Genomic DNA, 275,001 nt, shown 5'->3' on the forward strand with positions numbered 1-275,001 from the left:
TCTACCATTCAAAAAGAACACTGATTCAATTGATGCGCGCAGTAATTGCATTATTGCTCTGTTTAATTGAATTAATGATAGAATTCATTCTATTGATGCGCGCAATAAATCCTTTAGAGAGAGCCACTATCTAATCCATCAGTTGAATTATTCGTCTCTTCACATGGGCTGTTGCTCTCTTTTAAAAGAATTGATGCTTGCATTAATTCTTTAAACAAAATCGTTGTAACTAATTAAAGATATCTTCCGTTGAATTATCAAGATCATCAAATCACTTATACCGAGCTCCATATTAAATTTTGCGAGTAATAATACCACCAATTTGATGCGCTCATCAATCGAAGTAAGCCCTTGAGGTGATTGCGTTGCGCTCCCCCTGGTGAGAGAATGTTATGCAATACGTTACACATTTGTGATTTGGTAATACCTCACTTTTTTCTGTTGTAGGTTGAGTTGAGTGGAATAATGAACCTCCAGATATCTATGTACATGTACACGTGTATGATTAAACTTTTGTTGCACTTGTCCTATATCACGTGTTCGGGTTTTATTTTATGAATATTTTGGGTTTTGTTGAACTAGTGAATTGGAACATAAATCAAGAAAAACTTGTATGAATCCATTTAATGAGAAAAATGATATGTTGCTTGTATTATGGAGGTTTATATATCATCAAGGAAACCAACAATCCTCTGAAACCACGACACTATATTCCTAGGAAAAAATCCATATTAACAAAAAAATAATAGAAACATACTTTTTGTAGGTACATTGTAATAGATTTAATGCCTCTTACTACCAAAAAAAAATGCATTTTGTTTATTATTGACAATGAATACAAGGCTAATAGCATTGCTTCATCCAATCCCGATCAAACGGAGTCAATTTGAAATTCTTCGGCACGATCTATAATAAGGACATGGTGAAATAAATCCTTGTGTATTGCCTATATTTTCACGGATATTTATTCTATATAATTATGTATGTATACCCTTTCTTTAATAGGTAAACATTCCCCCCCCCCCCCCCCCCCCCCCCCCCCCCCAAGTATTCAGTTTAATTGAGACACAGAATTTTATGAGATTGCGCTGTTTAGTTATGTTATGGTTTTCGTCGTGCGTTAACAATTGAGCATTTTTAACTTCTTAATAACTATGTACCCGTCCAATTCTTTTCAAATTTGGTATGAAGCATCATTCGAACAAGGGGGCATAAATTGTAAATTTCAGGACTCCAGCACCCCTGGGGCCCTAGGGGTGGGACAAAAAATGACAAATTTTCAAATATCTTCTTCTCAAGAACAACACACATGTTAGAAAAACTAAATGCATAGTGATGTAGAACAGGAAGGCCTCTACCAAAATTATAAATTTCATGATCCCTGGGGTAGGGGTTCTAACCCCAGGGCGGAGCAAATCTTGTTATATAGTGTTTATGTGTAAAACACTTGAATTACATCTTCTTTAATGCTATTCATACTAAATTGAAAGTAAATCGATATTTAGAAAGAAGAGGCAGTCCTTTACAAAAATTGTAAATTTGATTATTCCAGGGGTAGAGGTTTTGATATGGTGGGGCCAAAATGGTCAATTGTTAAGTGTGTGGACAATAGACATTTTTAACTTCTTGATAACTATCATTCCAATTTTTTTCAAATTTGGTATGAAACATCTTTGGAGCAAGGGGGACGTAAATTTCAGGATTCCTTCACCCCTGGGGCCTTAGGGGTAGGGCCAGAAACTGCCCAAAAATGACAAATTTTCAAAAATCAAATGCATAGTGATATAGAGCAGGAAGGCCTCTACCAAACTTGTAAATTTCATTATCCCCGGGGTAGGGGTTATGACCCCAGAGCAGGGACTAACTTGTTATGTAGTATTTATGTGTAAAACACTTAAACAGCATTTTCTTTAGTGCTTTTGATACTAAATTGCAACTAAATGGATAGAGCAGGTAGTCTTTTACCAAAATTGTACATTTGATTTTCCCCAGAGTAAGGGTTTTGACCCCAGGGTGGGGCCAAACTTAGTATACAGTATGTATGTGTAAGTTTGCTGATACTGTATAAAATCTAAATGCATACTTAAGAATAGCAGAAAAGAATGTACAAAAATGGTGAGTTTCACAACCCAGAGTTATGACTTTACGATGAGTCCAAATTAGTCATATCTTTAATGTTAATACACCTATTACTTAAAGCCTTTCATCAGTGCATGCAGTGAAGTTTTAAGAACACATCTTGTTTTATACTGTTGCTGAACATTAGAATTTAGCTTAGAAATTTAGAACAGGAAATTTTTTCTAGATTTCATAGCCTATGGAAGTAGTGATACTATTTCACTAGTATTCAGGTGACCGATAAGGCCTGTGGGCCTCTTGTTTAGATTTCATAGCCCATGGAAGTAGTGATACTTTTTCACTAGTATTCAGGTGACCGATAAGGCCTGTGAGCCTCTTGTTTTTGTGTTAAATTAAACTGCGTTTTTTGCTACATGGGAATTATTAGATAAATTTTCGAGATAATCACTATATACCTTGCAATTAAAAAGATATTTTTAATGATTTTTATTGTCCCTATTTCCAATTTTCAGCATATTTAATGATCAAATCTTCAAAATTAAATATCTGAATTCCAATGGTAGAACCTCGTGGGGATCTGGGTTAGAATAAGTCCTCAGTACCCCTTACCTGTCATAAGAGGCGACTAAATGGGCAGTCCTTCGGATGAGACCGACAAAATTGAGACCCCGTGTCACAGCGGTTGTGGCACGATAAAAGATCCATTCCTTGGCCATAAGAGCGGAGAATAGGCCTAAATTTTGCAGCCCTTCACCGGCAATGTTGACGTCTCCATAAGAGTGAAAAATTCTCGAGAGGGGCGTAAAACAATATTCAATCAATCAAGCCATTGGTAGAGGCGTTGTCAGACAACACAAATATATGGTTAGGAGGGGGGATGAAGTGTCCAAACCCACCATCCCTAGGCTAGGTAGAAGATAAATTAATTGCATGAATTTCCAGTTACTGAATGTTGGTCCATAGTTTCAACTGGGCCCGTCAAAAATGCATTGGCAGAAGTCGTTTCTCTAGAGACAATTTCTGGATCCGCTCATTTACACGTAGCTTCGCTCGTTCTCACGTTAGCTCCGTCAACATGACTGCTGTAGATCTGTGGGCTCAAATGAGCGATGTGGTCACTGAGCCTCTATTTTGTGTTAGTGCTCATTTAGCCGTTACAGGTGTGTAATTGTTTGCAATAAAAATTTAGAATTATTTATCGTGTACCACAAGATGTATTGGGTCACACGATCTGTCGATACAAATGGATTTTGATTGATCTTGAACTGACGAAATGGTTAACTCACTTTTAAACGGTCACAACATCCAAACATCTTTAGAATTGGGAGACATTAAGTACGAACACTTTTAACATTAGCTTCCTCACCCCACTCACCCCCGTATTTATGACCAAAACTAAATAAATACATGTGTCATGCTTATAATCTGCATTTTATGAATACTTATACTCGTGCAAAATTAACGTTCTCTACGGTCAGTGAAATGAAATGCATGTAAATTATTTGCGCCCGTTATTTGATGCTTATAAGTGAAACAATGTCACGGTGTATAGGCATATCGGACACTTTCCGGTAAAACGGACACTTTCCGGTAAAACGGACACTCGGTTTTTACTTAAACCTTCAGCAAACCTGTGAGTAACACTTTTCGCGGAATGTAGCTTATATTAATCTCAATGTTGAAACTTATTTGTTTTCATTTTATAGCAATATCCTCATAATAAATATACTTTCGATCTCGCACACGTGGCACACTGATATTGTATCGCATTTTGGACGGAATTTACAAATAAACTGGAACTTCTGTAGCTTCAACAGGCGTACTATATGGGAATAAAGATATGTTGATACATATATATATACGTTAGTTTTTGACAGCTATAAAGGGACGGACACTCTATGATTGTAGGAGTTATAAGATTGATCACTGTTCGTTATCTTCACCTTGCATTTGGGCACCATACACTTTCAAATCTTCATTTGCTGTATATTTCCTATAGCTTTTAACCATTAATTGAGATAAGTTGCAGTAATTAAAAAAGGACCACAACGATAAAAAAAAAAAAAAACGTGTACATAATCCAGTGATATAAATCTGGCAACAATGACAGTAGTACATAATTAACAGGGGGTGTGGAGTGTTAAACAATAGTGCTATCGTGTGAGAGGACAATGGAGGGATTGTCCCCTCCCATTGTAAAACAATATAGAAGGGGCAATGAATGACCTCCTCGTGACCTTGAGGGGAGAACATCCCCGTCACCTTGACCTGCTTAAAACAACAGTTCCCCTCGTACGGGGGAAAAGGTGGTGGGGGATTTCAAAGGACGTCAATGTGTACGTTGAAAACAAGGGGGGGAGGTATGGGTTACATTTTGAGGACTCACAAAGGACCGTTTCGAATACTCACTCGGTGTTTTCCGATCTCCGCTCCGGATTTTGAGAGATGAATAGCACACAACACAACACAGACGTGGGTCCCGATCTGAGACTTTTAAAACGGCACATTCATAAAACCTTTACACAGTATTGTCGGATCATAGTAGAATTCTTTACTCATGTGTAAAAATTTAATGACTGGGATTACGGAGAACGACGTTTAGATTTAAATATCACCTGTAATATACAGGTAGATGCACACGTTGACATACAAAGAGCGGATAGAAATCTGTAGATTTAATGATACACTAGTCCGTTCAGAGATCCCTGGGGCATGTTTCACAAAAAAGGTCGACGACGAGATGTAAGCTTAGTCGGGCGTAAAAACAGGACTAAGTCATAAAACCGGACTAAGTTGTGTTTCATCAAACAGACTAAGTTTGCACCAGACTAAAATTATGGCTTAAATTTAGGCCTCTTCATGACTAGGTGTAACTTTTAGTCTGTAAACAACTAAACCAATAATGGCGAGATGTTTATATTGAAGCAACGCAGACAACGGCAGATACTTCAGAGACCGTTCAAATTTACTCTGAATCAAATTATGATTTTTTCTTTAAAAAATCCATATAAGAAATACATAATTCCTATCGTTATAAACTTTTTAAAATCTGCTTAAAATGGAATTCATTGCATAACTTATTGTAAAAAAAAAAAAAATCATACTTTGACCTATTATTTGAAAACTTATTTTATATGTAGTGAAAAATGCTTCTGGGAAGAAACTTATGAGCAACTACTGTACATGTACATCTGATGATAATGTTGGAAGCCTTTCAACTTTGAAAAGTTTTTTTATTTGACTTTCATTTAAATACGTTTTTAAAAAGATTTGTATTTACTGGCCTATAATTTACAATATTAATATCCTCCAAGTTATGATAACAATATATTAAAGATGGTAACGACTGCATATTGAGTCCTTATTATACGCCCGTCATTAGACCTGACGTATTATGTTTTGGCGCTGTCCGTCCGTCCGTCCGTCTGGGGCCATGTTTTCCGGACTTTTTTCCATAACTGATGCATGTACAACTTTGAAATTTGGTCACAATATCTCCCTTAAAAATTGTAAGGGTGAGTTTGCATTTCAGCTGGATTGGTTCATCCTTGGGCTATAAGTAGGTCAAACAGTTTTCGTTACAGATACAGATATTGTCCTGAATTTACATATAAGCTTCCTTTCCGAGGAATACGAATTTAATTTGCATTTCAGCTGGATTGGTCCGTCCGTCCGTGACCTACATTAGGACTAAAAGTAGGTCAAATTGTTTTCCGGGCTGATTTTGATTATGGATACAGATATTGCCCTATTTAGTCATAGGTTTCCTCTCGGAGGAATACAAGTTCAGTTTGCATTTCAGCTGAATTGATCCATCCTTGACCTACTTTTGGACTAAAAATAGATCAGACAGTTTTCTGTCCTGCTATTTAGTTAAAGGCTTCCTCTCGGGGGAAGACATGCGCAGTTAACATTTCAGTTGGATTGGCGCACTACGACCTACAGTGGTTTAGGGTAGAAGTAGGACAAACAGTTTTCCAGATGATTTTTTTTTTTGGTATGGTCACAGATATTGCTCTAAAATTTAGTCACAACCTCCCTCTCTAAGAAATACATAATCAGTTCACATTTCAAGCATTTCAACTTAATTGTTGCACCATGACCTACTTTAGGGTTAAATGTAGATCAAATGGTTTCAATATTGCACCAACATTTTGTCACAACCTCACTCTCAGTGAAAATTTAATACATAATCAGTTCACATGTCAAATGGATTGGTGCACCATGATCCACTTTAAGGCTTTTCTATTCAGAATGTGTGTTGTATCAATTCAGAGTGCTTCCAGGTTATATGATTTATCGAAATGCGCATCTGGTGCATCAAAATTGGTACTGTATAAGTTTTACATTGTGACCCCTGGGTCGAGGCCTCTGCTGGTGTACTTGTTAGTTCCCGAGGGTCTCTACAGCCCAGTAGCTAAGTACTTCGTTACAAGCTTGAAAATACGGATGTATATTTAATTGCTGTGATAAAATTTAGAAATTCATTTCAAAATTGAGGATTATCTCCCTAATGCATAGCTGTTATCCTTAGAAGAATTTGACTCCACTTTTTGCCACTCTGTTTTCCCCTAAAATAGCTCTTACAAGTTTATTGTTATTTCGGATTTCAAAAATTTCGGTTGAGCACCACTGAAGAGACATTATTTGTCGAAATGCGCATCTGGTGCATAAAATTGGTACCGTATAAGTTTTACATGATTTACGTGTACTTGTCAATTTCAATTAAGAAAGAGTATGCATTACTGAAATCTTCTTGGTTCATCTCTGTTTTAGGTAAACTCAGGTGACCTTTGCCATAGGTCTTCGTCCGTCGTCGTGCGTTGTCCGTTAACAATATTTCACATTTGTAACTTCGTCTTGGACTCCAAGGCCAATCATTATCATTTTCAGTTTGAGACATCCCTAGGATAAGAGGAATATAAATTATGAAATTTAAGACAATACCTCCCCCTGGGCCTCAAGGGTGGGGCGAAATAGGCACACACAAATACAAATTTAAGAAATTCTCTTTTCTATTTACACAAATGTGGGAGAACTACTAAATGCATGTTTATGATGTCCATGAAACCCTCTACCGAAATTGTGAAAATCATGGCCCTTGGATGAGGTGTTCTGGCCCTAGGGAAGGGTCAATATGACCATATAGTGAACATGTATTAGATCTTAGAAAATCTTCTCTACTCCCATCTGTCAGAAAAACCAAATGCATATTTATGATGTCCATGACACCTCTGCCAAAACTGAAAATCATGGTCAGGGGTTCAGGCCCTAGGGAGAGCTAATATGACCATATAGTGAAATGCATTAAATCCCCCCCCCCCCCCCCACACACACACACACACACATATATATATATATATATATATATATATATATATATATATATATATATATATATATATATATATATAAAGAAAAACCAAATGTATGATTATAATGTCCATGAAGCTCTCATCATGGCTCCTGAATCAGGAGTTCAGGTCCTTGGGTTGGGCTAATATGACCATATAGTGAAAACACATTTAATCTTAGAAAATATTATAGTGAAAGCGCAATTATTCTCTACTCTCACATGTTTGAGGAAAACTAAATATATGATCATGATTTCCATGAAGCTCTCTACCTGAATTGTGAAACGCATGGTTCCTGGATCAGTGGCACAGCACTTGAGAAGGTAAATATGGCCACATAATAAAAATGTATGAAAAATTATTTTATCTTCTCTACTTTCACAAGTCATGTAAATTAAGTAAATCAAATGCATGGTTATGATGTCCGTTGTGTCTTATTAAATTGTGAAATTCATGGGTCAGGGTATTGAGGGGGGGGACTTGAGGGATGTCAAAATGATTGATATATTTCAAACGTCCATTTTTCCTTCTCAAAAGGGAATAGAAATTATGTGCATATTTTGAAAGATCATAAACATGTAGCAAAGGATTCCATATTAAAACTTAAATGCAAATATGAGACTCACTGTATGGACTATGATATTCAGGTGACCGTTAAGGACCATGAGGCTCTTGTTTCCTTTCTTCGCATTTTTTTTAAATTCAGGAATATGATAATTCCATGTCTCTGTAAACGTACGTTATATAATGCTGCATTTCATGGATATGGTGTTTCTTATTAAGACTTGTACTTCCAATGCTACAGTAATCTTCTATAGTTGCTCTTCGTATTTAGCAGAGCATTTAGTATCAATAGCATGTGCTCATGAATGTGAGGAAAATACGATTTCTTTTTTCTAACTGTACCTCTCTCGTAAACCCTTTTTGTTTTATATATGGATCAATATTACTGAAGTACTCTAACACAAATTATTCATAAAATCTGTTTTCAAAGTTATCTATTACATGCATACCTATGTTCACATTTGACTATCTACAGGTACTTGGTATAACAACTTTCTACAATGGTTCAGTTTACTTACAAAATACGTGGAAATTGCATGCATCAAATCATACCAAAGTTTGAACTTTGAAATATTTTCTTTGCAAACAAAACACATTTTTTATCATTTCAAAACATCACTTAAAATGAGTGAAAGCTTGAATAGCTTTTTCGATGGTGGAATTCTAGTACATATAAAGAGGTGATTTAACGAGTCATTACATGAACGTTTGATGGAATGAGCCACCTTAAATAATGATATGAATGAGTTATTATTATTTCCCTAAACATTTATCAGAGGGATATCATCTACAATTGTCAGGTGTGCGAGTGCATGCGTACCCCCCCCCCCCCCCTCCGGAAAGAATCCGGTCGTTGTGGAATAAAATCATACATCGACTTCGTCATCAGTTGTCCCTATCACAGACAAATATTGCAAACTCCCAAAATCAGAAACGCCGGGTAATTCCACCTCACTCTGTCCAGCTTCTGATAGTGACGTCACTTCCTGATTCATTCTTTCTTCGCCCTCTTCATTTTTCGCCGCTTTTTCGTTCCTGTCTTCCGACATTTCAGAATTTACGGCGTGTTTGAATGATTCGTTCCGATGAATGTCAATAATTGCTATCCCAGAATCCTTTGACTTTGCAGACGACAATTTTCTTTTCTTTGGGTTAAAGATGAAATTTGGCGGTAAGCTGTTATATCTGGATATGCTCGAAAGTGTGTTGCATCTCCGCAGGAAGTAGAATTCTTTATTAACTTCCGAGAAGGTGGCGCTTCTAGAACTCACCCCTTGTGATCCACCTACTTGTTTCGCATGTCTGTGTAGGGATGACTTATTTCTGTCCCTTTTAAAAGAAATTCTGTTGGACCATACGAAAAAGAAACACAATAAGAACACTTGAATTTTCTATATGAAGATACAAAGATATTTTGCGTTAACTTCATCACTTGTTGTTGTTGGTTTTTGTTTGTTTGTTTGTTTTAAATTATCTATCAACAGAATAATTATTACTGATTGGTTACGATAAGAAGTCTTCTCTTACCTTCTCAATACAAGGAACACAGTCAGGCCTGTCACAAACACACACACTCCAGCGATGCTGCTTATGACCGCTATCACCCCTATAAACATTTTGATCTCCTCAAATTAACATTAACAATACGCATGCGTTAATAAGTTTAACATATCCGATCGAGAGGAGAACATGTAAACACATGGTACCCCTACTCTTACCTGATGAGAGATTCGCTTCGTCCTTTTGTTTTACAGAACAGACAACGTGGACACGAGAAGTTGAGGGGAAGGCTGTGGGCGAAAATAAAGTAAATCTGTGTATGGAATACAAATACAACGTGCCTATCAATACTGTAGATCCCTAAATATACAACTAACCGTGTACAACTTCACCCAAAAACCGAGTACAACGTCACACATAAACTGTGTACAACGGCACACATAAACCGTGTACAACGTCACATAAACCGTGTACAACGTCACACATTAACCACGTTCAACATAACGTATAAACCACGTACAACATAACGTATAAACCACGTACAACGTAACATATAACAGGGGTACGCCTGGAGTTTGAATCATTTTATAACTTTTAACGTGACGACTTAACAGCGATGCTGAATGGATGAAAAATTCGTTTGATTTCTTAACAAACAAAAATTATCCGGCGTTCCTCTACACTAAGCACGCGGGACTACGTGTCTTCCCCGTTCTAATCTTAGCGCTATTTATAGAACGGGAATTAATTTGCACACAAGCACTTTATTCGTTTGATTTTTCCTCCTTTGCTACCAAAATTGAACACAACCAAAGTTATGAATAAAATAGAAATTTAAAGAAACAACACACACAGTGATGATGTGGTAGAATAGTTGACCTGAGGACGTAGGACAATGACTGGTAGAGGTAGATAGATTACACGAGTTCACGGTGTGTACGTGTCGTCTCCTTTACGAGTTCGATAACATGACGGAGCAGGCGGCGACTTTTAATCTGGGAGATATTTATGAAATTGAACTGCGTTATAAGGGGCTCAACAAGGGCGGTTTAGGCGTTGAGTTTTTTACTTCATAATAAAATGAAGCTATGGGGCCGAGCCACATTCCACCGCTCCTACATCACAACCAGTGTTCAACGTCTCCAACACAATGCAGCATACATTCAGTCACCGCTTCTTTCCTTTATATCTAACTCAGCTTTTCACCTTTAATATGGCGTGTTCCGTGGAATCATCATTGTTCGTGGGGGTTAATGTTCGTTGGGGGGGGGGGGGGGGGTTAATGTTCGTGGATTTCGTTGGCCACTCTTTCCCACGAATTTAAGTGTCATCGAACTTTTTTTAAACCAAGTAGAGTTATTTCTCCTAGTGACATCATGTCGCTTACCCATGAAATTACTTCCCCACGAACCAGCAAAATTTTGCTTACCCACGAACATTGGCCCACATCAATTAAAATGATTCCACGGTAATCCATTTCATTCTGCACAGTAACTGTACGTCACAGGCATTCGACGTTTAAAATATCTATAATTTTTTTTTAAAAAATGCCTTCCGATCCTATAAACAATTTTTTTGTTTATAGGAAGACAATTTTTTTATCATAGATTTTTAAAACGTCGAATGCCTGTGCTGTACATGTACCTGACCTTCTGAACGCACAGCCAGTTTAGTTGTTTTCATTGTTTCATATATGTATTCCTACGCGCCATTTCTAAAACGTTAATTCAAGCATTTTGATGAGAAAAACTATTTGTTTTTCTATTTTAAAAACATAATTAAATGATAAAAAAATAAAATTTAAAAATCTTTTATTGACGCCTGTATCAAACGAAAAATTGGACGGAAAGCTTTAGCGCATTGATGAAGTTTTCCGTCCACTTTTTCGTTTAATACATGCATCAAAACAAGAATTATAAGTTTCATTTCTTAAAGATTTCACTTGTCTTTACACATAATCCTAGACAAATCTCTCCTGCGTCATCATTAATACGCCTGAAGTTTGAAGATAACTTTGTCTTTACACATAATCTTAGACACATTTTCCTGCGTCATCATTAATACGCCTGAGGTTTGAAGATGATTTGTTTTTACACATATATCTTAACACAAAAAAGATGATCACAAAATCATTGCAAACGATGACTAGAAACATCGTAAGTTTGATCCATCATGCAGTGTGTGTAGTGGACCATTAGATAGACGCTTACTCGAGTATTTGATCCAAAAGCCAGTGGGGACTCTAGGTACCATGACGGGGAGGAATGTAGTGTCGCCGCCATTACTGTAGCCCAGAGTGAGGCTATTCGTGTCCGGAATACCAATATCTGACGAGAGTCTGTACATCTGGTCAAGACTATAATCATGTTCTAGACAAAGTGTAGAAATTGTGAAAAAGCACGTGCCTCAATCCTTTTTAGTCGGGACAAAAATAAACAAAATAAAAACAAACATTGAATCTGTTGTCAGGCATGATTACACGGAATGTGTGTTTACTTTGCATTCAATATAAAGTACAAGGTGGATTTAGAATTAATCTTTTAAAAAATACAAGAGAATTAAACCCTTTAAACGATAATTTTCAAACCTTCATTGATTTTGACATTTAGTCTCCACCTCCCATTTCCGGTATGAGGATGCACGGGATTGATAATGATGGCGCTCAGTCTGATTACTCCCCAGTCCGTCGCCGATATTCGACATGAACATCCACCATATTGCTGCCTCACGGGATCCGGAAAACCGGGATTAAAAAGCATCCCGTCCACCTCCCCTACCAGTTCTTTGTCTTCACAGATACTCGGTCTCTCCATCTCTGTGTGTTGGGGTACATATAGCATCGTTTATTTTATTGACACTTTGCTTGCATTCAAATGCTTATATTTTAAAAATATAAATTCCAGATAATATTTTCATACTCTATCCGAGGATTTGCGGGTGAATTTGGATGCCCTTCTCATTGCAGACGTTGGCACGATAAAGAACCCTCGCTTTAAAGCCCTGGGGGTCATCCATATGTCTAAATTTGTGACACTTCACCTAGAGGGAATATCATTTTGATACATGTATGAATGGAAAACTCCTGGAATGACATAAATCAAAAAAATTGTACAACATTCTGTGACTGCTATCAAATAATTATATACCCACGATCAGATAAATATTTAATTATTTAACCAACTGACTCGGAGGACCACGTACCTGTGAGACATACATACAATATCTGGACGTACCTGTGAGACATACAATATGTGGACTTACCTGTGAGACACTCATACAATATCTGGACGTACCTGTGATACACTCATACAGTATCTGGACGTACCTGTGAGACACTCATACAATATCTGGACGTACCTGTGATACACTCATACAATATCTGGACGTACCTGTGATACACTCATACAATATGTGGACTTACCTGTGATACACTCATACAATATCTGGACGTACTTGTGAGACACTCATACAATATCTGGACGTACCTGTGATACACTCATACAATATCTGGACGTACCTGTGAGACATACAATATCTGGACGTACTTGTGAGACATACAATATCTGGATGTACCTGTGAGACATACAATATCTGGACGTACCTGTGATACACTCATACAATATCTGGACGTATCTGTGAGACACTCATACAATATCTGGACGTACCTGTGAGACATACAATATCTGGACGTACCTGTGAGACATTCAATATGTGGACGTACCTGTGAGACACTCATACAATATCTGGACGTACCTGTAAGACACTCGTACAATATCTGGACGTACGTGTGAGACACTCATACAATATCTGGACGTACGTGTGGGACATACATACAATATCTGGACGTACCTGTGAGACACTCGTACAATATCTGGACGTACCTGTAAGACACTCGTACAATATCTGGACGTACCTGTGAGACATTCATGCAATATCTGGACGTACCTGTGAGACATACAATATCTGGACGTACCTGTGAGACACTCATACAATATCTGGACGTACCTGTGAGACACTCATACAATATCTGGACGTACGTGTGAGACATTCATACAATATCTGGACGTACCTGTAAGACACTCGTACAATATCTGGACGTACCTGTGAGACACTCGTACAATATCTGGACGCACCTGTGAGACACTCATACAATATCTGGACGTACCTGTGAGACACTCATACAATATGTGGACGTACCTGTGAGACACTCATACAATATCTGGACGACCCTCACAGTCGACGAGTCGTTACAGTTCACCCCGAATATCTGACCTACAAACGTCAATCTCTCGGAAACAAACGTGTGTTCCGCTCTGTATTTTCCATTGTAGTAAAAGTCCGAGGAGTTACTGAAGGTGTGACAGAGACTATTGTAGGAAGGAAGCTGACAGTTAACATTCGGAACCCCGTAGTATTCGGAGTACATCGTTTGTCGGACGTAGATGATGCTCCATGTATCGCACTGTATGGATAAGGGAACCCCGGCGGGGGCGCATTTCGAGTAAATAGGTCCGCCTAAAAATAAAAACGAAAACTAGATCTTGTATTGATCCAAGAATTTTGTTTTCATTTTTCAAAAAAAAACAACAACAAAAAAACAGTAAACATAACTTATAAAAATTTTTTTTAGAAATACTCATATATATACAAAATGACATTTGCTTCTCTTCAGAAGATAAACACATTGAAATTACGTTTCACAAATCAAACTATGTTGAACATACATGTCCTTTGAATGATGATTATATACTTATAGAAATGTGGTGTAAAATCAATAATTACAGAAGTTTTTATTGAGAGATACACGGAGTCCTAAATCTAAGACAGAAAAGAAGTGAACGATAACAGAGTATTTACGTTCCCAGTGTGTTCGCCTTTCCTATCTTCACAAAATACAATGACAGCCATTTCCTCGTGAATACGTTGCAGTTGTAAACAATAGGCGTATGAATACAGATAAATTTAGTACGTCTGTTTTAATGGCGGGTAATTCCAACAAAAATGAAAGTACAATATAAATATAAGAAGTAGGCTTCATTTTTAAGATATATAAGGATATAAACTGCAGCACGCCGACATACTTTTCATTAAGCGCTGACGCCGGTATATAAATCGTCACATTTCAAACCCACATGTATTTTTAAAAATGAAATTTATTTTTTGAATATGCGTGTAAAATTACAAGACTCACCTGTTTCAGCGGGGTAATTGCACATCACGAATACAACGAAAGTAACAAATAAAATGTCCTCCATTTTTTTTGTATTGTACAAAATATATCGTGCATTAGCAAATGAATCATGTACGTTCAATGGGACATACCCGCTTGTACTAAGAAAGACAGGTCAATTCAGTTGACCCCTAGCAGATCGATTAATCGTTTTAGAGCTCGTGAATTGAAAGTCAAACTGTGATGTTTATCTGATGACCCGGAAATGGGTAATTTAAACGTGTCTCAGCCGCCATAAACATAATTATAACGGGGCAGAAAGAACGAGGAGGGGTGTAATGAAAGCAGGACGAGAGAGAGAGAGAGAGAGATTACATGTAGGGGGAATCTTATAAACTACAAATAGAAACAAAATCAAACAACCATATACACTGTACTTGACAGGGTCGCATTCAATCTGAAATGACCAATTCAAGATAACTTAATTCATTCACTTAAACCAGATTAAAAGGTATATGTTGTAAAAGAAATAAAATAATGTATACAAGAGAAATCATCAGAGAGGTACATAATACAAAGGTATATGTATAGATAATTAGTATATAATACAAATGTATATGTATAGATAATTAGTACATAATACAAATGTATATGTATAGATAATTAGTACATAATACAAATGTATATGTATAGATAATTAGTACATACTGTAATAAAAATGTATATATGTATAAATAATTTGAGACGTATAGCAGAATAACAATTACGAGGCAATCTCAAACTTAATATTTTCATATTTTGGCTTGGCAAAACTTCAGAACGTTTCGTCTTTCGAGAAAATTTTTATCGAAGTATTTTCCCTTTAATTGTGAAAAGGTTGAACATTGTAAAATGAAGTGGAAGGGGGAAAAAACCTTTCGGGCCGGATTTGGTTTTAGTCTTTAGAAAAGCCCATCCGTGTCCATCCTAGTTTTTTGTTGTTGTTTTTTTTCACTTTAGGCCAATTGCAAACAAATGCAATAAGTTGTTTTTCGCACATCGCAATGCTTTTAGTATGTGGATATAGTTGGCTATTTCCAAATGATATTTTATATTTCTGTAATTGCAATATTCGGTCGATTGACACACGCAGCAGATTTTGCTTAGCATGTTTTATAGCTGGCACATGTACTTGATTTGAGTAACACAAACTGAATGAGCATTTTCCTCGGAACAAAGTCTGCTAAATCGACATATAGTTTCATTTGATTGTGCTTGAGTACAGGGAATTTAGAACTTGTTTTCACTTAAGGTAGCTCCTTACTTTTCATTTTATCTGATAAATTCTGACAGAATTGTGTTTATTATACAGACAAACATTCCAGCAAAAGAAGAAGAAAAAATAAAGGTCAAATCACATTAGATTTACTAAACCAGCCTATTAAACATGTATACCCCCTATCATCTGTTAACAGTTTTTTTAGCATTATTACCAATTATGACATTTTTAGCTACAACTTGAGTAATAATAGTACAATAGTCATTACATTACACATGATTGTTCTAATTATTTACCTTAAAGTATATATACATTTGTTTTTATGAATGGGAAGCACTAAAAGAAAATTTTACATAATATATGCCTCATTCTCACGTAAATTGTACAACAAGATAATTCAAGGAAAAAATACACTTTTATACACAATATGAAAAAGGTGTTGAAACGACGAAATAAAAGACGAGGTACCATAAGTGTATTGTGAGGAGGATTAGAAGCTTAACACTCACAGAGACCGCAGTGTAGCGTAGTGAGATGCACTATTTTCAAGAAATGGTGATATTGATTTGAACCAGGTTGTCAAAAGCATGTGCTCTAATTTTGTCGGTTTTTTTGTGTGAATTTCGACCCCCCCATGACAGGGGTGTCCCTAAGTTATCCTATTGTAAAATGTTCTTGGGATTACATCCTATCAAAATATGTAGTTTCATTTAAGAACAGACTTCAAAACCAAAATTCATACTAAAATCGGTGTTTAAAAAAATGCTATTTAGATCAACTTTAAAGGTTAATTTCAGCAATACAAATGATAAATGTTAGGTTCAAATTGTAAATATGAAAAATGTCAACACATCCACAGCCCAGTAGCTAAGTACTTCATTACTAGCTTGAAAATACGGATGTATATTTAATTGCCATGATAAGATTTAGAAATTCATTTCAAAATTAAGGATTATCTCCCTCATTCATAAATCTGGCCTGGAGGTTATAAAACTTTTTTGAGCACATTCTCATACTCAGACTCAAACTATGTTCTCTAAATCGTACACATACTCAAAAGCGAAGGTTATAAAACTTTTATAAAATCATTCTCACACTCAAATGGAGTACATGCTCAAGATTTTTCGAGTATGTTTCAAAGCTTGCTCAGAGTTATACCCAAAACAAAAATGCCTGAGTTTGAGTATGAGTACGATAAAAGTTTTATAACCTCCAGGCCTGATCCTTAGACGAATTTGGCTCCAGTCTTTGGCACTCTGTTTTTCGTTTTAGCTCTTACAAGTTTATTGCTATTTCGGGTTTCCAAAATTTTGGCTTGGGCGTCACTGAAGAGACATTATTTGTCGAAATGCGCATCTGGAACATCAAAATTGGTACCGTATAAGTTTACATAGATACGGCAAAACAAGAAACAAAACATGAAAGTTGATATAAGAATGTGACTTTTACCGGAAAATTGTTCTTCCCTATAGGTCTTTTCTTTTATTATCCTGAATGTAAATTCAAATATTTACTCTTGAGTCTTTGAGTTCAGAATATCAAAACTGGAAAATTATTAGTAACATTTGTTTTTGGTTATTAAATCACCCCCATGATTTTTTAAATGTACTGTTACTTTTAAGTAATATTTCATCCTCTTTCCGTTATTTTTTCTCCCAGTTTCTTTTTCCGTAAGTGTGCGCCATGACAAATCTTTCTCCGTGAGTGTGAGTTCTTACAAATCTTTCTCCGTGAGTTCGAGTCCTTACAAATCTTTCTCCGTGAGTTCGAGTCCTTACAAATCTTTCTCCGTGAGTGTGAGTTCTTACAAATCTTTCTCCGTGAGTGTGAGTCCTTACAAATCTTTCTCCGTGAGTGTGAGTCATTACAAATCTTTCTCCGTGAGTGTGAGGTCTTACAAATCTTTCTCCGTGAGTGTGAGTCCTTACAAATCTTTCTCCGTGAGTGCGAGTCCTTACAAATCTTTCTACGTGAGTGTGAGTCCTTACAAATCTTTCTCCATGAGTGCGAGTCCTTACAAATCTTTCTACGTGAGTGTGAGTCCTTACAAATCTTTCTCCATGAGTGCGAGTCCTTACAAATCTTTCTACGTGAGTGTGAGTCCTTACAAATCTTTCTCCATGAGTGCGAGTCCTTCAAATCTTTCTCCGTGAGTGTGAGTTCTTACAAATATTTCTCCGTGAGTGTGAGTTCTTACAAATCTTTCTCCGTGAGTGTGAGTTCTTACAAATCTTTCTCCGTGAGTGTGAGTCCTTACAAATCTTTCCCCGTGAGTGTGAGTTCTTACAAATCTTTCTCCGTGAGTGTGAGTTCTTAAAATCTTTCTCCGTGAGTGTGAGTCCTTACAAATCTTTCTCCGTGAGTGCGAGTCCTTACAAATCTTCCTCCGTGAGTGCGAGTCTTTACAAATCTTTCTCCGTGAGTGTGAGTTCTTACAATCTTTCTCCGTGAGTGTGAGTTCTTAAAATCTTTCTCCGTGTGAGTTCTTAAAATCTTTCTCCGTGAGTGTGAGTCCTTACAAATCTTTCTACGTGAGTGTGAGTCCTTACAAATCTTTCTCCGTGAGTGCGAGTCCTTACAAATCTTTCTCCGTGAGTGTGAGTTCTTACAATCTTTCTCCGTGAGTGTGAGTTCTTAAAATCTTTCTCCGTGAGTGTGAGTCCTTACAAATCTTTCTACGTGAGTGTGAGTCCTTACAAATCTTTCTCCGTGAGTGCGAGTCCTTACAAATCTTTCTACGTGAGTGTGAGTCCTTCAAATCTTTCTCCGTGAGTGTGAGTTCTTACAAATCTTTCTCCGTGAGTGTGAGTTCTTCAAATCTTTCTCCGTGAGTGTGAGTTCTTACAAATCTTTCTCCGTGAGTGTGAGTCCTTACAAATCTTTCTCCGTGAGTGTGAGTCCTTACAAATCTTTCTACGTGAGTGTGAGTCCTTACAAATCTTCCTCCGTGAGTGCGAGTCTTTACAAATCTTTCTCCGTGAGTGTGAGTTCTTACAAATCTTTCTCCGTGAGTGCAAGTCCTTACAAATCTTTCTACGTGAGTGTGAGTCCTTCAAATCTTTCTCCGTGAGTGTGAGTTCTTACAAATCTTTCTCCGTGAGTGTGAGTTCTTAAAATCTTTCTCCGTGAGTGTGAGTTCTTAAAATCTTTCTCCGTGAGTGTGAGTTCTTACAAATCTTTCTCCGTGAGTGTGAGTTCTTAAAATCTTTCTCCGTGAGTGTGAGTTCTTAAAATCTTTCTCCGTGAGTGTGAGTTCTTAAAATCTTTCTCCGTGAGTGTGAGTCCTTACAAATCTTTTTACGTGAGTGTGAGTCCTTACAAATCTTTCTCCGTGAGTGCGAGTCCTTACAAATCTTTCTACGTGAGTGTGAGTCCTTCAAATCTTTCTCCGTGAGTGTGAGTTCTTACAAATCTTTCTCCGTGAGTGTGAGTTCTTAAAATCTTTCTCCGTGAGTGTGAGTTCTTACAAATCTTTCTCCGTGAGTGTGAGTCCTTACAAATCTTTCTCCGTGAGTGTGAGTTCTTACAAATCTTTCCCCGTGAGAGTGCTTACAAGTAATATCTTGTTTCTTTGTTAAGGACCAGACATAACCTGCCATGAAGAGATTCAACAGTACATGTTGAAAATTTCTAGAATCCCAATCACAATTTAAGATTTGTGACGCTTGAGGGTGGGAATCCATTCTACCGACAGATTTACCCGAGATGTGGGTGCGCTACAACCGGGTCCAAATCATAAAGGTGGCGCTAGTCCCCTAAGTTTCAGTTTCCTCCCCTTTTCAGAAAATTGTGACTTCCTGAAGCTGAAATATCGTCACATCGGCGTTAAATAATACAAAACAAACAAGCTGACAACGTGTTCGATAAAGCCTTAAACCGACCTCCTTATCCTCCATTTCCTGTTCCTTTGGAGTACTAGAAAGTTTTATTAAACACGTAAACACGAGAAGGAAAATCGCAAACATCTCACAAGTTTGAAAATGATATTGCTTGAGCTTTGTTTCTACCCATTGCGAGTCTATGTCTAACATCTACATAACAAGACCAATAATTGGCAATTAACCCAGACAATGTCCACGTCACTACATTAATTACAGACCGATAAACACAGTATATGTCCACGTCATCACGGTAATTACAGACCGATCAACACAGTATATGTCCACGTCATCACGGTAATTACAGACCGATCAACACAGTATATGTCCACGTCATCACGGTAATTACAGACCGATCAACACAGTATATGTCCACGTCTTCACGGTAATTACAGACCGTAAAAAGAGACAAAAAATTGCATTTTTAGATAACCTTTAATTTACAAAACATTGGTAGAAAAAAATGAATGACGATGCCAGATCAAGTGCCTCTGATGGAGAATACAAAATCAAGAGAGGGCAAACACGGACCCCTGGACACACCAGAGGCGGGATCAGACAAACACGGACCCCTGGACACACCAGAGGCGGGGTCAGACAAATACGGACCCCTGGACACACCAGAGGCGGGGTCAGACAAACACGGACCCCTGGACACACCAGAGGCGGGATCAGACAAACACGGACCCCTGGACACACCAGAGGCGGGATCAAACAAACACGGACCCCTGGACACACCAGAGGCGGGGTCAGACAAACACGGACCCCTGGACACACCAGAGGCGGGATCAGACAAACACGGACCCCTGGACTCACCAGAGGCGGGATCAGACAAACACGGACCCCTGGACACACCAGAGGCGGGATCAGACAAACACGGACTCCTGGACACACCAGAGGTGGGATTAGACAAACACGGACCCCTGGACACACCAGAGGCGGGGTCAGACAAACACGGACTCCTGGACACACCAGAGGCGGGATCAGACAAACACGGACCCCTGGACACACCAGAGGCGGGATCAGACAAACACGGACCCCTGGACACACCAGAGGCGGGGTCAGGTGCCTACGATGAGTAAGCATCCCCCGTCGACCGGTCCCACCCGCCGTGAGCTCTATGTCTTGATCAGTGGAGTAATATGTAGTCAAAATCAGTAGGTACAGAACGACCTAACAATTGGTATGAAATACGTCAGACAGCATTCGACCCAATGATGGCTTGTGTAGATCATAACGACCAGATGATAATTCCTCTGAATTTGGAATCTGGGGTATGTATATCACAACTAAATACATCCCTGTGTCCAGGATTAACAGGACATACTATCTTTCTGAGTTGTAAAAATATTCTTCAGTGGAACCTATCCTTCTGAGTTCCCGTGATGGAGGTTATTCACGTGAGGTCCTGTGTGGGACTAACCTTCCGAGTTCACGTGATGGAGGTTATTCACGTGAGGTTCTGTGTGGGACTAACCTTCTGAGGTCACGTGATGGAGGTTATTCACGTGAGATCCTGTGTGGGACTAACCTTCCGAGTTCACGTGATGGAGGTTATTCATGTAAGGTCCTGCGTGGAACCTATCCTAAGGCTTCTGAATTCACGTGTTGGAGGTCCTGTGTGGGGACTAACCTTCCGAGTTCACGTGTGTGAGGTTATTCACGCGAGATCTAGCTGCAATAATGTAGCCCTCTCCGATTTTTTTTGGGGGGGGGGGGGGGACTACAACTCCTTAGGATCTCCGTAACGGTGCAAATGCGGGAGTGATTCATTCACGCAACATTTTTTATCATTCTAAACATTTGCTTACTTTCTTTACGTAAATAAAATGATGTTCTATGTTTCTTTGTCAAAATTTTCAACCTGCAACTTGCGATTTGTGAGGCTCTATTCTACCGTTTTCAACAATTTCGATATATTCCAATTTCTCGATTCATATTTTTGCGCCATGTTTGATGTACTGAAGTTTCAACTTCCGATTGTCAAGTTATTTGCAATGGACAAGTACGGAGGAGAAAGCTATTTTGTCGGTATTAAAAAGGTTTAAATTTAATATCAAGTTCAAAACCGAACAGCAGTTGTGAATTCTTTCTGCAACAATATGATTTTCTGTTCTTTGTCGGAGTGGCTCGAGTAACAACATTTTCGCGCAGATTGTCAATGTTTAGGTTTTTAGTAGATCCACCTACGAGATCTCGCGATAACAAGCATGGCGGAGCAGACGAAGAATTTTGCGTGCTGTACATATTCATAATATTTCATGAAAAACACCTTTATTAGACATGCCCAAGCACAAAGTTCGTACTCCTTTTGGTATGTACAACATTTGGGACTAATTAACGGATCTTATTATCGGTTATTCATGAAATTATTTTGCACCATTACGGAGATCCTATGGAATTGTAGCACTATCCCGATCGAAACGTCAGAATTTAAAAAATTCGAATAGCGCTACAATATTCTTGCAGCTACGTGAGGTCCTGTGTGGGGACTATCCTTCTGAGGTCACGTGTTTGAGGTTATTCACGTGAGGTCCTATGTGAGGACTATCCTTCTGAGGTCACGTGTTGGAGGTTATTCACGTGAGGTCCTGTGTGGGACTATCCTTCTGAGGTCACGTGTTGGAGGTTATTCACGTGAGGTCCTATGTGAGGACTATCCTTCTGAGGTCACGTGTTGGAGGTTATTCACGTGAGGTCCTATGTGAGGACTATCTGTCGGATGACAGTCCCACTTCACCTAACGTCTGTACTAATATCTCTATTGAGTGTAACCGTTTTACTGCTATCATTAACACAGTTTCACATGAAGTGCCTGGAATGTGCCAAAAGTGTATTTTTTCTAGAAAAATTCAAATTCATTGATACTTGATCAAATAGAGCGTAAAGCAAAATTTTGATTTCAAATGGACAGCTCGAAGACTTGGGGCAGATTTTCTTAAGATACACACAGACAGTCCGTATCTCTTCATTTTACAGGGATGATTGACCAAAAATTCCAGTGTGTAATTTCATAATCTCAGAAGTGACGACGAGAGCGAGGAACATAGACTATTCTAATCAAAAATGAATGCTAGTTGATTAGGAATGCATTTCCCACCAGAAAGATATAGGGGTTTGTTTTAATCAAAATTAGCAAAAATGTTATTTTACCGGAAGTTTTAAAACATATCGCACATATTTGATGCTGCACATCCCAGTGGTTTAACAGTAATTTTCAAAAGCACTGAGAAGACATCCATTAATGCGTTTATTTCAAAATGTACACATTGAAAAACAATTTTATTCAAATCTTTAAGAATAACATTATGGCAGTTTGATAGGATTATTCTGTGTTGGAGATATCTTAAAGATCATGTCTTTATCCGGATGTACAACAGCGTGAGCCCAGTCCACCACAAAATTCAGTTCCGGTGTTTCCTGCGCATGCTCGAACTTAAACTGGTACAGTAAGAAAGCTATAGCGAGTCTTAGTTCTAACCAGGCTAAATGCTGTCCAATACACACACGCGAGCCTGCACCAAATGGGATGTACATGTTTCCTGAAGTCTTGCTGGAGTTCAGAAACCGAAAGGGGACGAATTCTCTTGCTCTGTCCCAGAAATGTGAGCTTCGATGAATTCCCCATGTAAATATGATGACGTCAGCCTATAAATATATGTATTACCAGTATCGTTGTTATAGTTGCGTTTTATACTGTAAATAATCATACTATAATGCATATAAATTATTTTCTTCTAATGTTATTGAACAGAACATAAAAAAAATTGTCAATCACAAATTAACTCCTCGTGACACCCCCCCCCCCCCCTCTTACAGTGTATTTTTATAACACACAATACATTTATAAAGATTTTTGTACTTCGAACGGAAGATCAAACATCATCAGCGGTCAGTGAAACATACGTGTTGGTCCAGATTGACGTCACCAAGAGTGACCGGTTCGTAGTTTTGTCTGCTGATGAATGGTGCGATCGGGTACAGGCGGAGTACCTCACTCAGGACACTTTCTGTCTTCGGTAGACGTGTGGTTGGATCCGCCACCAATGCGTTAATGAGAGTTTCTGCTTCTTGTCGTAACTCATTCTGACAATAAACAACTAGATTTGATTAAACCCCAATATGTCAAAGAAAAGGAAATGTGAAACTCACACTAACTTTGTCAATTGTTTATTCATAGTCTTAACTTAACAATTTTACGGAATGTTTTCAAATAAATATTGAGTGGTACAATGTAACCTGACTACCTGGGTATCTACCAGTATGTCTAGATATTTACCTGTCTGCATATTTACCTGTATGTCTGCATATTTACCTGACTCAATATTTACCTGACTGCCTGGATATCTACCTGTCTAGATATTTACCTGACTGTCTGGATATCTACCTGTCTAGATATTTACCTGGCTGTCTGGATATTTACCTGGATGTCTGGATATTTACCTGTCTGGATATTTACCTGACTGGCTGGATATTTACCTGTATGTTTGGATATTTACCTGACTGGATATTTACCTGTATGTCTGGATATTTACCTGTATGTCTGGATATTTACCTGTATACCTGGACATTTACCTGACTGTTTGGATATTTACCTGATTGTCTGGATATTTACCTGACTGCCTGGATATTTACCTGACTGATTGGATATTTACCTGACTGTCTGGATATTTACCTGACTGCCTGGATATTTACCTGAAATTTACCTGTAAATCTGGAGATTTACCATTGTGTAGATATTTACCTTTATGTCTGAATATCTATCTACCTGTATATTTGGATATTTACCTGTATTTCTGGATATTTGACCAGTAAAGACATGACGACTGGAATAGTGGAGGCAGTGGTCTCTGTCCCCGCCATCAGAAACAACTTCATGTTGTCCTTGGCCTGTTTAACCACACAAGATATTACAATTACAATCATACAATACACACAAGATATCACTAATCATCTAATACACATCAAAGTACTGAAAGTACGGTTAGGAGTATAAAATACACACAAGACATTAATTCTAGATTATAGTGCGAGTTGAATGATAAAACAGGTCTCTGGTGTTTTGTATTTGAATTGATTACGGCATACATACTTACCTCGCTGAATCCGCATGCATCATGCAATGATTTAACCAATCGTTTGCCCTTGAATGCGACGTCATCAATGCTCAGTGCTTCCTCTAAAACTCTCTGCGTGATAGCATCGAATTGTTCGCTTGCATCAGAAAACTCCTTGCTCCCTGGTTGTACCTCATTAAGTGCGTAACATCTATGTAAGATCGTTGTCATCGAAGAAATCATCGTCTCCTGTTGCTTGTCTAAACCATGGAAATCCAGCTCCAGTAACACATGGCCAACGATGTCTAAGGCCAACCGAAGGGTCCACTCTGTAATATTTACAATACTGTTCGGTTCACCTCGGAATTTTTTACACATTTCCTGTATGTCACCCATCATTATGACTGCACGTTCTTCAATGGAAGTCTTTCGGAACAGAGATGCTATGGCGCGCCGCGTTTCGGGACTTTTCTGTGATGATCCTAGGAACGTGTTCTTTAGAGGAGAATTCTCCAAGTAATGTTCAGCCCCCTTTTCTAGTTTATAGATAGCTTGTTGTGCGAGTTTTGAATTGAAAATGTAAATTTTAGAATCAAACTTGAATAATCCGTAGTGAAAATAGAATTCTGTGAGGAACTCCAGCTTCTTCAATTTGTCCTCTCCAAATCTCAGGGACAGCAACTTCTGGAATAGAGTCCCAGGTTCCGGAATTCTGCCTTTCGTCGGCGGGATCTGCATAAGAAACCTTTTTAAGATACATGTGAAAGTCCTAAGAATGATATACGAGTCCTTTTTAATTATTGTCATATATTTGCAATCGCTATATGTATTTTGTTTAATTTCTGCTGAAATCAATAGATGTCATTTCACAGTTGTCATTTGCAACTACGAAGATACAGTTTGTTTTAATCTAGATAGATCCAGTTTTAGAGCCGTCTGACCGCGTATGAATATACACATTCCACGAACTCCACGACCTATTTCGCGGAAGTGTTGAAATTGTGGGAAAATATGTTTTTGTTTATTTTTTACCTTTGGTTTTAATTCAGAATAATGAATAACGCTTATGGTTTATTGTACGAGTTGACAGTTTGTCCTTCTTGGACTATTTTCCTTTACTACTGTTCAAATATAGAAATTATTACCAATATGGAGATAAGTCAAGGTCACGTGATTTTCAGCTGTTACGTTTGAATAACTTACAGGTCAATAATATATACACATGTAATAGTATATTATAAATAATTGAAAGTACTTATATTTTTAAAAAATAATGAATATGAAAATTTTTTGTCATTTTATCTTTAATCATTTCATTATTTATCGAATATGGGAGTGTATGCAAACTATGCTTATCTCAAAAGGAACAAGACGGCATGAAATTTACATTCTCAGTTTTTAGAATGGTCTCTTTTTTTAAATTTCATTTTGTTAATTTTTTCATTGATATGAAATATTTGCCAATTTTAGATTTAGCTTATTTGTAACTTGTAAAGTAAGCATTTATATTCACTGAGTTAATTCTGCTCAATTTCTATTGAAATCCACGCTTGTCATTTGCAACTGTGGAGACACGTTTTTTCAATCTAGTAAAACATCCTCCAAGGACGACCTACACGTAACGATCTGAATGAAACACGTCAGACAGCATTTGACCCAATGACAGGTTGTATTGGCAAACTAGATCGTTATAACGACCATAGAAGTTCCGAAATGCTGACTTTAAAACGAGACTGTTGAGACGCCAGTAACAGAATAAGCTATTGTGAGAAACATAAACACCATATACATGTGATAATGGAATATTGCTACATGAATATGGGAAGTTGGCAATAAAGAAGCTGAAGTTATCCTGTTTGTCATAAAGCTGAGTTGTTTGTTTGCCGTTAACATCTATGTTAAAAAAAATATCTAAGTACGATGCAGATATGGAAGACTCTGTGGTATCTTATTTCGAGTTCACTGGGATATATCGAATCGACCTATGAATGAAAATGATCATTGTTAATGGATAAAACGTCGTCGATATATCTACATGTAAATGTCGAATTGAAACCATTGCATGATAGCAATTTTATCATAACATTCTACACCATAAATTGATTGAGCTAAGTTGAATGCTTGCATAAAAGTTTACAAAGCTTTTTACAAGAATCTTGTAATTTCAGCATTGTCAGAGCTTTTAGCGAGCAGCGACACCTATGGGTAGAGAATGGAAAGAACACAGTCTGACACAGGGTTTACCCCCCCCCCCCCTCTTAACGTACGTGTATTTACATATAATACAGTGTATATTTGTAATGACACTGCTCATGTTATAACAGAGAGTGTGGTATGTATAAAACCACCTTAAACTTATTAAGTCTACAAGTTGAACATCGTGTGTTTGATTTATTGTTTTCGACTGACAGAGACTGAGTGATCGCAGCACTCTTGAAATCCTACATTTTTGTAAATAGTCGAGACGTTTTGGCAGTTTATTTTAAAAGCTCAAATACTGGTATCCTATTGTTTATAGGAATGATGAAATCACTTTTCAATTTTAATTCCATTCCAACATAAATTCTCTGTTAGCCGTTTTAGCTATTTCATATATCTTGAAATAAATCTGTGAATTGATAAACTTCACCTTCGTGTTTTTGTTTTCTTTATTAAGGTTTTTACCCCCACCATCCTTTATAGTTAATACTATGTAAAAATTTTCACTTAACATAAATTGATCCCAAATGAGACAAACCTTTAATTCGCACCGAACTCGTTTGCTTTTAAATTTGATGAGATGCATATATATATGTATCATTGTTTGCACGTTTTAGATCATTGGCCTGGGGGCGAAATTCTAAGAGTGCGTTCGAGACCGCCGTTCCCGTGGTTCTCGTGCTCCGTTCTAAGATTCGTGAATGACGAGAACATGTGTACACAAACGGTATTCTTTGACTACACTACCTACAGAGGCGGTGCGAGTTCTTGTACTTCAAACCAGTTCTCGTGATGCGTACTGGGCAGTAATTCGAGCTCGAGCGGAGAGCGATGGACTCGAACGCACTCTGAACGCAAGTCTTTGGTGTGCTCCAGGCGGAAACACTTGCTTCTTGTGGTAAACACGTTTCGGAGTCTGTAAGGGATGAAATGTGGAGAATGTAAGAACTCGCTTCAGCGGTAATTAAACCAGATAAATGTATTTACTCACCAACTGAAATATCCATTTCACGATACTCAACAAAACTGCAGCGACGTTGTCCATAATGACATGTGTAAACTTAACACTTGAATGATAACCTTATCTGCTGTCAACATGACATATCGCACAGGACCACCGTAGTATCAGCAGTGTCTGCCTTATCGACGAATTGTACCGAGACTTTATCCGCACTGGGCCACTGTCCATTGTCTTACTGCTGATCCGTGTGCCATTGTCTATTGTCTTACTGCTGATCCGATCCGTGTGCTGCGAGTGAAATTTTATTTGTGGAAAATGGAGAACGATCCAGCATTGAAATCTACAATAGCAATAACCAGCTATGATGGAATTTTTAAAGGCATGTATGACAAAGAAATTCAAAATATGTTCATGGACATTCGAATATGTCTTTCTAAAGGAAACTGGACACAAGCTCAAGACATTTTAAAACAAGCAATCATGGGATCAGAACGAAGCCCGGGAGATAAGAAAACTCTGTTGACACTCAGCGATGAGATTGCTAGATACTCGGCTCAGAGAATCGATCCGACGACCGTCATGAAGGAAGATGCAAGCTGGGACGAAGTTTATCAGAGACCTATCTCACGGATAGACGTCAGTTTGTATGGACTGCCCCAGGGCGTGTTCTACCTAAACATCGATGTCCCGGGATCTCCGAACCCGATCCGAATATTAGGTAGGAAGGTTCTTTCCGACTTCTGGATGAAAAACAAGATTCCGGAGTTATACTGCAGCTTCATCTCGGCTGACATGCTCCTGGGAATATTCTGGGATCAAAGAGTCACGGAGAACAAAGTGACGGTGCATTACTACCCGTTTGAAAAATCCGAAAAATTGTACGCTATGGATCAAGTTATGAAGAGTTCATACGGTCTCCCGGAGTTGGTTTTTCCTTATCCGTTGCTCAGGCAGACGACCCACCAAGAGCTGTGTTCCTCGCCAGAGGGCTGGGTGATCGATGACGCGTTTGACGTCATGCTTGGTTGTGGTGAAGAAAGAATAAGAGAATACACAATCAAATTCATAGGATCTACAAAAACAAAGAACGCCATTCTCTATGATCCAGCTTGTTCTACAGGGGTGTTCCTGTCCACGCTTAAAAACGCATTTCCCGACGCTTACACAATCGGTCAAGATCTCAGCAAGCAAATGGTGGACATTTCCCGCCAGAGGGTCGATGAGGTACATTGTGGGAATGCCATGGAACCAAAAATAAAACAAGGAACTGCTGATTTCTGCTTCGTTCGTTTTCTGAACTCGGAGGTAGTGAAATCGACTGAGGCCGAGGAACTGTTGGTTGCCTTGTTACCAACCGTAAAAAGGGGCGGATACATGATAACCTTCGGCCACACCCCTGTACTCCTGTCGTCTGCTAACTATAAAGCCATTCCAGGCTTTAAGATTATTCAATGCATTGCAACAGCTGTAGATAACTCTGGAATTTTTCAGTATTATGTTTTGCAAAGGTTGTGAAGAACAGTATTTTGTAATAAAAAAGGAAAGAAATTTCATTTCAAAACAATGCAATTTAGAAGTTCCTTATCACATGTTCATTTAACAGATTACGAGTGTTATTGGTCCGCGAATAATCCCGAGACCATTCGGATGATCCCGAGACAAAACAATGTCTTTGCGAACCAATCACACGGCGCGTACAACAAATTCATACTCTGTGACCTCATTTTTGGCTGCCAGTGGAAGAGAAGCGCAGGTCTGTTCGATCAATGTACGTAAAATTGTGACAAATAAAAGAGATAAGATGGGTTTTGAGTTGAAGAGACTTGTAGTATGACATCTCCCTGACCTGCCGCTCGTCAGAATTCCTTACATAACGCTGTAATTACATGGAAAATGTGCATCGAAACAGTGACCCTCTATTTATTTACAACATTTTGTTTCATACCTTGTGCATTTTATTATACCGGTAGATGGCCAATCTTTAAAGCTTACAAAAAAGCGTGAAACGATTACATAAATCGAAAGAGAGATGAGATAGACAGGGAATTCACACATTTCAGAGAAATTATTGCCACCAAAAAAAAAAAAATTATCGAAAAAAGATGTCTGATAAATATTACACTCTAAAGCTCTTAGGTAGTTAAACACGTCCTTGCGTTTCGCACTATCACATAAACCTTGACAATTTACTGAAATAATTTAACCATTCCGACAATACAAATGGAAAAAATAAATAAACTTACTGAGACTAAAATGTTACCCACTGGAACCATGTTGAAGCAAAGGTAAATGCGGTAGGGTATTTTTTTCTATTTATATCTATTTACTGATTAAAATTCAGATACCTGTGGTTGAAGTTTGTTGATATAGAAATGGGGAGAGATAGAAAAGAGAAAGACGTAGAAATATATATAGGTATGATACAGGTAAATTTAGATTATCAGTTGTCAATCAAAACAAAAACCAACTGAATAATCAAGCTGTGAACGTGAGAGTCACTTTGTTTGGATGACAGATCAGATGTCCAAAATCTGTTAATTACGACACCGGAGGTACAGTTGATATATTTATTAAAGTCTAAATAGATAACAGGCAGAATTTTTATTACCGGATTTTTTTTTTCACTTGAAGTCAATATCATCGAGTATATCGAACTTCACTCGCTTTCCTTTTACGTTACCGTATTAAAGTACCATGCCGATGTTATACTCTCATGATCTAAAAGGTGAACAATCTATTCTTTGTTCTCCTTGACCACGTGACGTCGTCCCCAAGATGAACATTACTGGTGCGGTCCTACAGAGTACGATAGAGTACTTAAGAGTACGCTGGTAAAATTTCAATGCAATGTAACCGCTGTTCGTAGTTGTTTTTACTTTAATTTAACCTCATAAATGTATATCTGGAATATAAGTGTTTGTTTTAAATACTGGGGCATTACATCTAAACCAAGATTAAGCCTTCATCTTATTTTTGAAGTATAAGTCTTTTTATTGTCAACTTGGCGTACATTCTTACAGGGATCGCTTCGTTGGTTCATTGGTGGTAGATGACTCTGGTAGCGAAGCATGAGATGTGTACATACCAACGACAGATCACATTTAGATTATTTAGGTATAATTCTATAAAATAGATTTTATATGTAAGGGTTGTGTAGAGGGTTTTTTTCCTATCTAGACCCTATCATATTGAATGGAAAATCATCACGCAAACACCTAACTTTTTCAAGCATTTTTGAAAATGAAAATATTTTACTTTCATTTCCAGGTTCACCAAATCAAATTACAAAAACTTTAAAAGACAATAAAGAAAAAAAAAACCCATAGAAATAAATAGATAATTTTTTTTTAAAAAGGGGATGAAAAAGACACCCCCCCCCCCAAAAAAAAACAAAAGGAAAAGAAAACAGAAAATCAAAGATCCCGTGGGGACCCGGGTTAGAATAGGTCTTCAGTACCCCTTACTTGTCGACTAAATGGGGCGGTCCTTCGGATGAGACCGTAAAAACCGAGGCCCTGTGTCACAGCAAGTGAGGCAAGATAAAGATCCCTCCCTGCTCAAAGACCGTAAGCGCCGAGCATAGGCCTAAATTTTGCAGCCCTTCGCCAGCATTGGTGACGTCTACATATGAGTGAAATATTCTTGAGTTTAATGTTCAATCAATCAATCCCCTTCTTTTTCAATGTAGATTTGACTATCTCCACGCTGTTTTCTCCCTTTGATTCTGGGATGTATATATTTTAATGTTATTTTTTTGACTGTATTGTTCATTGCAATTCGATTTCAGTGTGGAAATTAAATGTCGCTAAATCACGGACTTCATTAATTTCTTTTTTGTAGATCCCTGGTATTTTTTTTGCCTCACAAATTTTTTCCCTTAGGGTTTCGTTTTCCATTGTTAGTTTATCAACGTCCGTTGTAAACCTGTCTATTTTTAATTTTAATTGTGTTTAACGTTTTTCTGCCTCTTTTTCGTAATTTTTCTGGAGACCTTTCGTAAACGATATTTGTTACCATGGATTTGTTATTTCGAGATGAAGAGTCGCTAATTATCGTTTTGTCGTCTTTTCGAAAAGACGACAAAACGCCAAGCAAAAAGACGACAAATTAGGTCGCTAATTTGCAGGTTTTATTTGTCGTCTTTTCGCCTCCATTTTGTCATCTTTTCGTTTTGTCGTCTTTTTGTTATTTCGGGGCGAAAAGTAGCTATTTATGGTTTTGTCGTCTTTTCGCCTCGAAATTTCTAAAAGACGACAAATTGTAAACGGATACAAATCAAGCACCATATTTACCTATTCCAACAGCTGGTCCCGATAAATTACACCTGTAGATCTGTCCCGATAAATGACACCTGTAGACCCGTCCCGATAAATTACACCTGTACATCCGTCTCGATAAATGACACCTGTAGACCCATCCCGATAAATTACACCTGTACATTCGTCCCGATAAATTACACCTGTAGATCTGTCCCGATAAATTACACCTGTAAATCTGTCCCGATAAATTACACCTGTATACCTGTCCCGATAAATTACACCCGTAGATCTGTCCCGATAAATTACACCTGTAAATCTGTCCCGATAAATTACACCTGTATACCTGTCCCGATAAATTACACCCGTAGATCTGTCCCGATAAATTACACCTGTAAATCTGTCCCGATAAATTACACCTGTATACCTGTCCCGATAAATTACACCCGTAGATCTGTCCCGATAAATTACACCTGTAAATCTGTCCCGATAAATTACACCTGTAGATCTGCCCCGATAAATTACACCTGTAGATCTGTCCCGATAAATTACACCTGTACATCTGTCCCGATAAATTACACCTATAGATCTGTCCTGATAAATTACACCTGTTGACCCGTCCCGATAAATTACACCTGTAGATCTGTCCCCATAAATTACACCTGTACATCTGTCCCAATATTTAACCAGAGAGCTACGGGTCTGCAGCGAGATAAATTAATAAAAAAAAAAAAAGAATATTCATCATCAATGAAAGTCGCACATAGAGCCAACTTATATAGCAGATTGAATTGTTCAGGAAGCAACCATTCACGTACTTGTAACTTGGAAGTAAATGCAGATAAATGCATACGTGTTATTATTGATAGGAAATGATATATACAAGTCATTTGTTCTCATTTTAATTAATTCTTTTTAAAAAATCGAAGAAAATGGCCTTCATTGTTATTTTAACCCAAAATGTCACACAGACGTCCTGTGACGAGTGTAGCTCAGACTTTCTGTCTAGATACCAATGTAAAGATGATCCTGCGAATATATAATGAAGTCGTGTGACTGTTTGAAAAACTTGTTAATATACATGTCATGGGCGCCGTTTAACAAGATTGGTGTGCGTGTGTGTTTGTGTGAATAACACGGGCGCTGTTTATCATGATTAGCGCGATTGGTGTGTGTGTGTTTGTGTTTGTGTGTGTGTGCGTGAATAACATGGGCGACTTCATCCACATATAGTTACAGCTGCTTCCGTTAAAGCGATACTATGTTTTTTGAAATTACTAATTTTTTTTCAACGGGACAATGGAACTGCTTTGCTGGTAACTCAGTAGGCGGACTGATCTGTAGTTTGTGCGATAAGAGTCCAGCAGGGGTTTCATTATTATTTTTAAAAAAGTTATACTTTCTAATAAAACTATATTTAGCCAAAAATAAATTTGAAAGTTTTCAATTTCAAAATATGTACTATCCTTCATTTCCCTCCATATCAGATTTCTCCGGTGTTTTATTGTTCCCCACATCATATCAGATTTCTCTGTGTTTTATTGTTCCGCACATCATATCGGATTTCTCTGTGTTTTATTGTTCCGCACATCATATCAGATTTCTCTGTGTTTTATTGTTCCGCACATCATGTCGGATTTCTCTGTGTTTTATTGTTCCGCACATCATATCGGATTTCTCTGTGTTTTATTGTTCCCCACATCATATCGGATTTCTCTGTGTTTTATTGTTCCGCACATCATATCGGATTTCTCTGTGTTTTATTGTTCCGCACATCATATCGGATTTCTCTGTGTTTTATTGTTCCGCACATCATATCGGATTTCTCTGTGTTTTATTGTTCCGCACATCATATCGGATTTCTCTGGTGTGTAATTGTTTGGTATTTCACATCAGATTTCTCTGGTGATTGTTCCGTATTTCGACCCCAAGACAGTGGGGACAGTAATACACGTAAATATATAGAACCAGGCTCCGGGGACATAAAAATTAACAAGCTGACTTTTGATCTATAGAAGTCTCAATTTATCAATACACATTCCTTCCATGAAGTCCGTGGGGATCCGGGTTAGAATAGGTCCTCAGTAACCACCCAACCCAACCCACCCCACCCCTGGGATCCGGGGGTAGAATAGGTCCTCAGTACCCCTTGCTTGTTGTAAAAGGCGACTAAATGGGGTTGTCCTTCGGATGAGACCGCAAAAAAACCGAGGTCCGGTGTCACATCAGGTGTAGCACGATAAAGATCCCTCCCTGCTCAAAGGCCTAAGCACCGAGTATAGGCCTAAATTTTGCAGCCCTTCACCGGCAATGGTGACGTTTCCATAGGAGTAAAATATTCTCTCTCTCTCTCTCTCTCTCTCTCTCGATCGAGAGAGACGTTAAACAATATACAATCAATTCAAACCTTCCAAAGACTTTGATCAAAATTGAGCTCGTCTAAGTTTTAAGGCCCCTGAGTCAGATTGCAACAGACATTTACAATCAAAGTACTGAAAGTAAAAAACAAAGTTATAGTATTATTGATTATAGCACTCAGCAGACACTTACCAGATACATTTACAATTAAAGTACTGAAAGTACAAAAACAAACTCCACGTATTATTGATATAGCACTCGGCATTTATTCAGTCTGTTTACGTAAACTGCATACACATGTTCACTAACCAAATCCCTCATTTCAACAAAATTTCACTGCTTATTGTGTAGAAATAAACTTCAGCACAGAAGGGGAAAATGACAAAAAACAAAAATGAAACAATGTTATACTGTCCAGTTCCGGATTTCAAAATATTAATTGAATTCATTCTCTCATCTGAGGAAGTAAACTAAAAATAAATTTATACAGATTAAACAAAAAAATCACAACCTCACCTTAACCTCTACAAAATATGAAATGAATGTAATACTGTACTTAAACTGTAAATAAACAATGCTATAATATCGTTTTATATTTTGATAAAAAGTCGACCACTATTTTGTTCATTTTGATGATTTGTTGCTAAAGGTATTAATTCCAGTACAAAATTATTACAAACTACAAAGCCAGAATCTACAGGAGCGAACAATAGGTAACCCTCTACCTGTACGACACAAAGACCTAACAAATAGTATCTGCACTTCCTAATTTGAAATTTAAAAAAAAAAATTGTTAAAATCAGGCACTGATATACATGATATATCAAACATAGTTATAATGTAGTTCTTTAAAAATTAATTTTTTGAATAAACATATCACACATATGTAAGCACAGATTGTTCTGAATTTACTTTGACTTTTACCATGGTAAAAAGTCTATTGCAATTTTTTTGTAAGCGATACCCTTTAATACGTTAACACACATGCTCACACAATACATGCATAATATCATCGCTGATAAGCCCAAGAACAATCGAACAGAGTAATATCATGTATCTATTAATTCTGATCCATGACTGAATATAAAGTTAACAAAATGGACACGCACAAGACATGCCAACAATCAATGTCATTTTTTGTGCTTTTACTCTGAAAAGTTTAAATGAAATGATTCTTAATTTGAAAATAGTGGGGAAAATTCAATTCATGCTTCAATACCATCACATACACCGTCTATTATTTTTTATGCGTGATTAAAATATATGTTAGTTTTATAGCACCTAAAATACAACATAGACTTGACGATAAGAATGGCATTCTCTGTGGACTTTGCTGTGATATAAACAAGTGTTGTAACTTATCAATTAAATGTACTACAGTGTAGGTGGGTTTATGCAATGAAAATTATAAAAGTGTGAAGTGTGAAGTGATGTATTCACTTTTATAATCCACAACACTAAATAACAACTACATAAAAACGTGTAGTAACCATGTGTACCAGGTACATGTAATCATAAGATGTGTGGGTAATTATAAACATGGGTAATCATAAGATGTGTAGGTGTAATCATAAGATGTGTAGATGTAATCATTAGATGTGTAGATGTAATCATAAGATGTATAGGTGTAATCATAATATGTGTAGATGTAATCATTAGATGTGTAGATGTAATCATAATATGTGTAGATGTAATCATTAGATGTGTAGATGTAATCATAAGATGTATAGGTGTATCATAAGATGTGTAGATGTAATCATTAGATGTGTAGATGTAATCATAAGATGTATAGGTGTAATCATAATATGTGTAGATGTAATCATTAGATGTGTAGATGTAATCATAATATGTGTAGATGTAATCATTAGATGTGTAGATGTAATCATAAGATGTATAGGTGTATCATAATATGTGTAGATGTAATCATTAGATGTGTAAATGTAATCATAAGATGTATAGGTGTATCATAATATGTGCAGATGTAATCATAAGATGTGTAGATGTAATCATAAGATGTGTAGATGTAATCATAAGATGTATAGGTGTAATCATAATATGTGTAGATGTAATCATAAGATGTGTAGTTGTAATCATAAGATGTGTAGGTGTAATCATAAGATGTGTAGATATAATTATAATACGCGTAGATGACTTGAACTGAAGCATGATCAACTTGATTTGAGTAAAATTTCAATGTTATTGGAAATCTATCCGAATGAAGCAACATCCCAAGCATGCCATTTTGTGGTAAACATCTTGCATGTGATTTGATCGTAATGCTTTCTACAGAAAGATTGGATTATATATATGTTTGAGAGAAACGTAAAAAGAAAAACAGATCATCATTGAATCCCTTCCACACACTAATAACATGACTGTCCAACTTCCTGTTTCGAACTTTTCAATGAACGTGTGTTTTTAACTACAATAAAACTGAACAAACATAAAGCTGACTTTATCTTCAGAATCTCTGACTAGACAATAAGAGATTCGCGTTCCGTTGTCTAAATCTTCTAAAGCTGTTCTACTCCATCACCATAGTAACAAACTATGTGAGACAGTAAAAAAAATATTTGATTGTTCAACAAACATACTTAATTTTCAAACCAGCTATTTACACAAACTTTCAAAACTGAAATGTAAAAAATATGCATTCTTAGTTGCTCACAAATACTATGAAATATTTATAAATAGATCAACAATAATTTAGGAAATAAATAAAACTTTAAAAACAATTTTTACAAATCACAAGTTTACAAATGTCAAAGAAATACTCATTACATGCAAGAACAAAGGAATTATATAGTTCCTGGTCAGTGACAGCAACGCTTTTGCCATTCCTGTGAATCACGTAGTTATGTAAAACGTTCATGTGATTCACGTAGTTATGTAAAACCTTACATATGTGGATAAATACACTACAATGCTGATAACAAAACACCTACAAACATGCCAGGGGGAAAAAAACACAAGAGGATATGCTGACTTGGTTCACAATTTTAAATCCACTTTTGTACTGGATTCAACATACAAAGATAAAATCTGTAGATCACAGAAAAATTCACTCAAAAGTGAGACCATCATTTTGTGGTCTTTCCTGGTTTTTAGTCCTCTTTTCGGACAGTCATGCACCGATAAACCTGATACAAAATAAAAACCCGTCTGTTCATGGAAATTAACACACAAACAAACTTGCAACAACTATCATTAAAAATTTGTTTTGACACATCACTTCAACTGAGAAAATTCAGTATCATGCAATTGCTGTAGACGATGCCATTTTAGACATGCAGGACTTTTGGATCCAAACGTTTTTACAGAATAAAGAAAATCAAGTACAATGTATGGGCATGCATATCACGTGACCTTGTCATAAGAATTTGATATGAACGGGGAATTATAAAGCGACATTGAGGACAAGAAACGTGATATAACAGATCCACACATGATCATCCATTTCCACACGTGATGGGTGACTAGCACGATAGGGGGAAAAGTCGGGAAGAGTATTTAATTTTCTGGGCGTAGTCTGTGGGAACCAAGCTGTATCCTTTGGCATTCATGATGGCCTCTAAGTCTCGGTCTTCTTCTCGCTCTCTGAAATCGGCAAAACATTCCAATGATTATGATTATTGCAAAGTCGAGCAGCATGATGGCATGATGTAAATTGAACAGACATTGTAACAGCACTAGCAGTGGAAAAGGACAAAGAATTGTTGCGAACTTTCAAATGAACATTTTTTTTTTTTGAACTCTTTCTAAAACACAACTTTGTGTACACCAAGTCTAGGATTACATCAAGTTATCAGGAGATTTACAAATTGTGTGAAGACTGTCGTACATTGTACTTAGCTACACTGTCCTGTAAGTAAAAACTGTCATGGTTAATGTAATCACAGAACAACGATCATTCATATTCAAATGTTTAAATGAATGAGATTAAGGAATTCTATGTAAAAAAAAAAGTTGATAAATTTGTCATGTTTGAAGAGATTGAACTATGACCTTTTGATTCACCAAGTATGAAGTCTCTGACTCGTATAGTGAGTAAGTTACGACCAAAGAATGGTCTTAGATTAATTTGAAGAAAAAAAGACAAAGACACAGAGAGGTCAGAACCATGTTACCATTGGATAGCCAATGTTTGCAGTACATTGTAATGTTTCACATACAAGGCTAACATCAGGCAACTTAATCTGAATAATTTTTGTAAAACATAATTTTCATCAAATACGTTTACTGAACTAGTGTTTTCTGGCATAATATTGTCCATAGTCTACATTGTGACAGTATATATGTTTATTGATTTGTATTTAAATGAATTACCATTCTTATTCCTTCAAGGTTATACTGTTCTGAATTCCTAGGACTACAAACATACATAACTTACAGAGAAAGACATTGAAGGTTTTTAGAATAGTTACTTGTTATAACAATCATTGCATGCAGAAGGTATGCTTTTAGTAAAATGAAATATCTATTTCCTGTTCAAATCAGAATGCAACAGCAAATTTATATTGTAAGTTTCACAGTCAAGTCTTGTTCAAAATCTCTTTCCTGAGTAAAAGTAAAATGCAAAATTTATGCTCAAACACATCAGACAGAGGAAACAAAATTAAACAGAGCAAATCAGGCCATCAAATCAAACATAATATCTCAGTTGCTGTCATGGTGATGACCTACTGACACTACTTTCAACTCTGACCTTACCTGACTCTTTCTTCCTCTAACATAGCAACAAGCTTGTCTCTTTCCTCGACTACCTCTAGGAGCTCGTCGAGAATTCTCTTCTCTTCTCCCGCTTGTTCCGGAGTTTTCTCAGAATCTGGCAAAGGTTTAGTTACAGGGGGATTTAATCAAAGCATGCAATTTCTACCATCAAATGAAAAGCAATAAAATAATTTAAAACTGCCTTGAAGAAAAAATAAATAATAAGAGGAGAGATGCATGCATAAACAAAATCCTGTTTTAATGGCGTTAGAAATTTCAGGTTTAGTAGACACTACTTACCGTAATCAAAATCTATTACTAAAATTGTGTAAAATGGAATATTACAACATTACATGATGATTGTATAACATTGACGTCAATCAGAGTATGAAATAACTGGCAGAGTGTCTCCCGTGTTGTGATGTATAACATTGACATCAGAGTATGAAATAACTGGCAGTGTGTCTCGCGTGTTGTGGTGTATAACATTGACGTCAATCAGAGTATGAAATAACTGGCAGTGTGTCTCGCGTGTTGTGGTGTATAACATTGACGTCAGAGTATGAAATAACTGGCAGTGTGTCTCGCGTGTTGTGGTGTATAACATTGACATCAGAGTATGAAATAACTGGCAGTGTGTCTCGCGTGTTGTGGTGTATAACATTGACATCAGAGTATGAAATAACTGGCAGTGTGTCTCGCGTGTTGTGGTGTATAACATTGACGTCAATCAGAGTATGAAATAACTGGCAGTGTGTCTCGCGTGTTGTGGTGTATAACATTGACGTCAGAGTATGAAATAACTGGCAGTGTGTCTCCCGTGTTGTGATGTATAACATTGACATCAGAGTATGAAATAACTGGCAGTGTGTCTCCCGTGTTGTGATGTATAACATTGACATCAGAGTATGAAATAACTGGCAGTGTGTCTCCTGTGTTGTGGTGTATAACATTGACATCAGAGTATGAAATAACTGGCAGTGTGTCTCCTGTGTTGTGGTGTATAACATTGACATCAGAGTATGAAATAACTGGCAGTGTGTCTCCCGTGTTGTGATGTATAACATTGACGTCAGAGTATGAAATAACTGGCAGTGTGTCTCGCGTGTTGTGGTGTATAACATTGACATCAGAGTATGAAATAACTGGCAGTGTGTCTCCCGTGTTGTGGTGTCGGGTATAACATTGACCATTGACTTGTATGGATTCGACAAAAGCTGTGGCAAATGCAGGAAAAGCAAAATGACGACAAACTGCTTTATTTTCCCCCAAGACAGTGGAAAGTGTGAGAATTTAAGCAGCTCTTGACTGGCAACATGTGACAAATTTAAAAATGCAACATCTAGAGAGAACACTGGATCTATTCATTACTCATATCTACTGAAGTCAAACTTTTCTGTTTAGAATCTACATTTATTATCTTTAGACGTTGATATTACAATGGGGGCCCTCACTGACCGATCCCCATTTCACCTGTAATATTCACAACAGCGTGCATTTCCTATCATCATACAAGGATAACTATGAATAGGGAAGAATATTTCTCTACATCTAAAAGTATCCTAAAATTGCTTCAAAATGACAAGAGAGAAAAAAATATCCAAAAAATGAAAGCTACATGTACTTACAAATTATTGTTTTCGTGTGTTGTTCTTACTGCTATAGTCATAACAAAAGACATTGTTTGCTTGTTTGATTTGCATTCCATTTGAGAATTTTCCACTCATGCAAAGACATCACCAGCTTTAGGCCACAAATTTAGACCTACGCCTAACATACAAAGCTGTGACAAGTTTTTTCTTCTTATCGTGTAGAAATCTACCATCACATAGGCCTGCATTTCTTAGGTCTGATCTGAAAGACCAGTCACTATGACTTCTGCTTCTAATGTTCATCTTTAATATTTATATGTCCTTATTCAATACTACATCTACAGTCAAACATGTATTGGAGAAGAAATTCAATGATAGCCAGCTTCAATCCCGAATTTTTCATTCAAAACCCTAGCTGATTTAACTGATATGCACTTTTTACAACTCTGAAGAAAAAGAAAGAAAAGCTATCATCTGTGCAGAAATCCCTCACACCACACCCAGCACAACAGTATATACCACGTCTGGAGCTAGCCCTAAGGAGCTCGGACAGGTTCTGCAGTTGGCCACTACGAGTCATAGTACCTACAGCACAGTATACAACATCATCAGATTCAACCATTCATAAATCTCTGGGAACGGATCTAACAGCGAGGTGGATCCAGCAGATATAAAGGGAGGTGGATCCAGCAGAGATTAAGGGGCATGTAGACGAGTTTCATGACATACACGTTCATGTTATACACCATCACCCCCTTAACAATTCGGGATCCACTCCTAATATTCAAATTTTTGTTACCTATGCGAGATGATGCACAAAGTACAGCAGGTCAAATTAATTCTGCAAGTCGTACTGAACAAGCCTTGTGATGTTACAGATTACTGAACATGTTATACTGTGTTGTAACAGATTACTAAACAACCCTTGTGATGTAACAATTACTGAACATGTCTTACTGAACAAGCATTGTGATGTAACAATTACTGAACATGTCTTACTGAACAAGCATTGTGATGTAACAATTACTGAACATGTCTTACTGAACAAGCCTTGTGATGTAACAATTACTGAACATGTCATACTGAACAAGTCATGTGATGTAACAATTACTGAACATGTCTTAATGAACAAGTCATGTGATGTAACAATTACTGAACATGTCTTACTGAACAAGCCTTGTGATGTAACAATTACTGAACAAGTCATGTGATGTAACAATTACTGAACATGTCTTAATGAACAAGCCGTGTGATGTAATAGATTACACAGACAATGATAATCATAACTTGAGTGTGGAGTAATACCCCATTGCTAAAAGCGTGCATATGATTCCATTTAACATAAGCACTTAGTACTGTGGGAAATCCAGGGGAGGGACTGCAAGGGTCATAGGTAAGTCAACCAATGCTAACAACACACCCAGAACAAGTCGTATATTTGGAAGGGTACAGAATTCGAGTCGCTTATCATCAGTGACAAATGTAATAATGTAGTGATTACTGGAGTGTGTACAAATTTGACCAGGAAATGTGATGATGTAGTGGTGGTGGGGTGTGTACAGGTTTGACTGGGACATGTGATGTAGTGGTGGTGGGGTGTGTACAGGTTTGACTGGGACATGTGATGTAGTGGTGGTGGGGTGTGTACAGGTTTCACTGGGACATGTGATGTAGTGGTGGTGGGGTGTGTACAGGTTTCACTGGGACATGTGATGTAGTGGTGGTGGGGTGTGTACAGGTTTCACTGGGACATGTGATGTAGTGGTGGTGGGGTGTGTACAGGTTTGATTGGGACATGTGATGTGGTGGTGGGGTGTGTACAGGTTTGACTGGGATATGTGATGATGTAGTGGTGGGGTGTGACTGGGATATGTGATGATGTAGTGATGGTGGTGTGTGACTGGGACATGTGATGATGTAGTGGTGGGGTGTGACTGGGACATGTGATGATGTAGTGGTGGTGGTATGACTAGGACATGTGATGATGTAGTAATGGTGTGTGACTGGGACATGTGATGATGTAGTGGTGGGGTGTGACTGGGACATGTGATGATGTAGTGGTGGGGTGTGACTGGGACATGTGATGAGGTAGTGGTGGTGTGTGACTGGGACATGTGATGATGTAGTAATGGTGTGTGACTGTGACATGTGATAAGGTAGTAATGGTGTGTGACTGTGACATGTGATGAAGTAGTAATGGTGTGTGACTGGGACATGTGATGATGTAGTGGTGGTGTGTGACTGGGACATGTGATGATGTAGTAATGGTGTGTGACTGGGACATGTGATGAGGTAGTGGTGGTGGTATGACTAGGACATGTGATGATGTAGTAATGGTGTGTGACTGGGACATGTGATGATGTAGTGGTGGGGTGTGACTGGGACATGTGATGATGTAGTGGTGGGGTGTGACTGGGATATGTGATGATGTAGTAATGGTGGTGTGTGACTGGGACATGTGATGATGTAGTGATGGTGGTGTGTGACTGGGACATGTGATGATGTAGTGATGGTGGTGTGTGACTGGGACATGTGATGATGTAGTGGTGGTGCGTGACTGGGACATGTGATGATGTAGTAATGGTGTGTGACTGGGACATGTGATGATGTAGTGGTGGTGTGTGACTGGGACATGTGATGATGTAGTGGTGGGGTGTGACTGGGACATGTGATGATGTAGCGGTGGTGTGTGACTGGGACATGTGATGATGTAGTAATGGTGGTGTGTGACTGGGACATGTGATGATGTAGTGATGGTGGGGTGTGACTGGGACATGTGATGATGTAGTGGTGGTGTGTGACTGGGACATGTGATGATGTAGTGGTGGTGCGTGACTGGGACATGTGATGATGTAGTGGTGGTGGGGTGCGTGTACAGGTTTGGCCCGGGAAATTGGAGGGTAAGACCCCGGCCTCTGAATTCCATTGGTTAATAAAGATTTTTATACCATAAGTATTGCAATAAACAGAGAGAAGATCTGACAGACATGTTTCATCCTCGCTATCCCCATCATCTGAAGCATTAAAAATCCAGGTCAAGGTTATTCATAATGCAATCTAGGTCATTCAACACACAAATTTATTCTCTGTGCAATAAGTATCATCATTCCAAGCACAAGTTCATTCAATGAATATAAATCATCATGCTGACTTCACACAGCCCACGATTACTACTGTAACAATGTTTATAGTTATTTAGACATGTTATGGGCCTGCAGTGGCCAGCTGTACCCAGGGTGGTGACTAAGAAGTGCTGTGTGCTGCTACTCACTTTCTATGGACATCTTCTCTCTCAGCTCCTGCTCAAGACGACCGTGTCTGTCCTCCAGTTCCATGTACTGGGCACTGAAAGGAGAAACACACTTATACACACAACCTCTTATAACACACCTTCACACAACCTCCTTAAACACCTACACAAACAACCTCCTTAAACACACCTGTATAACACAACCTCCCAAACACACCTGTATAACACAACCTCCTTAAACACACCTACACACAACCTCCTTAAACACAACTATACACACAACCTCCTATAACACACCTACACACAACCTCCTTAAACACACCTATACACACAACCTCCTTCCCAAACACCCCTGTATAACACAGTCACCCAAATACACCTGTATAACACAACCTCCTTAAACACACCTGTATAACACAAGCTACGAAAACACACCTATATAACATACAGCCTCCCAAAACACACCTATATAACATACAGCCTCCTAAAACACACCTATATAGCACAACCTCCCAAACACACCTGTATAACACAACCTCCTTAACCCCTTCTCTACCGTACCGGTCAATTTGACCGGTGGCGCGTAAAAATGGGACAGCGCAAAAGGAGTGCCTCTAAATCTTTCAAACTACGGTCATAAGATATATGATCTATATATCATATTTTTGGAAATTTTCTCTATTTTTTAACTATGTAAAAATCAGTTAAGTAAATAAAGCTATTAAATTAATAAAAGCATTTAAAGCGAAAGATAGCTTCGTCTAAATATGACGCAACGCTTTGTCGCAAGGCCATTTTCCCCCTCGATACGATTTTTTTAATCTCCCGTATGAATGTACTATTTTTTATATTTTTGAAAAGCATATATTCCCTACTTTCAGAACATATAAAAATTATTTCTAATGCCTGGCAAAGTTATAAGAAAATAGCTATTTTTTGCACATGTACGCTTTCTTACAATTTTATTTCTCAATGTTTAAACAGATCGGCATTTTACCAATATTCATATATGGAAATTGGGAAAAGTAAATACAGTCTGTAAAAGTACAGGAAATTTTCTTTTTGATGGGCCCTTATTCGTGTTGTAATTCTTGTTAGTTTTTATATTACGATAAAATGAAATTGGGACATGCTGCGCGGTTTTCTTTAAAATTAGCGATAAAATGTCGGTGCTGAAAGCGATCGACGCGCATCGCACAATAAAGTAGTGAAAACTATTTGTATTGTCCTCTGTTGGTAATATGAATACTTTTTGATACACTAAAACAATATCCATATATGTATGAAATAATCAGCCAGGTATTCTCTGCTTTAAAAAAAAAGAAGTATAAAAACCATTATTGGTAAATAACAGTTACACCACCTACTTGTATTGTAACTTCATAAAACACCTAACGAGAATGTTACATCGGTAGAGTGAATAAAAAAAAAAATACTTCAAATTCAGATATAAACATTATGTAATATTTATTCGGTATAGAAATAATTTTTTTCTGCCAAACAAAGAAAACAAAAAGATCAGTCTGCATATTGTATTATATAATACTTTTTCCCCCGTGATCCGGATCGCGACCGCGGGGTTTTCTGAAAGTGTCCACGGGCAACACACGTGTTTCCGTTTCAACGAAAACAACAACACAACAAACGCTTGTATTGTATTTTACATCTTGAAAAGGACCTGATGTCAGATGAAGAAGTCTGAAGATACCTTGGATATCCTGTTGCAGGATGACCCAAACGATCATGCATTCAGTATAAACATGTAAGTTGATGTAGCCACATAGGCCGACTACAAAAAAAAAAAATGTTCGCGGTTATGTCATGTTATGAAAAATGCACGATTAATATATTAACCGCGATTTGATGCCATAATTTGTCGTTTCATGAAAGAAAATATTTATATTTTATGATATCTAAACCAAGTGTATAACACCCAATTGTTTATTAAGAGCTGAACATATCTGACATCAATTAATCTGTCCTGGTCCGGCATTAATCAGTCTGACCCCCCCCCCCCCCCCCTTTGGTATCTCCTCACCTGACGCGCGAGTGTAAGAAGAGGGTGGATTTAGTGTACGATGAGAAAAGGGTGGGATGGTTTTAATCAGACTGGGCATTCATGACCATTGGTGCGGAGGCTATTTTCCAAGATTTTCTATGTTTATAAAAAAAAATCTTTCTATGAAAAGAAAACACAATCTGTTAGGAAAGCATATATTGCATTATTGTATTATCGTAATAATAGAATTTATTACCGTAATTTGAGGTTTTTCTTCATATTGCAACAGAAATAAAAACAAAATGTTTCTTTGGGACAAAAGGTGTGCGCGGGGGGGGGTTAACATCAATCAAAATCTGGTTATGACAGGCTATTGAAAAAGCATTTAATTATATGATCCATACATGCTGGTGTGCTATGAGCTGATGGGCATCTGCCAACTTCTTGCTTAGATTTTCTCTAATATCGACTAAATCCACACCCCATCAGAGTACCATGCCAGGGAATTTAGACACTGTGTACAATGAAGAACCAATTCAATTCTACTTTAAATCTGGGGCCATTCAATTTCCCTCAGAGGCACAATATTTTCGCTGGACACTGTATATTTTAACCTGAATTTCTTCAGTATTTGCTCCCATGTATATGTTGGGCATAATGCTAACACCTCCATGATGTATAGTGGGGTTTTTTTCAATACGCACTCTGCTACACTCGCAAAGTATAATGAAATATTCCATTCATTTGATTTCTAACATATGTATGTAAAACTTATATGGTACCAATTTTGATGCACCAGATGCACATTTCGACAAATAATGTCTCTTCAGTGATGCTCAACCGAAATCTTTGAAATCCGAAATAACTATCTATGTAATCCTTTACCAAATAGCACTTCAAATATAGGACATCTCTATCTTTAAATAAATATGATCAGTACTTTCGTGCGAAACTGTCCCTTACTATCATGAAGCTTATATTCTGCTTTAAAACACAAACCAATAATTCTTAATTGTATTTTTTCATCTTTAAAAAGGTTATTGACATCCCAATATTTAGTGGGAAGCTTCCAGGTATCTTCCACTAGTGACAGTCTACTGGCAAATCCAGACATGCATTGGAAGTATGTTGATGTGGAGGACACAGGGACACCTGATCCAAGAACTGTGGCATTTCATTCGGAGTGACAACCTGGCATGCAGTTGGTATGACTCTTTGAGGTTGAATATAGGGTTAAATCCGTATACATTTAGTTAACATTCAAATGAATCCAGATAATACATTCACAAATGGAATCATGGCATTATGGTACACTGATATGCGTGTACCATTTTACTGTTTATCGTTGCATTACTAGATATAACATGCATACAAAAAGAGACAAAACACGGAAAATCATTCTTCTGTTTCTAATTATAAGGTATGCTAAGTGTTTTAAATGCTGACAAATAAGGTATGATGGCCAATACTGATTTTATTTGCATTTTTATTTTCAGATATGGGACCTGATTATTCAGAGAATTGCAGATTTTATGAAGCTGTTTTTGACAGAAGATTTGGTTTTCTCCATCTGTGTTGCCACCAACCATTATGCTGCGATGGTCATATCTAGGGGGAAGGGTTGTCATATGCTTCCCAAGGAAGTTCGAAGCCTCTCACTGAAGAGGAACTGTACAGGTATTACTAGTTTTAAAGTACCGATATTGTGACAGTGATTTCCAGTTTAAAACGAACAAGAGGCCCAAGGGCCTAGAATCGCTCTTCTGATAAATTGTACAACCCCACCATTTCTATTCTTAGCCTCTTAGTATTCTAAATCTTTAGTTAAATCCTAAGAATTCAAAAATAGTAGGTCAATGTGACCTACTTTTTGGTTTACACATTTTGAGAACCCAAAAAATATCAACTGACAAAGTTTGATGATTTTAAGCCAATTAGTATCTGAATATTGAAATATAGCTGTCAAATTCCAATCGTAGGTCATGGTGACCTACCTTTTGGTCAGTGAACTCCGAACATGCAAGACCCATCAACTGACAAAGTTTGATGACTGTAGGTCAAATAGTATCTGAAATATATAAATATAGCCGTCCAATTCCAAAAGTAGGTCAAGTTGACCTACTTTTTGGTCGAAACCCTTCGAACATGCAAGACCCATCAACTGACAAAGTTTGATGACTGTAGGTCAAATAGTATCTGAAATATATAAATATAGCTGTCCAATTCCAAAAGTAGGTCAAGGTGACCTACTTTTTGGTCGACACACTCCATAGACTCAAGATGCATCAACTGTCAAAGTTTGATGATTGTAGGTCAATTAGTGACTGAAATATATAAATATAACTGTCAAATGCCAAAAGTAGGTCACAGTGACCTACTTTTTGGTCGATACACTCCGAAGACTCAAGATGCATCAACTGACAAAGTTTGATGATTGTAGGTCAAATAGTGTCTGAAATATAGTAATTTAGCTGTCAAATACCAAAAGTAGGTCACGGTGACCTACTTTTTTGTTGACACAAACCGAAGACTGAAGACGCATCAACTGACAAAGTTTGATGATCCTAGGTTTTACAGTGCCCAAAATATGCATCTAAAATTGAAAATGTGAAATTTGAATATCTGTAAAATTCAAAAAGTAGGTCACTGTGACCTACTTTTTTATAAATATGTTTCAAGGCCTCAAGACGCATCAACTTACAAGATTTGATGATTCTAAACCTCTCGGTATTTGAAATAACAACTTAAAATATATCTATAAATGATAAGCCATAAAATTCAGAAAGTAGGTCACGGTGACCTATTTTTCAGTTGACGCATTTCAAGGTCCATGATCCACAAACTGACAAGTTTTGATGATCATAGGCTTCAAAGTGTCCAAGATATGCATCAAAATTAATTTTAAAATAAATACCTGCAAAATTCAAAAAGTAGGTCACCGTGACCTACTTTTGAGACAACTTGACACAAAGTCCTAAAATGCATCAACTGTCAAAATTTGATGATCCTAGTCCTTATAATGACTAAAATATCAAAGATTTAAGGAAATATAAATTTAGGTCAACTTTGAAGTGACCTTGAGACCACGCCCTTTGCCCCAGGGTAATGCCTTGAACAATTTTTAATCTACAACATATCCTCATCCTTATGTGTAAGTTTGGTGATAATCTGCCCAGTGGTTCTTGAGAAGAAGATTTTTTAGCAACCACTACTTTTGTTTGTATTTTCCTGATTATCTCCCCTTGTTAAAGGGTCACATCCCTCTATTTAGTATGTATGAAAGCCCTTGAGCCAATGATACCCTGTAACAAAATTGAAAAAAATTGGCCAAGGGATTCTTGAGTTATAGCCCTTTTTCTAAAAAGTTTACGCACACCGCACAAATGGCCATAGCATTAGCTCTTTGAGCCTTCGGCTCAGAAGAGCTAATAATAAAATGCATTTTATAAGATTACCTTTACCAAAATTAATCTGGCTGTGCATCTAACACATTTATTAAAGATAAAATTTTACAAGTAATTAAACGCATAATTTTCAGAGGGCCTTGATTATAGAAAACATTTACAGAGCCAACTGAGTATTCAAAAGCTCTGAGAATACATCAGTATATTGGGGCTAAGTATAAACAATCTTTCTTTTTTTTCCTTCAGATTTTTGGGCATTATCTTATACATGTCTGCTGAGAAGTTCCAGTCGATAGACAGATATTGGTCAACGCATGCCCCTATCGGAACAACCTAGTATCAAGAATTATGTCTAGAAATGTTTTAAGAGGTTGAATATAAGAAGAACAATTTTTATTAAATATAATGCAAGTACATTTAAATTTAGTGATTGAAAGTAAGTACTTGAACATTCGTATACATGTACAATGAACTTGGGGAGGAAAAACGGGCATTATTTTCGCATAGCATTTGATATCATAATGGTGTTGTTGCTTAGCAACCAAATATATTTGAATATAAAAAAATTGATTTTTTTTTTAGATTTTAACAGGAAAGATCTTTGTTTTAATGTTGCAATATTTATACTATTTAGTGGAATACAATGGCAAAACGTCATATTATTAGAAAATGATGAATATGTATATGAAGTACGAAATTTTCATTTTATGACCTTTGACCTTAATTCTCTTCATTATATTTTTTGTTAAAAACCTTTTAAAATGATTGAGATCTAGTCAAAGATTATATTTTTAAAATAATGTGACATTTACTAATCATCATGCAATGTAACTATGTTTAAATTGTGTCGAATGGATGTAGAAAGGCAAATTATGGTCAAAATTACACCATGAGTGTTGTTACTTAGCAACCAAAAATATTTGTTTGTCAATAAAATTGATTAATTTGATTGTGATGTTTTTGTAGTATTTTAAAAGACATATCAGCTCATACATTTAGAATTTCCTATTTTTGACTCGAATCCAGTGAGAGGGGTCGTAATATATATATTCCAGAGAAAAAAGATTGCAAAAATGTGCACTTAAATGACCTTTGACCCCGTAGAACTCTTTGGGGTCATGGGATAACATGACAAACTTTATGAAAAAAATGTTCCCTGTCCAATTCGAAACAAAATTATATATCACATGCCTACCTAAAATCGTGATACAGTATAATTTGTCTAAACAGGCCTCTGAGTACTCCGGCGCTCTGTCAATTCCGGCCACAAAATATAGTCCCTAACATTTCTTTAACAAATCCTTTATTAATAATTCCCTGTACTCCGGATACTGCGTATTCTGTATATCGCCCGGCTTACACAGTCCCAACTGCTATCAATTAACTTTAATTATCCTGTGTAAACCGGCCCCTCGATGATACACCACCCTAATTGTTGCGGTCAATGGTATTCGGTGTACACAAGGTCCCAACTGCTCGTAATTAGCTCTAATTATCGCATTTAAACCAGCCACCCCACGATGACCAACCTGTCGGTATTCGGTCGATCACACGCGGTGTACACAAAGGGTGTCTCAAGGGAAGCCACAGGTAAGTAAAAGAGTGCAACTGGCGATGAGTCGCGATCAGTTTAAAATAAAACCTGATTTTTAGGGGTGCACTTTTCAATTATGACAGCACCACGCACGAGGTAATGGCGCCCTCCCCCTAACGACAGAGACGAGAACTGACATTAAAAGACAAAGTTCAATTAATCGATGAATTCGATACATTCTTGGAATAAAACAAAATCGGCAACAATCCCGTTATGTTTTCCAAAAGCAAGGTTTCCCCTCGTGGACTTCTCGGAGCTCTACGGCGAGTTAGACAGTGATGATATGCAGTTAGTTAGCACAACTCGCCATGTCCAGTCGATCACTCGGCATTACATTAGTTTCCGTTTCACAAATTGAGACAGTTGAAAGCGATACATTTACAATGAAAGCTGGGAAAAACAAATTTTAAACGAACACAACACAAACTTGACGAACATACATAATGTAGCACTTGATAACGGCGATGATGTAGACGAAATCGACAATATACCAACAGAAAATTGCGCGAATAATTCCCAGATTTTAAACTGTTTAATAAAAATTTTAATTTTTTCAAATGAGCACGACAATAAAACACTGACATTTATATTTTTACATTTTGAATTCTTTTGTAATATATTACAACGTTAGCAATCATTACACACGTATGCATAGATAGTGAATACAAGGGAAGCAACTCTCATTCTTGTCAACATTCTGCACTCTGGACTCTGTGCAAACCGGCCAATTTCTTTGGAACCACACATAGCCGGTTTAGACAGATTATACTGTACATGCAGATGTAACTCGATTTAAAAATATTGTCATTTAGTCTTTAAAAACCTCTAAAATGTACCGGTAGAGAAAGGGTTAAACACACCTGTATAACTCAAGCTACGAAAACACACCTATATAACATACAGCCTCCCAAAACACACCAATATAACATACAGCCTCCCAAAACACACCTATATAACACAGCCTCCCAAACACACCTGTATAACACAACCTCCTTAAACACACCTGTATAACACAACCTCCTAAAACACACCTGTATAACACAGTCTACCAAACACACCTGTATCACACAGTCTCCCAAACACACCTGTATAACACAGTCACCCCAAAACACTTGATTTACACCTGTGATGAAGACTTGATCTACACCTGTGATGAAGACTTGACACCTGTGATGAAGACTTGATCTACACCTGTGATGAAGACTTGATCTACACCTGTGATGAAGACTTGATCTACACCTGTGATGAAAACTTGACACCCGTGATGAAGACTTGACACCTGTGATGAAGACTTGACACCTGTGATGAAGATTTGACACCGGAGATGAAGACTTGACACCTGTGATGAAGACTTGATCTACACCTGTGATGAAGACTTGACACCTGTGATGAAGACTTGATCTACACCTGTGATGTTGACTAAGAATTTAAATGATGAGGCGCTACTTACTTCACCATGAGTTCAGATTCGTAACGGACGAGAGCGTTCTTCTCATACACCAAAGTAAACCACTCCTGCATCAACTCAGCCTCCACACGACCCGCATCTACAAAAAACGTGTTGTTAATCAAGTCCCGCATCTACAAACATAAATATCGATTTATAATTTATATGAACCTGGCCCCTTCCCTTAGAGGACCCACTCCACAATCACACCCTCCATTTTATTGATTTATAATTTATATGTACCTGGCACCACTCCTAGGATTGCCTACTCCACAATCATACCCCTCCATTTTATTGATTTATAATTTATATGTACCTGGCACCACTCCTAGGATTGCCTACTCCACAATCACACCTCTCCATTTTATTGATTTATAATTTATATGTACCTGACACCACTCCTAGGACTGCCCGCTCCACAATCACATCCCTCCATTTTATTGATTATAATTTATATGTACCTGGCCCCTCCCCTCGGAGTGTCCGCTCCACAATCACACCCCTCCATTTTATTGATTATAATTTATACATGTATGTACCTGGTCCCTCCCCTCGGAGTGCCTGCTCCACAATCACATCCCTCTATTTTATTGATTATAATTTATATGTACCTGGCCCCTCCCCTCGGAGTGCCCGCTCCACAATCACACCCCTCTCCTCCAGCTCTTTCTGTTTGACATCTACTTCTTCCAGTTGTCGCTGAATTTCCTGTGCCATTCGCAGTCGTTTCTGTTCCTGCTGCTTCATGTGTTTTCTGGCTGCGGACTGAACACGTCGAGCGATGCGGTAATTCAGCTCATCCTCAGACATTGTTCGACGATCCTGTAAAACAATAAAAATAATCTGAGCATCAGGAAAACCTCTCACAGTGCATCTCGAAGGCATCCTCCTTTTCTGCTCTTAACATCTCAGTTCTGTAGTATTAATGCACTTGTTTGACAGAATTCACAGCTTGTTTTCTGTGACATTAACATCTGAGTCTTGCATGGTTTTAATGTTACAACAATCATCCAAACAAATAACTTGCACAGCACAAATTACTGAACCTTCTGATTTTCTCTGATTACTGTGCTGTGTTATGTGAGATGAGTGAGATTTTTACCCTTGCTCTCTTTATGTGCTGTGTTATGTGAGATGGGCGAGATTTTTACCCTTGCTCTCTTTAGTGATTGTGTTATTTGAAATGAGTGAGATTTTTACCCTTGTTCTCTTTAGGTGTGCTGTGTTATGTGAGATGAGTTATATTTTTACCCTTGTTCTCTTTATGTGCTGTGTTATGTGAGATGAGCGAGATTTTTACTCTTGCTCTCTTTAGTGTGCTGTGTTATGTGAGATGAGTGAGATTTTTACCCTTGCTTTCTTTAGTGTTTGTGTTATGTGAGATGAGTGAGATTTTTACCCTTGCTCTCTTTAATGTGTCCATTCTGCTGTCGTCTGAGTCTGAAAACTCCTCCACTGAAAAACACAGGGAAGAAAATATTGTTACAGTAATTACTACATCATAAAGCAGTCGCACTTATAGCTTACTAACATACAGTGAATGGTACATTGCAATTACTATTTTCAATCATAAAGAAATATCACCAGGTTTTTTATTAAGATAAAGTACATGCATCATAGATTCAAAGCTAGGCATGACACTTTGGGGTTACTTTATTTTGCCAACACGGGACCTCCATTTTTAAAGACATATCCAAAAGACACATGACTTGTCTTGAAACTGAAAATCGAGCTGTCAAGTGAACAATTTCATGCATTTGGTGAAGGAACCGTCAGACGAGGAATCAAACCCGGGCCTCCCATTTGTGACACGAGCACCCTAACAGTGCTCCAAGTTGCGAGTAAAACAGTCGCATTTGCGACCAGAAAATGGATTTTGCGATTAGAGATTATATCTAAGTCGCATTTTTGCGAGTGGAAAAAAATTGGGCATCCAGTAAAATTTTGTAATCGGGATCGGAAGTCTGAATAAATATTTTTCAGTCTCGGTCAAAACAGCGTTTGAAAGCAATCAATATGGCGGTAAAATGAGGGTTAAAGCACTTTGAACTTAGTAAAAAGTAGAAGCCTCGGCCTAGTACATGTAACGAAGAAATTCAAGAATCACACGGAGAAAGTTCTGCATTAAAAGATGACGTAGCTGTGTCTAAAGAAAAATGCAAAAGTATAGGAAGAACCCCAGTCCTAATGGCTGAAGGAATTTTTGTGGTTGATATACAGAGATTGCAAAATGTTTTGCAGAATTTGTGAGGCCAATCAGCCAGCAACGTCCACCATTTCTGGACACCCATTGTACGATTTCACCACGACCTGGTGTGCGTCTTTCAAATGTGGAAGTGTGACTTAAATCACGGTAACAGTAAGAGACACGTCTTTGTCCGTGACTGCATTATTAGCAGTAAGTCGAGCAGTAAGTCGAGCGGGGCAACTGTTGTTGCTAATTTTCACAGACAATTACAAACTCGGGATGTAGTGTTCTTATTGATGCTGGTACTGATTGTTCAGCAAAAGATCCAACAAAAGTAGAAGCTCTTATTCGCATAAGCAGTGAAGGCCCACTTATTGAGGACTTTAAAGCAAATCCTTGTGTGGAACGCTGGGTTCTCTTCTCCAGAAGCGTACTGTAAAATATACAAGATGGCCCAATGCAATACAACTTTTGCCAGAGTAAATACTTGACTTGTTAGCATCCAGCATGTTTCACAGTACACTTCTATTCAATTTCAAAATAAAATAAACAAAATGCATACATGGGTGTAGATTTTTTTCTTTAAAGATTTTCAAATTAAAAAAAAACTTGTAGGTCTTATTTACAAAATCTTTTACAATGGCGAGTAGAAATTTTGAACATGGCAACTAGAAATTTGAAAATGGCGACCAGAAATATTTATAGGTCGCCATTTTGCGACCTGATAGCAGATGTGACTTGGAGCACTGCCTAACCGATAGTTTACCACAACCGACTCATGGAGGATTTAAAATCTTGGGAATGCCCCCCACCTCTACAAAAATTAATCATTTACAGGAATTGAAAACTTAAGTTTGTCTAAAATTCATCATTTACAGCAATTGAAAACTTAAGTTTGTCTAAAATTAACCCTATACTTATATCTTTACTTACACTCAGCTTTGGGTGGCATGGGCTTGCGTACAGCGTATCGTCTGGAGGGCCCCGGCCTCTTCTCACTGGTAAACCTTTCCTTCACCCCTTGTAAGTTCAGCTCACTCAGGTCCTTGTCCAGGTCTTCTAGAGCAGACGCTGACTTCATCTTCTTTTTCTTCTTCTTGTCAGACTTGGGAGTCTTGGTCTTTTTCTTTGGAGATTTTTCATCCAGGGTGTCGTTAGATGATGATCGCCTGTCTTTCAGTTCTTTAGGAGACTTGTCTTTCCCAGGCTTCAGAATCTGTAGTAAGGATTTTTTCTTCTTGACTTTTTCCTTACTGGTGTCCCCGTCCGATTTCTCCGACAGAGTCAGATCTAAGTCCATGCTCTTCTTCTTGCTCTTCTTTGTTTTCCCACTGGACTTGAAGTCAGGTTTCGGTGCCTCTGCTTTCTCCACTGGTGTGGAGTGTAACACCTTAGATGGATCATCGCTGTCTGAGACGAAATCACTGGTGCTCGGTGTATTGGATGTGCTGCGTTTTAGCAGTCCCCTGACTTTGGGTGTGTACTCGACACTCTTAATCCCCAGTTCTTCATCACTCTTCATCCTAGCCCTCTGTCTCGCCTTCTCCCTCGTGTATCCCATTTCTGTGTGGTTAACACCGGGTATGTCCCGTGGGGGCAGAGGAAGCAGCCTCTTTTTTACTCCCTTCCCAGCACCCTCCTCTCTGACTGGTTCCTTCTTTTTACTGGTGGCTGGAGTAAAAAATTTCTCTTGCACAACCTCCTCATCGCTGTCATCTACAAATGGGATGTCGTCAATATGGCTGCCTTTGCCTATCACTCCGGGTTTAGAGACCACAGGCTCCGTCTTGATGTGTTCCCGTAGCTTTACGTCCACTGCGATCTTTTTCTTGGATTTCTCCTCTCCCTGACTAGAACTATCCTCTAGACTACTCATGGACTTCAGCTTGGCGTGGTCCACAGAGATCTTGGTCTTTCTACCTGAATCATTACTACAGGACTTTTCTGCTGAGACACCCTCTGACCGAGGAGACCCCAGATGCTGCCTCATAAAATTGCTCTGAAACTCTCGCTGAGTCACATTACTCTGAAACTCCCGCTGAGTCACATTGCTCTTTAAGTTTGAGATGTCGGGAAGCTTTCTGTTCCCTTCTATTTTGTCCATGGATTTCTCTTTCTTCATAATTTTTGATTTATCACTACAACTCTTTTCAAAGTTTGAGGTGCTGGCCAGTATTGGGAGGGGAGGCAGGGCCCTCCAAGGAGTGCCGTCACTGTTCAGTTTTGCAGCCCCGGGTTCAGCGGTCACTACATTACTATTTTTATCCGTAAGTTCCTGATTGTCTGATGTGGAAGACGGTGTGGACGCGCTGGACACTTGGTAGTCCGTACTACTAGTCCTCGCGTCACCACTGGAGGTACCACTCACTCCAGCACTAGATATTGCACTTGTTATGTTAGAAGTGTGACTGGATTCATGATCACTGATTGAGAAGTATCGTTCGTCTGCCACACTGGCATTGGGAGTTCCATACACACTGCTCTTTCTGCCGTTTGAATGCAGGTCTGCTTCTTCGTCGATCAGCGTGTCATCCAGATTTTCACGCGGACTGACCTCCTCTCGTCCAATTGTTCGGGGAGTATCCTCATAACTCTGAGGAATATCATCGAGCTTTTCGTCATCGTCATCAAAACTTTCACCGAGCGCATGACTAAGAGTCAGGCAGTAGTCCCTGATCATGTCTTTGTCGGGAGATTCAACATCATTCTCTGCCATCTCAATGTCCGCTGCCAGCGAACTAATCGATGAACACAACGAATCACTGGGTGTGGATATCGTGAAACTGGAATCTGATCCAAACGAATTTCGATGCTGAACACATCTTTTCTTTTTAGCACTACCTCTTCCCTTCGTGATGAATCGATCATCGACATTCAGAAAATCCTTGTCTTCATTCTGGTCCGAGTCCTGCATGTTCCGCACACTGTTAAGCACAGCCTGAAAGTGCAGAAAAGTCTAGTAAAAAAATCATGCACAATATTAGATATCTTACTTTCTGAATATCAACACATATGAAGACTAGTGTAAAGGGTATTCAAGATAATTCACAAGAACACACTTAAAATCAGCAGTCTCACATTCATATAATCTTCATTCATTTAGATTGGTATTCTTCATAACGGAGATTTTAAGACAAAGGCTATACACTAGTTCTTCCACAGTCACACAAAGATATTGCAGCATTGTTAATTCTACAGAGGGAGACGGTCTGCTGGATTTATTCCTCATCAATTGTATAGGAGACAAACAGTCAGATTTATTTGTAGTTAATTGTATAGGAGACAGTCGGATTTATTCCTCGTTTATTATATAGAAAGAGACAAACAGTTGGATTCATTCATTGTTAATAGTATACGAGACAGTTTGATTTATTCATCGTTAACTGTATAGAAGGAAACAAAGAGTCGTATTTCTTCATTGTTAATATATATGAAGTTTATATAGTGTATAACATGAGTCAAACCGTCGGATTTATTTGTCGGACACTGACCTCTCTAGTGGACTGGCTGGAGTTGGAATTTGACGAGGACACGTTCTTGACACTCTGTAGTACGGCTCGTTGGGTATCCTCCCCAGTGAACACATCCTCCTCATCAGCTGACTGGTCAGCATCACTGATTACAGACCTTGCCTCTCCAGTATCGCTGACCGATGACCTCAGAACATCGGCCGAGTCACTGACAGAGGATTTCTGGTCAATGTCCTCCAGAATCATCTGCATCTGACGACTCATCGCCGTTTTGTCATCATCTTCTTCCTCCTCTCCTTCTTCCTCAGAATCTTCAATCTCATCATCATCCTCAACTTCCTCCCCTCTTTCATCACCTTCTAATTCCTGTAAAGAGTAAAAATTTCAAATGATGCTGATTTTCATTTTGTGCCATGGTAATCTGCAATAGGTACATGGAACACTGGCATGTGTACTATTCTTTGTACCAGTGTCGTGTTTCTAAGCTAGACATTATTATCTACTCACTTCTTCTACATCCTCTTCTTTGTTTAGCACCAATTCCTCCCCACCGGCCTCCAACAATTCCTCCTCATCTTCCTCCTCCCTGACCAACAATTCCTCCTCATCTTCCTCCCCATTCACGACTACCTCCTTCTGGGTTTTCTTCTTAATCTCCCTCTCTGGTGTTTTCTCAAACATTTTCCACGGGTCGAGTCGCACCGGTTCCGGGGGCGATGTGAAGAAATTGGCTCGGGCTTTCCTCTGTGGACTGCTGGTCTGCACCAGGCTCTCCTCCGTGACAAAGTCTTTTGTTGGTTTGTCGGGGGAGGAGTCTTCGTATTCCATTTCCTCCACTTCAGAGTCAGCTTCTGATGCCTCATACTCAGTGTCTGTAAAATAACTACACTGTATTCATTGTGTACAGTAAAATAACTACTGTATTCATTGTGTACAGTAAAATAACTACACTGTATTCATTGTGTACAGTAAAATAACTACACTGTATTCATTGTGTACAGTAAAATAACTACTGTATTCATTGTGTACAGTAAAATAACTACACTGTATTCATTGTGTACAGTAAAATAACTACTGTATTCATTGTGTACAGTAAAATAACTACACTGTATTCATTATGTACAGTAAAATAACTACTGTATTCATTGTGTACAGTAAGACTGAATGAAATAACTACACTGTATTCATTGTGTACAGTAAAATAACTACTGTATTCATTGTGTACAGTAAGACTGAGTTAAATAACTACTGTATTCATTGTGTACAGTAAAATAACTACTGTATTCATTGTGTACAGTAAAATAACTACTGTATTCATTGTGTACAGTAAAATAACTACTGTATTCATTGTGTACAGTAAAATAACTACTGTATTCATTGTGTACAGTAAGACTGAGTTAAATAACTACTGTATTCATTGTGTACAGTAAAATAACTACTGTATTCATTGTGTACTGGAAAATTCTCCCTCTTCTGTACAGTAAGAAGACTGAATGAGAGTAGCTGCTTAATTTGTGAATTTTGAAGTTAACCGAGAAATATTTTATTTGTCCCATTAGTTGCCCTTCCTTCTGGTAAATGTTGTCTTCTGCCAGCCCAATCTCACCCCAAAACACAACGTTGCTTTCTCCTATCTTGTCAAATTTCACAATTAAATTCCTTTATTTTACCCTATAAATTTAACATTTAGACAATCAATCTGGACTGAATTGCACTGATGAACACGTTTTCTAAGTCTAATGCTTCTAGAAAACAACCTCACGTTCTTATGTAATAAAAACACCGATGTTGAATAAAAAGTCTTAATTTAATTAGTAGCCGGGGCACGGGGTTTCCATAAGTTTTCCTAAAATTGATGTCATTTATTTCAAACAAAATTTATAAACTTTTTGATGTACATTTAAAATGACATTTGTGAATAAACAGAAAAAGTATAGAAGAGTGTTACTAGTACTGGATAATTGATTTGGATCAACATTCATCATACATTGAACTTTTTATCTTGTCCCTTATTACTGACCTGTATCACCCTCAGAACTTGTCCCTTATTAATGACCAGTATCACCCCCAGAACTTGTCCCTTATTACTGACCTGTATCACCCCCAGAACTTGTCCCTTATTACTGACCTGTAACACCCTCAGATCTTGCCCCTTATTATTGACCTGTATCACCCTCAGAACTTGTCCCTTATTAATGACCTGTAACACCCCCAGAACTTGTCCCTTATTACTGACCTGTATCACCCTCAGATCTTGTCCCTTATTACTGACCTGTATCACCCTCAGATCTTGCCCTTATTACTGACCTGTAACACCCCCAGAACTTGTCCCTTATTACTGACCTGTATCACCCTCAGATCTTGTCCCTTATTACTGACCTGTATCACCCTCAGATCTTGCCCTTATTACTGACCTGTAACACCCTCAGATCTTGCCCCTTATTATTGACCTGTATCACCCTCAGAACTTGTCCCTTATTAATGACCTGTAACACCCCCAGAACTTGTCCCTTATTAATGACCTGTATCACCCTCAGATCTTGTCCCTTATTACTGACCTGTATCACCCTCAGATCTTGCCCTTTATTACTGACCTGTATCACCCTCAGATCTTGTCCCTTATTACCGACCTGTATCATCCTCGGATTCCTCACCGCCCTCTTGTTTCACAGCATCAATCAGACTCTCATACGACTTTCGTTTGAGCGTTTCCACGACAGCGAGAGCTTCCTCCAGGGTGAGGTCCTTATTGACGTTATGTCCATACGTGGATTCCACCGCCTCCTGAATCTCGTCGTCATCACTAGACCTGTGTTACAATGACAACAGATTTTAGTTACCTTTCAGTGTAGTTTGTAACACAGAGCTCATGGAACAGGAAATATAAAAAGCTAAGAATCAAAATGTTTATTGTTCTGAATACACAAATTATCTATCTTGTCATAAATGCTATGAATAAGACAAATGAAATCTTAAGGCAAAAAATTCCTCCCATACTTCTTACAAAATAAAATATCTGGTACTTTACATAGATTTTACAGTTTAAAAAATTTGAAGGATAGAACATGTTTATCTCTACATTAGTCTGACTACTGCTCTTGCCTTCACTTTACACTATATGCAGTGAAAACAACAGACACTGTCACACCAAACAATTCACCACACAAGTGCTGGCAAGCATGAATGGTGGATGCCTGAGCAGAGTAATGTAGTTCATGTTTACTGTGCAGAGACTTATAATGTAGTTCATGGTTACTGAGCAGAGACTTATAATGTAGTTCATGGTTACTGAGCAGAGACTTATAATGTAGTTCATGGTTACTGAGCAGAGACTTATAATGTAGTTCATGGTTACTGAGCCGAGACTCTTATAATGTAGTTCATGGTTACTGAGCAGAGACTTATAATGAAGTTCAAGGTTACTGAGCCGAGACTCTTATAATGAAGTTCATGGTTACTGAGCAGAGACTTATAATGTAGTTCATGGTTACTGGGCCGAGACTTATAATGAAGTTCATGGTTACTGAGCCGAGACTCTTATAATGAAGTTTATGGTTACTGAGCCGAGACTCTTATAATGTAATTCATGGTTACTGAGCAGAGACTTATAATGAAGTTCATGGCTACTGAGCCGAGACTCTTATAATGAAGTTCATGGTTACTGAGCCGAGACTCTTATAATGTAATTCATGGTTACTGAGCAGAGACTAATAATGAAGTTCATGGTTACTGAGCAGAGACTTATAATGTAGTTCATGGTTACTGAGCCGAGACTTATAATGAAGTGCATGGTTACTGAGCCGAGACTCTTATAATGAAGTTCATGGTTACTGAGCAGAGACTCTTATAATGTAGTTCATGGTTACTGAGCAGAGACTTATAATGTAGTTCATGGTTACTGAGCAGAGACTTATAATGTAGGTCATGTTTACTGGGTAAATACTGTATTTTCTCACTTCAGACTTCACTGCTCGATGTATTGATAATTATAGTATAAATATGTACAATACAAATGTACTACATAATGTACTGTTTGAAAACAGAGTCTAATTTGTGTTAGTTCTACTTAATGAGCTTGGTACAGTACTGCTTCATATGAGGATAAGCATGAAACTATAATCATGTCTACAGACCATAGCACCTACTTCTATAAACTGAAAGTTAAGATGATTATGGAAATCATTAAATGTTAACAATAATTACTTAGTAATCTGGTGCTTTTAAACTTTATTTATTAGATAATTAATCAGAGCAAATACAGAGAGAAAAAAAACCAAAAAAAAAACAACCAAAAAGTCAACAAAAAATTATTCACTATTACTAAATGAAGAATTCAACAGCATGAGAATAAAAAAAATGAAGTTTAACACTGAAATATGTCGAGTGTGAGGAATATGTGTACACGTAGTATGATGACAACAAGGAATATGTGTACACACAAATGATGACAGCAAGGAATATGTGTACACATAGTATGATGACAAGTAATGTGTGTACACCAATATGATGACAATAAGGAATGTGTGTACACGTAGTATGATGACAACAAGAAACGTGTGTACACGTAGTATGATGACAGTATATTCCCTTCCAGAGTTATAATGGTCAGACACCAGCAGTACAGTTATCTGAGTATATGCATACAGATCAGCACTACAAATTGGTTACACTGTCATACCTAAGGAGGAACACATCGCTGTGGGGGCAAAGAAAATGCAGATTATATCGCAACAAGCCACAATATCATATTATAACAGAAACTGTAGCTATATAACTTAGAAAGGTCAACATGATATTCCGTCTTTAAGGTCTGTAGTAGGACATTTTTACCCAATATAAATACTTCATAACACTTTATTTCAATGATTATCTAATCTTGTCCAATTTATCCGTGAGACATAACAATTGTTAATTTTTCAATTTGTTAAACAAAAGGACATGTATAAATTGTGGAGCAAATTTTTCCCATTTGGAGGTAGACCAATGCCGCCGGAATGTAAACTATGCTGATTACTTCATTTAAAGCCCATACATATAGAAAAAAAATTCAAGAAAATCTTATTTTCATGTCAAAGCAAAACGATGCAAATTTATACAAAAATAAAGTTATTAAATTTATAACAATTTCAATATAATTTACATATTCAATAATCAAGCCTTCTGAATGGTTAATGAGCTTGCTGCTCAAAAGTTTACGCCTTGATAAACTTTGTTTACCTCTGGCTGTGATAGGATCTACGACTACCAATCAACACACAGTCAATACGCCAGTTTCGAGATACGTCAGAGTTATTTCCCTTTGGAGAACTCTCATACTTAACAAGGCATGAAACCATTTGTTTACATGTGGGAGTGGGACAAATTTTCATCATTGCGTAAGTGAATCTGCTCAGTAAATTTCAAAGATGCAGTTCCATCACCCAAATTCGACTGATACACAAACTAAGTAAATGATATTAAGTATTCGGGGAGTATTCAAATACATGGAATTCTTATATTATCAAGTTATTTCATTGCTCGAACGTCTGAAGTTCAGGATATAACTTGCAAATATGACAGTTTCCACTTTAGTAAAATATTTCTTTCGATAGTAATTGTATTTCATACACATAAATATCGGATGAGAAACTGCTTTTAATACATTTTATCATCTTCAATGACTATGGATCCACTCTGTCCCACTTTAATAAGTATTCGGAGTTCCAATAAATGCACCTCCTACACAGAAGAGCTCTTATCTTGAAACTGCCAGGCCTATTAGCAACCACAGTCTTCAAATCAGATGTAACTCGACAGGATTCAAAGCTTGTTCGTTTTTGAAGGTCATTACTTTCACTTTAACTAGATCTAATGTGAAGGTCATACTGTGTTTTTACTGTGGTTTTTTATAATCCAAGAATCCAGGTATCAATATTGTTTATTAAATTATGTATAAACTAAAATCAAATATTTTTAACGTTTGCTTATTAAATTTCACAAACGTTTCAGTAATCACAGATATTTTTTTCAGACAATATATTAATTCCCACACGTTCGACAAATGTATTAATATTTCAAGTTTAAAAATAAAAAGACCTCAGATAGGAAAAAAATATTGTGCCAAATTAGAAATATAAGATTACACGATCTTTTAAACGAATTAGAAATATAAGTATTACACAATCTTTTAAAGGGACTGGTTCACGATTTTTGATAAAAATATTTTTCATTTTTGATGTTAAACATTAGAAATATAACTCATTTAATGTTGACAGCCAAAATTTTGACCTTCTGAATGCATGAATGAAAGCAATATTTTAGCCTTAATATGTGTTATGTAAACAAAGACTCGAGTCTTTTTATGTAAACAAACAAACAAGTGAAATATTGATTTTGTAATATAATGCATCTTAATTTTGCATATTCACAAATTTTAACTTTTAGATGACACTTTTCGCCCCAAAAATGCTTGAAAAATGAAAGATATAAAAATACTTAGATCGATATCCATTTCTTTTGAAAATTCCGTAAACAATAACATATCGCAATCTTTGTTTACAAAACAAATAATAAACTCTCTAAAATGAGCTTCTGTGATGATGTATAACCTTAATTTTCATGTGAAATCTTTTAAACACATTAGACAGTAGATTTTGATCATTAAAAGTGAAAAACAAAATTTTGGGTAAAATCGTGAATCAGTCCCTTTAAGAGAATTTATCCATGTGTAAACTCTTGACATTTTTCCTCCCAAACTTCACATAAAAATGCATCAACAAGAATGTTTAATCCTAAAATAAAGTCATTCCCGGTAACGTCCAAATGTCTGCCTGCAGATGTGTGTACTGATCGAATATCTTGGGATAGCAATAGTTGAAGAAGAGATACAAGACTCGAAAATCTAATATTTCATTTTGATAGCATGCACAGTCAGTTATAGAATGAAACTAAAGCCAAGTTTCCTTATTTTTCAGAAAACAGTATACGTATTACCACGAGGTAAAGATCTTCTTATGGACTCTCTCCCCTGATTCAAATCAAGCAAAATTTTTAAATCTTTCTATTGTTTCTTCAGTACAAACAAATCTGTAACAGATCTCTGTATGTATGAGAACTCTTCTACGATTCATGGCAGCCTTCTTCCATGCAGCCTAGGTGTGTTGAGAACTTATTAATTTCTTCACTGTTTACATGCAGCCTGGGTGTGTTGAGAACTTATTAATTTCTTCACTGTTTACATGCAGTCTGGGTGTGTTTAGAACTTATTAATTTGTTCACTGTTTACATGCAGTCTGGGTGTGTTGAGAACTTATTAATTTGTTCAATGGCCATTACCCTACACATCAACTACATGCAGCACTCAAAATTCTGTTTTACAACTGAAGGCAATACATTACACATTTCTCTATCAGATCTTACAAATTTACTAATAAATCATTCTACGGATTAGTAGTAAAATCACTTCTTAAACTAACATTATCTGAAAAGTCTAAAATACTACACAAAACTGAAAACTCGTCAATAAACACTGGATAATCAGCATTCTCTCAATAGCAAACAAAACGGGGGGTTCTAAAACTGTTGCAGGCAACTCAAACTACCGTACCACGCCTGGAGAATGGCCGCGAGTTCCAAGTCACTGTTGTCGTGGTAATAAAAATATTTCATTTTTAAAAATTAAAAAAAATTTCACTACACTTTAAACTTAATGAAGTAATAACTGAATATCACAATAAAGGAACTGAAAAGCAGGTTAAGCTTGAGAAGTACTGAAGGCAATGTCAATATATCCTATCACTGAAAACTGCAAAAACTTCAGGACTTCTAGCATAGTACATGTAACTCTAAGAATTTGGTAAATAAAAGCTAAATAATGAAGACATTTTAAAACAAGTACTTAAAAAGTAAATAAAATAAATCACATACAAAAAGAATTTTAACAAGAAATTTTACTTTAAAAAATAATTTTCAAAAACTACTGGAAAGGGTAATCTCCCTTTGACACAGTAAGCAAATCCACAGTATATAAGCCTGATACATACTCGAGGTCCGAGTCCGAGAGGTCCTCCTCGTACATTTCCTCCAGCATGGCGTCACGTGACAGGGACGCCCGTAGATTGTGTTCCGTCAGTTCCTCCTCCGATTCCTCAGGAAGTCCGTCGATACTGTTCTCAAACTCGATTCTCTCTGGAGTCTTTTTGGCTTTGACGTATTCAGCATTGGGGGCCAAAGGAGGCGTTAGAGGGGCTGAAAAATCAAGGAGCAAAAGTTGTATTAGGTATTGAGGTACATGTGTCTACAGAGCAGCTGCATAACCAGACCATGCAGGTTATCAAACGAAATGCTGGCATGTGATTTGTGACAAACAAAGTGAGTAATTGTCTATAAAATAAAATTTAGTATCATATTTACTCAGCATACAAAAATAGAAGCATTGTGATTAGGTTTTACTATTTCATCAAATATATTAATTACACAATGTGATAGTTTGACTTTTTATCTGAGTACTTAGGATACCCAAAAATATTTGTTGGAGAATTTTATTAAACTATTTGCAAATGTTCTATCATTCCTAAAAACACAAATCTACCGAAGAAATTTTCCAATTTGATCAAATAATAGAAAATCCCATGTAAACAGTGCCAAAATCCTTTTTCATTCAATGCATCCAAAATCTTGGGTATCCTATGACCTTAATGTGAACAAACTTTTATCCGCATGCTAGAGATATCCGTAATGTGAACAAACTTTTATCCGCATGCTATAGTTATCCGTAATGTGAACAAACTTTTATCCGCATGCTATAGTTATCCGTAAGATTCACAAGCATCTATCTTGCAGACATTTGTCAATGTGTTACACATAATGTACAAAGCATGGCTGATTCACAGATATAACTAGACACTGTCAGCTCCGTACAAGTACACGGATTCACAGATATAACTAGACACTGTCAGCTCTGTACAAGTAAACGGACGTCCGTTTGCAGAGTTCGCCTGCTATAGTGTGTCACAGTGTCCCACTGCTATCAGAAACTCCACACTGTCTCTTCATAAACCATTCTTTGTCTTGTAAATTTCACCAACCCAATACATCTAGTTTCATCTAGCTCTCATCTCAAGTCACCCAATCTTAATCCCGAATAAAAACCACCACCCCAACCCCCCCCCCATCTACATCTACATGTACAACAGCACATTCCACAACACCAGTTTCTAATTACTAAAAACAAAGTTAAAATTGCTTTACATTGTTAATTAAAGTTTTCGACACATGAAAATTTAAACATGTGCATTTTAGCATAAATTTTTATATAATTAGTACAAATATATCCACTACATACAACAAATTCTAATTGACTTCTTACTTTGTTGTGATGTAAGGTAACTAATTCTCGTTGATTTTTTTATTTGTTCTGATGTAAGGTAACTAATTCTCGTTGATATTTTGATTTGTTCTGATGTAAGGTAACTAATTCTCGTTGATATTTTGATTTGTTCTGATGTAAGGTAACTAATTCTCGTTGATATTTTGATTTGTTATGATGTAAGGTAACTAATTCTCGTTGATATTTTGATTTGATCTGATGTAAGGTAACTAATTCTCGTTGATTTGTTATGATGTAAGGTAACTAATTCTCATTGATTTGTTATGATGTAAGGTAACTAATTCTCATTGATATTTTGATTTGTTATGATGTAAGGTAACTAATTCTCGTTGATATTTTGATTTGTTCTGATGTAAGGTAATTAATTCTCGTTGATATTTTGATTTGTTATGATGTAAGGTAACTAATTCTCATTGATTTTTTGATTTGTTCTGATGTAAGGTAACTAATTCTCATTGATTTGTTATGATGTAAGGTAACTAATTCTCATTGATTTTTTTATTTGTTCTGATGTAAGGTAACTAATTCTCGTTGATTTTTTTATTTGTTCTGATATAAGGTAACTAATTCTCGTTGATATCTTGATTTGTTCTGATGTAAGGTAACTAATTCTCGTTGATATTTTGATTTGTTCTGATGTAAGGTAACTAATTCTCGTTGATATTTTGATTTGTTCTGATGTAAGGTAACTAATTCTCGTTGATATTTTGATTTGTTCTGATGTAAGGTAACTAATTCTCATTGATATTTTGATTTGTTCTGATGTAAGGTAACTAATTCTCATTGATATGTTGATTTGTTATGATGTAAGGTAACTAACTCTCGTTGATTTGTTATGATGTAAGGTAACTAATTCTCGTTGATTTGTTATGATGTAAGGTAACTAATTCTCGTTGATTTGTTATGATGTAAGGTAACTAATTCTCGTTGATTTGTTATGATGTAAGGTAACTAACTCTCGTTGATTTGTTACGATGTAAGGTAACTAATTCTCGTTGATTTGTTATGATGTAAGGTAACTAATTCTCGTTGATTTGTTATGATGTAAGGTAACTAATTCTCATTGATACAGAGTGTATGTTGATTTGTTCTGATGTAAGGTAACTAATTCTCGTTGATTTGTTATGATGTAAGGTAACTAATTCTCGTTGATATTTTGATTTGTTATGATGTAAGGTAACTAATTCTCGTTGATATTTTGATTTGTTATGATGTAAGGTAACTAATTCTCGTTGATATTTTGTGGTGTATACTCCTATAGACTCTGTAATATTTTTTTTTTTTTTTTTGGCTGAAGACATGTTTTTTCTTCTTCCAACAATTCATATTATGGAGGTTATTTCACATCTGTTTAACATTACACTGATATATGATCTGTTGATTCAGAAGAATATTCTAAGAGTTTGGTTGAGACCCAAATATCATATATTTTCCATTTTATTGTAATCGAGAACAAAATTTCATCTATTTCTGGCATACTCTCATCACAAATCTGTCTCAATAACCTCAGTGTTAAGATCCTACTCACTGAAAGTTTGAGTGAGCTCTATCAAAAGGCAATAAACCCTGCCCACTTATTGTAAGATGGCGTAAAGAAACTCGACAGAAATCTAAACCCCGCCCATTCTACCAGACAGCTTGAGCTGACAGTACATTAATGATTATCACATGCATCGACACACTCCAAGATTCCAAGCAGTATTGCTCCGTTTTTCTACACGTGTCTATTCAATACTGATTACACACATGAATTAAATCTACACAGTGCTCATTTATAAAACACAAACTGTTCGTATCGTGCACAATTGATTAAGCTCTGCATTAATCTGTCAGTGGTTGACATGTGAAGCATGCATGGGTATTTTAGACTCTGATAGATGGTTAGGTTGAATCTATATATCTTCAAAATGTTGTGTTTACATAAAATTATAAAGTAAACCAGGAAAAATCAGCAAACTGGCTTTGGATTATTTTAATTCCTCACTTGAAAGATTTTTTTTGAAAAAACTTCACGCGTGTTTGTACTGTATTGCATGCTGTTTACACTGAGAGAATATGAAACATCAATGTTTGTGAAATGTTTCTAGTGCAAAAGTCCTCCATCTACAGACAAGCAGCCGATCAGTTTATCTTATTAAGTCCTGCATATGACAGAATGAAAAACTGTATGCCAGATGTTGTATGAAAAGATGTCATTGGTGAACATGAAAACAAAAGGACCAATCAGATTGATCCTTCCAAGAGTGAAGACAAAAAGCATTCCACGTGACAACGAGGACAGAGGGGGTGGTTACTTACTCTTAGCATCTCTCTTTCCCTTCTTAGCAACTGAAAATTGGGGGTTAGAAACAATTCATATAATGATGAATACAGTGATAAATGTCAACATGCATGATTAATACCACTTTCAAAACTTTTAATTTACCGTGGAATTATAAATTTGATGGGCTCCACTTTTCTGGACCGATAAACATGCTAGCCTTAATGGTGGGATGATATGTATTTCATGGATACTCAAACTGGTTAATTATTTTGTAATTTGAAAATTTAAAGTTAATTAAGAAAATTAATGTCTTTCACATCGGCATATTAAATGGAGTGCATTAGCACTGTGAAGAGTCTGAAGATTATCAAAACTTTTCAAACCCAAGAAACGTTTCTTATAATTACATTTTAATTATTTCAATTTGATAATAAACCTGTGTGTTATTCTTTACGTATTCAGCCTATTTCAAACAAGTAAAAGAGTTCTCCAAAGGGAAATAACTAGGATATATCTAGAACCTTATATCAACATTCACATTTATTATTAGATCAACAAAAAAAATTCTAAAAACTCCAGGAAATAAAGCCTGCTGTGATTTACGATAATTCCACGGTAAATTAAGATACCGCACACCAGGTAGATTTCACCATGTTTTGCCCTGTCACATTTAAATATGAAATCGACACACTTATAATCCCCCCTAAACCATGTATTACTACTTGAGGGTTATGATTTAATTTAAATTTGCCCAATTTTGAAATCCCCCAATCAGAACGCGGGGGAAAATGGTGGACATTTTGAGGCGGTGAAAACTTCCCGGTATACAGGGTATCCTCAATATCAACAAAGAATACAAATCTGTGATTAGTCCTCAGTCTAATCTGCAGTTACCATATTCAGATAAATACTGCCAACATCGACCTCAGCATCACAACACCCATCAGATGACCTACACAGTAGCTGTATCACACGATGACACACGAGATATGAATTCTGTCGTTGTTATTACTCCACTCAATTACATACCATGTAAGCAGAATTTTTAGCGAGAATCTGATTTTGGCATTATCAGCGAGGGTGTTGAGATCGCTAGCATTGAGTATTCCTAACAATTTATTCCATATCTGAGGCAACAGTTATTTTTCATGGAATTACAAAGTCGCTAAAATTAGCTCTCACTAAATATATAATTATGGCCATTTTCATGGAAAAACCACTTAATTTGTGGTTCGCTAAAAATTCCACTTCTATGGTATCTACATGTATATGTTGGGAGTTTCCTTTAATGTATATTAACAGTAAACATCAGCTAGGATTTCTTCACTGTTGGGGTGCACCTGTTTTGCCTGTACATTGTTATGCCTCCACAGTGTGTGTAGATATTCACGACAGATAATGGGCTTAATGCAGAAGAAACGAGGGACACACTTGGCATGTGTGATTAGTTCATTTCTAATACTAAAATATTAATAGACATTTTGCTGTTTTTGTCGCCTTACCTGGAATAATACATGTTCTCCATTATACATGCTGCATTTAATCCGACAGCTGCCGAGCGTGCAGCCACATTAATTCCCCCGCATCAGAATCCGTAAAGTGAAAAATATCTCCCCCGATCTCAAATTTAGGCACAACATGGCAAAACAAGTCCCCCCTGTTCTAGCACTACTACGAGAAGGGCGGTGATCAGTGACGTACCTGGTATCTTTTTAGGGGAGTCGGACGACGTTTCCTTCCCAGATGTTTTATCACCATCCTCCACAATCTTTGGTATGGACTCCTAAACAAAATAAAGAATACAGATACTGTTCTCATAAACCATGCATTTCTTAACACGTCTTGTTTACATGTCTTTGTTTACATGTGTTTTATTCTGTGTGTGTGTTTACATGTGTTTTATTCTGTGTGTGTGTTTACATGTGTTTTATTGTATGTGTGTGTTTACATGTGTTTTATTCTATATGTGTGTTTACATGTGTTTTATTCTATGTGTGTGTTTACATGTGTTTTATTCTATGTGTGTGTTTATTCTATGTGTGTGTTTACATGTGTTTTATTTTAAGTGCGTGTTTACATGTGTTTTACTGTATGTGTGTGTTTACATGTGTTTTATTGTATGAGTGTGTATACATGTGTTTTATTCTATGTGTGTGTTTACATGTGTTTTATTCTATGTGTGTGTTTACATGTGTTTTATTCTATATGTGTGTTTACATGTGTTTTATTCTATGTGTGTGTATACATGTCTTATTCTGTGTGTGTGTGTGTTTACATGTGTTTTATTCTATGTGTGTGTTTACATGTGTTTCATTCTCTGTGTGTGTGTTTACATGTGTTTTATTCTATGTGTGTGTTTTGTGTGTTTACATGTGTTTTATTCTATGTGTGTGTGTCTTTACATGTGTTTTATTCTATGTGTGTGTTTACATGTGTTTTATTTTATGTGTGTTTACATGTGTTTTATTCTATGTGTGTGTTTATTCTATGTGTGTGTTTATTTTATGTGTGTTTTTATTCTATGTGTGTGTTTATTCTATGTGTGTGTTTATTTTATGTGTGTGTTTATTCTATATGTGTGTTTATTGTTTACATGTGTTTTAATCTCTGTGTGTGTTTACATGTGTTTTATTCTATGTGTGTGTTTACATGTGTTTTATTTTATGTGTGTGTTTATTCTATGTGTGTGTTTATTCTATGTGTGTGTTTACATGTGTTTTATTCTATGTGTGTGTTTATTCTATGTGTGTGTTTATTCTATGTGTGTGTTTACATGTGTTTTATTCTATATGTGTGTGTTTATATGTGTTTTATTCTATGTGTGTTTATTCTATGTGTGTTTATTCTATGTGTGTTTACATGTGTTTTATTTTATGTGTGTGTTTATTCTATGTGTGTGTTTATTCTATGTGTGTGTTTATTCTATGTGTGTGTTTACATGTGTTTTATTCTATGTTTGTGTTTACATGTGTTTTATTCTATGTGTGTTTATTCTATGTGTGTGTTTACATGTGTTTTATTTTATGTGTGTGTTTATTCTATGTATGTGTTTATTCTATGTGTGTGTTTGCTTTTGTGTGTTATGTGTGTGTTTAGTATGACTATCTCAAGGTCTTCAAATGTATATACATGAAACATGTCTGTTTTTTACACTGCGGAGATGACCTGAACTGGGGTCATGATACACTGTATGTTGTCATTAGCAACTTCAGTGTCAAGTACAAGCATCTTAAGTTCTGAAAGTATGATAGCACTGAGAGAGTGTACAGATAAATCAGTTTTAAAATCCGGAAATAGACAAATACAGTAACATCATCAAAACTGAATTACTTAATTAAGTTCCCAAGTTTCCATGGTATTCAATATTTCCGCAGAATCTGGGAAAAATAAGTAAAGAGACAAAATCTTAGGACCGAAAATGTCTGTGGATTGACAGGGTGATTACAAACTATGTTTGTAGTGGCAATGATTAGCAATCATACATTGTATCTCTGAAATTCTAAGTAACTTAAAGGCTATTAACTCCAGATACCATGGTTACAGAGACGACTCACTTTGGGTGGGTCTTCCTCATACTCTCGCTTTCTTTTGGCACGCCCCAATCTCATCTCAGGCTTAGAATGGCGAAAACAGTAGAATTTCACTAAAAAAAACACAAAACAACAGAATATATATCCTTAAAAAATCAAATACCCAAAGAAATTATGAGAAAAGCACATGAAACTTTTTAAAAAATCAAATTTCACGATTTGTTAAAATTCAGAATTTTATTTACATGTGACCTTATGGATAGCTACTCTTTCTTTGTTCTTAATTCTGAACAAATATGGTTTTGCATTGATTTCAAAAACAATATGGCAAAATGACCTTAGGACCCCCCACCCCAAAAAAATTACAAAACTGCAGTGTAGTTATCAGTGAAAAATGTAAAACCACAATATTTGAACTATGATATCCTGACAAAATATAAACTTGATCCTTATGAGTGCCACTGTGACCTTGACCTCATGTACTGTCCCAATATCCCCCCCTCCCCATTCCACTCTACCCCCTTATTCCTTACCTTCACCCCCGGGAACTCTCTCACAGGCATAGTTGTTGACCCTCAGCCCACACTCGCAGAAGTCACACTTGAGACAGCCGCGGTGGAAGAAGACACTCTCAGCACACATCCTCTCCATGATGTACACACGTTTTTTACAGAAGTAACAAAACTCGCTCTCAGGCTGGGCTGCTAGCAGTACGCCTGTCGTTTTCTATAAGGAAAAGTTCAAAATCATATTCATATGTAATATTTCCTGACAGAAGGTTCTTAAGGAAATTTATCCATTTTAAAAAATGTAGAAGTAGGAAGTTCTGAAGTAATAAACCTGGACTGTTCATGCATGAACATGTCTTCCAACAATACAGACTAATGATTTGCTACTCAAAACTACCTCATGTTCTGCAATCACAAATCATAATGATGACTACACAAGTATAAATCATAATAAATACTATCAGTGATGACTTTTGCAAATCACTGTTCACCGACATCACATAAATCTCACTAACATCACATTAATCTCACTAACATCACATAAATCTCACTAACATCACATTAATCTCACTAACATCACATTAATCTCACTAACTTCCACATAAATCTCACTAACATCACATAAATCTCACTAACTTCCACATAAATCTCACTAACATCACATGAATCTCACTAACATCACATTAATCTCACTAACTTCACATTAATCTCACTAACATCACATAAATCTCACTAACATCACATTAATCTCACTAACATCACATAAATCTCACTAACTTCCACATAAATCTCACTAACTTCCACATAAATCTCACTAACATCACATGAATCTCACTAACATCACATAAATCTCACTAACATCACATTAATCTCACTAACATCACATTAATCTCACTAACTTCCACATAAATCTCACTAACATCACATAAATCTCACTAACTTCCACATAAATCTCACTAACATCACATGAATATCACTAACATCACATGAATCTCACTAACTTCACATAAATCTCACTAACATCACATGAATATCACTAACATCACATTAATCTCACTAACTTCCACATAAATCTCACTAACTTCCACATAAATCTCACTAACATCACATGAATCTCACTAACATCACATTAATCTCACTAACTTCACATTAATCTCACTAACATCACATAAATCTCACTAACATCACATTAATCTCACTAACATCACATAAATCTCACTAACTTCCACATAAATCTCACTAACTTCCACATAAATCTCACTAACATCACATGAATCTCACTAACATCACATAAATCTCACTAACATCACATTAATCTCACTAACATCACATTAATCTCACTAACTTCCACATAAATCTCACTAACATCACATAAATCTCACTAACTTCCACATAAATCTCACTAACATCACATGAATATCACTAACATCACATGAATCTCACTAACTTCACATAAATCTCACTAACATCACATTAATCTCACTAACTTCCACATAAATCTCACTAACTTCCACATAAATCTCACTAACTTCACATAAATCTCACTAACATACTTCACATGCTGAGAAACATTGGTTTACAAGATGTCACCTATTGAACAAAATCTCATGTACAACTAATAGTAAAATTTCCCTTTAAAACAGACGAAAACTTACTATTCTTTGTTTGACTGGTGGCTCCAAACCTTGCTTGAACTTTGACACCAAAATCTCTGCCATCTGGCTGACCTTGACATTGGACTGAGGATCGTTGTTCAGTTTGACCTCCTCTTTTTTGTCGACAGTGAGTTTGCTGGTAATTTCTTCCATTGGTAGTTTATTGTAGCGAGTCAGATGGACATTACCATTCTGCTAAAAAAAATCACAATACTTCCCGTTTATCATTTCTTATTCACAGCTGTTGGTCTCTGCAACTTAAATTCAAACAGTAATTTATCATATACAATACAATAGAATTAGGAAGCAGACAGAGCCTATATAAGCCTTCTCTGCAAATGCAGCAAGTTTGTGTCTTGGAAATTTTCTCAGACTTCTAAACAGAGGTAATATATCAATCCAAGCTGACCTGTTCATTTCAGGTGTTGATAGTAAAATGGCTGCAACTATTTATGTTTCAAAATTATTTAGAATCCTGAGAGAGAGAGAGAGAGAGAGAGAGAGAGAGAGAGAGAGAGAGACTAACTTGTTTGATTTCCTCTCTGTACTTTTTCCGGCTCAGTGACATATTGTGTTCGTTTTTCTCTTCCTCACGCTTGGAATTCTTAAAACAAAATAGGAAAAAATGGTCCAAACAATTTCCAAAAGCAAAAGTATTGTACATTATGATCAGCTTCACACAGATTTTGCTAAATTTAAATTCATTTTGCCTATGAATTTTGCACAACTTCTTCAAACAGAAATGTTTATAATAAAATTTAATGTACAATTTCATGTACACTGTACATTTCTCAATAACAATGAGAAATTCATTGATGGGTGACTTCATTATGATGCATGTGTTACAGATCTATCAATCTCTTTGTTACCTGGATTTTTCTACCACATTTGTCATACTCAGTTATTCGTCATAATTTCTAGCTCTGTTTTGGTTTGGAAAAGAAAAACCATTCATACCTTTGCAATTTTCTCAAAGAAACAATCTTGATATACTGTGAGAAAAACCAGGTAACTTTGGAATTTCCCATTTAAACTACATGATGATCCTATGGAATTCCGCATATAAACTACATCATGATCTTATGGAATTCCCCAAATAAACTACATCATGATCCTATGGAATTCCCTAAATAAACTACATGTACATGATGACCCACCCTCTTTGATTGGGATGAATTCCCTATATATAGAGTACATGATGACCCTATGGAATTCCCTATATATAGAGTACATGATGTCCCTATGGAATTCCCTATATATAGAGTACATGATGACCCTATGTAATTCCCTATATATAGAGTACATGATGTCCCTATGGAATTCCCTATATATGGAGTACATGATGTCCCTATGGAATTCCCTATATATAGAGTACATGATGACCCTATGGAATTCCCTATATATAGAGTACAGGATGACCCACCCTCTTTGATCGGGATAATTTGGCACTGTTGCGGATTTTCTGAAGAAGAGATCTGTGAAGAGGAGATTTATGGCTTTCTCTGCGAACCGGAGCATCCACTGAAAAATCGTAAAACAATACACTTAGAGAGTCTGACCAGACTGAAAAATCTTAAAACAATACACTTAAAAAGTATGACCTGACTGAAAAATTGTAAAACATTACAGTTAGAGAGTCTGACCATCGATTGTTATCAGAGACTTCATTACTCCTTTTACAGAGTGATAACAGATAAAATCCATACAAACAATCAAATCTTGGCTGCTTTAAACACCTACAGTGTATATGGAATATATCCTTTCTGCTGAACAAGATTTATGCAGCTTCTGATACAGTATGTTCTATTTGTATTGTAGAATAACATGTTCTTTAACAAGATTTACGAAAAAATTCTAGTTTTAATCAAAAGCATGCCGGAAAACACTCCATAAATATGATAAAATGTAACAAACCACTCGGATATCTTTCCTTGTGGAACTTGTGGTAGAACTCGGACAGGTAGCTGACCATCGTAAGTTTGTCCGGAGACGAACATGTGCCCATTTCCTGACCGGTCATCACTGGGCTGATCCCAAGCTCTGTATTGGCCACATCAAATGCTAGCTGGTTATTTTTTATCACGTCTAGCGATGATAGGGAGTTGAAGTCACTGGAAATAACAGAGAGTACCTGCTATTCAATCCCAGCAATTTATTGGATAAATTCATGCATTGTTAAGGCCAAACAAAATTAATCAATAGTTTCTCAGACAACACCACATCTATTGAAAAGGTACCGCCATGGATTTTTTCCTTCATTTACATTGTTTTATTTATGTAAATGAGGTAACTCTTGAGTTATAAATATTCATGTCTGCCTCTTCAAAATTCTAATTTTTTTGGCCTGAGAAATGAATTTTTTGGGCCTTAAATTATAAAAAAAAACCCACATAATTGATGTTATTTTTTATTAATTTCTTAATTCAATCATCTGTTTGATATCCTTTTTCCCAGTACAGGTGTATAATTAATTCTGACATACTTGCAATGAATTACAAAATGTACATTGCATTGTAAATTCAATTAACTATCATTTGTACGTGTGTACAAGTATGCAATTTTCCTTCAGATACTTAGTAGGCCTGTCAGTTGCTCCTATTTAAGTAGGTTCATGCGAGTTTAATAAAGGCACACTATACACTCACATAAGACTCGGTTTGAAGGTGTGAATTAAGGCACACAGAGCGAGTCCACTTCTCCAGGATGTTGTCAGATCGATGATGTGTACGTTACGGAATTTGTTGTTCAGGACTCGCTGACACCAGTGTAACAATGTGTAGCTGTCAATACACTCCTCTGGAATAACAAACACAGGCAAAAATTTACACCTTGTAAATAGCTAAACACTTACATGTAAAATAGCAACTAAATGTAGGGAGTTGGTCCAACTGACAGAACAGCCAAACACTTAAAATAACAACAAAATGTAGGGAGTTTGTCCACTGACAGAACAGCCAAACACTTAAAATAACAACTTGAAAATCAAAGGGTGGAGTTAGTCCACTTGACAGAATTGCAAAATACTTGTAATAACAACAAAATGTAGGGAGTTTGTCCAACTGACGGAACGGCCTAGGACTTAAAACAACAACGTGTAAATCTTGTGATGTTTAGAGTCAGACCTACCACTTCTAAGTCGTTTGGCCGGATGGTCAAAGATTCCATCTTCGTATGATTGGTCCCCACAGTCATACAAGTGTCTCACCTGTTCTACGCGAAGAAGTTTGGTGTTGAGGTTAGGGTACCTAGTAAATAAAACCGATGAAGAAGTTTGGTGTTGAGGTTAGGGTACCTAGTAAATAAAACCGATGAAGAAGTTTGGTGTTGAGGTTAGGGTACCTAGTAAATAAAACCAATTTGTCGATGTATGACCTAGTAAGAAACAAACACGGAAGAGCAAGATGCATGACGAATAAATGGCTCCATAACATGGGGCATCCCCTTGTACACTTGAGTGAAGACTGGAAACTTTATGGTATTATACAACCTCATGTTGGGGTTGATGGTACTCAGATCTATTGTTTGTGGAGTTTCTCACCTTGTGTTGGGATCTATTGTTTGAGGAGTTTCTCACCTTGTGTTGGGATCTTACTATTGTTTGTGGAGTGTCTCACCTTGTGTTGGGATCTATTGTTTGTGGAGTTTCTCACCTTGTGTTGGGATCCATTGTTTGTGGAGTTTCTCACCTTGTGTTGGGATCTTACTATTGTTTGTGGAGTGTCTCACCTTGTGTTGGGATCCATTGTTTGAGGAGTTTCTCACCTTGTGTTGGGACCTATTGTTTATGGAGTTTCTCACCTTGTGTTAGGATCTACTGTTTGAGGAGTTTCTCACCCTGTGTTGGGATCTATTGTTTGAGGAGTTTCTCACCTTGTGTTGGGATCTATTGTTTGTGGAGTTTCTCACCTTGTGTTGGGATCTTACTATTGTTTGTGGAGTGTCTCACCTTGTGTTGGGATCTATTGTTTGAGGAGTTTCTCACCTTGTGTTGGGATCTTACTATTGTTTGTGGAGTTTCTCACCTTGTGTTGGGATCTTACTATTGTTTGAGGAGTTTCTCACCTTGTGTTGGGATCTTACTATTGTTTGAGGAGTTTCTCACCTTGTGTTGGGATCTTACTATTGTTTGTGGAGTGTCTCACCTTGTGTTGGGATCTTACTATTGTTTGAGGAGTTTCTCACCTTGTGTTGGGATCTTACTATTGTTTGTGGAGTGTCTCACCTTGTGTTGGGATCTATTGTTTGTGGAGTTTCTCACCTTGTGTTGGGATCTTACTATTGTTTGAGGAGTTTCTCACCTTGTGTTGGGATCTTACTATTGTTTGTGGAGTGTCTCACCTTGTGTTGGGATCTTACTATTGTTTGAGGAGTTTCTCACCTTGTGTTGGGATCTTACTATTGTTTGTGGAGTTTCTCACCTTGTGTTGGGATCTATTGTTTGTGGAGTTTCTCACCTTGTGTTGGGATCTTACTATTGTTTGAGGAGTTTCTCACCTTGTGTTGGGATCTATTGTTTGAGGAGTTTCTCACCTTGTGTTGGGATCTATTGTTTGTGGAGTTTCTCACCTTGTGTTGGGATCTTACTATTGTTTGTGGAGTTTCTCACCTTGTGTTGGGATCTATTGTTTGTGGAGTTTCTCACCTTGTGTTGGGATCTATTGTTTGTGGAGTTTCTCACCTTGTGTTGGGATCTTACTATTGTTTGTGGAGTTTCTCACCTTGTGTTGGGATCTATTGTTTGTGGAGTTTCTCACCTTGTGTTGGGATCTTACTATTGTTTGAGGAGTTTCTCACCTTGTGTTGGGATCTATTGTTTGAGGAGTTTCTCACCTTGTGTTGGGATCTATTGTTTGTGGAGTTTCTCACCTTGTGTTGGGATCTTACTATTGTTTGTGGAGTTTCTCACCTTGTGTTGGGATCTATTGTTTGTGGAGTTTCTCACCTTGTGTTGGGATCTATTGTTTGTGGAGTTTCTCACCTTGTGTTGGGATCTTACTATTGTTTGTGGAGTGTCTCACCTTGTGTTGGGATCTATTGTTTGTGGAGTTTCTCACCTTGTGTTGGGATCTATTGTTTGAGGAGTTTCTCACCTTGTGTTGGGATCTTACTATTGTTTGAGGAGTGTCTCACCTTGTGTTGGGATCTATTGCTTGTGGAGTTTCTCACCTTGTGTTGGGATCTTACTATTGTTTGAGGAGTTTCTCACCTTGTGTTGGGATCTATTGTTTGTGGAGTTTCTCACCTTGTGTTGGGATCTATTGTTTGTGGAGTTTCTCACCTTGTGTTGGGATCTATTGTTTGAGGAGTTTCTCACCTTGTGTTGGGATCTATTGTTTGTGGAGTGTCTCACCTTGTGTTGGGATCTATTGTTTGAGGAGTTTCTCACCTTGTGTTGGGATCTATTGTTTGAGGAGTTTCTCACCTTGTGTTGGGATCTTACTATTGTTTGAGGAGTTTCTCACCTTGTGTTGGGATCTATTGCTTGTGGAGTTTCTCACCTTGTGTTGGGATCCATTGTTTGTGGAGTTTCTCACCTTGTGTTGGGATCTTACTATTGTTTGAGGAGTTTCTCACCTTGTGTTGGGATCTATTGTTTGTGGAGTTTCTCACCTTGTGTTGGGATCTATTGTTTGTGGAGTTTCTCACCTTGTGTTGGGATCTATTGTTTGTGGAGTTTCTCATCTTGTGTTGGGATCTTACTATTGTTTGTGGAGTTTCTCACCTTGTGTTGGGATCTATGGTGTATTCATTGTAGTTCTTGTTGAGGTTTTCAGGTGTGGTTTGAGATAAGAGCTGGTAAATACTCTCCCGTTCTGCGATGACTTGGAGTGGCGTCATTTTGCCCGAGGCCCAGCTCCGGATCATCCAGGCCGCATCGAATCCACCCAAAAATCCCCTGGCACATCCTGATCCTGTCGGCCAAAATGGCTGAAATACGAATATAGACATTTAATATTTCAAATACAAATGAATGTTCCATCAATTAAGTAACAGTACCTGTCAGAAGAAGCTAGTAGTAAGATAGAGGTGCAAAGAGGATGCTTAAATGTCTTACTAACTCAATAAACTGCAGGGATTACAATTAATCCAACCAATAAAGTAATTTTACAAATTTATTAGTAATACATTGAGCAAATCCAAGGATTTAATTTCATCACATTGTGCGAATCCAAGGATTTAATTTTATTACAGAGACCGAAACAAAGGATTTAATTCTATTACAGTGAGCGAAACAAAGGATTTAATTTTATTACAGTGAGCGAAACAAAGGATTTAATTTTATTACAGTGAGCGAAACAAAGGATTTAATTCTATTACAAAGAGCGAAACAAAGGATTTAAGTTCATTATAGTGAGTGAATTAAAGTATTTAATTTCATTATGATTGATCGATAAAGCAATTGAACAGACCAAATTATCTAATTTTATTACAACTGCAAAAAAATATAATAAATGGTCCACATGACTGTATTTGATAGACAAATTCATTTTATTATAAAGATATTTAGAAATCAGATGAAACAGATCCTGTTATTATTAGCTCAAAGGTGATTTTGGAGCGAACTTGTACTCAACTCATTTCTTACAAATTAATTTAACCAACTCACTTTCTAAAAATTAAGCAATGCAACACAAACTCACTTGTAAAACTAATTTTATGCAACTCACTTCTAGTAAACTATCTCCCACCAGACCCATCAATAACCTGTGTCCGTGTCTGTCAATTACTCTCGATGCCGTCACAGACGCAAACATTGACGTAAAATCAAACATGGCTACGTCCGGCTGTCCGTAATGATTTATTGCATACTCTAAATTCGGCATGGCAAAGTTTGTTGAGAAATCTGCGGCTTCTTTTGCGTATTCCAGCAGAGCGTCCCTGTCTATATTATCCGGCGACAACAGCATGGCTGTATCCGCACGGTCGTCACGTAACACACCCTTATCCAGTAAACTCGTCTTTTTCGCAGTCATTACGAAGTAGTGCGTGTCGTCCTTGTAATATACAATGTTCTCCAGATCGATCCCGGTTTTCTCGTTGAGGTCCTTGAAGAACTTCTGGTTGAATATGAAAGCAACGCCGCTAATTTCCTCCACTTTCGCTTCCTCTGTCGTGTTACGGTTAATGAAATTGGCGGTTATTGCGATGGCCAACTTTCCCCGAAACTCTTTTCGTCTGAAGCCTATATATATTACAAAGAAGTTCACAATGTGTTACTAAAAATAAAAATTCAAAAACCATTTTACAAAAGAACTTACGACTTACTTTACATATTGGAATTCTCCCGCTTATTGTAAGATAATTCACTCCAATGTAAAATAATGAAGAAATAATGTTGAAAATTAAGTTTCAGAAACATTTCAATTCCTTTATTCAAATAATAACAGTGTAATACAAATTTAAGACTGTGTGACTTGGTCATAAGTTGTTTTGTAAAACGGTCCTCAGAGCACAAAATCTAAAATGTGCGATCTACAGATACACGTAAACTGTAGATATAATTTATACTACAAATCTTTTAAAACTCAGTGAAATAGCGTCAATTCACAGGAATGTTAAATCACAATTGCTTTTCTCCATAAATAAAAGCAACACATTTGATTTCAGAAGGGGGTCTCATCAAGAATTAATGCGGAATCACTAATTTTTCGGGAGACTAGACAAAATTAAGTAGTGATCCCCAAGACAATGAAATGAACATGAGTTAATACATACCCTGCAGTGTGTTGCGCTTTCCGTCAGCACCAATTAAAACGTCAAATTCGTATTCCGACACCACGTGATCATTCGGAGTACATGCAAATCGCCAACCCACTGTAATAATAATTGTATCAACTGATTATGTCATTGTCTAAATAATTCATTTCATTTATTGGCTTTTACTGTGCGAATCTGTTCAGTAATTCTATCTGGTTACGATTATTTTAGTTTACAAAATTAACGCCTGGTCTGAAAACCAAAGACTGTGAAAGCTAGGACTTCTATACATGTCTCTTTCACAAGTCTGCTGAGCCTCTGCTTTCCAGCGTATATGACTTCCTGTTGAAATGAACTTAGGATGCTGATTAGAAAAGAAATTAATAAAAAAATCTTTGATTTGGGTCACTAAATTTCTCTCAGGTCAAGTAAACAATCCAGCAACACAGTCCTAATAAACTTTATAACCTTAATCATGAAGATTGCAATTTTCTTTCCTTTTGGAAGGGAGGGGGTAATTTATTTCCTTTTCATTGAAATCTGAACATGCATACATGCATACATGTACATTTATTATACAAGTCCTGTATAATTCTACATGGATTGCAATGCAATTCATTGATGTAGAAACACTTTGTCTACACTTTTTAATGAAAAGAAAATCACGTAAAGCTGTACAAACTGTGATCCCTCAGCGATTAGTACTCTGTGCTTACCATTGGACTGCTCCTCTGTCGGCTCGATCAGTCCGTCAAAGGAAACATTGACATGAATTTCCACCCCTACCAGCAGCGCCACCTTCATTAAAATGCATTGCAGTTGTCGAATACCTAGTGCAATAAAAAATCAAAGCTTGATTATCTTGCTACACATGACCAACGCGAATTTAGTCACTCAAACTAAGTCACCACACAACTCAAACTCAGTCACCACACAGCTCAAACTCAGTCACCACACAACTCAAACTCAGTCACCACACAACTCAATCTCATTCACCACACAACTCAAACTCAGTCACCACACAACTCAATCTCAGTCACCACACAACTCAAACTCAGTCACCACACAACTCAATCTCAGTCATCACACAACTCAATCTCAGTCACCACACAACTCAATCTCAGTCATCACACAACTCAATCTCAGTCACCACACAACTCAAACTCAGTCACCACACAACTCAAACTCAGTCACCACACAACTCAATCACAGTCACCACACAACTCAAACTCAGTCACCACACAACTCAATCTCAGTCACTGTGAACTGAGTTAATGTACTCTGTGAAATCAAGTAAAAACATGCTTATGGCAAAGTGCAGGGGTTATTAGCAGTGTTGATTTGGTATAAGCCTAATTTTTTATATCCAGTAGTAATGTAATTCACTTCGCTGTAAGCATTAATTCGTTATAGACCTGTTCACTGTAACCGTGTTTTACTGTGCAACAATACAGACTGATGTCCTACTGCAGGGTGTTGTGACCTCTACTTACTTATATGATCAATAGCACCAGCACAGAATTTGCCGAAGAACTTTTTGGCCCCAAGGTTTTTAAGGTCAGTGATGAGAAACGGCCAGAGATGAAGGACATTGTTACGGGAGAAGCTGTCTCGTTTCTCCACCAGCACCACCTTACAGCCTAGGAAGGCCGCCTCTATTGCTGTCCTCAGACCACAAGGCCCGGCCCCAATAACCAGGACCTGAAGAAAGTAAACACAGTAAAACTCACACCACAAAACTTTGTCCTGGTCACTAGGACCTGTCTAGAGCAATAGAATAAGCATAGAATGCATTATAAAGCTGTTCAACCTAATACCCATTTATATTGAAACAAAATGTACTGCATCAAAAAAAAAATCTGACTGTTCCAACATAGTGTTACATTACCATGCTGCAATCTACACTGGTGTTGGTTTGTTTATAAACCCTGGTGTTGGTTTGTTTGTTGGTTTGTTTACTAACCTTGTATTAGTTTTTTTGTTGGTTTGTTTGTTGGTTTGTTTACTAACCCTGGTGTTGGCACATGTTTCCCCTTTGTTTGTTTGTTGGTTGTTTACTAACCCTGGTGTTGGCACATGTTTCCCCTTTGTTTGTTTGTATTGGTTTGTTTGTATTGTTTGTTTACTAACCCTGGTTTTGGCACATGTTTCCTCTTTGTTTGTTTGTATTGGTTTGTTTGTATTGTTTGTTTACTAACCCTGGTTTTGGCACATGTTTCCTCTGTTTGTTTACTAACCCTGGTGTTGGCACATGTTTCCTCTTTGTTTGTTTGTATTGGTTTGTTTGTATTGTTTGTTTCCTAAACCTGGTGTTGGCACATGTTTCCCCTTTGTTTGTTTGTATTGGTTTGTTTGTTGGTTTACTAACCCTGGTGTTGGAACATGTTTCCTCTTTGTTTGTTTGTATTGGTTTGTTTGTATTGTTTGTTTACTAACCCTGGTGTTGGCACATGTTTCCCCTTTGTTTGTTTTGTTGGTTTGTTTACTAACCCTGGTGTTGGCACATGTTTCCCCTTTGTTTGTTTGTTGGTTTGTTTACTAACCCTGGTGTTGGCACATGTTTCCCCTTTGTTTGTTTGTATTGGTTTGTTTGTTTGTTTACTAACCCTGGTGTTGGCACATGTTTCCCCTTTGTTTGTTTGTTGGTTTGTTTACTAACCCTGGTGTTGGCACATGTTTCCCCTTTGTTTGTTTTGTTGGTTTGTTTACTAACCCTGGTTTTGGCACATGTTTCCTCTTTGTTTGTTTGTATTGGTTTGTTTGTATTGTTTGTTTACTAACCCTGGTGTTGGCACATGTTTCCCCTTTGTTTGTTTGTATTGGTTTGTTTGTTTGTTTGTTTACTAACCCTGGTGTTGGCACATGTTTCCCCTTTGTTTGTTGGTTTGTTTACTAACCCTGGTGTTGGCACATGCTTCCCCTTTTCGGTATTCTTTCTGGGCCATCCTCTTGTTGAGCTTCACCCAAACAGTTTGAGCTTTCCATGACGTCAGCTGGTTACTAAGGCGACGATAAAACAGTCTGTGGTTGGTGTGTTTGAGCTCCAGACTCTCACATAGTTGGTGGAATGAGCCCAGCACAGACTTACATGTGCCAGCCTTCAGGAACTGGTCAAAAATAAGGTCGGCTCCTTTGTTTCCATGGGAACCCATCACGGTCACACCTTAACCTGTAACTGTTCACAATATTTGTCACAATTAATCACTTGTAAAGTAACAGTGAAAATTTACTAACATTAACAGTTTACAATGTTCACATCTAAGTCTTGTAATATTGTCATTTTTGGGGGGGGGGGGGGGGGGGAGTATATTATAGATTATTGAAGAATTATGAAATCAAAATGAAAAACTGGGGTCACAGCGATCCATTCTGGAATAAAAATCCCATGCTACACAATATCTTTGTTCTTTTCATCAATAAATTTATTCTGTTTTCTTCATCCTCGACCAAGCGCAATGCTGATCAACAATGACTCGATAATGTCAGGTTTAACTTCGAATAACCATGCAGGAACGAATGATGAAAATGAGAAGGGAATAATTCGCTCTGAAAACGGAATCCTTTGGTCTAAGAACAGAACAGTTTGGTGTGGGAACATAACTATTCTAAAACAGCAAGGTAATGGAATGGCTCATTTGATGTAGTAGTACTCTTCGGGGTTAATGGAACAGTTCATTTGGTGTAGTAGTACTATGCAGGGTTTGTAGATGTGTCTGTTTACAAAAACATATCAAATTGAAATTCACACCTAGGGGTCAAATTATTGACGTTATGTTGGATAAAATAAAGCCTATAAAATTGTACAAATTATTATAATGACAATATGTTGGATAAAACAAAGCCTATAAAATTGTAAAAATTAATGACAATATGTTGGATAAAACAAAGCCTATAAAACTGTACAAATTATTGACAATATGTTGGATAAAACAAAACCTATAAAATTCCACAAATTTAGATCTCTTTGAGTAAACAATCATTTTCTGCCACAAAATATATATACTTCCTTTTCCAACTTTTACATACTTGGAATCAACATTTAAAAAATTCAGCTGGATAGGTTTAAGTAGTAAATACAGAATTGAACCAACATGACAAGTATCGAACCATTGTCAACACAGATATACTCAATCAAAAGCTGAGGGGCGAACTTCCTTACATGAGTTTATAAAATGCTGAATTTAGAGGCTGAAACTATTAACCATGGTTTCTTGCATGAATACTCAGTAGTATATTTCAATTTTCTAAAAATACAAGTAATTCATTTTGATGTTTTTACAGCAATCACTTCGATATAATCAATAAACAAAACGCTGTTAAAAGCAATACGAAACTTATGATTTCATCAAAGACTTTAAATGAACATCAATTGACGACTAAAAAATGACTAGGACTGTCTCTTCACTTCCTTTCATCTGAACATGATATATGGTTATTACAGTATTCTGCATCCACTCATTTTCTTAGAACAAAGACTTCAACTGTCACTTGCCATTAAAAGAAGAAAAACAAAAAGAAAACAAATGGAGGATTACTCATATAAAATTGCATTCTTTGCATACCAAAAATGCATTCTTAGTGAAACAATATCAATTTTCTCTTTTTTTCAAAACCCCACCTTCAAAATTTCATCTTTTCTGAGTTTGACAGGTACATGTAGCAGGCGATGATAGAGTTTTCCAACGAGGAGCCAAAAAGATCACGAGATCCATATATGGAACCGCATGTGATACCAAGTACAACATGGTACAATTCTAATTAAACACTTGAAAAACTTGTCCATAAGGAAAATCAGCAGATATAATTAGACATCGCTCTTCCGTGAGTCATAGTTCAATGTGTCAATTAAAACAAACAATTCATTGTTAGACACTGCCTTTTAAAATATATATGTGTGTTAAAAGATTTATAAAACATCTAACTCACCCTAAACATTTTTATTCCTTTGATCGTACATGCAAATGCGAAAAAAATAATTATATAAACATGTTTGGTCTTTTTTGTTCTACAACCGCCATTTTGCTTTATTTTTTGTTTTTTACAGTCGCTTCGAGATTCCGAACCCGATGTAAAATAGACTATAAAAATTTACAGAGTGCAATAATACTCACTTTATACAAGTAATTTGACTTTACACATGAATACTCTATGTATTTGATTATTCATTTTTAAATTGTGTAAATTGATGTATTCGGTGAATCGAAATAAAAATTTTCATTTGATAAGCCACGCCTCAAAAGACAGACAATGTGTTGTACATGAAAGGCGAAGATATCGAACAGTGATCAATCTCATAACTCCATATAGTAATTAGAAATTATGTAAACAAGAAATTAACTCTTTCCTGGTGGTGTACTGAAGGACTGTCACCTTTCAACTCCAGGAGGACCTTCAAAAGTACTTCAGAAGAAGAAAAAATCACAACATTTGAAAATAAATAAATAGAATAACTTCATTATTTGTTAATTTGTCGGTTATTTATTCTATTTTCTACAAACAATACAAAAGATCATAATTGTTTCACATGTGTGAAGATCCAAGCACTTGTGTAAAAATTCTTGGTTCTTGACAAACAGGTAGTACATATGTATACTTTGGATCGAGAACTAGGGGGGGGGGGGGGGGGGGGTCCATTCATTGGTTCAAGCTATACATTTCAACTTTGCACGTAAAAATAATGACCTTTGCATGTGTCACTCATTCTCATATAAAACAGCAAAACCATGTCGCCAGTATTTATAGTTTAATCGTGAACATAATATAGCAAATACCGCATTCATTTGGCGAGAAAATTTCTGAGGAAGATATAAAAACAAATTTAAAAAATCAAAAGAACTACATTTCAGCATGAATTTATTAAGAACGGGAGTCCAAAGTACAAAAGTACTACGAAAACCCCTTGTCGTCATTTGAGTGGTTCATGTTCAAGTCCAGGTTATAAAAATAAACGTCACATATTCGGGTCAAACAGTGTGTGTTTACGTAAGATTGGAATGGATAGTTGAATTTGTAATGAAGTTTGGTACGTTATAAGTAACTCCAAATTAATAAAGGACTGATGAACTTTGTCGCCAAATCACATGTAATCAACGAGTCCAATGTACTTCTGAAAAATTCAATATACTTTATGCTTCAGAAAGAGGCAGAATATATTCTTATCAGTTATATATTTTCTATTTTATTTGATATCATAAACATTTCCATCAAGCTGTTAACAATAAAAAAGTTACTAAACCGAGAATCCACAAAAGTCAGTATGCTGGGTTAAGAAAGTAATCATACGGGACGGGCCTACAGGGCATACTACTTGGAAGTGATACAATTTACTTGTGTTTGTTTTTTCTTTAGATCGTTTAGAAATTAAAAAATCAAAATTCACTTTGATATAAACAAAAAATATGGAAATTGAACAGTTTTATGTTGAGAAAAGTAATATACGGGACGTAATCTACGAGTCCTAATTTTAGTATAGCTATATTCCATCAAGAATATCTATTTTAAAAATTACATCGAGATCGGGAGCTTTTAAATTTTTAAAAACATGCGTGTTTATTACGTCATACGGCCAAGAAGTCTACAAAAAAGTTGAAAGGCGGGACGATGTTGTATTCAAAGCCAAAGGATAATTTCTGACTGTATTATATTATCATATTTATTTATTTGTGTATCTAAACAGAAAATTGTCTTATTATGCAATAATGTGATTTATTCATATTGTATGGAACACTATTTGTCGGTCGAATAGGCATGCAGATGTAAACGAAATGGCATTGTCATTATGTCACGTGAATTACGGCTCTGCCTCGTAAATTACCTTAATGTTTATGGTTTCCATTTTTAGATTGGTTTTTATTTAGGACTGTGTATGGTCTAATCATGTTTTATTTTAATTTATAATATAACAAATTAATGACTGGATAATAAAAAGCTTTGATTATATGAGACGATTATTCCCTGTTAATGTCTGACTTAGAGGTATACGGACATCTTTAACAACAAAATCTATTCTACACAAGATACTTTATTTTCTGCATGTAAATAAATGATTTCACGTTTTAATAGATCTATTTGACTTATTGATATACAGACGTTTATCAAATCTGGTTTACTTCCTGCAAAAAGATCTCCAATAAAGAAAGTAAATCTATCAGTTTTTTGTCCCGTAAATTACAGAAAATTATTTTTCTGTATTAAAAGTAGATTTGTAAAATTTGTACTCTTCAATGTCTATATATAGTATAAGAATGATTATTACTTGCAAAAATACATAATATACTATTTGATTTACTATCTAAAAGTTCCAAAATAAAATATTTTGATGATTTAATCAGACATCGACTCGTAAATTACAGATGGCGAAATCAAAGTCATACACCTTTACTGAATGTTTCAGAGATATGCTATACATTTTATCATTTAAAATTCGGGAAGCAAAAGTATTGAAGAGTGTATGAAAAGAATTCTTTGTAAGTAAACTATTTCATTATCTATTCTAAAAATTTGTGCAAAGTTTAGACAAAACATATTTCTTTTGAAATAATTTTCATGATTACAAAAGAATTAGATATTAATACATGTGTCATTGAATGTTGGTTTATGTTGATTTGATTGCATAGTTTAAAATGTTGTCTTTTGATTTCATTAAAACATTTTCACATCTTATATTGGGTTTTCTTCCTATATCATGCTAAATACAATACAAAATGGCCTCGTAAATTACTTCTGGCATTTTATAGTACTCCATTTCAGAAACCATAACTTTTTTTCTGTTCGTCCTGAGCTGCAGATCTTTTTAGTAAGAATCTACGATATAATCAGCAACACATAAAAATAATAGAAATTAACATTCTACAAAGTTTATTTTTCAACTTTTCAAAGTTTCAATTTGCTGTTTTATATGAGAATCAGTGGTGTATGACGTGAAAACCAAATTGTCAGTAAAAACAAGAGGCCCATGGGCCACATTGCACCTGAGTCAACTTGGTCATTTTTTCCTATATACTCGCATGTAAAACTTTGATCCCTATTGTGGCCCCAACCTACTCCCGGGGGCCATGATTTTTACAAAATTGAATCTGTACTATGTCATGAAGCTTTCATGTAATTGTAAACTTTTTTGGCCGGTGATTTTTCATCAGAAGGTTTTTAATGATTTTTCCTATATATTGTATGTAAAATTTTGATCCACTACTGTAACCCCATCTTACCCCCGGGGACCATGATTTTTATAAACTTTAATCTGCACTACACCAGGAAGCTTTTGTGCAAATGTAACTTCTTTAGCCCAATGGTTATTAAGGATTTTTTCTATTTATTAGTTATGTAAAACTTTGATCCCCTATTGTGGCCCCATCCTAACCCCAGGGGTCATGAGTTTAACAAACTTGAATCTGCACTATGTCAGAAAGCTTTCATGTAAATTTCAGCTCTTCTGGCCCAATGGTTCTTGAGAAGATTTTTAAATGACCCCACCCTATTTTTGCATTTTTGTGATTATCTCCCCTTTGAAGGGGGCATGACCCTTCATTTGAACAATCTTGAAAGTCCTTCACCCAAGGATGTTTATGGCTATAAGTTTGATTATAATTGGCCCAGTGGTTCTGAAGAAGAAGTCGAAAATGTAAAAAAGTATATAAGCAGACGGACAGACGACGGACAACAGGCGATCAGAAAAGCTCACTTAAGCTTCAAGCTCAGGTGACCTAACTAAAGGGTCATGGACCACATCGCACCTGAGTCACCTTGGCCCATATTTAAAGATTTCCCTATATGTTCGCATGTAAATTTTTTTATCACCTATTGTGGCTCTACCCTACCCCCGGGGCCACGATCATTTTCACAAACCTGAATCTGCACTATGTTAGGAAGCTGCTATGTTTTGAACTTTTCTGGTTCAGTGATTCTTGAGAAAAAGATTTTAAAATGACCTCACTCTATTTTTACATTTTTTTCCCAATTGTCAGTGTATTTTCGTTGTTTCGCTATTAATTCCCCTTGGAGAAGGGTGTTGCCCTTCATTTGAACAAACTTATATCCCCTTCACCCAAGGACGATTTGTGTCAAGTTTGGTTAAAATTGGTCAAATTGTTCCGGATAATACGAAAATGTGAAAACTTTACGACGACGACGACGCTAACAGACACCGGGAAGTTTTGGTCAGAAAAGCTCACTTGAGCCTTCGGCTGAAAATTAACAAGAGGAGATAACGAACAGTGATCAATCTCATGAATTCTATAAAAGATACAAAATTAAAAGGACAAACACAGATCCCTGCATGCACACACCAGAGGTAGGATTAGGTGCCCAGTAGGAGTGAGCATCCCTTGTTGACCGGTCACACTCGTCGGAAGTCTCATATCTTGGTCAGGTAAACGGTGTAATCCGTAGTCAGAATCAGTGTGCCTAGAGCGGCCTATCAATTAGTATGAAACCGGCCAGACCCAGTGATAACATGTATAAAGCAGAATATACCGTTATAACGACCATATATTTTGCGAAATTAAATGAGATCCCTATAACATCACCTTAATTGTAAGTAGTCTGCTTCTATCTAAAAACTGATCATACGCAGACTATGCTCTCGCGTATCGAATCGATGGGATACTGCTACACAACTATCGGAAATAGACAATGAAGACACTGAAACCACCCTGTTTGTCATAAAGTCGAGTTGTTAGTTTGCCGTTGACACTTATGTTCAATAAGATATCCAAATATGAAGCAGATATGGACCCCATAGTGTCTTTTATCTCGAGTCCACAGAGATATATCGAATCGACATATGCAAATGAATATTGTTCATAGATAAAAAGTCGTCGATACATCTTCATGTAAATGTTGAGTTGAAGTTTAAATATTTTTCCTTCTCATGTGAAGCATTTTAATAAACTCTGCTTCACAGAAATAAAAGAAATAAAAACAACAACAAAAAACAAAGAACAAAAAACAACAACAGGCGAGCTAATAATGGGAGAACACCTATTGTCAATGAGGAACTCCAGCACCATTTTATTATCAAATTTAGAATACATGTGCGCAGAATCAGGGTAGTGCATGTTTAACAAAGTAATTTTTTGGATGACTGATCACAAAATATGAATACTTGTACATGCATTTCTGTGTTGTTGTTTTTTTTTTTTACAAAAAAGCTGTCTATATGATGTCAAAAAATCTGGTTTTGAGAATCCACATTTGATTTACATCACTTCTCGTATATTTATGTTGTTGCACAAAATGTCTGAAGTTTCTCCATCACAGCAGTCAATATTTTCGTGAGAAGCAAAATCCTGCAATGTATATGTTTTAAGGGTTTATACATACGGTAGTTCTGGAATCCAGTTCATATTCTCACAAATTATATGGTTGTTATAATGATCTAATTTACAAATTAACGTCATTGTTAAACGTTTCTTTACACGCTGATTTTGACTACGTATTGTTCAGGATATAGGACTCACGGTGGGTGTGACCGGTCAACAGGGGATGCTTACTTCTCTTAAGGCTCTTCGTGCAAGTTACATCACTGTGGAATGTAGCATTTCGGCAAACTTCGGCAGATTCCGGTACCCCACATCTAGATGGAATTGACCGAGGTGATCCGAGTGGCTGTTTCTGTTATTCCTCACTTTAGACGAACAAACATTTCCCGGATCAAAATAACCATTTGAATAGAGTATAACGAAAAGGTTTATATTTTCTCACTCTTTTGAATCTCCAATTTTAGTTTGTTTGTACTTTCTATATACATGTACATATGGTGATGTCAAAGGCAATAACTCATATGTCAAAGGCAATAGCTCATATGTCAAAGGCAATAACTCATATGTCAAAGGCAATAATTCATATGTCAAAGGCAATAACTCAAAGGCAATAACCCATGTGTTGGCATGTCTATTCAGAAAAATCCTTACAAAGAAAGATACATTGCTGGATCCAGTAAATGTTCTACCGAGCCCCTGTCTTTGCTCCTCACGAAAATATTAATAGCTGTGAAGAACTTCAAACGTACTGTGCCAAAACATATACCAGAAGTGGTGTAAATCAAATGTGGATTTAAAAAAATTTCTGAAGAACTTTTAGTATATTTGAAACTGCAAATGTTTTCTCAAATCAACAACATCAAAACGTATGACTTTTCAACACTTTGCACGACCATTCCTTACGATAAATTATAAGACTAGACTTTTGGACATAATACACAGATGTTTCGTCAACAAAAATGGAAAACGGATATATTCGTATCTAGTGAGGAGTCATCCAAAAAATTATTGTGTTAAACACTATTCTGATTCCACGCACAAGTACTCTGAAGTTGAAATAAAAAAGTTGCAGGAGCTTCGCATTGACAATATCTTCGTAATATCTTCCAGTAGTTTGTTGGAATTCCTATGGGCACGAATTGTGCTCGTTTGTTAGCTGACCTGTTTTTATATTCTTGTGAAGCAGAGTTTATTCGAAAGCATCTACATGAGAAAAACATCTCTTGCTATGGAAGGTGAAGATTACGAACAGTGATCAATCTCATAACTCCTATAAGCAATACAAAATAGAGAGTTGGGCAAACACGGACCCCTAGACATACCAGAAGTGGGATCCGGTGCCTAGGAGGGGTAGGGGACTCGACATTTAGATCTATCAACGACGTTTTATCTATTGATAATGATCATTTTCATATATTCCTATCTGCTTCGTACTTAAGATATTTTATTGAAAATGGATACTAACGACAAACTAACAACTCATCTTTATGACAAACGAGATGATTTCAGCTTCTTCATCGTCAACTTCCCATATTTATGCAGAAATATTCCATAATCACCGGCATATGGTGTTTATATATCTCAACTGATTCGATACGTAAGACCTTGTTCTGCGTAAAATCAGTTTTTTAATCGAGGAAGGCTATTGACAAACAAGTTGATGTTAAAGATGTTTCAACAGTATCGTTTAAATTCAGCATTTCGCAAATTCTATGGTTGTTATGATGATCTAGTTTGCCAATGCAACCTATCACTGGGTTAAATGTTGTCGGGATTGTTCCATACCGATTGTTAGGCCGTTCTTTTCACACTGTTTTAACTACAGATTACTCCGTTTACCTGATCAAGAGATAAGGCTCACGGCGGATGTGACCGTCGACAGGGTATGCTTAATCCTCCAAGGCACCTGATCCCACCTATGGCATGTCCTTGACATATGAATCGTTTTTCTAATCTGATGCTACGCGTACTTATGAAACCAATGTTAACATTTTTAACACAGATTGGTTTACAATTACTATGAATGTTCCTAAAACTCATACTGCTTCTAGTTGCTTTATCAATTTTTTTCTTCAGGAATTTGATAACATTGAGAAACAATTAATTTTCATTCTCCGCAATAAATTGATGTATCACTAAATTCTATCCTTACAGTATAATATCTGGCAAATCTATAGCCAAGTATTGTTTAAAATCTCAGATTCTTTTTTCAGTTGAGGGGGAGTGGGTGTGTTTAAATTTACTATATGAACAACATGGTTATCTTCTCCACAGTGTTATGTAATTTAACAAGAACTAGCGCATGCAGCAGACACTAGGGAAAAGAGTACCAATTCATTTCCCATAGACCCCAATGCTAACCTTTGGCCCTCTCACTAATTAACTACATCAATTTTAAACAAATGACCGCAATCATTTCATAGTTCATTCCAAGTGTTGATATAAAACGACAAAAAATATAGAGGGTCCCGTGCCTTTTATAGCCCATATTTGTACTTTTTTACAACACATGGCAATCTGCAGTAAATTACACACTTCATTTTAAGCACATCCCTACCATGGTAATTTCCCCAGTCATTTCTCAATTTTGTGCGATAATTTTTCATCCTGACAATTAATTTCAACCTCTATAATATTTCTTTCAATTCCAAATAATTTCATTCTTGATATTAGCCAATCACGCAACACCTAGACATTTATACCTCCGTTCAATCTTGGGTAAACTGCGTCCGGGTTACGCATGCGGGGGTTTGGTACTCTCATTCCTATACTCAGGGTTAGGGTTAAACTAGTTTAAACGACTGAAATCTAAAATAAGTGTTCAGGATGCATCGGATTACCCCTTTACAACAGAATTAAACTTCAATTGGTCACCAAAAAGTGTAAAACGCGACTTATTTGCCCCAACCTTTTATACTGTATAGAGTTCAGAGTATCACATTTAGACTTGAGATACTGAGAAACCTTTTGTACTGTACATAGTTTGGACTGTAGCCTAAGATATGTGATCAGGATCCGTCGGAGTCCCCCTTTAAAATAGAATTAAGTTCGACTTCATTTAGTCTTCAAAAAGTGTTAATAACGATTTACTAGCCCCAACCTTTTCTATTATAATATACTACTCCAAATTTGATAAGGATCATAGATATTTTTATGTTTAAATAATTAATAACTGCATAACTGGCAATATTGTGTCCAAGTGAAATCAAAAACGTCTTCAACAAACTTGCACGTGCATTTCATGCCATGGGAAATGCGTTTCTCATCACAGTTTGTGCTTTTGCTACCATTGCACGATTTTCACTCAGGCATCAGTGTCTGATTCTTTCTAAAATTTCAAACTCACTTGAGTGTTTACACTACGTTTATCAACACAATGCCCCCTCAACGTGTAAGGCGTCGCCTGACGACAGAACAACTGGGCAGATGTATTGGAATGCTTGACGCTGGCTATTCACAACGTGACGTTGCAAATGCACTAAACGTCAGCCAGAGCGTTGTAAACAGGGCCTGGAACCGACAGCAAACTTTTGGTACAGCAGCACACCGACATGGGGGTGGTCGTCAGAGGTCGACAACCCAACGCCAAGACCATTTTGTGGCTCTTCAGGCACGACGACATCCCTTCTGGACAGCAACCAGTCTACGTAACGACCTCCTGAACGCCTCGGGGGTGAATGTGTCCACTCAGACGATACGGAATCGGCTTCACAATGCAGGTCTCAACTCGAGAAGGGCATGTGTTCGAGTCCCTCTGACTGTTCGACACCGGCGGGAGCGAATAGACTGGGCTGAAGATCATGTCACTTGGACACAGAACGATTGGGTTCAAGTTCTGTTCACCGATGAGTCCAGGTATTGTTTGGACTTTAAAGACAGGAGGCACCGAGTGTGGCGACTACAACGTGAACGTTTCCACGATGCCAACATCAGTGAACATGACCGTTATGGTGGTGGTTCCATCATGGTCTGGGGTGGAATCAGCAGGGATGGAAGAACATATATTCATGTCCTGGAGAGAGGAACAATGACGGGGGTGCGGTACCGGGATGAGATCCTCGATGTTTACGTCAGACCCTACGCTGGTGCTATTCGCCCTGAGTCATCCTGGTGGATGATAACGCCCGTCCTCATCGCGCCAGGGTGGTGAAGCAGTACCTTCAGCAGGAGACAATTGTCCATATGGACTGGCCAGCTCGCTCGCCGGACTTGCACCCGATTGAGCATGTATGGAACATGCTGCAGGTTGCCCTTTCACGCCGTAGAGCACAACCCACGACTTTGGCAGAGCTCGGAAACGCCCTCGTGGAAGAGTGGAACAACCTTCCCATTGGAAACATCCGGGTGCTTATTGACAGCATGGCTCGACGTTGTCAAGCCGTCATTGGTGCAAGGGGAGGCCATACCCGGTATTGACACTTCATCGACTAAGTGTAATGATGGACTATCCCCAAAAACTGTGTAATTCTTTCTCTGGTTTGCTGTTAACTTTTTGTAATGAAATGCCTTTTGGTGTTGTTATCAGATTTCAAGCATTCCGTATTGATAAAAGTTCATGAATTTTCATTCATAACCTGAGTAAACACGTTTCTGAGTCAAATTTATGTCTTTTGTTATGTTATTGGTAAATTACACACATATAACCTAGTGATCCTTATCAAATTTTGAGTAGTGTATTATAGTGTTTGGGATATGAAATTTAGAATTTAGATAATTAGAGACGTTTTGCACTGTAGATAGTTTGGATTATTTCAACTACTGTAGTCTAAAATACGTGTTCAAAATGCACTGGGTTACCCCCCCCCCTCCCCTTAGAACAGAATTAGTTTATACTTCATTTGGTCCGCAGAAAGTGTAAAAAGCGACTTTAACAGCTCCAACCTTTTCCATTGTACATAATTCTGGGTTTGACATTTAGAGTTGAGATAATTAGAAACTTTTTGTACTGTAGATAGTTTGGATTATTTAAACTACTGTAGTTTAAAATAAGTGTTCAGGATCCATCGGATTACCCCTTTAAAATAGAATTAGGGTAAACTTCATTTGGTCTTCAAAAAGTGTAAAAAGTGACTTAATAGCCCAAATTTTTTCAGATAGTTCGGAGTATGGCATTTAGAGATGATATACTTAGAAACCTTCTGTACTGTAGATAGTGTGGACTATTGCAACTACTGTAGACTAAAATACGTGTTCATAATGCACTGGGGTACCCCCTTAGAATAGAATTAGGTTAGACGTCATTTGGTCTTCAGAAAGTGTAAAAAGTGACTTTATCTGCTCCAACCTTTTCTATTGTACATAGTTCGAAGTATGACATTTAGAGTTGAGATAATTATAAACCTTTTGTACTGTAGATAGTTTGGACTACACATCTTTTATAAACAAAATCATCCACAGACAGATGGGCAGACAGACAGCCAAACAGACTGATGATTCCATTATACCCTCTCCTAAACTAATGCAGTATTCTCCATGAAAGAACAGATGAGTACAAAATGTAAAAAAAAATATCACTATGTCAATAAAATTGAATGTCTATGGACAAACGGATGGACAACTGGATGGACAAGGTGATTCCAGTATTACCCAACCCCCAAAACTTTGTTTGCATGGAGTAAAATCATGTATTGAGTAAATCCAATGAAATCACATTCAAAATATGTCAAACAATGGAGTGTATTTCTTTTATTTACAACAAAATACATATAAACAAATTAGATACAGTGACTGACAATGCTAGACTTCGTTGTAAGGTTTGAGAGAGAGTCTAGGCACAATGTTCATGGACTGTAACTCTTGAAACAACAGTTTACAGGCGTACGGCATTTTAAGGGTGGACACGTGACGCGACGATTTACAGAACTCACACCAGCCCGAATATCCCAGAAGGCCACATTCTCCACAGACATCCACCTCGAAGGCATCACTGGATATCATCAATCTCTCCAACAACAGCATGCTGTAATGTAATGATAAAGAATCAATCTCTCCCACAACAGCATGCTGTAATGTAATGATAATCAATCTCTCCAACAACAGCATGCTGTAATGTAATAATAAATAATCAATCTCCAACAACAGCATGCTGTAATGTTATAATAATCAATCTATCCAACAACAGCATGCTGTAATGTAATAATAAATAATCAATCTCCAACAACAGCATGCTGTAATGTTATAATAATCAATCTCTCCAACAACAGCATGCTGTAATGTAATAATAAATAATCAATCTCCAACAACAGCATGCTGTAATGTTATAATAAATAATCTATCCCACAACTGATTAAGTGATACAGTAGCCAAGAAATTGAATCTTAAGGATTTAAAATTCAATTTGCTTTCCGGGCAACACACAAATTCTGCTCTCATCACTCACCTAGCTCCATAACCAATGAGACAATCTCGCTCCATCTCGCCCAATCTCAGACCACCATCACGAGATCGTCCCTCTGTGGGTTGTCGGGTCAACACAGCCCGTGGGCCCTTGGCACGAGCATGCATTTTATCCAGAACCATGTGCTTGAGTTTCTGGTAGTAGATGGGACCAAAGAAAATGTAGGCTTCAAGTGGTTCCCTGTAGAGATAAGTACGCTAATTGGAGTGTGTCGTGTTAGGACGGGAACTTGACAAATACACTTGCCCTTTTCTACTGTAAATCTGGATATATTCACATTGATTTATTTTTGCAAATCTGAGTGAAACGCCTATAAATTTATCTTTGTGTTTCTCATTTTTGCGAATCTATGCTGGCGCTAAAAAAATTCCAGAAATGTAGAATTATAATGAAGGCCATGGGCCTTTTCAGTCACCTGAGCATGCACATCGTTTTTTGTCTTCAGAAATCAGGGTGTTATGCAACTCACTAATGCATTCTTTTTCAAAAGAATTTTTTTTCTTTATTTATCAGATAATATTTTCTTGTGTTCAAAGTAACTTTTGACTATGCGTCATTTATTCCTTAGGGGGTACCTTTAACATTTTATAAAGTGTAGAGTCTATCCAGCACAGGGTTCTAAAAATATTGAATAAAAAGTATTTCCTTCTGTCCAGAGTGGTTCGCCCCAACCTTTTGGCCTTGTGACCCCAAAGTCAATAAGGGTCATCTACTCCTTACGGACTACCAGTAGACTAGTACATGCTTAACATAACTCTGGTAACCCCTAACTCCCTGATAATGGAGAACTCCTGATATTCAGGGGTGCATTTTACGAAAGAACTTACGACTTACGACCAACTTTACATAATGGAATTCTCCCTCTTATTGTAAGATAATTAACACCAATGTAAAATAATGAAGAGATAATGTTGAAAATTAAGTTTCAGAAACGTTGCAATTCCTTCATTCAAACTAATAACTGTGTAATACAATTTAAGACTTGCGACTTTGTCGTAAGTTATTTTGTAAATCAGGCCCCAGCTTAAAACAGCAGTGGATTCCTTATTTCACGCAGCGTTCTGACAAAATCCTGTCAGAAAGACTGGAGCGTGGGGTATTCTTTGAATCATTAACAGCTCAGACTTACCCAGTAATTCCTGAGGTGACATAATCCTTCCCGAGATAATTAAACCCGTGTCGCACCAGATCCTCAGACAAATCACAAACCTTATCCCCACTAAATGCTGCAAAAGAAGAGAAAGTAAACAGGTGGTTAATCCAACAGAAAGTCTGCAGAGGGAGGTAAAAATACTAGCTAAAGCACAGAGGATGAGCTTTTTCCTAGGTGAACGAGTATTCCTTTAAAAAAAAAGACCAAATTTAAATTCAAAATATGTCCATACTATGCTTCTTCTCCTTAATGATTTGCTTTACATTGTTGTCAATATTATCTAGCATAAAACTAGACGAGTAAAATGAAAGCTGATCTCTAAGTCTTTTCTAACAATGTCAGTGTCTGCAGTTTAATTGAGAGAGCTTACCTGTTCCATAGTGGAATTTCCCATCAAGGACCCCGGCCTTACTCCCCAATAACTCCATCAGTTTACCTACAGTCATTCTAGACGGGTATCCGTGAGGGTTCATTATCTGAACAGGAAAATATACCACATTACTGAACAGGAAAATATACCACATTACGTAACAAAAAAATCGATTATATACATATTCTATATTAAAATGACTACATACATATTCTATAATAGAATAACTATATATATATTCTATATTAGAATGATTATATACATATTCTATATTAGAGTGACTATATACATATTCTATATTAGAGTGACTATATACATATTCTATATTAGAATGACTATATACATATTCTATATTAGAATGATTATATACATATTCTATATTAGAGTGACTATATATATATTCTATATTAGAGTGACTATATATATATTCTATATTAGAGTGACTATATACATATTCTATATTAGAATGACTATATACATATTCTATATTAGAATGACTATATACATATTCTATATTAGAATAACTATATATATATTCTATATTAGAATGATTATATACATATTCTATATTAGAGTGACTATATATATATTCTATATTAGAGTGACTATATACATATTCTATATTAGAATGACTATATACATATTCTATATTAGAGTGACTATATATATATTCTATATTAGAGTGACTATATACATATTCTATATTAGAGTGACTATATACATATTCTATATTAGAATAACTATATATATATTCTATATTAGAATGACTATATACATATTCTATATTAGAGTGACTATATACATATTCTATATTAGAATGGTTTTGTACTTACAATGTCTGGACATATTCCCTGCAAAAATTCAATGAAATAATTAAAGACAACTAAGGAGATATTTTATACTTTTACTCGTGACAATTTAGGATTGACTTTGTAAACACAGTGATGCAGTGCGTGAGGAAGCTGCATTAGAGTTATACACAACAGAACTTACCAGGTCAGTAAAGGGCATGTCTTCTTGTGGGACAATCAACCCACAAACCCTAAAAAGTGTAAAAAAAAAAAAAAAATCATTAATTTCAATTATTTCTCCCAGAGGGAGTTAAGTTATCTTAATTCATGTTCTTTTTATAATTTAAAATTTGCATCTCGTATTCAGGCCCTATCTTGTTTCCCAACATTTAAACAAAAGAATAGATCACAATACATTGTACAACAACAAAAAACACTGACAGTAGAATTAGAGACCTTCTTCAGAGATAACACCTCAATATCCTTCCTGTCTGTGTCGACTGTTGAACTTGTCAGAGATAACAATAAATACTCTTTCTGTCTGTGTCGACTGCTGAACTTGTCAGAGATAACAATTAATATCTTTCCTGTTTGTGTCGAATGTTGAACTTGTCAGAGATAACAATAAATACTCTTTCTGTCTGTGTCGACTGCTGAACTTGTCAGAGATAACAATTAATATCTTTCCTGTCTGTGTCGAATGTTGAACTTGTCAGAGATAACAATAAATACTCTTTCTGTCTGTGTCGAATGTTGAACTTGTCAGAGATAACAATAAATACTCTTTCTGTCTGTGTCGAATGTTGAACTTGTCAGAGATAACAATAAATACTCTTTCTGTCTGTGTCGACTGCTGAACTTGTCAGAGATAACAATTAATATCTTTCCTGTCTGTGTCGAATGTTGAACTTGTCAGAGATAACAATAAATGCTCTTTCTGTCTGTGTCGAATGTTGAACTTGTCAGAGATAACAATAAATACTGTTCCTGTCTGTGTCGAATGTTGAACTTGTCAGAGATAACAATAAATATCCTTTCTGTCTGTGTCGACTGTTGAACTTATCAGAGATAATAATAAATACTCTTCCTGTCTGTGCTGAACTTGTCAGAGATAACAATAAATACCCTTTCTGTCTGTGTCGACTGTTGAACTTGTCAGAAATAACAATAAGTACCCTTTTTGTCCGTGTCGACTGCTGAACTTGTCCCCGATCTCCGGTCTCCTGGTCTGTCGCTGTAAGATCTTGATTAAGAAAGCTTCCTCTGGATTGGATGAGATCAGCACTTTCTCAATGTAGCAGGCCTCCGAACCCTTAAAGCTGGAAATAGAAATATTTAAAGTAGAAACACACCAGTCAGTATTTGTTTATTTATTTGTTAAATGCCCTAAGTTGTAGTATATATTTTATTTGTTTAATGCCTTTCACTGTAGTCTGTATTTGTCTATTCGTTTGATTAACACCTTTTCTCGATTTTGAAACTGCTATGACGGTGATGCCATTTGTAGGTCAGCTGATCCAGAAAACAAGAGTGACACAAAAGCCCCGGTTTCTATGGTCTAATTATAACGGAACTGACCTATCATCATAGAGTTCCCTCCCCTAAAATCAGCCCCATCTGCCACAACTTCAGAGTGAAATAAGGACACGGTGTTCTAATCCATGTTGTATAAGTCACACAACCTCAGTAGTATTCAGGGGCTAAAAATTTTGATGAAACTGTAATGTCTTGAGAATATATATATAAATATATATATATATATATATATATATATATATATATACATCTCTACATTTAGACTTAAAATTGTAAATATCTTCTCTGCTTTTTGACTTAAAATTGTTACTTGTAAATATATTCACTGGTTTTTGTCCAATCTAAATAAGGTTTCAATAAATCTAGATGTACATAATACTCCCAATTTCTAACCACACGTATTAGTAAAAAGTCAAATGTGTAAAAAAAAAAAGGCAAGATCTTAAATAAAATTATGCCCCCCCCCACCCTAAAGTGTTCTTTCTCCAGACCAACCAATAATTTGTTCAAAACCATTGCAGACAGGGGCTTACAGTACCTCTCAGCTGGGTCGGTACACTTAGAATTGTAGACAGGGGCTTACAGTTCCTCTCAGTAGTACACTTAGTATTGCAGACAGGGGCTTACAGTACCTCTCAGTAGTACACTTAGTATTGCAGACAGGGGCTTACAGTACCTCTCAGTAGTACACTTAGTATTGCAGACAGGGGCTTACAGTACCTCTCAGCTGGGTGAGTACACTTAGAATTGAGTTGTTAAGACAAGGAAAATTTTCCACAGGTAAAAGTAAAAAAAAAAAATATATATCATCTAGCGACCTTGATCTTTCATATATAACCTTGAAAACCAAAAGGAACCAAAGTCCACATGATAAATATGAGGAAATAATTAGATGTGGTCAACAGTTTCACAGCATATAAATATGAGGAAATAATTAGATGTGGTCAACAGTTTCACAGCATATAAATATGAGGAAATAATTAGATGTGGTCAACAGTTTCACAGAATATAAATATGCGAGACAGAAAACAGACACAGTGACATTCCAGTCGGAGCTCATTAAAGCGTTTCCATAATTCAGTTCCGGTTAGATAAAAATGCAGTGAATAAAACACTGATACAATATCATGCTATTGAATAAAGTCTTGTGATTTTAACTCCACTTTTACCATACACAAATTGCACACATCTACTCCTGCTTACTAAATATGAATAAAGATTAAAACACCGGTAACCGACGAGGCGGTCAGACATATTGGACACGCGCTGTTCCAGCATAGATCTGTAGCACGTACAAGTAATTACACGAATTTCAAATTCTTTCACCGAGATGTTTAATACGACTGATATTTCCCCAGAACTTGAGCAGGTCTTACACAGATTCTAATATGTTTAAATTGTTCAGAATTTCACTTCCACATCGTTTGATGAATTTGGGATTTATCTTGATTTACAATGCATGCATATCTTCTCTATAAACTGATACCAGACATTTCAGGAATTCCATTCTAATAACGTACACCCCGCAGGAGAACCATTTATTTGTACTATGCATTAAGTATCTTTAAGAAGACCTAACTGGGAAACACTATATAATTATTGCTGTTTTTGAGGTCAATACGATGATACGAAGGCTCGGTGAATATTGTACTTCTCAGGTGTCTAAATCATCGTATTGACCTCAAAAACAGCAATAATTGTTTTATTATATGATTAAATGATTAAAAAACCCTTCAAGATTGTTCTTTGCTTTAATTGTAAGTTTCAACGACCTATTTTTGGTCCTATGTGGAAAAAATAATTCCTTATGTTCACCTGGAAGGTCTATTTTTGGTCCAATGTGGAAAAAATAATTCCTTATGTTCACCTGGAAGGTCACGTGCAGGTAAACATAACGTAGTATGATTTCTACATTGTTGGATCTCAGCCAATTAGAGAGCTAGGAATATTCAATCATTCATGTATAATAATAAAAATTATCCAAAATTGACTAACTGCTCTCTGTATCAATAACTTTAATGTCAACCCCTATTTTTCCTTTCTGACAAATTTTAGACCGCTTATCAGGATTTTACAGTAGAAATTAAACAGATTTCAAAGAAAGTTTCAATATCAGGAAAAAAATTATGAGGAAAAATGAAATTTGTTAACATTCAAAGTGCAACAAATTCACAAAGAAATTATAAGAGACATACATAAATGACTGTAAAGATAAGAAATTTCGCAGAGTAAGCATGTTAAATAACAAAATATGTAAATGTGTTAATTTTGAAGATGCAATCAAAAGCTAGATGTTGAGTTATGAGTGTAAATAGGTCAAATTCATTGCCACATGATGCATTGATAAGCACAAAGATTCAATCTTTTCTCTTACATGTTGAAATTCGACTTAAAAGTTGATAAGAAATTTTGAAATATGCTTGGCAATTTGCTTATAACTTACATGCAAAGGAACCAACATCCATCATTTAATCTAATAAAATAACACAAAGAATAAAATTTTCCATTCGTCCTAATATAATAATGATTTTACATTGAATTCAGCTGAACGGGAATTATTTCATCCTGTAAATATAAAACATTCAATTTCTGTTTGGTCATACCTAAGACAATACAGCCAATCAGAATCCGGGATTCGTTTATCTGAATACTCCTCTCAGTTTACAGGATTTGTCGATCCCGTTCACTAATAATGCTGAATATGTCTCTCAGTTTACAGGAATTGTTGATCCCATTCACTAATAACGCTGAATACATCTGTCAGTTTACAGGATTTGTCGATCCCGTTCAAGAATAATGCTGAATACATCTGTCAGTTTACAGGATTTGTCAATTCCGTTCACTTATGACTCTGAATACATCTCAAAGTTTACAAGATTTTTCGATTCCATTCACTTTTAATGCTAAATTGTACATCTCGAAGTTTAAAGGATTTGTCGATCCCGTTCACTTATAACGCTGAATACATTTCAAAGTTTACAGGAAATCTGAAATCCAATCACTATTAATTCTGAATACATATCACACTTTTCAGAATTTGTCGATCCCATTCACTATTAATGCTGAATGTATTTTGAAGTTTACAAGAGATCTTGATTCCGTTTAATAATAAAGCTGATTACATTTCGAAGATTACAGGATTTGTCGATCTCGTTCACTAATAACGCTGAATACACTGTTGAGATTATAGGATTTTGTGAATTCACCTCAGGCCACACACTGCACTAGATTTTCCTACGATCACTGATGTTGAATTCATACTTCATGTTTTTCTGTTTTACATATTCAGCACACACACTGTACACTGGTCACAGACGTGGTCGTCTACGTGAAATTCCTCTCCAATGTACAGCTTTATCTAGTGAGGTCAAGCTCGGCAAGGCTTGTCATGTTTACCACCCCTCTGATTAATCCCAAGAACAGAAATGAATTCAAATGACTCTAAAATACCCAGTGTCCACAACATACCAACAACCAGCGTGAACTTTACTGTGTGACGTATCACGGGCCCGTACCCGTCAATTCTTAAATGGGGAACATTTTTCTGAATTCATTGGAGATCTTGGAGATAAAGCAAGGTGCCCTGAAGAAAGACCTCAAAGAAGTACGTAAAATATTGTGTTCTGATGTATGGAGATATTGTAATCGCAGGCCTAGAAACTCATTATAGAAAAGAGATTACGGTGAACTTTCACCCAACAAGAAGAAGTCTGCAATGGAGATATTAACCAACACCATTGTTAACCAGTGGAAATCTGACATTGTCAACCAATAGAAATCATGATATTGTACACCAATAGAAATCTGACATTGTCAACCAATAGAAATCTGATCTTGCCAACCAATGGAAATGGGACTTTGTCAACCAATGGAAATCTGACATTGTCAACCAATGGAAATCTGACATGCCAACTAATTAAAGTCAGATATTGAGAAGATGAAAAACAGAATCAAAGAGCTCTTTTAAAAGACATAATGTGATGCCATATTTGCAAAAAAAGTCTACTCCAAAATGACCAGACCTAGCTGCAATAATGTAGCCCTCACCGATTTTTATTATTATTGACGTTTTCAGGATAAGGCTAGAATTCCGTAGGATCTTCATTACAGTGCAAAATACGTTTTATTGATAACCTGTAATAAACTCTGTGTATTTGTCTCCAATGTTGTTTACAGCAAAAATAAAAGTGCTGACTTTGTGCTTGGGCATGTCTAATAAAGGTGTTTTTCATTAAATATCATTTACGACATGTAAAATTCTTGTTATCGCGATATCTCATACGACAAAGAAATGAAAATCATATGGTGGGAGAAAAAATCTACACTCTGCTGTTCGTTTTTTAACTTGATATTACATTTAAACCTTTTCAATACCGACGGAATTGCTTTCTCTTCCATACTTGTCAATTGATGTAAATACTACCTTATATGGCATATGCAAATAACTTGACAATCAGAAGTGGAAACTTCAGTACATCAAACATGGCACACAAATATGAATCAAGAAATGGGAAGATATCAAAATTGTTGAAAATGGTAGAATAGAGCCCCACAAATCGTAAGTTGCAGGTTGTAAATCTATATAATTATTGACTAAGAAACATAAAATATTTTAATTATGCAAGAAAGTCGGCAAATGTTTAGAATGATCGAAAATGTTGTGGGAGTGAATCACTCCTGCATCTGCATTATGGAGATTCTAAGGAGATGTAGCCCCCACCCCCCTGAATTCATTGGAGATCTTAGAGATAAAGCAAAATGCCCTGAAGAAAGATTTCAAAGAAGTACGTAAAATATTGTGTTCTGATGTATGGAGATATTGTAATCGCAGGCCTAAAAACTCATTATAGAAAAGAGATTATGGTGAACTTTCACCCAACAAGAAGAAGTCTGCAATGGAGATATTAACCAACACCATTGTTAACCAGTGGAAATCTGACATTGTTAACCAATGGAAATCTGACATTGTCAACCAATAGAAATCATGATATTGTACACCAATAGAAATCGAAATCTGATCTTGCCAACCAATGGAAATGGGACTTTGTCAACCAATGGAAATCGGACATTGTCAACCAATGGAAATCTGACATTGTCAACCAATTGACATTGTCAACCAATAGAAATCTGACATTGTCAACTAATTAAAGTCAGATATTGAGAAGATGAAAAACAGAATCAAAGAGCTCCTTTAAAAGACATAATGTGATGCCATATTTGCAAAAAAAAGTCTACTCTAAAATGACCAGACCTAGCTGCAATAATGTAGCCCTCACCGATTTTTATTATTATTGACGTTTTCAGGATAAGGCTAGAATTCCGTAGGATCTTCATTACAGTGCAAAATATTTTTATTGATAACCTGTAATAAACTCTGTGTATTTGTCTCCAATGTTGTTTACAGCAAAAATAAAAGTGCTGACTTTGTGCTTGGGCATGTCTAATAAAGGTGTTTTTCATTAAATATCATTTACAACATGTAAAATTCTTTGTCTGCTCCACCATGCTTGTTATCGCAATATCTCATACGACAAAGAAAAGAAAATCATATGGTGGGAGAAAAAATCTACACTCTGCTGTTCGTTTTTTAACTTGATATTACATTTAAACCTTTTCAATACCGACGGAATTGCTTTCTCTTCCATACTTGTCAATTGATGTAAATACTACCTTATATGGCATATGCAAATAACTTGACAATCAGAAGTGGAAACTTCAGTACATCAAACATGGCACACAAATATGAATCAAGAAATGGGAAGATATCAAAATTGTTGAAAATGGTAGAATAGAGCCCCACAAATCGTAAGTTGCATGTTTTAAATCTATATAATTATTGACTAAGAAACATAAAATATTTCAATTATGCAAGAAAGTCGGCAAATGTTTAGAATGATCAAAAATGTTGTGGGAGTGAATCACTCCTGCATCTGCATTATGGAGATTCTAAGGAGATGTAGCCCCCCCCCCCCCCCCCCCCCCCCCCCCACCAAAAAAAAAAAAAAAAAAATCGGAAAGGGCTACATTATTACAGCTAATCCAGACCATGTCATGAATACAGCAAACTTCACTATGAGAAACGTGACATACCTGTCTATTTAACCTGTGAACTTCACTGAGAAATGTGACATACCTGTCTCTTTACTCTGTGAACTTCACTGTGAGAAATGTGACATACCTGTCTCTTTACCCTGTGAACTTCACTGTGAGAATTGTCACATACCTGTCTATTTAACCTGTGAACTTCACTGAGAAATGTGACATACCTGTCTATCTAACCTGTGAACTTCACTATGAGAAACGTGACATACCTGTCAATTTAACCTGTGAACTTCACTGTGAGAATTGTCACATACCTGTCTATCTAACCTGTGAACTTCAAAATGAGAAACGTGACATACCTGTCTATCTAACCTGTAAACTTCACTGTGAGAAACGTGACATACCTGTCTATTTAACCTGTGAACTTCACTGTGAGAAACGTGACATACCTGTCTATCTAACCTGTGAACTTCACTGCGAGAAACGTGACATTGAGGGCACAATTCATGAGATACCATATAATAAACTCAACACTTACAAGAAGTAGAACCATAGTATGAAGAAATGAATCACGGAAAACTGACCACAGCCACTGAAGAACAAGAAGAAATCTCACATCAGGAGATCACAGCCATTGTCAACCAATGGAAATCTGCCATTGCGGAGATGATAAACAACTACCCAGATGAAATCACACACACAGAATCACAGAACTCAGAAAAATCTACACCCGAAGAGAAAAATACTGCACTTGAATGACGCCTCCCTTTCAATTTTTTTTTTTTTTTACAAATCTAGAAATTTCCGAGTTCAAAAGATTACCCCAAAAGATCAATACATACCATCTTCATGAAATATTTGGTTCTTTGTCGCCATTATCTCTTACATCAGAAGAACATGGCTATCTTAATCAAATGCTTGGTTCTTTAACCTCATTATATGTTACAACAGAAGAAGGCCACACTATGAAGATATCGGAGACACTGGGTTTTAACTGTACAGTGTTACCTCAGTGAAGATACCGGAGACACTGGGTTTAACTGTGCAGTGTTACCTCAGTGAAGATACCGGAGACACTGGGTTTAACTGTGCAGTGTTACCTCAGTGAAAATACCGGAGACACTGGGTTGAACTGTGCAGTATTACCTCAGTGAAGATACCGGAGACACTGGGTTTAACTGTGCAGTGTTACCTCAGTGAAGATACCGGAGACACTGGGTTTAACTGTGCAGTGTTACCTCAGTGAAGATATCGGAGACACCGGCTTAATGAAATGCTTGGTTTATTAACATCATTATATGTTACAACAGAAGAAGGCCACACTATGAAGATACCGGAGACACTGGGTTTAACTGTGCAGTGTTACCTCAGTGAAGATATCGGAGACACTGGCTTAATGAAATGCTTGGTTTATTAACATCATTATATGTTACAACAGAAGAAGGCCACACTATGAAGATACCGGAGACACTGGGTTTAACTGTACAGTGTTACCTCAGTGAAGATACCGGAGACACTGGGTTTAACTGTGCAGTGTTACCTCAGTGAAGATACCGGAGACACCGGCTTAATGAAATGCTTGGTTTATTAACATCATTATATGGTACAACAGAAGAAGGCCACACTATGAAGATACCGGAGACACTGGGTTTAACTGTACAGTGTTACCTCAGTGAAGATACCGGAGACACTGGGTTTAACTGTGCAGTGTTACCTCAGTGAAAATACCGGAGACACTGGCTTAATGAAATGCTTGGTTTATTAACATCATTATATGTTACAACAGAAGAAGGCCACACTATGAAGATACCGGAGACACTGGGTTTAACTGTGCAGTGTTACCTCAGTGAAGATACCGGAGACACTGGGTTTAACTGTGTAGTGTTACCTCAGTGAAAATACCGGAGACACTGGGTTTAACTGTGCAGTGTTACCTCAGTGAAGATACCGGAGACACCGGCTTAATGAAATGCTTGGTTTATTAACATCATTATATGTTACAACAGAAGAAGGCCACACTATGAAGATACCGGAGACACTGGGTTTAACTGTACAGTGTTACCTCAGTGAAGATACCGGAGACACTGGGTTTAACTGTGCAGTGTTACCTCAGTGAAGATACCGGAGACACCGGCTTAATGAAATGCTTGGTTTATTAACATCATTATATGTTACAACAGAAGAAGGCCACACTATGAAGATACCGGAGACACTGGGTTTAACTGTACAGTGTCACCTCAGTGAAGATACCGGAGACACTGGGTTTAACTGTGCAGTGTTACCTCAGTGAAGATACCGGAGACACTGGGTTTAACTGTACAGTGTTACCTCAGTGAAGATACCGGAGACACTGGGTTTAACTGTGCAGTGTTACCTCAGTGAAAATACCGGAGACACTGGCTTAATGAAATGCTTGGTTTATTAACATCATTATATGTTACAACAGAAGAAGGCCACACTATGAAGATACCGGAGACACTGGGTTTAACTGTTCAGTGTTACCTCAGTGAAGATACCGGAGACACTGGGTTTAACTGTGTAGTGTTACCTCAGTGAAAATACCGGAGACACTGGGTTTAACTGTGCAGTGTTACCTCAGTGAAGATACCGGAGACACCGGCTTAATGAAATGCTTGGTTTATTAACATCATTATATGTTACAACAGAAGAAGGCCACACTATGAAGATACCGGAGACACTGGGTTTAACTGTACAGTGTTACCTCAGTGAAGATACCGGAGACACTGGGTTTAACTGTGCAGTGTTACCTCAGTGAAGATACCGGAGACACCGGCTTAATGAAATGCTTGGTTTATTAACATCATTATATGTTACAACAGAAGAAGGCCACACTATGAAGATACCGGAGACACTGGGTTTAACTGTACAGTGTTACCTCAGTGAAGATATCGGAGACACTGGGTTTAACTGTACAGTGTCACCTCAGTGAAGATACCGGAGACACTGGGTTTAACTGTGTAGTGTTATTTTAGTGAAAATACCGGAGACACTGGGTTTAACTCTAACGTGTTATCTGCAGGGTTGGGCGGTTAAAACCACCCCCAGTTTTAACCAGTGGTTTTAACCGTCCCGGTCAATACCCCCAAGTGGTCAATACTGGTCAATTGTGATTTAAACTGTCCATTTTCCTATTTTTGTACATTTCTTGCAAAGATAAAGATAAATTAAGTCTTTTCATTATATGGATCAATTGTTGATTAATATTTTTCTTTAGATAATCAAATGTAATTTCATAAGTTTAATATATTTGGTTTGCTGAAACTAACTGCAATATCTTCAGTACCTACCAGAGGGTCACATTCTATAGCATAGCTGACAATGGGAGACAGGCCTCTTAACACATGTACCTGGACAGATTAAGAATAAAAGGTAGCTGGACATTACCTGAGCACAGGAAGCAGAGTTGACAGGTGTTAATAAGCATAGGCTGGGACCAGAGATGACCAGTGTGCCTGTTATTGTTATGAAAACATCACCAACTCACCCTTTCAAATGTTTATTCAACAGTTAAAAATGAAGATTGATGAAACAATACTTATAGGTATTTCTTGTTAAACTAAGGAATTTGAACAGAAACTTTTACATCTTCCCCAAATCAACAGAGTCATTTGTACATTATTTATTTAATATGATGACTTATAAGTATATTATAGACTGATAGTGCATGTTATGAATGACAGTATTTACCATAATGGTCACTTAAACATTTAAAATATTAACAGACTATAATGACCAAATAATCTTCAATCGACCAGTATTAACCAGTATTGGCCGGTTTTAACCAGTATTTACCATCGGCCAGGTCAATACTCATATTGACCACTTTTTTGCCAACCCTGGTTATCTGTATCAGTTGTTATGTATTTCATTATTAATTATTTTATTATTAATTATTTACACTAAATTGACCTAGATAGTTTTCAAAAGTTTTGTTTACTTGTCATTGACACCTGTGACTTAGATTGTTCTAGACTTCATGTCATATTTAGTAGAAAGATGACATAATGGTTGCACCATTGTCTTTCAAGATTGTACTAGAAAATTCATTGATAAACAGCACTATTTCTGTGTCTTTAAATGAAACTGACTACACATAGACTGTCAGAATGGAGATATATTATACATGTAAAATTGTAAAGGTTTTTGATAAACGGAATAAAAGAAATTTTATCTATGTATAATTGCACATCTCCTGTCCTTTGCAGCAGTCCCAGTTAAATAGTAATTCACGTTCAATGTTGTGGCACAGCGTTTCATGCCAATGTTTATAATTATACAGTAAATTGTTATATTTGCATTTTATGTGAATTCATGTTTTTCTTTTAAGTATTTCATTGTATCAGTAAATAATATATATTTTTTGGTACCCTAGTACTAAGTACTCGCACCCTTGCAAAAATTGAACAAAAACTGATGCAGTCATTTCTGTAGAAATTAGAATGTGACAAAATTTAAGTGCAATTTTTAGTTTTTTTCTTATTTGCTAACTTTAAACCAACAATTGAATAGTTTAATATTTAGTCAACAGTAAACTGTTTACTATGCAACAGTTTAGTATTGAATAGTTGACTTTATTATACCTCAGAATGTTTTTGCTATATAAATGTTAGGTGAAAAAATTTGCTATTCCTTCTGGATAATGCTCACCGTGAAATAGTTTCTGAACTATCTGCCCTAGGGATATAGTCTCGAAACTGTTTACCGGAGGCTATATTTTCCTGCATTTTCTTTTTCAGAATATTATTAAATCTGTTACTTCAAAGTCCAATAACTCTAATTAGTTTACCAAACGACAATGGAGAGGGTAAACTTCGCTTTGGTATGTCTGACACAAGTTAAGTCTACTATGGTATAATAAAACACCAATTTACTGACTATTCGGACAATAGCAAGTTTATTGTCCCCCTCGAAAGCAACCATCTCCCTTGGCTGCGCCTCGGGAAATAGTTGCTGTCTTGGGGGAAAATAAACTTGGTATTGTCCTCATAGCCACAAAATAGGCATATAATATTCAACTTCTAAGTATTGAATAGTCAAACTCTTCTTCAACTAAACACCAAAAAAAATGTCATTGGAATTTTTCAACTGTAAGTAAAACGCAGGCTCTAGACAAGTCAAGGAAAGGCAACTCATTGACAAGTCCGATTCATTGAATGTCAACTGATTTAAAGAAAAACTCACCGACACAACAAGTAGAAAAAAGACAAATCATTGACAAGTCCGATTCATTGAAAGTCAACTAATTTAAAGAAAAACTCACTGACACTACAGGTAAAAACAAGACAACTCATCAACAAGTCCTCAATAGCAATTGTCTTGAAAAATAGAACTTCTAAAATCTTTGAACATGCTTGAGGTGTTTTATTTTTAACTTTGTCACTTGAGATACGACAGAGGGTGGGTCAGATTTCATATTCATACTCATCCAAAGAAATCAAGACAACCAGCTTGTAATGAACATATTCTTCTCTGTGATCGAAAGAAGAATAAAGACGCCAAATCTGACTGGAAATGTGAAATAAGTAACCGTAAGAGAAAAGGTGTTAGAAACGATCACTCAAAAGAACAGAACATATTCTGTTTATAAAGAGGCATTCAATTTTATTCAATGATTTATAATTATTTCAATTTTGTTTTTAGATGTCTTCATTATGAAGTACAGCTATTATCAATGAAGAGATTTTGTCCAAACTGATTCCCAGGGAGGAAAACCAATAGGGGCCATCTACAGTTTTCAAGTTTGGTAACTGTCAAGCAAAGGATTCTTTAGGTATCGGGCAGACAAGATTTGGTCTACAGACCCGAAGACTGATTCTTGGCCATGTACCTGAGAATCACATCGGGTCATCTAATCTCTAGGGGCAACCACTGTACCAAGTTTAGTAAATGTCAAGTGATTCTTTAGATATATTGAGTGGACAAGACATGGGTCTACAAAGTGACCAATAGCTGAAGTATTGAATAAATGTTCTATCGAAATGTATTAATTTGTGATTGTCTTAGTACTGACAATGTGTTGTTTTCATCTTCATCATTTCCACCATATTAATGAAAAAAATCCGTAAGTTGAATAAAGGAACTCACAACTTTACACCATCTTGTGACTTTCATCACTACAAACGATAACATGACGCGGATTTAACAAAATCATGAAGCTGCACAAACTGCAAGAAAAACTACCGAAATCATTTACAACCAAATCAGGGAAAAAACCGTCGGACATAGCAGTGACAGGGGACGAAGATCTTGTTTATACTGACCCCATTAAGGAAAACCTACTGAAGAATTATACAGGGGTGTAGAGGAGACCTGCCAATACGGTAACGCTACTGAAGAATTATACAGGGGTGTAGAGGAGACCTGCCAATACGGTAACCCTACTGAAGAATTATACAGGGGTGTAGAGGAGACCTGCCAATACGGTAACCCTACTGAAGAATTATACAGGGGTGTAGAGGAGACCTGCCAATACGGTAACCCTACTGAAGAATTATACAGGGGTGTAGAGGAGACCTGCCAATACGGTAACCCTACTGAAGAATTATACAGGGAAGGAGACCTCTTGCAATGCCTAAAGTATCTCCTTAGTGATTTCCTGGTTACCGTAGAGATTAAGAATCACAAAGAATTCAAACTTTTCTGTGACTCAGATTAAAACAGACAGCAAACCACACAATTTGTTGATCAGTGTCGACATCTCTATTCATCTGGTGGTTACATTAAATACATCAGTGAGAACAGGAATCTGGATATCTGTGTGGCTGACTATAAAGCTAGTGCAGTAGTGGTCAGCCTGGCCGGAATACTTTGATTTATAAGCACTGGTCATCTGTTTGAAATCAGTTGATCCAGCTGACATCACTAACAGGCAGAATAGGATCCTGAAAACAGACATAAACAATCTCTGTATCCACACAGACTGGACAGTTCCTCTGTTACATTCACGTTTACGCGGTCCCTGGGGTTTATGTGTGGACATCAGAGACAACCTCTTTGTGGCTGACAATGACAATAGAGTGAAGAATATGCAATATCTATAAACACAATGTTAATGACACATCTCACAACAGTGATGATTACAGTTATATAAAACATGTTAATTACAGCCATACAAACTATCAATAACAGACCTGCAACAATATTAATTACAGATACAGGTAGCAGGTTAATTACGTCTATACCAATCATGTTAATTAAAGTTATACTAGTAAGTGTTAATTTGGTATACATAAAAAAAAATATGTTAATAACAATTATACAAATCATGTTAATTATAGCTATAGGGATATAGATAGCATGTGAATCATATAGCTGTAAGTAGTGTGCTAATTAATGCCAAACAAACAAGAATATCAGTAAACTGATGGATTGGATGCTCCCCAAACTGATCTAACCAATGAACTACTTCATATGACAAATGACTTGCGAAATGATTAATAACTGTCGAAATATTGTTGAAGTTTCTTTTTCATATATAATGTACCGTTATGTTCTGAGTGACCTTGACCTTTATAAAATAACCTTGAGTGACCTTTGTCTGAAAGCCATTTCCCTATTACTTATTTGTATGATATATGTTCAAAAACTGCTGAAACATGAAGTACTGTGAGCAATGCTCACTAAGACCCCCCCCCACCCCCAAGGGTATTGTAAATGGGTATAAATTACCTCTTTCCCGAGTGTAAAAAAAGAAAGGGCATGACAAATCCATAGGGAACATCTTTGTCCCATGGGTAGTCCATATGTATGATATGGTGACTGTAGGTGGAAAGGATAACGTTTTAGAGCCCGGAAAACATTGCGTCTACAGACGGACGGACAACCTGATTCCAGTATACCCCCTACAACTTTGTTGCGGGGGGTATAATAAGGCACTTTTTACCTGTATAAGGTATATGTTTTGATTGAACTTGACCTTTCCAACATGGACTTTTATATAAAAAACTATTGCGAAAAGGAACTTTTACATGTTCTGAGTAACCTTGAGCTTCCCAAAATAACCTTGAAAGGCCTTGGTCCAAAAGTTCTTGTCTCTTAGAATATTTGTGAACAATTATATCAATTTCTGATGACAGGTTTAGGAGATACGAGTTCAGATGGACAGAAGGATGTTCAGACATGACGACAATATGCTCCCCCAGAATATTTTGGGGAAAATAAAATTTTAATTACTGCTATACAAAAAATGTTAATTACAGCAATAGACATTGAGCTAATTACAGCAAATATAAAGTGTTAATTAAAGCTATGACAAATGATCCTGATAGACAAGGAAAGTCAGTACATGTATGACAATGAAACTAATACTGATTCTGTAAAGGGAATGAAACTAATACTGATTCTGTAAAGGGAATGAAACTAATACTGATTCTGTAAAGGCAATGAAACTAATACTGATTCTGTAAAGGGAATGAAACTAATACTGATTCTGTAAAGGGAATGAAACCAATACTGATTCTGTAAAGGCAATGTCTGTAAAGGGAATGAAACTAATACTGATTCTGTAAAGGGAATGAAACCAATACTGATTCTGTAAAGGCAATGAAACTAATACTGATTCTGTAAAGGCAATGAAACTAATACTGTTTCTGTAAAGGCAATGAAACTAATACTGATTCTGTAAAGGGAGAACCAATGAGAGAAGGAAGCTAATACTGATTCTGTCACAGATCCTAAGTGATTGAAATCATTCACTAAAATAGGAATGCTAATTTCAATCAAAGTTAATTAGTCATTGGACAGGACTTTGAGTGGTTTCCAACCAGCACGAAGTGACCATTTTTTCTCTTTATACTTTAAGTCTTTTGACTAATGCAATATGATTAAATATATACGAGGCAGATGTTACCTTATTAAACTTTGATGCAGAATGTGACATTTCCTTTTGTAAGAATATTTGATGATTTAAACTTGGGTGCTTATACAAGATATAAACACACATCATATACATATATGCCAAGCACCCCAAAATACAATAGGTGCGTACGTACTGATAATTAATTTTGTAACATGTATCTATAATGGTAATATATGATAACTTGTGCAATGAACACTGTTTGATTTCGTAGTCAGTTGAAATGTACCTAGGAAGAGACCATCGACCTTCTGAAAGTAAACTGGGAAACTTTCTCTCTTACCGGCGTGAGCGCAGTTGAAAAAAATAGGTTGAAATTTTCAGTTCATTCTTGATTAACTTAACTGTTGTGCGTCTTCTGTGGGTGTTATTTATTTATTCATGCATTGCACGTGCTGTTTTCATATGTAGTCGGAAAGAAAACAATGGCATTGATAAGTTTTAACATCGAGTTGACCTATCAAACTAAGTTCATCACGCTTCATTACACTAAGTTCATCACGCTTCATTACACTAAGTTCATCACGCGTCATCACACTAAGTTCATCACGCTTCATTACACTAAGTTCATCACGCTTCTTCACACTAAGTTCATCACGCTTCATCACACTAAGTTCATTACACTAAGTTCATCACGCTTCATCACAATAAGTTCATTACGCTTCATCACACTAAGTTCATCACGCTTCATTACACTAAGTTCATCATGCTTCATTACACTAAGTTCATCACGTTTCATTACACTAAGTTCATCACGTTTCATTACGCTTCATCACACTAAGTTCATCATGCTTCATTACACTAAGTTCATCACGCTTCATTACACTAAGTTCATCACGCTTCATCACACTAAGTTCATCACGCTTCATTACACTAAGTTCATTACGCTTCTTCCCACTAAGTTCATCACGCTTCATCACACTAAGTTCATCACGCTTCATCACACTAAGTTCATCACACTAAGTTCATCACACTAAGTTCATTACGCTTCATCACACTAAGTTCATCACACTAAGTTCATCACACTAAGTTCATCACACTAAGTTCATCACGCTTCATCACACTAAGTTCATCACACTAAGTTTATTACGCTTCTTCACACTAAGTTCATCACGCTTCATTACACTAAGTTCATCACGCTTCATCACACTAAGTTCATCACACTAAGTTTATTATGCTTCTTCACACTAAGTTCATCACGCTTCATCACACTAAGTTCATCACGCTTCATTACACTAAGTTCATCACGCTTCATCACACTAAGTTCATCACGCTTCATTACACTAAGTTCATCACGCTTCATTACACTAAGTTCATTACGCTTCATCACACTAAGTTCATCATGCTACTTCACACTAAGTTCATTACACTTCATTACACTAAGTTCATTACGCTTCATCACACTAAGTTCATCATGCTACTTCACACTAAGTTCATTACACTTCATTACACTAAGTTCATTACGCTTCATTACACTAAGTTCATCACGCTTCATTACACTAAGTTCATCACGTTTCATCACGCTTCATCACACTAAGTTCATCATGCTACTTCACACTAAGTTCATCACACTAAGTTCATCACACTAAGTTCATTACACTTCTTTACACTAAGTTCATTACACTTCATTACACTAAGTTCATTACGCTTCATCACACTAAGTTCATCACGCTTCATTACACAAGTTCATCACGCTTCATTACACTAAGTTCATTACGCTTCTTCACACTAAGTTCATCACGCTTCATTACACTAAGTTCATCACGCTTCATTACACTAAGTTCATTACACGTCATCACACTAAGTTCATCATGCTTCTTCACACTAAGTTCATCACGCTTCATTACACTAAGTTCATTACGCTTCTTCACACTAAGTTCATTACGCTTTTTTCCACTAAGTTCATTACGCTACTTTAAGTGTAAATCAGTCGGTAGATGCGCACAGGTCCAAGAATTACTGGGAAAATAACTCGTGGTGCTGTAATAAGACAAGTCACGTGGTCGGTACTCAGCTCGCTCGCTTAAAAAAACGGACTGTCTTTTAAATGTATTTTAATTAATATCTCTACAACGGTTACCGCAGTTTCTTATATGCACATTTATTACTGACCATCGTCGGACACCAGCGGTTGATTACCTATTGTTTTTGTCTTCATCATCATGGGTTTCCATTGAAGTCTATTTACACAATACCATAGTATGATATTTTTATTAACGTCCAACATAAAATTGGAACACATGTACATTTAATTACGGTATTTAAATGACTCTGCATTTTGTTTTTCTACCTACAAAGTATTATTTTTTGTATATGTACTTTTCCCCAAAAAGCTTTCCGACATAAAATTCCCAATTGAAACGATACAAGATCCTGTACAATAAAGGGTCGACGAAGCCCTGTAACTTACATGATGGGAATATATTAAAGATGTATGATAACTTATGTGATGGGAACCTCTCTGTATTACGGACGTTAGATAACTTACGTGATGGGAACCTCTCTGTATTAAGGATGTATGATAACTTACGTGATGGGAACCTCTCTGTATTAAGGATGTATGATAACTTATGTGATGGGAACCTCTCTGTATTAAGGATGTATGATAACTTATGTGATGGGAACCTCTCTGTATTAAGGATGTATGATAACTTACGTGATGGGAACCTCTCTGTATTAAGGATGTATGATAACTTACGTGATGGGAACCTCTCTGTATTAAGGATGTTAGATAACTTACGTGGTGGGACCCTCTCTGTATTAAGGATGTATGATAACTTATGTGATGGGAACCTCTCTGTATTAAGGATGTATGATAACTTACGTGATGGGAAGCTCCCTGTATTAAGGATGAATGATAACTTACGTGATGGGAACCTCTCTGTATTAAGGATGTATGATAACTTATGTGATGGGAACCTCTCTGTATTAAGGATGTTAGATAACTTACGTGATGAGAACCTCTCTGTATTAAGGATGTATGATAACTTATGTGATGGGAACCTCTCTGTATTAAGGATGTATGATAAATTACGTGATGGGAAGCTCCCTGTATTAAGGATGAATGATAACTTACGTGATGGGAACCTCTCTGTATTAAGGATGTATGATAACTTATGTGATGGGAACCTCTCTGTATTAAGGATATTAGATAACTTATGTGATGGGAACCTCTCTGTATTAAGGATGTATGATAACTTATGTGATGGGAACCTCTCTGTATTAAGGATGTATGATAACTTACGTGATGGGAACCTCTCTGTATTAAGGATATTAGATAACTTATGTGATGGGAACCTCTCTGTATTAAGGATGTATGATAACTTATGTGATGGGAACCTCTCTGTATTAAGGATGTATGATAACTTATGTGATGGGAACCCCTCTGTATTAAGGATGTATGATAACTTACGTGATGGGAACCTCTCTGTATTCCGGCCCCTGGGGTTGTCCCTGGGTGGTAGGTGATTGTTGTATAGGGTTCATGGTGACAGTAGGCATCCATTTGTTGACAAGCACCTGTCTGTTTTCAATTCTCTCTCCTTTTCAATTAAAAGAAAACTCCTTTTCAATTAAAAGAAAAAGAAGTTTTGGAATATTCTATTCTTCGAGATATTACATATTTTACCTTTCTTCCATGAAGATCATTTTCATAAGCCTTGGTCATGATGCAATCATTCATTAAAGTTTGAAAAAAAATATAGTACAGTAACTGTAAAAAAAAAATTGCTACAAATGTTAAAGTCTGAGTGACTCAGACTTGTTTATGAATGCAATCAGTGACCACTAAATGCACTATAAATACTAAACCTGGGGAACAAATTCCGTCCGAGTCTAAGGCCTCGTGTTTCCAGATCGGCTTGTGACTGTTGGCATCCACCATTGGTCCCATCACCTTATCGAAGCTCTGGTTGGTATATCTCTTTAGAGTGCAGGCCTGCTTTCTGTACACCAGACAACGACCAAATCCTACCAACAACAAAACAAATCAAAGGTGAATTCATAATACCTTAATTTATTAAATATCTTTGCTCAATTCAATTAATCAACATCTCTTTTAATGACATACATATCTTTACTTTTCATTCACATTTTGATCAATTATTCAACAAAACAGTAGAAATAGAAAATATCTTCGGCAGAAAGAACATAGTAATGTAAGAAACGCCACAGATCAGCCGGACCCCCCCCCCCCCCCCTCTCTACTGACACAGGTCAGGGGATCTTATCACTGTAATGGAAGAAACACCATGAATCAGCCAGAATTAAAACAGCATAAGTTAATTTCCTTATAATTCACTGCATCCAGATCTCCAGTTAATCATCAATGAAAGGTATATCCCTTGGTAAAGCTTGCACGCTTCCTGAAAACCTTGTGATGCTTGTCTGTCTGGAGAGAAAATCTGGAGAGCTACATCGTATCCACCGAATCACATGATAAATGATACGCAGGTCTGTCTGTCACCTACACACAAGGTGAACATTTGTAGAAATTCAGCCGAGGTGAGCTTAATACTACTCAAAGAAAATGTGTCACCAGGTAGTTAGCCTGTCAGAACCGTGGATGCTATCCGACTGACCTCTGTCTAGTGAAGCTTTGTTCAGAACCGTGGATGCTATCAGACTGACCTCAGTCTAGTGAAGCTTTGTTCAGAACCGTGGATGCTATCAGACTGACCTCTGTCTAGTGAAGCTTTGTTCAGAACCGTGGATGCTATCCGACTGACCTCTGTCTAGTGAAGCTTTGTTCAGAACCGTGGATGCTATCCGACTGACCTCTGTCTAGTGAAGCTTTGTTCAGAACCGTGGATGCTATCCGACTGACCTCTGTCTAGTGAAGCTTTGTTCAGAACCGTGGATGCTATCCGACTGACCTCTGTCTAGGGAAGCTTTGTTCAGGACAAGGGCGTCCTCTATGTCGTATCCACTGAAACTCATCACAGCTACCGTGGCATTCTGTCCAGCTGGCAACTTGTCAAAGTGGATCAGCTCGATAGTCTGCAAAGTGAAAAATAAACATATACTGAGGCTACAGTACAGCATCAGTCAACAGAGTAGAGAAAATGTTCATCAGAGTATCTCGGTAACCAGAGGTGTTTACTCGTAATATTTCCTACAGAGGGATAATCTAATCCTTATAAAAGGAAAATTTAATCCTTACAGAAGGATAATCTAATCCCTATAAAAGGAAAATTTAATCCTTACAGAAGGATAATCTAATCCCTATAAAAGGAAAATTTAATCCTTACAGAAGGATAATCTAATCCCTATAGAAATTCATTATTGGATTAATCATCTCTGTAAGTCAAGCAAAATAGTAATGCTTCTTTTTCCCTTGAGTTTATGAAATACTTTGTTTTGTGGCAAAATGATTTTGGTAACAAAAGAAAGGTCTTGTTACAGGGAATACTAATAATATCAATATTTCAATAGTGCCTAAACATTTTCTTCTTGGCAAAAGAATAGTAAATATAATTCATACTAAATTAAGACACAACTGTCTGCTGAACTATGATTTACACCGAAAAAACATTGTCAATTCTCCTAACTGTCATTGTGGTATGAGAGAAGATGCATATCATTTCTTCTTTGTTTGTAAAAGATTTTCAGTAGTAAGAAATGTTATGTTTAACGAACTTTTTCAAATACAAGAATGATCTATTATTGATACACGGATTTTACTTTGGGGCAGTGACAATTTGGGTTATGAAACTAACAGCAAAATTTTTAATGCTGTTCACAAATTTATACTTAATTCAGGCAGATTCTCATGATAGTAATTCACTTTATGCTAAATGTACATGTATTTATTATATCTATACATATGTTTTATGACAATTGTTATCAATTCATCTAAGGGATGTTCCAGAAATGATCAAATGGGGGGTCGGGCGGCAAATGATATTTTTTTGTGTGGGTGGTCGAATTTTTTCATATTTTAATTGGTCAGTGGTGGGATTGTTAATAAAATATTTATTATGGGTAGTGGGTAGTTTCTATTGTTTTATTTTGTGCTACGTGGGTGTTGAGTTTTCAGAATATTTTTATTGTCGCTCTTGTCGTGTTGGTTACAAAACGTCGGAGGGAAAATTGAAAACGTGCTTTCGAAATGCTGCTTTCGAAATCGAAAGTAACGTAGAACTATTCGAGTTGTCGCTCTTTGCAGCGCATAACTTTCCATTACGACACTCTTCAAATTAGAGGCGCGTTTAATAGGGTCCCTTTGGACGTGATGGCGGCGAACTCCGTTCTGTAGATTATTACAGTTTACAGTGCATCGATTTTGGGAATATTTTGAAACCAATAGGTATTCCGTTTTCTAATAAAAATAGGCAAACCTTAGTTGATTTATACGAGGGTACCGATGCGTTATATTTATCAGTCGGTGTGATGGTAATATAGAGGCCTCCTCCGGGCGCGGGCTCCATTAGAAGACAAACGATTCGTGGAAAAACACATCCATACCCATTTCATGATAATAGCATCGTTTGGACTCCCAATCTTTCCAACACTCCCGCCATAGATGCCTTTGATTGTTGATGTGACATCGTTTCTTCAGAACTACTGTGATACAATGTCGCACAGGCATTACCGCGTCATTGACTAGAATGTTTGTCCTGAAAACCTCGCGAGATTTGTACCGTTTTCATTTTTAAAAATATTTTTGTGGTGGGTCTGGTTAGTTTTTTTTTTTTATTAGATGGGTCATTGTAAAATGAGTTTATTAATTTGATGGGTCATGGAGTAATTTTTTATTTTTTTTTTTATGGGTGCTTGGTATATACAAAAGGTGCCTCCCGACCCCCCCCCCCCCCATGTATTTATTTCTGGAATAGCCCTAAGGTGAGAACCTCGAAAGTTGTAAGAACTTGTGTTCAAACCTTTTGTATATTATATATGCAATAAAATATGTTCAAACCAGGGAATACACATGTGAAATATAAAAGCCCTTGCACTAAACGTTCAAAAGTTATGGCCAAGTTAAAGTTTTTGTGGAGAAACAAAGAACTGACACACCAAAACTATGTCTCCGAATCTCTGATTACAAGGGCATAAAAAGATAGGCAGTAACCTTAGTTGAAAATTCTTTTCTTGGGGTGAAAATTTGAATGTTATCTTCAACAACATGTACGATTTATTTATTGAAAATTTTAAATATGACTTCCAATCCTTAAAATCAATGACATACTTAATTTCTTCACACTTCACAAATTAGTGTTCAAAATCTATACAAGAAGAACTGACAGGCTTTTTGGTAAAGCATACGCAATCACAACCAGGAATAGTGATTTTTTTCTAATTCACCTGACCAGGGCTGTGTATTGAAACACTGACACCCCTGTCCAGACTAACCTTAGACTTGACCAGTGGAGCCTGAGGATAACACAGCAGATACATCAATGTGTCTATCCTATTCCTCTGATTATATCCAATGGTACCTGTACAAAAAATCATTCTTGTGTTATAAACGGTTGAAAATGAACATTTCAGTCAATTCCACTCACTTTTTGAAATTTGGTATGGTTCCTCATTCATGACAGATGGGAATATTTTTTAAAATTTATTATGGTCTCTCATTCCTGACTGAGCAGATTGCTTTTGACTTTTGACATGGTCCATCCTTCCCGACTGAGCATATTATTTTTGACTTTTGACATGGTCCCTCATTCCCGACTGACCAGATTACTTATGACTTTTGACATGGTCCCTCCTTTCTGACTGAGCAGATTACGTTTGACTTTTGACATGGTCCCTCCTTCCCGACTGAGCAGATTACTTATGACTTTTGACATGGTCCCTCCTTTCTGACTGAGCAGATTACGTTTGACTTTTGACATGGTCCCTCCTTCCTGACTGACCAGATTATGTACTTACCCATGGCCTGCTTTCCCATAGCACACTGGTATGTGTTTCGGGGGGACTGATTGTGATGGGGGTAGGGAATCAATCCCGCACAGACTCCCAGTATAGTGAATGGTTCAATCTCCAAATGAGTTGTCTCCCTTTATCAAGAGGAAAAAGACGTCAATTTTTGGAAATTAATTTCGGATCTTACGTCCATTAAAAAACAGTAATCCTGATGACATACAATATAATTAATGACATTGTGTAGGTGAAGTTATATAGAGGTAAATAACAGTTAATGTCTCCAGATAGATAGAGAGAGAAAAGAACAGCCAAACGACCATCAACAGATAGAAAGAACATCCAGAGTGGATGAATAAGCACGATGTCATACCTAGTGATTCCAGTCTCGTACAGAGAAATCATACAGTCATTCTCCTCATTCACATCTAAGTATTCCACCAGCCCTTCCTTCAAGAAGTCATCAAAACTTCTGCAATCAAATGTTAGAGAAAGAATTATAATGCTGCATTCCTCCCTGTAACCATGGGTAATTGTCAAGTTTATGACCTTAATTCCTCCCTGTTACCGTGAGTAAATGTGAAGTTTATGACCTTAATTCCTCCCTGTAACCCTGGGTAAATGTCAAGTCTATGACCTGAATTCCTCAATGCTAAGTCTCTGTTGATACCTTAGATTCCTTAATCTCAGACACCTTGATTTCAGATGAAACCATAATTCCTCACTTATCCAGCTATCTCAATGACTTTCTGAGTTTACAACTCAACTATCTCAGTGACTTTCTGAATTTACAGCTCATTGACAACCATCTCCGTTATTTTCTGAGTTTACAACTCAACTATCTCAGTGATTTTCTGAGTTTACAGCTCATTGACTACCATCTCAGTTATTATCTGAGTTTACAACTCAACTATCTCAGTGATTTTCTGAGTAAACAAATCAACTACCTCTGAGTCAGTTATTTTCTGAGTTTACAACTCAACTATCTCAGTTATTATCTGAGTTTACAACTCAACTATCTCAGTGATTTTCTGAGTAAACAAATCAACTACCTCTGAGTCAGTTATTTTCTGAGTTTACAACTCAACTATCTCAGTTATTATCTGAGTTTACAACTCAACTATCTCAGTTATTATCTGAGTTTACAACTCAACTATCTCAGTTATTATCTGAGTTTACAACTAAACTACCTCAGTGATTTTCTGAGTTAACAATTCAACTATCTCAGTGATTTTCTGAGTTAACAACTCATTGACAACCATCTCAGTGACTTTCTGAGTTTACAACTAAACTATCTCAGTTATTTTCTGAGTTTACAACTCAATTATCTCAGTGACTTTCTGAGTTAACAAATCAACTACCTCTAAGTCAGTTATTTCTGAGTTCACTACCTTACTCCTTCAGTGATTTGTAAGTCCTACATGAATGCCTGAATGATTTCCGAGTCCTAACTAAAAGTCTGAAAAAAAGAGTTATTCCTGAGTTCTACCCGAATCTCTGGGTCCTATTTAAATCTTTGAGTCCTATCTGAATCCCTGAGTAATTCTTGAGTCCTACTTAAATCTCTGAGTAATTTCTGATTCCTACCTGAATCCCTGAGTAATTTCTGAGTCCTACCTGAATCCTTGAATAATTTCTGAGTCCTACCTAAATCTCTTGAGTAATTCCTGAGTCCTACCTGTATCCCTGAGTAATTTCTGAGTCCTACCTGAATCCCTGAGTAATTCCTGAGTCCTACCTGTATCCCTGAGTAATTTCTGAGTCCTACCTGAATCCCTGAGTAATTCCTGAGTCCTACCTGTATCCCTGAGTAATTTCTGAGTCCTACCTAAATCTCTGAGTAATTCCTGAGTCCAACCTGGATCTCTGAGTAATTCCTGAGTCCTACCTGTATCCCTGAGTAATTTCTGAGTCCTACCTGAATCCCTGAGTAATTTCTGAATCCTACCTGGATCTCTGAGTAATTTCTGAGTCCTACCTGAATCCCTGAGTTAATTCTTCTATATGTCTCTGTTTCACTAAAGGTTGTCCTTTCTGTACAATTATGTAAGGTCTGCAACAAAGGATTAAAAATGAGTACCCTCTATAATAAACAAACACATACAAATTAGTACCCTCTATAATAAACAAACACATACAAATTAGTACCCTCTATAATAAACAAACACATACATAATGAAATGTCGACAATCAAAAAATTAGTACCCTCTATAATAAACAAACATAATGAAATGTCGACAATCAAAAAATTAGTACCCTCTATAATAAACAAACACAATGAAATGTCGACAATCAATATCTGAGATTATGAAGGTTTTATGTGTTGATAATTCACATTTATATCTGAGGTTATGGAGATTGCATCAGTACAGAGAATTTGTGAAATGAATAAAAAAAATGAAGTCTTACTTACTCACTGTAAGATCAATAATTCATGACTCTGAATCACACCACAACATGAATCAGGCTAGAATAAATACACAACGAGTTACCCCTAACAAAGACAGGCATATTAGATGATTCACAAGTATGCAGCGCCCCCTACCTACAGAGTCGGCCGCCGTCTGTCGAGATGTACACGCAGCGGTGAGTGTGATTGGTACAGACAGAGACAAACTCGCTGATGTACCCCGATCGTCGCATCAGGCGGAACGTGTGGACTAGTTTGTTGTAATCCCGTATCACTCCCAAAATGTTACCTGTCAATAAATAAATACTTACTGAATTAATAGGGAACACTATCTATAATAATATTAGATATCATATTCATCCTATTGAGCCCCTACAAGTGCTCCGTAGGATTTTTTCAAACTCTTAAAAATTAAGAGCTCCCCCCCCCTCCTCATTCAAATACAGTACAATTAACCAGTCATAATTACTATATTTTAAAGGGACTGATTCACTATTTTCCCCAAAATTTTGTTTTTCACTTTTAATGATCAAAATCTATTGTTTAATGTGTTTAAAATATTTCACATAAAAATTAAGGTTATACATTATCACAAAAGCTCATTTTAGAGAGTTTATCATTTGTTTTGTAAACAAAGATTGCGGTATGTTATTGTTTATGAGATTTTCAAAAGAAATGGATATCGATCTAAGTTTATCATATCTTTCACATTTCAAGCATTATGTGGATAAAATGGTCATCTAAAAGTTAAAATTTGTGACTATGCAAAATTAAGATGCTTTATATTACAAAATTGATATTGCACTTGTTTGTTTGTATACATATTAAAAAGACTCGAGTCTTTGTTTACATAACACAGATTTAAGGCTAAAATATTGCTTTTATTCTTGCATTCAGAAGGTCAAAATTTTGGCTGTCAACATTAAATCAATTATATTTTTAATGTTTAACATCAAAAATGAAAAATATTGTTTTTAAAAATTGTGAACCAGTCACTTAAAGTTTGTGTATTTAATAAATAAATAAGGTCTGAGTGGATTATATTATTGTAAAGGAAAATAGGATAAAAACTCACCTAGAATTCAACATCTATTCAAACATTTCTTCAAGTCAAAATTTAACTGGAAATATTTCAAAAACAAGGTTCTAAATAAGGGGTCCTTTTTCCCGTTTTCTAAGTGCCCAGGGTGCTCAATGGGATAAATACGGTAGCTTAATGATCATTAATGAATGCCAGGTAGTATTAAGGTGCATCAGGTGGTGATGGCAGGTAGTATTAAGGTACATCAGGTGGTGATGGCAGGAGAAAGGCAGACTTAATGTGTTCCCTGTTAGGACAACAGTATGACAGGGCATCAGTGAGCATTTTATATTTTAGATGGAATGCATAGGATAAAAATTCTACAATGTGACAGATGGAAGATGGAAAAAGTAACCTCTGAATTTCACAATTCTTCACAGGGGCGACATACCAACTAGGAATGAGTTCTTACATCATAAGTGATCCAAAATGTTTCACAGGCGACACAATAACTAGCAGCGAGTTCCTATATTGGTGTTGTATAGACGTTTAACATTTTGTAGTTAAAAAAATATTCATACCAGCCATGAGTGAACATGCTGAGAAAAACTTCTTGCCATTAAGGAAGTCCACATAGATCAAAGGACGGGTCATTTTATAGCTTACCATTAGATCATTAGGTGGGTCATTTTATAGAGGGTAAAGCCTTCTCACGGCCCAAAGCTCTCCTTATAGGTAACACATATATACATGTTTAAAGGAAAAATATAGAAAACTAATAAAAAATTGAATCATACAGGTCTATGGAACTTAAAAATGTTGGTCCAAATGGCATCGATTGGAATACAAACACGTGGACATGTATTTCTCCATTTTGAATCTCATCTACCCTAATTCACGTTGTTCCGAGATGTTACATAAAATCTGTAAAAGCATGTAAATCTTATTTTACTGATAAAATATAATTATATAATCATTCCTCGATTATTACAATTGTACCATGTCTCCTACAGTATATGTTTGTAAATACGAAACGCCGACGCTGAATATGACATCACAATACACTGTTTACTTCAGTTGCGTTATATTTCCTGCGTTCAATGAATAGGCGGATCAAATGTCTAAAGTTGGGATGCTTTGATAGAGCTCTGTTCTGTAATGGATATAGATTAATTTCTTTGCTTCACCCTCAAACACGGTAACGCTGTAGGACATATTAGCTTACCATTAACTCATTCAGCCCCACTGACGACTATACTCGTCGTATTTATAGCGCCTTTATCTGCAGTGACGAGTATAGGAAAACCCCACTGTCTGTGGCCAATGACGAGTATACTCGCACATTTACTAGGTAGTTATACAAGCTTTGATTGGTGGGATAAAAAGAAAATGTCGGACTTTTGGGTATTTAAACCAATAGAATAAAGGTTTATAAATGTTTTGGTGTTGTTAATATAATTTATTCATGATAAAAATAGACATAGACAAAGAAATTGTGAAGCGTGTAAACAGATGTTGATCGTAATGGTGGCGGATGTTCAGAGTGGCGATAGTGGCGAAGAATTTGAAGGTTTTACTTTAAGAGATGTTGAAGAAGCAGAAACTAAATATGTTGCACATTTATTAGAATTAGATGATGCAGAAACGGCAGGATCTGATATAGAAATATCGGACATTGACAGTGAATCGGACGAAGAAAGTGAAAGTAGTGATGATGACGTTGTACTGGCAGGATTACAATTGTTGGAGTGACAATTTGCGACAAATAAATGTTCCCGCATTCACAGGCCCACAACCTGGTCCCACCAGTGAATTACAGGAGTACAAAAAGGAAATAGATTTCCTAAATTTGGTTTTCCCTACTGATATGTATACGATTCTGTCAAACGAAACTAACAGATATGCAGAACTTGCATTACGATCGAAAGCAAATCCAAGTTGGTACAAAACAGTGCAACATTAATTTATGTAGTGACTGTTTTAAGCCATACCATTTGCAACAATTTAAAGCTATTTATGTACAGTAAAAATTTGCGTTCCTTGTGTTTGTAGTGGATGTATATAGTGGAAATATTAAAATATTGTGTTGAGAAAAGGGTATTTTTTATTTTATAGTCAAAGTTTAATGCTTTTATATCAAGATAATAAGATAATTTTTATATCATTAGGATCTATAATTTTTCTTCTTTATAACCTGAAAATATAAGAAACATGTGTTCATAAATAAAGAATTAATGAGCTTTTATCTAAGGTGTGTTGATAACTCAGCAGCAGCAGGGAGTCAGATAAGAATTTGTCTGGGGCGCAGGCAGCAAAACACTGCTGGGGCTTATCTCAGATAACATAGCTGGGGCTGAATGAGTTAAGGAAGACCGCCAAGCATTTTATATCTTACCATTAAGGAAGACTGCCAGTCATTTTATATCTTACCACGCCAGTCATTTTATAGCTTGCCAATATGGAAGACCGCCAGTCATTTTATAGCTTACCATTAAGGAAGACCGCTGGTCATTTTATAGCTTACCATTAAGGAAGACCGCCAGTCATTTTATAGCTTACCATTAAGGAAGACCGCTGGTCATTTTATAGCTTACCATTAAGGAAGACCGCCAGTCATTTTATAGCTTACCATTAAGAAAGACCGCTGGTCATTTTATAGCTTACCATTAAGGAAGACCATGTAGACCATGGGACTGGTCATTTCCTCCCCGCTCAGGAGCTGGATGTCCTCCACTCCCAAGTTAAACGCCAGGCGGACGATTGGACTTTCGTCCAGGTCTGTAGTGATGTGGGTCATCAGGGCCAGGTTCTTGACTAGTCCACAAGCCTGGGGATATAGGACAGCCAATCAGATTTACCAACACAAAACATCAATGTAATCATATAATCAGTAATTCATTTACACAACATAAGATCACATGTATTCACTGCTAAACACATACAGCCAATCAGATTCACCGACACAAAACATCAATGTAATCATATAATTAGCAATTCATTTACACAACATAAAACCACATGTATTCACTGTTAAACACATACAGCCAATCAGATTCTTCTACAGAGATCACTTATATTACAACATTGTACACACAGTCCAAAAAGTTTATTGACAGGAAACAAAGATACTGTAGACTCTCAAATGAAGCTATAAACACGTGCCGGCCAGTGACAGGTCATTTGTTTACAAAACGTGGATTATATAATCGGTATCGTCAATTATCGCACTTACAGCAGTATATTCATTCACAATTCATGGCATAATTGATACATATTTGGTTTGCTTTTCAAAACAACAACACATTATGCTGTTATTCGGCTTGTAAGTCAAGGAAATACTGAACACATCATTATACCCACCTTAAAACATGGCCAGTTAGGAAAGACAATATAAAAGTGAACTGATTGATGTATATGAGTGAAAATTTTTCGGGCAGGACGTTAAACAATATACAACCAATCAAAGATGCAATGAACTATTTGTTTAATAAGAAGTCGATAAAAGAATCAAACAATTAAAATATTAAATATTTGAATGATAAGACACTAATTAAGAAAGTGAATGAAATTAATAAACAAATTTTGATTAACCTAAATTCCCTTCATCCATGGACGCTTGATGCCAAATTTGATCAAAATTGGCCCTGTGGTTCTTGAGAAGAAACCAAAAATATGGAAAGTTTACAGACAGACAGACGGGTGACAGACTTCAATCAATAACGATTACTTGAGCTCTTGGTTTAGATAAGTTAAATGTAGTACAAGTTATATCTCTTCACTATTATACTGAACTCTATTTCCCATACTGCTGAGATGACGAGAATATTTATCTAGGGCAGAGACGATTCTCTGAAATAGTCAATTTGATACTGTTCAAGATAAACGCTCGGCGATTCTATGTTCGATTCTTGTCTCGATCTTCAGTTCGATAATTTTTAAAAAAAAATCAGGTTCAGTAATTTACATAAATACAATACACTTCACCTGTACTTGTTACCTATACATACATGTACAGTGTACACGCGAGACAAAATGGTGTCCAACAACAGTCAGACTGTTGTTATCCCCAAGTCTGACAAAAACAACTACAGAGTCAACATACATCTTGCCATTCAGCAGTTTGTAAACAGTTTGCTTTTAAAATTGTGACTGTGAATCTGCGTAATTAAATTTTATTGGTTTCTTCCATAAAATGAATTGTATTGAAAATATTGAATTGTGGCATAAGTATTGCAATACGTATCATATCATGAAGGTGGTATATCGTCTCAGCCCTAATGTTTACAGGTGAAGAGACACACAATGTTTACAGGTGAAGAGACACACAATGTTTACAGGTAACATACACACGATGTTTACAGGTAACAGACACATGATGTTTACAGGTAACAGACACACGATGTTTACAGGTAACAGACACAATAATTACCTCCCCCTCTGGAGTGTCGGAGGGACACAGCATCCCCCACTGTGACGGCTGCAGGGAACGCGGACCGCTCACCTTCCGTGTCTTCTCAAACTGCAAATCAAAATTAATACAAAAATAACAAGAACACCTGGAGAGAAATAGATAGCGAGAGAGAAAAAGAGTATCAAAGCATAAAGCACATGTTGCTGCAGCAGTAAATTAAATGTAAATCAGGGAAGTCCAGTAATTTACAAGTTTCAATTCATTAGAACGTAGTCACACTTTAACCTGCGGAGAGGGTGCAAGATCTACTGTACTGTAACAATACATCAATTTATCTCAGAGTCTGGAGCCCATCACACTGACTAGATATTCGAGTCATCATCCCGAGAGCTGAGATGTATGTCAGACGAGATAACACCTAAGTAATGAGCCCGTCTTACCTGACTAGATATTCAAGTCATCATCCCGAGAGCTGAGATGTATGACAGACGAGATAACACCTGACTAATGAGCCCGTCTTACCTGACTAGATATTCGAGTCATCATCCCGAGCACTGAGATGTATGTCAGACGAGATAACACCTAAGTAATGAGCCCGTCTTACCTGACTAGATATTCGAGTCATCATCCCGAGGGCTGAGATGTATGACAGACGAGATAACACCTGAGTGACACCTGCTCGCTCCACCTTAAATCTCTTGATTGACCAATTTCCCTGCATAACGAAACGAAAGTAAAGTTACAGACATGATTTATGTAACAGATCAACAAGAGATTAAGGATACAGACATGATCTATGAATTGTAACAGGTTAACTCCCATCAGTACTTTCTGTACTTTGATTTATGAATTGTAATGGGTCAACCTGAGAATACAAGAGTGTGATGTAGAATCATTTACAATAGAAATTTATCTGATTCATTTACTATTCTATTAATGCCTTTCACCATGGAGACAGTGTTGACTACTCTTAATTATGTATCTAACATAAACAGTTACCATGGAGACAGCGTTGACTAGTCTTCATCATGTATCTAAGATAAACAGTTACCATGGAGACAGTATTGAATAGTCTTCATCATATATCTAACATAAACAGTAACCATGGAGATAGTGTTGCCTAAACAGTTACCATGGAGATAATGTTGCTAGGGCTGTGTTCAAGATCGTAGCGGCTAGCATAGCTGCTAGGCTAGATATCTAGGTCTATTGAACGCACTGTATGAATTAATGCTTGTTATCCCTACGTAGGGCTAGCCTAGCTCATCGTTCAAGATCGTAGCGCTACCGAGTCCTACCTAGCCGCTACGATCATGAATCCAGCCCTAGTCTTCATCATGTATGTAAGATAAATAGTTACCATGGAGATAGTGTTGACTAGTCTTAATCATGTATCTAAGATAAACAGTTACCATGGAGATAGTGTTGACTAGTCTTAATCATGTATCTAAGATAAACAGTTACCATGGAGATAGTGTTGACTAGTCTTAATCATGTACATGTATCTAAGATAAACAGTTACTATGGAGATAGTGTTGACTAGTCTTAATCATGTATCTAAAACAAACAGTTACCATGGAGATAGTGTTGACTAAACAGTTACCGAGGAGATGGCGTTGACTAGTCCGTTGGTGATCTGGTCTTGCCTCATGTGTTTGATGATGTCAAACTGAGCTGCACGCGGTTTTGGGATTGTCATGTCTGCGATTCTCTTCAACTACAAACCAGATAGACAACTAAAACTGACAGTAGAATAAGTGTGTTTACAGATGCTAAGTGTGTTTACAGATGCTAAGTGTGTTTACAGATGCTAAGTGTGTTTACAGATGACAGTAGAATAAGTGTGTTTACAGATGACAGTAGAATAAGTGTTTACAGCTGTCAGTAGAATAAGTGTGTTTACAGATGACAGTAGAATAAGTGTTTACAGCTGTCAGTAGAATAAGTTTGTTTACAGTCGAATAAGTGTGTTTACAGCTGTCAGTAGAATAAGTGTGTTTACAGATGACAGTAGAATAAGTGTTTACAGCTGTCAGTAGAATAAGTGTGTTTACAGATGACAGTAGAATAAGTGTTTACAGCTGTCAGTAGAATAAGTGTGTTTACAGATGCTAAGTGTGTTTACAGATGACAGTAGAATAAGTGTGTTTACAGATGACAGTAGAATAAGTGTTTACAGCTGTCAGTAGAATAAGTGTGTTTACAGATGCTAAGTGTGTTTACAGATGACAGTAGAATAAGTGTTTACAGCTGTCAGTAGAATAAGTTTGTTTACAGATGCTAAGTGTGTTTACAGATGACAGTAGAATAAGTGTTTACAGCTGTCAGTAGAATAAGTTTGTTTGAAGCTGACAGTAGAAAGTAGAACAATAAAAAGAAACCTACCTCTGAGTTAAATTTTTTGAAAAGATCTTCAAACAATAGTGAAAGAAGCTGTCCAGCCAACTCCAGCCTCTTGTTGCCATAGTAATCTCTGTCGTCACCTTTCATCTGCTGATCTTTGGCCAGGATGACCCGTCTGACCATCAGCGCTAGGTAGGCGGCCTTCAGTTTAAAGTTCCACTCCACCACCTGTAAATATAGATCCACCACAGGTAAATACACATCTAATATATCACTACTAACATAGGTATATAGAGATTTAATAAATCAATACTAACACAACACATGTAAATATAGATTTAAACACATGTTATATAAACTACTGATGAGAAATAAGTCTATAACTCATTCTACAGACTACACACCGGTACATGTGTCTACAGACTACAGACCAGTACATGTGTCTACACACCGGTACATGTGTCTACAGACTACACACCGGTACATGTGTCTACAGACTACAGACCAGTACATGTGTCTACACACCGGTACATGTGACTACACACCGGTACATGTGTCTACACACCAGTACATGTGTCTAGACACCAGTTCATGTGTCTACAGACTACAGACCGGTACATGTGTCTACAAACTACACACTGGTACATGTGTCTACACACCGGTACATATGTCTACACACTGGTACATGTGTCTACACACCGGTACATATGTCTACACACTGGTACATGTGTCTACACACCGGTACATGTGTCTACACACCGGTACATGTGTCTACACACCGGTACATGTGTCTACACACCAGTTCATGTGTCTACACACCGGTACATGTGTCTACACACCGGTACATGTGTCTACACACCGGTACATGTGTCTACACACCAGTTCATGTGTCTACACACCGGTACATGTGACTACACACTGGTACATGTGACTACACACTAGTACATGTGTCTACACACCGGTACATGTGACTACAGACTACACACCGGTACATGTGTCTACAGACTACACACCGGTACATGTGTCTACACACCGGTACATGTGTCTACACACCAGTTCATATGTCTACACACTGGTACATGTGACTACTCACCGGAACATGTGCTAACACAATGTCATGAAGAGCCTCTCTGGCTTCCTCTAACTTTGTTTTCTTTGATCCTCCCCAGATTCGTCTCTGTCTAACTCTTTGTCCAATGTACTTCAGGGCCTGAAAGCCAAGAGAAAATGCAGGGGATTAAAACACTTGATCAATTAAATTAATCAAATTATATCTAGTTAGATCCAAGCAGACCCTTTCCCCTGGTGAGAGAAGTAAACAGAACCTGTATCTGAGTGAACACCTGTACACAGGGTGGGGGTATGGGGGTGGGGCTGTACCTGTAGCTGAGTGAACACCTGTACACAGGGTGGGGGTATGGGGGGTGTGGCTGTACCTGTAGCTGAGTGAACACCTGTACACAGGGTGGGGGTATGGGGGGTGGGGCTGTAGCTGTGTGAACACCTGTACACGGGGTGGGGTATGGGGGTGGGGCTGTACCTGTATTTGTGTGAACACTAGTACATGGGGTGGGGGTATGGGGCAGTACCTGTAGCTGTGTGAACACCTGTGCGCGGTGGCACTCCTCCAGACAGGGGGCGACAGAAGTCAGAATCTCCTCCTCACTGCCGATCATCTGGACAATCTCCTGGTCACACTCGATTCCCATCGCCTTGAAGGCTATCGCCACAGGGATGTCCTGATAAGAGATATTGTAAAGGACACTCAAACCTTACAAACTGATATACAGCTTTAAGACTATATAAATGCAATGGCTTTATCATTGGCTGCAACTGCCTAAACTAAACGGGGGAATTTCTAGTGTTTAGTAGACACAAACGGGAAAATTTTTTAGTGTTTAGTAGACACAAACGGGAGAATTTTTAGTGTTAGTAGACACAAACGGGAGAATTTCTAGTGTTAGTAGACACAAACGGAAGAATTTCTAGTGTTTAGCAGACACAAACGGGAGAATTTCTAGTGTTAGTAGACACAAACGAGAGAATTTCTAGTGTTAGTAGACACAAACGGGAGAATTTCTAGTGTTTAGTAGACACAAACGGGAGAATTTCTAGTGTTAGTAGACACAAATGGGAGAATTTCTATTGTTTAGTAGACACAAACGGGAGAATGTCTAGTGTTAGTAGACACAAACGGGAGAATTTTTAGTGTTTAGTAGACACAAACGGGAGAATTTCTAGTGTTAGTAGACACAAACGGGAGAATTTCTAGTGTTTAGTAGACACAAACATGACTTTGTTCCTATCTCTGTAAATGTTTCGAGTCTGATACATAATTTCACATGTTTAGTTGATACATACAGTCACGTAAATGTTTCTTAATTATTCCTAACTCTGTAAATGTGTCGAGTCTGAGACAGAATTTCTCATGTGTAGCCGACATGTAAATGTTCCTATCTCTGTAAATGTGTTGTGTCTCAGGTAGAATTTCTCCCCTGTAGCTGACATGTAAAAATGTGTTGTGTCTCAGGTAGAATTTCTCACCTGTAGCCAACATGTAAATGTTCCTACCTCTGTAAATGTGTTGTGTCTCAGGTAGAATTTCTCCTTTTTAGTTGACACATATGTTTTACTCTTCCTCTCATGAGTTGAGCTGTAACACAATAAAAGAAAACCATTCGTAATTCACACCAAGAGGAACTCCACTACCCTTAGTAATACATACAAATGGTATTTCTGTTCATTACAATCTGACAGGATATGTAGTTTTCTTTGAAATTTTTTAGTGCAAAAGAAAAACATGCAGTTATGAAATTGATTAATTAAAGTCATTATTTGGAGCAGAATTTATAAAATCTACAGATATAGTATCATTTATTTTGAAGGGAAATAAAAAGGTTTTTAATTAGGACACATATAATCTATGAGTGTTTCTGGTTTCCTGACCCTACCTACATTTTTGCTGCCAGCCTTAAAGATTATAAATCATTTTATAGACAATATATTATACATATTATTAAATGAAATAAAAATCTGCAATTTTCAAACTGGACTTTTTTTTTCATTTTGCAGTTGAGTTTCCGATTTACATTTTGACTACTATTGATCTTCAAAATGTTTGTCTAAATGTAATGTATATAGACATGTATTCAAAGTGTATCAAAAACCAAGATTTAAATAAAATGTTTCAGTAAAATAAAATGTTTCACCAATCTACCCTACCTCATATTGGGGGGAGTGAAATAGGAAACGCATATATATTTTATTTTGGCCTTAGCTTGGTTGTATTCCATTTTAACAGCCTTTAACTATGCAAATTTATAATAATAAATATTTCATTCAAAGGAGAATTGACAGATAAACACAATGAAATCCTCTGAACCATGTCTCAGTGATGTTCTAATTCGCTCAGGTATGAAAGTCATATCACTGACATCACAATATACCCAACAGTTATAACACACAGCCTACTACGAGATGCTATATATTAGTGTAATAAGCTATGATGTCATAGCTAGTAAAACAATGAAAACCATTAATATGACATAAAGTCTCTGACATAATATATTACAATCACCTGATCAATGAGCACTGACCTTGTTACAGAACATTCTATGGACCGATTTCGCCCGCTATCCGTGTCCACAATCATTCTATTTTTAGACAGTTGCTCCTGGATTAAGATGACCTTCTCAGTGCCCCTGGTGATGAAGTAGCCACCCGGGTCCATCGGACACTCGTTCAGTTTGGCCATTTCTGCAGGACTCTTTCCATTCAGCACACAGTTAGAGCTTCTCAGCATGATAGGCATTCTACACACAGGCGAAAAAATTAATTTCAAATCTGTGATTCTACACACAGGCCAAAAATTCAATTTCAAACCTGTGATTCTACGCACAGGCCAAAAAAATAACTCAATCATGGTCATTCTATGCATGGGTGAAAAAATAACTCAAAAACTGTCATCCTATGCACAGGCAAAAAATCAATTAAATGACTTTCATTCTATGCATGGGTGAAAAAAAAACCCAACTCAATAATGTTCATTCTACACACAGACAAAAACAACAACTCAATTACTGGCATTCTACACACAGGGGAAAAATTAATTCAATAACTGTCATTTTATGCATTGGCGAAAAAATGAACTCAATATTAACTGTCATTCCATGCATAGATTAAAAAATTAACTCAATAACTGTCATTCTATGCATAGGCGAAAAAATTAACTCAATAACTGTCATTCTATGAATAGATGAAAAAATTAACTCAATAACTGTCATTATATGCATAGACGAAAAAATTAACTCAATTGTGGTCATTCTACACACTGAGGAAAAATTAATTTAATAACTGTCATTCAAGGCTCAGATGAAAAAAAAATTCTTCGATAACGGTCATTCTACACACACAAATGAATTCAATCCCTGACATTCTACACACACACACAAATGAATTCAATCCCTGACATTCTACACACACACACACAAATGAATTCAATCCCTGACATTCTACACACACACACAAATGAATTCAATCCTTGACATTCTACACACACACACAAATGAATTCAATCCCTGACATTCTACACACACACAAATGAATTCAATCACTGACATTCTCTGCACACACAAATGAATTCAATCCCTGACATTCTACACACACACAAATGAATTTAATCCCTGACATTCTACACACACACAAATGAATTCAATCACTGACATTCTACACACACACAAATGAATTCAATCACTGACATTCTACACACACACAAATGAATTCAATCCCTGACATTCTACACACACACAAATGAATTCAATCACTGACATTCTACACACACACAAATGAATTCAATCACTGACATTCTCTGCACACACAAATGAATTCAATCCCTGACATTCTACACACACACAAATGAATTTAATCCCTGACATTCTACACACACACAAATGAATTCAATCACTGACATTCTACACACACACAAATGAATTCAATCACTGACATTCTACACACACACAAATGAATTCAATCCCTGACATTCTACACACACACAAATGAATTCAATCACTGACATTCTACACACACACACATGAATTCAATCACTGACATTCTACACACACACAAATGAATTCAATCCCTGACATTCTACACACACACAAATGAATTTAATCCCTGACATTCTACACACACACAAATGAATTCAATCACTGACATTCTACACACACACAAATGAATTCAATCACTGACATTCTACACACACACAAATGAATTCAATCACTGACATTCTACACACACACAAATGAATTCAATCACTGACATTCTACACACACACAAATGAATTCAATCCCTGACATTCTATGCACAGATACAATCTACACACACACAAATGAATTTAATCCCTGACATTCTACACACACACAAATGAATTCAATCCCTGACATTCTACACACACACACAAATGAATTAAATCCCTGACATTCTACACACACACAAATGAATTCAATCCCTGACATTCTATGCACAGATACAATCTACACACACACAAATGAATTCAATCCCTGACATTCTACACACACACAAATGAATTCAATCCCTGACATTCTACACACACACACAAATGAATTCAATCCCTGACATTCTACACACACACAAATGAATTCAATCCCTGACATTCTACACACACACAAATGAATTCAATCCCTGACATTCTACACACACAAATGAATTCAATCCCTGACATTCTACACACACACAAATGAATTCAATCCCTGACATTCTACACACACACACAAATGAATTCAATCCCTGACATTCTACACACACACAAATGAATTCAATCACTGACATTCTACACACACACAAATGAATTCAATCACTGACATTCTACACACACACAAATGAATTCAATCACTGACATTCTACACACACACAAATGAATTCAATCCCTGACATTCTATGCACAGATACAATAACCATCATTCAATACAATCGTAAAAAATTAATCTTCATTAGCATTAAGGAAATACATTAACACTATCGTACCTCCCGATGGGTAAGTTGTTTCTGACGATTCTCTGGTTTCCACGAGTGTACTCGATATCCACGGTGATAGGAGCAGAATATGTCATGTCACGCAAACGGCACTGAAATTTAACAAATCAATGTGACAACAAACGGCACTGAAATTTATCACATCAACTTTAAGATCGGTGAGAGAACAATTTCAAGTTTAATCATTATATTGATATCAGGCTCTAATACCAAAAACAATGACTGATTTTCAGTTTGAAAAAGGAACCATTTTGAAAGTCAAGATTGAAATGGCAATAAGGATAAACACAAAACGACACCGATAGATTTTTATATGTGTCACACAGTACATAGATCTGTATGTGTGTCACATGGTAGATGAATTTTTATGTGTCACATGGTAGATGAATTTTTATGTGTCACATAGTAGATGAAATTTTATGTCACACGGTAGATAGATTTTAATGTGTGTCACATGCGAAGTTCTTGAAAAGCATCGGTTTTATCAGTTTTGCCAACAAAAGAAAGAAAAAAAAACAAAAAACAAAATGTCCAATATAAATATTTTGCTTATCAGTTCAATTGGTTTCCACTCTGCAACGATTTTGAAAAATACAATAAAACAAAATGTAGTGACCGCTGTTAAATTATTACACCAGTGAAACACCTAAGTCTGAGTGATAACAAGAAATGTGCAATGAAACAAAAAAAAAAAAAGAAACATATGAACAAAACTAGGGCTATGCAGGTTTCAAGAACACTGGTCAATGGGACAGGAATGGCTTAAATATGACGAAAATAATGGAATAACACGCATCATTTGTTATGATAGCAACGCCAGACCAACATTTAAAAATATTCATTTAGGCTAATTCATAATTGTATCATTTAGTTTCATCATTTCAAGTATTACATTTCTTAAAAGAAATCATCAATTTACTCAAAATGTACCCAAATATAGGCGTTGTATCAAACATTTTCTAGGGTAACACCCCTTGACCATAAAATAGCATTTCCACTAGTTCAGGGGAAAAAAGATCACAACCTTGAAACTGGCAATATATTTAATTTCTGAAGAGTATCTCTCTGTACGTATTCCTTCTTGTAAAAGTTATTCCAAAAACACACACCATTCATTGACTAATCCTTGAAGTTACTACAGTGAAACTTCTCCAAACCGGCCCCTCAGAATACCGGTTCTCTCTGAATATCGGCCGATTTTCAAAGTCCCGGCAGAAACCTTAACATTTCCTTACAAAGAAAGTCTCACAAAACCGGCCACCCCTGAAAACCGGACATCAGCCACTTTTTAAAGTACAATTGTTAACAAACATGTGTAAATTACCCTTATAATACTGGCCACTATTTGAAGACTAGAACATTTTGGCCAGAGGGGTGATTAAGACTGGCCAGGTGTGAAAAATGACTGACCTACAGACCAGGTGGGAAATTATCAACCGGAGGTGTGAAAAACACAAGTGGCCTCTATAAGTTCTATAGTTTACCTGTGCTGTCCAGGGTGTTAATTGGTGCTTGGCTAATCGAAGTGACCCTTTCAAATTTCTGTACGAAATGTTATAAACAGATATGCATATATTGAATGAATACAATCAATGCGCCATATTGTTGCACCATGGATATAAGCGGTAGTTAATAAACAACAAACCCATGACTGTTAATGATAATTTTCAATAGATAAATGAGTTTTGGGGGGTTTCAATAGACTTAAATTCCTAAGAAACATCTAAATTGAAATTATATATTTACTACTGTACTTTTCAAAAATGTCAAAACAAATTTGTTAACGATATAAGCAATGGACGTAAACAGAGTTTTTATAGGTAAGAGAAATTCCAATAATAGGCCTCTGTGTTTTCTTTATGTATCCTGTTATAAATTTTTAGTTAAAATTAGATGATTGCAGCAAGACTCTTTCTTGTAATAATTACCTGTAGGTAGAAGCGGACTAGTTTGACCTCCACCGATAATTGATCATAGATCCGCATATCAAAATGAGCAGTACCTACTCTGTGTATTAATTGTAGCAATCAAATGGCTATGTGTTGGTTTTGTTTATTAAAACATAAGCCGCAATTATACATAAATGCTGCTAGTCTACAAATTTCAATACATATATCAAATGCAGTTTTATTTAAACGGACTGTTTTCCATTATCTATGCATGTCAATATAAAAATGTTTATTCATGTTTAATTAGTTTAAGTGCTATAAATTGAAAATAAACATGTTAGGCCACATAAAATTGAAATTACGGTTCTCAGGCCCGCGCGCATCTGTTTTGAGGTGCCCGCATTGCAAATTTTATTGCATTTTTAATAAAATAAAAAGTAGGTAATGCGGCGACGTATCCGGAAAAAAAAATTCCGCATTCAATTTTTCAAAACTTCCGCATTATTCGGAGCTCCTCCTGTCTCAGTATACGAATAGCTGTATTTAGCAGAGAATACCGAATACCGGAAATCTTCGTTTGTCGTGCGCAATAAAGACTTCCGATGTATAACAACGTGGTTGCAGCATTATTTTGAGAATGTCTATTGTGTCAATAAGTATTCGACAAGGAGCAGTGTTCATTCTACCATGGACAATTATAGAGGGATATTCGGAGGGATGTACCTTCCTAGATCTTTATGAGGGTGTGAAAGCAATGAAGTTCGATTTGGGAAGCTGGACGTTTCCTGAGAAATTAAAAAATGCCGCTGTCTCCGTTAGTGTCGGTAAGAACAAGAACGAATTAGACTCTGCAATCATTACAAATAAAGTATCGTCAACGATACCTGTTTTCGGCCACTTTGTGAGATATACGGTGTGTGAAACCAAGCCCGCCGATGTTTCTGCACATTTGGACAATGATAGTGCCGATGATCATAATAATAATGCCAAGGATTGTCAAGAACCGGGAAGAGCCACCAGAAATATCAACGACATGTTGGTTTTTAACGCACGTAAACTTTGCCTTCCAGAGCCATTCTCTGAAGATGCCAAAATTACAAACAATAAGCGAATTGTTTACAACAAAATTTTATATTTGTTGGGAAACGCAGGCCTGGGTTTTACACCAATGACAATAGATGAAGGTAAAGATTTCATAAATGCTTTAACTAACTGTATTTGGACAATAGACCCATTTGTTGATACCCTCAGAGATCGGTGTTTTGCTCTTCCAGTTCTTTTTGAAAATCTGTTTGGTTACAATGTACCCGAAAACCATAAACATAAGAGGGGTGAGTTGAGTCAATCAACCAGAGGAGGATCCCGTCAGAGCACCTCGTATCAGTGCTCTGTTGGAGAAAGTATTTGTTAAATCGAATTTATCATGCACTTCTCCTGTTGAGGTACCCTATTACAGTTCTGGTGTATTTCCTCCAATTTGCTACCACTGTGGGGCACAAGACACAGATACTGAAGAGGGACAATATCCTATGTGTCCAGATTGTGTGGTTTCTAAGTTACAGCCTCCATTGAAAAGGAAAAATGTTCAGAGCTTGAGAGCAAAAAAGCAGAAAAAATGAAGGGAAAAAACACTATGCAACTTAACTGTAGTACATATGCTTTATTATTTTGACCACACAAGACAATTTGTTAAGATAGCATGTGTTAAATTTGTTTCATATGTATAGTGACGGTACAATAAAGAATTTGCTTGATGTTATATGTTTTATGTCAAGTTGGCAAATAAAAAAAAGCCTCCCTCATCTGTTTTGGTACGAATAAAAAGAAAAAAAAAAAGCCTCCCTCCCTCATCTGTTTTTGAGAAAATTGGCCTGAGAACCAGAGAATTAATTTTATGTGGCCTTAGTAAATGATTTTGTTTTATTTCCAATAGTGAAATAATAGTCCTTGAACACCATATTATATGGTTTGTGGTATGTCAATGAAATATTTAATAAAAATTGAGCTGAAATGTCTCTATAAATGCTAAATTCTCACTATACCGGCCACCCCTCTAAACTGGCCGTTTTTGTCGGTCCGACAGCTGGCCGGTTTAGAGAAGTTTCACTGTATTTAGTTATGAAGTAGTTAATCATTATCATGAATAAATGAATTATTGAGACTTTAATAATTCTATATCTTATTTGTAACAAATCATAATTCTTAATGTCAGTAAATGGAGTTCAACTATAAATTCAACATGCTTTAGTACAAAATTCAACATGCTTTTGCACTGGTGTTTGATGTTGAGTATTAAAAAAGGATCTAAGGATTTTTAACTTGAAAAAAAATAATACAAAGTCAATTTTAAAACACCCAAAAATTTGAAAGAACAACAATCATACATGAAAATAAAACCATCCTTCCTGAATGATAAATAAAAATAAAACCATCCTTCCTGAATGATAAATAAAAATAAAACCATCCTTCCTGAATGATAAATAAAAACCCAAACCATCCTTCCTGTATGATAAATGAAAATAAAATCATTCTTCCTGAAAGGAAACTCTGGAGAGTGAGACAGAAGAGAGATGGATGTTGAAATGTAGAATCAGATTCAGAATGTGAACTGAATGACAAGGAGACATACTACTGACTTGAAAAATACATGGAATTTAAATTTGATTAAATTTCTATTCATTGTTTTATTTTCATTTTAATTTGTTACCTTCAAAAATCAAACTATGGAATGACCTACCAACCCACATCAGAAACCTTCCTACTCATACATCATTTAAAACTGCTATAAAAAATATGTACCACAAAAACCAAATAAACAGTTTTAATTAATAATGGTAAACGCAATGCAAACATCTTTATTCAAAAAACTAATTTTATGATCATTAGTTCACAGACCAGTAGAACCTGAACATCTATTAGAAAAACAATTTCCTTTCATTCAGAGATTTGCAATCAGTGAGTTGAGCTCCCTTAATTCACAGGCGATATTTTGCTTGGGTTCGAAGTACTCTTTACTAGTAACTTCGAACCCAAGCGATATAACTGCCTGTGCCTTACAGGTAAATTCAGACAGACGTCGGCTTTTTAACCAAGCCGGAGCAGGTAACTTACCTCATGAGGAGAAATCGGCTTGGTGATGTTGAATCCTTCCTCCACATCTGGCATTCCAACATAGATATTCAGATATCTACAACATACCATGTTATAGTTTACAGATATTTAATTACAACATATCATGTTATACATGTGTAGTTTACAGATATCTACAACATACCATGTTATAGTTTACAGATATCTACAACATACCATGTTATAGTTTACAGATATCTACAACGTTTACAGATATCTACAACATATCATGTTATAGTTTACAGATATCTACAACATATCATGTTATAGTTTACAGATATCTACAACATACCATGTTATAGTTTACAGATATCTACAACATATCATGTTATAGTTTACATATATCACATGACTGCAACATAGATATTCAGATATCTACAACATATCATGTGATAGTCTACAGATATCTACAACATATCATGTGATAGTCTACAGATATCTACAACATATCATGTGATAGTTTACAGATATCTACAACATATCATGTGATAGTTTACAGATATCTACAACATATCATGTGATAGTTTACAGATATCTACAACATACCATGTGATAGTTTACAGATATCTACAACATATCATGTGATAGTCTACAGATATCTACAACATATCATGTGATAGTTTACAGATATCTACAACATACCATGTTATAGTTTACAGATATCTACAACATATCATGTTATAGTTTACATATATCACATGACTGCAACATAGATATCTACAACATATCATGTGATAGTCTACAGATATCTACAACATATCATGTGATAGTCTACAGATATCTACAACATATCATGTGATAGTCTACAGATATCTACAACATATCATGTGATAGTTTACAGGGACTGACACTAACGGCTGTCCGATTGTCCGGGACAACTTAAAACGGTGGTCGGACAACTAAGTTCTGTAGTTTACCTGTCCGATGGGACAACCAAAAATAAATGAAGGGTATCCGTGAAATTTTAATAAATTCTACGTGAAAAGAGTCCTTAAGGTTTTTGAAGTACATCTCGTCGATAGAAATAATCTGATAATCAATATGGCGTTTTTCTGGTTTTCCCTGATCTAAATTTAGATTGTTCATTAATATCGACCAATCAGCTTCATGGTGTATTTTAATCGCGCCAATCAGATGTCTCTATTGTCGCGTGATTCTTGGAAGTGAACAAACAGATATAGAACACTTTTTCCGAAGTTAAAATTGAATAATTTTTACGAAAAACATGTCCAAAATGAAAAATTATCAATAGGTTATCAAATAATAATTTATTAAAAAGAATTTAAGGGGAATATTCTCTGATTATTTGATCCATTATAGTCTTAAATAAAACATATTACGACGTAAGAAATGACATGTCAGCTTGATGCCAGAAATGAGTGTCATTCAGATCGGGCATCATTTCTACATCATAATCTTTATCAGTTTCGGATAAGTACATTTTCCATTCGGACAACCTAAATTTCATGTTAACTTGTCCGAAGGGACAGGTTGGTATTAAAATTAGTGTCAGTCCCTGGTTTACAGATATCTACAACATACCATGTGTAGTTTACAGATATCTACAACATATCACATGATAGTCTACAGATATCTACAACATATCATGTGATAGTCTACAGATATCTACAACATATCACGTGATAGTCTACAGATATCTACAACATACCATGTTATAGTTTACAGATATCTACAACATACCATGTGTAGTTTACAGATATCTACAACATATCATGTGATAGTTTACAGATATCTACAACATACCATGTTATAGTCTACAGATATCTACAACATATCATGTGTAGTTTACAGATATCTACAACATTTCATGTGATAGTCTACAGATATCTACAACATATCATGTGATAGTCTACAGATATCTACAACATACCATGTGTAGTTTACAGATATCTACAACATATCATGTGATAGTTTACAGATATCTACAACATACCATGTTATAGTCTACAGATATCTATAACATATCATGTGATAGTCTACAGATATCTATAACATATCATGTGATAGTATACAATATCGACAACATATGTGTTATGTTTCACATCACTTTGAGAATTTTTCACTCTTATTGAAACTTCACCAGCAAATTTTGACCTACATGTGTATGCTTAGCGTTCATGGCCGAAGCAGTGAAGGTTCCTTATTGTGCCAACACCTGTCGCGACATGGGACCCCTGTTTTTAAGGCCACATCTGAAAGACCTGTGATTCTCACTTCTAAATGCCAAGCGTTTGTGAAGGAACAATCATTGCCTATTTTAATGTCTTAGGTTTGATCATAACATGAATGGGACACAAACCCATGACCTTATGATTATGAAGCGAACGCTCCACCACTGAGTTACCGCGACCTGTGCCATTGTACATTACAAAATCTATAAAACACTCCTCTTTGATCCACTGTAAATTGTAGGAAAATATTAGATCCCGAGTAAGAACAATGTGAACATCTTTAATTGATAATGAAGCACTGTACAAAGTTTCAAGTGCCATATAAAGGAGAAAAGTGTTCACAAGCTAAATTATATACTCCACCCCTCTTAGATCCACTTTAACTTTTAGGAAAATAATTGGATCTTCACATCTCAACATGGGAACGTAGCATTGTACAAAGTTTCAAGTTTATCTGATAAGCCATACACGAGAAGTGTTCACAAATTTTGTGACAAAGTACAAAAACAATACATGTTGGTCTCCCTCTAGAAGAGGGAAGACATAAATATCTAATTATATGTAATAATAATAGTATTATCAAACTAAAACATACATATTTAAAATAATCTACAATATATCATGTAAATAATCTACGATATATCATGTAAATAATCTACAATACATCATGTAAATAATCTACAATATATCATGTAAATAATCTACAATATATCATGTAAATAATCTACAATACATTATGTAAATAATCTACAATATATCATGTAAATAATCTACAATACATCATGTAAATAATCTACGATATATCATGTAAATAATCTACAATATATCATGTAAATAATCTACAATATATCATGTAAATATTTGGACATTTTCACTTACTTCATGTAAAAGTTTGGGTCTGCATCACTCAAGATTTTGTCATTGGCTTTCATGATACTTCTGATCTGGAAAGAAATGACGATCCATTCAGAGATCAAACGAAATAACGATCCATTCAGACATCAAACGAAATGACGATCCATTCAGACATCACTCTTCAGAACCACACTAAGAAATGATGACACATTCAGACATCAATTCTTCAGACGCACACTCTGAGATTCCCGTCAGCTAGTTAACCAGACACTAGAAAATATTCAGCGAGGCTGAGTGTTTTGTACTTAAAAATTCTAAAATTTTGATTGTGGATTTCGTTGAATTAATGATAATAAACACTTCATAATTAGAAAGGAAGTACAACACAAGGAAGGATAAATAAACATCGGCCAGTAACGTGCAGTACATGCCCTGTCACTCAAACTCGTTCACTTCCTTAACAACCTGGTGGAGTGGAGAGTTAAGCTGTAATCTGTAGATTAATCACATGTTAGTAGGGCGTGTAAGTTTTCTCTCAATAATTTCACAATAAAATTGCATTCTTTCACTAAAATAAGGTTAATCCTAAAATTTTCATTGATACACATAACATTTTCTCTTCACAAGCCTCCCACAAAATAATACAGAGCCTGCAGGAAATGTAATCTACACTTTAAGTGATTTAAATTCTTGTTCAAAACAACACTTAAATTTGTGCCTTTGGTTTTATAAAGTGATCTCTCTCGTATCTGGATATTTCCTCAAAATAAAAAATCTTGGGGAAATTCCAAACTGACTCAGCATGCATCCGCTCAAAGGAAGGACTGAATCAATTGAAAATCAATGAAAGTTACATTTTAGGGAAACAAACAAACTAGATATCATTCTTGTTATGTAAAGAGTTGTGATAACTCTGATGTGTTACAGTCAAGACAAAGAATTTAGAAGATGGACAGTATACATACATTACATATAAAATGTATTTTGAGATTTCCCCCCTTCATGTTAAGAGTCTTACCTCCACATTGATAAAGTAGTTGAAGGAATCAATATGCTGTTTGACTAGCCCTTTCACTTTCAGAAATGCTGGCAACAATTTCCACTTTTCCTACAAGTATCAAAACATCTCAATGGTGTCTTAAATTTTGTCATAATAGTACAAGTTAAAAGACAATACGTAAAGATCTTACAAAACTATGCTGAGTGTTAAAATTATTGTCATGTACTATGGGCCTGACACAGCCTCTACCAACATAATTAAGATTTATATTAATTTGATCTATAAGGAAATTCGAATAATATAATATACTGAAAATCGTGAGATAAAATAATGAAAATCACCAAATTCTCCGTTTAATAGCTTTATAACAAGGCGATGATAATCCTGAAAATTTGTTAGTAATCCTCGTGTAGCAATGACTTATTTTAATTCATGACAACAATACACTTATTAATAAATAATCAGCATGAATTCACACAATCTAAATGTTTGACACATTACCCCCCCCCCCCCATTGTTTTAACGATATATTGAAATCCATTCAGAAACCTAGAATTAATAAATTGATCACAATCATTTGGTGTTCAATGTCTATATATAGACATGTGTACAATTCTTTGCCGTAATGTAAGTAGCAAGGTTGATTTCCATCGCCATGTGTGTACACTGTATGCTTAAACTTAATTCAATCTAATTATAATTAGATGTTAGATCCGCTCGCGTACTCGCATACATTAAAATTAGATGTTAGATCCGCTCGCGTACTCGCATACATTAAAATTAGATGTTAGATCCGCTCGCATACATAATGTTATGTATGCGAGTACGTGAGCGGATCTAACATCTAATTCTAATTAGATTGAACTTAATTAGAATCTTTATCTCTTAATTTAGATCCGCCACTGCTTCAGTTGTGTCATGATATTAAACGAAGACAGTGGTTTCACGTATTTATCATGATATTAACCAGAGACAGTGGTGTCACGTATTTATCATGATATTAACCAGAGACAGTGGTGTCACGTATTTATCATGATATTAACCAGAGACAGTGGTGTCACGTATTTATCATGATATCAAACAGAGACAGTGGTGTCACGTATTTATCATGATATTAACCAGAGACAGTGGTGTCACGTATTTATCATGATATTAACCAGAGACAGTGGTGTCACGTATTTATCATGATATTAACCAGAGACAGTGGTGTCACGTATTTATCATGATATTAAACAGAGACAGTGGTGTCACGTATTTATCGTCTTGCCATGGCATATTACATTTCTTTATACACTGGGCCTTTATTGCATTGTTTGTAGGACGTCCCGTCGAGAATTTTCACTCTTACTGAGACGTCACCAGCTGTCGGTGAAGAACACAATCATGCTTATGGTTTGAGCTTCTGGCAAAGGATGGGTTGCTACCTGTGTTTACATCTTAGATTTGACACCGCCATGACACAAGCGGGATTCAAACTCCAAACATTCCTGGTTACAAAGCAAATGTTAATACTCTACCAATAAGCTATATATATGTATACAGCGACCGGTCCACCACAAGACTATGATGAAATCGATATAGTCTACGTTAGAGCACTAAAGGTGCACCGATTAAGAGTGACACGACATATCATGGTAATATTATGCTACGGTTCAATTCATGATACTTTACACTACACCGCAGTTTGGTATACTCGGTCCGTATTAATTTGAACTGTCTGATTTGGCTTAAAATTGGGCCTTAAGAGCAGAGCTCTACCTATAGGTAACATGTATATACCAGTTTAAAAGGAAAATATAGAAATTTAATGAAAAATTAAACCATATTCCTATGAAACTTGAGAATTTTTATCCAAATGGCATCAATTCAAATACAACCGCGTGGACATGTATTTCTCCATTTTGAATCTTGTGTACTTAAGTTCATGTCGTTCTCAGATGTTACATAAAATCCGAAAAAAACATGCAAATCTTATTTTCTTTATCATATATCAGGGGTCTTGAATTTACTTTATAGTCACTTGCCCATGGGCAAGTACTACCTATAAATCCACTTGCCCATGCAAGTTCAAAATTCACTACAATTGCCCAAAAATAAAATTATTTTTGTCATAGATGTTATCTTTTTCTTGTTTACTTTTAGATCCATTCTTGTCTTCAGTAACAACACCCCCCCCCCCTTTTGACTCTTTCTCATTTCCAGCACTAGTATCTTTTTTTAATTAGCAAAACCAAATTGGAACAAACTAATTTTTTCACATTTTCATTAAACATATTGAAAATTAAACTCTAGAATAAAACAAGAACAACTTAGTATTTTTTAAAATAGTTTATTTTCTTTCATAAAAAACACAAGAGGTCAAAATTGTTTGTAAATTTCATTATTCTTCTGAAATCATTTAATCACAACTAGAAACATTCATACACCGTAGTGTGCAAGGAGTCATTCCGGAATTCTGCGGGTTATCCGGATTGGTTTTGATATTAGTTTAAAAGCAATGTTACTACCAGTAGCGAAATGCGCATACTTGCTTAGATAAACTGGCAAAATGTGACTTTCTTGAAGTTTAATTGATCTGAGTGGACTTTCATTCAAAAGTTTATTACTTTCCCATGCAGGTATAAGCTTATTACTCTAGATCTGTTTCCCCGAGACGACATTGCACTTACCCCGGGCAATGGGAAAGCGTAATTCTAGAATCCCGATATACATAGGCATATCCATTTACGCAATTGCACCATGTTTCCTATGTTTTGTGAATTTGCTAAACACCGACGCTGAATATGATGTCACGATGCGCGATTTACATCAATTACATTATGTTTCCCGCGTTCAACGATTAGGCGGGTCACAATACCTATGCACAATCACGCCATAAGACATAGTATTGTAAAAATGGCTTCCGTGATGTAAAACGTGGTGCTGACTGTGCCATTGTATTATTTATCCCCCTTCAACTCTAATGTAGGAGCATTTTGAATTTTAAAGAAAAACATGCAGTTGTAACAGTAAGTTGCAATTAAATGATTCTAAAAGCAGTGTAACTGTTCACTTATTTTTATTCATAGCATCTTCAAAGTATCGCAATATGTATCGTATCGTCAGGTCTGTATCGTGAAACGTATCGAATCGTGAACCAAGGTTATCGTTGCGCACTCCTAATCTGCGTGATCTCCGCCATTTTAGATGTGGGACTTCTGGGATTGTGACAAAAGAAAAATTGTCTAGACGAATGTACAGCTTCAACTCGGACTTATTCTCGCTTTTTAATCATTAGAGCTTAAATTATTTCCAAACCATCTATCCTAATTTTGACTTGGATATTGGTGGAAACACAACAATTTATATTTTTGGCCTCGTGTGTTTCTCGACCTTCCCATCTGTGTAATCCTTAAAATGACACCAACCTCTATTGTCTTGATGGGCGCCGCCAGCTTTTCTTTGTCCATTCGCATTATATCCTCTATGTCCTCCATGCTGACTTTTCTCGTCCTGCTGAGCCAAATAGGGAGCAAAATTCCTCTTACTTTACATTGCTATTTCGAAAGTTTTACTAAGTGTACATACTTTAAGTATTATGCATCTCGATCCCGATCGTTTCCGTTCTACTTCTCCAGACATAATCCATGTTGTCATTTCAGCAAATTGATTCTTAATAAAATGTAAATATTCTCAATTGTTGTAATATATATGCATGTCAAAATTATAATATATTCAAATTTTATGAACGAAATCTTTGTATATATCAATTAACTTACGGGTTTGGTATTCAAATTATTCTAAACTTCCTCCACATGCCGTTTCCCGTTTGGACGTAAATATAACCAGCATTTTGTATGTATTGAATTTGAAGTCAGTATATCAACTAGGCCTAGTGAAATAAATACACGATATTACTGTAATATTACTAGTGAAATAAATACACGATATTACTGTAATATTACTAGTGAAATAAATACACAGAGTTCTTGAAATTTCTTTTGAAGTGTCAGACATTTGGTCCGATACTGTTAGAAATAGTGTCAGCCCAAACAATATTTTGTCAGTCCAGAAAAAAATGCATTGCTTTTGAGGTTTTTATAAATTTTATTTATAATCAACTACATGTGTTATTGTATTCAATCTCCATCTCAGCTATACGTTCATGAATTCTCCTTTCATACATACCCTTTCGCATCTTTCTCACACTCTGAATCTTCTTCAATTCACCGAGTCACTTTTTTGCTCCATTTCTCTCTCATCCTCCACTTCTCTCTCACTCCACTTCTCTCTCACCCCACTTTTCTCTCACCCTCCACTTTTTTCTCTATCCTGTCTATTCATCTCAACTTCTTTCTCTTCCTCTGCAATCGTTTAAATTACTCTCTCTCACTTTGGCCCAGGTGTAGTTGGTCTCGCGACTTTGAGCAGATGGTGTCACCTAGTAATAGGTAAAACCGCATCAAACAAAAGTCATTGTCTACCAGATTCCCGGTTTCTTTTCTCCTCGTAGTTCTCACAACAGATCCCTCACGTTTACGTTTCAATGTCTTTCCGGATTTAGCATCGGTTTGAAAATTTATGGGCCACATGGCCGCCATTTTTCCCGGTAAAAAACGGACTTCGATCCCGATCTTTTATCGGCCATCAGGACCGACAATTAAATAATTTGAGTCGGACATTTACTACTTTTATCGGATAATCCGACATTACCGACACTTTTCAAAACTCTGAATACACGATCATACTGTAATATTACTAGTGAAATAAATACACGATATTACTGTAATATTACTAGTGAAATACACGATATTACTGTAATATTACTAGTGAAATAAATACACGATATTACTGTAATATTACTAGTGAAATAAATACACGATATTACTAGTGAAATAAATACACGATATGACTGTAATATTACTAGTGAAATAAATACACGATATTACTGTAATATTACTAGTGAAATAAATACACGATATTACTGTAATATTACTAGTGAAATAAATACACGATATTACTAGTGAAATAAATACACGATATTACTGTAATATTACTAGTGAAATAAATACACGATATTACTGTAATATTACTAGTGAAATAAATACACGATATTACTGTAATATTACTAGTGAAATAAATACACGATATTACTAGTGAAATAAATACACGATATTACTGTAATATTACTAGTGAAATAAATACACGATATTACTGTATCATTATGGCCTCACCACTGTAGTGTCGCATATTTTGTGATTCGCTCTTTTGTCTAATTTTAAAGCAGACTAGGCGGAGAGAAACATGTTGAACGAAGAAACAGACTTGGTAGATGGAGTCAGCGCCAGTGAGGACGAGGTAATGAATGATTGAATGAGATGCATGGTCATTGGTGTATTGCACTTAATGAGTTGATCATCTCTCTCACTTTACTTAACACTGCTTAACTACAGATAACCATTAATTTTCTCAGCTTCCTGAGAAAATGCTTCCAGTGTTTCTCTATACTCTCAGACTGCTTAGTGCCCCTGACAGTCTTCAACACTGTGAAGGGATAATTTCCAGTCAGGGGGTTGGGCCGTAGCTTGAATGGTCTCTTTGCTCATATCCCTATGTAACTCCGACAGAATTTTGTAATTTAACATTTAATTTTTACGATGCATGGTGGCCTTTTCTTCACTTGTAAGCAAACAGGAGGATTTTGAAATACAAATGTGGATAAAGAATTGTCAAATACAGATGTCGATGTCATGTTGTAGGAGGACGATGAGAGGGGCCATGCCAGGCTGTTGGATGCCATATCTAGTCTGGGGGGCAAGAAAATGTAAGTACTGAGATATGAAATGTGACATTAACAAATTGTGATAACTAGTCTGGGGAGCAAGAAAATGTAAGTACTGAGATATAAAATGTGACATTAACAAATTGTGATGTGTTGATTAAAATATAACAGTTAATATTTGTATGTACAGAGATACATACATTTTAAACAAGAAATCTTGTGAAATACATAGGGTATTAATAAGGAAAATTCTTTCAGCTACTTGAAATTAAAAGTATGGTGGATATATTATATAATGAATATGCCTATGCGAAGGATTACTCATGTAAACCTCATGGTTTATTTCCAATGGGGTCCTTTTAACCTTATAAAAGACTAAAGACATACACAATATATTAAATGAAACTTTCTTTAGCTTGATTTTATTTTGGTAGCAACAAGAAAAGTCAAAGAACAGTTCCCACCAACCAAGTGTCAGAATTTAACTTCAAGGTGACCACAGGTAATTCAGAGACTAAAGATCTGATAGAATTACCAATCACATCTAGTGTAGTTAATCAGAGACTAAAGATCTGTTAGAATTACCAATCACATCTACCACAGGTAATCAGAGACTAAAGATCTGATAGAATTACCAATCACATCTACCACAGGTAATTCAGAGACTAAAGATCTGATAGAATTACCAATCACATCTAGCACAGGTAATCAGAGATCTGTTAGAATTACCAATCACATCTACCACAGGTAATCAGAGACTAAAGATCTGTTAGAATTACCAATCACATCTACCACAGGTAATCAGAGACTAAAGATCTGATAGAATTACCAATCACATCTACCACAGGTAATTCAGAGACTAAAGATCTGATAGAATTACCAATCACATCTAGTGCAGGTAATTCAGAGACTAAAGATCTGATAGAATTACCAATCACATCTAGTGCAGGTAATTCAGAGACTAAAGATCTGATAGAATTACCAATCACATCTACCACAGGTAATTCAGAGACTAAAGATCTGATAAAATTACCAATCACATCTAGCACAGGTAATCAGAGATCTGATAGAATTATCAATCACATCTATCACATCCTTTTCTGAATTACAACTAATGGCTTTTGGATTTCAGATGACTCCAAGGTCAAGCTCCACGAGTTAGTGGGAACCCTGAAGACATCCACCAGACACGGTGAGCTGAAGAACCAGCTGAACCGGGTACAGAACCAGAACGTGGTAGCGGTCCCACTGCCAAAACATCAGAAAGAGAAGGTAATTAAAAACAACTCGCCCACCCAACCAACCAAAAGAGAAAAAAAAGGCTGGAAAAAAAACACCATAACAAATATAAACTGGCCTACTCCATCTCCCCTCCCCCCTTAAACCCCCAAATAGAAAACACAAACCAAAACACCCCACAAAGACTTTATAGCGAGCAAAGCTCGAGTCGCTAAGCGATGCGACGAGCTCGCTCCAATGATTACACATATGAGTCACGTGATTTGCTCTTTATCAGTTGAAAAAAGATGAGTATCACCCATAATGCTTCTGGAAAAATGTCGCCATCACTGCGGTATACTTCATTGAGAATCCCATAATTAAATTAGATTGTTTAGAAAGTACCATAAACGTTTTTAAATTCCAGGCAAGATTTCTCATAGCTTCAAACGTTTTGTGTTTGCTTGGTTTGAAAGAAGAAGAAAATTGCAGTTAATATGACGTCACAATGTAACTGTTTACATCCATCGCATGATATTTCCCGCGTTAAATAAAGAGGCGGATAAAATGTCTATAAGTCGTGTTGAAAGATGTTAATGGGCTTCGCTCGTCTCAATGGTCACACCGTACAACATATTAATACCAGAGAAAAAGATGCCATAATTGAAAACAGCTGGCCTGCCCCTTTCTCCTAAAAGGATCAGAAGTCCCTAAACAACCCCAAAAGGAGAATGTAAAACAACTGTATTCATATGATTTTTGAGATTGAATCCTTTGCATTCGAAATAAAGTGAATTGTTTTTATTTGTTATAAGAAATAATTGAAAAAATAAACCTCTATACAGGCTTATGGGATCATACATTAAGTGATAAAAATTTAAGATGTCAATTTAGGCTTCTCTTATACACGCAAACTGTATACAACACAGTATCTGATCTGTGTATCATAAACACACACTGTAATGTCTGATCTGTGTATCATAAACACACACTGTAATGTCTGATCTGTGTATCATAAACACACACTGTAATGTCTGATCTGTGTATCATAAACACACACTGTAATGTCTGATCTGTGTATCAGTAACACACACTGTAATGTCTGATCTGTGTATCAGTAACACACACTGTAATGTCTGATCTGTGTATCATAAACACACACTGTAATGTCTGATCTGTGTATCATAAACACACACTGTAATGTCTGATCTGTGTATCATAAACACACACTGTAATGTCTGATCTGTGTATCATAAACACGCTCTGTAATGTCTGATCTGTGTATCATAAACACGCTCTGTAATGTCTGATCTGTGTATCATAAACACACACTGTAATGTCTGATCTGTGTATCAGTAACACACACTGTAATGTCTGATCTGTGTATCAGTAACACACACTGTAATGTCTGATCTGTGTATCAGTAACACACACTGTAATGTCTGATCTGTGTATCATAAACACGCTCTGTAATGTCTGATCTGTATATCATAAACACACACTGTAATGTCTGATCTGTGTATCATAAACACACACTGTAATGTCTGATCTGTGTATCATAAACACACACTGTAATGTCTGATCTGTGTATCAGTACTCTGATTTTCCTGCGGTCCCTGTTTGACGCTGATTGATATACTTTGTGTTACAGATTGAGAGAGGTGTAGCTTATGATAAGACGGCCAAGGAGATTTCAAAATGGGATCCAGTGGTCCTAGCCAATAGACAGGTAAGTACTGTGTGTGTTTTGTTAGGAGTTGTTCAGGATAAAAATACTCTGGTTCTCTGTCAATCTGGTTCCCTGTTTCAAAATAATGACTGTTTGTTGATGCTCATTGGTTAGAGTATAATTTGTTTCGTGACTGAGAGATTGAGTGAGAGATTGTGGGTGTGAGCACCACCGGTATTGTGGGCGTGTCATTGGTTAGAGTATAATTTGTTTTGTGACTGAAAGATCGTGAGTGTGAGCACCACAGGTATTGTGGGCGTGTCATTGGTTAGAGTATAATTTGTTTTGTGACTGAGAGATTGTGGGTGTGACCACCACCGGTATTGTGGGCGTGTCATTCCTGAGATGTAAAATATAGGTAGAGACTGCTCCTTCACTAAACGGTCTTTCTGATGAGACCTAAGAAATCAAGGTCCTGTGTCACAGTAGACATTTTTACAATAAAAAACTCTCACTGCTACGGCCCTGAGTGCTAAGCTTAGGTCTAAATTTGTGGTAATTCGCTTAAACTGGTGACATCTTAATATGAGCGAAAAATTCTCAAAAAGATGTAAAAACAACAAACAATTAAAAGATTTACCTTAAACACTGTACATGTGTGTGCATGTAATACTGTATTAGCGTCTAGAAGTCGAGGACAACTAAAGGTCACTTGGCATAATCATGAAGTAGACAAGTTTGTTGGTGGTGTGTTGTATAAATACTCTAGAGAATACTATTCATGTTTTGAAGTTTACATGAATTTCTGCACTCCAAGGTCACGATATAAACACATAGTACAGTTGTATGATATGAATGCATGAACGGTGTGTTTAGTAGAACATTTTCTGTAAAATTCGGGATGAGAGGGCGGGAGATTGAATTAGTATACACATAGAAAGAATTGTTTTATATTTGCTGTCAGTTGTTTTTTTTTACTGGCTTTCTTCAGATGGAACAATTAGTATACACACAGAAAGAGATTGTTTTGTATTGACTATAAATTGTTTTTTACTGGCTTTTTTCAGGCGGAACAACTACAGTTTCCTCTACAGAAAACGGAAATTCATCTGTATAATACAACCGACAAGTTCAAGCAGTTCAAGGTAAGCTTTGTCACACCTGTCTTACTTAATTGCGTAAAAGTAAGCTTTGTTACACCTGTCTCACTTAATTACATAAAGGTAAGCTTTGTCACACCTGTCTTACTTAATTACGTAAAGGTAAGCTTTGTCACACCTGTCTCACTTAATTACATAAAGGTAAGCTTTGTTACAACTGTCACACTTAATTACATAAAGGTAAGCTTTGTCACACATGTCTTAATTAAGTAAAGGTAAGCTTTGTCACACCTGTCTCACTTAATTATGTGAAGGTAAAACTTTGATATCACAACTTGTGAGGATTCATAGAAATGACAGAACTAGTCTTCATTGTATGTATAGAAAAATCAGGTATGGTTGTTAGATATGTTTTAGTTATTTGGGTCTGTTTCATTTCGTTGTAGCCTAGAACTCCCCTGGAGAAAGAGATAGCGGCCGTGCTGAAGGGAAATCAGAAGGACCTTCCGGCCAAGCACAAGGAACTGACCCCAGCAGAAGAGAGAGCCATTGCCGCCATGAGTCTGGAGGAGGTGAGCTGTTGCCATGGTTACCTCTTCTTGTAAACAGGGCTTTAACAACAGATACCACATGTCGGATTATTTCGGCATAAGGAATATTTGGCGGATTTTTCTCAAAAATATAATTTGATATTTTGGTCAGATTTCCATTCAAAGCTATGATGATGTATGTGAAAATGTATCTTGGGCACTTTTTATGCCCCCGAGATCGAAGATCGGGGGCATATTGTTTTTGTCCTGTCTGTAATTCTGTTATTCTGTCTGAAACTTTAACCTTCCTAATAACTTTTGAACAGGAAGTGCTAGAGCTTTGATATTTCACATAAGTATTCCCTGTGACAAGACCTTTCTGTTGGTACTAAACCTTTTGACTTTTGACCTACTTTTAAAAAAATTTGACATTGGTCATAACTTCTAAATGGTAAATATTAAAAGATTTTATATTGTACATGAGCATTTCTTGTGACAAGATCTTTCTACTAGTACCAAGATATTTGTCCTTGTGACCTTGGCCATCTTTGAAATTGACCATTATTGGGAGCATTTGTGTTTCACAAACACCTCTTGTTTTGATTTTAAAAAAATTATTGACCAAAAATGCCAAGAATTTTAATGCGTTTAAATGACCTAATATTCGATGTAAAAGTGAACTTTTACATCATAGAACATATGTACAAACACACTATCTGCACCATTAGTATAAGCACAAAATGGAGGAAAAGGCTACGGTATGAAAAAAAATGAGTAAAATGAAAGATTGTGAACACAGACTTATCACATTTGTTTCTAGGCCAAAGAGAGAAGGGCAGAGCTTCAGAAATTCCGAGCACTGATGTCATATAAAGAGGCAAAGGCCAAACGACAAAAGAGGATCAAAAGCAAAAAGTAAGATCTTCATGAATTTTGCACTGTCATTTAGTTTGATATTAATCTGCAGTGAGAAAGTCAACTGATTAACCAGTTGAAAAATTCATTACTCTTTGCAAATCTCTTGCGAAAGTCTACAACTGACATTTCTTGACACAGTTGAAATATTGTAGAGTCGTTAATATATCGTGCAGATAATTAATTTAGATTCAATTTGAAGGAACATTGATTGATTGATTGATTGTATCTTGCTTAACGTCTCACTCAAGAATTTTTCACCCATATGGAGACGTCACCAAGACGGGTGAAGGGCTTAAAATTTAGGCCTATGCTCGGCACTTACGGCCATTGAGCAGTGAGGGTTCTTTAGCGTGCCACACCTACTGTGACACGGGACATCCTTTATTACGGTCATCTCCGAGGACCCGTGACATTTACACCTGATGCCGAGTGTTTGGCGATGGAACTGTCACTACCTGTTTTAACGACTTAGGTCTGTTCCAGCCGGGATTCGAACCCCAGCTTTCTGCATGTGCGGCGAACGCTCTAACCTCTCAGCCACCGCGGCGGTTGAAGGAACATTGAATCACACATTCTATTCTCAAAAGGATTTTAGTGATGGATAGATAATGGAAGATTTTTGATTTTATGAGAATGGAGAGATGTAGTGTTGTTTTGATTTGTGACACAGGTTCCACCGAGTTCTTAAGAAAGAAAAGCTAAAACATGAGAAGAAAGCATTAGAGGAGTTAGAGAAGAATGACCCAGAGGCTTACCATGAAAAATTGGAGGACATCGAAAGACAGAGGATAGAGGTGGGTATTATTGAGAGATCAGAGAACCTCAATAGACACAGATAGAGGTGGGTATTGCTGAGAGATCGGAGAACTTCAATAAGCAGAGATAGAGGTGGGTATTGCTGAGAGATCAGAGAAGCTCAATAGACAGAGATAATTATGTCTGAGATATGGAGGACCTCAGCTTTGAGAACCTAAATATACAAAAAATAGTTCTTGCTACATGCACAACCTGTCGGCATGCATACAACCTGCCTTGTAGAATCTGTCTAGCAGTTCTGAACAATCCGTTGTCTAATTATTTCTCTCTGTATGGAGGAGAATGAGGAAACATGAACAGGTGTGATTTGTAATCATCGGTTTATTATGTATTACATACTTGTATATGAATTTGCTCGTTCGATGTTTATGAACTCATTTGAAGCTAAAGGAAAATTTGAAAGTTACGAGTTACACCTTAAAGATTTAACCTGTATAATAGGGGTGTAATGAACTATCTATTAATATTAATACGTATAATAGGAGACATGTCTGTGTGATGAACTATTTATAATTAATATTATTGATTGTAATTGTGTACATGTATTTTTCCTAAGGAACGAATGAGTTTGAAACACAGAGGTGGCAGCAAATACGCCAAGAAGGAAATGTTGTATGCCAAGTACGATGACAAGGTGAGTACCATTGTCTGTGATTGAATGGTGACTTCTTCTCTTTAACTCAGTCGTGTGTGATTATCTGATAGTTTCTTCTCTTTAATTCAGTCGTGTGTGATTATCTGATAGTTTCTTCTCTTTAATCGTGTGTGATTATCTGATAGTTTCTTCTCTTTAATCGTGTGAGATTATCTGATAGTTTCTTCTCTTTAATTCAGTCGTGTGTGATTATCTGATAGTTTCTTCTCTTTAATTCAGTCGTGTGTGATTATCTGATAGTTTCTTCTCTTTAATTCAGTCGTGTGTGATTATCTGATAGTTTCTTCTCTTTAATTCAGTCGTGTGTGATTATCTGATAGTTTCTTCTCTTTAATTCAGTCGTGTGTGATTATCTGATAGTTTCTTCTCTTTAATTCAGCCGTGTGTGATTATCTGATAGTTTCTTCTCTTTAATTCAGCCGTGTGTGATTATCTGATAGTTTCTTCTCTTTAATTCAGTCGTGTGTGATTATCTGATAGTTTCTTCTCTTTAATTCAGCCGTGTGTGATTATCTGATAGTTTCTTCTCTTTAATTCAGTCGTGTGTGATTATCTGATAGTTTCTTCTCTTTAATCGTGTGTGATTATCTGATAGTTTCTTATCTTTAATTCAGCCGTGTGTGATTATCTGATAGTTTCTTCTCTTTAATCGTGTGTGATTATCTGATAGTTTCTTCTCTTTAATTCAGCCATGTGTGATTATCTGATAGTTTCTTCTCTTTAATCGTGTGTGATTATCTGATAGTTTCTTCTCTTTAATTCAGCCGTGTGTGATTATCTGATAGTTTCTTCTCTTTAATTCAGTCGTGTGTGATTATCTGATAGTTTCTTATCTTTAATTCAGTCGTGTGTGATTATCTGATAGTTTCTTCTCTTTAATCGTGTGTGATTATCTGATAGTTTCTTCTCTTTAATTCAGTCGTGTGTGATTATCTGATAGTTTCTTCTCTTTAATTCAGTCGTGTGTGATTATCTGATAGTTTCTTCTCTTTAATTCAGTCGTGTGTGATTATCTGATAGTTTCTTCTCTTTAATTCAGTCGTGTGTGATTATCTGATAGTTTCTTCTCTTTAATTCAGTCGTGTGTGATTATCTGATAGTTTCTTCTCTTTAATTCAGTCGTGTGTGATTATCTGATAGTTTCTTCTCTTTAATTCAGTCGTGTGTGATTATCTGATAGTTTCTTCTCTTTAATTCAGTCGTGTGTGATTATCTGATAGTTTCTTCTCTTTAATTCAGTCGTGTGTGATTATCTGATAGTTTCTTCTCTTTAATTCAGCCGTGTGTGATTATCTGATAGTTTCTTCTCTTTAATTCAGTCGTGTGTGATTATCTGATAGTTTCTTCTCTTTAATTCAGTCGTGTGTGATTATCTGATAGTTTCTTCTCTTTAATTCAGTCGTGTGTGATTATCTGATAGTTTCTTCTCTTTAACTCAGTCGTGTGTGATTATCTGATAGTTTCTTATCTTTAATTCAGTCGTGTGTGATTATCTGATAGTTTCTTCTCTTTAATTCAGTCGTGTGTGATTATCTGATAGTTTCTTCTCTTTAATTCAGTCGTGTGTGATTATCTGATAGTTTCTTCTCTTTAATCGTGTGTGATTATCTGATAGTTTCTTCTCTTTAATTCAGTCGTGTGTGATTATCTGATAGTTTCTTCTCTTTAATTCAGCCGTGTGTGATTATCTGATAGTTTCTTCTCTTTAATTCAGTCGTGTGTGATTATCTGATAGTTTCTTCTCTTTAATTCAGTCGTGTGAGATTATCTGATAGTTTCTTCTCTTTAATTCAGTCGTGTGTGATTATCTGATAGTTTCTTCTCTTTAATCGTGTGTGATTATCTGATAGTTTCTTCTCCTTAATTCAGTCGTGTGTGATTATCTGATAGTTTCTTCTCTTTAATTCAGTCGTGTGTGATTATCTGATAGTTTCTTCTCTTTAATTCAGTCGTGTGTGATTATCTGATAGTTTCTTCTCTTTAATTCAGTCGTGTGTGATTATCTGATAGTTTCTTCTCTTTAATTCAGTCGTGTGTGATTATCTGATAGTTTCTTCTCTTTAATTCAGTCGTGTGAGATTATCTGATAGTTTCTTCTCTTTAATTCAGTCGTGTGTGATTATCTGATAGTTTCTTCTCTTTAATTCAGTCGTGTGTGATTATCTGATAGTTTCTTCTCTTTAATTCAGTCGTGTGTGATTATCTGATAGTTTCTTCTCTTTAATTCAGTCGTGTGAGATTATCTGATAGTTTCTTCTCTTTAATTCAGTCGTGTGTGATTATCTGATAGTTTCTTCTCTTTAATTCAGTCGTGTGTGATTATCTGATAGTTTCTTCTCTTTAATTCAGTCGTGTGTGATTATCTGATAGTTTCTTCTCTTTAATCGTGTGTGATAATCTGATAGTTTCTTCTCTTTAATTCAGTCGTGTGTGATTATCTGATAGTTTCTTCTCTTTAATCGTGTCTGATTATCTGATAGTTTCTTCTCTTTAATTCAGTCGTGTGTGATTATCTGATAGTTTCTTCTCTTTAATTCAGTCGTGTGTGATTATCTGATAGTTTCTTCTCTTTAATCGTGTGTGATTATCTGATAGTTTCTTCTCTTTAATTCAGCCGTGTGTGATTATCTGATAGTTTCTTCTCTTTAATTCAGTCGTGTGTGATTATCTGATAGTTTCTTCTCTTTAATTCAGTCGTGTGTGATTATCTGATAGTTTCTTCTCTTTAATTCAGTCGTGTGTGATTATCTGATAGTTTCTTCTCTTTAATTCAGTCGTGTGTGATTATCTGATAGTTTCTTCTCTTTAATTCAGTCGTGTGTGATTATCTGATAGTTTCTTCTCTTTAATCGTGTGTGATTATCTGATAGTTTCTTCTCTTTAATTCAGTCGTGTGTGATTATCTGATAGTTTCTTCTCTTTAATTCAGTCGTGTGTGATTATCTGATAGTTTCTTCTCTTTAATTCAGTCGTGTGAGATTATCTGATAGTTTCTTCTCTTTAATTCAGCCGTGTGTGATTATCTGATAGTTTCTTCTCTTTAATCGTGTGTGATTATCTGATAGTTTCTTCTCTTTAATTCAGTCGTGTGTGATTATCTGATAGTTTCTTCTCTTTAATTCAGTCGTGTGTGATAATCTGATAGTTTCTTCTCTTTAATCGTGTGTGATTATCTGATAGTTTCTTCTCTTTAATTCAGCCGTGTGTGATAATCTGATAGTTTCTTCTCTTTAATTCAGTCGTGTGTGATTATCTGATAGTTTCTTCTCTTTAATTCAGTCGTGTGTGATTATCTGATAGTTTCTTCTCTTTAATTCAGTCGTGTGTGATTATCTGATAGTTTCTTCTCTTTAATCGTGTGTGATTATCTGATAGTTTCTTCTCTTCATTTCATAGAATAGAACCTGGACATACCTTTGATAAGTGTGATGTTGAATTTGATATAAACTTTTATAAAAATGACAATTTTTTAATGCTAAATAATTACATGGAAAGTTTTGAGAATTGTTTTGTTGCTTGTATGTATGTTTTCTGATTACGATTACACAGTAATCTGTTGGTTTTTCTCATTCATTCAGGCGAGGCAAAGAGTGCAGGACATGTTACAAAAGAGCCGAGAACTCACTCAGAAAGCTGTTGTCGTTAGTGATAGTGAAGATGAGGAGGAGGAGGTAGACTCAGAAGAAGAGATGATGGAGAGAGAGTTATCTGCCCTTTCTTCCAACCCCTGGATGAAAGTCCAGGCTCCAGCAGCTCCAAAATCTGATTTTACACGAGCAGAAGTGATGCTTAACAGCGAGGGTCACGAGGAGACGGAAGAAAGCGAGTCTGATGAAGACGCCGATGTATTAGAGAAGATGGGAAAAGAACTGAAGAAGAAGCAGACTGAAGAGGCCACACAGACAGCTCAAATTGTTGAGGAAGATATCGATGAAATATTTCAAAAACTGGAAGATAAAGACCAAGTGAAGGATGAAGAAGCGAAGATAGAGAAGGGAAACAGCAAGAGGAAGAGGCGGAAGAAGAGGAAGAAGAAAGTGGAAGAGGTGAAAGCTGAAGTGGAGAAGGAAGAAGTAGGTGATGTTCCTCTGATCAGTGAAGGACTGAAAAGGAAGAAGACCCTGGAAGACATAGAGGAAGATGAGGATGAGTCCGAGGAGGAAGGTCCTTCATCTTTCAAGTCAGCTGGACCCAAAAATGGCAGAGACTTTAAGAATGTGAACGGTGGTGATTCAGCTGCAGATAGCAAAACAGAGGAGGTGTTTGTGGACCCCAATAAGCTCTTTACTCTGGAGACCAAGATATATGACATTGCAAATCCGGATATCACTGTCGGAGACAACGAGGAGGAGTCTGATGGGGAGGAGGCGCAGAGGTCCATGATAGCCCAGGCTTTCGCAGACGATGACGTCATTGATGAGTTTGTACGGGAGAAAGATGCCACCGTGGACAGGGACAAACCGAAGGACATCAATCTTTTCCTCCCGGGCTGGGGAAGCTGGGGCGGGGAGAGCATTAAAGTGTCCAATAAAAAACGCAAAAAGTGAGTCTGTTAAAGCGTCCAGTAAAAAACGCAAAAAGTGAGTCTGTTAAAGCGTCCAGTCAAAACACAAAAAGTAAGTCTGTTAAAATGTCCAATAAAAAACAAAAAAGTAAGTAAGTTAAAATGTCCAATAAAAAACGCGAAAAGTAAGTCTGTTAAATGTCCAATAGAAAACGCGAGAAGTAAGTCTGTTAAAGCGTCCACTAAAAAACACAAAAAGTAAGTCTGTTAAAATGTCTAATAAAAAACGCAAAATGTAAGTATGTTAGTCCAGTAAAAAACACAAAACTTTAGTCTGTTAAAATGTCCAATAAAAAACGCAAAAAGGTAAGTCTTAAAATGTCCAATAAAAAACACAGAAAGTAAGTCTGTTAAAGCATCCAATAAAAAACGCGAAAATTAAGTCTGTTTAAGTGACCAATAAAAAAGTAAGTCTGAAGACCATAGATATTTAAGAATTTTCTTCTACCATAGTCACATTTCTCATTTTTCAAAATGTCCAATATATAGAATGTTAATTAATTGTATATTGTTTAACGAACATCTCAAGAATGTTTTACTCATGTGGAAACGTCACCTTTGCGGGGAAGGTGAAGAGTTGCCAAATTTAGGCTCGGTGCTTACGAGCTTTGAGCAGGGAGGGATCCTTGTCATGCCACACCTGCTGTGACATTGTGCCTCGATTTTTGCGGTCTCCTCCAGAAGACCACCCCATTTAGTCTCCTCTTACAACAAGCAAGGGATACTGAAGACCTATTCTAACCCGGATCCCCACAAGACTATATATATAATACAATTAAAATGAATCAGCATAGTAAAATGTGTTTTACAGTAATCAGAATTTACTTGTATAATGTTTTCAATTTTCCTTTTTGCATGGAAACAGATTCGTTATCAAAGCACCGGAGGGACCACCACGGAAAGATAACAGACTGGGTAACGTCATTATCAGCGAGAAAAAGGACAAGGCCATCAGCAAACACCAGGTCAGTGCAGCACGACAGTGTGAGATTAGTGTGAGCATGACATTGTGAGATCAGTGTGAGCATGGCAGTGTGAAATCAGTGCGAGTACGACATTGTGAGATCAGTGCGAGTACTGCAGTATGAGATAAGTGTAAGCATGACACTGCAAGATCAATGTGAGCATGACATTGTGAGATCAGTGTGAGTGCGGCAATGTGAGTATGGCAGTGTGAGATCAGTGTGAGCATGATATTGTGAGATCAGTGTAAGCATGACAGTGTGAGATTGAGATAAGTGTGAACACGATAGTGTGAGATAAGTGAGTACGACAGTGTGAGATCAGTGCGAGTACGACAGTGTGAGATCAGTGTGAGATCAGTGTGAGCACGACAGTGTGTGAGTACAACAGTGTGAGATCAGTGTGAGTACAACAGTGTGAGATCAATGTGAGCAAAACTGTGAGATCATTGTGAGTACAACAGTATGAGATCAGTGTGAGTACAACAGTGTGAGATCATTGTAAGCATGACCGTGTGAGATCATTGTGAGCACGACAGTGTGAGATCAGTGTGAGCATGACAGTGTGAGATCAGTGCGAGTACGACATTGTGAGATCATTGTGAGCACGACAGTGTGAGTACGACAGTGTGATATCAGTGTGAGTACAACAGTGTGAGATCATTGTAAGCATGACCGTGTGAGATCATTGTGAGCACGACAGTGTGAGATCAGTGCGAGTACGACATTGTGAGATCATTGTGAGCACGACAGTGTGAGTACGGCAGTGTGAGATCAGTGTGAGCATGGCAGTGTGAGTACAGCTGACAGTGTGAGTATGACAGTGTGAGATCTGTGTGAGTATGACAGTGTGAGCATGACAGTGTGAGATCAGCGAGTACGACTGTGAGATCAGTGTGAGCACAACAGTGTGAGATCAGGTGAGCACAGCACAGTAAGATTAATGTTGACGATTAGTCAATAATTGATTTGATTGTTCTACATCAGACATTAACTAGTGATAAATGACAACTGTTGATCATTTGGTCAAAAATATTATAGCTTTCACTCGTAAGATAATGAGATTTTCTAGTGTATACTCATAACTCTGAACACTTCTTGTCATGAAGTATAAATATAATATGAACATGATTTTAATTTCTGTAACAGGTGAGTGAGCTCCCTTTTCCTTATGTTTCTGTGGGTCAGTATGAACAGTCAATCCGAGCTCCCATCGGAAAAACCTGGAATCCCGAGACTGCGGTAAAAGAACTTGTGAAACCAAAAGTGGTCACTAAGATGGGAACTATCATTCAACCCATCGAAAAAGCGGACGTATTTAAACATCAGAACAAAAAGCGCAGAGCAGATATGTCATTCAGTGCTTCAGAGTCTTCTAATGTTTCCAGAAAGCATAAAAAACGGAAATGATAATGGATTTTTCATGTTCATAGTAAATGCGCAATCCTAATGACATTTGTGAATATTTTCATTGACTAAAACTTAATTGCATAACGGTGTATATTAAACAAAATAAGACTTTGAGAATTCTTTGTTGTTGATATGAAAACTCACCAAATGCATTCATTTTAATCTTTCCTTGTTAAAAGACAACAATCATGAATGATATTATTTCAGTTATATTGTTCTCATTTGAGAGAAGAATGCATCAAGGGGAGTAACTCTTGTGGATTTGTTCTACAGGAAAGAATCTTTCCTACACATAATGTACATGTGTAACTAGAATTTAGAGAAAGTTTGTCAGAGTGCTAGAAATATCATATTGATGATTAATGGCATTTAGGATTCAGAATTCATTGTCTGAGGAGCAAAGTGTGTTGCTGACCGATATTGAGTGAATATTGTACTTGTAGTCTCGCATGTATACTGGATGTTGACTAAATGTATAAAGGAGAGAATGAAACTATGGTTATAGGGTCCCTCTGCATTAAGTTATGGTCTCTTCATATGAAAACAAATTGTAATTTAAAATCATGAAATTGTTTTACTTTTCATCAAAATCTCCGGAGCTGTTTACTGGGCTCCGAGGAAGGTTAGTCTCAAATACTTTACAGATGTTAAAAATCGCATAAACCTACTTGACTGAAGATGGATAATGACTTGTACACATGAATTTATAAAAAATAACCTTAAAAAAGATTAAAGAGTTTAAAAATAAAAATTAAGGAGCATTGTCGGTTTAAAAATTGCACATTGTAATGTTGAAAGTGGCAGTTATACATGTGTATCTAGATGGTTTGAAGAATTGCTGCACTGCTTAGGAAAATGTATCAACTAAATTCATGAATTTACAACATTTGACTTCTATATGTATCGTGAATTACAAAGCTGAAGGCCATGTGCAATGTTTCTGACATTTTCTCTAAAACCATTTTTTCATCTTGATAGGAAGAGCTCTTGTATAATTTCTGAAATGGGTATAAATCTTATACTGTAGTGATGTTTCTATGCGTAGTATATCAGCTTCTTTAGTTCAGATCATCTATTCAGTGAAGCAAGGCCAGTTCAATAGTTGATTTATGATTGATCCAAAGAGTTTCCTCCCCTTCTTTGCTACAATAGCTTGTTACAGTAAATGTCCTTGATGTATAACACTTTGTTATATATAACAGCGGACTTTGCATTTATACTTAAAACAAGCAGTAACTATCAAAGTATGCTATTCCTCTACTTAAAACAACCAGTAACTATCAAAGTATGCTATTCCTCTACTTAAAACAACCAGTAACTATCAAAGTATGCTATTCCTCTACTTAAAACAACCAGTAACTATCAAAGTATGCTATTCCTCTACTTAAAACAACCAGTAACTATCAAAGTATGCTATTCCTCTACTTAAAACAAGCAGTAGCTATCAAAGTATGCTATTCCTCTACTTAAAACAACCAGTAACTATCAAAGTATGCTATTCCTCTACTTAAAACAACCAGTAACTATCAAAGTATGCTATTCCTCTACTTAAAACAACCAGTAACTATCAAAGTATGCTATTCCTCTACTTAAAACAACCAGTAACTATCAAAGTATGCTATTCCTCTACTTAAAACAACCAGTAACTATCAAAGTATGCTATTCCTCTACTTATCAAACCTGGGAATATACCCTATTTTTCTGTAGAAACAAGATAGAATGCAACTTAATCATGAAAAATTACAATTTTGAGAAATATTGACACATTAATATGAGGTGAAATAGAAATCATAGCTTTATACATGTAGCTCTCTGACTAAAACACCCTTCCACCACATGTACTTACTTGATAAGAATAACTGAAATTTTTTTAAATGTCAGTTCTAATATTCTTAATTATAAAGCAGTACATTTTGTGGTGGAAGGATTTTTAACTATATTGATGGCTATACAGGAAGTACGGTTGAATAGTTATATATGACATTAAGTACCAACAGCACCGTGTACTTCCTGTACAAGTCCTGCATTATTTGTAACTCATTTTTATGGATGTAATAAAATACAGAATTTTTATAGTTTCTTCACACAATTTCAAAATTTTGTTTGTAGGCATTGTGGTTATATTGCACATCAAATGCAAAATAACTTTTTACGGAACAATTTTGTTAACAAGTTTGAGGTTAAAATTTTTGCCTTGATGATTTCATGAATTATTCTGAAGCATCTTAGGTAATTTAAAGAAAATTGGAACAAATTTGCATGATTAGGTGAAGAAAAATATGGGAGTGACTGAAATTGATCTCTCAATATATATAAATATATTTATATATATTTACAAAGATTGGTTTTTAGTTAATTATATTTTGGCTATGAAATGCAGACATCATTTATGGCAATATTGTGCTGTAACTTTCAAATCTTCACAGAGAGGTTTTTAAAAATTGTTTTTGGATATAATTTTCTATTTAATTCTCAACTTTTGGAAAAGCTAACCTACACGTCAGTATATAGATTTGTTTTTAAAGATTTAAATTTTAAAAAAACCAAAATGTATTATAACTAGTGAATGCCACAGATAACAGTGAGTCAATTTCACTGTAGTGTCTAAGTTACTTTAAATTTTGCTCTGGGCATTATTTCGCTTTGCACTTTTCCGTAAATGATAATTTCGTCTATTGTCGGTTCTGTCTTTTATGCCGACTATTTACAAAATGGTGTTGTAACGTTACTTTTCATTGGGTGTCGCTATGTCACGTGGTGTCAACAAACTGGGAAAATGTTCGCGAGATATATAGGGGCAAATTTTTAACGTAATTTTTTAAGATTCTATGAAATAAAACATGGACACTGCTCTGTACAGGTAAGTTTGATATTAGATATGTCTAAATTTGGTACTCTTTGAATTTCAATCGTCCATAAGCGAGGATGTTATACACGACAAGGTTTACGGTGCAAGCATGCATGTGTACAGGTGTGAAATCAATGTGGCTATCGCATGATGTAGCACATTGTACAGGTCATTTAAAAATCGGAGCAGTGGGTGAATGATACTCTGCATTGTATAAACCTTTTGAACCTGCATTTAAATAGCGGAATTATGAACTTTATTGCTGCACACAACCACGTCACTGAGGTGTGAAGTTTCTATTCGACGGTTGCCGCAACACCGTTAACTCGGGGTATTACTATTTCACGGCTTTAAAAAGAATTTAATGTTAAAGGATATATTTCTTCCTGGCAGTTCTGAAGGATGTCAGAGGACGGTAATGTGATTTAAAAAATATCTGTCGTAATGTATATACAATCAGGCACTTGCCATTATCGTTTCCATCAGCGCAGAATGTAACTGACACTAGAATTTCATTCCTTATCAGTCATACCTTTAAATTTACCATTACTCATGTCTAAAGTGAAAATTTTCAGGAATCAAATTAAGGCATTATGTATGAATGTTATTTCCACTTAATCATCCCAAGGTAATAAATTTAAGGTAGATCCCCGAATTCTTAATACCCAGAACCAATATTTGCACAAGTATCAACATTAAATGTTATCATTAATTTCATGAGATGAATAATTCACATTTGTAATATACACTTCAGATCTAGAAACTTTGGGAGATTAGCCTCTCCAGAGCAGTAGTGAATTTACTGGAAAATATAATGTCCGAGAGGCCAAGGGCAATTGTGTTCCGAATTAACGACCATGGCCAGGGCCCTGAACTTCTTCGTCAGGTCTTCTTAGAACGTGGATGGATCGAATTTGATGAGGACTCACTGGAGGACTATGACTGGAACATCTGGTGGAGAACATCGAGATTCCGAAACTGTGATTACGATAACATCCAAAAATGGCAGCGACTAAATCACTATCCCAAATCCACTGGTATCACCAAGAAGGACTGCCTGGCCCGAAATCTGAAGCGTATGAAGGGTGTCCACGGAGCGGGGGTGTACAATTTCTGCCCCATGACGTTCAATCTCCCAAATGATTACACACGGTTTGTCGCAGAATACAGTAAATTAACACAGAAACAAAGTGACTCTAAAACATTATATTGGATATGCAAACCAGCAGATATGTCCAGAGGGCGTGGCATCTTTCTCTTCAGTGACATATCCGATCTGCAGTATGACTGCAATGCTGTGCTACAGCGATACATATCAAATCCCCTTTTGATTGGAGGATACAAGTTCGATATCCGAATTTATGTGGCAGTGCCATCGTTTCATCCTTTGACAATTTACGTATACGAGGAAGGAATTGCCAGATTTGGAACGGAAAAATTTGATCTTTCTGCCTTGAACAACGTCTTTGCACATCTCACAAACACGTCTATCAACAAGCACAGTCCAGCTTATACCACGGACAAGGAACGGATCGGAGCCGGATGTAAGTGGACTCTCACACAGCTCCGTTATTATTTCCATCAGAACAACATCGACGACAGTGTTCTGTGGATCCGAATCATGAACCTCATAATTCTAACAGTTTTAGTCCAAGCTCCACAGGTCCCCAAAATGGAGAACTGTTTTGAGCTGTATGGATTCGACGTCCTCATTGATGAAAAGTTAAAGCCATGGCTGCTAGAGGTAAACTTCAGTCCATCTCTGAGCTCAGACTGCCAGTCAGACATTGTGGTTAAAAAGCCACTGATACATGACCTGATGGATCTCATGCATTTCAAAGACCAGGACAAAGAAAGGGGAGGAGAGGCGTTTAAACAGCTGACGAGCAGGTCAAAGGCTCTGGAGACTGACCGCTACTCCTCCGTCAGCAGGACAGGCAGGAATTCTGCCATCCACAGGAGTTCATCTAACTTTCAGAAAAGTTTGAGTGCTCTCAGTAAACAACAGTCCACAGTGAAAGAGAGCACATCTTACATAGAGCAGGGCAACGAGATGGAGAAGCTGAAAGAGGCAGAGAAACTGTGTTTTGGACTGCCATTAGTCAATCCAGCCGAAGATGATAAAAGACCAGGCAGTTCCAGCTCTGGAGTGTCTAGTGCTGGAAGTGAGAAGTTTAATGAAGAAGAGATGGACCAGAAACCTCACATTCCCAAAAGTGCCAGTGCAGGTCAGCTATATAGAGAGAAGAGCCGAGCTTCAGTCACATTCAGTATAGGTCCTCCCAGTTCTAGATCCAAAACTCCAACAGACCTAAACAATAACCAGCCCGCTAGTCAAGCCATGATCCACACAACCATCGGTCCTGTTCAGACCATGTTTGTACGGAGATCTAGTACACTGTCCTCCAATTTCAAAACACACAAGGCCGAAAAAGGATCCCTGAAAACTTCAGCTACCTCTGACAGTGCAATATCAAGTCTCTACTCAGGATCAGGAAGTGAGAACTCAGACTTAGTCTCCCTACCGGAGGAGTCACGCAGGCGGTCCAACAACCTGGTCACCAATCAGCGAAGGCCCAGCTACACTTATGGACAGACCAATGACAATATTCCAAACAAAAAAGATAGTTCTTTAGAACCAAAGAGCTCATTATCTAAATCGTCATCATCTAGTCATTCATTATCTGGAATTAAATCGCTTCGACCACATGGAAATTCGAGTTCACTGAGAAAAATTTCCTCCTTAGGGACTGTGACCCCAAAGCCAAGTTTATATCCCCAACGGACATTGAGCCGAACACAGCAAAATAACCATGAAGCGTCTTTATCACATCGAGAGGTCAAAACCCTGCACCAAAGCAATTCACAACGAAACCAGTCACGAAGAATTACACCGGTCAACGAATCTCAGGCACCTTTTGCAAAAGTCTCTTTACGAAAATCCCAGGCAAGTCGGATGGGTGAGCATGAAGGTGGTCATCCCACACGCAGAAGTATCAATGGATCCCGAATGAGCATTCGTAATCGGGCCCAACTGAATAGTCAGCAGGGAAGGTCAAAGGTCAAGGGTCCTCCATCAAGGGTCGGCAGTTTCTACCTCGCATTTCCTTTTAATGAGGTGACATATAAAACTGCCAATGGAACGTTAGATCCCCATGTTGTGATTCGTGAGTCCCAGAAGATTCTGAGGGAAATCCTGCACAATGTGGACAAGGCTAAGGGCGAGAAGAATACGGGTGGATACCTGCCATTTGGAGCCAAAGAAGATTCGGAACTAGAGCGACTCTGGGCACCTGTCAAACCACCACCAGAGGATACATGATCTTGTAAGTTACCTTGATAAGTTAAATTGATAAGTTACCTTGATAAGTTACCTTGATAAGTTTCCTCGATAAGTTTCCTCGATAAGTTACCTTGATAAGTTACCTCGATAAGTTACCTCGATAAGTTGCCTCGATAAGTTACCTTGATAAGTTACATTGATAAATTTGTGTGATTATATAAGGGGCTCCAGGAAAATCTGGTTGTATGTTTTATGTACTTCATGTCCATAATTTAATATCCACTTTGTATAGACAAAAAAAATAGCAGACCTATATAAATTGTAGTGCAAACTTGTAACTTACCTTGATAAGTTACTTTGATCTTGTAATTTACCTTGATCTTGTAAGTTACCTTGATCTTGTAATTTACCTTGATAAGTTACCTTGATCTTGTAATTTACCTCAGTTGATAAGTTACCTTGATCTTGTAAGTTACCTTAATAAGTTACCTTGATCTTGTAAGTTACCTTGATTATGTAATTTACCTTGATGTTGTAAGTCACCTTGGCATGCAGTTTATCACTATGTTAAATGGTATAAGGAAATACGAATCTTATATTGCCTACATAAATATTCTGTATATGTCTGCAGCAGTCAGACAGTGTGTACTTTAAAGTTAATTAATTGTCATGGCAACTGAAAGCTGAATAGTACAGATACTCATCTAAGAATAATTCATCTGGTGTTAGAACTGTAACATACATTTTGCCCATTGTTTTTTAATGGCCACCCATTCATTTTTTTGCCAATTTATTAGAATTTGTTTGACACAATCCATGATCCCACTTAAATATCTCATTGTATGTCTACATCGTGTTGCCCTTGGAAGCATCCACCAGTCCGACATAAAAATCCATACAACTTACGTAACAAATTCAAACTTTATTGATACAGTTTGTGTAGTAATGTTTAAAAAGCTCTCTGAGATTGAGATCTGAAGGGGGCAGGCTTTATTTCTCCTGTCTGTTATCTAATACTTTAATAGGTTACAAATAGCGTATCAATATTATGTTACCCAACAGATTAACACAGCGCAAGGGGTGACTCATCTTCAATTTGAAGAAAAAAAGCTTGTTACATTTCATTTTGTCAGATTTCACTGAAAAGACCACCATATATTATACTGTAACAATACAAATCAACTACTGGGCTGTCCCATATAGTACCATCAAGTACCATAAAATTCCAAATAGTACCATTATACAACACATAAAGTACCACTTAGTACCAGTACTTAATATATTGGGTATGTATTACAAGTACCAGGGTTCATTAGTCAGTAGTGTAAGTTAATTAAGAATGTTTAGTCTAAGGACCAGACTTACTAAGTGCTCTTCTAATGTACGAGTCATTGATTTTAGTTTAAAATCAGCTGTTAATGAAACAATTTCTTCCATGAAAGACAGGACTTTCGAATCACAAAAATATACGTGTCTAATTTAAAAGCTGTACCTGACCCAGGAAGCACCTGATGATACCTGGGGGTTAGGTAGATACTGGTGGTACTATATTTGTTAAGTATAATATTGCTAGTACCCAGGAAAACTAAGCTGAATTAGTGCATGATGCAATACATTAATTACATTGAAACTCAACAGTGTGATGAAAGGGAGGATTTATTGGCAAGTCGGAATTAAATGACGGATGAAAATATCTGATATCTTTCTGATATTTTTTCAATTAATGATAGAAATGGAAAATTCATTAGGAAGAGAATGAAGACATATCATGTCGTTGATAAAGTTAAAAAATTTTAACTTGTGTTTTAATTGATCGATAAAAAGAACTGAAAATTTCAAACTCTGTGTGTCTATTGAGTGACTTAAAGTATTTGAATTTAAACATAGAATCAGCAGAACTTCAGGATCTCAAAAACTGTATGTCATTAAAGTTTGCTAAAATCCTGGTGGGTGCTAGCTTTTATCTCCTGTCAATATTGGGTCGGTTTGTTGGCTTGCTACATGTAATGTTTTAGTGTGTTTAAATGTCTCTCGTTGTACCGTCCGCTGGGCGATTGTGTGGCAGATACCAGGGTTTTAAACGCTCAGGAGACCTGTTTAATAACGCCGCTGACCACTTGGCACGACAACAAGGTCCTATTTCTTAGCTTCTAAGGCTTATCACACCAACAAGGTCTCTCTACTTAAACCTTTGAGTGGCTACTAGAGCTAATACCCTAAACCTCTACTTCTTATGAACTACATTATAGACTCTGATAGATTTATAGCTCCCCACCCCCCACCCACCCCCACCCCTCCAAACTACTGGCCCCCTTATAAATCCGTGCCCTCCTAATCTCAAAGCTACTGGCCTCCTTATAAAGTCACACCCTCCCACTCTCCAAGCTACTGATCCCAGTATAAATTTACAAATTGATACCTCATCCCCTTTCAAGCTGTCAACATTGCCCCCCCCCCCCCCCCCCCCCCCCCGCCCCCCCCCCCCCCCCCCCCCTTAAAGGCAGAAGTCAAGTGCAATGACGACCACAAGGCCCTCTACTTTATAGGAAGAAAAAGAAGCTACTGTCCCCTTATAAATTTATACCCCTCCCCTCTTCTAAGCTACTTTCTGGCTCTTTCTCCTTCCGTGGTCAGAATCTAGCAGAATCTAACAATTTCTCATGAATGTGCCAAATGACTCTAAAAAGCTTTAACAATGATTTTGAATTCAATTAAAAATCATTTTAAGATATTTTCCCAATTTTCTTTTAGGCTCTACTGTCCTACATGAAAATTATTAATTAGGTGCTAAAAGTAATAGTCCTCAGGCTTAGATTAACCCCCTCTTCCCTATAATGTACCTCTCCCCCACCAATTATTATATCCCTGTCTAAGAGGAAGTCGCTAGCTGTCATTGTAAACCAGAAACACAGTAAAATTGTATGAAAAGGAATTAGTATACTGTTTCTTAAAATCATTTCTCGTAATTGACTGGGTTTTTTTTGGTTTTATTTTTAATTTGAAACATTTAATGCAACAGGCCTGTAATTAGTGAAATATCACATTTGATGAATTATTCCATGATGTCTAAATTCAATCATCAACAAATCTGTATTTACAACAATGATAAGATAAAAATTAAACCACTTTAATATCCCCCATGTTGAGAAAAAACAGTGTTAGAGGAATTATTATGTTACAGGAAATAAAACTTAATTGGATTTCTTTCTTTCTTGTTTTTAGCCTTACAAAGTATTTCATATTATGAAATTTGTTTGCATGTTCATTATTAAACGTGTCCTTAAGTAATTCATTGACTGCATTAATAGAAAGGAATTCAAACTTCACTATTCCCTTAATATTAATCTCATAATGCTTAATGCTCTTGTGTGAGAAACCAGGTCAGGGTTCTGTTGGAATCGTCCATTGTCCGGGCTGCGTAAATCTCCAGGACTGGCCAGCGAGTGATCCATTTCAATGTCCTGAAATTTGATCCGAGGACTGATTAAACTAATAAAATTACTTAATTCCATTGTTATCTCCCTTTAATGCTCTCTCTCTCTCTCTCTCTCTCTCTCTCTCTCTCTCTCTCTCTCTCTCTCTCATTACATTTAGAAAGATTTATTAACTATTAATATAAAAATTTAAAAAAATTATGTTAATATTTACATTTCGTCATGCAAAGAGCATTAATCACTTTTGTGTCTTAATTATTGTTGTACATATATTGCATGCAAAAATAGATTGATTGTAGTTGCATATTTCTTTAAGTATATTTTTCAAATTTAGAAGTTTTTACAAAACATTTTCTAAATTCATTTTATAAAATCAGAACCAAATCAATTAATTACTACATTATACATATCAAGGGGGGAAAAGATGATATTCATTTGGCACTATTTATAAAATTCAGGGTAGATAACTGATGTACAAACATATATCATTAATATCCGTAGGAACATAAATTTTTCAGGATCTAGGCCAGGTTCAAAGGGAGATAACTGATTACCGAGAACACCTCGTATATTTCTTCACAATTTGGTAGTTCAAGGCCCCTGGTTTTAAACAAACGTGACCTTTCGCAGTTCTTCCCAGATTTATTCAAGTTTTGTTAGCATGTCTCCAAAATACACAAAGATTCTAAATAACGGAGATTTTCATTACACAAAGTGGCCGCAATCATTTGAACTTTTTATTTCACTAAAAAAATATTTGAATTGAAGGGTGATTTAAGGTTTGAAATATTTCTTATCATGTGAAGTGGAGGGACCATGGCCTGCATTCTGCTTGACAAAAGTCGTATTCTTCAGCATTATAAAACATTGATGTGAAGACGGCCAGTTTAATCTAATAAAAACATGAAATTCTCAGTGCACAATCATCAGCAAATATTTACGAATAAAAAAAAAATCATCAAATGGCATTTCAAGTACAATATGGTTAGGATGGACGGCTAGCTGGAAAAGGGGGTGATTGAGTTTAATAGGACAAGGAACGTTGTTTATATGCAGGAAGCCATCATGTTTTTCACTTTTGTCAAGGACAGAGCAATAAAAACCAATATCACAGGGCTTTAATGCATTCGAGGAATTGTAAAAGAAATTTATCTACTTTAAACAGAACTATAACGGTATGTAGATACCTGGACAAACCTCGACTGAGTGAAACACAAATCTAGAAACACTGACATAATTCTACATCAAACGATGGGAATGCATGCATTTGAATTTTTGTATTTTTATTGTTTGAATTAAATCAAATGGTGGAGTTTTGTGAATAGTGTTATGATTTTTTAAAAAAGAGTTTCAAGTTTGACACATTATAAAGTCACTGTATCTCAATTTAAACACGATATTAACCCAAGGTTTTTTAAATTCTTTTTTCCCCCGATAATTTTCCTCAAAGTAGAAACTAAAAATATACTGTTCAAATCAAAACAAACAAAAAGAAGAAAAAAAAAAAAAAAAAACCAAAAAAAAAAAAAAAAAAAAAAAAAAAAAAAAAAAAAAAAAAAAAAATTGGTGTTCAAACTCTTTAAAGTAACATAGTCCCTGCATGGTCACATTCTCCATCACAATATATTGTAACAGTGTGAACGCGAAGACAATAGGCAGGGTTTATAACGATATGCTGTCTATTGAAAGGAATTTACACATAGTTATTAGTACCTTAATATCATGTTTAAATAAAAGTATAATGCACACTATATTTTCATGATGAATTATTGGAGTGCTGAATGAAGTGTGCTATGAGATTTTAAATGCCTTCCATTGGACAATATTGGTTAAAAGAAAATGACAAAACATTTTAAAGAGCCTTTTATCTGAAAGATTGGCTGTCAACCCTGGAGTGCACTGACTTATATACTATATAGCCGAACAGCTGACTAAACACGAAAAAAACAGTCGACAATTGACACCCAAAGATTGATTAAGTCTATTAATTGCTTTAGTATCACAAATAAGTGTAAAATGACCAATTTAAGTGTAGCTGATCAGGAGATCTGTGAAGGAAGCTGAACTCCTTTATAGATTAAGTGTAATGTTAATGATCTTGATATCATTAAATGAAAATATAACTATCTGACTTGTAACTGTGAGTTCTGTGAATGAAGTCCTAATTAACAGATTATCAGAATTGCTGTTTTTCTCATATCATAACTTAAAATGCAAGCGTTGATTATGATCGAGTTCTCCGCCACAAACAAATGGTTTTATATAATAAGTCCACATTTGAGTTTTAAAAGCCGCATTTGTTCTAAATTACGAAGTGAAATCAATTAGCAGTGTAAGTGTTGATCATGGGGGTTTGTGCATGCATGGTAAAAGTTCCTATGTAAACGTGGCACACAAAACTAAAAAATTTCTTATTGTATAATTGTTTGTTTATATAAGACGAAAAGCATGTCAGACTCTGTGAAATCTCTATTAATGGTTTGTTTTTGAAACATTTATAATGACCTGGAGTGTGCATGGTCACATTAACAGGACTTGAAACTAACTTTTTATGTCACCAGTCCAATCGGAGTCGGACTGGTGGGGTATAATTTCAACCAGTCTGCAGAAAAATTTACCAGTCTACCAGAGTTTTCCAAACATATAATTAAACATATTTTGTTAATGTTATTAAAATGAAATATGTAATTTAACTCAATATGCCTTAGACAATATTGTAATGCTTATGTGAGATTTATATTTACTAACCAGGTTTGCCTGATGTCTACAGAGGAATGACATTAAATGCTTGTTTAAGATTCACAAGTATATTTTCCAGAATGACGTTTTAGAAAATTGATCAGTCCCATCGGACTGACTAAAACAAATGTCAGTCAGCTAGTCCGCCAGACTTTTAACCAGTCACTGACTCATGGGCATTTGTTAATTTCGAGCCCTGTTTAATTAAATAGTACAGTTAACAAATTCTCTGTCTTGTAGAATCTTTGAGTTATAGAGAGACTATAAGTTAGATTTGAAAATGAAGATTTTGATTTACTGATACAGAAAATGAAACAGACCAGACTGGAATTCAAACCTAGGCCCTCAGAATCTCTATAGCCAGGTGCTCTACCAACTGAGCTATCTGGCCACCAGCGATAGAATCCGGTTGAACGCTACATTCCTCCCTCCTTAAATTGTCTTTGACCTTGAAGACACACAACCCAGATTCTTTTTGCCCCTGGTAGGACTTTCACCTCTAAGTCCAAGGGTCCAGTTCACTGGCACCAAGTGTAACAGGAAGAAATAAATGCAACACACCAGACAGCTAGGATTCGAACCCAGGCCCCTTGGATCTCTAGTCAGGTGCTCTACCAACTGCATGAGCTATCTGGCCACCGGCGATCAAACTCGGTACCGTTGACCGCTACACTACACCTGTGAGTCTGACCACCTGCAGTTGTTAGATTTCACCTTGATGAATGACCTTGAACTTGACCTTTATTTATCACTTTCAGTTCACCAAATATGTAATTTGCCATAATCTTATATAGTTGATATGTTGATATGATCGACAATGGTTATGAACAGAAAAAACAAAAACAATCAGCTGATTGGCCTTCCTCTTGAATACTCTTAAAATAGTATCCAGTTTTGAATGCAGTTTTCAGATAAATCCAACTTCAGAAATTTTTAACAAAGTATCGATTATTTGAGATTAGATGATCATGGCTACGGCATAGTGAATTTGTTTATTGTCTGACCTGTGCGGATGTTGAATTATCGATGAGACAGACAATGAACTTTTGTTATATTGATCTCAGGACCAAAATAAATAACTTCTTGAACACCTAATGCAGTTTTGTGTTAGTGATTAATTGCTTCATATCATGGAATATTTGTTTAAGGGCCCTGACAGTACACACTTAATAGATAGTCAGATTAATTTATCCCTGACAGTACACACTCTATAGACAGCCAGATTAATGTATCCCTGACAGTACACACTTTATAGACAGCCAGATTAATGAGGGCCCTGACAGTACACACTTTATAGACAGCCAGATTAATGTGTCCTTTACAGTTACTTATACATACACTATCTGTAATACTTTCAGCTTAGTTTCAGTCGCCCTATAGTGGTCAGCCGGGTTCAATCACCAGAGGTCAGATAGCTCAGTTGGTAGAGCACCTGACTAGAGATTCAGGGGACCCGGGTTTGAATCCCAGTCTGGTCAGTTGGTAGAGCACCTGACTAGAGATTCAGGGGGCCCGGGTTTGAATCCCAGTCTGGTCAGTTGGTAGAGCACCTGACTAGAGATTCAGGGGCCCGGGTTTGAATCCCAGTCTGGTCAGTTGGTAGAGCACCTGACTAGAGATTCAGGGGGCCCGGGTTCAAATTCCGGTCTGGTCTGTAGCATTTTCTCCCTTCCTGTTACATTCTTAATCTTTCAACTAACACAATTATAATTTCTAAACTGTTCCCATTATACTTAACCTATAAAGGGGATATCTCTTTGTGTTTTTATAAACCCAAGATTGAGTTAGTATGAACGAGTACGTCTGTATATAAAACCAATGAAAGCGATGGGTAATGAATTGACATCATAGACAAACTTCTTATATATCAATATTTATGTAATATGACACAACTTGCTATTCTGCCACTGGTATATTGCACAAGTTCCAGGTTTGATTTCCAGTGCATGTAGCCATTTATATTCTCTCTTTTTTCATTACAGTACTGCAGTACTAATAAGTACAATTACTTACATGTGTGTGATAAAATTAATAAAACATTCTAATTGTACTCAGATGTTTTAGACATGATGAAATACCCCTTTCCCAAGCAATATGTAATATCAGTCTTTTGGCCTTTGACCTTTCAAGTGACACAGTATGATTTCTCTCCCAGTCAATGTACATGTATATAGCTAACGAGATATATTGTCTACTATTGAGATGTTTTTATTCCAGATGCGGAGAAGATTAAAGGATTAAAGAACATTGACGTTTCTGATGCGATGAACCAACGGATAATGCTCTATACTACATACAACAATACCTGCCCGAGGACCAGGGCCCGAGGACCTTATCACGTGCTTTTACAGAGCCTGGCCCCCTAATAAATTACTATATCGTATTGTTAATGTTGGTTAGATCCAGTAATGTACAGAGGCATAGAGAAAATATCAGTTGTCATATGACATAAAATTTAAGTTATTCATAGTGCTAAGAATATGTCACTGAGCTGGTTCGATGAAAAATAGCTGATCAACGAATTTGAAATGATTCATTTAAAAATGTAATTTTTTTTTATTTTAAAAAAGGTCAAATTTTGTTATATGCAAAAGATGGTTCTATATTTATTTTTGCAGTGATTGATGTTCAGTGTTTTGTGTGGAGAGTACCCAGAGTATAGTCATTTCCTTTTCCGCAGCATAATCACCCCCCCCCCCCTACTTGTTACAATTAATGTATATATATCTTATTTATTTAATGATGACTAGTCTAATCCTACTGAAGAGTGCTATTTATGTAATATTATCTGCATGTCAATATACCTGAGAAATGTGATGGTTAAACGAGTACGTAAATTGGATCTGCTAAATTGAATTATCTCCCATGAATGTTTTCCTTAATGACTAATACGCGAGTTTAACTTAGAACTTACTGACCATGTGCAACTGTGACTATGGTAACAAGTTCTCTGTATCGAATGCCACGTATAGGTCAAACTCGTAAAACCTCATGTTTGTATTTTGATTTTTTTATTTAAAAAAAAAATCCCAGGTTAATTGTTATGATGGCAATATTTCTGTGGAGGAGAAAACTTAGGATATGATGCAGATAATGTTTTGATGTAATTCGTTAAGAGACGACTTGATTGTGTCAAGGGTCATTAATGTTTCTGTTATTGTGTATAGTGGCAATCTTTGTGTGTCAGTATAACCTGTATTCTATAATGTATTTCTGATGGTGCTGTGTCTCCAACTGTCTATATATGTACTCCTATACATTGTTTATTCATTCTGAGGTGTTAATTAGTTGTTTTGTTAATTTACATGCGATATATACTCAATTAAGTTTGAAAATTGTTGATTGTAATAATTTGTTATATGAATTAGCATAATTGTTCTGACGATTAACTGCTGTGAAATATATTATTTTGAAATCAACTTCACAATTCAGAATAGTCCAACTGATTTGTGTAATTTAATTGAAGATAGGAACTTACCTATAGAAAAAGCATGTGATGTATTCAAAAGGGGAAAATTTTGAGTCAGACCAAAATTCCACAATGAGACATTGCACTTATTAGCCTCTTTACATTTAATTTTTCTTCACAACATTTCATTTGACCTAGCTGGGGATTAGAGAGGGGCTTTGACGTTATTTAACCGTAGATTAATTAAGTCGTTAAGCTTATAGCTGTGATATATTTACGTATATGTTTGTGATGGTGTTGTTTTATAGACGTTTTAATGTAAATTTCAGAAAGTATCTATCTGGACTTAAATTTGTCTTACGTAGAGCAGAAAAATTAAAAAATAAGCAATTTTTAAGTTGCAAACGATGGCTGTCAAAGTGAAGCTGTGATAAATGAGTGTTTTGTCTCATCTCATCCATACTGAAATCATGATAATCTTATTCAGCTGTTAAAGGGACTGATTCACGATTTTCCCCAAAATTTTGTTTTTCTCTTTTAATGATTAAAATCTACTGTCTAATGTGTTTGAAAGATTTCACATAAAAATTAAGGTTATACATCATCACAGAAGCTCCAGAAGCTCATTTTAGAGAGTTTATGGCTTGTTTTGTAAACAAAGATTGGGGTATGCTATTGTTTACGAAATTTAAAAAAAAAATGGATATGGATCTAAGTTTATCATATCTTTCACATTTCAAGCATTTTTTGGGTAGAATGTGTCATCTATAAGTTATAATTTGTGACTGCAAAATCAAGATGCTTTATATTACAGAATCAATATTTCACGTGTTTGTTTGTTTACATAAAAAGACTCGAGTCTTTGTTTACATAACACAGATTTAAGGTTGAAATATTGCTTTTATTCTTGCATTCAGAAGGTCAAAATTTTGGCTGTCAACATTAAGTGAGTTATATTTTCAATGTTTAACATCAAAAAGGAAAAATATCTTTATCAAAAATCGTGAACCAGTCCCTTTAAACAATTAGGATCATGCATTCATCAAGCGTTATGTTTAGAGTGTTATTTTCTCTTCTACGTGTCATTTCATCATTATGGACCATATCATTATAAACAGCATTTCCCATCTTCATTTTAATTTGAATATCAAAGATAACAAAAATCAATTTTATTTATATATGTGTGAAGAATTCAATGAAGTTAAGCGTTAATTAGAATGCATATAGAAAATCTCCTTATAGAATATAACACTGTGTTGTGTACTCCAATACTATAAAGATTATCATAGATTATTGTAAGTTATTACCTTAGAAATTAAATTACTGTAAATCTGTACTCTATAAATTAAATTACTGTAAATCTGTACTATAGAAATTAAATTACTGTAAATTGGTACTCTAGAAATTAAATTACTGTAAATCTGTACTCTAGAAATTAAATTACTGTAAATCAGTACTATGGAAATTAAATTACTGTAGATCAGTACTATAGAAATTAAATTACTGTAAATCGGTACTATAGAAATTGAATTACTGTAAATCGGTACTCTAAAAATTAAATTACAGAACTGTAAATCGGTACTCTAGAAATTAAATTACTGTAAATCGGTACTATAGAAATTAAATTACTGTAAATCGGTACTCTAGAAATTAAATTACAGAACTGTAAATCGGAACTACAGTGAGTAATCATTGTTATGGTATCACTACAGCCGGCTTGGCCAAATGCATTATATGTCCTGGCTTTGATTTCTCGAACAAAAAAATCTCAAATTTTTCTTCTATTCAGCAGTCAAAATTTGAGTAAAATCTCAGACTTTAAAAAGTCCAAGTTTCGACTTAAGATTGCTTCGAGACATCCAGGTCAGGGAAAACAATAATGAATTCTTAATTGTGATTGCCATTGGTACTCGATCTGTACAGTCTTTTTAAGTTCATTGAGAAATTTGTAATATGTATTTAAAGATGTGTAAATTATAAGGATTTTATATTTAGGAATTTTGTGTACAAATTCAAGCAAGAAAATGAGGCTATCAAAACTGTCGGTCATTCTACTGAGAAACATGCGGGGTTAAAGTTCAGACAGGAACTAGGATCATATGGGACTTGTAAAGGTTGTTTCGAAGGTCAACATTTCTTGTTATCTGACATTGTTTTGACATTGGAACGAAATATTAAACATAAAACCATTGTTATTAAATCAAAATTCCTCTCCATTTTTACGCCTGGAAAAGCTGGTGTTTTCCACATAAAATGGAGAACTTTAATGTGTGCTATACAATCGCAGGTTGCTGTAGTCATTCCAGCTTGGATGTGAATAAAGGCCAAGTATATTTTTGTACACACATATTCTTAGTCTTAGGATGGACAGATTGACTAAACTGGAATCAACAGAATATGTCTATATATTTGGATGTTGTGACTGGACACATTCTGACTATGACTAGAGTACACACATTCTGACTATGACTAGAGTACACACATTCTGACTATGACTACAGTACACACATTCTGACTATGACTAGAGTACACACATTCTGACTATGACTACAGTACACACATTCTGGCTATGACTACAGTACACACATTCTGACTATGACTACAGTACACACATTCTGACTATGACTAGAGTACACACATTCTGACTATGACTACAGTACACACATTCTGACTATGAGTACAGCACACATTCTGGCTATGACTACAGTAGACAAACTTTGACTATTTTCTTGGATGTTGACTTCTGATTATCAAGTACAATATATTTTTAGGCACGATGTAGAGAATGACAGGAAATTGTACTTTTGGATTCTAATGACTAAATCTGAATGTATATATTCTTGGATTTTATGAGTAGACTAAATCTGACTAGTATATGTTTTTGGATGTTATGACTTGACTAAATCTGACTAGTATATATTTTTGGATTTTATGACTAGACTAAATCTGACTAGTATATATTTTTAGATGTTATGACTAGACTAAATCTGACTAGTATATATTTTTGGATGTTATGAGTAGACTAAATCTGACTATTATATATTTTTGGATGTTATGACTAGACTAAATCTGACTAGTATATATTTTTGGATGTTATGAGTAGACTAAATCTGACTATTATATATTTTTGGATGTTATGACTAGTTGGATGTTATGAAGTGGATATTATGACTAGAATAAACGGCTTGTATTTGATATATAAGATATATTATCTGTTGCTCTGTGTAGCTTTAATGTCTTTGTTTATTTACTTTAGCTGTTACGTTGTTTATTTCTTGTTGTCTTCTGCTTGTTTGGAAAATAAAATTATTTTCTGAGAAATTGTTGCTTTATCTATGAATTATACTATCAGCTGAGATTTACACATTTACTTCTGAAATTCTAAGTTAGAGTAAGTCCTCAGTACCCCTTGCTTGTTGTAAGAGGCAACTACATGGGGCAGTCCTTTGGATGAGACCACAAAAACTGAAGCCCCATGTCACAGCAGGTGTGGCACAATAAAGATCCCTCCTTGCTCAAAGGCTTTAAGCACCGAGAATAGGCCTACATTTTGCAGCACTTCACCGGTATTGGCAATGTCTCCACATAAGTGAACAATTCGCAAGAGGGACGTTAAATAATATACAATCAATCCATCTAATACATCTTACATGCAACCTTGATTTCAAAATATGTTTTCCATAAAATCGAAGAAATTAAACCTTGTTTTTATCAAATTTATACTTGTACATACAGTACGTATGCTCAACAACATTTTCATTTCATTGTAAAATTTTAAGTTGGAGATGACTTACATTCAACATAATATCAAATACATTTACAAAAAATGTACCAAGAAACAAGACCATAATCTTAAAATTTTTGAATTTTAATTTTATACAATAAATCATCTTTCATTTTGCTCAGGTTGTTGAAAAAAATGTTGACGAAAAGAAAAGCTAAGTGGAAACGATCAGTTTGCATGAACTTCTGGCAGATCCAGCAGTGCAAACAAGTGTGCTCTCAATGTACAAGTTTCTGGAAGGTGTGGAGTTGGTCGGCCAATGATATCTTGGAGAGAGCTGACGGAGAAAGATCACAGAGAGTGGAAGCTCTTTACTGCTGACCCTCATGACCGGAAAAAATGGAGATCTGCCATGCGTGGTGCTAGCCAGATACCTGGAAGGGGGCCCACTAGTGTGGACACTACCCTTAATTCTGCACGGAAATAAAAAGGAACCGACAACATTAATAAACTGATAATCCAAAGTTTACGATCAGTTTCTGACACTGTAATACGAGATCCAATACTATATAATGAGTTGAACAGAATGTTAAGGTAGCCCCACTCTCATGTGACGTCATAGACTTTTGCAAAATCTTTATTCAATTAAACTCTGCCCATGGTAGAAATATATCTTTTAGAGGAAATTTATTCACTGAGTAAAGTAAAATTCTTGGTAATGTATTGATAGTGAAAACATTTCTATTTTCCATAAATAATTATTTACAATGAAAAAAAAAATGTTTCAAGGGCAATAACTCTTATGCTGGTAGTCATGTATTTTCTCCACTACACATGTAGGTTTACTATACAATGATCCCCCTGATATCCACAATTAATTCATACATATTTATAAAGTAACAGTTTTTTGAAACTGTTGACATAAACAATTTGTCATTTTAGATTTTTTTTATTTTGTTTGATGAAAATGTGTTATTTTTTAATGTTGACATATATTTCTGTTTGTGTTTGTGTGACATCTTTATAAAGGTGACAACATCCACATTTTCTTTGGTTATTGATTGAATTAAACTTTTTTCAGTGGAAATTGATACAGGTTTTCTACTTTAAACCATTTAATATTGACAATTTAAGTCACATGATGTGAAGCTACCTTAAGGATTCAAAATGGGGGTGCACTGCAGCTCTGCTCGGGATTGACTCGTGATTCTGTATATCAGATTAAGTCAAAAACTTCTTCCTTCTCTGAAAATCTTTATTATGGAATATACAGGGATCTCCAAAATGTTTAAAATTAACTCTGTTTATGATGCCATTCACAGAGAAATCAATACTCTATCATCTATTATTTGTAAGATTAGTCTTTAAGGAGGAATAACACAGAGTGACAATGGCTGACAACCTTTTGAAAGATAAATAGAAAAGTAAATATTGTTAACATTTGAGGCTGCTGATCTGTAGATTGTGAGTTCGAGTCTCACTGGGGTTTAAATTCTATCCCCAGTGACTTTATACAAAAACAAAATTTCTTTATTACATAAAGTTAATCTCAAAGTAAATCAATAACAAAATATTGTACATATCCTCTATGTTCCATCCAGAACAATATTTTCAAAGTGTGTTATTCCTCCTTAAGAGACAGACAGACAGACAGACAGACACTCATCATCATAATGCTACATAGTACAGATCAGATTCTTCCAATCTCCAACACACATGTATACTGACTAGAAGCCTTAATACACATACACCACACACACACACAAGCCCACACACACACACACACACACACACACACACACACACACACACACACACACACACACACACACACACACACACACACAAGCCCACACACACACACACACACACACACACACACACACACACACACACACACACACACACACACACACACACACACACACACACACACACATGTATCACATACACATAAATCACATCGTACAGCAAATAAAAAAATTAAAAAGTAATACCTAAATATTAAATAGAAAATACTGCATCATATTTCTTGTACATAATGTAAGGAAAAAACAACATATAACATGTATCATTAGAAAGTCCAGCAGCAGAAAATAGCACAATGATGTACATCAGATCATAATATATACCATAGAACTTGTAATACTAATTAATCCATACCACTGTACCAAGGATTTGTACTACATCATAGTACCACAATATAATGACATAGTACAGAGGTACTAATAACACATATCATAGTACCACAATATAATGACATAGTACAGAGATACTAATAACACATATCATAGTACCACAATATAATGACATAGTACAGAGATACTAATAACACATATCATAGTACCACAATATAATGACATAGTACAGAGATACTAATAACACATACCATAGTACCATAATACTAATACAACAGTACTTGTATCAAAAAGTTTGACAGATGAAAACAAAAACAAAGTCTTGTGTAGGGTGATCATTTTACAGTACACCATACTCTATTTACAGGTAAACAAACATCCTGACATCTGTGTTGGTGTGTAAACAGTACACCATACTCTATCTATACAGGTAAACAAATATCCTAACATCTGTGTTGGTGTGTAATATACAGGTAAACAAATATCCTGACATCTGTGTTGTGTGTAAACTGATATGTATCACAATATCCGGTACTTACAACGATTTACGAGAGATGTGTATTGTAGTTACATGTATTTGTGACGTTTACTGATGACTTGTATCATAATTACTTAATTGTGACGGTTTACCAGTGACTTGTACTGTAATTACTTAATTGTGACGGTTTACGAGTGAATTGTATCATAATTACTTAATTGTGATTGTCTACGAGTGAATTGTATCATAATTACTTAATTGTGATTGTCTACGAGTGAATTGTATCGTAGTTACTTAATTGTGATTGTCTACGAGTGAATTGTATCATAATTACTTAATTGTGATTGTCTACGAGTGAATTGTATCATAATTACTTAATTGTGATTGTCTACGAGTGAATTGTATCATAATTACTTAATTGTGATTGTCTACGAGTGAATTGTATCATAATTACTTAATTGTGATTGTCTACGAGTGAATTGTATCGTAGTTACTTAATTGTGATGGTTTACGAGTGACTTGTATCGTAATTACTTAATTGTGACGGTTTACCAGTGACTTGTACTGTAATTACTTAATTGTGACGGTTTACGAGTGACTTGTATCGTAGTTACTTAATTGTGATTGTTTACGAGTGACTTGTATCGTAATTACTTAATTGTGACGGTTTACGAGTGACTTGTACCGTAGTTACTTAATTGTGATGGTTTACGAGTGACTTCTATCGTAGTTACTTAATTGTGATTGTTTACGAGTGACTTGTACTGTAATTACTTAATTGTGACGGTTTACGAGTGACTTGTACCGTAATTACTTAATTGTGACGGTTTACGAGTGACTTGTACCGTAATTACTTAATTGTGACGGTTTACGAGTGACTTGTATCGTAGTTACTTGTGATGATTTACTGGTGATATGCACATACATGAAACTTGAGAGTGATTTTTCACATTGAAATACATGCACCATGCTGATCTTAATACGTCATGATCAAATGATAAACAAAACACAGCTACTGAATACAGAGTTAAATTGCCACAGAGTTTTGTCCCATTGCTGCACATATCGCTGACTTCTACGACAATTTTCTCCTCCAAAACAAACCTTACATACACTCAACCATGCAGAAAATGCCTAAGATTCTATAAATAAAAAATCCCGCTCTTCACTTCCTCACGCGTAGATGTAACACAGCGTTAGGTGTGAGTCCCGCATCCAGCAGCGTAATTTCCTCGTTATCAAACGTCTTACTTGGATATGCCGACACAATATTGTACGCCTGGGAATTAGATGGTCTGCAAAAGGATTGACAAGGGAAATAACTCTTGTTTTAAATCATGATTTACTTTATTAAGGAGGTATACTACATTGTCATAATGGCTGACTTCCTTTTAAAACATGAATGAAAATATGAATATCAGCAATATTTGTCTATTCCTTTTAGATTTAAATACCAAGATGAGTAGCTCAGTAGGTTAGCATGTTGACTACAGAACTGTAGATCATAGGTTCAAGTCCAGCAAGGTTTTAATTTTATTTCAGATAATTTATACGAAAACTGCACTTATTGACTAAATAAAGTAAATTTGAAAGTTTCTCAATTTTTAAAATATTGTTGTACATATCCTCTACTTTTCATCCACATAAAATATCTCTGGTGCGATATTCCTCCTTAACGTATATTTCATTATCAAATACAAGTTCAAAAGGACTTTGGATTTCTATTACTGAAATACGAGAGAGAGGAGAGAACTTTTCAGTTCAGAAATTTCTTCCCTGTTCCAAGCTATTTCTATACCACACCTGTGTAGATCTATGTATTTCCGTAAGTCTCGTATCGTCTCCTGGAATTTCATTTTCAGTATGTAAGTTTGACTTCCTGTGTCAGATTTCACGCGGAGTGTCGTTATATTCCTCGGAGTGATCGGCCTGCTGCTCTCACTGCCATCCAATCTAAAATGAGAACAAATAAACTGACATTTGGGATAAAACGGAATGTAGACTAAAGAATCATGTGCAGCCTAACACCATATACTAACCTGTTTCTGTACTGTCAATATCTTACACTGTCAATATCCTACACTGTACTGTCAATATCCTACACTGCACAGTCAATATCCTACACTGTACTGTCAATATCCTACACTGTCAATATCCTACACTGTACTGTCAATATCCCACACTGTACTGTCAATATCCTACACTGTCAATATCCTACACTGTACTGTCAATATCCCACACTGTCAATATCCTACACTATACTGTCAATATCCTACACTGTACAGTTAATATCCTACACTGTCAATATCCCACACTGTCAATATCCTACATTATACTGTCAATATCCTACACTGTCAATATCCTACACTGTACTGTCAATATCCTACACTGTACTGTCAATATCCTACACTGTACAGTCAATATCCTACACTGTACAGTCAATATCCTGCACTGTCAATATCCTACACTGTACTGTCAATATCCCACACTGTCAATATCCTACACTATACTGTCAATATCCTACACTGTACTGTCAATATCATACACTGTACAGTCAATATCCTACACGGTACAGTCAATATCCTACACTGTCAATATCCTACACTGTTCTGTCAGTATCCTACACTGTCAATATTCTACACTGTCAATATCCTACACTGTACTGTCAGTATCCTACACTGTACTGTCAGTATCCTACACTGTCAATATCCATTGTCAGTAACCGAGGTCCCATATCATAGCAGGTATGGCACGATAAAGACCCCTCTCTGCTCGATAGCCGTAAGCGCCAAGTATCTTTCTAAATTGGCGGCCCTTCACCAGCAATGGTGATGTCTCCATATGAGTGAAAAATTCCCGAGTGGGAGGTTAAACAATATACATCCAACCTTCCCCCCATCTGTGATATCAATGCGTATTTTACTATACAACCAACCTTCCCCCCATCTGTGATATCAATGCGTATTTTACTATACAACCAACCTTCCCCCGATCTGTGATATCAATGCGTATTTTACCTCTTTTTCATGTCTTTAACTGTGTCGGTTTCCACCACCATCACACTCTGGCTGGTCTTGGCATCCTACAAAAAAACCCACCAAAATGCGGTGCTTGTATTCATCTGTAGGGCTATCCACAAGGAATCTTAGAATTATCAAAGGAAATTTACTTTAGTCTGTAAAATGGAAATTTATATATTGGAAGAACTTCTCCGTCATCTACAAGGCTTAATTCACACTGAACGACACTCCACATACATGTACCCGACCCTAACTGCTGTCTGTCAATTCTCACTGAACGACACTCCACATACATGTACCCGACCCTAACTGCTGTCTGTCAATTCTCACTGAACGACACTCCACATACATGTACCCGACCCTAACTGCTGTCTGTCAATTCTCACTGAACGACACTCCACATAATGTACCCGACCCTAACTGCTGTCTGTCAATTCTCACTGAACGACACTCCACATAATGTACCCGACCCTAACTGCTGTCTGTCAATTCTCACTGACCGACACTCCACATACATGTACCCGACCCTAACTGCTGTCTGTCAATTCTCACTGACCGACACTCCACATACATGTACCCGACCCTAACTGCTGTCTGTCAATTCTCACTGAACGACACTCCACATACATGTACCCGACCCTAACTGCTGTCTGTCAATTCTCACTGACCGACACTCCACATACATGTACCCGACCCTAACTGCTGTCTGTCAATTCTCACTGACCGACACTCCACATACATGTACCCGACCCTAACTGCTGTCTGTCAATTCTCACTGACCGACACTCCACATACATGTACCCGACCCTAACTGCTGTCTGTCAATTCTCACTGAACGACACTCCACATACATGTACCCGACCCTAACTGCTGTCTGTCAATTCTCACTGAACGACACTCCACATAATGTACCCGACCCTAACTGCTGTCTGTCAATTCTCACTGACCGACACTCCACATATATGTACCCGACCCTAACTGCTGTCTGTCAATTCTCCAAACAGATTCCATATCCCTCATATCCTCATTCCCCTGTTACATTTAAAATTTCCACTCCCCTGTTATGTTTAATATTCCCCATGGGGATATAGATATGATACTCTACACAATAACATTCCCCTGTTACATTTAAAATTTCCACTCGATCCATGTTATGTTTAAAATTTCCAATGGGGATATAGATATGATACTCTACACAATAACATTCACCGGCTACATTTGAAATTTCCCCATGGAATATAGATATAATACTCTACACAATAACATTCCCCTGCTACAATTAAAAATTCCCCTGGGGATATAGATTTAATACTCTACACAATAACATTCCCCTGCTACAATTAAAATGCCCCCTGGGGATATAGATATAATATTCTACACAATAACACTCCCCTGCTACATTTAAAATTTCCCCTGGGGATATAGATATGATATTCTACACAATAACATTCACCTGCTACATTTAAAATTTCCACTGCCCTGTTACGTTTGAAAATTCCCCAGGGGATATAATACCCTACACAGTAACATTTCCCTGCTACATTTCAATCTGTTTCCATAACATACCAGCCTCGATTCCCTATACAATAAACTTTCCTCAGGGTATGAACATTAAATTGCAAACAGTGACAGATTCCAACCTCTATCCTTTCTACAAAATGACAGATTCTGCTCCCATCCCCAACTACAGTGACATATTACAGTGACATATTCTACATCCCTCCCCCCCACTACACTGTGACAGATTCTGCCCCCCCCCCCCCCCCCCCCCCCCCCGATACACTGTAACAAATTCCCTCTCTTACCCTGAAGTTTTCCCCCACAGCGTCCCGGATGTCGATCACCTTCCCGTCTTTGATTACAGACTTTGGCAACTTTTGAAGAAACTGACCCACTGACATTTTTGGTCCTGTAATTAAACAAGTTGAACACAAAAATGAAAAGAACACAAAGAACGTCCTTACAGAACTAATGAGCCAGCCAGGCACATCCACAGCTGAGTCTGTTTTGAACAGCTATATCAGATTCTACAACACACTCATTGGATTATTTCAACTCTCTTTAATACCTTTATACTCTGTAAGTATTCATATACTTGAGCAAACAATATATTCTTGGGTGCTGAAAAATTTGACCTCTGACCTTTGGATATCAAACTCAATGATTATTGTTTATTTCTTAGGGTTTACATATATTCCAGGTTTATATCAAGTTGGTCAAGCAAATCATTCATAAAATACTGAAAGGATAATACTTTCTTATGTCCAGAGTAGCTTGATCCTCCTTGACCTTTGACCTTGTGACATTAAAATCAGTGGAGTAATCAACTCTCTAGTGACTACCAGTATACTAAGCGTCATGTCCGTCAGGTAAAAGGGTCTTGAGATATCGAGTGGACAAACTCAGTCTGCTGACCGACAGACTGATGGACCAACAGACTCACAGGTCTGAACCAAAATGACCCCTCTTTTCCAAAAAGGGGGGTGGGGGGTGTATACACATAACTGAGATTGTTGAATAGCTGGTTCTCCTTACCTGGTCGCTCTGTGGCAACCTTAAATTGTGTATGTTCTGGTGTATTCATTGGGACAGCATCGTGATTTTTCTCCGCTGTTTTGGATTCGGGGACCAGTCTTGATGGCCTGGTTTCTCCTCCCAGAACCTGGCCAGTTCCACGGAACACTTCCTGTCTAGTGTCCTTAAAATACGTGTCTCTGTAGTCCGTCACCTGAAGTATCAATCGACAGAAGGTTGATTTATTTTACAGTTTGTATAGTGCAGTAACCATGCCCAGGAGGAAGGAAAGATTTCCAAGGACTTTATGCAAATTTTTGATGAATAATCAACTCTGAGGCAAGAACACTGTGCAAGATAATTGGTAGAGTGCTTGTCCCATTATTACAATACGATCAATGGTGAACACTGTTTACCTACTGGATGTTCAGTATTAAGAAGTATGATATGAGTCTGATTCCCCCCCCCCCCCCCTTTTTAAATTTTTTTTAAAAAAGCTTTCAATGGGTCTAATCCCTCTTTTCCAAATTAAAAAAAAAACAACTTCCAAAATTGTTTACACACAGATTACTTTATTTTGATGAAATGTGTATGCTTACCTCTCTGATATATAATCATTTTGTTCATAAAGAAATGATAGGGGCCAAGTAATGCACTTAATTGTCGTACATATCTCATTGCATGTACATGTACTTTAGATGTATCCTAAGCCCGAGAAAGAGCTAATTCTCCTGGAGGAGGTTACTAACTAAAATTTTGTTTCTTTGTTCCTTTAGGTACTACATACATATTTTGATTCAAATACCATATAGCGGAATTTTTTCCGTGGGGTTATAATTTTGGCTTATTTTAGTGGTTAGAAAGCTTTCCGCCAAAAATTTCATTTGCCAAATACGCATATGCACCCAATTGCAACCTCAGTATTTGAAAGAGAGACAACTCCTCCCTGTCTGCCAAAATTTATTCCGCTCAAATTATTAGCATACCTTTGAGCCAGCAAAATGCCAAATTTTAGACCTGCGGAATAAACCTGCTATATGGTATATGTTTATAAAACAAGAGGCCTGCATGCCTTATCAGTCACCTGAGTATTAAAACTGTTCAACTGTTAATGCATGACGGACGATGACAGACACAAAGCAATAGCAATAGGTCACCCGAGTGACTTGGGAAACCTAAAAAGAGATGTCTCAATGAGTGACTCAGGTAACCTAAAAAGAGGTGTTTCAATGAGTGACTCAGGGAACCTAAAAAGAGGTGTTTCAATGAGTGACTCCGGTAACCAAAAAAGAGGTGTTTCAATGAGTGACTCAGGTAACCTAAAAATAGGTGTCTCAATGAGGGCCCCTAGCTCCTAGAAGTAAAGTAAAAAGACAACAGCCAATGAATTACCATGAAGTTCTAGTTTTATTGATCTGCAACTCATCACATTTAATCTCTTTGAAACTTGATGGAAACAACCTACCACAAAAGGAACTCCGTCTGGGAATTTCGTCTGCAGTTCAGAGGGGAAGTAACCGTCCTGAATGTCCTGTGCACACTGCTGGGTAAGAGGGTCAGTGAAGGGTCGAAATGGTCCGCCAAACAACATGATTCCGTTAGCATACAGAACCAAGGGGACAGGATCAGGAAGCTGAAATTAGCCATGTTTGTATCAGGAAGCTGAAATTAGTCATCACCTAAAGTTTAGTTTGTAACAGGAAGCTGAAATTAGCCATCACCTAAAGCTTAGTCTGTAACAGGAAGCTGAAATTAGCCATCCCCTAAAGCTTAGTCTGTAACAGGAAGCTGAAATTAGCCATCCCCTATAGCTTACTTTGTAACAGGAAGCTGAAATTAGCCATCCCCTAAAGCTTAGTCTGTAAAGGAAGCTGAAATTAGACATCCCCTAAAGCTTAGTCTGTAACAGGAAGCTGAAATTAGCCATCACCTAAAGCTTAGTCTGTAACAGGAAGCTGAAATTAGCCATCTCCTAAAGCTTAGTTTGTAACAGGAAACTGAAATTAGCCATCACCTAAAGCTTAGTTTGCAACATGAAGCTGAAATTAGCCATCCCCTAAAGCTTAGTCTGTAACAGGAAGCTGAAATTAGCCATCCCCTAAAGCTTAGTTTGTAACAGGAAGCTGAAATTAGCCATCCCTTAAAGTTTAGTTTGTAACAGGAAGCTGAAATTAGCCATCTCCTAAAGCTTAGTTTGTAACAGGAAGCTGAAATTAGCCATCCCCTAAAGCTTAGTCTGTAACAGGAAGCTGAAATTAGCCATCCCCTAAAGCTTAGTTTGTAACAGGAAGCTGAAATTAGCCATCCCCTAAAGCTTAGTCTGTAACAGGAAGCTGAAATTAGCCATCTCCTAAAGCTTAGTTTGTAACAGGAAGCTGAAATTAGCCATCACCTAAAGCTTAGTTTGTAAATTCCATGTAAATGTAACATTAAGCATTTCCAATGCAAATCAAGATAATCATTTTTACCCCTGGTTCTTCTTTTCAATTTAGAAATTGATATACAGTGAAACCTGCCTATTCAGACATGCATTGGGAGACAATCTTTCTGTCGGAATACACAGTGTGTTGGAGTAATCAGTTTAAAAAACAATTAGATTAATATTAAGGCTCTGAATGCCCAGCGAAATGGATTGCACACTTGTCGGATTAGGCAGTTTTCACTGTATTTTTCAGACTAATATTAATGTCAGTATACATGTATTAAGATCTTAACATAAATTTTCAGGAATTCATATTTTTGTAATCAAAGTTACACTATAGCTAAAACATATTTGCAACTTACATTTATCTTTGACTACATGAACAGATTTATGATATTATATGTAAATAGGAACCTAGAAAAATTTGTAATCTTTCATACATGCAACTAAGTTATGACTTTTTAGTGACTATTTCTATAATTCTCTATAACTCCTCTGCTATGGTACAGAGTCATGAAGTTCCGAGATAACAAATGTCACATGGTTTACACATGTTAACGAAATAAAACTGATTTGATTTTTAAAAAAAATGAAAGCCTGGCCAAATTTTACCCTCAGTCGGGCCCCATCAGTGGTGTGTTGAATCTTGGACACGCCCTCTCCGGCCAGAACATTCAGGTCTTTGATGTTCTCTATGACTCTGTCGTAATCTACAGTGAATTTTGATTGGACGGTTTCTGGTTTGACAGCGGTGGATGTGATGGTAGCCGGGGTAAAATTATGGTTTAACGATGTATCTGAAAAATACAGAATTTCATTTATTATCCAAATACACACTGATCTTGTAACGCTGATTAAATTAGCTACATACACATGCAATGATGATAGGATCTAATCCAATTAGGAAAGGGTTTATGTTGATAGTCTTTCTCAAATCTCACTTGATACATACGAGAGAAAATATCTTTATACATATTGTGGTCTAAGGGAAATAACTCTTGCACAGATGAAGAAGTATATTCTATTAAGGTTTGAAATAAAATCTACTACTATGTAAATTTAAATTAACGGTTGTAAACTCCCCCGACACAGATATTGGTACTCACTGGGCCTCCACATTTCCTCGTCACTTTCACTGTCTGATGAAGATTTATCGTTGTAGTAGGTGGAGTTTGTGTCAGATTTCTCTCCCACCCACACCATTCCATAGTCCGCCAAAAATGCCTAAAATATCATCAACAAGTCTGTCTCAGAGAGAGAGGTAAAATAGAGAGAGGTAAACAGAGAGAGGGGAGAGAGAGAGAGAGAGAGAGAGAGAGAGAGAGAGAGAGAGAGAGAGAGAGAGAGAGAGAGAGATATTCTGTAAAACTAGACTTCATATATACATGTACTACACTTGAACAGAATGACAATGCAAATTCTAAAAATAACTAAAGCTGTTCAAAATGGAATATTACCCCCCCCCCTCCTGTGGGACACATCCAAAACTGGGATAATCTGACAGATTGTAAAATAATTAGAGATCATTTTTAACCATGGAAAGTCCGTGTGTGATGCAGGGTGACCCTTCAGGCCAGTAAACTGTTTTTTATACATGTATTATACTGAGTGTCCCATTCTATTTTCCTGCATGGTCACTGTATTTCTGATTTGTGTATAATTTGATCTTTGACCCCAAAATCAACAGGGATCGATCATCCTCATCCCATGATCAGTCGGTGTGTAAAGTAGGTTGACCCTGCGTGGGAAAGGTCAATCACTGATAGCCCAGAAACCAAATCACCTACAGACAGTCTCAATCTAATTCCAATACAAGAACACCACCTCCCCCATCTTGTTTCAGGGTTATAGCTATCACACAGTGAGATGAGAAATCTTTACCTCCATTTCGTGGACCTGTTGTTGAAGTAGTAGACATTTTTTCTCCAGCTCTCTGGACTCTCGGGGGGATAGGTCACCTACAGTCACAATTTCATGTTACTATAAATAGATCTGTTCATCATTCACTACAGTCACAATTTCATGTTACTATTAATAAACCTGTTCATCATTCACTTCAGTCACATGTTACTAATCTATTCATCACTGAAAATTACTGATAAATTCTATCTACATTTATTGTTTGAGATGCAGTAAATTACTATAGCTGCAGAACTGTAGCTCTGAGAAAATATTGGAGGAAATATTGGGACAGATCAGAGATTTCTGATTAGCTGTCTCAATATTTTCTCAGACAGATACAGTTCTGCAGCTAAGAAATGACAAGCTTCAACTACCACTGCCGAAATGTTAGAATGAAATGAGTTAAAATTTCAAGTCCTTCAGCATTATTTATTTGGAACCATATTGTCTATCATCCTCTCCTTCTAACAAGTTACAACAGAGTGGCCTGCATTACACCTACCTTGAGCTTTCTTCATGATTTTCACTTTGTCCTCCAAAATCTTTATTTTCTTGTCCTGATAAAAATAAAAGTGTGCTATACTTTTCTGAAGATATCTACAATGGCTGTGCCTCTCTGTGTAAAATTACGAGAATATTTCAAAAATCAAATTTCAATCCTTCCACAGAAATTAACTTTTAAAATAACAAAAATGATAAAGACCAGATTTTGGTAAAATTATGTGGAAATGATTCTTTATCATTTATACATATAAAGCTTTGGAATCTACAACACATGCTTGATTAGAAATAAAACTTTGGTTCTGCAGTACATTTATGACTAATAGAATCACTCATCATGTGGCCTCCCAGTGAGGGGACATGACTCGCTGTTAGGAAAAGACTATGTCTATTCTTTGATAGTGAACCTAGTTCCTGAGGTGGAATTTCCTTGTCCTTCATGAGTATATAATGAAGGCTGATTTTTCACTCATTCTGCCAATTTATTGTATTAAATCAGGAGCTCTGAGAAAGCAGCGTGCAGCAGAAAATTTCACGCGGCTGTCTCACATGAGTATAATGTCTGTCTCATAACGGTGATTATGTGAGATAGAAAAATCTCACATGGCTGTCTCACATGGGTCATGTCAGTCTCACAATGATGATTATGTGAGATAGAAAAATCTCACATGGCTGTCTCACATGGGTCATGTCAGTCTCACAATGGTGATAATGTGAGAATAATAGAATCATTCATTAGTACCAATGTGGATGGGGAAATTCTACCAGGGGAAAAGACTTGCAGTCTACGACGAGGCTTTTTTTGTTGCAACTTTCTTGGTGAGATAATGCTGTCCTACCTTTTCAGTGAGTTCCTTGGTGAGATAATGTTGTCCTACCTTTTCTGTGAGTTCCTTGGTGAGATAATGTTGTCCTACCTTTTCAGTGAGTTACTTGATGAGATTAATAGAATCCTTCATTAGTACGAGTGTGGGATAGGGAAATCCCACCGAGGGGACAAGATTCGCAGTCTAGGACGAGGCTGTGCCGAGTCCTAGACGGCAAATCTTGTTCCAGAGGTGGGATTTCCCTATCCCACACAAGTAAATAATGAAGGATTATTTTTCTCACATTTTACCTACAGTTTAGTGCATAGATTTATGAGCTATGAGAAAATTTTAAATTATGAAAATCCTCATTTGAACTTCGATGCAAAAACTAATTAGATAGGCAGAAAGATCATACCCGAAAATGGTTTACACTGTAAGTGTAAACTAAAAAACCCAAGGTTGTCCACCAGAAAGTATACTACATGTACATTAAAATTTAAAGAAAACAATGCAAAATATTTTACTTCACCGTGTAACGTAAATCTTCACCGTGTAACGTAAATCATAGAAAATATATGACGTCACAATCAAATGACGTCGCAGCAGTGTGAGACAGAAAAATCTCACATGGCTGTCTCGCATGGGTAAAGTCGATCTCACACTGGTGATAATGTGAGAAAATGGTTTCTTACCTTTTCAGTGAGTTCCCTGGTGAGATAATGTTGTCTTACCATTTCTGTGAGTTCCTTGATGAGATAATGGTTTCTTACCTTTTCTGTGAGTTCCTTGGTGAGATAATGCTGTCCTACCTTTTCTGTGAGTTCCTTGGTTTGAGACTGGACCTTTTGTTCCAGAATGGTGATACGTGTCATCATGGACGTCATCAACTCCTGATCACTAGGGGGTGCTGTAAACATGGTCACAAAATTCCTCCATTATCAAAATAAGTTTACATTTATTGATATTCTTTAAGCTACATATAGCAATTAGTTTGTCTACAATCTTTCCTTTATTAACTTAAATCTGATGATTAAATTACTCAGGTCAATTTATAAAACATAAAAATAACATTGAATTACAGCCAGTTTTTAAATATATCTAAACACGTACAGATATGTGTACTACACTCACCCAAACAAAATGTCCACAGTATTTCATTAATTTACAATATCATCTCAGAACTTCTCATTATGCTCATTTTGTTTTTAAACAAAAGTAATTTACAAGTTCTAATTAGCAAGCTTACTGAGCATTGTATTTTATAAGAAGCAGAGTAATGGTAGTTATAGGTAAGTGAGACGTCAGTGTGAATGGACTGGTTAGTATCAGTACTCTGTCTGTAGTTATAGGTAAGTGAGACGTCAGTGTGAATGGACTGGTTTGTATCAGTCCTCTGTCAATTGTCTCTCATGCTGTGTACACAGGAAATGTTGTCAATACAAAGATAATTCATCAGTATCGTGGACATTTACGTCGTTTTTAAAAACAAATTTTAATGCACACATAACTACATTTCTGTGTAAGAATTACTTATGAAAGGTTATATAAAGGTTATACAATGTATATATAGATATACAATTGTATATACTTGTATATATGTATATACACTAACAGTCATACATTGTGCATATACTTGTATAGATATACATTTTACAAGCAGATTGAACAAATCAAGGAAACATAAGCTGGGTGTAACATCTGAGAAAATCCAATATTGTACTGAAACTGAAATTACATCTTGTAGTAGTAATAGGGTTAGTACTGATATATAGCTAGTTAAATCTACAGACAGCAGGACAGACATGTTGTCACACACCTTCACACAGTCACATTTACCAATCAAAGGTATAGAATTTTTAATTTGACTTATAATTTCCTATACATTATAAAATATGAATACATATCGATAAGAAGTAAATGACTGGGTAATATTTGCAACTTGGGGGAATATATAAACATCAAATGAAGAATGCATGTGGATTTTTTCTGATTATTACCTAGCTAAATATAACAAGATGTACTGTGAGCAATGCTCACTAAGAATACCCCCCGCTTACCCCAATCTCCCAAAGGGTGTTGTTAATAGGTATAAATTACCTCTTTTCCGAGTGTAAAAATATGGTATGCATTTGTAGAAGAAAATGGAAGATATAGTCCGAACACAAATCCATGGCATAAACCTATAATTTTGACCTTGAGATCAAAGGTCAAGGTCATAAAGGTCATGAATGTACATGACACATAGTCTCATGGTGATACACCCATGTCTTATGGTATGACTATGTCAAAACCCTATAATCAATTTTGACCTTGAGGTCAAAGTTCAAGGTCATATACAGGTCATGAAGGTACTCGACACATCGTCTCATGGTGATACACTCATGTGTCAAATATGATATGCCTATGTCAAAGAACAAAGAAGTCATGGCCCGGACATGAATCCATCGTAAAAACCTTTAATTTTGACCTTGAGGTCAAGGTCATATGGAGGTCATGAAGGTACATGACACATCGTCTCATGGTGATACACTCATGTGTCAAATATGGTATGCCTATGTCAAAGAACAAAGAAGTTATGGCCCGGACACGAATCCATTGTAAAAAACCTTTAATTTTGACCTTGAGGTCAAGGGTCAAGGTCATATAGAGGTCATGAAGGTACTTGACACATCGTCTCATGTTGATCTACCTGTGTGCCAAATATGGTATGCCTAAGTCAAAGAACAAAGAAGTTATGGCCCGGACACGAATCTGCACAGACAGACAGACGGACAGACGGACAGACAGACAGACAGACAGAGTGATTCCTATATACCCCCCAGAACTTCGTTCGGGGGGTATAAAAACTGCCTCATCAATTCATTGTTTATATAACCCTATAATGCAAACAAACTAGACATTTATTTCTTATCAGTAAATACTCTATAGAGTTTACTGTAAACACCTATTTGATGGGCTGGTTAAATCTGCATTTAGCATAATGGTATACATCAATTGTAGCATGAATTTGAAACTGTCTAAAAAATGCACATATTCGTATAGCAAAAAATTAATAATGCAGGTGAAAATACATAAAATATATAGAAATTGAAGATGGAGAACTGTCTAATATAGTCTACAGAGATAGCCACACCCCTAGAACAATAGCCACACCCCAGAAGGAGGCTGATACCTGTCAAAAAAGTAGCATTATCTGGGAGGGGATCGTCTACAAACGAAGACGAGGATTTCATTCTCTCTGTAAAACAGTAGCACAAGAAGATTCATCAATTCCTGGATCAAATACTGAAGAATTCTATATTTCTGTGGGGGGAAATTTGCATTGTCTGAGAAAATCGAATATGTTTGTAGACATCTGATCTCAAGATAGAAGAGCTTTTTCTTTTATGGTAATTGTTGGTTGTAGATTAAAATTGGAAGGTATGATCACACCATGGACACAAGGAAAATCAATCCCCACAGAAATCAAGGATTTTACAGTAAATAGGAAAATCAATCCCTATAGAAATCAAGGATTTTACAGTAAATAGTTTGTCTTGTGACCAGTATCTTCAATGACACAACAGCTTTTCATGTAAAATATAAAGATCTAGTAAATAATTTTTCTTCAGCAGTTGTGCAGAAAACATTCCTCTAATCGAGACACTCAAATTACATCAGTCCATCAAAAGTCACAAAATTAAGATTTTACATGTAGCTATAATTAAGTTAACGAACGAGTGATTTGTTACCAAAAGAAAACAATGCTGAACTATAAGAAAATCATTTCACAAAACAACACAAAAAATATTCGTACACATTTTATCAATCATGGTTAATAGATAAATTTTTTACATTAGTGTGATACAGACCTAGGGGTGCGTTATTGACCCTGGGGACAGGCGTACTGTGGGTGACATGTGATCGGGTAGTGTCTAGCTTGGGTAGTCCCCCCTGGAATGGATCAGTTCTGGCATGGGCAGCTTTCAGACGACTTGTAGCCATATTGTGTGTTATCTCCTCCAGCAGACGGCTCTCATCTTCTGTAAAGTTATGTATACATGTACGTTGTTAAATTGTTACTGTTCTAATGTCTGTACTTAGAACATATCCAGATCAACATTTTGATTATAAATGATCTGAAATTTATAATTGATTAATTAACAGATTAAAGAATGAAAAAAGATTTCTCCCCCAAACCAATGTCTTTGTTGCCCTTAATACATAGCTAGGAAGGAGAAAGACATCTAATTTATTGTGAGTGTCCTGTAAATGTAGTACTACTGTACTTAATACATAGCTAGGAAGGAGAAAGACATCTAATTTATTGTGAGTGTCCTGTAAATGTAGTACTACTGTACTTAATACATAGCTAGGAAGGAGAAAGACATCTAATTTATTGTGAGTGTCCTGCAGATGTAGTACTACTGTACTTAATTATCCGTTTATGACAATCACTTCACTGGAGGGATGAAGTCATCATCAGTGTGTTAAGGGTATAACCCAGTTTTACTGCTGGTACGGAGTTGAATACAATATTCACATATTATACCAATATTCTGCAGCAATAAAACTATAATGTTTCTGGATATCATTTCTTAATAAAAAGCACTCAACATAAAAAACCTGCAGAACTACACAAAACAAATTTAAGGAATAACTGTTTGGGATTTTTGTATTTTAGGAGACGGATAAACAATGCAGTCACGAGGGTAATTTCTGCATAACCTGCATAAGCAAATTATCCATTGTTCCCACTGTCCACATACCCCTGTAATACAGACAGTCCCTCCTTAATTAGAAACACGTGCAGTTTGCACAGTTACAGTAAAAATTGTTTGCTTGATCAATTCTTACCCAGAAAAAGCTGCACTCTCCAAGGCAAGAAGTAACATGACATGATTATTTAGCCACTGACAATTAAAAATTCATTACAATACACAATGTCCAGTTCCTAAATAATCCCCCTCTACCAGCAGATAGCATGGAATACCTAATTAAAGGGCCAAATGTGACCTTTCACCTGGTATTATTGTAAAAAAGGCTTCTACCCTAACAATACAGCTGATATATTAAACCCTCATTAATAAAACATTTAAAACATAAGTACTGGAATTCTATCCTGAATTAACCGACCGGTTCGTGACGACTCGAGTATGTCCGACGTCTTCTGTGTTGATAACCACCCATCCACTTCTGATCTCGAGTCTTAAATGTCTTCATTTGGGAATTTAAATTGATTTGGTTTATTGACTTTTAAACCTGGGATTTAACTTCAGTTTGTCAAATTTAGAGAATTAAGCATTGTATCATCATTTTTTTTATTATACAATTTCCAGGTATTGATTTTATATGAAATCATAAGGACAAAAATTTTAAAGGATGACTTTAACTTGAGAGCTGGATGTTAAATTTCCAAGGCAACTGTTTATAGAGGGAGGGGGTATGGACATATTGACCAGAGGGAGTATGGAAATTATGTTATCGAATTGTGTTATCGAATGCTGACTTGTAAACCGCCCTCCTTTAAGGACTTGTAAATCGCCCTCCTTTAAGGACTTGTAAATCGCCCTCCTTTAAGGACTTGTAAATCGCCCTCCTTTAAAGACTTGTAAACTGCCCTCCTCTGTGTTAATTAATACTTACCAGAGTAAGCAGGACTCCTGAAAGGCATGCTTCTGGAACTGAAGAAGAAGAATTTGATAAACAAACTGTATATGTAGTTAGGAAGATGCAATGTTAATTATTAAGATCTTACTTAATCACAGACATTTAGTCAATTGAAAGGTTATTTTTTAAAGAAATTGACAGGTCGTATCAGTAGTTCTTACCTCAGTCAAAACAACAAAATTAAAACACAATCAGTTCTTCATCTATATCAAATGCAGTTCAAAATATTTGAAACTCAAGAACTTGAATACATTTATAAGCAAATCAATCATAGATTTTTTTAGAGGATAAATTTGCTTCTTCTGTGTGTGATGTCTGACTCACTTGTCTACCTTTAATTCCGCAAAATCTGTTTAATCACAGCAAAGTACACAAAGATTAGTGACGTCAACATCAGATTGCAAACACCATGTCTTCCCTCACACACAACACAACAAAACACACTGCCTGTAGACTATAGAAATATACCTTTCTGTGGGAGCTGGGCGGGTTAATTCATCGTGTCTCCTGAAGAAATGGTAACATGCACGATGGAATAATCGTAAACACTAACTTAACAAACCTTACAATCTGGATTTCTCAATAACAAACTTAAGTCAAAACTTGGACTTAAGTCTGAGATTTTATGATCAAGTAAGAGAAAACTTAAGTCCGAGATTTTTTTCTTCAAGAAATCCAGGCTGAACATGTTCACTTTGAAACTGAAATCATACTGTGTGATGAGGAACCTATGACAATCAACTATGACATCAACTATCTATGTACATGTATACATTGATTGATTGATTAATTGATGTTTTCCGCCACACTCAACAATTTTTCAGTTATCTGGTGGCGCCCAGTTTTTGTTGGTGGAAGAGAGAACCCAGATACAATGTACCTGGGAAGAGACCACCCACCCTCCGAAAGTAAACTGGGAAACGTTCTCACTTACCGGCGCGAGCGGGATTCGAACCCACGCCGACAGAGGTGAGAGGCCGTGTGATTTTGAGCGCGATGCTCTCACCACTCGACCACGGAGGCCCCTGTATACATTGAATGAATTGTGTCCATTTACCTATCCTGCATTATATTAACTTTATGTATAACTTGTTCGTATTTATATTTATTTATTCTATGTAAAAACGTTAAACCTATGAACTGTATGGTTCTTGGTTATAAACAATACAATACAATGTGAAGAAGGGCCCAAAAAGTCATGAAATGGGATATCATTTAACATTTAAATCATTGATGACGCCTGGAATTTATCCTTTATAACTGAATCAACATTCTATGAATTTATTTATATCAAATCATATAGCTGTGATACCACACATCTGGAGAATGCTGCATTGATTTATATTTTGATTTGAAAAATAAGATCAAAATTCTGTATGTTTGTTTATGTGTTAGATTCAAATTTTGCAAACCAGAACCTTGTCATCATAGAAGACCATTTGAGTTTAATTTACTGTAAATATTTTGATGAATTGCAAAGAATACTAAAGAAAATTTTTTCCAGATTTTCTCACTCTGTTGGTAAATGTATATATATGATAATCTAATTTGGATTTGAATTTCCAAAGAGAGAGAGAGAGAGAGAGAGAGAGAGAGAGAGAGAGAGAGAGAAATGATAAAACATGTAAAGAGAGGACAATTTTTAATCATTTGACAGAAGTTATGAGGACAGAAAGTACACATGAGGACAAAATTCTTTCCTCACAATTATATCCCCATAAACGAGATCCACAGCTTGTGAAAAATCAGGGCTCGAAATACTCGCAAAATGCGAGTACATTTGAAAAATAGCAAGTAAAAATAGTGGACATTTGAAAATCTTAGTGAGTGGTGATTTACAAACCATGAGCATTTCGTATCCGTTTTATACGGAGATGTGCTATCCACTTTTCTTAACTTGCACTCAGAATCATACAAACGCTTACATGAACAACCAATTTCAACAACTGTTTCTATCCGTAGCTTTCTTTTTAAGAAACTCAGGGCTCGAAATTAACATATGCCCGTCAGTCTGTGACTGGTTAAAAGTCTGGCAGACTAACTGACATTTGTTTTAGTCAGTCCGATGGGACTGGTTTATTTTCTAAAGCATTGTTTTTGAAAATATACTTATGAAATTTTATACACACATTTGGCATGCTTCAATATGTAGATATCAGACAAATATGATTCATAAGTATAAATCCCACATTTAAGTGAACATTACAATATTGTGTAAGGCATATTGAGTTAAATTTCATTTTAATAACATTAACGAAATATGTTTAAATATTTGTGGAAAACTCAGTTGGACTGGTAAATTTTTCTGCAGACTGGTTGAAATTATACCCCATCAGTCCAGCTGGACTGGTGACATAAAAAGTTAGTTTCAAGCCCTGGAAACTTGGAGTCAAACAAATGCTTCAAATGTTGGATATGGCATTATGGTGAAAAATATAGACATGTGCCACGAGTCCTGTTCACTTATAGGGGTGATTAAATTGAATTCCAAGTATGAGGTTTTTTGTTATTTATTAATTTAAAAAACAATCGGAATCTATGTTTTACCAAGTCTTCCGGTAGTAATTTTTATCAGAATGGAAAGTGAGCGTCATTTGTTAATTAATAAAAATTAATCACTCCAACATGTCTTATCTACATTAATTTATTGTCATATTGAGGTCGGGTTGTAGTGATGACACGAGTGCACTGCTCACCGCGTAGATGAATAGCAAAAAAGTTCATTGGACTCGTGATCGTGCTGCTTATGAAACCATGAGTCCAGGATTCGCTTTGATAAATCCCTAGTGACAACCCTGATGTGGCATGAAATTGGCAGACTTTGGATCTAGACCTGTGGTAAACAGGTTGTGGATTAGATATGCGATGGTCAAGAGACCTAAACATTCCACCATATGATTTACGTAACTTAATGACTTGTCCAAACGTTGCCTGTTGACCCACTAGACTCAATAATGATGGGAAAAATCATTGATTTAAAAAAAAAAAACATGAAAAAAGAGCACTGCTTCATTTTTATTTTAGCTTGTAGGTTTTCATTTTAGCCTGTGGGTTTTAGTCTGTGGTAGAAAAAGTTAATTTTGACCCATGAAGATGTAGATACAAAATATTAGATTAGTGAGCACAAAAGGTGTGTGGACATGTTCTCATTAATATTTTCTCTTAAAACCATTTTTTCACAATTCGAAAGAAAGTATTATATAAACTTCTATAGGTGTCCCTGTAGCTATATCTAACACAGTAAATATTTGCCTTTACAATAACATATCCGTATATTCTCTTCTAAGTATAGTGAGGACGTCCTGACCTCACTTAAGAGGTTTCGTTGTACAATGAGACAGAGAGAGAGAGAGAGAGAGAGAGAGAGAGAGAGAGAGAGAGAGAGATTCTCTTTAGAGAAGTCGAAAGGCATAGCCTTCATCGACTTCTCTTCACAAGCATTCATGTTTTGATTCTGGAAAACGTGTAAATGCCAGAGTTGGTGACGGTTTAAGCTTCGACCGACGTTTCGACTCAGATGTGCCTGGATTCACGCAATAGACAACTTGTTTTCAAACATTTATTAGCAATACACAAAACCGTCACAAGGAAATAAAAACTTAGTTGCTTTTAATCCATTTTCAACATGCCCCTGTCCCGGGTTTAAATCACAACTCTGTTTACGTCAGCCTGCTTTCTCTTAACTGGTCCCCTATTGTGACAGCTCCCAAGACCAGTTAACGTAAACCCGGGACAGGGGACATGTTGAAAATGGATTAAAAGCAAGTAAGTGTTGATTTCCTTGTGACAGTTTTGTGCATTACTGCTAAATGTTTGAAAACAAGTTGTCTATTGCGTGAATCCAGGCACATCTGAGTCGAAACGTCGGTCGAAGCATAAACCGTCACCGACGCCGGCATTTACACGTTTTCCAGAATCAAAATATGAATGCTTGCGAAGAGAAGTCGATGAAGGCTATGCCTTTCGACTTCTCTAAAGAGAATAAGAGAGAGAGAGAGAGAGAGAGAGAGAGAGAGAGAGAGAGAGATGGAAAATAAGCATTAAAGCGATTTTTGGAAAAAAGAAACATTATTGAAATATGATGGTTTCCAACACAGGCTTTTGACACAACCTGAGCTAACTGGATACCAATTTGCTCAGACTGTGTCAACTCCTGTGGTTTTCAATGCATGATCAAATTCACATCCACCAGATTTTTCTAAGGAATGCAAAAAAATGCTTACCCTAAAAGGAGCGGATTTTTCTGCGACTTTTTCAGACTAGAAAGCGGAGAACTCATCTTAATCTCGAGTATCTCTGTCAATTCAGTTTAAAATCGTGAATGCAAAGGATAATGTATTTTTAACTATGTTACGAATTTTACGTATTTGTTTACATCCAAGGACGCCATTGCACCGGAAGTAACTAATTCTCAAACCAACAAGATATAGCCATGCATTCCGGAAAATTATTTGAAACGTGTGCACACATATATTTAAATCATTGACTCGATATGAGAAATCGTAAATCTACTCGTTATACCAGCTTTTCACAATTTTCAAAATTGATTTTAAAGACACAAACAGAAAAAACTCCGAAAAACAAAATACAGGAAAATAAATGAATGAATAAATAAATAATATGTCTGACATGGGGTAGGAGGATTCCTTTGATAATCTTCCATTAATTGACTGTCTTGTGAAATTGGTATACGGTATACGTACCTGTATATACATGTAGTTATAGCTGACCTTTAGGATAAAAAATGCATGCATATGTCATTTTCACAAGTCAAGGGTTATTAATTCGTTACCTCGCACTAACGAATCAATAACCCTTGACTTGTGAAGATGGTCATATGTTGAATTTTAAATCTCCTCTCTATATCAAACTTCGATATCTTTGTGATAATTATCAGAACTAGGGCCTATATTTCATGATAGAACTTTCCAATTTTCATGAAATTAATCAGCAGCACCATATATCTCACAAAAATACAGAATTCTTTATCACAACAAAAAAATTACAATGGTGGATTACACTCAGGAATTTAATTTCAATGCACTAGATTTCCTGTCCATATTTACATATATAATCAAAAATAATTTTTTTTGGTGATGTTTAAAAAAATCGTCCCATACACTATTCTTTTGGAGTTGGCTGTATAAAGTTTTTTTTTTGTTTTTTGTTTTCAATCTTATGAGAGGATGGTTTACACTGTTGGGTTTTCTTTGAGCGAATCGTGTTTTAGACTGACGAAATAGAGGAAAATTTGTCTCATGCGTCTCTCTCTTCAAATTACAGGAAATGTTGCTGCGTGAGATATATATGCCTTTGTTTTCTTTTATCGTTTATTGGTGCACAAGTGTAGAAAAAAAGAGTAATTAAATGGAATAATTAATCATAATTAATATAAGAAATGACTTATTCGTATAAACTTAATATGTACAAGCATTTAAATTGTGATCAACTCAGAATATGTTAGAACTCCAAAAACATCATCTGTAAGAAAGAACTGACACTGTACAGAGTTGGACTTGTGATGGCAACAAATTAATGTTTAAACCATTAATGTAATTTTTTTTGTGTTTGTAAATTCATAAACATTCTGGAAATGGTTGAGACACACGGTAGGGACAACATAAATCAAGAGCACCACGTAGATCTCCAACAGCACGCAAATCTTTATCATAATTTTGAAAAATACGATGCTTTGTTACACTCAAAAGTTGAATTTCAATCACTAAATTTTCTCTGTTTAGATTTCCATATAATTACATTTTTTTTGTTTTTGGTACTGTTTAAAAAAATTATCCACTTCTACCACTCTCTCCAAATTACTGGAAATGTTGCTGTGTGAGATTTACCCTAAATTCTTTTATCACGTGTAGAAAAAAATAAATAATTTTCAATAGTGATTTTCTCCGGAATAATGAAAAAGGTGTTTTATTTGCAAATAAGCGATTTTAAAGAGAGGAGTTTTTAACGAGCCTTTAAATAATAATTTGGTGTAATCAACAACCTTAAAAGGTGAGACTGCACAAAAGATAGAATAGAATAACGGATTATTGCTGACTATATACACATAAAACTGTTAAAGTTGACATGAGATTCTTTTTGAAGGTGACGGAGTTTATGAAAACCCTAGGTAGATATCCAGTCTAAGGGCTCCTTAAAATCGAAAAAGAAAAGTGACAGGAAATCCGGAAGGAAGAAACTTTAGGTTGATGACGTCATCTATCCGGCATCAGACCGTCTGTACATAACAAACTAACGGTGCTGACTGCGGCCTCTTTGCTATCGCCAATATAGTTCAGTATTGTTTTGGGTACTATTCACTGGTAGAGAATTCGTCGTTTTTATATTCTGACTATAGATGAGACTATATGTTTTGTGGTTTGTAAAAAGGTCGACTGACTTCACTCCCCAGACGAGAAACATAAATACACCCAGTGTGACTGTTCAAAATAATTACTGTCTAACATAGATCAAGAAACGACAAGATGCCATGCAGACAACCAATAAAATGATTTTGAATTGGTGATTATCAGCGCTAATAGTGTGTGACTGACGTAATCAGAGCTAAAAGTGGACATATCCAATATTACTGACGTCATCAGCGTTAATAGTGAACATATCCAGTGTTACTGACGTCATAAGCACTAACAGTGGACATATCCGGTGTTACTGACGTAATCAGCGCTAATAAAGGACATATCCGGTGTTACTGACGTTATCAGCACTAACAGTGGACATATCCGGTGTTACTGACGTCATCAGCGCTAATAGTGGACATTCACGGTGTAACTGACGTTATCAGCACTAACAGTGGACATATCCGGTATTACTGACCAAAGAACTACAATTAAGAAGCACCTCTTTCGACATCCATTTCACACGTGGCTTCTCAGGGATTGAAATCAATGGATCATAAAAGTATGCGACAGATAATTGTTAATCGGATTAATAAACAACACAGCAAAGTATCCACTACTAACTTTTCAAAGTCCTTCGGTATGTGAAGCAAGTATTACTTCAATGTTCAGAGTAATGACCTCATGCGTACGTATACATTACGAATTACTAAAATCGTCTCCAGTATTATATGCAGTGGCTGCTAAAGACAAAAGACAAAAAGATAAAATGTTAGACAACTCCCGCTCAGCTAATCTTGAAACTTTGCTGATATAGGGACTTAATATTCTTTTCATCTTCTAATGTAAGGTCCGTCCTACAGTAGGGACACCGCTTCACCTTTTTAAATACATGAACACAGGTCATATCAACCCACCTAGCGATACAGTCGACATGGAATTTATGCTTACATTTAATTAATTGCAAATAATCGGGTTCTGCATTATCACACAAGCATATAGCACATGGCCACTTCTCGGAACAGTTACGGGACATTTTGTGATGAGCTGTAACCGGGGCATTGCCCAATTTTATGTGCATTGTCAACATACTATATACTATGCTATCAGCTGATGAATGTAGCACATGTTTGAATGATTTCAATTCTTATACTCTTTATTTCTACATTTTGCCACATTACCAGTGTCTTTCATTAAATATTATCAAAATACCAACTCTGGTATCTTTAATATCGATTCTTGTTTACACAAACATCACATTAAAGCTCAGCGTGATAAAGATATTGATTCATTTGTTCAGATTTGATATTGAAAGAGGAAGTGAAAGTTAATGTCAACAGGAGAAATTTTACTGTTAGGTGCTTTAACACGTCTACATTTGTTTTGCTATGCTGTACTTTTCAAGCATTCAACAGTTACATGTATATGGCCAGCTATAATATTTTCTGGACAATCTAAAGGCTGTTGTTGGAAAACACAATTATCATATTCATATTTTAGTTCTTAGATTGCGCATCTTGTGCATCAAAATTGGTACCGTATAAGTTTTACATTATGACCCCTGGGTCGAGACCTCTGCTGGTGGACTGTTAGTCCCCGAGGGTCTCTACAGCCCAGACGCTAAGTACTCCGTTACTAGCTTGAAAATACGGATATATATTTTTATTGCTGTGATAAAATTTAGAAATTCATTTCAAAATTAAGGATTATCTCCCTCATGCATAGCTCTTATCCTTAGACGAATTTGACTCCACTTTTTGGCACTATGTTTTCCCCTAAAATAGCTCTTACAAGTTTATTGTTATTTCGGATTTTAAAAAATTCGGATGAGCATCAATAAATAATGAAATGAAAATGATTATTTTATTCAATAATTGACTTAATATTTGTAAATTAAGTAGATACACACACTTATTAGGTGCAAGCACTTGTGATAGCAACAAATTGATATTTAAACCACAATGTAGTTTTTAATGTTTTTGTGAATTTTTAAATGAATGGCGGTGTTTCCTGCCCGGTACACCTGTCCGTGCATGTTTGGCGTGCTGATATTGATTTTACGCTGACGATAATGTAAACAAACAATAGAGATCACTGCCTGACGTTATGGTGGAATAATTTAAATCGGTAAACACAGTTTTACAATAATATGTACATTGAAGTGGAAGATAGAGGAATATGTCGATATACCTGAGAGAAATGGATGTATGATATGTCTGAAATTGTCGTAACTGATTATAAAGATGACAATTTTAATCTATTTTTAGAAGAAAATGGGATTCCTTAGATTCTTCCCAATATTGTTGATTCTTCAGAATTTCTGTGAGGTATCAGGTAAGTACATCAATTCATTGAACCGGAACCGAGAGTGCTGGTGCCGGTACACCGTCACACCTTATACACCCTGACACCGCTCTATGAGGATTTCTGTTTTATCTCATTTATCTGTGTACAGAGAATAAGCTATATCCGTGTAATTATGATCGGGAATTTACTTGGTGAATTTGTAGGTAACTTGGCCGCATGTGACAGCTATGCAGGTAAGATCTATATTTTTTTAACTACCTTTTTAAACATGAGAAAGTACATGACGTTGTGTTGTCGAGAGAAAAAAAAAAAACCCAACACAACCCCCAACCCCCCCCCCCCCCAAAAAAAAACAAATAACCCACACACCCCAGTTATACTTAAAATTTTAAAACATTACGATATTTATAAGAATATGTCCATCGTTCACACGTTTTGTGTAGATTTTCTACATACGTTTTGTGTAAATATTCCCTCATGTTCTTGTGTAGATATTTCCCCATGTGTTGTACAGCTAATTTCCATGTTTTAGGCATATTTTTCGACATTTTTTATACCCATTTTTTCATGTTTTTTAAAAACAATTTCCTTTTTTCATGCATTTCTTTTCCAAAATAGATATTTTGCCATGTTTTGCATAGTATATTTACTATGTTTTGTTTTGATATTTTTCCATGTTTTGTTTTGATATTTTCATGTTTTGTTTAGGTATTTCCGTGTTTTGCTTTCATATTTACACATGTTTTGCGTAGATCACAGGCAATCATATGGATACGAATTTTCTATTTCATCTAAAAATGAATTTGTATCCAAGCGATATGATTGCCTGTGGTTTAGATATTTCCCCATGTATTTTTTTTTTATAGATATTTGCTCCGCGGCAAACTCCACGCCACTCCATGAAAACTATTACAGATCAAAAAACTGTATATATAATTCTACCACTAACCTCTGTGACCGACATTTGGACCAGAAATGGTACAGGTCGAATGTGGACATCTTAACGAGCTGTCCGGAGTCACTAGAATGCGGCACTCCATTTCCCTTATGGCTAAATGGTAAGAGGTTTATTATGTCTAAATGGTAAGTGGTTTATTATGGTTAAACGGTAAGGGATTTTTCATGCTTAGATGGTAAGCGGTTTAATATGGTTTAATGGTAAGTGGTTTATTATGGTTAAATGGTATGTGGTTTACTATGGTTAAATGGAAAGTGGTTTATCATGTTTAGATGGTATGTGATTTATTATGGTTAAATGGCGTGTGGTTTATTATGGAATGGTAAGTGGTTTATTATGGTTAAATGGTATGTGGTTTATTATGCTTAGATGGTATGTGGTTCATTATGATTAAATGGTATGTGGTTTATTATTGTTAAATATTATGTAGTTTATTATTGTTAGATGGTAAGTGGTTCACTATGGTTAAATGGTAAGTGATTTTTCATGCTTAGATGGTAAGTGGTTTAATATAGTTAAATGGTTAGTGGTTTATTATGGTTAAATAGTATGTGGTTTTCTATGGCTAAATGGTAAGTGTTTTATTATGGTTAAATGGTATGTGGTTTATCAAGGTTAGATGGTAAGTGGTTTATCATGCTTAGATTGTACGTGATTTATTATGGTTAAATGGTATGTGGTTTAATAAGGTTGAATGGTAAATGGTATATTATGGTTGGATGCAAGGTTAGATGGTAAGTGATTTATTACGGTTAAAATTGTAACCTAAAAATGGTTGTGTCCTGTAGGTGTTTTATTATCATTAAATGGTAAGTGGTTTGTTATGTTTAGATGGTATGTGGTTTATCAAGGTTAGATGATAAGTGATTTATTATGGTTAAATTGGTAACCTAAAAGTGGTTGTATCCTGTAGGTGGTTTAGCATGGATAAATAGTGAGTAGTTTCTCATCTTTTTATAGCAGACCTGGTAATAAAGTTCTGTTCTATGCATTATTTCAATGGGGTTATGATTATATTATGATATTAATATTTTTTTGGCGGGGTGCTTTTTGGCGTTAGGTTCCAAATTCAAACCTGAGCCCAGTCATATTTCAGCAATAAGGAAAATGAATTTCTTTTCTGTTAAAATTTATTCATTCATTCATTAAACAAATCAATCGATTTAGTCAATAATCTAGTAATGTACATCAATCTATCACATGTATCTATCTAGAATGTTGTTAGATGTCATGTCTAATATTGAATTTCTCCTAGTACACTCACATTCTTCCTGTTGATTAATAATCATGCATATTATGAAAGACTTTGTATTTATGTTATTACCTTGTGCAGTATATATAGGGAGAGGGCGGTCTAAGTTTTAAGAACTTGTGCCCGATCCCTTTGTAATCAAATTGCAATGAAATACGTCCAAATCAAACCATTAATTGAATCGTGAAATTCGTGAAACATATCGACAGCCAAAGAATCGGCGGATCTGTCTGTGGTTGTGATATCTCAAGAAAGTGCGCATGGGGAAAGGAGAAACATTTTTATTGTTTCGGTAGATAATTTCTTATCTATAATATACATAAAATGCTGAATTAAAAACTCATACCTAAATATAAGTCTTAATTATTGTTATCTATACGTTTCATTTCTATTCATTATATGAAACAAATATTATCAATTTACAATTTTATACCAAGTTTTTGAGTACTCCCAGGAGTGGCAGTGTGTCAGATAAAGAAGTATTGTGAGGTTCCAGTTATTATTTCAATAAATTTATAAAAAGAAAAGTTGGTTTGGATTGAATATGTGATGTACAGCAAACTTCCGGCTCTGCGTGCGGAGATGTAGAGAACTATGGGTAATATATGCTATACAGCTTCAAGTCCAGCAAATAGCATCGTCATCATCACGTGACAGTGTTGCGGGGAATGTCTCGCCATTGCTTTCTATTTATAGACTATTTGACACATTGACCACATTTCTGGAGCATATGTGGTTTCTGCAATCCATTGAAAGTCAAAATCTAATATTCATATAATTTCAGTATAGAGGGGTGCGACAAAAGGGGTATGTGGGCCGCTTTATGTCCCCACTGGGTCCTGATGGGGACCCCAAAGCCTCCAGAACGTCCTGTTTACTGTGTTTTGATAATGAAGCGTTAATCGGGGATGGAGGCCTATATTTTGTGGTCATGTTCAATAACCTATTCAGTCGTGTACCGTGATAAGAATTTTTTTTTTACATTCAAGGTATTGTACAAATCCAAAATGTGGTTAAATTTTCTGAAATAATGTCAATTTACTACAAGTGCTAAAATATTGAGAAACCTATATTTGTTTATAACAAAACTATACGATTTAGTCTGTCCTCCATAACTCATACAATAACATACAAGTATATTCTATTTTTTTCTCTCTCGCTCCATTCTTTTTTCTCCTTATGTGAACATGATTATGTTTATAATGTGTCTCTCTTTCCTGTATCTTTTCCCCCATTGGAATGTATCACATGCACTTGACCTCATGTACCACGTATTGCTTGTTTGAGTGAATAAAGAAACTTGTAAACTTGATTCAAGTTCTTCATGAAAAATAGATCGATGTCTACATTCAGGCACCATCCAGTATGGCTAGATAAATGGACAGATTTACAAGTTCTATGTCATTATGAATGTTTTCCTAGCCGGTAAGTGAAATATACATGTAAACATAAAACAATGAAGCCATGATTCATCGGGCTGAATTTTAAAACGCATGAAGATGCATAAAAAGAATTGCAATGGTTGGCAAACACGAATCAGACTGAAAAACAGAAGAATGATTGTCTTAATTTTTTTTCAATCCAAGCTATGTATTGATCCAAGATTTTTCAGTAGCTAAGCAGGCTAGTGCTGAAACATTTTCTACAAAAAAAACACAGCAGTATCGGGAAGACGGCAATTTAATATGCACGAGTTTTAATGAAGACTGCAGTGTACATGAATACAGTTATTGTGGACGTCTCTCATACATTAATGAATTGATTGACATCATTTATATGAACTCAAAATGTATTTTGATAAAGAACACATAACTGCATTAGAAATAGAAAATTGTAGGGGATGGGGGAGGGGGAGGGGGGCGACGCCCACCTCAGATCCGCATGTGATAAGCACACCAAATACACGTAAAACTTGAATAAAAAACCTATGTAAATCACATACAAAATCTCCTGATGGTAATGTGTTATGTGCTCTAACAGTCTGCTTTTTTGTTGTTGCTTTTATCCAATTGGTATGTGAATCACACTTGAATTTCTAAACACTTGCATTTATAACATGTTCATAACTTTTTCTTCAGATGTGTTTATTATATCAATGCTTATAAAACCTTCATATTGCATTGGTACATTTACATGTTTGAATGCTTTTTCTTACATTTATAATTTTTGAAAACCACGCAAGTGTTCTTAATTAAATTACAGCATTAATGTTTTTAATAAATAAAATATTTCTTATAACAATTTCTGTGGGTTTCCCTGGAAATAGTTTAGAATATTTAAAGTTTTAGCATAAAAAATATCTTGTGTTGTTGACGTACTGTTATCTCTAAAATTCACCAAATTTTACCACCACTGCCTAAAATCCGGAAAAGAATTTCACTGTAACACAATAGAAATGAATGGTTGTGGTGTAACTTCCATTTAGTAGAGTACATCTCTCTCTCTCTCTCTCTCTCTCTCTCTCTCTCTCTCTCTCAGATTGAGATTTGGGTGGCATGTAGTGTTTTTATCCGTCTTTGTCTTTGTTTATCTGCAACTTCAGCTTCATTGCTGGTCATAACTTTGGAAATATACACTTCTATGTATGCGACTGCTATAGGTCAAAGCCATTCACTAAGGTCAAGGTCAGATTTACTTCCTGTTGATCACTGATCATGGTCATGCTTGAGATATTATACAATATGTATATGGTTTAAAAATCACCTTTTGTTTGATTTTCTAAAGATGTACTTCAACTATTACAACAGGTTCTCTCCCTACTGAGTCAGAAGGATCAGTGACGAGATCTGTTTGCAAGAGGGGGGTAGGACCTCAGGGGTGCTGTGTAAAGACATACGACATCAAAATGAAGAACTGCAGCACTTTCTTGGCTTATTGTCTAACACCACCAGCGGAATGTTCGGAGAGATACTGCTTTGGTAAGTAGACATAACTGCACGACATCAGTCTGTCGAATTTTTAAAGGGACATGGACACGATGTGAGCTGAAAATTTTCAAATTTTATTATTTTTCATTTTTTTAAAAAATGTTTAGAATGCTTAACTAAGGTATTTCTAATGGTCAGCAAAAATTTGAGTGTCAGTTGTCAATGTATCCAACACAGAGCTCACAATTCTTTGTTATGTAAACAAGGCTCATGCCATGTTTTTGTTTACATAGGTTGAATATACAAGTAAAAGTTTTCTTTTAAGCAGGTTTTTCAATTTCTAAGTTAATTCTGAACACAATGAAATAGTTTCTAGTGTTTAGCACATCTCATTTTGTTTTACACATTCAACAATCTATATATAAACAAAAACATGGCACGAGCCTTGTTTACATTACAAAGAATTGTGAGATCTGTATCTCACTTGTAACTCGACAAATGCTATTCAAAGTTTGATTGACCATTAGAAATACTTTAGTGAAGCATTGAAAACAGTAAAAATGGAAAAATAAAATTTGAATTTTTTCAGCTCAAATCGTGTCCATGCCCCTTTAACAGCAATTTCATAATAGGCTAAATATTCAATGTCAGTTCAGGTAAGTCGCTTGTCTTTCCTTTAGTGTGTCCCGATATGTCTGATGCATTGTATTCTGACATTTTTTATCATTCTGCAAATAAAAACTTAGAAACCCCTATCTTTTGAAATTGAATTGAATATCCGAAGGGACCAGAAAAAACACCCTGGCATTCAATACCATCATAAGGATTGCCCAGGAAAACACCCTGATATTATTATTAATTAAAATACCATCATAAGGATTGTCCAGAAAACCACCCTGATATTAAAATAGCATCATAAGGATTGTCCAGGAAAACACCCTGATATTAAAATACCATCATAAGGATTGTCCAGAAAACCACCCTGATATTAAAATAGCATCATAAGGATTGTCCAGGAAAACACCCTGATATTAAATACCATCATAAGGATTGTCCAGGAAAACACCCTGATATTAACTACCATCATAAGGATTGTCCATCAATTATAAGCATTGTATTTTTGCCAAGGCAGATTTTAAGGTAGCGCATTACACCACAATTTTAATTAATGGCTCGTCAAAAGTCTCTTATGAAGAACAAATAACGTTTTCAATTTTCTTAAATATTATTTTCTAAAATATTAAAACGTCTGTCTGAGTTTTTTAGGCATAATTTATTACATATTTATATCATGCACGAAATGAAAGCGAACTTTGGAATCTAGAATATCTTATTTGCAAACAAAATATCACCCCCCCCCCCCGCAATTTTTTTATATATAAACTGATTGAAACTTGAATTACTTTTTCGATAGTCGAATGAGTTGCTTAAATGAGCCATTAAATATTTTTTAGTGTAATGAGCCACCTTAAGGAGAACAGAAATCTGCACGCTGAATTTATTTTCAGAAATCATTCTATTTGTTTACCGCTCATATTTTCACCACAATCAAAAGCGAATATTCAATTGAATAATTGATCTATACCGAGTAAAAATCAACGTGTAATATTTTAAACATAGATATCTACATTCAATTTATGTGTATCGCTCTAGGAATGCAGACGATTGGTTTATACTGAATGACGAATGTTTTTCAATCATTTATGAATTTGTTTTATAACATATATACATGTAATTGATTGATTTTTATGATGAAGAAATTCAATTATCAGTCATCGATTTATTGTTGCATTAGTAAAACTCGAAGTGCAAGCGAGATGTGTATCAATTTTCTCATAATCAGTTAATACGTGTGAAGGTATATATAGAATAATGACCGCGGCATTCCTTTGATCTTTGCAATAACCATGATAGAATGTGTATTAACTTAAGGTATCTAAAAAGACATACATGCAGATGCCTGAAATTCTTAGAACCATACTTGAGAGAGAGAGAGAGAGAGAGAGAGAGAGAGAGAGAGAGAGAGAGAGAGAGAGAGAGAATATCTTTTGTTTTTTTTCCAAAGGAATTATTAATTTTAAAATAAATTTTTGTTTTCCAAATTTGCACAACAGGTTCAAATGAAACGTGCGAAGTGCCAGCCCCAACGATGGAAACCACGGCAGGTAAATGGTACCAATAAGATTTGTAAATGGTGGCCGGTATATGATGCTTAAAATAAGACTTGTAAATGATACCTATATATAATGCTTACAGTAAGACTTGTAAATGGTACCCGGTATATAATGCTTACAGTAAGACTTGTAAATGATACCCGGTATATAATGCTTACAATAAGACATGTAAATGATACCCGGTATATAAGACTTGTAAATGATACCCGGTATATAATGCTTACAATAAGACTTGTAAATGATACCCGGTATATAATGCTTACAATAAGACTTGTAAATGATACCCGGTATATAATGCTTACAATAAGACTTGTAAATGGTACCCGGTATATAATGCTTACAATAAGACTTGTAAATGATACCCGGTATATAATGCTTACAATAAGACTTGTAAATGGTACCTGGTATATAATGCTTACAATAAGACTTGTCAATGGTGCCCGGTATATAATGCTTACAGTAAGACTTGTAAATGATACCCGGTATATAATGCTTACAATAAGACTTGTAAATGATACCCGGTATATAATGCTTACAATAAGACTTGTAAATGGTACCCGGTATATAATGCTTACAATAAGACTTGTAAATGATACCCGGTATATAATGCTTACAATAAGACTTGTTTCAATACTCGCTATGACTCACAAATGTACAATTTCATGTTTGCATACAAATGGGGTGGTCGCTGGTGTTGTTAAACTCTCCAATAAGGAAATTATTATACCAAATAATATCCCAGTAGTTGTTATTCAATTTGATTTAAAATCAGCTAGAGAAATACCGCATTCAAAATAAACCAGTAAGTTACCTGTACACCCATTAGCCTTCTGTGAATTTGATTTTAACACTGACCTTTTTTGCAATTTAACTACTTTCAGAGTCCACGGGCGAAGATGACGAAGGAACAATAGTATTTGTAGCTATTTCCTTCACCCTGATTGGTGTCATATTAATTATTGCATTTGGACTGAAGTATTTTACACTGTAAGAGTTTTCTTTCACGTTATGGAAAGTTTAAAACTGTTTATACAAAATGTATTAGATTTAAACTGAGTGAGTGGATACGATTCCCCTGTCTGACAATGTACATGCGTCTCTGTGTGACAATCTACACGTGTCTATGTCTGACAATATACACGTGTCTCTGTGACAATCTACACGTGTCTATGTGTGACAATCTACACGTGTCTGTGTGTGACAATCTACACGTGTCTCTGACAATATACACGTGTCTCTGTGACAATCTACACGTGTCTATGTGTGACAATCTACACGTGTCTGTGTGTGACAATCTACACGTGTGACAATTTACACGTGTCTCTATGTGACAATCTACACGTGTCTCTGTGTGACAATCTACACGTGTCTCTGTGTGACAATCTACACATGTCTCTGTGTGACAATCTACACGTGTCTGTGTGTGATAATCTACACGTGTCTGTGTGTGACAATCTACACGTGTCTGTGTGTGACAATTTACACGTGTCTCTATGTGATAATCTACACGTGTCTCTGTGTGACAATCTACACGTGTCTGTGTGTGATAATCTACACGTGTCTCTGTGTGACAATCTACACGTGTCTGTGTGTCTGACAATCTACACGTGTCTCTGTGTGACAATCTACACGTGTCTGTGTGTGACAATCTACACGTGTCTCTGTGTGACAATCTACACGTGTCTGTGTCTGACAATCTACACGTGTCTCTGTGTGACAATCTACACGTGTCTGTGTGTGACAATCTACACGTGTCTGTGTGTGACAATCTACACGTGTCTGTGTGTGACAATCTACACGTGTCTCTGCGAACCATTAGTGAGGAGAACTATGTGGATTTCTCAAATGATATCCTTCCTGGGGGTTATAAAACTTTTACAGTACTGATAATCAAACTCAGTCAAGTTTGCTTTTAGTACAACTCTGAGCAAGCCCCCAAGCATATACTCGAAATGTTTTCAGCATGTACTCCATTTGAGCATAAATATGATTTTATAAAAGTTTTATAATCTTCACCTTTAAGTATGAGTCTGATTTAGAGCACGGAGTTCGAGTTTGAGTATGAAAACGTGCTCAAAAAAGTTTTATAACCTCCAGGCTTCAGCTAATGAAATTTGTTTCCTCTGCTTCTCGAATCGTTACTATGGAAATTGATACAACATGCTTCATCAATATGGTATAGTCTATACAAAGTCTAATAAAAATTTCAACAATAAACTAGTATTATGTTTAATAAAAATAAACTAGTATTATGTGTAATAAATTTTCATATATTTTTCTTTGCAGGAAGAAATTACCTTTCTCAATTTCAAAGGGGCCCAACGAACAGAATAAACCACAAACTACACCCCGTTGAGACGATTAATCAAATGTGACACAAAAAAGTTAAAATGAAGATATTATTTATACAGAGAGAGAGAGAGAGAGAGAGAGAGAGAGAGAGAGAGAGATTGAGAGAGAGAGAGATTAGTTTTTTGATAGTTTTTATACAGTTTACCTGTTATCTGATCTGTGATTGAGACATTCATATAATGATTTTACCATAAAACATGTTGTCTATGTGATTTTGATATGGTGAAATTTATATAATATAATTATGCATTATCTATTCAAATTCATGGCAGTTGGAAAAAGAAGGAACATCATTAATTTCATAGATGAAAGGCGAAGATAACGAACAGTGATTAATCTCACAACTCCAATAAGCAATGTTAAGTAGATAGTTGGGCAAACACGGAACCCTGGACACACCAGAGGTGGGATCAGGTGTCTAGAACGAGCAAGCATCCACTGTCGACCGGTCGTACCTGCCGTGAGCCCTATACCCTGATCAGGTAAATAGATACAACAGGTGCAAAATACATGATAAAATTTAGCATCAGAACGCCCACATGATCTTCCACCCGTTTCCTTGGTTCTTATTAGTACACGTGATATTCTGAACTTAATACATGTTTATTTCATCACGGAAAGAAGCTTCACGGTCTACTAGTGTCACTATTGTCATGTAGATATTGTTAGGAAAATAGTCATTTATAAATATACATGTACATGTAGGAGTTATTGCCCTTGACAGCAGTCCCAATGTTCTTTGCAAATTGTAATGGTAACTATTTCATTGTGTCCGGATAGGGCCATTTGCAAAAGCGTGATTGCGCGATAGTCACAACACGCCGTCAGGCCAACAAGCAACGCGGCTGAGCTAATGGTTTCCTCATAAATACCAGTGGTGTAAAAAAAAAAAGAAGTACTTTACCGCACTGGCACATTACATGACGTCACAATGAAAATACGTCATGATGACGGTCATGACGTACGTATCTACATTCCTTTTGCGGTTGAAAATGTCCAAATATTTTTTCGTAATTTACCACCGCTGTCAAACAATAAACCATAATCGTGTAAAAGTTTCTGTCAAATGGTTTATATTAATTCTCTTTGATATTGAAAATTTTTCAATTTCTTCTTTATAACATACATGCTAAAGTAATATCCATATTGTGATTTTGATTTCGCCCCTAATCTGCACGTATATGGTGACTTTCACAATGAACTCATTTGCATAAACAGGGTTTCTGTACATATAAATTTCATCATCGGCACGACACCCCGAGGTTTTTGAGTGAAAGATGTTTTATTTATGTGACATGTGAACTTCAGTGCAAAAGGAAAGTTAGAGGAGCAAGTTGTGGCTTCAACAGAAAACATGTTTTTCAGCCTAGATTCAACTTCGTATATGCAAAAATCGCCGCATTTGGCATATTCAATGCAAAAATTGGACATGTTACAAGTCACGATAAACTTGTTCTCACCACTTTTCAAATTAAGAAATTAATATATTTTGAAGTAATATTAACTTCAACTTGCATTGATATCTGGATATCGTGCCAATGGAACGATTTATACATATACGGTACGATTTTATCTTGATATTTGATCACGTGATATACAGCTGATGTAGAGACTGTCGGTATGGTGAAAAATGTTTGGGAGCTAGGTCAATATGCACTTAATTATATATACATATTTTTTTTGTATATAAGGGTTGTGTGTACAGAATTTGTCAAAAATTGATCTGTTTATAATGTTTTTTTCCTCCGACATATTGCTATGGCCCTACGTAACACAACTGCGAACACACCTTCGCGCTCTCACGCCATGCAACAAGCAATGCGCCTTCGCGCAGACAAGCAACGCGCCTTCGCGCTCTCACGACAACAATCAACGCGCCTTCGCGCTCTCACGCCAACAAACAACACACACGCCTTCGCGCCATCACGCCAACAAGCAATACGCCTTCGCGCCGTGTTGCTTGTTGGTGCGATGGCGCGTTGCTTGTCTGCGCGAAGTCACGTTGCTTGTTGTCATGATAGCGCAAAGGCGCGTTGCTTGTTGTCGTTAGCGTGAAGGCGCGTTGCTTGTCTGCGCGAAGGCGCGTTGCTTGTTGGCGTGAGAGCGAGAAGGTGCGTTGCTTGTCTGCGCGAAGGTGTGTTGCTTGTTAGCGTGAGAGCGCGAAGGTGCGTTGCATGTTGGCGTGAGAGCGCGAAGGCGCGTTGCTTGTTGGCGTGACGGTGTGTTGTGACTAACACACAGTCACGCTTTTGCAAATGGCCCTATCCGGACACCATAGTTGTGAACATCGCGCGTATGAATCTTGATAGATACCGTACATCTATTTCAATGGCTGGGAATTATCCGATAGAGATGAATACAGAGTGTAAATAGAAGAAATAAATTTCGTGTTTTGTAAATACATGATGGCATGAAGAGCAACGTTTGATGTCGACATACTCCTAGTGAAGCGCTTACCCTCTTATGATTCACTGTAACACTGTAGTAATGAATGATCGTGGAAATGTAAGCTCAAAACAATTAATTGAACTCATGGCCTGATGAATCAACCATTAAAAAAAAAGTTTCAGTGCAGGAAAAAAAGAAAATTCAAAGCGATGTAGGATACGACCCAGTAGAATGAAAGGACCTCCAAGACGCTTAATTCACAACGTACATTTTCTGAAATAAAGATATATTTGGTGACAACTCCCCCCCCCCCCGACAACCCCTCCCCTCCACTTAAAAAAACCCCGAAGTAATAGTGAGTGTAGTCTGGTTCCCGCCTACGCTGCTCATTAATCACTCGTTTTGAGAACACTGTGAGTGACGGGGATGGGAACCAGATTTACCTGGATTAACAATAACTAGGTATGAACGTATTGGATTTAGGATTTTATGCACATGAATACAGTATCAAGACAAATACAACATGACTATAATTAAATGATAAGGTAATACAATGTATTTTACATGACTGCATTTCAGAGTAACATTCTATTCCACTTTGCACTGTTACATATGCGTGTATGATTAGATTATTTGTTTCAAAAAATCACTATTTCAATACTGTTAAAAGAAATTTAAATTCTGTATTACGATTAAAAAATATAGATTAAATTCAACAAGCTGAATACATTTAATTCAAGATACGCAATGTTAACCAATCCGTTACAGCAATACTCGGTAAATCTCATCAAAATGCACATAAAACATTTCAGTGAAAGGACATTGTAAATGCTCTGCACACAAACACAACCAAGTGGACATATACCCCAAGTTAACAGACTTCGTTCCGCGGCCAATAACCATTTATTCTGTGATATTCGGCTGCTGTGTTTGCCAATCAAGAAAACGAGTTATATTGGAGAAATACCGAGGAATAAGTATATTTCGTTGCTGGGAATTTCTATTTTCATGTATTTGAATATCATGGATCAGTGGCATGCTTTACTGTTGCAAGAAGAAAAGTATAAGAAACAGCCCCAAAGCGATTAAGTCCGGGGCTTACCATTACAGAAATATGAAATATCATTCAGAAAATTATAAGGAACTTAAATATGTTTTTATGCGTACATGTATCATGCTACATCATCGTAAGAGATCTTTGATATGTTTCCTCCTATATCACACACACTGAAGCCCTTGTGATGTGTGACACTGAAGGCCTTGTGGTGTGTGACATTGAAGGCCTTGTGATGTGTGACACTGAAGGCCTTGTGATGTGTGGAAAATAACTTATTGCATTGTCATAAACAAGAATAGCGACGATCCTTTTACAAAGACTAAAACCAAATCCGACCCAGTAGCAATATTCTTTCTCTCTCCTCTCTGCGGAGCACCCATTGAGCTGAGAGATTGCCTGAACCATACTAAAGACTAAAACCAAATCCGACCCAGTAGCAATATTCTTTTTCTCTCCTGTCTGCGGAGCGCCAATTGAGCTGAGAGAAAGCCTGGATCATACTAAAGACTAAAACCAACCTCCGGCCCAGTAAGTCTTTTGTTTTGTAACCCTGAATTGAACCTTTTAACAAGAAGTGGTATTCCCTCTTTCTCCTATTGAGCTGAGAGATTGTCTGGACCATTCAACAGTTGTTTTTCCAGGTTACGGTCCTCGCTAAAGGAAAAAATAATTTTCCATGAAATTGTTATGAAAAAAGATTCGAATCGCATAATATGCGCACGAGTTGATTATGACCAGCTAAACGGCAGATATGTTAATGGAATGAGAGTACTAAACCCTCGGATGCGTATCAGGACGCAGTTTACCCAAGATTGAACACAGGTATAAATGTCCAGGTGTTTCGTGAATGGAGAGAGTAACTCACTGCAGATAGTTGTGTTGTTAAAAAAGAATAAATATGACCTATAAACTATTTTTAGTCGATTCTGATTAGCACTTGGAATGAAATTTTAAATATTGGTGCTAATTTATCTAAATTTAATATATTTGATTAGTGAGAGGGTAAAAGGTAAATCTTGAGGTCTATGGGAAATGAACTGGCACTCATTTCCCTACAATCATTATCCAGGAAAACTACAGGAAAACAGCTTTTAATGAAAAAGCATTTAAAGCTGACACTTGTAGTGGTTCTGTCAAAGCTTATGGAAAGTGAAGATAACGAACAGTGATCAATCTCATAACTCCTATAAACAATACAAAATAGATAGTTGGGCAAACACGGACTTCTGGACACACCAGAGATGGGGTCAGGTGCCTAGGAGGAATGAGCATCCCCTGTCGACCGGTCACACCCACCGTAAGCCCTATATCCTGATCAGGTAAACGGAGTTATCCGTAGTCAAAATTAATGTGACAAGAACATCAAGTGACTTTTGAAAGAGATATGGGTATTTATAAAAGGGTGAAGATAAGGAATAACTATTTATCTCATGTACTACAAATAATACAAGTACTGAAGCGGGGCAAACACAGATCTCTTGAAACATCGAAGTAGGGACAGGAGAAGACTCCTATGTCGACTTATCAAACCCACTATAAACACACTCTCTCTTAATCAGGTAAAGGGAGTAATCTGTAGTCTACATCAGTATGTAAAATGTAACAATGGTAGGAAACACGTCAGACATTATGTGACTCAACAACTCTTTGTAAATGATATTAAAACCACGACACAACTGGCGAAATGCCAACTTTAAGTGCAACTGTTCACATCCTGCAATACTATTAACCTCTAAATTACACACAAGAACACACATTCATGACATATCATAATGAAAAATACCATTCTTGAGGCATATAAATTATAGGACATTGTGTTAGGCATGTCATTCATAAGGACCCATTCTTGACATAGCATCTCATCAGGATTCTATACCTGTCACGATATCTCACCTGAATCCCATAACCGACCCACAATTTCATCATTATGAATTGAAATTTACATACAAGACATAGTACATTTAATTCCCTCAATGATGTTAGTTTATGTTCGTGGTTAGACCTGGTATCATTGGTAAATCTGTTGTATATTCCATGTACAGGTGTATGTTTCATTAGTTTTGGGGTATAGAGTGGTACAAATTATTTTTTAACGGAAAACAATTTATCCAAATGTTGCCCATCTTTATCAAAGATGTGTGTGAAGTCGTTAGTTGGGGGAATCTGTTGAAGGGAAGTTCGAGAAGGAGGCCTGGAGAAAAACTCTGCCTGGGAACCACGCGAAAAGAGATCAGGGGGGTCAAATTCCCAAGCTACCGGAGCACGACCAGTTAGTTCACCCTTTTTTGCAAGAGGTCGCTCCCATTCATCGTTGCTCTTAGGTCTGAAATTAAAAGAATGGACATCATCAGAAACCCTTTTACACATTCATGATTATATACTGTTGGTGACATTGTGCTTTAATGAGGTTACCTTTCATTGGAGCATTTCTTCCGTATGCATAGCCCGGATGTTACAACGATCCCGACAGTCAAAACAGATATTGTCGCCAATAAACCAATGGCTGTTGTAGATAAATTTGATTTCTTGGGTGACAATTTCTTCGTTTGCAATGTGGACACCTGATCATCAGTAGTGAGCATTGGACCATTTATTGAAACTGTTGTTTGTTCTGACGTCGTGGTGCTGATCTCTGTTGATTCCATCGTAGTTGGACAATCTGAAATAATCAGTTATAAACAATTTTGAAAAAGCTTCCGATGTTTTTGTGAAGATAAGACGACAAATTTCAAGCAAAATTAATCGTTGAAAGATGGGATCGAAAGTTCTCCGTATATATCTACCATGATAAATTGCTATTTTAATCTATGCTGTATTATTGTCTTCATGAAAAGGTAAGAAAACTAACTGTGATCAACATTGTAAATCCTATCAAATTTACAAAAAATGAAAGGGGACAAATAAGATCACTGGAAACATGAGAAGTAGGATCAGGTACCTAGAAGGAGGAAGCATCACCTGTTGACCGGTCACATAGTGATCTCTATATTTTAATTAGGAAAACGGTGTTATCCGCAGTCAAATTAGTATGTAAAAAATGTCATAACAGTTGATATGACAGACAGTATTCGAGTTAATGACAGCATGTATTTGGAATTTAGGTAGATTCAAAGACCACATAAATTCCGACGTGCTGACTTTAAACGAGACTTTGAAATCCCTGATCTGTAAGATAAAATTATTTGTCCATATTTATTTCTACGACTTATGTATAGCTTAATAGCTAGTTTCAGGTGAAATTCAACCATTTACGTATACACTCTTTTCTTTCTTTCTTTGAATGAAACAGTGAACATGTCAAATAGTGACCAATTGCGTATATCATATACATTTGTATGTGCAGTTTTACAAATTTGTCTTCATACACCGATGGTTTGCTAATTTTGAGATGTCATTAAAAGCAAAGATAGATTTGGTCATCATGCTTACCCTCTTTCCAGTTGTACTTGTTGACTGAAGGATCACACTTCCAACAGGACGTATTAGACTCGAGCTTGCCTGCCCTGATACACCTACCATTGATGTAGCAATATCCATCCTAAGATAGAAGATGAAGGTTTTAAGATTTACCGTCTTTCCTAACAAATTCAAGTACATTATGCAATATTTTACAAATCCATATATATATATATATATATATATATATATATATATATATATATATAAAGCACAAACAAACAATTATAACACCCAACCTTACGTTTACCCCTAGGATCTAAACGATACATGTGATAATCAATTAATTAATATATAGAGCACTAAATAATCACAACTAGGTACTGAAAATTTTCGTCCCAGCCCGGGGTCGAACCAGTGACGTACGGCACCCACCGCCTAGCAAGAATGTCAAACCAGTGCGTAAGTCCACTCGGCCACAACAACTTCCTGTGATTATTTAGTGCTTTATATATATATATATATATATATAACCAAATACCTGCAAAGTAAAATATATATTTCCAGTGTCGTTGTTAAAGGTCTGGCACTGCGATTGGTACACATAAATAGAGTGATTTTCAGTAAAACGTGATCCGTCGTTCGACAGGGCGAACACAAACTCTGTTACCCAGGTATCGTTGTTACCATACACCAGAGAGCAAGAGCCCTCAAAGAGAGTCCGGGCATCCAACTTGTCTGCGTACAATTCCTGAGATATCAGTGTATTAGTGTCTGAAATCTAAAGTCATTTACATAGAATGAGAGTTAGCAGGACAGTATCTGCCGTTTGAAAACTATCATACTAAATACTACACATGTATAGACAGGCTTTACCTCGTGTCTTGTTACAGAGCCTGTGTAATATGTTTTACCTCCTGTCTCGTCACGAAGCACGTGGTATTGGTGTTTTCAAGGAAATAAGATGCAAACATCGTAGTGTCATCACAGTCTTCCTCCGAGCGGTCACAGAGGCCGTTTTCAAGGACATTTATTATTGTAGGGGGCGCTGTTATATCAAAATAGCAGTCACTTCCACCATACCCAGGATCACAGGTGCAATTCCCTAACATTACAAGAAAGTAAAAAAAAAAGATTTACAACAGGTAAATTTCAATTCTATGAATACACTCTGTTTAGAAGTTGCAGGGATTTGTTATATTCAATGCGTAAGAATCACAAAGATATGGGAAGACTATATTTACCGTCAATGCACTGTCCATTACCGCTACAGTTGTTTATACACACACTGAGAACTTGATAAGTAATGGCTGGCTGTTCTTCCTGAAGGGTTGCATTGGAATTAATCAGGACCTGGCATATGTCTATAGCGCTCTCAATGTGAACTGAGGTAAGATTCGGATTTCCTGTCAGCTAAATGGAAACAATTTGGTCATTATGAAACAAAAAAAAAAAAAAAAAAAAAAAGAAGATGGAATATGATTATGCACATTCGAAATGGAACCAATATTTCGTGCTGATAGAGTGTTGAAAACTTTTATAACAGAACGATAATTATTACACAACATTGAAGACATTACAAGAACATTGAGACTGAAATCTAATCGGTTAGAGCTGAAGCAGCCGATAGCTAACCATGACGTCTAATACACAATTCTGAATAGAATCGTTGGAGAAGTCCGCCACGTTCTCAAAACAGGTTTGGTAGGTGATAGACTGCTCAAAAGCCGCATTACAAATAGTTGTCGCTTCATCCGCCGAGAGTGTGACATCTCGTTTTGTTCTCTTTGTACTCCTCTTACTCTGCAAGTAAACAAAGAAACGAGAATATATCTGGACTATGTTATTCAACGCGACGGTCTCTATTTCTTTCTTTCCATTCATCTTCTTCTGTCTTTTGTGATCGTTTAAATGATGAGCAACACCAAATCGTATTTGGATGAGAGGTGACGATAACGAACAGTGATCAATCTCATAACTCCTATAAGCAATACAAAATAGATAATTGGGCAAACACGGACACCTGGACACACCAGAGGTGGGATCAGGTGCCTATGAGGAGTAAGCATCCCATCCTCTGTCGGGGTTATCATAGAAATGATGTGCCAGAGTAAAATTTTGCTATTATGTAAGACAATTGTAAACACAATGTTTTGAATCATACCAGTACGTCTGTGTGTTTAACTGGACGGTCATTATACGACCTTATGTTCCTCTTTCTTCTACTGCTGGCTTTGCGAACTAGACACGGATATTGCTTTCCCCTTGAAATAGTCCCACAATCCGTGTAGCTTATATAACTACACTCCGTCTTTTTACTGTTACACGTGCATAGTGGGGTTTTAACACGACTCAGAGAAGTCAGTGTGTCGAGATCCATATTAGGATTCAAAAGGTCTTTATCATCTTCTACCCTGGAAATGAATGTTGTCACACACAATTTCATGTTATCAACTTAACAAAGTCAAAGTCAGTAAAACGCATTTTATTAAAGATTAAAACAAATGTATCTTTGCTGCTACTTAAGGAATGTTACCTCCAGGACATCGAGAAGTCATTCGGATGGTTGATCGTATCAAAATCATTTGGATCGTCTATTGCCCCATTCCTTCTTGTCAGATCGTTTACAGTCCCCTTTCCGAGAATGCCACACAGACCGGAACTTTTGTCAACATCCGCCACAGATGGATACACATACGTCTGGAGGAACCAGTCTATGTTAAACTGGAGCGTTGTTTTCACGTAGGTACCGGTTGAAAAAAAAATCTGTGAAAATGTCATCACAATGAATGATAATACATCTGGCTAAACAGATTTTGTTTGTACTATACGATGTGCATTCTCCAACATCAAACGGAAAGATATAATTTTGAGAGACTTCTTGCTTGATAGGAATATATACAAATGTTTTTGTGTATATTGAAAATCTCTCAACTTATCATGTAAACAAGTGTGATTTTGTGCATAATGAGAATATCCCACTTTATCATGAAAACAAGTGTATATCTCACTTTATCATGTAAACAAGTGTATAATGGAGATTTTATTATGCATACATATCTAGATATATCTCACCTTGTATGATTTGTCGGCCTCTTTTATCACTGTCAGTGAACTATCATCACACACAGGAAATCTGATGTATTGTTGGCCGTTACATGCGTTAAAGATAAAAACGTCCTTACCCGATCGAGCAGCCAAAGCACAAATGCATCTTGCAGTTTGAAACATGCATTTGTGATGTCTTACTTGCACCTGCAAGAATACCATGCATGCAATCAAAACAAGAACTATCTTGTTCAATTTATCTTGAAAATAAAATGTTGGAAATGCAAGTTGCCATGGTAATTGATTGCAAGTAATTATATTTTTAAGTTATTGAAAGGGATATTTAATTGTCTGATTCGAGATATTTTCAAGTGTATCTAATGGAAATCGCACCGATACTGAATGTTTGTTATTGTATTTAATTTCTAAAAAGTACGTTTAAAAGAAAAACATATTACATAGAAATACAGTGAATTACATTTCATTCGCGAGAACATTTTTTACGCATAATGTTGAGAGACTAACAATTCGCGAAAATTTAGTTCTCGTAAATAAGCTCTTACACTTAGAAGACTTAGAAATACTGTTTAGGGGGAAATAACTCACGGTGAAAATATTCAGCTGTATTCACGGTCTACACAAATCCGTGAATTCATGAAACCGTGAATAAGTTTTATAAAGAGGAGATATCCTTGCTTTATAGTTCACTTAGGGTACCTGAAAATATCTGGATTTGACGTAGTCAGCATACAAGACACTTATAACCACGCCAATCAGTAATGATTTAACCATTGATCTTTTAATCTCCCCTTTATTTTAAAGGTGGATCCAACTATCGTTGTTTGATCAATCAAAACACAAGCGGCCTCCACGTGGAATCACATGTGTACAGGCCCTTACGCACCTTTACCTCTGGGATTAATTACATGTGTACAGGCCCTTGCGCACCTTTACCCCGGGGATTAATCACCTGGGAATTTGTTAACATGTTTGTGTAACTCGGGCTTTTATTTTTTCACTTATCTGTCATTTCGAACTTTATAGTGACGAAACAAAAACGTTTCTCAACATAATTCACACACTCTATATCACTTGTCTCATTAAAAGAGGGAGCTCCATCAAACCATAAACGATAAAATAAGTGATGTATTAATGTAAACTAAAACATAATATGTAAATTTGCTCTGCAAAAGACAATGCAATTGTTTCTAGATATGCATAACGGTACAAATTTAAAATCAAGATGAAATTGGCTTTTACATGTTTGATTGCATTTGATAGTTACCTCTTGGTCATGCACTTGATTACGGTACAAAAGGTATGTGTATCCAGTTGTGCACCCATTCTTTTGGCATTCATAGGAACTGTAAAATATAAAAGAAAATACCTCAAATACATTTTGCAAACATTTAGAGTTGATTTTTACTTCTTCGTTTGTACATAGGTTAATGTAAAACTTATACGGTACCAATTTTGATGCACCAGATGATATATATATATATATATATATATATATATATATATATATATATATATATATATATCTTGCTCTCTCTCTCTATCCACTACCTACCTACTTACTTACCTACCTACCTACCTACCTACCTACCTACTTTTCTAACTATCGACATATATGACTTCTTATCTCTGCAATGCCTCGATGTTCAAACGATCTTCCAAAATACTTGGATCAATGAGTAGATCCTATTATTCTAAATAACAAGCATGTACACTGTTTATTATATGCTGATGATCTTCTATTTTTAACCTCTGCAAAAGGTCTTTAAGACAAACTAGACAAGCTTAAAGAATACTGCTCTGACTGGTGTCTAAAAGTCAATCCTTCCAAGACAAAATTCACTAAGTTTTCAACAAGGCTGGAATTATATGAAAGTTTACTCAACAACATAGATCTTGATTCAGTTCTAAATTCTTAATATCTCGGTCTCTATTGTTCAGCATCTAGTTCATTTACTTTAGCATAATTAAAAAAGCCTTGAAAGCACATTCAAATTTAGTAACGAGTTTATAAAACTTAATTCAGGTATAAAAACAACTGTTCATCTTTTTGATCACACAAATACGCTCAACTTGATGTACGGATGTAATGTATGGGATACTTTCAATCCACTTTCTACTAAGTTTAATAGAGATACGGATTTTTAAAAAAATCTATATTGAAAGACTCCAATTGTAAAAAAAACTGCACACTCAATTTTGTAAAAGTGTTCTAGGTGTTCAAAGAAAAGCAGCAACTTTTGAAATGTTGTCTGAGCTTGGAAGATTTCCATTAGTTTACTATATCTTGAGTAACTTACTGACCTACTGGCATAGACTAGAAAGTAAAGAATCTTCAGACAATGAAATTATTTTTAATGCATACTTTATATTCAAGTTTCTATATGATCAAAATACTCCTTGTCGGTCTGTTTGTGTAAGTTATATAATCGATGATATTACAGAGATAACAAAAACCTTTGTGTGAAAGGAGTGTCAGCTAACACTTTCTAAATACATATCCATACTCTTCTTTTATCTGCATGTTTAAAATCCTGGAACATGGAAAGATGTCAGCCAATAGTTTTAAAACTCAGGGCATATGTTAAATTTAAATACACACTCCTGATGAAAGGTTATTTTGTCATTCATCAATAATGTTGAATACAGAAAAAAAAAGATTTACTAGGTTTAGAACTTCATGTCATCAACTAATAATTGAAACAGGTAGGTATAAGAAAATTCCAGTAGTAACATTGTGTAATATGTTTTAATGTTCCTGAAGCATCGTCCCTTGGTAACTTCTTTTGCTATCTATGCTATATAGAAATGTACAAATCCCTATATTATTTTACATGTTTAACTATTTGTAATGACATTACATGTAAATCATCTGTATCTGTATTTATTACGTAGAAAATCTGATAAACAACATTAGGTCGCGTAACATAAACTATTTTTCTAAGCACATCGTATGAAAGAATCTACATATGATTTTGAAGACGGCTAAAATAAACCAATGACTAAATTCTACAAAATTAAATGTTGGTCGTCTAACTGTCATGTTAAAAGATCGAACACACTCGCCAGAATACGATCAAACACAAAGAAAAATTACTCACTACAAATCAAAGGTCCTCATATGTGGGTCAGCTAAAGAATAGCAGTATTTTCCTTTCCATTCTGTTTTACTTTCAACTATGTTGATCTGAAGGTAAAAACATGGTTAAGAAATAACTGGATATTTTCAGTACTTATCATACTGTGTCTGTGTATGTTTTACCCTGATATCTACCGTGATATCAGGTAGGGCGACACTGTTAAATACTGATGATGATGTATTGTCGTCACTTCCACCAGTCTTCAGTCGCAGAATCACATTGTTATCTATTCGATATCCAAGGTCATCTTTATTGTATATGGTCATCGTATACTCTTTATACCATATATTCTTCTACTCTGATACTTGTGTCTTTCGGGATAAAGAATACTCGGTATGTTGATTTCGCACTGTTTAGCCCCACCTTTGACAGAACAGGCTTGTGTATTGTTATCAGGGAAATTTAGAGAAATAGGAAGACCCGTAATCCCAACGTAGCCGGCCAGAGGGAGTTCTAATGTAGGAGTAGTATACGGGATTGTTGGGCGTATACGTACAGTTGCCTCCCCTTTTCTTTCCATGTCAATCGTTGTTGTCAGAACCTAAGAAATAAAAATATTACCGCCATCTGTTTCATCTTTGGTTTTTTTTTCCATAAACTCCATATCCCTACGCTCGAAACGGTTCAATGACATCTTACCTCAATTCCTGCAAAGAAAGTGGAACTAGACGTCGAGTTGCAGGGGTAACTGTCGTATGAGTTTTTTGCTCCAATGACGCAGTGAATCTGCAAGGAATTTTACTTATTGAATAGAATAAAATAACTCTTAAATAGTGGCCTTTGGTATGGGGAATCGTAAGAAAGAATGAAAACCGAGAAATTCATATTGGATTTAAGTTTTACAATCAGGCCATGACTTCATTTGATTTTTACAATCACACCATGACTTGATTTGACTTTTACAATTAGGTCATGGCTTGATTTGATTTTTAATCAGATCATGGCTTGAATTGATTTTTACAATTGGACCATGACTTAATTTGCATTTTACAATCATACCATGATTTAATTTGCTTTTTACTATCAGACCATGGCTTGATTTCATTTTTACAGTAAGGCCATGGGTTGATTTGATTTGTACAATCAGGTCATGACTTGATTTCATTCTATTTACGATGTTAGCTGTAGGTTTTCACATACTTACTCATAACAATTTAATCCAAAAAAATCATTTTAAAAGAACCGGTTTCTATGCGGGATTTGTGAATTCCATTTAAGGAAGTGAATGGGACCGAAAGTCCTGTACACAAGCTCCTGTGCATTTAATTATCAAGATGTAAGACTTACGGCTGGTGTGACCAGTTGACGGGATGTTTACTCATCCTAGGCGCCTTATCCAACCTCTGATATGTACAGGACTCCGTGTTTGCCTAATTTTGAATTCCTTTTAGGAGTTATGAAATTGATCACACTGTTCGTTATCTTCACCTTTTCATATGTACAAAATTAAGACCACATTACTATTTTTGTACATTGAATAAATTGTAGCTATTCTACTGTCATTTGTGGATGCTTGTACGAAGTTACTTATGTCGAGATTTTCCTATACGATTCATATGAAGCTCTAGGAATTGAATATCAAATTCTAAGTAAGACCCAAGACGTTAAAATAGGTAGTGATTGCTCCTTCGCTAAACGCTCGGCATTTAGAAGTGAGAATCATGGGTGTTTCTGATATGACTTAAATCACGGAGGTGCTGTGTCGCTACAGGCGTGAGTAGGATAAAGAAACTTTACTGCTACGGCTCTGTGCGCTAAGCATAGGTGGAACTTCACCTACAGCTGGTGATGTCTCAATATGAGTGTAAAATTCTCGAGAGGACGTATAACTATCAATCAATCAATCAATCAATCAATCAATCAATCAATGAATCAATCAATCGAAGTAAGTCCATAGACAATTTTACTGATAAAGATAAGTCATTGTCTGAGGTTTAAGTACAAGTTCTTGCACTTTAAGCAATGAAGAATTATCTAGTTCTGTAAGTCATCTCACCCCCCCCCCCCCATATTTTAAGAGGAGTTCCTGAATTTTTTTTTTTAAACCATCAATCCATAAATTTCTAGAGGCAAGGGATACCGAGGACCTATTCTAACATATTCAACAGGGGATGCTTACTCCTCCTAGGCACCTGATCCCACCTCTGGTGTGTCCAGGGGTCCGTGTTTGCCCAACTATCTATTTTGTATTGCTTATAGGAGTTATGAGATTGATCACTGTTCGTTATCTTCACCTTGCATAGATCCCTACGGGAATGCTAGAATATTAATGTAGTGATATATTTTGACAAACGCGGCTCAGCTAAGGCTATCCGAGAAAAATCACAGTGCTGTTATAAAGTACCTCTGTGCACATCGCACCATATGACGTCACAGTGAAAAAGTACGCCACAGCGTACATGTTCTGATAGTTGTATCGCGGGGAAAGTGTCATAATATTTTGTCGTTATTTACTACTGTTATCAAGTGATAAGCTGTATACGTGAAAACATATCTTGTCAAATGATTATTTATAGTATTTCTTTATGATATCAAATCATTCTCCCATTTTAATATATAGTATGCACGAAGGTGATATTCAAATGATATTGTGACCTTGAAACCGCCCCTACTCTGAATGACTGATGAGTTTAAAAATTCCCTCATGTACCTAAATAATCTCATACTGCAGAAACAGTGGCAAAGTTCAGGTCCATCTGCTATAAAAAACAATATGAGTTTTTCTGATATATAATCTAGATATAAATATGTGTTTGAAAAGTGCAAGGAGCAATTTCTGTCTTGTATATTAACGATATGATGTGTATAAGAATGTGGACAATCCCGGTAATTCGTTGATGACTGTTAGTATGTTGTTAAAATATAGCATGCTTAATTTGAGTATGCATTTGCTCCCAAAACGTTTCAGGTTAAGGATTTTTATTCTTTTCTGAGTATATCAGTAAGCATCCTCTGTTGACCGGTCACACCCGTCGTGAGCCCTATGTCTTGATCAGGTAAACGGATTAATGCGGAGTCAAATCAGTGTGCCACGAACGGCGTAACAATCGGTAAGAAACAAGCCAGGCAGCATTGGACGCAATTATTGATTGTATTGGCAAACTAGATCGTTATAGCGGCCATATAATTTGAGAAATACTGACTTTAAACGAGATTGTTGAAACTCCTTAAACATCAACTTGTTTGTCAGTAACCTGCCTCAAAACTGATCATACGCACAATAAGCTGTTGTTAAGAATACCATAAACATAATTCTCCGTCATGAAAAAGTTTAGTCTTGTATTCTGTCATAAGTTAAATTCTGCACAGATAAGAAGACATAGACAGACACAAAGCAAAGAAGAATAGATAGGCATATAGAAATACACTGTTTGTTTAGTATATATGAGCACAAGTAAGCGGACAGACACACATTATAGTAACCACCGTTAGTTTGAGATGGATAAGTACAAGTAGGAAGAAACAGACAAGTAAGAGTTTCTGTTTTTTAATAGTATAAGTACAACTAAGAATAAACGGACACATGAACAGTAGTTACTATTGGTTTAGTACAAATAATATTACCAAACATCCTATCTTCTTCCCCGCTTTCCATAAATCCTCAGTGGTAAACAAGGCCTCGTTTAGCGAGGAGGAATTCACGACTTGGTCGTTAATAATCTTGGTGTTGTCTATATACCACTGGACATGATAATACAAAGAACTGTCGGAGAAATTATCAAACGCACACCGTAGCTGTACACTAGGGTTCCATTGAATGTTTCCTTTTTCGCTCGTGACTCTCGTGTACGAGACACCATGATAAGTAACTTTTGGGTTTGTTGGCGTTTCTGCGACACCTAAGAAATACAGGAAGAATATTGCACGAAAAATGCCTTTGATTGCTCAAAAATGATGTTTGTTGTTGTTTTTTTGGAATTCTGCAGAAATGGTATATACTTACAGTCTTCATCTCCAATTTTTTCTAAAAGAAAGATAAATGAAACAATGTCATAATTTCAGTTGCATACATCTCATGTTTTGTCCTTCTAAAGATTTCAAAACGTATTCATAGTATTTCTGCAAGACAATTAAAATGTTGTCATAGGAAGAACACCTAATTATACCAAAACAGTACGCTGAGTTGCAAGATTCCAGAGGAACGAGGTTGTAAACAAGAAAAGATTGACATCGTTTGATTTTGATGGTGACACTATTCTGACAATCACTCGAAAATCCAATCCCACAAATTTGCACATCGATCTCATCGCCAACAGCTGCCGGGAGTATGCCTGTAATGAAATATTCTGTTGTAATATCATATAAGGTTTTTTTTATACTCCAGTGAATTCGACATAAAATACACCACATAATCTTCATTATTTGGTTGATATCTGGATATTCTATTGCACATAGATGTTATTAACAAACGAGTAGATCTATTGTTTATGACAACTGGGATGACTTCAGGTTCTCCATCGTCAACTTCCCATTTATATAGCAATTGTCCAACATCACCTGTATTACTTTTTATATCTCTCAACTGATTCATTACACATAAGCATGTTCTACGTATAATCGAAGTTTAAAATGATTGGAACATGTTGAGAATGATAAGTGGATGATACAGGGGTTTCAAGACTATCACTTGAAGTCAGCATTTTGCTAATTCTATAGTCGTTATAATGATCTTAGTAGGATACACAACCTGTCGGTTGCATGCAGTATGATGCATTTTAAACTAATTAGAAGGCCGTTCTTTTGAAACTGATTTTGATTACGGATTACTGCGTTTACCTGATCAAGATATACAGAGATATACTCATAGCGTATGTGACCGGTCAAGAGGGGTTGTTTCCTCTTTTGTTCCCAACCCTGGTGTGTTCAGCGGTCTGTCTTTGTCCTAATCTTAATTTTGCATTCCCTATGGATTTTATAAACGAAAGACCACTGTTTGTTAGTTTCACTTTTTATCATTAAATAGCTATGATTACTCGATTCTTCCCAAGTGAGTTTACAATTTTAAAACGCGTATAAAGAATACTATCATAAAATAGCACAGAAATAAACCCTGTCGGAAACAAAATCTATTATTACTTAGACAAAGTTCACAAATGCTCTCTTTCAGTAACGTAGCATGGTTGACAAGACCAACTATTGACGCACGCGGCAAATGTGACGGCAACTACTTGGTCACTTCAAAACTATGTAAAGTGAAAAACTTAAGATAATGAACTGTCGGTTCCTCTATCAGATTACTTTGTCTATAGAAAAGTCATTTTAGTGTATAAAGTTTTACATGGTTCAATGCCAGATTATTTAAATGTTTTTGAATATGTATCAGAAGTCAGTCAGAGGCAAAGTAAAAATTCGAATTCAAATATATTGTATATACCCAGGGCAAAAACAGAATATTATAGAAGATCTGTCAGCATTTCAGGGAGCATAGTGTGGAATGCCTTGAGTCAAAATATAAGAAACTCAACAAGTGGTGTGTGTTTTAAGAGAAATTATCTTAGCGATTATCACCATACTTTATAAGCTTCATTTTGTTCCTATTTATCTTACATTCATAATTATTTCTTAGGTTTATATGTATTCTACTTCTTTTAATGCAAGGTGAAGATAACGAACAGTGATCAATCTCATAACTCCTGTAAGCAATACAAAATAGATAGTTGGGCAAACACGGACCCCTGAACACACCAGAGGTGGGATCAGGTGCCTAGGAGGAGTAAGCATCCCCTGTTGACCGGTCACACCCGCCGTCAGCCCTATATCCTGATCAGGTAAACGGAGTTATCCGCAGTCAAAATCAGTGTGCCAAGAACGGCTTAACAATTGGTATGAAACACGTCAGACAGCATTTGACCCAATGCGAGGTTGTACTGACGAACTAGATCGTTATAACGACCATAGAACTTGCGAAATGCTGACTGCAATCGAGACTGTTGAAACCCTGTACCATCAACTTGTTTGTCGGTAGCTTACCTCGATTTAAAAACTGACTATACGCAGAACAAGCTCTTGCATATCGAACCAGTTGAGATATATAAACACCATATGAAGGTGATAATGGAATATTTCTACATAAATATGGGAAGTTGACGATGGAGAAGCTGTGTTTATTTTACTAATATCTGTCTGTATGTTATATGCAGGACCATATTGAAAACTAGCGTTATCGCTAAATATGTAATCCTGGATAAATAAAGGCTTTATTATTGTTATTATTATTATTTATTAATAATAATAATTATATATTATTATTATCATAACTGTGATCAATTTCATAAATATCATATGGAATACGAAATTGAGAGTATGGTAAACACGGATATCTGGAAATATGTGGTGTCAGTTGTCCAGGAGGAAGCATTACATATTTACAATAACGAACCAAACCATTTAGAAACCTTTATTTTTTCCTGCATTAGTTCTTCACTGTAGTTCATTCTGACAGGCTGAGGATATTGTAAACATTTTAGTAAATATTCCATCGTATTAAGTAACTTTCAAAATACTTATATATAGACATGTATGTTAAATATATTCAGCTATATATATATATATATATATATATATATATATATATAAAATACGTATTTCAATTTTTGAATTAAAGTATCATAAATAGAAATAACCCTACACGAAAGAGAAAGCAAATACTAGAAATTCTGATTAATTGAAAAAAAACAACAAACATCCTGCGTAGTCGTCCTCAAAAGCTCAGGAACTAACTTCTCAAATGCTTTAATTTGTGAAGAACGGAATGATAAAAACTTCTTTCTTATTGAATAAAATGACTTTTAGACGGTGGATATATATATATATATATATATATATATATATATATATATATATGGATTTGTTTTTACTATCAAAATTATATGTTGATGATTGTAAACAATTTTTGAAAAAAAAATTCAATAATAATTTTTGCTATCTACGCGAAGATAATCCCGAAATATTGATATGTTATATTACTCGTTTCATAAATATGCATACGATAACGGCGCTGTAATCAATAGTCGGCACCTCTGAAGTCGCGGTTTCTCCGCCAGCCTTGAATCTGAATGCCCTCCGTAAACGACGTGTCCACTGAATGTCCCGGTGACGTGTCCACTTAATGTCCCGGTGACGTGTCCACTGAATGTCCCGGTGACGTGTCCTCTGAATGTCCCGGTGTGTTTTCACGGCATCACACGAAGTACAAAATCTTATTCGATGGATATAATGTACACTGCACAGTGCAGTTTTTCTTCCAAAATACTTCTGAAATGTTGATTATCTAAAGTAGGAAGACCTATTTTCCATGAACAATGTAATTTGTGTTTGAATGGGGCGATTTCTTCAACTTTACTTTTTAAATTTTCAATCATCGTTAATTTGTGGAGTAATTCAAATTGATTTAATTGTCGTACGTTGGTCTTATAATTTGTTCGTTGTTTTGTTTATGTAATTGAAGATATCACGAACGATGTTTGAACAAATGCTCCAGCTTTTGTAGCAAGCCCATCGGATCAAGGCTACATGGCATATTTTGAAACACTTGTCCCTTCACCTCGTGAATTTGGGTGTCTTTGATATTGTACACATTGTGCAAAGCGGCGAGTTTCTTCCAGCAAAAGATAAAGCAACGCTGGTTATAATATTATGATAATTCTATGTAAGTTGCGTGGATAGTTCAAATCAAAATGGAATCAATCGTTCAACATTGATAACGGCGACAATTGCTTTGTGCCGACTTCAAATTGAAGTAATTGAAGTGAAATTAGCATGAATCACCATATTCATTTTCCACTTGATAAATGCAAGAACTTCGTGAGTTCGACAGTACATTCATTTTACATGTATTTGAGTGTGCAAAGAACAAGGAATTTTCCCAAACTTTCACTTGTGATTTATATTAAATAACTACAATAGAAAAAAAATTGTGTTTGTGTTTTGGAGAAAATTTGTAATAAAGAAGTTCGAAAAAATCACAGCACATGCTGTATAATTTTAGTTTGTTTTAAACATTTTCTCTCATAAGGCCATGACAAACTTCTCAATCAGCAAGCGTCAGCTGATTGTCAGATGGAGGACGTGGATCTCGTGTGTAAAAAAAAAATCGGGAAAATTTTCATTGTCCTTTGCTGAATAGATACATCAAATGATTATTCTGCCTGTCTCATCAGGGAGTTCGATTTATAACTGTAAAATACTTTTCCATAATACTGAGTTCATTGATATTCAACTAGACATGTAAATAAGATTTTACAGCACTCATTGCGTAAAATTAATCACGCTAATTTTCCATAAGCACTAATCGTCTCCATGATTTGTGCACAAAGTCGAACACCTTAGATTTTAGTGGAAATTGCTCAATAAAAGAATAGAAGATGAATTTCTGGACAACAGAAAATATATTCTGTTCATCAAGACAAATGATACATGTATGAAAAAGCTTTGTACATGTAGATGCGAACATCGATCGTTTACCGACAATTTGGTTTTACTATAATGTCACTATAATTAATCACATCTTAACACACAATTCTTTATACGAATTAAATAGACAAAAGTACACAATATTTGTTTTTTAAGGACCCGATCTTCAGTTTTTTCACAAGTACACAGAGGACTATCGATGATGTTACAATGGAATAAATGTTTGTTTAAATTGTGTCGAAGTCTTTTATGATCATTTCCAACAGTTGGTACACAAGCATTTTTTTTTTTATAGATTTACATTTAGATAAATGTAATTTAGAATATTTCTTGTGTTGTAATTTCAGCAGGAAATATATATTTATGATAGTTTGGAATCAAATTCTGGTCCGCTTTATACATTGTTTTTATTCATACTGTTTTTTGCCTAATTTGAAGCTGACTCCAACCTGTTTCCAAATAAAGAAATTCTCTCGATGCTTGTAAAGTTCATCCTATAACTAATTTGCTGCAATTAATTGAAATGCTTCTAGGTAAATTTGCATATTTAGATCCCTCTATACCCTGTTTGTTGAATATTGTTTAAGGAGGTACTCTACATCGTCATTATGGCTGACTTCCTTTTAAAACATGGATGAAAATATAGATATCAGCAATATTTGTCTCTTCGTTTCAAATTTCATCGCCTAGCTGAGTAGGTCAGTAGGTTAGCACGTCGACTGCTGAACTGTAGGTCGCGGGTTCGAGTCCAGCAGGGGTTTTGTATTTGGTTTCAGATCGGTTTTTACTGAAACTGCAATTTTGACTAAATAAAGTAAATTTGAAAGTTTTCACTTTCAAAATATTGTACATATCCGCCACTTTTCATCCATATGAAATTTCTCTGATGTAGCATACATGTACCTCCTTAATGTCCCACTCGAGATTGTTTCACCTATATGGAGACGTTGCCGGTGAAGGGCTGCAGCACTTACGGCCCTTATGTAGGGAGGGATCTTTGGCGTGCCCCATTTAGCCACCTCTTACGACAAGCAAGGGCGTACTAAGGACATATTCTAACACAGATCTCCACGGGACCCTATACTCTGATCGAATCTACTTTAGATAGCTTTTTGATAAATCCAACATTCTATTAGTTGAGAATTCGTGATTGAAAATTCCAAGAATTCAGACAATTATTGAATGACACGTCATATGAATATATTCAAAGTTAAAATAACTAATGGTTTAGGATTTAAGATTATATATGAGAGAAAATAGAATAAAGATTTACAGAAAGTATGGAACATGGTCCACTGAAATACAGAATGCTTTGACCGAGTCAAAATATTTTGAAAACTTGAACACTCTACTTTAGAAAATATATTTCATGAACATCATGTATTTGCAAATCTATGAACATTAGAAATATTTTAATGATAAAATTAGAAGTAAACTATTTAAACATGTGAAAACTTTTGAGAGTTTGATAAATCTTTATTGAGATTAAATAACTGAAATGTCATATGAATGAGAAGTTGGCATTACATTTATATTTGAGACAAGTTGAAAAAATATCTACAGGAACAAACACTACTAAGACACTAGAGCTGAATCAATATATCTTCTGAAAACTCGAACATTCCATGAATGATTTTTAAGGTGTAAAGTTTTATGATTGAGAATTCTAATACTTCAGCAATTAGAATATACAAGCATTTTTTTATTGTATGATATCAATCAAAATTTGAGAGCTATTTCAACTATGATGTATATATGAGATATCGTTTGAGATCTTCACGAATTATCATAATTCATTTTGATAGAGCGCGAGAATAATCTGGAGATTAAAAATCCATGTAAGAATATTAAGAACACATGATAAATAACTCTTTCAAATATCTTTTTAAAAACAGTATATCAATAGGATAATCGTTTGCCCATTCCATAAATACCGGTACTCAATAAAATCCTACTTATCAGATGATTAGATCATGAAACCAAAAAAAGTTTATTACCTTGATCTGTAATAAGAAAAATAACATGTTTCTTCTGAATTTAGTATCCAAGTTTTCAGTGCCACAACATGCTAAACTCATATGGATATTTCGAAATGGAAAGGCCACAGAATCTAATACCATTCTCCATTTTACAGGTGATCATTCTCAAAGTTCTGAAATGCTCCCTATAAGATCAAGAGGAAAACAGTGCCTGGACATGAGTTTCACGTTCCTCTATTCTCTTGAGAAAACAAATTTGCTCATTTAAAAGGCGTGATCTTAATCTAAAATTGGAAACTGTTTTTAAAGTTCTTAATTTTTCCAATTAACATAAACATCGTCATCAGATGAAGGGGCCTGTATGCAATTTGACAGACAGTCAGAGACCACATGGTTTTCTATATCTACTTTATGTTTAGATGGTATGTAATATATATATTAACGTATGGTTATCAGCGGTTTTATGAATAATTTCAGATACGTTTCTGGTCGAAATATTGCGCGTTTGTAATCTCCTAAAGACTTAACTGGGTTAGAATTCTAGGGTCTGCAAAATTCAATGGTGGGTTAGAAGCCTATGGTCTGCAGAATTCAATGATATACAAGAAGTAGGTACAGTTTCTAAAGTCATCTGGCCCAAAATATCGATGATTTCACTTGGAGCTCAAACCCTGGCATTCAAATAAGGAATAGATTAAAAAACCCAAAATTCGCTCAATTTGATCAGCAACATGATTTGTGTCAAATGACAAGAACTTGAAGTTGGCATAAAATTGCAAAAATGCCATTTTCAATGAAAATATCCACAAATTCATGGGGTTTTCCTTTCAGAAAACATACAGCGCATGCGTCGAGCAAATTCATATTGAAGCATGTCTTTCATCTTAAAATAATACACAATATATATAATTTTCATTTTGCTCGACAAATGCGCACATCTTTTCCTGAGCAATAATCTGTATGACATTTGACAGTTTTCAGGCTTATTTTGAGAAAAAGGCGGGAAATGTCTTGTTCGTGATGTCATAATGCTATCCATTTAGGAATATCATTCTGATTTTGTTGACATAATATACCTGGCATATATTTTACTTTCTTAAAACCCTGATTAAGTTTAATTCCAGACACATTTTATAGAGAGAAAATTTTTTGGGCCTTTTTATGTAGACAATCGTACCTTGTTCTTTATTTCTGTATCTTTATATTAACAAATAAAGCCTCTTTTTTGAAAACAACGGCCAATAATCAAAAGCGTCTTTTTTTTCTAACCTGCGTCGGGTATATACAATTTGTCTAAAACTAAAAAATAGAATTATTACATTTGTTATATGCATTGGCATTGAGTTTAATCATTCAAAAACAACATGAAGTAGATAGCAAAATTAAGTAGATACCTTTGCGAATAATTTCAGTTGTCATTTGTAATGGACGTTTTATCTTTTAAGAAATCGAGAGGTAAGCATCCAGCTCAATTCTTTGAAAAATGTAACGCAACATGCAAACACGTTAGACAGATCTAGGAGTGTTTCAATAGAAACATACAAAAGTTTGTTTTTAAATTCCGAAACTAATAGAAAAAGATATGTTTTGAAATTAATCATTTCAGTCACTTTATTCAAATGCAAGGTGAAGATAACGAACAGTGATCAATCTCATAACTCCTATAAGGAATACACAATAGACAGTTGGGCAAACACGGACCCCTGGACACACCAGGAGTGGGATCAGGTGCCTAGGAGGAGTAAGCATCCCCAGTTGACCGGTCACACCCGTCGTGAGCCCTATATCCTGATCAGGTAAACGGAGTTATCCGCAGTTATGAATATGAATATTATGAATATGAAATATAGTATAGACTAGAGTGCAAAAAAGAGAATGGATGAAAATTGAAGATAACGAACAGTGTTCAATCTCATATTCACATAATCAATCTTAGTTCACTATTTACAACTTTATCTTTAACAACACTTCGTACTTTGATTGATTTATCAGTATTTCTTGAGGTCTTTGTATTTGAAAACCTGATTCTTACACGTGTAGGTTCTGTTGTGTCACTAATTCTGATTGTTACCATTGTATACACGGATCTACACATCTGGCTCTAGATGAAATCTACACCGCCTTTGCATTTGACAACCAGAGCTAAGGCATGTTATTAGGGGATTTAAAGAAAATGCACAACGACTGTGATATATTAAATATTCAACATGTCCTATTGAATCAATAATATCATTTCATAATCACAGTTAATAATGGTGTCTTGAGTATTTTCCCGTTCAGTCGTTAGCATCCGGTGGGAGGGAATTGAAAACATTCGCCTGTGATATAACAATACTTCATAATTCAACATTTTCTATTGAACCAATGATACAGAAATAGGTGCATTTTTAAAATCAAATAAGAAAAAGTAACTTTTCACTAATATTATTTCTACAATCTGCACTTTTCACTAATATCATATCTACAATCTGTCTTTTCATTTATATTATTTCTGCAATCTGAACTTTTCTCTAATATTACTTCTATAATCTGTACTTTTCACTAATATCATTTCTACAATTTGCACAGTAAAATATTTCCCCTATAAGTTATAAATAAACAATCCTTATGTGTTATTGTCTACACGAATTTGAAATGTCTAGATGAAATGTGTATGTTATAAAATAAATGGCTCTTTATATATCAGTGTATTTTTTGTAGATGTTGATACAATGTGCCATAAATACATAAATCTATACATATCTAGGTTTTTCATCAGGATAAGGTTTGTTTTTCCACTTTATGTTACTTGGGCATCATTGAATGAAATTCTGACTCTGTATTGTTGGTGGCGTAAGGTTTCAATGAGAAACGAGTCTCATATCAGCATGATAGAGAAAACTATGAACAGTGATTATCCTTATAAAACATGTATTATCTAATCAACATTGTAATTTATTTCATTTCAAAACTGCTGAAGAAGCACTCGAAATTTAACTACATGTGTTGAGAAATTGCTGTCGAATTCATGATAGTTTTGACAGTCATTGGAACGGCAAAGTGAGATGGCCACACCAAAGTCCGATGGTGCGGAGTTCAGTAACGTTTGTGACGTCATGTCATTGTCATGTCATTCTTAACGTCATTCCAAATGAAACAGAAGAAATGCAACACGGACGACAGCAATGGCAAGGTATACAAGGTTGAGGATAGTGAGAACGGCAAAGTACATTTGTTGTCGAACTATCTACTTCGCCCAAATATTCTTTAATTCATGATCATTTATTACTGGTGACACACACTTAATAAAATCCTGGGGATATGCTATAATGCAAAACATTCTATACGATTTCGCATTGGAAAATTTTGTGTTTAATAACACGACAACTAAATGGTAATGAAATAAGTTGAACTTCTTACTTTTTATGCATGGATTTTGCACTAATATTTTGGTGAAACAACACAGGGTTGGTTCAGTCTGTACCAAAACACTGTGTCGTTTACAAACCAATGGATTTCGGCGTGTCAGACCATCGCACTTTGGCGTGTCAGACCATCGCACTTTGGCGCATGAGTGTGGACCATCGCACTTTGGCGTGTCACACCATCGGGGTTTGGCGTGACCATCGCACTTTGGAGTCCCATCGCACTTTGGAGACTTACATACATATAGTCTATTATATATATGTAGTCTATTATATATATGTAGTCTAGTTTTCCGAAGTAAAATAAAAACAAAAACAAACTTTAAACACTTTATAGAAATATTTCGACCGTGTTACCGGTCTTCTTCAGTCTAATCTAATTTAAATTAGATGTTAGATTCGCTCGCATACTCGCTACACAAACATCTAAAAACATCCCATAGAGGGTCACGTCAGAGGTCAAATTCGGTATCACTCTAGACTTATCGGATTCAACAAACATTCAATGATTTTGCCAGCGGTGTTTTCATTGGTCAATCGAATTTGACCTCTGACGTGACCCTCTAAGGGATGTTGTTAGATGTTTGTGTAGCGAGTATGCAAGCGGATCTAACATCTAATTTCAATTAGATTGTCTTCAATCGTGTTTATCTTTCGTAGCAACGTAACGCAAGAGTACATACATGAAAGTACTACGACGTCACAGTATTATAAAATTGAAAAGGAACGTCAAAGTTGATATTACGCGAAAAAAAATTTGAAAATTATTTGATATAATTTTTGATATGATATTTGTTACCGTTGCAGTCCTCAAATTGATTGGTTTTAATGACATATTGACATAAAGTACACTTTTTAGCACCACACGGCTCGCATAAATTTTTTCAAAGAAAAATTAATTATTGTGTTTCTTATGTACCATAATGTCTTTTAAATTTTTGTCTCTTTTAAAAGCCACCATGGGCATATCTCTAAACACGTTTTTGAGGCGGTCAGGATTTTTAAGAATTCTTTAACGGTTTCTTAAAATCTTATGAATATTGGGAAGCCCTTTCAATTTTATAGTACTCACTGTGACGTCATAGTACTTTTGTGTATATGGTATACGGAATTTCGATAGAAAGCTGTTTGATCTTCGGTATCAAAATAAAGTACTGTAACTTGCCTGAAATAGTTACTTACATCTTACACCTCACTTTAAATATGTACTCACATTGTACACTCTACATTAAATCTGTACTTACACCGTACACTATTCTTTGAATATGTACTTATATTGTACTTTCCAAGTTCGATCTGCATGAACGTTATAAACTTCACTGCAGATTCATTGCACATTTCACATAAAATTTGTATGTACAGTGTATCATTCATATTCACATCATATTCCATTGGTAAGTTCTTCGTACACTTCACTTGAAAGACTTCAACGTGTACCACCATATTTGCTTTGTGAGAATAAAAGTTTAAAACATTGGAAACTTTGATTATAAAACTAACTAGGTATTTAATGTATGTATCTTTTAGCTAAAAGGCTCTACATGAGAAGGGGTATCTTGCTCTAGTATTCAACTCGACATTTGGATACACCTACAACCGTTAATCTAGGAACAATATTCACTTTCAGTTATACATGAATGTCGATTCCATCTGCCCCAGAATCAAGATGATAGATACCACAGACTCCCATATGTTCTTTATCCTGGTGAAAGTTTTATTGAAAACTAACAATTGAACTCTATGAAAACCCCCGAAAATGTCAGTTTCTCCATTGTCAACTTTCCACATCTATGCAGTCATGTTTCATCATCACCTGTAGATGGGTTGCTGTATCTCAAAGGATTCGATGGGAACCTGTTCTACGTGGTCAATTATTAAATCGAAGCAGGCTACCGACAAACAAGTTGATGGTGCAGGGGTTCCAACAGTCTCGTTGAAAGTCAGCATTTCGCAAATTGTATGAAAGTTATAACGATCTAATTTACTAATAAAACCTATCATTGGGTCACATGCTGACCGACGTGTTTCATATCGATTGTTAGGCCGTTCTTGGCACACCGATTTTGACTACGGATAACTCTTTTTACCTGATCAAGATATAGGACTCACGGCAGGTGTGACCGGTCGACAGGGGATGCTTACTCCTCCTAGGCACCTGGTACCACCTCTGGTATATCCAACTTTCTATTTTGTATTACTTATAGCAGTTCTGAGATTGATTACTGTTCATTATCTTCTCCTTTCATACAATAATTCTTAAATCAAGGTAGGCTATTGACAAATATGTTCATGTAAGAAATATTCGAACAGCTTCATTTAAAGTCCAAAGTGAAGAAAGTGTCTGCGGTCAAACTATGTAATATAGTGTAATGAAACGTGTATCTGTAGAAATCAAACAACTTGTGTAAATGAAACAGGCATCGTTAATCATTTCTAATAGAGGAAAAGCATCCGAAAAATGAAATACGTGATATCATAACATCAAACTAGAACGAATCATCAGCCGATAGCAAAGTACTTTATTGTATATTTGTGAGAAAGTGAGCCTGGAAATGAAAATGGCAAAGATAACGAACAGTGAGGAAGTGAAAATAGGGAACAATGATCAATCATAAGTCTCTAAAAGAATACAATATTAGGAGAAGGGCAAGCGCGGACTTGGTCAATACATAATTTCATCAATTCTATAAAAAATACAAATTCAAAAACAGGACAAACCAGGAAAACTCGAAAGATCAGGGCACCTATTCACAAAATATCCTACGACTAAGATGAAATTTACAAACACTGTAATTTGCTTATTTTTCATCTCTTGTAGATTTTATTAATTATATGTAAAGTACATCCATGGTTTATCAAAGTAGAATACATACTTATGACCTTGTGATTGGTACTTGATTATCAGATATAATTATTTTCGTCAGCTTAGTCGTAAGATATTGTGTGAATAAGGACCATGTTGTCTAGAAGGAGTAGGTATGATAGTATACATGAAATACGGTATTTCAACAATCAATCTTGTGTTATTATTTTCAGCAATAAATTCCCTAAATTGCAATGAATACTGATTATATCGATAGATTAAATCAAATTGCTAATATGCTTTCTATAAAATGTGCACTTTAAAGGAATGTTTACATGTCTTAGTGTAACAGACACCAGGTTATAGCATGTAATCGGCACTTGTTAATTGACTCCAAAAAACCTTGCAAACAAAGCAATGTCAAGTCTGGAGTTTAAATCGCATACGTGAAACATTAGACTCTGTGATTGTTGATCGCGTTAAAGCCCATTTCGTATATAGGAAGTCAATACATAAATAAACAAAGCGGGATTCGCAAAAACCACAGGTCTTTCTGAGAACCCCGAATTATTTGTAATAAACCTGTTAATTTTGAGGATTACTGAATTGGATATTAACATTGTTTTAACAAATATAGGTAAGTTATTTCCTCTCTCTCATTCGTTTACGCTATGTAATGAATTGTTACAGCAAACATTTCGTTATCGTAAAGACGATTCTTTTAAAGATTTTTCTCACTTCCTAGAATGACACGGAGACACAAAACATGGCGTGGTCAGAGTCTTTGTTTGGCTTCATACTAAGTATATTTATACATTCTACAGGTAGGGACGATTCTTGAAATGGCTTTTTAATCACATTTTGATTCGTGGAAGGGTCCTCGTTAGCACCTTCTCTTTCTTTGTTACAGATACCACGTACTACTGCAGCACATCACCAGGTAACTCGAAACTCTTTAGAAAAAGGAGGGGACCATCTCCACCGTCATTGCGATTTACTGTGTAGATACAGAGGTTTGATGTAGTGAATATTTACATCAATAATGTATGATTTTAGATCCGTGCACATCTTCTGACACGTTATTCGAGTCTCACGCCCGGACCCAGAACTGTCCACATGACAGTCAATACTCCCCATGTGATAGATATATAACGCCCGGATGGTACACAGCAAACGACTCAATACTGGATCAGTGTCCCAATCTCAACAGCTGTGGCGCCATCTAACCTGTCTGGCTAAACGGTAATGCTTTCTTTCAGCAAAAACGTGCGCGTAGGTTGATCCTCTTTAGTTATGCATATAAGTCAAATTTACTTAATTACAGAAAGAAAAATATTGATTTCATTTAATAATCATATTTATTATATCCCCCGCGAACGAAGTTCAGGGAGGTATATAGGAATAACTCTGTCTGTCTGTCTGTCCGTCTATCTGTCTGTCTGTCTATCTGTCTGTCTGTCCATCTGTCTGTCTCTGCAGATTCATGTCCCGGCCATAACCTCTTTGTTCTTTGACATAGCCATACCATATTTGGCACACAGGTGGATCACCATGAGACGATGTGTCGAGTTCCTTCATGACCTCTATATGACCTTGACCCTTGACCTCAAGGTCAAAATTAAAGTTCTTTTTTTTTTACAATGGATTTGTGTCTGGGCCATAAGTTCTTTGTTCTTTGACATAGGCATACCATATTTGACACATAAGTGTATCACCATGAGACGATATGTCTGTTACCTTCATGACCTCCATATGACCTTGACCTCAAGTTCAAAATTCAAGGTTTTTACACTGGATTCGTGTTGGGGTCATGACTTCTTTGTTCTTTGACATAGGCATACTATATTTGACACAAGAGTGTATCACCATGAAACGATGTGTCGGGTACCTTCATGACCTCTATATGACCTTGAACTTTGACATCAAGATCAAAATTGATTATAGGGTTTTGACATAATCATACCATAAGACATATGTGTATCACCATGATACTATGTGTCATGTACATTCATTACCTCTTTATGACCTTGACCTTTGATCTCAAGGTCAAAATTATAGCTTTATACCATGGATTTGTGTTCGGACTATATCTTTCATTTTCTTCTACAAAGGCATACCATATTTTTACACTCAGGAAAGAGGTAATTTATACTTATTAACAACACCTTTTGGGAGATTGGGATAAGCAGGGGGTATTCGTAGTGAACATTGCTCACAGTACCTCTTGTTTAATTACAGAAACAATATGTACTTCATTTAATAGTCACATCGAAACCAACTGTTTTTGATAACAGATTCACTGCCCAATGTTGGGGATCCTATTGTCACAAAGACCCTATGTAAAACCGGGTTCTCAGACTGCTGTGTGGCACAGTATGACATCCAGATAAAGAACTGTGGAACGTTTTATTCTTACTGTCTTCCTGCTTTAGATGGGTGTCCGGAGAGAGTCTGTTTCGGTGAGAGAATGATGGTTAATTGGCTTCTATAAAACTATATAATATATATATATATATATATATATATATATATATATATATATATATATATCTATCTATCTCGATTTCATGACAGAATACATGCAGTCGGTTTTGTGTAACGAGTTATACAACAGGCAATATAATTAATGCTTGCTATTCATGATAGCCTGTAGTTAAGCTCATTATTTGAAAGTCTAAATATGTACGTCAGTTTTTTATGAATTTCATATTTTCTCTAATCTAAGGTACAAACGGATTATGTGAATATCCTACAACAACAACTGTGCAAACAACACAGACTGATACAGAACAAGGTCAGGAAAGCAAAGGTTTTATCTCTGTTTTAAAATCATGAGAGAAAGTAATCTTTTGAAGAACGGGAGAAAATATGTGTTTTATGATATGTGAAGAATATTATTCTATGTAATTTACATTTAGAATTTTACAGATTTGGAAACAAAGTACATAGTTTTGATTTCGGTATTGGTGACGATATTCATCTGCGGAGTGTACATGGTCTTTCTGAAAGCCGCCTTGTATTTTCTAAAGTATGTACATCTTTCAACATGTCTCTGTTCAATTTCATATATGATATATAAATTCTAAGATATGTACGTAATATATCCCTAACTGAATATCAAATTCATAACGTGAAGACACGACGTAATATCCTACATAGACTGACATTGAGTCCATTTTCGCAATCATACATTAAATGATACAAAACAGACTCTGTATTAATTGCAGGATGAAAAATGTGAAACAGAGGATATGTGCAGATACTACTTGAGAACATCCAGATCAGAATAAGAAGCAGAAGATATCTGCCGTTATATTCCTGGGAGATTCAAGTCAAACTGTGATAAATAAACCAAATACTCTACAAAATACGGACTGCATTAAAACCATAACAGATGCGCAATTTGGACATTCCTGAAAACCATCTATACATGCACACGAGTAAATTACAAATGACGAATTACAAATAAAAAATAAAATGCGATGTAGAAAACTTTTAGTTGTGCGTGAATGTGATTATTCTATCATTTGAATTTGTTTATGAAAAAATCTGCACAGTCATTGGATGGATGTGCGCAGATTTTGATTCCCCTATATGCTTTTATACTATATTCCTACTTTGTTAAAGCTAGTTCATCGGGACTGCACTCGGCCATTTTACCAATTATACTGGTGTTTGTCTATCTTGCATCTTGGACATAATAATACAACCGATGAAGTGGTAGACAGACGATTGAGACATGCCTATATGGAAAGTTTATACCGAAAGCCTCTCACACTGAAATGTAAAGGGTACATTGAAATTGAAGTATCAGTACAAATTCATTGATGGGAAAATATAAAATATATGTTTGCAAGTATTGAGGGGTTCTTATTCCATTGATCGAATTAATATGAAATTTATGTCTATTTTGGTTCATCGAATGGGACGCATTGAAATAAACCTTTATTTAATATTAAAAGACGGAACACATTATTTATGTGCAAAAACTGAAGGAAAATTCTACGTCCTCTATGTATCCTCCATGAATAATTACTTACGTGTTGATGAAAAAAGGTATCCCAAAATACACAATTCGAATATTACAGCTATATTCGGCAATTTACGTTATTTCAAAATGATGCTTAGTAATTCACAAAGAAGCAAGGAAGTAGAAATTACCATCAGTAAAATACCCCTAATTATATGGTAAAAACAGTTTATCAAACAGATACGGCGGATGTGACCGGTCGACAGGGGATGCTTACTCCTCCTACGCACCTGATCCCACCTCTGGTGTGTCCAGGGGTCCGTGTTTGCTAAAATATCTATTTTGTATTGCTTATATGAGTTATGAGTTCGATCATTGTTTGTTATCTTTACCTTTCATAGAAAAAAAAAATGAAAAACAGATATCGAACAGACCGACGGCAGGACATTTTAGTTCTCTAGAGTATGGATATCAATTAAAAACTAATGCTGGTGATTTAAGACTAAACATGAAAACGTGTTTACAAATACCAAAACTGGACGATGTACAGATACACAGCTGTGTTTTCTTCGCAATTGCTCACAAAATACAACAATAAGTTAATTTCGTTCACTCTAAATGCACCCAGAGACACCGATATAAACAATAACCGTCCCCGCCCTGACACACTGATATAAAAAACCAGTCGTCTATACCCAAATACACCGATATAAACAATAACCGTCCCCGCCCTGAAACACTAATATAAAACCAGTCGTTAATACCCAAATACACCGACATTTACAGTATCAAAAGCGGCCCGAAAGGGAAAGGCGAAGACAACAAAAACTGATCACTTATAAATCCTGAAAGGAGTACAATATTAGGTACAGAAAAACACACGAACAATAGGATGAATCAAAAACGCTTTAGGGTAATTGTCTTAATTAGATAAAGCGCTAATTAAATGTATAAAAATAAATATTAAAACTAGTATTAAACGTTTAAGTTGTATTAAAAATAAATATTAAAACTAGTATTAAACGTTTAAGTTGTATTAAAAATAAATATTAAAACTAGTATTAAACGTTTAAGTTGTATTAAAAATAAATATTAAAACTAGTATTAAACGTTTAAGTTGTATTAAAAATAAATATTAAAACTAGTATTAAACGTTTAAGTTGTATTAGAAATAAATATTGAAACTAGAATTAAACGTTTAAGTTGTATTAAAAATAAATATTAAAACTAGTATTAAACGTTTAAGTTGTATTAAAAATAAATATTAAAACTAGTATTAAACGTTTAAGTTGTATTAAAAATAAATATTAAAACTAGTATTAAACGTTTAAGTTGTATTAAAAATAAATATTAAAACTAGTATTAAACGTTTAAGTTGTATTAGAAATAAATATTGAAACTAGAATTAAACGTTTAAGTTGTATTAAAAATAAATATTAAAACTAGTATTAAACGTTTAAGTTGTATTAAAAATAAATATTAAAACTAGTATATAAATATTAAAACTTGTATTAAACGGTAAAGGTGTTTAAAATTAAATATCAAAACTAGAATTAAACGTTTAAGTTGTATTAAAAATAAATATTAAAACTAGAATTAAACGTTTAAGTTGCATTAAAAATAAATATTAAAACTAGTATTAGACGTTTAAGTTGTATTAAAAATAAATATGAAAACTAGTATTAAACGTTTAAGTTGTATTAAAAATAAATATTAAAACTAGTATTAAACGTTTAAGTTGTATTAAAAATAAATATTAAAACTAGAATTAAACGTTTAAGTTGTATCAAAAATAAATATTAAAACTAGTATTAAACGTTGAAGTTGTATTAAAAATAAATATTAAAACTAGTATTAAACGTTGAAGTTGTATTTGAAACGAATACATGTACTTCCATTTTATAAGATCAAATTACACTTGAATGAAAGTGAAAAATCAATGAAATTTAAAAAAAAAGAGACTTACAAATTTTAATGTTTATGCATAAATATTTTGCAAGAATTTTAATACGTTAAAATAATGTTTACCATACTTAGTGCGAGATAGATTTGAAAATGTATTTGAATTGATAAAGTAAAGGTAATTAATGTATTCCGGATAAAGCATTGACGAATCTAAAATTACGCATAACGAGGAATTGTTTGCACCAAAATATTATGATGCAACGAGTATGCCAGAGTTAAATTTCTATGTGCCATGCAACAAAAGTGCCACTATCAAACCGAAACTAATTCTTAAGTCCGAAATGGTTTTCACAATTACAGGGATCCTGATTTAAATGTCAATCATCTCCAGCTCAACGGGCGCGCACAAGCGACGAATCACATGTGACCTCGTACGTCTGACTCTTAAGTAGAGTATTCAATAAATTTACTACCGTAACGTAATTAATAGTGCGGGAGATAATGGTGCGGAGGGTTTAAAGATTTTTTTTAAAGGTAGAATATTTTTTGATTTATATGCTTTGAAGTTGAAATAGAAGAAACGGACAATTTTTATCTATTTTGTGTTTCTTTTTCTTTCGTTTAAATTTAATACAATTTGTTTTGTTGAGGAAGATTTGATTCTTTTTATGTTTCTGTACTATTATTTTAATTGCTATTCTGAATCAATAAAACTCTTAGACTTCATTTTACATTTACATTGTAAATAATTAATTGCTACTCTGAATCAGTAAAACTCTTGGACTTCAGTTTACATTTACATTGTAAATCCTGTGTTCGATAATGGATATTGAAAAACAATACCCTATCCACCGTTCTGCAGATTAAGAAATAGTGATGCTTTCTTCTATTTTAAAGGTGACAGCCAGAATGACAGTGTTATCGCTGTTAATCGTCGTTCTCATCTGAAATATTGCCGGTAGGTACTCGGGTTTTGTTACGTTTTGTAGTTTTGTTTAAGGTCGAAAATATGTTCTTCATTAATTTGTATATAGCAATATTTAAGTCCTTTATCACTGACCTGGGATAAACTTATAAATGTTCATGCATCATTATATTTAGTTGTTAATTTGAATTTACATGTTGTCATGCACTGTAATGATAGGTAGATTTTTGTGAAATGTTCTTTCTCATACTCGCGGATTGATGGAAGAAATGAATGTATTATTTAAATACATTTTCAACTTTGATTTTATATTTACTAATTGTAGTTCTTTAAGTACAGGTTTTAAAAATTCTATATGTATTCAGCACTTTTTCAAAGCTTATTTATTTAGTTTACGTGAGGCAAATCCAATATCAACGATACATTAGTTTTTTTTAATTAAATAAGATTATTAGACCATGAGTTTTTCAATTTTAAAACTCGCGAACAATAGTGGACTTCTTGTATTCATATACTTCCATACTGATTTTAGCAATTGTATTACATTGCATTTCTATATTTCAGAAGCTGCTTACTACTGCAACGTAGCAGGCATTAACTTAGAATCTAAAATAATGTTTTAAACTTTCATAAAATGTATTATTGATACTCTCTATCTAATATATGTATAAATTCAAACATAATGTTTTCATTGGTTAGCATGGTGAGTTGATCGACCATGATTTCTTTTCATGGAAAAAATCCATCTTGGAAGTTTATTTGTTTTCTTTTAAAGCTTCATTCAGAATAAATTTACTAATTTTAGATCTCTACATGCCAATGCATCTACATTCTTTGAACCTTACGCAATGTTTGAAATTTATCATTATGACTCCAAATACGGGCTATGCGATCGTTATATTACCCCCGACTGGTACCGAGTGGAGGACGCCATGTTGACGGAATGCCCAATTCTTCGAAGTTGTGGCGCGCTCTATCCTGCTTGGTTGAATGGTAATACTACAGACGTTTTCTAGAGTTTTGTTCACTTATAATATCAGATTTAGGTCGTAATGTGTTCAGTGTAAATTAAAATATTTTGAATATATATAAAAAGCTAGATATTTCATATAGACACAACATGTATTTTAATGATGTACTAACGAAAAATAGATTTTCAGGAAAAAATAAATCATTGAAATATCAATTTAATTAAAATCAGACTTCTTAGATCCGCGCCGTATACTCTGCGTATTGTAGCGATTGTGAGCGTATTCTAGGATCTGATTTTAATTAGATTAATATGTGTGACACAGTAAGTCTCAATTTCAATCTATACAACACTATTACCTTTATGAAAAGGTAAAGAAAACGAACTGTGATCAACATAAAAAATCCTTTTAAGCTTAAGAATACAAACAAAGACCACTGGACACACTAGAGGTGGGAGCAGGTACCTAGGAGTAGTAAGCATCCCCTCTTGACCGGTCACATGGTAATCCCCATATCTTGATCAGGTAATGGTGTATTCCGTAGTCCAATTAGTATGTCACGAACGTCATTATAATTGATATGAAACTTCAGACAGTAGTCGACCTAGTAGTTTGTATTTGCAATTCAAAAACATGTTTAGACCACAGAATTTCCGAAGGGCTGATTTTAAACGAGACTTTAAAAGCTTTTGTCTGTAAGATCAACTTATTTTCCAACATTTATTTCCATGTGTGGACAAGTGCAAATTGATTATTTCTTATATTAATTTCCAATTTTGTCAGAACGTAAATGTCTAGGCATTTTTTGGAAGTATAGTGAAACGTCTCCAAACCGGCCCCTCAGAAAACCGATTCTCCCTGAATATCGGCTCATTTTCAAAGTCCCGGCAGAAATCTTAACATTTCCTTACAAAGAAAGTCTTACAAAACCGGCCACCCATGAAAACCGGACATCGGCCATTTTTAAAGTACATTTGTTAACAAACATGTGTAATTTACCCTTATCATACCGGCCACTATTTGAAGACAAGAAAATGTTTGCCAGAGGTTCATCACGATCGTCCAGGTGTGTAAATTGACTGACCGACCGGCCAGGTGGGAAATTATCGACTGGAGGTGTAAAAAACACAAGTGGCCTCTTTAATTTCTATTGTTTACCTGTGCTGTCAAGGGTGTTCATTGACACTTAGCTAACCCAAGTGACCCTTTCAAATTCTGTACAAAATGTAAAAAACAGTTAGGAACATATTGAATGAATACAGTATCAAACGCCATATTGTTGCACCATTCTATCGTATGGATATAAGCGGTATGTTAATAAAGAAAAACAAACCCATGACTGTTGATAATAATTATTAAAAGATAACTTAATTTTCTTGGTTTCCATAGACTTAAAATTCCTAAGACATATTCAAATAACAATTTCATATTTACTACTGTACTTTTCAAAAACGTCAAAACAAATTTGTTAATGATATAAGCGATGTATGTAAACAGAGTTTTTATAGGTAAGAGTAATTCCAATATGCCTCTTTGTTTTCTTTATGTATCGGAATCCTGTTATGATATATAGATTTTCAGTTTAAAATGAGATGATTTTAGTGAGAATATTTCTTATTAATTACACATGTATAATTACCTGTAGGAACAAGCGGACTAATTTGATCTCCGCCGATAATTAATCATAGATCATCAGAAGAAAGGGCACAGTGCCTACTTTGTGAATATTGAGATAAAATGTCTCTAAATGCTAAATTCTCGGTTAAACGGCCACCCCTCCAAACCGGCCGGGTTTTTTTTCGGTCCGAGAGCCGGCCGGTTTATAGAAGTTTCACTGTAGTTAAGAGTGCAGACGAGGGATGACGCCATTTCACACTGCTACTCTGCCTTTGTATCTATGAAAGGTGATCAATCTCATAACTCCTATAAAGGTGAAGATAACGAAAAGTGATCAATCTCAAAACTCCTATAAAGGTGAAGATAACGAAAAGTGATCAATCTCATAACTCCTTTAGAGGTGAAGATAACGAACAATGATAAATCTCATAACACCTTTAAAGGTGACGATAGCAAACAGTGATCAATCTCATAACTCCTATAAAGGTGAAGATAACGAACAGTGATCAATCTCATAACTCCTATAAAGGTGACGATAACGAACAGTGATCAATCTCATAACTCCTATAAAGGTGACGATAAAGACTGTCTCATAACTCCTATCAAGAGTAAAATCAAAATTGAAAGCAGGGCAGATACGGATTCCTGGACTTATGAGAGGTTGGATAATAAGCCCAGGAGGACTAAGCATCCCCTGTTGAGCGATCACACTGTGAATACTACATAAACGGAGAAACCTATTGTCAAGCCAGCGTGTAAAAACGACCTCAGAATTCGTATAAACAGACAACATTCGACTAAATAACAGCTCGTGTTTGCATTGGGTCATTTTAAAGACCACAGAATTATCGAAGTAATGACATTAAACGAAATTTGAAACTTTCAAATTATTTGTTGCTATTTATTTTGATGATTTGTTTCTATTTTAATGTTAAATGTTTAATTTATAGAGGTAGAATAAAAGGTGAAGATAACGAACAGTGATCAAACTCATAACTCTCATATACAAAATAGAGAGTTTGACAAACATGGGGCCCAGTGTATTGATCATCAAAATGAAGTAATACGTAGTCAAATAATTTTTATGACAAATTGTAGTTATAATTGTAATTAAAAGATTTATATAGCGCCCTATCAACATTAGTTCTCTAAAGCGCTTTACAAATATGAAAGAAAAGATAATATAAAATCGATGTGCACATACATGTGAATAAAATATTCATAGTGTCAGAATCAAAATGCATAGATATTATTATTAATATATATCGATACGATATGATTAACCTAATAACATATGAAACAATTTAAAACAACCCTTAGAAATAATTAAATACATAAAAAGGACATAGGTATAATAACAAACAGCAGGTTTTTTTTTTTTTTTTTAACAACACTGTAAGAGCTGTATGTAAGAGCACTACGTATATAAAAATAATCAAATGAAAAGCTAATCTAAAGAAATGCGTTTTGAGTCCACTTTAAAATTAGACAATGAAGTACATTTTCTGAGTTTAAAAGGCAGAGAATTCCAGAGACTCGATGCAGCCTTGTCCAAACGTCGATCCCCATATGTTTTCGTACATGTCCGAGGTACCTGGAGAAGATGCAGAGATTCGGATCTTAATGATCGTGTGGGATTGTAAACTGTAAGGATATCCTATATGTAAGCTGGAGATAGGTTGTTGAGAGATATGAGAGTATGAAAAAGGACCTTATGTTGAATTCTGTATTCAACTGGGAGCCAGTGAAGATCTATTAGAACAGGAGTAATATGGTCGGATTTTTTTGAGCGTGTTATTAATCTTGCAGCTGTGTTTGGTGCCCTCTGAAGTTTGCTGGTGTGTTTAGAATGAACACCATAAAGCAATGCATTTCCGTAATTTAATCTGGATGTAACTAGCGAGTTTACTAGAGGTTTACATGCTTCATCATTAATAAATGAACGGATACAACCAATTCTGCAAATGTTCACATATGCTGATCGGGAAATAGAGAGACAGTGTTCTTCCATGGTAAGGGATTTGTCAAAGAATACGCCTAAATTTTTTACGAAAGATGAATCACTTACAACACAAATGAGATGACTTCAGCTATCCATCATCAACTTCCAATATTTTTGTGTATGTAGCAATATTCCACATCACCTAAATAGGATGTATCTGTCTCTCAAATGATTCGTTATGCAAGAGCTTGCTCTTTGTATGATCACTTTTTACAAGGGTTTCAACAGTCTCTTTTAAAGTAAGCATTTTGCAAATTATATGGTCGTTATAAAGATCTTGTTAACCAATACAGCCTGTCATTGGATTAATTGCAGTCATACGTGTTTCATTCAAATTGTTTAGCTGTTCTTTACACAATGAGTTTGACTACGGATTACTCTGTTTACCTGATCAAGATAGATATATGGTTCACAGCAGATGGAGATAACCATCATAATCAATCAGATAACTCCTATCAGGAATACAAAATAAAGTGTTTAACAAAGACAGACCCCTGGATATACTAGAGGCGGGATAAGTTGCCTATGAGGAGTCAGGATTTGTTTGTCGAACGGCCACACCCGCCGTGAATTTTAACATAAAATTGAACCACTACACATACATTCCTTTCTGTATTTTTTTTAGTTTGTATTCACCTGAATGTAAATGAAGATTGGTAAGCATATTTTAAAAGATTCCTCCTTCAAATTCTAATGATACGGTATGCTAATTTTGAAATGTCAATGAAATCAATAAAAGTTTTGGTACGCGAGCTTACCTTCTGTCCAGTTGTACTTGTTGACTGAAGGATCACACTTCCAACATGAAGTATTAGACTGGAACTCACCTGCCCCGATGCACCTACCATTGATGTAGCAATATCCATCCTAAGACAGAAGATGAATGTTTTGAAAACTGACTTTCCCAACAAATTCAAGTACATTATGTTAAAGTATACAAAAAAACCTCATTCATATAAAAAAACGAATACCTGCAAAGTAAAATATGTATTTCTGGTGTCGTTGTGAAATGTCTGACACTGCGATTGGTACACGTAAGCAGAATGATTTCCCGTGAAACGAGATCCATCGTTCAACAGAGCGAACACAAACTCTGTTATCCAGGTATCGTTGTTACCATACACCAGAGAGCAAGAGCCCTCAAAGAGAGTCCGGGCATCCGACTTGTCTGCGTACGATTCCTGATATATCAGTGTATTAGTGTCTGAAATCTAAAGTCATTTACATAAATGAGAATTAGCCGGAAAATATATGCCGTTTGAAAACTATCATAGTAAATACTACACATGTATATACAGGCGTTACCTCGTGTCTTATTACAGAGACTGTGTAATATGTTTTACCTCCTGTCTCGTCACAAAGCACGTGGTATTGGTGTTTCCAAGGAAATAAGATCCAACCATCATCACAGTCTTCCTCCGAGCGGTCACAGAGGCCGTTTCCAAGGATATCTGTTATTGTAGGGGGCGCTGTTTTATCAAAGGGACAGTCACTTCCGCCATATCCAGGATCACAGGTACAATTTCCTAACATTAAAGGAACGTAAAAGGATTTACAATACGTAATTTACAAGTTCATAGAAACACTCTGTTAACAAGTAATATGGATTTGTTACGTTCGATGACTAAGAATGAAAAGGAAATGGAAGGATTATATTTACCGTCAATGCACTGTCCATTACCGCTACAGTTGTTTATGCACACACTGAGAACTTGATAAGTAATGGCTGGTTGTTCTTCCTGAAGGGTTACATTGTAATTAATCAGGACCTGGCACATGTCTATAGCGCTCTCAATGTGAACCGAAGTAAGATTCGGATTTCCTGTCAGATAAACAATATATCTTTATAGGAAACAAAGGAAGAAGACGTGCAATCACTATTTTGTGTTCATAGAGTGTTAAAAGCTTTAATAACAGAAAAAGAATAGGACCGTGAATGAATTTGACACTAGCTAAATCGTTGCCTAACAAAAAGGAAAGTTTGGAACAGAAAGAGTAGTTCGAACACCTACGATAACTGGTCCAGTGATTAAATCTGATTTCGGATAAATTCTATGTAAGGGAACATGAATGATGCCTAGAATAACATCCTGTACGAAAACTGACCCACTAACAGACTGCTCAAAGAAAGGCAAAACATTCTCTCAATACTTATCTCTCAAAATCTGAACAGGTGTAAATTCACTAGAGACATTGAATGAGATAAAGGGTTGAAAATATCCCCCTAAAATAAACAGAACTGGACTTTGAACCCTGAATATCAGAAGCGTCAGAACAAAACGAAACAAATGCTTCCTGTCATATCTAAATATTGTAGAAGCATATGGCTATATATGGTTAGTCAAGGTCATTTTCTCTTAACCTTAAAACATTCACCAATCCTTACAAAGATACATTTGTACTTGATTACTTCTTCTGACCTCAATTCTAGAAGTTCTATTTTTAGAACGATATTCGTCAGTTCAAAGTAAAGATTATATAACCTTGTTTATTTAAGTCCTGAAAATAAAATTTGAAACTTCATTATCGAAATACATCAAAACAAATTAAAAACAAATTCAGTCGATAACAAAATGATAACTAACCGATATGTCTTATATGCAACTTGGAATGGAAGCGTTGGAGAAGTCAACCACGTTCTCAAAACAGGTGTGGTAGGTGATAGACTGTTCAAAAGCCGCATTACAAATAGCTGTCGCTTCATCCGCCGAGAGTGTGACGTCTCGTTTTGTTCTCTTTGTACTCCTCTTACTCGGCAAGTAAACAAAGAAACGAAAATATATCTGGACTATGTTATTTAACACGAATGTCTCTATTTCTTTCTTCCCATTCATTTTTTCTGCCTTTAGGGCTCGTGTAAATGATGTGCAACACTAAAACATTTTTAAGAAAGACAATTGTAAAGATTTCAAAAAGAATCATATCAGTACCTCGGTGTTTTTAACATCAAAATTGGTACCGTATAAGTTTTACATTATGACACCTGGGTCGAGGCCTCTGCTGGTGAACTGTTAGTCCCCGAGGGTCTCTACAGCAAGTACTTCGTTACTAGCTTGAAAATACGGATGTATATTTAATTGCTGTTATAAAATTTAGAAATTCATTTCAAAATTAAGGATTATCTCCCTCATGCATAGCTCTTATCCTTGGACGAATTTGGCTCCACTTGTTTGGCACACTGTTTTTGGCTATATTTAGATCTAAAACTTCATAGTTATTTCGGATTTCAAACATTTCGGTTGAGCATCACTGAAGAGACATTATTTGTCGAAATGCGCATCTGGTGCATCAAAATTGGTACCGTATAAGTTTTACATTATGACCCCTGGGTCGAGGCCTCTGCTGGTGGACTGTTAGTCCCCGAGGGTCTCTACAGCCCAGTAGCTAAGTACTTCGTTACTAGCTTGAAAATACGGATGTATATTTAATTGCTGTTATAAAATTTAGAAATTCATTTTCAAAATTAAGGATTATCTCCCTCATGCATAGCTCTTATCCTTGGACGAATTTGGCTCCACTTGTTTGTCACGCTGTTTTTGGCTATATTTAGATCTAAAACTTCATAGTTATTTCGTATTTCAAACATTTCGGTTGAGCATCACTGAAGAGACATTATTTGTCGAAATGCGCATCTGGTGCATCAAAATTGGTACCGTATAAGTTTTACATCTAACGACTTAGCGCAATCAGCATGTATCTTTCATCTACTGCTGGTGTTGCGAACTAAACACAGATATTCATTTCCCCTTGAGATAGTCCCACACCCCGTGTAGCTTCTATAACTACACTTCGTCTTTCCGCTGTTACACGTGCATAGTGGTGATCTAGCACGAACCAGAAAAGTTAGTGTGTCGAAATCCATATTAGGATTTATAAGATCTTGATTATCTTCTACCCTGGAAATGAATGTTGTCATAAAGAATTCCATGGTATTAATGTAACAAATTCAAATTCAGTAAAACTATTAGTAATTCAGTATATTAAAAAAACGTCTTTGCTGCTATCTAAGAAATTTTACCTCCAGGATATCGAGAAGTCGTATGGAGGGTTATAAGCATCGAAATCAGCGGGATCATCTATCGCCCCATTCATTCTTGTCAGATCGTTTGCAGTCCCGTTTCCCAGAATGCCACACATACCTGAACTTTTGTCAACATCCGCCACAGATGGATACACATATTTCTGGAGGAACCAGTCTATGTTAAACTGGAGCGTTGTTTTCACGTAGGATCCGGTTGGAAAAAATATCTGTGAAAATGTCCTCACACTTTTAAATATATAGTTTGATACCATTGTTTCATTAATTTAAAGCATCACATCATAGTGTATTAAACATCTGAGGAAAATCTTTCACCTTATAATGCAAAGATGTGTATGATGAAAATCTGTCACCTTATCATGAAAAGATGTATATGATAAAAATATATCACCTTATCATGCAAAAATAAATGTGATGGCAATCTTTCAATTTCTCATGCAAACCCGGGTATGATGAAAAGTTCTCACCTGATCATGCAAACATGGGTGTAATGAAAATATCTCACTTTGTCATTTAGACATGTATAATGAAAATGAAAAGGTGAAGATAAGGAACAGTGATCAATCTCCTAACTCCTATATGGAATACAAAGTAAGAAGTTGGACAAACATGGTCACCTAAACATACCAGGTGCCCGAGGTGCCTAGGAGGCGTAAGCATACCCGGTCTCTCACCATTTACGATTAGTCGGCCTCTTTTATCACCCTCAGTGAACCATCATCACACCAGGAAAGTTGATGTGATGTCGGCCATTGCATTCTTCAAAGGTGAAAGGTCCTTACCAGATCGAGCGCCCAAAGCACAAATGCATCTTGCGGTTCGATACATGCATTTATGATGTCTTACTTGCATCTACAATAATGCCACGCATGTAATCAAACACAGGAAAAATCTTATTCGGTTTTGCCGAATATATAAAAAAAATGTTGTGAATTGAACTTGTTATAGTAATTGATTGCATTAGTTGCGTTTTAATGCATTGAAAGGATTATTTAATTGCCTGAATCATGACATATTTTCAATTACATGTAATTATTTTGACAGCGGATAAATTAAAAATCAAACTGATACTGAAAAAGATTGCCATTACATTTTCATTAAAACTAATACGATAGTGTGGTTAATTTCTGAAAACTATGATCAAAAGATTCAGATTGGGATTGAAATCAACTACAGAGAACTGATATTTAAACTATTTCATAGAAATACTATCATTTGCATTTCATTCGCGAGAACATCATTAACGCTTATTGTCGAGAAAGTAACAATTCACGAAAATTTAGCTTTCGTA

At 36.0% G+C, this 275,001-nt stretch overlaps 10 protein-coding genes and 2 long non-coding RNA genes across 37 annotated transcripts; 5 read left to right on the plus strand and 7 right to left on the minus strand.

Moving 5' to 3' along the window:
• Positions 1-8,857: 8,857 nt before the first annotated feature.
• On the minus strand, positions 8,858-14,405 carry LOC125675789 (uncharacterized). The gene is made up of 7 exons (XM_056161071.1): positions 14,355-14,405; positions 13,695-14,031; positions 12,085-12,312; positions 11,708-11,866; positions 9,716-9,787; positions 9,525-9,603; positions 8,858-9,341 (listed from the first exon to the last, which is right to left on the minus strand). The coding sequence occupies exons 1-7, from the start codon at positions 14,403-14,405 to the stop codon at positions 8,864-8,866; spliced, it is 1,404 nt and encodes a 467-aa protein (XP_056017046.1). The 3' UTR covers positions 8,858-8,863.
• An 8,637-nt stretch (positions 14,406-23,042) lies between these two features.
• On the minus strand, positions 23,043-30,313 carry LOC125676234 (uncharacterized). Of its 3 annotated transcripts, XM_048914127.2 has the most exons (6): positions 30,264-30,313; positions 28,140-28,360; positions 24,900-25,592; positions 24,592-24,693; positions 23,710-23,889; positions 23,043-23,451 (listed from the first exon to the last, which is right to left on the minus strand). In XM_048914127.2, exons 2-6 carry the CDS (start codon positions 28,155-28,157, stop codon positions 23,110-23,112), a joined length of 1,335 nt encoding a protein of 444 aa, XP_048770084.2. In that variant the 5' UTR covers positions 28,158-28,360; positions 30,264-30,313; the 3' UTR covers positions 23,043-23,109. The 3 variants fall into 3 exon arrangements, with proteins under 3 accessions (XP_048770084.2, XP_048770083.2, XP_048770086.2); XM_048914126.2 differs by lacking the exon at positions 30,264-30,313 and having other exon boundaries at positions 28,051-28,191; XM_048914129.2 differs by lacking the exon at positions 30,264-30,313 and having other exon boundaries at positions 24,900-25,605; positions 28,051-28,180.
• Positions 28,336-29,535, plus strand: LOC130053678 (isonocardicin synthase-like). The gene has a single exon (XM_056161072.1). It carries the CDS (start codon positions 28,336-28,338, stop codon positions 29,533-29,535), a length of 1,200 nt encoding a protein of 399 aa, XP_056017047.1.
• A 4,562-nt stretch (positions 30,314-34,875) lies between the features above and the next one.
• LOC125673352 (protein-methionine sulfoxide oxidase mical3b-like) lies at positions 34,876-88,356 on the minus strand. 14 transcript variants are annotated; one of them, XM_056159364.1, is made up of 30 exons: positions 88,237-88,356; positions 86,208-86,485; positions 84,804-85,011; positions 84,027-84,140; positions 83,329-83,427; positions 82,281-82,795; positions 81,335-81,540; positions 78,739-78,857; positions 78,258-78,408; positions 77,527-77,723; positions 77,036-77,133; positions 76,139-76,216; positions 75,613-75,807; positions 73,982-74,174; positions 73,473-73,561; positions 71,620-71,701; positions 69,954-69,983; positions 66,310-66,514; positions 65,874-65,906; positions 60,919-61,097; positions 58,796-59,160; positions 58,310-58,654; positions 55,752-57,756; positions 54,030-54,085; positions 53,242-53,452; positions 52,634-52,730; positions 44,208-44,281; positions 39,645-39,662; positions 39,345-39,459; positions 34,876-38,231 (listed from the first exon to the last, which is right to left on the minus strand). In XM_056159364.1, exons 2-30 carry the CDS (start codon positions 86,460-86,462, stop codon positions 38,111-38,113), a joined length of 6,453 nt encoding a protein of 2,150 aa, XP_056015339.1. In that variant the 5' UTR covers positions 86,463-86,485; positions 88,237-88,356; the 3' UTR covers positions 34,876-38,110. The 14 variants fall into 14 exon arrangements, with proteins under 14 accessions (XP_056015339.1, XP_056015340.1, XP_056015341.1 ...); XM_056159365.1 differs by having other exon boundaries at positions 75,613-75,804; positions 88,237-88,354; XM_056159366.1 differs by lacking the exons at positions 65,874-65,906; positions 88,237-88,356 and adding exons at positions 62,967-62,984; positions 87,929-88,152.
• On the plus strand, positions 45,792-50,544 carry LOC130052996 (uncharacterized). The gene is made up of 4 exons (XR_008801424.1): positions 45,792-45,948; positions 47,222-47,390; positions 47,682-47,862; positions 49,836-50,544. It is a non-coding gene; the product is annotated as an uncharacterized LOC130052996 (long non-coding RNA).
• A 10,883-nt stretch (positions 88,357-99,239) lies between the features above and the next one.
• Positions 99,240-155,492, minus strand: LOC125677354 (DNA-directed RNA polymerase III subunit RPC2). 3 transcript variants are annotated; one of them, XM_048915366.2, is made up of 29 exons: positions 155,308-155,487; positions 151,919-152,008; positions 150,925-150,989; positions 147,836-147,911; positions 142,827-142,927; positions 140,381-140,596; positions 139,356-139,437; positions 138,374-138,523; positions 137,878-137,994; positions 136,827-137,012; positions 136,045-136,158; positions 135,046-135,156; positions 134,460-134,549; positions 132,695-132,857; positions 129,145-129,298; positions 128,578-128,652; positions 126,973-127,071; positions 126,609-126,736; positions 126,087-126,172; positions 123,608-123,731; positions 122,544-122,702; positions 122,146-122,275; positions 103,456-103,599; positions 102,483-102,531; positions 102,323-102,340; positions 101,490-101,595; positions 101,096-101,192; positions 99,949-100,146; positions 99,240-99,528 (listed from the first exon to the last, which is right to left on the minus strand). In XM_048915366.2, exons 1-29 carry the CDS (start codon positions 155,374-155,376, stop codon positions 99,306-99,308), a joined length of 3,420 nt encoding a protein of 1,139 aa, XP_048771323.2. In that variant the 5' UTR covers positions 155,377-155,487; the 3' UTR covers positions 99,240-99,305. The 3 variants fall into 3 exon arrangements, with proteins under 3 accessions (XP_048771323.2, XP_056015352.1, XP_056015353.1); XM_056159377.1 differs by lacking the exon at positions 99,240-99,528 and adding an exon at positions 99,570-99,776; XM_056159378.1 differs by lacking the exons at positions 99,240-99,528; positions 99,949-100,146; positions 101,096-101,192; ... (2 more) ...; positions 102,483-102,531; positions 103,456-103,599 and adding an exon at positions 106,694-116,760 and having other exon boundaries at positions 155,308-155,492.
• Positions 155,493-155,631: 139 nt separating this feature from the next.
• On the plus strand, positions 155,632-190,537 carry LOC125677355 (uncharacterized). Its single transcript, XM_056159379.1, has 16 exons — positions 155,632-155,734; positions 157,167-157,237; positions 157,639-157,703; positions 158,096-158,163; positions 158,794-158,933; positions 160,531-160,608; positions 161,616-161,693; positions 162,095-162,220; positions 162,999-163,093; positions 163,767-163,890; positions 164,469-164,546; positions 168,146-169,110; positions 169,997-170,096; positions 171,243-171,407; positions 175,217-177,677; positions 186,025-190,537. The coding sequence occupies exons 2-15, from the start codon at positions 157,184-157,186 to the stop codon at positions 177,671-177,673; spliced, it is 4,593 nt and encodes a 1,530-aa protein (XP_056015354.1). The 5' UTR covers positions 155,632-155,734; positions 157,167-157,183; the 3' UTR covers positions 177,674-177,677; positions 186,025-190,537.
• A 1,642-nt stretch (positions 190,538-192,179) lies between these two features.
• LOC125675723 (UBX domain-containing protein 11-like) lies at positions 192,180-214,782 on the minus strand. 6 transcript variants are annotated; one of them, XM_048913505.2, is made up of 16 exons: positions 214,597-214,782; positions 210,842-210,880; positions 210,350-210,387; positions 208,576-208,746; positions 207,897-207,962; positions 205,495-205,631; positions 203,917-203,971; positions 203,394-203,470; positions 202,619-202,736; positions 202,125-202,309; positions 200,556-200,723; positions 199,112-199,304; positions 198,382-198,485; positions 196,574-196,638; positions 195,360-195,509; positions 192,180-194,851 (listed from the first exon to the last, which is right to left on the minus strand). In XM_048913505.2, the coding sequence occupies exons 1-16, from the start codon at positions 214,650-214,652 to the stop codon at positions 194,722-194,724; spliced, it is 1,752 nt and encodes a 583-aa protein (XP_048769462.1). In that variant the 5' UTR covers positions 214,653-214,782; the 3' UTR covers positions 192,180-194,721. The 6 variants fall into 6 exon arrangements, with proteins under 6 accessions (XP_048769462.1, XP_048769463.1, XP_056015356.1 ...); XM_048913506.2 differs by having other exon boundaries at positions 205,534-205,631; positions 214,597-214,781; XM_056159381.1 differs by lacking the exon at positions 210,842-210,880 and having other exon boundaries at positions 205,534-205,631; positions 214,597-214,781.
• A 3,931-nt stretch (positions 214,783-218,713) lies between these two features.
• LOC125674310 (oncoprotein-induced transcript 3 protein-like) lies at positions 218,714-228,890 on the plus strand. The gene is made up of 8 exons (XM_048911453.2): positions 218,714-218,853; positions 218,994-219,060; positions 219,237-219,266; positions 219,900-220,091; positions 223,991-224,161; positions 226,225-226,275; positions 227,166-227,271; positions 228,571-228,890. The coding sequence occupies exons 2-8, from the start codon at positions 219,000-219,002 to the stop codon at positions 228,638-228,640; spliced, it is 681 nt and encodes a 226-aa protein (XP_048767410.2). The 5' UTR covers positions 218,714-218,853; positions 218,994-218,999; the 3' UTR covers positions 228,641-228,890.
• Positions 228,891-231,492: 2,602 nt separating this feature from the next.
• LOC130052997 (uncharacterized) lies at positions 231,493-234,732 on the minus strand. The gene is made up of 2 exons (XM_056159383.1): positions 234,494-234,732; positions 231,493-234,404 (listed from the first exon to the last, which is right to left on the minus strand). Exons 1-2 carry the CDS (start codon positions 234,724-234,726, stop codon positions 234,164-234,166), a joined length of 474 nt encoding a protein of 157 aa, XP_056015358.1. The 5' UTR covers positions 234,727-234,732; the 3' UTR covers positions 231,493-234,163.
• A 2,353-nt stretch (positions 234,733-237,085) lies between these two features.
• LOC130053679 (uncharacterized) lies at positions 237,086-238,725 on the minus strand. The gene is made up of 3 exons (XM_056161073.1): positions 238,014-238,725; positions 237,642-237,891; positions 237,086-237,280 (listed from the first exon to the last, which is right to left on the minus strand). The coding sequence occupies exons 1-3, from the start codon at positions 238,256-238,258 to the stop codon at positions 237,086-237,088; spliced, it is 690 nt and encodes a 229-aa protein (XP_056017048.1). The 5' UTR covers positions 238,259-238,725.
• A 20,055-nt stretch (positions 238,726-258,780) lies between these two features.
• Positions 258,781-261,779, plus strand: LOC125674311 (uncharacterized). 4 transcript variants are annotated; one of them, XR_008801425.1, is made up of 8 exons: positions 258,781-258,918; positions 259,027-259,105; positions 259,192-259,221; positions 259,338-259,523; positions 260,576-260,740; positions 261,007-261,090; positions 261,210-261,309; positions 261,509-261,779. It is a non-coding gene; the product is annotated as an uncharacterized LOC125674311 (long non-coding RNA). The 4 variants fall into 4 exon arrangements; XR_008801427.1 differs by having other exon boundaries at positions 259,027-259,084; XR_008801428.1 differs by lacking the exon at positions 259,027-259,105 and having other exon boundaries at positions 258,789-258,918.
• Positions 261,780-275,001: the final 13,222 nt, after the last annotated feature.

This window comes from Ostrea edulis, chromosome 3, assembly GCF_947568905.1.
Source record: "Ostrea edulis chromosome 3, xbOstEdul1.1, whole genome shotgun sequence".
Taxonomy (NCBI): domain Eukaryota; kingdom Metazoa; phylum Mollusca; class Bivalvia; order Ostreida; family Ostreidae; genus Ostrea; species Ostrea edulis.

Excerpts from the sequence above, each read along its gene's own strand:
- LOC125675789 (XM_056161071.1), bottom strand. The coding sequence starts at position 14,405 with ATGGCTGTCATTGTATTTTGTGAAGATAGGAAAGGCGAACACACTGGG. Across the intron at positions 11,867-12,084 it reads AAATGTCAAAATCAATGAAG|AACATGATTATAGTCTTGAC; the intron begins GTTTGAAAATTA and ends CACTTTGTCTAG. Across the intron at positions 9,342-9,524 it reads GTGTTCCTTGTATTGAGAAG|AATTTCTTTTAAAAGGGACA; the intron begins GTAAGAGAAGAC and ends ATGGTCCAACAG.
- LOC130053678 (XM_056161072.1), top strand. The coding sequence starts at position 28,336 with ATGGAGAACGATCCAGCATTGAAATCTACAATAGCAATAACCAGCTAT.
- LOC130053679 (XM_056161073.1), bottom strand. The coding sequence starts at position 238,258 with ATGACATTTTCACAGATTTTTTTTTCAACCGGTACCTACGTGAAAACA. Across the intron at positions 237,892-238,013 it reads GACTTCTCGATGTCCTGGAG|GGTAGAAGATGATAAAGACC; the intron begins GTAACATTCCTT and ends ATTCATTTCCAG. Across the intron at positions 237,281-237,641 it reads TTAAACACACAGACGTACTG|AGTAAGAGGAGTACAAAGAG; the intron begins GTATGATTCAAA and ends GTTTACTTGCAG.
- LOC125674310 (XM_048911453.2), top strand. The coding sequence starts at position 219,000 with ATGGGATTCCTTAGATTCTTCCCAATATTGTTGATTCTTCAGAATTTC. Across the intron at positions 220,092-223,990 it reads ATTTCCCTTATGGCTAAATG|GTTCTCTCCCTACTGAGTCA; the intron begins GTAAGAGGTTTA and ends CTATTACAACAG. Across the intron at positions 227,272-228,570 it reads GGACTGAAGTATTTTACACT|GAAGAAATTACCTTTCTCAA; the intron begins GTAAGAGTTTTC and ends TTTTCTTTGCAG.
- LOC125677355 (XM_056159379.1), top strand. The coding sequence starts at position 157,184 with ATGTTGAACGAAGAAACAGACTTGGTAGATGGAGTCAGCGCCAGTGAG. Across the intron at positions 157,704-158,095 it reads AGTCTGGGGGGCAAGAAAAT|CAACAAGAAAAGTCAAAGAA; the intron begins GTAAGTACTGAG and ends TTATTTTGGTAG. Across the intron at positions 161,694-162,094 it reads ACAAGTTCAAGCAGTTCAAG|CCTAGAACTCCCCTGGAGAA; the intron begins GTAAGCTTTGTC and ends ATTTCGTTGTAG.
- LOC125676234 (XM_048914126.2), bottom strand. The coding sequence starts at position 28,104 with ATGGACAACGTCGCTGCAGTTTTGTTGAGTATCGTGAAATGGATATTT. Across the intron at positions 25,593-28,050 it reads TGAAATGGATATTTCAGTTG|ATCCCGCCGACGAAAGGCAG; the intron begins GTGAGTAAATAC and ends TTTCTTATGCAG. Across the intron at positions 23,890-24,591 it reads TCAAATATCCAGAAATACAG|AATGAGTTACGACAAGAAGC; the intron begins GTAAATATCCAA and ends GTTTATTGTCAG.
- LOC130052997 (XM_056159383.1), bottom strand. The coding sequence starts at position 234,726 with ATGGAATCAACAGAGATCAGCACCACGACGTCAGAACAAACAACAGTT. Across the intron at positions 234,405-234,493 it reads AAGAAATGCTCCAATGAAAG|ACCTAAGAGCAACGATGAAT; the intron begins GTAACCTCATTA and ends TTTTAATTTCAG.
- LOC125673352 (XM_056159364.1), bottom strand. The coding sequence starts at position 86,462 with ATGGGTTCCCATGGAAACAAAGGAGCCGACCTTATTTTTGACCAGTTC. Across the intron at positions 77,134-77,526 it reads CAAGGAAAGATATCCGAGTG|TGGATGCTCCGGTTCGCAGA; the intron begins GTTTGTTACATT and ends ACGATTTTTCAG. Across the intron at positions 76,217-77,035 it reads AATTATCCCGATCAAAGAGG|AATTCCAAGCGTGAGGAAGA; the intron begins GTGGGTCATCCT and ends TTTTGTTTTAAG.
- LOC125677354 (XM_048915366.2), bottom strand. The coding sequence starts at position 155,376 with ATGGAGGACATAGAGGATATAATGCGAATGGACAAAGAAAAGCTGGCG. Across the intron at positions 103,600-122,145 it reads TACAGAGAGGTTCCCATCAC|CTTTAAGGGTTCGGAGGCCT; the intron begins GTAAGTTATCAT and ends TTCTATTTCCAG. Across the intron at positions 101,193-101,489 it reads GAAATTCCACTATGGAACAG|CATTTAGTGGGGATAAGGTT; the intron begins GTAAGCTCTCTC and ends CTTCTTTTGCAG.
- LOC125675723 (XM_048913505.2), bottom strand. The coding sequence starts at position 214,652 with ATGAGTTCTCCGCTTTCTAGTCTGAAAAAGTCGCAGAAAAATCCGCTC. Across the intron at positions 208,747-210,349 it reads CAGGAGTCCTGCTTACTCTG|AAGATGAGAGCCGTCTGCTG; the intron begins GTAAGTATTAAT and ends ATAACTTTACAG. Across the intron at positions 196,639-198,381 it reads CTGTGGGGGAAAACTTCAGG|GATGCCAAGACCAGCCAGAG; the intron begins GTAAGAGAGGGA and ends GTTTTTTTGTAG.